Source organism: Lepidochelys olivacea (assembly GCF_965140295.1).
Source record: "Lepidochelys olivacea isolate rLepOli2 genome assembly, chromosome: 3".
NCBI lineage: Eukaryota > Metazoa > Chordata > Testudines > Cheloniidae > Lepidochelys > Lepidochelys olivacea.
In genome coordinates, this window is record NC_140413.1 from 130291318 (window position 1) to 130506277 (window position 214960).

The 214960-nt window shown below is 41.9% G+C and overlaps 2 protein-coding genes across 8 annotated transcripts; one reads left to right on the forward strand and one right to left on the reverse strand.

Moving 5' to 3' along the window:
- Window positions 1-2182: 2182 nt before the first annotated feature.
- Window positions 2183-11871, reverse strand: DLL1 (delta like canonical Notch ligand 1). Its single transcript, XM_084624634.1, has 11 exons — window positions 10953-11871; window positions 10297-10611; window positions 9382-9442; window positions 8724-8981; window positions 6134-6194; window positions 5510-5640; window positions 5201-5370; window positions 4873-5089; window positions 3277-4069; window positions 3040-3154; window positions 2183-2614 (listed from the first exon to the last, which is right to left on the reverse strand). The coding sequence occupies exons 1-11, from the start codon at window positions 11010-11012 to the stop codon at window positions 2609-2611; spliced, it is 2187 nt and encodes a 728-aa protein (XP_084480760.1). The 5' UTR covers window positions 11013-11871; the 3' UTR covers window positions 2183-2608.
- A 9195-nt stretch (window positions 11872-21066) lies between these two features.
- Window positions 21067-146715, forward strand: FAM120B (family with sequence similarity 120 member B). 7 transcript variants are annotated; one of them, XM_084622178.1, is made up of 11 exons: window positions 21067-21122; window positions 29378-30433; window positions 33383-33563; window positions 41945-42046; window positions 51073-51245; window positions 56550-56642; window positions 94357-94563; window positions 99288-99396; window positions 100768-100908; window positions 105858-105921; window positions 109977-112971. In XM_084622178.1, exons 2-11 carry the CDS (start codon window positions 29414-29416, stop codon window positions 109987-109989), a joined length of 2103 nt encoding a protein of 700 aa, XP_084478304.1. In that variant the 5' UTR covers window positions 21067-21122; window positions 29378-29413; the 3' UTR covers window positions 109990-112971. The 7 variants fall into 7 exon arrangements, with proteins under 7 accessions (XP_084478304.1, XP_084478305.1, XP_084478303.1 ...); XM_084622179.1 differs by lacking the exon at window positions 21067-21122 and adding an exon at window positions 21130-21463; XM_084622177.1 differs by lacking the exons at window positions 21067-21122; window positions 109977-112971 and adding an exon at window positions 145522-145556.
- The last annotated feature ends 68245 nt before the right edge of the window (window positions 146716-214960 follow it).

The window sequence follows — 214960 nt, forward strand, 5'->3', positions numbered from 1 at the left end:
TTGTAGTCCATAGGCGCCATGCAGATGGAGGCAGATCAGTCGATATGCTGATTAAGGAGGGTCTTGATTCTATGCCACATTAAAATCAATTTCTATCAATTTCAATGGGCATTGGATCAGGCCCTGAATTCCCAGCTGTTCTAGCTACATATCGTTCTTGAGCCTGTGCCTCTCACCTTGTAGGCAGAAGTGAGCCCTTTGAACCCCAAGTGGAGAGGAGGTTTCTCCCACTTTCTGGAAAAGGAGCTTTATGTTTTATCAATAGGGCACATAAAGATACATTAAAATAATTCTCATCAGCCTCCCTTTAAGGACGTATGGTTTATCACTCCACCAGCAATGATGGTAAGAAATGATGACACTTCTTTTTGTGAGCATTCATTAATTATTACTATTGGTATTAAGATAGCACCTAGAGGCCCCAACAGTTTGAGGCCCCTGCTCTCAGTGTGTTTGGTGCTATACAAACCCACAGTGAGAGAGACAATTCCCATCCTAAAGATCTTAGGGTGGGAAGGGAAACAGAGGCACAGAGAGGTGAAGTGACTGGCCCAAGGTCTTACAGAAGGACAGCTGTGACTAGAACCCAGGTTTTCTAATTGCCAGTTCAGCGTCTGAGCCATGAGACTACACTGCCTCGAGCCAGCCTGTCTCCATACATTCAGTCAGTGGTGAGTCAAATTAATAACAGATTAATTTTGTCATTAGTAGAGTTCCATGTATGTTATTGCTTATGTAGAAGCCATGTTCCTCACACTGACATTTGCAGACTGCTTTTCTGTTGTGATATATTACTCATCTCAGGAAAAACTCCAATGAAATGGATTATATGTGGGAATCAATCTACTTAAAGTTAAGTCAAAGTATTTCATTTAATGATAGGTTTGGAGAGGAGGCTTCATAATTTAGTGTTACAGATCACCACTTGCAATGATACTTTGACTATTTGTGTTCTGGACATGTTCTTATTTGCAGATAGGGCCTGATCCGATCCCATTGAAGTCAATGGGAGTATCTCCATTGTCTTCAGTGGACTTTGTATCAGGCCAGTAATGATCAGCCACATTCTGTTATAAAAGATCGGAATGGAAATGGTTTCTTAGATTTTTCAAAAGTACATTGCAGCTTGTAGGCATGCCAGTTAGTACAAACTATAACTCAGTTAAGATGCCTTGGCATTAAAGGCCAAATTCACCACTGGCACAATGTGGGTTTGATGCCACTGTGCTCAGATATCATAGTGATAGGTATAGTGCAAGTATTTTGAGACAATAATAGATTTGATAGGTAGACATACATTAAAGTCATTGGCGTAGCAATCACGTATGCCATCAATCGATTTAGTCTCATATGCCTAATAGAACTCCCTCTTCTTCTAAGATGGAAGTTTTGCTTTTATTCAGGTTTAATTTGGGAAGCTCACTTTTTATGGCTACACATGAAGGATTTGGCCACAGATGCCCATTCTGGCATGCCTGGTACACCCAAAATTCCCATTGACTCCAAGGAGATTTTTGGGGATGTAAGAAATGACAACCTGAGTCCTTAAAGGTTCCATGTATCAAACAGGAGGATGCTTGAATTGATCCTTCTAAGAGAATTACGCAGTATTTTTTTATATACACTACAAAATGACTGTACAGATATTACTCAGACTTTCCAGAGAAGTTCACTTTTGGGATAAGACAAGCATATGTTGTGTCAACCCCGAAGGTCAATCATTCAGAAAGTTAAGAGGGAATGAAAAATGTAAGGAGGGATTTACATCAGAGAAGTTCTTTTCCATCCTTTCTTGCAACTTTGAGCCCTATTCCTGCTCCCCCTAATTGCCTACTGAAGTATGTCAGATTTTTGATTGGCCATTGATGGCAAAATTGGATCATATTGTTTTGGAGAGTAAAGATATCTTTTTCATTATCATTAATAATATTTATTTTGGAAAAATATTTTAAAAATGAATTTCTTCATTAACAAAACAGTAAAAAAAAACTCAAATAACATTTGCACAATATTCCATAAATACATTTATATACAAAAAAATATAGTCACATAGACCCGAAGTGCCTTTGTACATATTTACCAAAAAAATTAAATTATAAAAAAATGAACGTCACAAAATACTCAAGCTTTACAATTATCATGAAAATATTTTTACAGATTCAAAAAAATAACACACTTTTTTTCACCTAGTAAAAACACATTTTAGTATCAAAAAAGACATGAAAGGCAGTGTTTGTGTCTCTAATTCAAGAAAAGACTGGCTCGTAAGAATCCAAAATATACACTTCACGCAGTGCATGCTTCTTATGTAGTAATTAAGTCCCTTCATTTAAATATATATAGAAAAGCAACTGACCATAGTGCAATGATAAAATTCATAAAGGCAGTGCAACAGTTATTCTTGAACACAGATCCTTGCCTCGTGTCCATCTTGGTTTTTTTGCAGTCACTTTGCTAACTTCAGTAGAGAACCAGCTCAGCCTGAATTTAGTTTCTCAGCAGCAGTCAGTGAAGGAATCTATCTCCCTTTCCTCTTTCAGCAGCATTCATTGGGGCATATCTCCTTTGAAATTGTTTTGAACAACAACTTTGTCATATCACTTCCGTTTTACACCTGTAGAGAGTTGAGAGAAGCCAAGAACAGACAGAAGCAGAATTTAGTAAAACATATAGAGGGTCTCAGTGATTAAGAGATGGACAGAGATCAAGGAGTCCATCGGTGTGCTAGGGCAGAAGAGACTCCACAAATAAGGAATAATGCATAAATTACAATGATACTACAGCTGTGTCCCAATCCTGCCAGCTCTCTGTGTGTGGAACTCCCATTGAAGCGAATCATTTGCAGGATTGGGCTTTATCTCAGAAAAAGCTATCAGTTTTACAACCTCCACATGAAAATAAACCTACAGGGCCAGATCTCACCGAGTGTACATTGGTATAGCTCCATGAAAGGCAGCGGTGCTGTGCTGATCTACACTAGCTCAAGATCTGGCTCAATTATTTTTATTTTCTTTTACAACCATTAGGCACTGTACTAACCTCAGTTGCTATAATGCATTCATCTTTCTCCTCTGATATGACATACACCGACTGGTACTTTGTGTCCTTTGAAGTGGAATACACTGATTCTGGTCGTTTTCTTTCAGAAGTATCACTATTGAAGATAAAACCAACAAAAACAAAAAACAAATCAGATAGCTGATACTAGTACCAACAAGGAAACATATACACCCTTTACAGTAAACTGTTCCCCCAGAGCTATTATCTGAACCGTACCTCTTTAGTGGTACTGCACTTTTCTCCTCTGCCTCTGAATTGTATGTTTCACACTTGGCTTCGCATTTGCTGTGTTCCTCTTTAACAGAGTCCTCATTCTTAAGTTCATGCACCAAATTGTAATCCACTGATGGGTATCTAACTTTGTAGCCATTTTTATCAGAGTTATCACTGTGAAAGTCTACTTTCTTATTTGTGTTTTTAATCTGAGTGGCACCAATGACACTTATTGAAATGTCCTTTTCGCGTTGGCAGTTGGCCAAGTTGTTCATGGTCTCTGTTTCACTCCTGCATGCATCAGGCTGATGGTGCCTCTTTTGCATTTTGAGTCTGACACAGACAACAATAGCAGCGCACCCCAGCAATAGCATCAGGACCAGAATAATCCCAGCACATACTGCAATCCAAGGAAACTGTGCATTCTGACCTTCGGTGTACTTCTCAGTGAAGTCAACAATTACAGGTCCCTGAGACTGTTCAGGGAGCAAAAACTGGCAGTTGAGTCCACCATATCCCCGAGCACACTCACACACATAACGGTTGTTTCTTTCATGGCAAGTAGCCCCATTGTGACAAGGGTTGTGTTCACATTTGCTGACTGGAGCACTACAGTTCTTTCCATTGTATCCTGGGGGGCAGGTGCAAGAAAAGTCATTAATTCCATCTTGGCAGGTTCCACCATTCAAACAAGGAAAGGAGGCACAGTCATCCACATTATCATCACAGTGTCTTCCAGTAAAACCAGCCTGGCATTGGCATATGTAGGAATTTCCAAGATCAACACACTGGGCTCCTGCAATATTAAATATGACAAATAATAGGTAAGTGTTTTTATAATATCAAGTAACAACTCTTCAGCTTCACAGTGTACTTAAAATGATGAAAATCAAGGCCAAGACTTTCAAAAACGGGATGCCTAGAGACAAATATGGAATTAGAATCCCATTTCTGAAAATCCTAGCTCACTCTTAAAGTTTTTATCTCTGTTACCAGTAGCAAAACTTTCATTAATTTTCTAAACCTTATTTACTTTTCACCACTTATTCTGTTTACTTTTTTGTGTTTTACTCAGCTTCATTGGTGAAACTAGACTGAATCAATTTCACACCTTGGTTTTTATGCATTGGCACAATGTTGTGGAGTTTGGATTGCAACCAGCGTGGAGGAATGTTTTTAAAAAACACTTTTTTTAAATGAAGACAGCTTTACTACTGCTAAATAATAAAAAATATTTAGCATTTTAATGGCATATTTCATCCATAGAGCTCAAAGCAATTTTACAAAGGCATTTTTAAAGGATTGCTATCCCCATTTTACAAATGTGGAACAAGGAGGCCAAATGCCAGACCCAAGGTCACATTGAAAGACAATACTATTGATATTGTGGAGCCATATCATGCCATCACCTTTGAAGCAGAACTCCTCAGTTTAGTCAATGGGGGAGTTCTAGATAAAAACTAATGACACAACTCGGCAGGGAGTTCTGATTAAAAATAATGGATTGACCTGGCCTATGCTTTGTAATTTTATTTTATACAAACCCTCAACTACATGACAGCATCCCTTCAAGAGACAAAGGTATATAGTTTGCCTTACCGTTAGCACAAGGACTGGAGCTGCAATAATCAATTTTCTTTTCACAGTTAAACCCAGAGTAACCCAATGGGCAACGACAGCTGTATCCACCATCAGGGTTGTCTGTGCATCGCCCTCCATTGAAGCATGGGCCATCAGCGCAAGTCATAGCACTCAGCTCACAGTTTTTACCATAGAAGCCAGGTGGACAGGTACAGGAATAGCTGTTTTCAAGATCCTGTCGAAAAGAAAAGATTTAGTCAACTTAAATTATTTAAAAATCAAAATAACTGTAAAACTGTCTTTAGTTGATCAGATTTTTAAAATGTCATTAACTCCTTTAACTTACGGTGCAGCTTCCACCATTCTTGCAGGGGTTGGCATCACATTCATTGATTTCAATCTCACAGTTGGAACCAGTGTACCCAGGACGGCAAGAACAAGTGTAGCTGCCCTGGCCAGTATTGGTGCAAGTGGCACCATTCTTGCAAGGCTTATGATGGGTACAGTAATTAAGATCTGAAAAAGATTTAAAAGGAGAGACAGATCCATAAAGATATGTGCTAGTTTCCAATTGTTGCATGGCTTGAATGGGGGGTACTCTAGAAAATGGTGTTATTTTCTAAAAGACAATCATAAGCAATGATAGACAACTTACCTTGGTTACAGAAAAGGCCACCCCAGCCTTCCTGACAGTTACATTGCCACGGTTGTTGACAGGTACCATGAAGGCAGCCTGGGTATCGGATGCACTCATCACAATAACGCCCTTGCCACCCAACCCTACATCTGAAAAACAAACAAAGGATTGTAAGATTTGTACTTCCAACAATTAGAAATCCTATCTCAAACTCTGCAAACACACTGAAGCAAAAACCAGGAATCAAGTTTCCTAAAAAGCCTTCCGTGATCCTTCATGTGGGAAAGTCACTGAGTCTAACTGAAGCATCAGCTTTCATCAGTCCCAGCTACCTCTTTCATTGCCTTAAACAGAGCTATTGTTCTAGGTACTTATTTTGTTTACTATCATAACAAATCGCTAACCTTCCATATACTACTGGAAACTCATTAAGTTAATATTAATGACACTGATGTTTGACTTCTAGATTAATACTTTTGATCTGGTATTATCTGGATTTCTCAGGTTACCATCTCCTATGAGGAAAAACACTTAAACTAACCCTCAAATGACAAATGTTTTATCTAAGTCTAGAGCATCAATTTGACATTTCGGACCAAAAAGAAAAAAGAAAAAAAATAGGAAAAACCTCTGAAAACTTACTTGCATTCTCCAGGTTTGTCACAAAACCCATGTTGTTCATCACATCCAGGCAAGCAAATTGCTGCAGACAAATAAAAGATATAGATACATAAGCTCCTGGGTCAAATACATCCCTTCTGAAAATACAGTTTTGAAGTGTCTTCTGGGTTGGGACAAACCCTCTTTCACTAGTTCAGTCAGTTAATAGCAGCTGAGTTAATCTCTGAAGGCTGGTGGAGTATTGATCTTGCTTAGTAACTGGGTATTTTACTTATCACTAGGGATGAGCATTCTTCTTAATACAGTTGCACACAGACAAAAGAGGACTCACAATTGCTCCCTTCCCTACAGCCCCTCACCCCCCTTTCCTTCCCAGTGAGGGTCAGAAGTCCTTTTTTCCAATTCTATGCACACAGCTCCACCTCTTAATATCCCCAGAAAGTGTGTGTGTAGATAAGAGTGGACAGCTGGTGTGCAGGGTGCCAGTGCAGGACAGCTGCTCTATTGTCTATTCTCTCCCAGCAGCTGCCCCACTGCAACAATACCCCCAACCCCTTGCAGCCAATTGGGGCTAAGACATGCTTCCCCAGCAGCCTATCCCTGCCCAGATCTAATCTATGGCACGCGCGTGATTTCTCTGCAAAAACTTTTTTTCTTATTCAAATAAATAAGTCTAAAGTTCTTCCTCCCCCTGCAAAAAAAGGGGGCGGGTGGGCACAAACATAGTAAAGAGGTAAGCGGGCCAGAAGGAGGGAGGGTGGGGAAAAAAGAGACTTCTGCTCATTATTTCGCCTGGTTATGGAACTCATTAAGCAGGCACTGCAAAGTTTTAATTCAACAAAGCTAGCTGGAGACAATGACATGCGAAAGAAAGAAAGAAAGAAAGAAAGAAAGAAAGAAAGAAAGAAAGAAAGAAAGAAAGAAAGAAAGAAAGAAAGAAAGAAAGAAAGAAAGTGCTGATAATCAGATTGTCTCACAACTGGAATGAAAGGAGATGAGAAAGGGTATAAGGGAAGCAATCTGGAGCCTGGAAACCTCGCTTGCTAACCAGAAAACATTCTTTTGCATAAGCACACACAGCCTACTGCCTAATAAACATATTATTTCATATATTTTAGCTGATTTTTCATAAGACTCGAAGTACACTGTACTGCAAGCACACACAATGATTCAGAAAAGAGGGGAAATATTCTGCTTGGTTACTGAAGAAGCAGCAATATACAAATATCAAAAGGTGCTGACATCCCTAAACAGTTCATCAAAGAAATGTTTCCTCTCCCTCCACCCCCTAACATGTCTGCAATAGAAACCTTTAATCCAGGGGCACTACAACCATTTAAAGCCTTCACAGGGGAAATTCAAGCCCCCAGTTTACTATGCAAACTTGTGTCACATAGGGCTGTAATCACCTTACTAGTCCCTAACAATAAGAATAAACTGGGGCTGTTTAATATCAGTCCGTTTGAATTCACAATTTAGCTCATTTGTTTTTACAAGGCAAACAGATAGGCTGCCTTGCACACTACAACATTCAAATTGTTTTCTTCCTGTTACTCATCTTGATTTGTGAGGTTTGGAGGGGGATATTCAGATGGTGAGTTATCTGCCAATATATTATTATAGACATACACACAAATTAGAATATTAGTATATACTAGAGTGTATAGTACAGTGAGGGGTGCACTAAATTAATCTTCAATTTATCTGATTTCTTTGACCACCTCAGCTGCAATCTGCTCCGTCTCTGCCAGGACTATGTCTAACATTCCAAACCTGCCAGCAGGGTCAAGCTCAGCCCTCATTTAAAGCTTTCATGTAATACAAAACAAAACCACAGCCTGCCTCCATAATGTTTCCTAGTTTCCCACTAATGTGTTTTTTTCTCCTCACAGATTACACTGATCTGGGGTACAGGGAGGGCAATGTTCAGACCTCAACCTGTGTCAGATTTAGGATCCAGTATCTCATGATCTTCCAGGATTAGAAATATGTTCTTTATATCACTAAAGAGTATCTTGGACTCCTCCTTTCCAATGGGTGACACCACTTGTTTCAAGCCCTGTTAGGTTACAAGATTGCAAGATGTCAAACCGTACAATCTTGATTTTATGATTGATGGATAAGCTATTCCAGCATTGTAGAAGTTCTATTAGTTATAATTCCTCTTTCTAAGGCCTGTACCTCTTGACTCATGGTGTGAAGATACCCTGACTTCCTGGTAGAAGGATACCATAAATAGCCCCCATATGTTTTCTTTTAAACTTCCTAAAACATTTCTAGAATAATTTTCTATATAATTTTTGGTGTAAACAAAATATGTGATGGTATAATATGGCATCAAGATGTCATTGGTGTAAGATTTCAGGTAACTCACTTATGGTTTTGGTACTTCTGAGTAATGAGGTCATCCCATGGTTCATGCCAATAAAACCTTTACACAGCAGCACCATACCATCGTATATTTCTTCTACGTTGGTTTTTATTCTCATCTGGGACCTGAATCAATGCACAGTGAAATCAATGGAATGTCTTCCATTGACTTCAGTGGCCATCATAATGCATGTGACTGTAGCCAGGAGAGATTCAATAGTCTTTCTTTGTGGACACTCACGTTCGGTGCAGTACTGGCCCTTCCAGCCTGGGTTGCAGACCTTCTCTCCACGCTCTCCGCAAGTGAAGTGGCCAAAGGCATCATCCCTGGGCCGGCAGAAGACAGAGCATCCCTCTCCATAGTAGTGTTCATCACACACAAAGCGGTAGGAGTACTTGAGGTCAGTGCGGCCACTGCTGTGCAGGTCCTGGGACCACTCCTCCCCCACTGTCAAATGCCTCTGTGTGGCCAGCCGACTGATAAGGCGCTCTGGGTTCTCTGAAAGGAGAAGGAAGGAAGAAATGCAATTAACTAACTGTGAGTCATGAGGGTGCAATGGGAATAAATCCAATAGATTACCTAGAGGAGTTCACAGGAGGGGAGAATTGTAAGTGCAGAAATGTTAGAGCCATGGGCTGACAGGGCTCTCTTTCTTATAACACTTATGAAGAACAGTAGAGTGAGAAAGGGCAGGGAGTGGCTACATTAACTGAGAAATTGTTTCAGAGTAGCAGCCGTGTTAGTCTGTATTCGCAAAAAGAAAGGGAGTACTTTTTAGTCTCTAAGGTGCCACAAGTACTCCTTTTCTTTTTATTAATTGAGAGAGTAAGGAAAGTAAGCCTGAGAAGTAGCAGGTTTGGATTTAATCCTGGGAAAGGATTTGCACCAGGGTATTTACCTGGGTTGAGGTCATCGGGAGAATCTGTATGAAGAGCTTCAATGATGAGAGAGAAAGTGCCCTGGAAAATTAAAATAAAAAAAATGCACACAAAATGAGAATGAAAATCTAAAGTCAGCAAAAAATGTGATCACAGGCAGCAAAGCAGCACCAGGAATATATGTGCCCAGTCAGTGCAACCCTCTAACCCCTCACTTCAGCCTGTTTTCACTTTTCTCAAGGGATTGGAAGAGTTTTTGAAGAGTTGTTTCCTGGCCTGTTTTTTCAGCCTGTTAGTACAGGATATGGTGTAAAAAAGGGGAGAGTCAGGGTAGGATGTGAGGGCAGTTGCCATTAATCTTCACACTTAATTTCCCCAGTTTCACACATTGGGAGGGTGGCTGGAAGGTCCTTTGGGAATTTCACGCAGGGCTGACGGTTTCTACAGCCCGCTCCGGGGCACAGAAGCGGGCAATCGGGCGGGGAGGGGAGGGGGGAGAATCAGGACTTCCCCCACACTGCGGGGACCATAGGTATGTTGGCAAGAGACGGGAGCGGGGGAACCGCACAAAATCAAACACACTCAACCGCTCCCACCGCCCTCCGTGCCTCTGCCCGGCTCACCGGATCCACAGCGAGACACGAGCCCGCTGCAGCACGAGCCTCCCTCCGACCCGCCGTCCAGAGGCAGGCAGTACCTGCTGCCCCCGCCCCAGCCCGCTGCCTGCGCTCCGGGCACCCCACCCCTGAGCCGCCCCCCCCCCCCCGCCCCCTGTGCTGCTGTGGCGCACCCAGGCCAGCCCGTCCTATGGCCACAGACCCTTCGCCGCGCCGCACCCCCCCCCCTCCCCCCAGCCACGCGCGCGCTCCCCCGCGCTCCCCGGGTCCCTGGCGCGTGGCGGGGCCGGCGCGGGAGCCGCCCGCGGTGGAACTTACTGGCCAGGTGAAGCCGAAGGGGAAGCGGATGGGGTTGCTGAAGGCGGGCTCGGCGCCGCCGGCGCTGTCGGGCACGCTGAAGGAGTTGGCTCCCAGCACCGGGGTGATGGCGCTGCCGTAGGTGCAGGGCGGCTCGGGGGACACGCTGGCCTGATAGTGCTTGAGGCACACGCGGAAGAAGGTCTTGCAGTCGCACGGCTGCAGCCCGGCGCCGGGGCCGCCGCTCCCCCCGCCGCAGCAGTTGCGGTTCCCCAGCAGCCCCTTCTTATTGACAAACTCCTGCAGCTTCAGCTCGAAGACCCCGGAGCACCGCACCTGCGGGGGACAAGGAGCCATTCAAAAGGCGCCCGCCAACCCGGGGGGGGGGGGGGCAAAGCGGGTGCAGCAGCTGCCCTGCTGGGCCAAGCCCGGAGACCCCACACGCTCCGGCTCAGCTCCCCTAGGAGCCACGCGCCCAGAGCCAGGGCCAGCTGCCCCCGGGGCTGGAGGACAAGCCTCCGCCAGAGAGGAGGCTCAACAGTTTGCCAGTCTTTGCAGCATCTCTCCCAGCGTTTCCCTTTGCAACAGACACCCCCCCCCCCCCCAGGTTAGCTTGGCAGTTGTTATTAGCAGTTGCACTGAACAGCGCCTGGAATACAGACCCCAGATCCACTTACCTGGCAATGGCAAAGCAGCACAGAGAGGATGGCAAGGGCCAGCATGGACTGACCTCCCATTTTGAAGAGTAGGGTTTCTTTTCTTCTTGCCACTTTTTTCCTTTCTTTCTTTCACAGGCAAAAAAAAAAGTGTCTCTCAAGAAGCCTGGGCAGGAGAAGCCTCTTCTAGTGGAGTTAGTGTTAAAGTTTACCTCTTTCAAGAGTCTCTCTCTCTCTCTTTTCTGGTGCTGCTTTTAGGGACGCCCTTCGGGGGACTGACAGCTCTTCTGGGTGGCAAAAAAGGGGACAGACTGTTTTTCAGACTGATATTCTAAACAACTTTTTTCTCCCTGTCTCTTCCAATCCACGATTTTTCTCCTTTCGCCTAAAGCTTCTTCCCCCAGCAGCCAAAACGGAAAAAAAAAAGCCACTTAATTCCCAACAGAGGCAGAGAAAAGGCTTCCCGTGGAAGATTAAAAATCAGCGATCTGGAAATCCCTGTAGACTAGGAGGAGGAAGCGATAATTCCCGTTACCTTCGAATGAGCAGAGCGAGAGAGGGGGTTTGTGTGTTATCTGCGTGTGTGGAGCTGGCCCTTCGCAGATCAGGGGCTGGGAAGTGTCAAACAGCAGCAGCAATTTGCAGATCACGTTGGACTCTTATCCCCTTCTCGCAAGATGCAAAGATCGGTCTCGTTATTTCTCGTGGTCTTTTTTTTTAAGGAATCCAAGCCAATAATAATAATAATAATAGTAATAAACAGATAATGTCTTAGTGGAAGCGAACTGAGCGCGCCCGTGTGTGCTCCTGGGTCTCTCCTTGCGCGTGTATGATCTTTGCTGTGCCTCTCTCCGATTGTAAAGCACTATGGATCTGCCTCTCATCAGGCGCCTGCCTCCCTTATATCCCGCCGGCCGCCTGCATGGCTAATGAGATGCAAATGAGCAGCCCCCCAATCTGGCTAGAGCTGTCACAAAGGAGCCACTTTTCCAAACCCTCCTCTCAATGGATCGCCAAATGGTCAGTGAGCTGTAAAATGTGCAATCCTCCTCCTCCTCCTCTACCCCTTTCCCCTCCTGCTCTCACCAAACGCGCTCATTTACATTCCTGCAAATTTGGTAACCGCAAGAATCCCCCTTCTGCTCTGGGGAGATGGTAACACCCTCTCGCAACATGCACGGAAAGAGAGAGAGCAACACACCCCAGCAAGAAAACGAGCTCCACGCACTGAGATCTATAATTACCTCTTGAAATGTGTAAAGCACCACTCTGCCCCCAAAAAGTAAGTTGTTGGTGATAATGTACATTTCCAGGGATATCCTTTTGCTTAAAGGGGGAAGAGGGGGCAGCTTGACACACACGAGAAATCTGATCCCTTTAAATTCACACCATCTTCCCCATGGATCATTTATTTTAAAAAAAAAAAAAAAAAAGCTCACGAATATATTTGTGGGACCAGAGAAGGGCTTTGGTGTTTTCCTTCCGGTTTCTTAAAACCAGGCTACATTCGGGGAATATGTTAAAGGTGCTAAAATAATCTTACCGGAGCAGGGGGAGAGAATCTGGCGTTTCAGAGTTGGCAAACTGCAAGGGGCAGGATGCTTACGGACTGATCATTATTCTGGATACACGACAGAGATTTCGTAGCGAAGAAAAACTGGAAGAGCCATGCGTTAAGTTTCAGGGGGTGGGGAGACATTTGGGCTTTTTAAAAAAATATGTATCTCCTCGCTGAGAACGGTTTGCGAACTGCTGAAGGAAGCAGTTAGCAAAGCCCATTTGAGTCCCATATCCTTATATTATTATGATCAGCCTCCTCATCAGCCTCTCTCCCTTTTTTCCCCCCTCCTTCAGCTTAGTAAAAAGTGAGTTTGGTGTGTGTCGTTCGCGTGGCTGTCATTAAGGCCGTTTGTTATTGTGTGAGGGCTGAATCAGTTGGCTCTTTGTGCTCTCAGCTGTATGGTAATGTAGACAGCACCTGCTCGCTGCACAATGCAAGGGAGAGAAAGAGCTCCCCTCGGCGCACGCTACTGCCTCTACAACAATGTCCGCACATTTTTAAAAAAGAAATCCCGTCCAGCACCGCCCCCCCATTCAAAAAAACAACAACTTTACACCAACAGCCAACTCCTTGTTTTTTTACACATCCATCGGACACTAGAACTTTTGTTTCGATTTTAAAAACACGGCCAGGAGTTTACTGGGAGTAGAAGGGCCTCTCACTGCGAAATTTCTTAATTATGGCTGAAAGTGGAAGATAAAAAGTTTGCAGGCGACTTTGGGATATAACTTGGAGATGGGTTTTCACTTTGTTTTGGGCCCTTTTCAAGCACCTAGATAGGCGCAGGCGGATTTATTAGGATGCAAGGTGTAACTGTCTGTGTAAATGTCATTTTAATTGTAACACGGCATTTCAGCGCAGATTAAGCTTGTGTGCAAAAGAGAGGATTTGGCTACAATAACCTCACTGTAGGTATGCCGTGCTAAAAGCCTTATTATGGCTACTTTATTGGGTTGAAACGTGCATTTGCATGGCAAAATGTGACTTCCATTGAAGCAGATGTCTTGATCACAAATTATCTTACAATGCACTGGAAAAAAATTCTCAAACACTTCTTAAAGCAAAATCACTGGTTAATACCAATTAAAAGAAAATCACTAATGAGTCCATTCAGCCTCGCACATCCTGGCTATGACACGACTGTAACTGTATCCTTCCCAGTGCAGCATAGCCTTTTTTCCTCTGCTGGCACCAAAACTTTCCAAGTATCTGTGTCATTTAAACAAGTATCAAAATATTCGCACCCTTTCACCTTTTAAAGCTCCTTTGTTTAAATATAACTTTGGTCAAACGTATCATTTTTACCCAAATATTCCTTTCCCCCCCCCTCCGGATTATAAAATCTTATGTCCACAGGAATGTTTGCTTTTAAACTACAGGTACTTCTGGGATAATCAGTTTTAAAGGTAGGGTCTCATCCTGCAGTCTCCCATTAACATCCGTGGAAATTTTGCCTGAGTAAAGACGGCCGGATCGGGCCCATTAAGCATGTTCATGCCTAAAGACTAAAAATCCACCTACACTTTCACCTCCTTTAAGTAAGGAACATGTGGCTATCTTAACAGAGGATATCGGAGAGCAGCGCTAGATTTAACTTGTAAATTACTCTTGCCACCTAGCGTCAACATATTTTTTAATGACTTGCCACTGCTTCTGAAACTTTACTGCAGCCTCTTTTCCCTCGGAAAGCAAATCTGGTTTATACAGGTTTTCTGGGCACGTGGGAGGGGAAAATATGTTTAAAGTTGGGGTCGTCTATAGACTGAGGTTAGAAGTGATATATCACCACAAATCTTTTAATCTGGGAGAGATAGAAAGTTCTTTCATTTGCATCGCTGTTTAAAAAACTGTAAATAAAAAGTTACACGCGCAAGGGCTTAAACCTACAAAAAAAAAAAACTTGCCCCAAATCTTTAACATCACCCTTCAGTATCAAGTATTTGTTAAATTGACGTGGCACAGATTTCTCGATTACTGCTGCAAAGCGTAACTGAAAGGCGTCGTAAAATCCATCAGAATCCTGACCAATGCACTTATTCTTTTCCAACTTAATTTATGCCACGCGATTCTGTGTTGGGGAAATCAAGCAGAAAGCTCCTTTTTTGCTTTTTTCCCCCCTCTCCCTCTCTCTTTCAGATGCTGGGCTAACGGGGAGACTGTTTAACTTAAGTGTTTCTATAGGAGGCTGTTGTAGTTTAACTCCTGCCCACCAGTAGCTGGGACGAACAAAGGAGGGACTCGAGGTCTAGCTATTCATCCTTTCTCTGCACTTTAATTTTCATTGATTTTAAAGACAAGGGGAGCCCTTAGGGATTCGAGCTGAAGGGGGATGACACGCCTTTAGACGCGATCAACCCCCTAGCCAGCCATCTGCTCCTAACCAAATGGCGTTTTTTCACTCCTAACTGCATGTCTCTATACTCCTCTCACACTTACATACCCGAACCAGAGCCCCCCAAATGCAGAGGCAGCTTACGTTGAAGTATGTTAAGCAGACTATCGGTGGCATGGCCACAGCAGCCAAAGTCCTGAGGTTGGAGGGAGGTAATAAATCCTCACCTTTCTCGTTAAGAAAATGCTGAAACCCGCTTTTAAATACTTTTTGATAACTCAGCAAATATACAGTACAAAGTCAGGCTCATTAAGGAGCGGAAGACAGCCCAGACACTGGCAATGGGGATGGAAGGAAAAATTTCCCTGAGAACAGGATTTTGGTAATTCAAGAGAATCACGTGTAGGCACCTTGCTTTTTCGAATGACTTGTTAGAAATCGAATTCAATAAGGGAGAGAACAGAATGCATTTACGCGGTCTAAACATGTAGGACTAAAAGGTTGAGCCTTATCGTTAAACAATTCTCTAGAGCGGAGATCTTGCACTGTCTCAGGCGGTCTGAATACTGTATATTTTAATTTATAGCATCCTGTAATGCCAGGCTCCCTCTTCCCTTGCAAGAATTACAGCCCAACCACAGAACAAAAAAGCTGAAAACTTCCAATCAGTCAAATCATCTTTTATTTATAACCACGCCAGATTATAGATATAGTCATTACATGATGTCTATTCATTAGGGTTAGTAACACGCATTAGTTTCTACAGGATACTGCTTATTCACCCTCTACTGGCTTGTATTTTTCTATAAATGTATAAAGCATAGCCATCTGGTGCATGTCGACAGATGCATGCATACGTGTATGTGTGTAGTTATGTGACGCTGATTGGGTATAATATTTTAATTGGGTATATATTATTTACCTAAGTGTGTGTCACTGATATCCGCTGCCATGCTAATACACAGAAATATTTAACATGCAAGTATATTTATAATGCATCTGAAGGTCTAGAATGGTTAGGTGCGGTGAAGCAGATGATCGTATTCATACTTTATGGCAACGGGGGTAAGGGTAAGTGAATGTGATTGGAAATAGTCCCACATAAACCACTGGCCTCAAAGTAGTTCGATGGTGCCTTTTCTGACACGGTAATCAGGACGTGATGAGTATTATATCTATCCTTCTGCTGTACACTTTTCTGATCTGGAAAACTTAAACTCAGCCGCCTCCTCACTAGGAAGTGGCAGACCAAGCGCTGGTGTGGGAAAAGATTGTTTTCCCCCTGAGTGTTACGCAATGTAAGCTTTTCCTGTAACCCAGTCCTGTATAAAAAATAGGGCTGGTGGTGAGAGGGGAGGCGAAGGAGGGAATGTATTACAATAAAGCAATTATGGGGGTAATATGATTGCTCTGTATTTTCTGATGGATATTCGCATGTTTTTATGTGTGAGGGGGATTAAGAAGTTTAGCATGAAGGTTTGTAGAAAGTTGCAAAGGCATGTGCTGATTAGAATAAGAAAGGGCAGTCGCGTGGCTCAGCTGGCACACAGAGAAGCCAGATGATAGATAAGCAGCTCGGTGGCTTCTCCCCCTCCTCCCCCATCCCCCTTTTTCAAATCGCAAATCATCTGCTCTAGCCCTACCCTAGCCCCTCATTTTCATAACAAAGGTTGTGTGTTTACCTGTGATCCTAGAACCGACGGGGCATTCCTTTGTCTCCAGATCAGATTACTGCAGCCAGCTGCTCTTCAGCCCTTTCCTGTGAAAATCTGAAAGTGGCCCCTACATATGTTTTACTGACTGAACATGGGGGAAAACCTTTTCCCTTTGCTCTGGCTGTTTGTTTGGTTGTTGGCTTGCGTCCGACTCTATTTTGGCTGTGGGAAACTGTGATGAGGAAAGTTGGTGACTATTCTTTGTGTGTGTGTGTGTGTGTGTGTGTGTGTGTGTGTGTGTGTGTGCGTGCTGTTGCTGTTATTTCAAAATGGCAAGGATTATTGGTTGAATATTCTTGCAAGGGTTGAGGTCAGTCGCGTGCCGATGTCTGCCACGGGAACATCTGCCCGTTCCTTAGGGCAAATTTAGCAAATGTGGTGTGCTCAGGATTACAGATACCTCCAGGCCATAGAAGGAACAAAACCAAACACACACAAAAAGGCACGACAATGGACTGGCCCATCTCCCCCACCAACAGATTGCCATCGATCCCCCAAAAAGAGAAGCCAGTGTGACCTGCTCCGACCATCTAACTCTCTCTCTCTCTCTCTCTCTCTCTCTCTCTCGTAGCTGCACATTCCATATCTTCTGAGGCTAAACTCCAGAATCTCATAATCGTTTTAGATCTCAGATTGCCTTTCTAAATTAAAAATAAAATGTAAAATGTACCCAAAGGCGTCTGTGTATATTATATATGCATCCCAATATAACTATATAAAGCACACATGCTCTTATAGAATACATCTCTTACATTTTCCTTTGTAAAAAAATAAAAGGAATACTTGTGGCACCTTAGAGACTAACCAATTTATTTGAGCATAAGCTTTCGTGAGCTACAGCTCACTTCATCGGATGCTTATGCTCAAATAAATTGGTTAGTCTCTATGGTGCCACAAGTCCTCCTTTTCTTTTTGTGAATACAGACTAACTCGGCTGCTATCTGAAACCTGTCATTTTCCTTTGTGTCCATGTATTTTATGCAATTTTAGTAAAAATTCTAGTTGTTAATGATAACTCAATACCAGATGAGAGAGAATTTTGCTGGGAAAGACAAATATGGACACAAATTCTTTCTGGCAATTCAATTATATTGTTGTTTTGGTTTGGTTTTGCTTAGCGCCTTTTCTTTTGATTTCTTTTTTAAACGACTAGGTCAATGGTTAGAAATTATGTAAAAGGATTCTACAAAAAAGTTTGATAACTTCAGTCATTATATGTGACCCATAATACTTATCAATAATGGCCCAAGTTTTACAGTCCTTACTCAGGAAATCATAGGGAGTTTTGACGAAGTAAAAGACTCTAAAGTTTGATCCATCGGATAGTTCTCCAATTCTTCTTTCGAGAGACTACAAGAAAGAGGAAAAGGTTAAAAGTTTCTCCTCACCCTCCCTACTTCTTTTTAATTGACTCTAAAAATCTCATCTATTTTACTCTCTAAGGCTTACTGTAAATAAAAAAACTTTATGAAAGTGGTTTCATCTTGGAAGAATTGCGGGTGGGCTCATTTTATCTGATTATAACATTGGTGGGCTGTATGCACCAAAATCTCCAGTTATAGATCAAGTAGCCTACAAGAAACGCTTGGTAATTACAAATGTCATGGTTTTAGCGCTATTTTTGGGTGGACTCAAACAATTAAAATAATTTAAATTATGTTTTCCCTTTCCGTTTTAGCTCCGCATTTGACTTCATGAGCACGATCATTACTTAACAAATTCTGATAGAAATAGCCTCTATACTCGGACAAATCTTGCTCTCCTTACTCATGCAACACTCCCATTCACTTGAAAGGGAGTTCTGCGTGAATAAAAAGAGCAAAGTTAGGATTCCTATCAATGACTTTTTTGCCATAGATCTCAGTGTGAAGTCATGGAATATGTTAAATCCTAGAGTGGTCATGATTATGGACCGGACACTGCATGCCCAGTGGCATCGACTTCAGTAGGTACATGAATGTGAATCTAGACATTCTAGTAAGATAAGACCATTCTCTTTTTCTATCACAGTGGCTGGATCCATGGAGGGAGAGTCAGGAAAACCTTCTGTTCCTGTTGTTTTTTTGTTTGTTTGTTTGTTTGTTTTTTGCTTGAGCAAAAAGTGCAAAATCCAGCCCATACTTACTTCAGTCTAATCTGTCTACTTGGCACATGAAGAAATCCAGAGATTGTGGCTACTTGTTAGTTTCAATATGTTCTAGAAAAAATATGAGTTATTCACTGGTTATGAATTTTCAGAGAGTGGATATAAATATTCCCATCACTGTAACCCAGATTTTAGTAACAATGTCATCTGTGTTCACTCGCTACTATAGGGAAAGTGACCTCTTCCATGTTCCAAGTTTAATTATTCTCTGGCATAAACCCCAACATTTTAAACTCCAAATAATAGCTTCATATATTATTTCTTTATTACTGTAATTATAGCATTTTATACTATACTATACTAAGCTTGAGAATAGTCTTTTCCTGTTATACGTATGGCCTAGTAAAACAACCAGTTTTACACTGCAGTTTCAAAACCTAGAAATTATAATGCTTTGGGGTTTGGGGCTGGTTTGTTTTCTTTGCACTTGGGCTTTCAAAACTTCCTCCAGTTTCCATGAGGTTATTTTTATTTTCTTTGTGGATCTCTATACGTATCTCATACACACACACACACACACACACACAAAGCAACTACTTTGCAGAAGGTGATTGTGAAAAGAGGATGGATTTGGACGGGGTGGATCGGAGCTTTTGGAAATGCTCTCCCCTTTTCTGTGAGCATCTGCCTGGAGAAGAACAGATGTGGGCACCTGCGGTGACATGCTGCATATGTTCCATCCTATTCACAGGCATTCAGACGTGGCCACAATGGTAAGCCTTTGTGTATGCAGAGTCACTAAATATATTAATCTGTACTCCCTCGAGCACTGCTCTGTTTAATTTTTCACTGGCAATAACATCTGATCTAATCCTGAAATCGGTTTCCCAAAGTCCCTTCTTCCCCCCTGAAAACATGTGAAGTTATTTAAGCTTCCACCTGTTGCCTATGGGATGGAGTAGGTTATGTGAGCATCTTGTGGTTGAGAGAGGAGAGCATTAGTGTTAGTATGCTGTTTGCACACACAAAGAGGGCCCTGGCATTTTTATAACAATGATATTATGTGTTGTGACTGCTAGGAGAATAACCTGATAGAAACATATGAAATATGGAATGTATATGTAAAATGTATGCAAGCACAAAACAATAACTATTAAATAAAACAACCAATACCCCACCATTTCTACTCAGTGTCTTTAAAAATGGCACATAAGGTTCCCATGTATTGCTTTGTTTATTAAACTCTAGTGGTTATTATAAACATCGGTCAATAGGCCACGCAGCCAATAGGTAACATAAATCTCAAATGTAAGACTTAGATTTTTTGAACAATTTTGTTGCATGACTCTTTTATCTTATCATCTCTTATTCTATTTTGATTTGTTTTCGACCACAATGAGTCCTTTAGTCCCATTGTAGCCAGCACAATACGCATGGATATCAGGCTGTGAATGAAGACAGAAGCAGTTTAAACAAACCAGGCTCTTTCTTTCCTCTCTGCCCATTGTAATATGAATGGGCCTTCTGCATTCTGCTGCTAGGAAACGCTTTTTTTAAAGCCCAAGTCCAATAAATGGACATAGAAAAAGAGACCCCAATAAAAAACCTAAAGTGTTAGTAAAGGGGGAAGACATGTTTAAGCAAGTCCTTTTCACTTCAGCAGATTCTGAAATCCTAAAATGTCCAAGAAAACAAATACATCTTTTATAACGTTACCCCTTCCCTCTGCACCACTCATGTGAGGGGTACAGCAAGCAAACAGGATCAGTAGTAAGAACTGTTTTGAAACACAGTGCTGCCTTTCAGAAGAAAGAGAGACGTGCACACTGGGGTTTTATAATTTGGGGATAACAGTAAGATATATTTGGGGGGGGTACAATTGGGGATAACAGTGGGACAACAGAAAAATAATTAAAGATATCTTTATGCTACGGTTACCGCGAGAAGGTAATGTACCGATCTGGGGTAATAGACATACTGTAGGCAGTGGGACGCAGTATATATATATAACTGGGGAGGACATAGTGAGATGTAACAGATTAGAGCTAAGAGGTATACTGTATCGGAGTACCATGTGTATACGAAATAACACAGACACTGCGATGTACCGTAAACACCCCAGGGCAGGTGCTCTGGCATGTCCGAACAGCACCAGGTGCAAATGATGCTATATATGCATAAATATTGGCGTCACATGGTAGCAATAGGTGGGATTTACACTGGGGGAGGAGGTGCCTTGCGCTTTACAAAGCGCGTCTGGCTGTTTCTCCGCATGCGTGTGGGAGCCCCCGGACTATCTGCGGCTCTGGGGAGGCGGGGGCCCGAGCACCTGGCTGGTGGGAGAGTCACGTGCCGCTCCGCGGCACTTTCCTCTGTCAATCAGCGGCGAGGTACGTGCAAGCGGCGCGGCGGAGGCAGTGCGCGTGCGCAGTCCCGCCTTCTGGGCGGAAGCGGAAGCTCGTGTGGTGCGCGGCGGGGGTCGCCGGTGTGTCGCTCGGTAGGGCCCTGGGCGCAGGTGTCCCTCCTCCTCCTCCCTCTCCCACCCCGTCCTAGCGGGCCTCTCCACAGCCGGCGGGGGGCGGGGGAGAGTCCGTCCTGCCGCTGTAGGGGGCAGGGACCCCATCCCCGGAGCGGGCAGGGAGCCGTACCGGCGGCGGCGGGGGGGAGTCTCCCACCGCCCCCGGGGCCAGCCAGGGCCAAGAACCCCACCACACACACACACACACACACACAGTCTCTCTTACGGCCCGTGCTGTCGCCGCGGAGAGGGCTGGCAGCGCTTCCACCCTGCCCCCGCCTGCCCCCGGGGACCAGCCCCAGGCACGGGCCTGGCGACAGGTGTGTTTAGATACAGTGATGCGGGTCCGTGTGTAGACGCTCTCATTTCAGGGGTTCATCGTGGTTTGGCTTTGGCTGGAACAAGACTGTCTACGTACAGGCTCGCACCGGCTCAGCTAGACTGGTGTAAAAAAACCATACTTTGAGTGAAACCAGTGCCAGTGTGAGCACTGCTGATACCACAGAGTTCAGGGAACAGCAAGAAACAGCTGGGGCCTGATTCTCTGTTTTGCTGCGTCTGACTAGTAATTAATTAAGTGCAAACTGAAGTAAGAATGGTTATGGTTTACACCTATTTTTTGCTAGTGTAAATGACCACACAATGCGCAGGACAGCGTAGACCGGCTGCCTATTCCCTCAGGCCTAATCTGCACTTAAAATGTAGATCAACATAAGTGTGTCACTCCGCGGCTGGTGGGGGAGTGAAAGATTCATGCTTCCAAGTGCTCTGGCTATTCCAACCTAACCCTGGTGTCTATGTGGTTAGGTTGATGGAAGACCACTCGGACCTGGGTTACCTACAGCAGTGGTTCTCAGCTTTTCCAGACTACTGCATCCCTTTCAGGAGTCTGATTTGTCTTACATACCGCAAGTTTCACTTCACTGAAAAACTTGGGCTTTGGCTTCGGCTTCAGCCCCATGCTGCAAGGCTCAGGCTTCAGCTCTCTGCCCTGGGCTCCAGTGAATCTAACACTGGCCCTGAGGACCCCATTAAAACAAACTTGCCCACAGTTTGAGAACTGCTGATACAGTATATAGAACAGTATAAACAAATCATTGTCTATATGACATTTTAGTGTGTACTGAAAAAAGAAAAGGAGTACTTGTGGCACCTTAGAGACTAACAAATGTGTTTGACCATAAGCTTTCATGAACTACAGTTTACTTCATCGGATGCACACAGTGGAAAATACAGTAGGGGGATTTTATATATACAGAGAACATGAAACAATGGGTGTTACCATAATCACTGTAAAGAGAGTGATCAGGTAAGGTGAGCTATTACCAGCAGGAGAGAAAAAAAACCTTTTGTGATTATCAAGGTGGACCATTTCCAGCAGTTGACAAGAAGGTGTGAGGAACAGTACGGGGGGGGGGGGAATAAACTTGGGGAAATATGTAATGACACATCCACTCCCAGTCTTTATTCAAGTCTAATTTAATGGTGTCCAGTTTGCAAATTAATTCCAATTCAGCAGTCTCTCGTTGGAGTCTGTTTATGAAGGGTTTTTTTGGTAATATTGCCACTTTTAGGTCTGTAATCGAGTGACAGATTGAAGTGTTCTGCGACTGGTTTTTGAATGTTATAATTCTTGACATCTGATTTGTGTCCATTTATTCTTTTACGTAGAGACTGTCCGGTTTGGCCAATGTATATGGCAGAGGGGCATTGCTGGCACATAATGGCATATATCACATTGGTAGATGTGCAGGTGAACAAGCCTCTGATAGTGTGGGTGATGTTATTAGGTCCTGTGATGGTGTCCCCTGAATAGATATGTGGACAGAGTTGGCAACGGGCTTTGTTGCAAGGATAGGTTTCTGGGTTAGTGTTTTTGTTGTGTGATGTGTGGTTGCTGGTGAGTATTTGCTTCAGGTTGGGGGGCTGTCTGTAAGCAAGAACTGGCCTGTCTCCCAAGATCTGTGAGAGTGATGGGTTGTCCTTCAGGATAGGTTGTAGATCCTTGATGATGCATTGGAGAGGTTTTAGTTGGGGGCTGAAGGTGGCGGCTAGTGGCGTTCTGTTATTTTCTTTGTTAAGCCTGTCCTGTAGTAGGTAACTTCTGGGTACGCTTCTGGCTCTGTCAGTCTGTTTCTTCATTTCAGCAGGTGGGTATTGTAGTTGTAAGAATGCTTGATAGAGATCTTGTAGGTGTTTGTCTCTGTCTGAGAAGTTGGAGCAAATGCGGTTGTATCGCAGAGCTTGGCTGTAGACAATGGATCGTGTGGTGTGGTCTGGACGAAAGCTGGAGGCATGTAGGTAGGTATAGCGATCAGTAGGTTTCCAGTATAGGGTGGTTTTTATGTGACCATCGCTTATTAGCACTGTTGTGTCCAGGAAGTGGATTTCTTGTGTGGACTGGTCCAGGCTGAGGTTGATGGTGAGATGGAAATTGTTGAAATCGTGGTGGAATTCCTCAAGGGCTTCTTTTCCATGGGTCCAGATGATGATGATGTCATCAATGTAGCGCAAGTAGAGTAGGGATATTAGGGGACGACAGCTGAGGAAGCGTTGTTCTAAGTCAGCCATAAAAATGTTAGCATACTGTGGGGCCATGCGGGTACCCATAGCAGTGCCGCTGATTTGAAGGTATACATTGTCCCCAAATGTGAAATAGTTATGGGTGAGGACAAAGTCCAGCCACCAGGTCTGCTGTGACATTATCGGGGATACTGTTTCTAATGGCTTGTAGTCCATCTTTGTCTGGAATGTGTAGAGGGCTTCTACAGCCATAGTTGCTAGGATGGTGTTTTCAGTAGGTCACTGATGGATTGTAGTTTCCTCAGGAAGTCAGTGGTGTCTCGAAGATAGCTGGGAGTGCTGGTAGCGTAAGGCCTGAGGAGGGAGTCTACATAGCCAGACAATCCTGCTGTCAAGGTGCCAATGCCTGAGATAATGGGGTGTCCAGGATTTCCAGGTTTATGGATCTTGGGTAGCAGATAGAATACCCCTGCTTGGCGTTCTAGGGGTGTCTCTGTGCGGATTTGCTCTTGTGCTTTTTCAGGGAGTTTCTTGAGCAGATAGTGTAGTTTCTTTTGGTAACCCTGAGTGGGATCAGAGGGTAATGGCTTGTAGAATGTGGTGTTGGAGAGCTGCCTAGCAGCCTCTTGTTCACATTCTGACCTATTCATGATGACGACAGCACCTCCTTTGTCAGCCTTTTTGATTATGATGTCAAAGTTGTTTCTGAGGCAGTGGATGGCACTGTGTTCTGCACGGCTGAGGTTATGGGGCAAGTGGTGTTGCTTTTCCACAATTTCAGCCCGTGCACATCGGCGGAAGCATTCTATGTAGAAGTCCAGTCTGTTGTTTCGACCTTCAGGAGGAGTCCACCCAGAATCCTTCTTTTTGGAGTATTGGTAGGAAGGTCTCTGTGCTGTTCAGAGGTGTGTTGGAAATATTCCTTGAGTCAGAGATGTCGAAAATATTATTCTAGGTCACCACAGAACTGTATCATGTTTGTGGGGGTGGAGGGACAGAAGGAGAGGCCCCGAGATACGACAGATTTTTCTGCTGGGTTTAGAGTATAGCTATAGCTGGATAGATTAACAATATTGCTGGGTGGGTTAAGGGAACCACTGTTGTGGCCCCTTGTGGCATGTAATAGTTTAGATAGTTTAGTGTCCTTTTTCTTTTGTAGAGAAGCAAAGTGTGTGTTGTAAATGGCTTGTGTAGTTTTTGTAAAGTCCAGCCATGAGGAAGTTTGTGTGGAAGGTTGGTTTTTTATGAGAGTATCCAGTTTTGAGAACTCATTCTTAATCTTTCCCTGTTTGCTGTATAGGATGTTGATCAGGTGGTTCCGCAGTTTCTTTGAGAGTATGTGGCACAATCTGTCAGCATAGTCTGTGTGGTATGTAGATTGTAATGGATTTTTTACCTTCAGTCCTTTTGGTATGATCTCCATCTGTTTGCATTTGGAAGGGAAGATGAGTTCGCTAGTGCTTTTTATGTAGCCTGTTGTAAAGAACGGCAAATATCTAGATGAGTTGATGTATCCCCTGGAAGACCTCTGCGAACTCTCAGGGGCACATATACCCCTGGTTCAGAACCACTGACCTACAGTGGTGGAAAAACCCATTCCATCACTGTAAGAAGAGTCTATGCTGTGAGACTATAAAGGCATAGCTGCCGTAGTGCCCATAGTGTAGACAACGCTTCATTCTGTGTATGGGGCTGGAAATACTTATTTTAAATATTTTTGCCATCTAGCGGCATAATGTCTAGTTGTTGAATGGCAGGCTTTTCTCAGCTACTGACAGACTGCACTTTAGCTATGAGTCTAATAAAATTTGCGTAATGATAGGTTTGCTGTTTGGTGCTGACATACATGTAGGTTATATCTGACTGATGATTTGCCACCATTCCAAAATAAGGGTGGGCCATGCACATCTGTATCTATATACAAAACATGAAGCAAAAAATAGTTCTGATTATATTGCTCCTTGGAGAATAGGAGAGCTTCCATGCAGGTGTACACACTTGATATTTTGGTATTCAGGACACCATGATAGACTGAACATTGTATTTTCTATAGCAGTTAACTTGTTAATTACCCGAGGAAATAATGTTAAAAATAAATGTTTAGATTTATTTTGTGTTCGATGTAAACAAATGATATTTGTGTATGTATTTTCTGTTGTTGAGGATGAAAAGGCTGTTAGAAATCTACCCAGAATTTTAGAACAAAGCATTTGTGGCCCCATTTTGCTACATTTATTCAGGTTAAGTAGTCTTGAAATCAATGGGTCTGCTTGTATAATAATCTGCTACTGAACCTGAATAACTGACAGATTCAGGATCCGTTTTCTTGTTTTTTAGGGGGACTAGTGGCTCACAAGATTGGCTATAGAATATAGAAACATTCATCTCTTAGTTGTAAGTTAGCCTACGTCATTAATGTTCAAAAATTATTTAAAAGTGAGGGCTATCTGAACCACATAAAGTAATTTAGTGGTCTCAACCCAGATCCCACAAGCCTCAGAAAAAAACATCATATTTAACACTTAAGTTTTTTGTCTACATTACAAAATGTTACATTTAAACATGATTGTAAATGATTGAGTTAGATTTTGACTATAATTTAGTGTTTAATGTAGCCCAGGAAAAAACAGGTTCAGTATCTTCTTATTTGACATGAAGCTGAGCATGATTTGTCCTGGTCTACACTGATGACTTAGTCATGGTCATTATCATATCTTATTTTATTGTTCACAGTTGTGTTTAAACATGATCAGATTTTGTTATGTGGACCATCGCTTCTCAACCAGGGGTCTGCGAGGCCCCATGACTGAAGCCCGGAGCTGTGGGGCTGAAGCCCGGAAACATGAGCCCTGGTGCTCCCGTGGGGCAGAAGCCTGGAGCCACGAGGCTGAAACCCAGAGTCCCAAGCCCCAGAATCCTCCCCCTCCCCCCAAAAGCCAGAAGCTCTGAGCCTCATTGCCCCCTGTGGGGCTGAAATCCAGAGCCACAAGCCCTGGTGTCCTACAGGTCAGAAGCCCTGAGCTCTGGTGAGAATCTCTGATGTAGACAACCCCAAATTGGTACCCTTGTCAGTCTCAGCAGGGAGTTTGAGGACTGAATGCACCTGGAGACTGAACTGCCTTACCTCTTAGAGGTTTCAGAGTAGCAGCCGTGTTAGTCTGTATTCGCAAAAAGAAAAGGAGTACTTGTGGCACCTTAGAGACTAACAAATTTATTAGAGGTGATCTGTCAGGTCATGGTTAAGGCCCATTGTAGAGGTGGGGCAATGCAGGAAGCTTGCACTGCTGCTGTTGCTCAGGCTGTATCTGTTCTGTGGTTTAAAAGAAGACTTAAACCTCCGGTACTGTCTGTTATCTTTCAACAGCACTAAAATTAATGCACAAAAATAGCATTGTGTTGATTACATCTGCTTTGAGTATGGTTAAATGATAGTGCTGAAAATACTGATGACAGCCAGCAGTCTGTCTACGCTAGGTTCCCAAGCATTGCTGTTATTAATGTTACTGAACTAGTACAGGCAATAGTGGGAAGTTTTGTGAAAATGTCCCTAGTATAGTTTGGCCTTAGTTATGTGAGAGAATGTTTCAGATATTGATATAGCCATGAAGGCTGGAGAGTATTTGCATCACCTTTAGATAGTGCTGCTTCTAAATTATTTAGTGCAGCTTCTTCCTTCAGCACCTGATTGGGGAGAGAGTGTCTCCTTTTACTGGATCTTCATAGCTAAAACTGTTGCTTGGACCCAGTGCATTTCTGCAGAAACCATGTGGGTTCCTTTCAAAAACCCTGTGGCAGACCTCACCACATCACTTGGTGTAACTGCAAACAGTACCTAGGTGGTAGAGGGGTTCTCTCAGTTCACAAGTCCAACTGTTGCTGGGTCTCCATAGAAATGTGATAACTTCCTTTTAAGGAACTCTTTATGGTGCATTTGTATACACCAGTCCTCAATCTAAAGAGATGTGTGACTCCTGTCGTGATCACAGGTGCAACGGAGTGAAAACCTCTGGTTTATGACACAAACAGCTGGAATTTGAGGGACACCCACATGGCCCTAGAAATAGTGCTTGGGAAAGCAACCCTGTACTGTATACACCTGTGTGGTAGTGACGGGGATAATATTTCTATTTTTACAAAAGGTAATATCCACAGTGTAGTTCTAGATTGCTTTAAACATTTCATCTCACTTCACACTGAAGAAGGTGTTTGAAAACTGCATGTGAAGGGTGTTACAACTCTGAGGAGGAAGAAAGGCTCATAGGCACCTTTCAGAGTTGTAAATTCATGATACTTTTCATATTCAATTCCTTTTTTTTAAACACTCCTGAGGTAGTTTGTAATTCAAAATGTGAGAAATGAGCAGTGTGAAAGACAGGAATACTTGTACTTGCTTAATTAAAACAGGCAGTGAATTTCCTCACTGTTTGTGTGAGAAAGGAGGGGACAATTTTGAATAAAGTCAAAGTAAAAAGAAAAACAAGCTTGTCTCGCTGCATAAAAAATTGTGTATTGCCACCAGCAGGTTTTGGTAGAAAATCCTTTGAAATAAAAAGCCTTTGTATTAGTAGAAAAAGACAGCTATCATTAAAGCTATGTAAATCATTTAATATGAGCAGGGATTTCTGTCAACAAAAATGGAGGTGGTTGAAGGTTTTAATTTTAACTCTTCTCCCGTACTTATTTTCACAATATATAACTTGGGTTCCTTTGCATGTTTTTAAACACAGAAAATGATGGGGGAATTCATATTTCTATTATCATTTGGCAGTTTTTTAATACAGAAAAATCTGATTTAATCCCTTCCTTGTATTAAGATTGTAGTCAGTATGTATCATTTTTTCTATTTAGATTAATTGATTCAAAACGAACACGCACTATAGTGACCACTTAAAAGTGTTAATCCTTTTAACAGTCAAGTTATCATAAACTTACTACATATAACTAGGGACATAATTATTTAAATGTGTTCTGAAATTTAGCTTTTGAGTCTTGAAAATACATGATAGTAAAATGCATAAGATTTTAAAATCAAAATACAATGGAAGCAACTAAAACAGCATGCAGAAATATGGGTCTCAGTCTTGCAGTTGGATTCATGAGGATGGACCATTGACTATACTGAAGCTTCAAGTAGGCATGGAGGATTGCCTGCGTGGATCCAATTGCAGGATCAAGGCTGTGGGCTGATTTTAATAGTTGTTGAGCCCCTGTTTCCACTGACTTCAGTTAGAGTTGTGAGTGCTGAGGGCCCCTGAAAGTTAAGCTGGTAGTCTCTATGTTGTAAACCCCCTTGGCACGGGAAAAGTTACACACTTTTTACTCTCAATATCTGTTTGAGTCCCTATAAACAAACACACTGAATTTTTAAAGTAGACTTTGTGTTTTTGTATTAAAAATAAATCCGTTTATTTGAGCTTTGTTCATCTTGATTTTTTAAAATGATACTTTTAGCATAGATTATAATGTTTTGTGCTGATATAGTGAGAACTAAAGATGGAAGGCAGAATGCATCACAAAGTTTTTATCCCGAGTTTAGAGATGGAAAAACAGGTTCAGAGAGCTAAGGCCTAAGATAACACAAGGAATCATGAGCAAAACTAGAAACAGAACCCCATTCGTTGAACTCCCAGTTCCCTTGTCTAACCATTGAACATTGCTTCTCTCTTAATATTGTGGTTTAGAACATTTTTGTTTTGTTTTTCCTTTTTCAGATTGCTCAGAGAATTCGGCTTAAAAAGAGATCAACTATGGGCATTAAAGGTTTGCAGTGGTTTGTGGCAAACACTTGCCCTGATGCATGTACAATGGTAAATCTGAAGGAAATGGCAGAAAAACATCACATCAATCATCCTGACTCCCCTCCTGTAATTGTGGTAGATGCCATGGGCTGTATTCGACACTGGTACACACCAGAATCCTGGGTCTGTGGTGGCCAGTGGCAAGAGTACCTTGCTAATTTGCAGGATTTTATTAAAGCTTTTATGGCAGCTGATATCAAGCTGGTGTTCTGCTTTGATGGTGTGGTAGAGCAGAAAAAGAGAGATGAATGGGTCAAACGAAGATTGAAGAACAACAAAGAAATAGCCAGAATCTTTCAGTTCCTCAAGTCCTATAGACAACAACCAGGGAGAGGGATGTTCTTTATTCCTTCAGGGTTGGCAACTTTTACACGCTTTGCCTTAAAGTCTCTTGGTCAAGAAACAATATGTTCATTGCAAGAGGCGGACTATGAGGTGGCCTCTTATGGGCTGCAAAATAATTGCATGGGAATTCTTGGACAAGATACCGACTACCTCATCTATAACACCTCTTCCTATTTTTCTATTGATAAGCTCTGCTTGGACAGGATGGTCACTGTTATGTACTCTAGAGAGAACCTCTGTCATGCACTGGGCCTCAACATAACAGACCTCCCTCTTTTTGCTTGCCTGCTTGGGAATGATATAGTTCCAGAAGACATTTTGGAGGGTTTCTGGCAGAAATGTGTAGCTTCATGTCCTCCAAAGAGCCAGAGCTATGACAAAAGGGCTAACACAATTCTAGCTGTAGCAAGCTACATATCAAGAGTTCCATGCTGTTATGGTAGCCTGAAAGACTTGGAAGAAATGCTACCTTTGGCATCTGACAAGAAATTGCTTTATAGGGGAGTGGAGTCCTATATCTTGCCTGGCCAACAGTCTCCATGGCTTCCTCCCGGTGTATCAAATTCTCAAATACACCTGGTCAAGCAAGAAACAGCCATATGTCCAGATCAGGAGATCTTTCAGGTATCTCATCTCTTAAAGCTTCGCCATCACCCTTTTGCTGTAAACGTTTACTGACACGTGATAATGAGTGCACTCATATATGTCTTTTTTTTCCGAGCAAAATATTATTTTCCTTACTGAATGTTAAGGCTGATCCTGAAATGGTTTGGAGTTTTACAGGCAATGGTACTTCAGGATCAAGCTAAGAATAGTCTTTTTCCTTGAATGAACCAAGTCTTTTTTTTTTTTGTAACCAGAAACACAGAGATTTGTTAATTCTCTAATATATTTTGTAAGACTTTTCATTTACATGACAATGTTAAATCTATGACAATGTATTAAGAGAGAACTTTGAGACTTCAAGAAAATGCCCCTTTAGAAATTGTGTGTAGGATCTAATTTAAGAGCCATATTTTGTTAGGTGCCCATAGGCTTTGAACATAGGATCTCTCTTTCTACCTTTCTTAGTTATCTTAAAAAAAGTCTCTCTGAGTATAATTTGAAAGTATATTTATATTTACATTATGATTTCCATCCCAAAAGATTCCAAACTTACAAACTGAAATAAAAACTACACAGTATTCACTTAGTCCACCTTTAAAATGCAGCCATCACTGAGTTAAAATATAGCAACTGTTTAAAGATACACATCCACATATAATTGATTGTAATGACTCCTGTTAGAGTGGTAAAGTCAAAATGAAGAAGAATACTGTTTCTGATTGAAAACGTGAAGGAAATTTAGGTAGGTAAAATTTAATTATCTAGGGCTATGTCTACACTGCAACCTATGTCGACAATACTTATGTCTCTCAGGTGGTGTGAATATTCCACCCCTCTGAGCGACATAAGTTACACCGATATAAAGCATTCATGTGCACAGTGCTGTTTTGGCAGGAGAAGCTCTCTTCCGCTTGCGGAGGTGATTTTTTTTTATGCCAGCAGGAGAGCTCTTTCCCATCAGCATAGAACGTCTTCACCAGATGCGCTGCAGCGGCGCAGCTGCATTGATACATCTGTGCCTCTGTAGTGCTGTACATATAGACATACCCTAAGTTGGAATATGGCCAGGACATCAGAGTTAACATTCCTTCTCTTATGGAACATACCGTGAATCATAGAAGTGTAGGGCTGGAAGGGACCTTGAGATGTCATCATGATCATTACCTCGGTTTGATCTTTAATGCGAAAGGATGTAGTTTCCTAAGATGATGAGGTAATGTGATAAAATCAGTTAATAAATGATAATGTCTGGAAGCTCAGCTTAAGATTGTGGCCCTGTTGTACTTGTTTCTTTATAAACCCTAAGTAAAGAAGTCCCTGCCCCAAAAAAACGTACCGTCTAATTTGTAGATAAATGGTTTGTTTTTCCATGCTTGAACATTGACAAAGCAAATACAACTGTTCACATTTTGGAATGAACAGAACTCTGCTATCTTAAATGCAAACAAGTCCACATAAACAAGTCCACTTCAATTCCAGCCTGGGTACATTGTCTCCCAATGCTGCTTGTCTTGAAAAGTTTGCACCTCTTGTGTCTGCCTATTTATATACAGTGGAAACATTTTTCAGGATGCAGTGTCAATTACACTTGTGTCCATGGTTAGTATGGAGCCCAGCTTGTGTTTTTACTTTTCAGTGTATTGTAAATCATGGATTTCTGGTACATTGTGGCAACCAAACTTGCAATTTCACAAAATTTGTGAACTCATGTCTATGCAAACTATATGCCTAAAATGAAATGAAGTATATTAATAGTGTAGCATATTTTGTATCCATTAGTGTGCCAATTTTGTAGCATCTAAAATGGGCTATTGGAATAAAATTTATTACTTCATTGAGGATATAAATTGGTAAAATAGCTGTAAACACCTCTTCTGGAGTAGCCATCAGCACTATGCTAATGAGTGCTGCAGCTAACTGCTAGAGCAATGAGTGCTATAAAAAACCTGATACAAGCCCTTCATTTATTGACTTAATATAGAGTTGATTTTGTAAACTGAAGCCCTGTTTACTTTATTTGGACAGTAAAGATTTTTATGTCCTTTTATGCTTAGCCAAAATTTTTCCTTCCCCATTGTTGTGCCGCGTGCTCTGCACTGATTGATTGCCAGGGTGTTCCCTTTAGATAGCTGCATTTCAGTGGTGGTATGTGGATCCTTTGGGATGAAAGATGCTATATAAATGTGAAATATTGCTACTGATATTGTGGCATCTATGGCCTTGTAATTTACATAGCTATTTTCTGAGTGTACAAATCAAGGAAAAACCTGAAACGGTTTTTGTAAAACAAGCTATGCTCGTCCCTTAGTCTAGCATCAGCAAAGCTTGCTTCCAAATGTGGGTCCCTGAGCTCCTAGGCTTTTAGAGATTGAAAGTGTTGCAGTGTTGCTTGGCCCCTTGTAGTATGTTGCTTTCCAGTGACAGTCTTTAGGCCTTGTCTTCTCTGCTAAAAAAGGTGAGGTCAGTACTGTACCCCTGCCTGGGGTTGACCTCACCCAGTTTACTGCACAGTAAAACTAAAGTGCTTTGTCTTCTCTGAGTTTTCACCTTGGGATAGCTCACACATTAGTTCCCCCAAATTAAAAAAATACACATTTTTAGCAGTGAAGACAAGGCCTTAGCTGACGAAAGAGTGGTACTGATTTTCTCTGATGGGAGTTACTGGTAGCAAAGACATTGGCACTAATTGCCATGGAGAGTGGGGGAATAATAGGAAGAGAATGACGGAATTTTTGTGGACTCGTCCTCTCCACAAAAAAATGACACACCAATGAGATTATATTATTTCCTTTTTCCTTAAAGCAAAATGTAGGATTCTGATATTTTGAAATATCAGTTGTTTCCTTCTTGGGCATCATTTTACCGAGATCAGAGGAAATATTTATTTCATAAATAAGTTAATTTTGCCATTTTTTGTTTTCTTAATTTTAAAGTAGAAAATAAATGACTTCTTCCCCATTTGAACAGCTAGCTAAAGAACAACACGTCAGAGCTGAAAATTATATGGTGTACAATGTCCTCAGTAAAGGAGAGGTTGAATGCAGCAATACATTGGAAGATGAACTTGATACAGAACTTCCTGGACAGGCACTTATCTACCGTCCTGTTCGACAACATATTTATTCTGTTCTGCTGGAGTCCGGAAAAGGTAAGGGTTATCCCTGCATTCATTGCACAGTGTCAGAGACAGGTAATTTTAGAGCATGCAGGTTGGACCACATACTTGAATTATTTAAGAGACATGGTGAGTGAGATAATATCTTTTATTGGACCAACTTCTGTTGGTGAGAGGGTCAAGCTTTTGAGCCACAGAGAGCTCTTCTTCAGGTCTGGGAAAGGTGCTTCCAGACTCACAGCAAAATGCAAGGCGGAACAGATTGTTTAGCATAAGTAGTTCGCACATATTGTAAGGGACTATTCAAAGTAGAGTGGCTTATTAACACCTCTGCAGTTATAGAACAAAAAGAGCGGGTTAGTGGGTTACAGATTGTTGTAATAAGTCATAAATTTAGTGTCGCTGTTCAGTCCATGATTTTTAGTGTCTAGCAGAGTTATGAATTTAAGCTCCCAGGCGTGTGTTTTGAAAATGTTGTGCAGATTTCCTTTGAGGATGAGGACTGATCGGTCAGAAACAGCGTGATTGCTTTGCAAGAAGTGTTCACCCACAGATGATAGGGTGTTTTTGTCTTTTATCATTTTCCTGTGTATGTTCATTTCAGAGCGTAATGACAGTTGTTATTGTTATTGTTATCTCTAGTGAAGTGTCCTTGTTTGGTGAAGGCAGTTTTGAGTATGCTAAGGTGTATATCCCGGACTTTCATCTTGGAGCATATTCTGTGGTGTGTGAGTGCCTGGATGTAGATAACAGATTTCTTGATGAGTTTGGGCAGATTACTGGACCTATGAAGGTAGGTGTGGTGATCCGTGGGTTTCTTTTATATGGTTTTATATAAGCTTATGCTCAAATAAATTGGTTAGTCTCTAAGGTGCCACAAGTACTCCTTTTCTTTTTATATGGTTGCCTCTAGGGTTCCATTGTTGAAGCTGATCGTGATGTCTAGGAAGTTGATGCTAGTGTGGGAATGTTCCAGAGAGAGTTTGATGGACAGGTGGTAGTTGTTGAAGTTGTGATGGAAATCTATGAGGAATTTAAAGCTGTCTGTCCAGAGAATGAAAATATCATCCATGTATCTCGGGTTTTGTGGTGCATTAGTCCAGCAGTTCTTCTTTAGGGTGACTCATGAAGAGGCTGGTATATTGGGCAGCCAATTGATTAATTAAATTAAATTAACAAGCAGCAGGTTTAAAGCAAAAAGAAGAAGTACTTCTTCACAGAATGTACAGTCAACCTGTGGAACTTGTTGCTGGGGATGTTGTGAAGGCCAAAACTATAATGGGTTTCAAAAAGAACAGGGGGACAGGTCCACCAATAACTATTAACCAAGATGAAGAGTGATGCAACCTCATTCTCAAGTGTCCCTAAGCTCAGATTGCCAGAAGCTGGGAGTGGGTGACAGAAGATCACTCGATGATTGCCTGTTCTGTTCATTCCTTCTGAAGTACCTGGCATTGGCCACTGTCGTAAGACAGGATACTGGGCTAGATGGACCACTGGTCTGACCTAGTATGGCCGTTCTTATATTCTTATGTTCTTATTAATACCTTTCCCAGACGTGAAGAAAAGCTCTGTGTGGTTTGAATGCTTCTCTCTCCCACCAACAGAAGTTGGTCCAATAAAAGATGTTACCTCACCCACTTTGTCTTTCTAATGTCCTGGGACCGACAATGCCTCAACTACACTTAATTATTTGAGGACATTTAAAATTATATTTTGGAAATCTAAATTCTTTAATTCTAAGTTTCAGTGGCTCACATCTGTATCACATTTAGGATAAATACTGTGGGCAATATACATGTAATTAGTGAGGAATCAATCAGAAATCATGAAAATTAGAATGTTGTAATGTTTCTACATACTGTTGAATTTTAGTACCTTTTACGTTTTTTAAGTTTAAAAAAATAACTGAATGTTTTTTCGTTTATTGTTAAAAGAATACATGTGAAAGTTATTAGTGATCAGAAGACGAAGCAAAACCATTTAAGTTTTGAATGTTCTGGTTAAGAAATATGGGAACGTTCTTTTGCTTCCACGACAGTCCTAGGTCTTAATACAAGGCTTCTTCAGAGGTTAAAGTAAATATCATTTACGTACTTTTAAAAAAATAGTTATAAAATTGAATAATTTTACTGTGATTTTTTGTTTGCAAATAAAAGGAAGGTTTAGGCAATTCTTGTTATTGAGCTAACTATAAATAAAAATAAATGGAAGCACTTTTGAGTATTGTATTTCTTTTATCCAGTTGTGAGTAAGAAAATATCATTTCTTTCCCCCCTGATTTGGACCCAATTCTGTAACTGGATTTGCTTATGTGGAATCCGGTTGAACTCAGTGAGACTCTGCATGAGTGCAAGAGTCTATTTGTACAGATCTGAGTGGAAAATTCATGATCTTAAGTCTTCTGTTTCATAACTGTTGTATTTTTATGTGTCTTTTGCCTCAAGCTTCCAAAGGTTTTTAGACAATGGATTGAAAATGAAAAACTGTTGTTGCACTTTTATTATGTTTTGTAATATGTTTTCTCGTCCTATTTACTTTGTATGGTTAGCCATGAAAGTTCGACATCAATTAAACAAATGTTTTTATTACAGACTGAGAAATCACGTAGTTGGGCACCTGACTTCCTTTGTCTACTAAAGATTGAAGTCTTACAGTAAAAGGAAAAAAAATAGGAAAAAGAGACTCAGAGTTTAAAAGGCATATGGAGAGAACAACATAGGTTTCAGCAAAAATAATGCGCAACAGCCATTTTTCAGCCCATCATTTCTCAGTTTTTGAGGACAACAGCCTGGTTGGCTTTTGTTTACTCCTCTGAGAAGCAGGACTTCAGTGATGTCTGCAGGATCACACACAACTAAGGTCTTGTCTACACTGGCACTTTACAGCGCTGCAACTTTCTCGTTCAGGGGTGTGAAAAAACATACCCCTGAGCGCTGCAAGTTTCAGCGCTGTAACGTGCCAGTCTTGGATCTCTTTCCACAAACCCCTGCCCCAGCCCTGCTTCTTCCCCGAGCACGCCACGTTCCCCCTCCTCCCCCCTCCCTCCCAGCCACCCGAAACAGCTGTTTTGCAGTGCAAGCACTGGGAGCTAGGGGGATAAAGTGGGCACGTGGCGCACTCAGGGGAGGAGGCAAGGCAGAGGTGAGTTGTGGGGGGAGCGGCGGGGAGCTGCCGGTGGGTGCAGAGCACCAACCAATTTTTCCCTGTCGGTGCTCCAGCCCTTGAGCACCCATGGAGTTGGCGCCTATGGTGAAACCTATGTTGCTCTGAGGGGTGTTTTTTCACACCTCTGAGGGACAAGTTTTGCTGACAAAAGTGGTAGTGTAAACAAGGCCTAAGTCAAGTCCTATTGAACCAAAATAAAAATTTTAAAGGGGTATGTCTTCTGAGGTTCTTAAGCATATGCCTACTACTAACTACTTTGGGCAAGTAATTCCATGTTTGTTTGTTAAAAGTTTTCTTGCATCTTCCGCTAATATATCTGGTTCTAGCTTTTGTTGTAGATGGGATACTAGACAAGATAGACCACTCGTCAAATTTGAGGCTAATCTACACTAGAAGCTCTACATTGGCACAGTTGCACTGTGCTGCTGCAGTGTGTCTGGTGAAGACTGTTTATGCTGATGAGAGAGTTTTCTCCTATCAGTGTAATAAATCCATCTCCCACTTACATACCACTGTCCACACCAGCGCTTCGGTCGCCGGTGTAACTTACGTTGCTCAGGGGCGTGGCTTATTCACACCACTGGTTGACATAAGTTTTACCAATATAAGTCATAACTGTGTACAAGCTGTTGGTGTGGCAATTCATAATTAAAATAAGAATATAAGCACGGCTATACTGGGTCAGACCAAAGGTATATCTAGCCCAATATCCTGTCTTTCAACAGTGACCGGTGCCCCAGGGGGAATGAACAGAACAGGTAATCATCAAGTGATCCATCCCCTGTTGCCCATTCCCAGCTTCTGGCAAACAGAGGCTAGGGACACCATCCCTGTCCATCCAGGCTAATAGCCATTGATGGACCTATCATCCATGAATTTATCTAGTTCTTTTTTGAACCTTGTTATAGACAATACTGCATTGTTTTTCCAGAAATTATTTTTAGAGCTTTAAGGAAGGATTGTTGGTGTTCATCACTTTCCAATTTCTCCCTCAAACAATGCCATCAGGTGGCCTGTTCTGTTCTGTAATCATGATTTTTCTTAAAACCTCTCAGTTTAAAAAGAGAATTGAGAAGGGAGCAAGTGAAATCATTTAGCTAGTGTTATATTGTTTTATTAAACATTGTACTTAATTTTTTTGAATCCTTAAAGTCCATCAGTTTGACGTTCCTGTCGTAGAAATTGGCCTCTTCTTTTTGCAGTCATCTGACATACCCTGGTTTCTTTTAGTTGCTTGAAGAAAAGGAGTATTTGTGCCACAAGTACTCCTTTTCTTTTTGTGGATACAGACTAACACAGCTGCTACTCTGAAACCTTTTAGTTGCTTGATATTTTTTTAAAAAACAGTTAGCTCAGAATAGATGAAAATGTCACACAAACTGCTGCCTCAGGGTCCGTCCCCCCCAGAAGCTCCTCAGGATTGAGAATTTAGGCTGTTTTTTTCAAAGGTGCCTAAGGGAATTGAGAATTCAGTAGGAGTTGGGGGCCTAGCTACCTTTAGATCCTTTAATCTCCACCTTAGTAAACCATGATGTTTTTCCCTCAGGCTCTGATCTTGCAAACACTTAAGCATGTGTGCACCTTTACTAATGTGGCTGCTCATGAGTAAAGTCAGTCACACAAGTCCTGACGTGTTTGCAAGATAGAGGCCATATTTTGAGACTCATTAAAAAGTACAGGCTTGATTGTGGTCTTGCCCATGACAGCAGGTACTGGCTAAATTTTTAAAATAAAGGTAGTTCATTTGGCTTCATTAGTTACTTAAATATAATTTAGCAGACATACTACCTATACAGCATTGAGCTTCTATCATCTTTCTTTTAATAATACTACTGGAAAAAGTATTTTAGATAGAGAAAAAGTTAATAGTGGATAATGCTTCTGTTAACCCCACCTCGATAACCCAAACAGATTATTTTTTGTAATAATTCTGAACAAAGCTGGCAGTTATGTTTTAGAATTCACTCATTACATGGAAACGTCTGCACCTGTATTGCTGTTGCTAATTTAAAAAGTATGTAATGTATCATAAATACTTGGCTGACTCCTAGAGATCATGGAATTACTCCCAGTTCTAAGATTAGCCTGCCAAACTGCTTTGACACTGCCAAAAGACATCCTGTGTGGAGGATTCTGTGCTCCTTGTCACCAGTGTGCACTCTGTAGAGCTGAAGTGTTCACAGATGTGGAGGAGTATATGTAACATAACATAATTTATAGAAGTCTAAAGTTATGCATGTTGCTGCACACAGGGGTCCTATCCAATTTGGAATTTTTGTTTATACTAATAGACAACAGTAATTCACAGATCGTTCACAAAAATGTTTATTTTTTTTTTAAAATAGCTGCCATTTTCCACTCCAGATGTGTCTGGATTTCAGTGGTGTTTTCTGTATACATAGTGCAGAAGCATTTTGAAAATGTAGTCTGGGATTATCAAAAGTTTCTAAGGGAGTTAGGAATTTAATGGGATCCCTCAGGATCAAAGGTGCAGCCATTTTAGATTATGGTATAAGATTTGGGGTGAATATGAGGTCACCCAATATTCACATTAAGTTTTTCCATGAAAATCTCTTTTTATTAATTCTTAACTTGGTGTATTTTGGAATCATACCCAAAAGAGAAGCACTAATGCACAATTTCAGTGGACATTTTACTTGATCAAAGAGAAATCAGCAGGGTGGTTTTTTCCTTCAAATGTCACTCAGGTGTTACATTTTGATCTTTGAATGGTAAAGAATTTAAAATATATTCCTTTGAATGGCTCACTTCCTGGCACCCTGGGAGCCATGCTACTTAAAAAGATTTGTCATCAATGTTTTGCCAGGATATGTAGTGGATGTGAACAAAGGTAATATGAATGTCTTGTTGGTAAGCAGAGGCTTTCAGTCTTGTGGCATTTAAGGAGTTTCAGTCTAATTAGTGCAGCAGGTTTTATTATGCCACCGGAGCAGTAGCCAGGATGAACCCTTATTTCCAGTACTGGGGAGAGACTGAATTCGGCGTTCACATCCCTGTCCTGTTCTTGTTGCATTTCTGTGTTGTCAGTTGTGCAGAATCGTGCTTTTAACAGTCATTGTTTGTTTAACTACCTCACTTGAATAATCGTGTATTTATATAATTGATGGATTATCATCACCAAGATATTTAATGTTTTGTAAATATATATAAACACATACACATGTATACATAAATATAATAATAATAAAGGTTTACTATGACTACTCTCTCCTTTTTGGTATGTTAATGCTTGAGCAGCGTAAGTACCAGAAACATGTTCAGTGTAAAAATGGTTTTTTACCCAAATTTAGAACCCAATGACAGTTTATAATCTTAATTATAACATTTTTATAACCCAGCATCTCATTTTTATTGAAGTATCCTGACTTGCTCATAAGTCTTTTTTTAAAGATAAATACAAATTGCAGAACTCTTTTCAAAAAGTGACACTAGAATTCTAAGTTAGACATTCCTGTTAATGAAAGATTATCAATCCAATAATTATCAATTATTATTCCAAAACAAGATGTTAGACTGTTCAGCAATTCAATTGCTATACAATCTCAGGGTATCTTTTTAATGTAGGATTTTTTTTATCCTCTAGCATCTGCTTGGAGATTGACAAATCTGTTTTCTTCATATTGCATATTGGAACACAGAAGTGAAAATTCAGGACATGCTCCACTGAGCTGTATGAGATGGTTGTGATGCAAGCAGATTCTGGACCGAAAGGGAGAGTACCATGTACAGGGGGAATAATACTAATTTTAGTATTTTTTCACAATGATGGGAGGTGATCCAGAAAAGTTTCTATAAATCAAATTACAACATGAAGATGATGTGTTGAATACGCCAGATAGAATTAGGATACTTTTCTAAATACTTAGTTATTGTATTGTTTTAAAAAAAAAGCTTCAAGTAGCTAGAACATAAAAATAGCAAATGTAACATTTAAATACTTTTAGGGAAAAAATGGTTATAACTATTTCCATATCAGAAAAAAAGGGCAAGCCGGTCAGGTAATAATAACTAATAAATCTAGTTAAATATGTAGGAATGTGTGCTGAGCAAAAGAGGTTTCTGCGACCTCCAACAACATCAGGAAAGCATGGACATGCCCAATACTACTAAGGTAAAAAATAAGGAAGAAAAAAAACTTTATTTTGGGGGGACCGGGAGACTTTTCAGACCTTCTTTATACAACATAATTTAAAAAGGACAAATGGCCATTCTTTCCCCCTCCCCCCGTCACAAATGGTTTGCCTTTAAACTGGGATTTGCAAAGGATCCTGAGAGAATTAGGCACCCAGCTCCCATTAGATTTCAATGGGAGCTGGGCATGAAAGTCAATGGGAAATGGGGGCCCTAATTCCCTTAGCCCATTTTTGAAAATCTCAGCCTAAATTGCTAGCTACCTCAATCATCACATCAAGCATTTTTCAAAAATATACTTTGGGATGAGATCCGCAGCCCCCCATGCTGGTCCCTTTATACCAGGTAAGAGGGCTGGAGTGGTGTAAAGGGGCCCTAAAAGACCCGGTTCTAGCCATAGGAGGATTCCACTGGTGCAGATAGCTGTATAGGCTGCCCTGTAATGACCCCTTGCAAGACCTGACACAGCATGTGTGCCACGGTCAGGTCTGGGAGCAGGCAGGGAACATTAGGGGCAGGGCTGGAGCATGCAGCACTGTGGAGAGTCTGGGCTGCGTTGTGGTCTTTCAGGCAGCCTTGGGAGGCTGACATAACATAAAAAGAAAAGGAGGACTTGTGGCACCTTAGAGACTAACAAATTTATTTGAGCATAAGCTTTCGTGAGCTACAGCTCACTTCATCGGATGCTTTTTGCAGATACAGAGTAACACGGCTGCTACTCTGAAACCTGACACAACATCGGTTCCAAAGACTTGCTAAGTTACACCGAAGGGCAGCCCAGGATGAGAAGGGCACAGAAAGCTAACTTAGCCCTTCCTCCTCATTGCCACATGCACAGCTCAAAATTTTGCCTTGAGTTTTCAGTTGCGATTCCAACACTGAACTCTTGTCATAATGTATAACTAAACCTGTAGCCATTTGTTCTGATCATTTGTGAAAAGATGCTCTAAACTGTTTCTTGTATTTTTAAAGGATCTGAGCAACCAGCTTGTAATCTAGTGCTTACTAATGCTTTGCAGTCCCCTCCCACCACTCTTCTTAACCCTTATGTAAACTTGTACTTCGTTTATTGATCAAATTGTCTGTTCCTTTAGACACCTGCAGAGCCTATCCTATAGTAAAGGAATGGTTTGTGTACTTTGGGAATCCAATGGAGCAACCAGACCTCGTACAACCTATGCAGCTTGACATCCCAGGTAGAATAAAATCTCATCTTTATATTTAATTCCCAACCGATTAATTATATTATTTGAATATTTGGTTACAAATCTGTTTAGAAAATCTTTCATCAGATATTTGGTGGTGCAGTCAAAGAGGACTATGAAAGACCACTTGTTAAAATGTTAGTGCTGTATCTCCATAGCTGCTTGGAATTGCACTGTGTGCTTAAAAGAAAAGGAGTACTTGTGGCACCTTAGAGACTAACCAATTTATTTGAGCATGAGCTTTCGTGAGCTACAGCTCACTTCATCGGATGCATACCGTGGAAACTGCAGCAGACTTTATGTATACACAGAGAATATGAAACAATACCTTTTTTTCATTTTTTTTCCATATTTTCATATTCATTATTGTTTCATATTCTCTGTGTATATATAAAGTCTGCTGCAGTTTCCACGGTATGCATCCGATGAAGTGAGCTGTAGCTCACGAAAGCTCATGCTCAAATAAATTGGTTAGTCTCTAAGGTGCCACATGTACTCCTTTTCTTTTTGCGAATACAGACTAACACGGCTGTTACTCTGAAAACTGTGTGTTTAACAGTTTTAAGCTCAGAATTTCATATTAATACTGTATTAAATTAAAATCTCACACCGTTTTTGAGAAATTGACATTTGAAGCAGATGTGAACAATTATTTAAAGAGTTTGAAAGGTATATTGCATTTGAGGACAAGGAAGTGAAAAGAGGCTGGTTTACCAAACCATACATAAATCCAAAAATTGTCCCATTTTTCAAAAAAATATAATTGGACTTCCTATGTGGTGCGTGTGAATTCTTTTCTACTATTTGTGGCCCATACACTGTCTGCTTTCGATGTTTGCACTACTTTGTTTCTTCTCTGTCTTTATTTTGCTTTAAGAAAAGGGAGACATTGCACCACCAGCATTTCAGCTATCTCATTGTGATTGTAATATTAAGAGGACCGTTTTACATTTATAACACATTTTTCACTACATGATTGGTCACACTGTATATGAATTGCCTGTCTACCACTGCAGTGCAGTCACCCCTGGGATTGAGTGTGACATCTTTTTAATGGCACACAGCTGCACTCTGATAGTTTAGGATAGGAAGTGAACAATACCATATCCAGTTGCACTCTCAAAGGGAATTCAGATTGGCCAAAAGCAGTTACCTAGCTGAAATTTATCCAAAATATTTTTAGTGTAACACCTTTACCCTTATCACAAGTGTGTCAGGAGCTCAATTTTATCTCTCACTCAAAATATGGCATCTCCATTAGCGCAGCACCCCCTAATAAAATACCAAACTTTGGTCCCAACCTCCAATCCTTTGGCACTGAGCTATGTACAAAGGGACCCCTGCAGAGCTCATTACATGGATGGGGCCTATGTTGTAACAATAAAGTTGTGACAAAAATGACCAGATACTAGTAAATTGGCCTTTTGGTCCAGTTTCCAACCTGGAATGAGCAGGTGGAATTCCCATTGACTTTAATGGGAGTTGTGTCTGCTTACCTCATGGATAATTTGGTCCTTAATTTTTAGTTCACATAGTGGAGGGAAAAAATGCACAGCCATCATGAGTTAAAGGGGGATTATGAGTCATTGACTAACCTGCCATTTTTTTCTACTTGTGTCATTATTTTAAAACACAGAATATTTATAATAGTTATCCTGCCTTGCCTCTTTCTGGAAGTAGCAAGTGCTCCCATGAACTGTTTGGCACCAAATACTGCTGTTACTTTTCTTACTGCATTTATGTAATTGGTTGTGTTTATTTTTTCTATTTTGGTTCTTTTTAAAATAAATAGGATATAGAAATGTGCCTCTGAGCTTACTTGACTATCACACAATCCAGTAAAGGAAATAACTGGTAAGACCTACCTTCTTCCTTGACCCCTCAAGTCTTTTAAGATGAAATAAGAAGATGCCCATTAAAGCTGGTGACCTTTCTACTTGTTCCAGCACCCCTAGTCCCAAATTCACATTTTCCCTACTGTCAGTGCACTCCAAAACATGCAGAATTTGAAAAGCATGTGCTACTTATATGCCCTTCTTCTTCACAGTATCTGGGCACCTCAAAATCATGAATGTATTTTATTCTTACAAAACACTAGTGAGGTAGCAACATATCCCAATTTACAGGTGGGTAACTGAGGCAAAGGATATTAAATGACTTGCCCAAGGTCATAAAGGAAGTTTGTAGTTAAGCTATGAACTGAACCCAGGTTTCCTGAGCCCAAATCCAGTATTCTGTCCCAGAGACTGTCCTTCCTTCTCTAGGAATCTAGTGATGTAATGATTGCACATTCAAATACAGATGTTAGGGGAATTCAGGAGACAGGCAGCTGGCTGGGGAATGAGATGGATCTGGAGATGCCTAGGATAATATGAAGCCATGGTATAAAAATCAGTTGGTCTGTCTTATACAGCTTTCACTTTATTTCATTTGAGTATGCATTTACCGAGCACCACACCTTCACGTATTGTTTTTTTTAAATTTTTTTTTTAAAGTTGGGGGAGGTAAAATCTTAGCCCCAAATCTGCCCTGAACACTCAGTCTGAGTACTATGGTTAAATCTTCCCTTCCAGGTGGTAGAGTCGGAGAAGGACTTACATAAAATGGCAGGTGCTCTGGCTACACCATTCATCTTCATGTTGAGAATAACCATGAAGAATTCAAGTCCAAAATACAGTTTTAAAAGTATGTGCAACCTAAAAGTGGAAGTTTATTCATCCCTAATAAGTACTAACTCAGTAATAAAAAGCTGATCTACTCACAGAGCAGACTATTACAGAAAGGGAGGATGACTTCTGGTGTTTATTTTTAGTGCTCTGTTTTCATTCCTTCAGAGAACAAATATTTTTCTGAATTTTTTGCTGTCCATATTTGTATGACTTAAATTCCCTCATGCAGCTTTTATTTTCCACTGCATGACTCTGATTTACCAAATAAGGATGTCAGCAGCACATCACAGTTTTCAAGTGGGAATCTTATTTGGAGATAAATTTAAAGATGTTGTTATAGGAAGTTAGAATTCAAATCTGTCAGTCAAAGTCAGACCAACAAAAAAGAGGAATCTTGATAGAAGGTATTATTTGAACCACAGGCATTTGTAATATGTGTGATGGGTTTTTGTTTTTTGTTTGTGTGGCTTTGGTTTTCTGCTGCAGATTCTGATAAAAATATGTGTCTTTTTGGAAAATTTTATATTATATAAACATTTCATCACTTTCTCTCAAAGAAGAGTACTAAGAGATTATGGATGAAATCATGGCCCTGTTGAAATCGGTGTGAGTTTTGCTATTGACTTCACTAGGTATAAGTTTTCACCTATATCTTTTCAGGTTTCTTAATTTGTTGAAGTGGTTAAAGAAAAAGCTAATATTTTGACATATGTTTTAAACTTTAATCTGGATCATTGCAGATATCAGAAATCTTCAAAAAAAAAAAAAAAAAACCCAAAAACAAAAAACAAAAAAAACACCCAGGAAAAAGACTACTAAAATATACTTGTTATAGGACATAAGACAGTAAGATTGTCTGAAAATCTTACAGCTGGTGGAAGATGCAATATTAGGTTATAAAATAACTGGTGTTAAGGCTTCAAGAACAATAATTTAAGATACAGTGTGTGTGCCTGTATACATACGTATCCTTATATGACCCAGCCCTCTGAAGGAGTCCCGTCTGAAATTTTGGAGTTTTCCCTTCCATTTGAATGACTAGGGTATGGATTTTCCCTTACTCTCCCGCACACATCTTAACAGACCAAAATTAAATTTAAACCCTTAGATGACTTTTGTTTTCTTTAATTTAATGGTTGAGCAAAGATGGCCATAAAAACGTAAAAGACCTATTAGGCTATCTTGTCCATCCCCCATGCTATTGATGGGGATATACTAGGGTGACCAGGTGTCCAGTTTTCGACCGGAACACCACTGACTGGGCCGTTGACTGTCCAGTTGGCGGTGCCTCGCAGTGGGGCTGGCAGCTCCCTGCTAGCCTCTGCGCCGTGCTGCTCCCAGGAAGCAGCCGGCATGTCCCCCTTCCGGCTCCTATACGTAGGGGCAGCCAGTGGGGCCCCACATGTTGCCCCTGGCCCAAATGCTGCTCCTACAGTTCCATTGGCTGGGAACTATGGCCAATAGAAGCTGGGGGGGGGAGGCGGTGCCTGTTGACGGAGCAGCACACAGAGCCTCCTGGTTGCGCCTCCACGTAGGAGCTGGATGGGGCACATGCCACTGCTTCCGGGAGCTGCTTGAGGTAAGCACCCCCTGGAGGCTGCATCCCTGACTCCCTCCCACACTGCAACCCTCTGCCCCAGCCCTGATCCCCATCCTGCCCTTGAACCCCTCGATCCCAGCCCGGAGCACCCCAAAGCCCTCATCCCTAGCGCCACCCCAGAGCCTGCATCCCCCAGCTGGAGCCCTCACTCCCCCCTGTGCCCCAACCCCCTGCCCCAGCCCTGATCCCCCTCCCGCCCTCCGAACCCCTCGGTCATAGCCTGGAGTCTGCATCCCCAGCCAGAGCCCTCACCCCACTCCTGCACCCCAGCCCCCTGAGCCAGCCTGGTGAAAAAGAGTGAGTAAGGGTGGGGAGAGTGAGTGACGGAGGGAGGGAGGATGGAGTGAGTGGGGGACAGGGCCTTGGAGGAGGGGCAGGGCAAGGGTTTTCGGTTTTGTGCAAGTAGAAAGTTGGCAACCCTAGGATACATAATTCTGTTTAAGGAAAATGCATGTAGATTTAATCAATATGTTCTGTCTTCGAGAAATAATCTAGCAAATAAAATGCTGATAAAATATTTCTAAAGGAGATTAGATTTGATAACAGAGACGTGAAGTGTATTAGGAATGTACCATTTAATGAGTTTGAAAACATTCTTATCTCCTGAAGATAGCCGATCCATTTGATGTATTCAGGGTCTGTATTTTACTACTGATTAAAGAGATACTTGGCAGCCTCAGCTGTCACAAACATATTCTGACACTGCTTTTCATTTTGTTGCCAAAAGTATCTCAGATACTGTTGATGAATTTAAATATCAGTCACTTCATATTGGAGGAGTCTGGATGTACTTTCATTGTTCCAATCATTGGTTACTACAGGCATATGTAATGGATATAGCTGGTTTCAGAAGAGGGTAATTGAAAGATTTATTTTTAAGAGTCAAATTTAACAAGTGTTCTGGCTTGCAGTAGTAAACCTTTGAAAGTGGCCAAGACTATTGACAGGTTAATGTTAAGCATTCCTGATAAGCAGTCTTCTAAAACCCTTCTTATAGTTGTTTTTTCATATACATGTAAAAGAGCTAAAATGTTTGTTTTATTATATTTTTATAATTTTATTTATTTCATTCTTTACTATAAAGCCACATCTCAGCTCTCATTATTTATTTCTTCAGGTTGGGAAGCTGTATTTTTTATTTTAAACTGTGCGGCTTGTATATTACACATGCAGTGCATGTACCATGTGGTGACCTGACTTAGGTTGGTGTAAATTTATACAGCAGCTTCATGTAAACCTAGAGTTTAATGACACTGAGGTGTTAATGCATTCCACCAGTATGTGTCTGAATGCATTACTTGCTTATTATAAATCAATTATTGAAGCTCAGCCAACCAAAATAAAGACTTACTATGCATGTGAGGTTTTCTTGTTTTTTATTCATACATGATCACATTTCAGTACAACATTTATTCTAGCACATGAATTAAAAGGAAAAATTAATTTGATCAATGATCTTTTCACAATATTGACTAAAAAGTATCTTTCTTGTTAGAAACGTATCAACTCATATCCCTGAGGTGACCAGGCCACTCATCTTGGTGATAGTCTCACTCTAGGAATGCACAAGGAGTATAAGCATGAGTACTCCTAAATTTAGCTCTTCACACAATTTTATTGCATAATAAAGGAAGACTGAAAATGACAAAAATCATGTAAAGTTATAGGGCATCTTTCTTTGATTTACATAAACTTGTAATTGTTAAATCTCGGATAGGACCGTTAATTTTCCCTTGAATAATCCTTCTAGTAGCAACTGCTCAAGCAGCAATTATGAATTTTTTCCCATTTTGTTTCTTAAATATTTTTTTTCAAAAGTGAATCAGCGGATTTGTCTACATGGCACTAAAGTCTGAATTACAGGAGTGTGAATTGTAGAGCTCTCTAGATGTTGAATTCTAACTGTCCAATCTGGATCCTGATGGCACAAACTGAAAGGTACCTAGTTCGTGTTGCTGTAGTCCCATTTCTAACATGTTGTGCTCTAAGTGCCCCAAGTAGATCCTGCTGGGACAGATTAAAAGGTACCTCGTGCACACTAATGTAGTCCTTTTTCAAATAGGACGACATCAGCGCAAACTAGATACCATTTAGTTCACACTAGCAGGGTCTACATGGGGCAGTTGGAGCATAATACGTTAGAGTGCACTATAGTTCACACTCTTGTCATTCAGACTGTGGTGCCGTGTAGATAAGCCCTAAATAAGAATATCCAGAAGTATTAGAAGAACAATGTATTTTTCTTTCATATCCAAGTAAACCCCTCTCTTTCCTCAGGAATGTATTATAGTTATTGTTAAATCTAGCAGAGAGACAGTGTAGTTTAGTGGTTAGAACAAAAAACTGAAAATCAGGACTTCGATGTACTAATCTTGGCTTTGCCATAAACTCTTGGTGAGACCTTGGGTAAGTCATTAAACTTTGCTGCATTTCAATTTACTTGTCTGTCAAATGAGGGTTATATAATAGCTAACTCCTAAGACCATTGTGAGTTTAATTACTTGTAAAATGCTTGGAGATCCTTGGATGGAAGTGTTGTTATTGGTTGGTAGGTTCAATTAGAAGATAGAATTATGTTTCCTTTACAAGTACAAATAATTTGTAATTCACAAGTCCATCTTCTTCCCACTGCACATGTGGATTTTAATTAACGGTGGAATCGGCAATCTTTTACAGGGGAGATCTATTGATTTTTCTGCTGAGATTTTTCAGCACACCTGCATGCTTGTACATTGTACTTGTTCAAGGAGTGTATTTTGGAGGAATCAATCCTTGGATCTTCATTTCTGTTTCATATAACATGATTTCCATTATCACTGCAGTTGTTAAGCAGTGTTGTTTTGAAGATAGTAAAATATTATCTACGTTCTTGAAATAAAATTCGCTTATAAAATCTTAGAAATTAGAGATGAAAGAGATTATTTTCTAACAACTGACTCTTGGAGTGTATCTGCCTATCCAGAGGGCAGCTGCATAACTATTTTATCTTTATTCCCCCCCCCCCCCCCCCAAGTTACTCTCTCTGGTTGCTCTTCTGAACTCTTTCCAGTTTGTTGACTTTTTTCTGATGCAGCGATTCCCATAATTGGATTCAATATTCTAGGTCTCATCAGTACTGTATAAAGTGACACTATCACTTCTGTTGTCTGTGGTGGTATTAGTCTGTATTTTTAGCAGAAATTATTCTTTTTGCTAATTAATGTCAAATGATTAATGTTTTCCTGAAGAGTATGCATATTTTTCCTGCAAAGTGATTTGAAGACTGAAAAATCACCATTTATTTGGTATGGTAAAAGCAAAGAACTTTGTCAGGGTTGCATGAACAGTTCTTGTTGCTATGATTGACATCTGTTGATGGGAACCATAGTCTTGCGAATATTAAAGTAAACATTCTGGAGGGTGAGGGAGGAAAATATTTAAGGATTTGCTTTTTAACTTCTCTCTCTCTAGGCACAGTACCATTTGGTTAATGGCTTTCTTTGCTAAATAAACATGTCAGCCATCTAGATCTCAGCACCTTGACACTTTAATCACTTGTTGTTGCCAAGTGGCTCTAATTGTAGAATGCAGCTGCTGCTCATCATAAAGGAAGATGTGTTACCAAATGTAGCTTTGTCCAGTCTTAAAACTAGCACCTCTCTGCTTATTCAACAACAAAAGCAACATTGCTTTACAGTAGGTGTGTATCTTTAATTGGGATTTTTCGGTGCAGCTGTCTAGATATCCACCTGGCATTTCACTCACAATATTTATGTTGACAGTGGATTAAATGTAATGTAAGTGGAGAGCTCCAAAGTTCCATTGAAAATAATAGGAGTTAGGAGCCTAACTACCTTTTGTGGATCTCCCTAGTTACCATACTGAAGAGTCCACTAAAAATGCCTAGATTGATATAACATGAAACATAGTTAGTCTCATAACGCGTGTGTGTTCATTAGTAGTGACATTATCATACTGTAGTCTAGGAGAATAAATAGGCCCTGGTGGGTTTGATTTAGCTCTGGACTATGCCACTGGACTTAATGTAGGGGGCTGACAGTAGTGGGATGCTCAAGAGGAGTTGCCATGACAGAAGTTACCTGCAACCACTACTCTGCCAGGGGAATACCAGTGTCATTCCTAAAAGTAGGTGCTGGCCCAGAGAGGGGCATGACCACAGTTCCCAAGGACGCACTGATTTACCACCTGGGGGATATGCTGATTCCTATCAAACCTCTGTTTCAGGTTAATACGGACCTCTCCTTGTACACTGGAGCTCTTGCGGGAAGGGCAGTAGTGAAGACAAAGCCTGCTGTCCCAAGGGATGAATCCCCTTTGTCTCAGAGTTACCTACACTAGCCCCGGTATAAAAGTGTAACTCTCTTCAATGAAACTTGTTTAGATTGCAGCCTTTTTGTTTGTTTTTTTCAAAACCAAACTTTGTTACAAATGTAAATTCAGTTAATTTTCACATTTTGTTCCTTGCAAACTTAAAGGGCAGAACAAGTGTTTCCTCTTAAAGTTTAATTCAGTGGTTCTCAGCCCATGGGCCACTTGCGGCACAGTCAGCACACAGCTGCGGCCCATGTGACATCTTCAGGCTCATATGGGTAGTATATATATTGTGTGGACGTGGTCCACATAGCACACAGAGAGCTGCATATGTGTCCCACAGTGGTAAATAGATTGAGAACCACTGGTTTAATTTAATAGGCAAAACTTGTCTTGTCTTCCTATTGCAAAGATAAAATAATGGATTTCTTTTGTAGGTGGAACACCTAGTTTGAGAACATTGTGGCTCACTAAAGGACCAGAGGTGCAAACACTACGGTATAGGACATTTCTGGCATGCTTTCACCTTCAGGACATGGTGGAGGAGTTCCAGTTACTGGACCCATCTGTTGCGGCTGTCTGCTGTCTGCTGATTTACCTTACTCTGCAGGTAAAGTGAATGGTTACTATGTAACCAGCTCTTGCAGCTCACACTTGTGTCAATGTATCTCTTCATCTTTAGCTCAAGCATAGTTGATTACATTAATAGTACTATATTACAGTATTTTTTATTACTCCAGTTAACTTGTGTCATCCTGTCTGAGAAAATACTGTGTTTCCTAAATTATACGTCTTAATTTTTGAATGCCTCTGGCAAAAGACCTTTGCGCATCTTAACAAAAAATAACTAACTAAAAATGTAATCTTAGGATTTTCCCCCTATACCTGGCTCATTTGTAAATTGTGGCTGTTCTTTTTGTGTTTCTTTCATGTCATGATTTTTGAAAAAAGGAAAAGAAAAAAACCCTCTCTGCTAACAGAGACTGTCTGTTCCTATGGCTACTCTAGGCCTTCTCATCAGCTCCCATGACTTCTTCACACCACCCCTTGTCAGCTCCCCCAGTTCAAAGCCACGATGAGTGGCCATAGCAATTCTCACATTCAAATACGAATTCTTATCTGACTGTAATAAGAAGTCATGTACGTATTTCTGCTGTTACTCTAAAATATTCGCTGCTTATGTACCTAAAACAATGAAAACCAAAAGAAATTTAGGACTGAATATGATATTAATTGTTTCCATTTCTAAGAGATTTTTAACACATTCTTCACAATTTTAGTCACCTTTTAAAAGAGTGAACTCACAAATATATCTTCTTTTATTAGTGCAACGAACAAATATTTCCTTCATCTAATTTGATTAGCTTTTTGTATTTCCTGTTTCTATGAACTCTTTTTTGATTAAAATATAATTTGTTTTCTCTGACTCTTGTTTTCTCAGTAGTGGGTTTTTATTTGTATGTGAAAATAGGATCTTCCTAATTTTCTCTTACTCTTCTTAGCCACATGAATTAACCCAAACTAAGATTTCTGTGCTTGGAAAGTACATGTGGGAATTGTACAACCCTGTACAGTAATCACTTTTTCCCTCCCTTTAAGTGGTTGCATTTACAGCACAGATTCTTAATGAGAAAGTACAAAGGCACATGCTTAAGTGCTTTGCTGAATTGTGGCTGACATGATTTTGACAGTGTTAACTATGTATCACTTTATCCTGGATACCCTTCATACATTGCATACTAATATCTGTAGGGTTTTTTGGGGGGTAGGACTGAGGGAAGGGATAGCAAAATAATCTCTGAAGAGACTTGGGCTCCCCTCCTGCTTGGTCAGGAAACACAATTTAAAAAAAAATCCTGTGTCACAATTTCGGTGTTAACTGCACCGTTGAGCCCACCCCACCTCTGGGTCTTCTTTGAGGGCAGCCTCTTTAGGTTTCCAGGTCCCAGCTGTTCACCTCTTTTGCGCAGAGACCTGTGTCTCCTTCCCTCCAGACTGAAGGTTTAGGCTTATAGTCCTTCTGCACTTCACTATGGTTTCCCCACCAGGTGTAACTGAGGCCTGGCACCTGTGGTTAACATCTCTCCAGGGGCTAGAACAGTATATACAGTTTATCAAAAAACCTTCAGAAAGCAAGCACATTTATTCTTAAAGTAAAAGTATTACAGAGAAAACACAAAAAAAAAGTTCCCATGCACATGCTAAAAGCTTATCAGAGGTCATCTGTCATTTATGGGGCCCTACTAGACCAAAGTCTAAGGGTTGGGGCCCTTGTATAGGAGGCCCTGTCCGTTTGCTGGATCAGAAAGAAGCCCTGAGTCAGTGTTAACCCAGCTTTTTATCCAAAAGTCTTTTCTTTGTCTGATGGTCTCTAGGCAGTTCAGTTTGAACCAGTATATGTGAACCTCCCCAGATGGTGGTATCTCTCTGGAGGTGTTATAACCTGAGTGATTTATCTTAATCACCTCCCAGTGTTTTTGGTTTCTGGAGAAGTTGTAACCTTCTCCGCATAGTTGCATACACATACAATCCCTAACTCATAGTGATACATAAACGTAAGAGGTTTCAGAGTAGCAGCCATGTTAGTTTGTATTCGCAAAAAGAAAAGGAGGACTTGTGGCACCTTAGAGACTAACCAATTTATTTGAGCATAAGCTTTCGTGAGCTACCGCTCACTTCATCGGATGCAGTGAGCTGTAGCTCACGGAAGCTTATGCTCAAATAAATTGGTTAGTCGCTAAGGTGCCACAAGTACTCCTTTTCTTTTTATAAACTTAATAGAATGTTGTGTGCCTCTGGGTTTGCAATATCTGTCACATCTCCCTTATAAGAGGTTTGTGTAACTGGGCTGCTTGACCAGCATCCTAGGGAAACACATGGACTTATTCCTTGGATGGCATTTCTGCCATTACCTTGCCTAATTTCATTTTTCAACTATTCATATAATAAACATTCTGCTGACAAGCCAGTATACATCATTCATAAATCTATGTAGTCATTTGACAACCATATCATATATTTTGTTTCTTTGGAACCTATGGGGCAGTTCTATAGATGGAACTCTCTCTCACACACCTGTTTACCTCTGTCACCCCAAAACCTGGTCCTCCCACTCCCACCTCCTGTCTGGTTTCTAGGGGGTAGCTCCCATAAAAGGGAGCTCTTCCCCCCCCTGCCCCCACCACCACTTCATTTATCACACAGACAAAAACACCATATCACTTTTGGGTGAACACGGTTCTCAGAACATTCACTCCAAATCTGACCTCTCAGTCCTCACCCTCAAAGAAAATTTGCACAACACCTTCAAAAGACAAGCCTGGGAACTGAAATTCGTAACTTCGCTAGACACTAAAAATCATGGACTCAATAAAGACACTGGATTTAAGACTCATTACAAAAATCTGTAATCCACTAACCCCTCCCCCCTTCGTCCGAGGACTGCAGAGGTGTTAACCGCCCATTTCACCTTGAATGGTTTATTGCAACATGTATTAACTCATTATGCTAAACAATCTGTTCCACCTTGTATTTAGCTGTGACACTAGTACCTTTCCCAAATCTGAAGAGCTCTGTGTAAACTCAAAAGTTTGTCTCTTTCACCAACAAAAGTTGGACCAATAAAATATATTACATGACCCACCTTGTCTCTCTGTCAATGGAACCAGTTTAGAAAGCAAAATGCAGCACTCCTCTGTGTGTGAGCATCAATTAAATGTCTCTGAATTAAGAATAAAATGTTAAAAGATAAAGATCCAAGTGATAAATCTACTCTTAAAAATCTGAATAGGACAAATGGGATGAAGTCATGAACGGTCTTTGGGGTAGGTGAAGCCAGACTTATCTTTTGAGGCTATTAAGAAATTATAAATGCTCTGATAATGGGTGTGTGATAAATGCTTGATCAAATCAGGAAGAAATGCTAAATAAAGTGTTTCTTAGAAATGAGTATTTTGACATTTTAATAAGCTCTTAAATTCTTTGGATGATTGTGTGTAGCACAATAAAAAATACAGACACCAAAAAGCAAAATATAGAGGTTTGCTGAGGAGGCTCCGTCTTTTAGAACAAAATTCTGGAAACATTAATAAATGTTCTGAGGTTAAAATCACTCTTTTTGTTGGCCACACATACTAGGGTTTTCAGGTTTAGTAATTTTCTCTTGCTGCCATTTACACAAAGGTATCACCTGCCTTGAAAATAAAAATAGGGGAGGGTGAATTTGAGGTTGGTAAGATTATTGTCAAATTTTAGCAGGCAATCAATAATTCATGCTTCGGTGGAGTTAATGAATGGCAGGAGTACTTTGCAATGTTACACTATTCTGATATCTATTACCCAATCCTGCTTTGTGCAAAGTTTAAAAGACCTTCCAAAGAAAGAGGGTTTTCAATGAGGGAAAGGGGGGTTGAGCAGAAGTCCCTAATGCAAAGTCTTCCAGTTTTATGATGGTGTCATTTTTATCTAGGGTGGGTGGATTAAATGTTTTTTTTATCATCTAAGAAGAGTAAATGAAGTTACAGTAGATGGCTTCTCTCTGTGTTTCTCCTCTTCCCTGGTTCTTTCCCATTGACCTACCTGCCTTTTTCCCCCTCCTCCACTTCACTCTGAAATTCAATAAAACAGTGTTAATTCCATAAACAAACTCTTTGTTTAAAATGGATTGTGGTTGGATAAGTGTAACATCCCCTCGCCCCCAAAGAAAACCCTTAAAAGCAAGGAAATGCCAAATTGTGGAACACCTCTTAACTGTACCTGAACCCCTACACAGCATGTTTGCATTGACAATGCAGATTCCATATATTCACAAAACACTTCCTTCTGTTTCCAGCTGATAAGGAAACACACTGTACACACTGCATGGATCTCCTTCAGAGTATAATTCAAAACCTTATTACAATCTCAGCAATATTAGCAAATATTCAGCATTGACATATATGCACAGGTTAAGTGTGCAGTCTTTTTGGGGGAGAAGTAGGAGATCATAACTTAGTTGGATCCATGCTGCAGAAAGAGCACAGAGGGTGTGGGGGAGCAGTTGCTGGTGCAAAACCATAGGTCTGCCACACAGATGTCCCTTTTTCTCTGTCAGATCCCAGAGACCCATGGATTTCAGGGAGTCAGACCGTCTGCTTCTTCCACAGGGGCAGACCCCATCTCTCGTTCCCTTACAGAAGCATCTGAAGAAAACAATTAGATGAAACTCAGAGTTTTCCTCTGTCGTTTGGGTTGTTCTTCATAAGAGGGTGATTTTCCCCAATTTTCTTCAAAAATTTAAATTCCTCCCACAAAAAAAGAGCCAACCCTGCCCCTCCCTCCCCACAAAAACAACAGCCAAGTATTAATGTAATCTGGAAATTTACTTTGAAGTAAGAAATTTTTGTTCTAAATTATCTTGTCATTTTTACTGACACACCCATTTTTTAATGATGTAGCTAATTTTTTATATCTTTCTACTGATGGTCAGTAGAGCATTTGTACTGGAGATAAATCATAATAGCCATCAACTATGGCTGCTTCAATTAGTCTTCATTTTGGGGCCATAGTTGTAGATTGATTTTTTTTACTGTAAAGATATTTTATACCTCTGAAGTAGCCTTCATATTGTGGTTACTGATAGATATCCTGTTGGTACTACTTATAAAGGTCCTAAAAGAGAAAGAAGAGGGAGAATGTGAAAGTTAGCTGTTGGGGAGAGTGGAGCTAATACAAAGCTACACAAATGGAGTTGTGAAATTAAGTACCATGTTCTTTTTCTTTATCCAGATTCTTTATCTAAGTTGTTGGAATGTCACTCCTTCACCACTGCCATACTCATTTTGTATGTATGTCTTCACACAGTGATAAAGACCAATTTGCAGAAAGGTTTTTCTTCCATAGCTCCTAGCTCAGATTTTTTTTATCTCGGTTTCAGGTGGACAGTCTCTCTCTGGAGGACTTGAATGCGTTTGTGGCTCACACTCTGTGCCTTCAGGGGAAGTCAGCTGCTCAGCTAGCAGGTTTGCAGGTAAAGACATGACTGATCTGCTAACATAAGGCTGATAACCAGGGTAAACAAAGTTTGGCTTTCTTTTTGAGCATTCTTCTCTTACAGTGTAAGAGCGTCAGTGTAACGGTTATGACAGGTTTCAGAGTAACAGCCGTGTTAGTCTGTATTCGCAAAAAGAAAAGGAGTACTTGTGGCTCCTTAGAGACTAACCAATTTATTTGCTCCTTAGAGACTAACCAATTTATTTGAGCATAAGCTTTCGTGAGCTACAGCTCACTTCATCGGATGCAACAAAGCTTATGCTCAAATAAATTGGTTAGTCTCTAAGGTGCCACAAGTACTCCTTTTCTTTTTAGTGTAACATTTACAGGCATTTCATTTTCTATAATTTGTCTGGTTCATTTGTGTTCATTAATGACATACAGTGTTAAACGTAAAAGGGGGCATTTTCTCGAGATTTGAAACCAGGACTGGGCATCTGAAGATCTAGATTTTGTTCCTGGCTCTGCCACTGATTTGCCATTTGATCTTAGGCACGTGACTTAACCTCTTTTAATTTACCCATCTTAGGCCTTGTCTGCACTACAGAGTTTTGTTGACAGAAGTTATTTCGACACTCAAAAAGCGCTGTAATAAAAATCGGTAATGCATGTTCACACTCACTCCCTCTGTCAGCAGAGCATGTCCACACTTGGGGCACTAACATCGACAGTGTGAGCAATGCACTGTGGGTACCTATCCCACAGTCCAGCTCAACACCTTCTGTCGCTAGGTGTTGTGAGAAGGTGGAGCAGATCGCGGTGCATCTTGGGACAGGGCTCAATGTCCCATGATGCATTCATAGAATCATAGAATATCAGGGTTGGAAAGGACCTCAGGAGGTCATCTAGTCCAACCCCCTGCTCCAAGCAGGACCAATCCCCAACTAAATCATCCCAGCCAGGGCTTTGACAAGCCTGACATTGAAAATATCTAAAGAAGGAGATTCCACCACCTCCCTAGGTAACGCATTCCAGTGTTTCACCACCCTCATAGTGAAAAAGTTTTTCCTAATATCCAACCTAAACCTCCCCCACTGCAACTTGAGACCATTACTCCTTGTTCTATCATCAGCTACCACTGAGAACAGTCTAGATCCATCGTCTTTGGAACCCCCTTTCAGGTAGTTGAAAGCAGCTATCAAATCCCCCCTCATTCTTCTCTTCTGCAGATTAAACAATCCCAGTTCCCTCAGCCTCTCCTCATAAGTCATGTGTTATCATTTTTGTAGCCCTCTGCTGGACTCTTTCCAATTTTTCCACATCCTTCTTGTAGTGTGAGGACCAAAACTGGACACAGTACTCAAGATGAGGCCTCACCAATGTCTAGTAGAGGGGAACGATCACGTCCCTCGATCTGCTGGCAATGCCCCTACATATACATCCCAAAATGCCATTGGCCTTCTTGGCAACAAGTGCACACTGTTGACTTATATCCCGCTTCTCATCCACTGTAACCCCTAGGTCCTTTTCCACAGAACTGCTGCCTAGCCATTCGGTCCCTAGTCTGTAGCGGTGCCTGGGATTCTTCCGTCCTAAGTGCAGGACACTGCACTTGTCCTTGTTGAACCTCATCAGATTTCTTTTGGCCCAATCCTCCAATTTGTCTAGGTCCCTCTGTATCTTATCCCTATCCTCCAGCATATCTACCTCTCCTCCCAGTTTAGTGTCATCTGCAAACTTGCTGAGAGTGCAATCCACACCATCCTCCAGATCATTTATGAAGATATTGAACAAAACCGGCCAGAGGACCGACCCTTGTGGCACTCCACTTGATACCGGCTGCCAACTAGACATGGAGCCATTGATCACTACCCGTTGAGCCCGACAATCTAGCCAACTTTCTATCCACCTTATAGTCCATTCATCCAGCCCATCCTTCTTTAACTTGCTGGCAAGAATACTGTGGGAGACCGTGTCAAAAGCTTTGTTAAAGTCAAGGAATAACACGTCCACTGCTTTCCCGTCATCCACAGAGACAGTTATCTCGTCATAGAAGGCAATTAGATTAGTCAGGCATGACTTGCCCTTGGTGAATCCATGCTGACTGTTCCTGATCACTTTCCTCTCCTCTAAGTGCTTCAGAATTGATTCCTTGAGGACCTGATACATGATTTTTCCAGGGACTGAGGTGAGGCTGACTGGCCTGTAGTTCCCAGGATCTTCCTTCTTCCCTTTTTTAAAGATGGGCACTACATTAGCCTTTTTCCAGTTATCTGGGACTTCCCCCGATCGCCATGAGTTTTCAAAGATAATGACCAATGGCTCTGCCAACCACATCCACCAACTCCTTTAGCACTCTCGGATGCAGCGCATCCGGCCTCATGGACTTGTGCTCGTCCAGCTTTTCTAAATAGTCCCGAACCACTTCTTTCTCCACAGAGGGCTGGTCACCTCCTCCCCATGATGTGCTGCCCAGTGCAGTAGTATGGGAGCTGACCTTGTTCGTAAAGACAGAGGCAAAAAAAGCATTGAGTACATTAGCTTTTTCCACATCCTCTGTCACTAGGTTGCCTCCCTCATTCAGTAAGGGGCCCACGCTTTCCTTGACTTTCTTCTTGTTGCTAACATACCTGAAGAAACCCTTCTTGTTACTCTTAACATCTCTTGCTAGGTGCAACTCCAGGTGTGATTTGGCTTTCTGTCTCAGCATTCCATGGGCTTCTGGCTTGCTGTCGTGGCATTTTTTGATGCCCCTTCTTTGCTGTGCGCACTGGCATTTTTATGAGAGGGGATGGATCCTGCTCTGCTATCCAGTGCTCTAACTGTCATGAAGACATCGCGGATGACAGTGCAGTTAATTGCGAAGTTCCTAACTGAAGAAGACTCCCAGTTGCTTGACATGCTGTGTGATATGGATAGGAGCAACTTTAAATTGCTTTTGGCATTCACAGAAGAGCTGCAGAGAGTGGACTGTCGCTTTTGGGCTTGGGAAACAGGCATTGAATTGTGGGATGGTATCGTCATGCAGGTTACAGGAATACATCAAAAGGAAGGGGTACTTCTCCATGGTGTTGCAGGTGTTTATATATCACCATAGATGTTTCACTGACATCAACGCGGGGTGGTCCAGGAAGGTGCATGATGCACGCATCTTCAGGAACACTCGGTTATATTGAAAGCTACAAGCAGGAACTTTCTTTCCAGACCAGAAGATTACAGTGGGGGATGTTGAAATGCACATAGTGATCCTGGGAGACCCAGCATACCCCTTATAGCCGTGGCTCATGAAACCTTACACGGGAAACCTGGACGGCAGATTAAAGGCACGCTGGTGATGCCTTTATGGCAGGTTAGACCTCAGTGAGGATAATATTCCCATGGTCATATGCACATGTTGTACATTGCGTAATCTTTGTGAAGCTAAGGGTGAAAGGTTTGCTCAGGGTGGAGTGTTGAGGCAGACCGCTTGTTTTCTGATTTTGAGCAGCCAGATTCCAGGGCTAATAGAGGGGCACCCAGATGAGGGTAATTCAAATCAGGAAGGCTTTGAGGCAACACTTTGAAAATGAGAACCAGTAATGTATATCACTGTGATTGGTCTTGCAATGTTACATTACATGTAGTTTTCCTAGGAAGCAATGGTGACATTTGGGGCCTTATATTCCAGTAAGCAAATTATTAAACTTCCTGTGTATGTACTGGTAATGCCTGCTATCTCAATTTGTAGGAAACAAATAAAGATGAGTTACTGTTCAAAAACTTCGCTTTTATTGCACAAGAAACCACACACACACACGCTTGCTGGGAAAGGAGGTACCAGGGAAGGGCAGACTTTCAGAGCTGTGTGTAGGTTCAGCTATCATTTTGAAAGTTGTCCGAGGGAGTGGAGTGAAGGGGAAACTGAGAAGTCCCGGAAAGCGGAAAGGAAGGTGTGGGTGGAGTTTGGTGGGGGGCATGGAAAAGAGTTCTGAATGTGCTGTAGGAGAGGGTGGGCACACATTTGCTCAGTCTGCAGCATTATTAAGGACTTTGGTATCTGCGTTTGCTCCTCCACGACTGTAATCATCCATTCAGTAGCATCCTTAACAAACTCCTGATTTTCTTTTCTGTCCTGCCTTTCGTCTTCCTTCCACTCCTTAAATTCCCTTTTCTCTGCATTGGAGAAATGCAGTACTTCCCGGAACATGTCGTCTTTGCTCCATCTTGGACGCTTTTTTATCTGGCGGAAACTCTTGGCTGGTGTGTGTGGGGTGTTCCTGAAGGCCACATCTGTCGAAGCAGAGGCATGATTATTAAATTCATGAACAGCATTGAAACATTTCAGTAAAATACACCTCTGGTAACACAACAATCACTTTCTCACTGACCCTTGGCAAGCACACATCTCTGCGAACACCCAAAGCACGGTCAGTGTTGGCTGGGAGGATGGGGGGGCGCTCTACATGATGGAAAAGAGCACTCTGCAAGGGTTGCGGTGCAGCCGACTAGGGAAAAAATTATAAAATTCTCCCACGCTTTTCGACAGGCAGGGGTCATTGTAGCAGATATCTCACTGCTGAGGGTAAGCAGGGAAGCGAGGGTACATCTACTACACACTTGTGGCTTCTTCTCTGGTCCCTGTGCTACTCACCTCTGTGCCGCTTTGGTACCTGCACAAGTGATTGCTGAATGGTGTGGGAAAGTTTTTCTTACAATGGGGGGAGGAACAAAACAGCTCTGCCAAGGAACCTTCGGCAGAGGATTGCAGAGTACCTCCAGGAAACGTTCCTAGAGATCTCTCTGGAAGATTCCTGTGAGATTTGGCGTGTTCTGCCATACTGATTAGCTACACAGGGAAATGTCCAGCATACAGAAACACAGACAGCCTTGTACATTTCTTACCCTGAACCCACCTCTGCACTACACAAACTGCAGCCACTTACCAGGCATCTCCTCTCCTGCTTCTTGCTCACCAGAGAGTAACTTCTGAGACTGGCTAGACACCTCTGGACTGGTGAACAGTTCCTGGCTGCCTGCCCCACCGGGTGACCCTGCTGGGAGCTCCACATCATTGTCCACCTCTTCTTCAGTGACTTCATCCTCTGGGTTAGGTCCTTTTTCTGCCATCCCCAGGCCTTCTGAAGTATCCACGGGGCTCTTGGTGGTGGAGGTGGGGTCACCACCGAGGATCGCATCCAGCTCCTTATAAAATTGGCAGGTCTTAGGTGCAGCACCAGAGCAACAGTTTGCCTCCCTCGCCTTGTGGTCCGCCTGCCTCAGCTCCTTTATCTTCTCTTTGCAGCGTGTTCCAATCACAGCCCTTTTCACACAAGCCTCAAGAAATCTGCCCGTAGGTATCAAAATTCCTATGGCTCAAGCACAGCTGGGACCGTACAGCCTCCTCTCCCCATATCCTGAGTAGCTCCAGCAGCTCCGCAGTCATCCAAGCTGGAGATCATTTGCTCTGATAGCCTGCCATGGTCACCTGGGAAGATGTGATGAGACCTCTCCACACCGAGCAAACAAGAAATGGAATTTCAAACATTCCCTGGGCTTCTAAGGGGGGAGGGGCGGATGGTTGTTTACCTGGCTGCAGGGCAGTGGAGTTCAAACTGCTGACCAGAGTGGTCATTATTGGCATGTGAGACACCTCCTGGAGGCCAATTAAAGCGATAAAATCAAGTATGGTGTCTACACTGGCACTTTGTCGACAAAAATTTTGCACAAAAAGACTTATGTCTCTCGTTGGGCTGATTTTATTTTGTCTCCAAAACAAATTTTTGCTGCCAAAAGTTGCATTGCAGTGTGTACGCTGTTTTGATGACAAAAAACTTTGTAGTGTAGACAAGGCCTAAAAGATAGTGCTAATACATATCTGTTTCACATGGATGTTGCAAGGGTACTGTAATTAAATAACAATGGCAAAATAGTTGGAGATAATTGGATGAAAGGTATTAGATAAGTGCCAAGTATCATCATAGCCAGTGCTGCAGTTAAGATTGAATTGTTTCCATAATAGTCCCACTTTTCCAGTTGCTCATAGCTTTCTCAAAAAAGTTCCTTTCAGGTTGAAATTTTCCATGCTGGGTCTAAGTATAAAGATGAATTTGGTTGACTAGTGCAGGAGGAGGGGTGAACATGTGCAGTCAGTTGCAGGATTGGGGGCCTTTGTATGGAATTTTGAAAAAAATCAGCTGAGTTTTTATGAGATACTCGAGATGAAAAATAAAATCACTCTTCCCATAAGTTCCTGTCAGAAATTGGTAAGTTCCCTTTCTATACTTTGAATTGGGGATGATAGTGTCTAGTCTATTTCAGATCATGTTAGACAGAAACTTGTTTAATTCCACATGCCATGTTCAAAAATTATTTTTTTAATGTGTAAAGGAAATGTTTGAATGCACATTCCTGTCTAACGAGAGAGTCTATTTTTCTGAGAACTCTTAACACATTTGAGAATACAAATTGTATGAAAGACACAGTACAAAATAATGCGTCGTTACACCATTTGTACTAAAGTGTTAGCCTACTTGTAAAGAATCACATGTTGTTTTACATTTTCCAGTGTTGTAAAGACCCTCTTTGGGGATCCAATACTGCAGTATCTAGGGACACAAGACAGTGTTTAAGGTGTTGTGGAATCCTTTAGACACAAGTTCTCTTTTTGTGATATGTGGTCTTTAATATAATCAGAAAGATCCACAAAAGTGGTTTACAGTACTTGTTTGACTTTATTATTTAAAATTTGGAAGAGAGAATGAAAGTATAAACTAAATAACATTGAAAATATGTCCTGTAATGATGGATTTTTTATGGAATCAGCCTGAGATGTAGAGTGTGTCTGTATGGAACAGTTAACCAATGTTAGATGAAGTACTGAGGTCAAATAGTCTATTATTAGCAGAGTAATAGCAGTTCCTATAGTTAAGATTTCCTAATATTTATAGAGGTGACTGTCAGGATCAGAGGCCTGTTATGCTAAGCACTACAAACATATGAAGTATGGATTATAGTCTAGAATTTTGTGTTGAAATATTGGTTTGATATCATGTGGTAGGATGATCAAATAGGAAAAACAGTCAGTCATATACAGTATATATTGCAAGGAACTGGGTGGGAAATATATGGATTTTCGGGTTCCTTTCTCAGCTGTGCCACGGATTACTTGTGCCATTTCTGTATTGTATCAACCATGGCTTGTCTTCACTTTCAAGGCCCTTCATAGCCTGTCCCCACTCTACCTATCATCTCTCATTTAGTAGTGAAAGGTTGAGACCTGCCTCCAGTTGATCAGTTGGCCTGTGATGTCAGCCTCTATCACCCTCTTGTTAAATTTTCAAACAAGCACCTTTGTGCTGTCTATAATGCTGTCCCTTACACTTGGGAGGGTACTCCCTGTAAACATCTGCAAAGCCATTTCATTGTTTTCCTTCAGATCCCTCCTTTAAACTCCTTTGCAGTGATGTCTACAAAAAATTTGACAGAAGTTAGACTGCTGGTTTGTTAAGACCACAGCTTATCTTGCTGACCAATATTATCTCATTGTTTCCTTGTACTAGTCTGCCTGTCTATCCCTCTTTGTTTCTCATACTGTACTTAAACTGTAAGTTTTTTGGTGCAGGGACCAACCTTTTGTTCTATGTTTGTACAGCACCTTGCACATGGTGGTGTCCTGGTTCACGACAGGGGCTTATAGACCCTATGGTAACAGAAATAATAAATAATTTTGTGCAAGTCATTTAATGGCTCTATGCCTCAGTTTCCCCATTTGCAAAATGATTGTCACAATATTTATTTAACTGAGAATTACCAAAAGAAACTACACCATCTGCTCAAGAAACTCCCTGAAAAAGCAAAGGAACAAATCTGCACAGACATACCCCTAGAACCGCAACCAGGGATATTCTGTCTGTTACCCAAGATCTATAAACCTGGAAATCCTGGGCGCCCCATCATCTCAGGCATTGGCACCTTGACAGCAGGATTGTCTGGCTATGTAGACTCTCTCCTCAGGCCCTACGCTACCAGCGCTCCTAGCTATCTTCGAGACACCACTGACTTCCTGAGGAAACTACAATCCATTGGTAATCTTCCAGAAAACACCACCCTGGCCAATATGGAAGTAGAAGCTCTCTACACCAACATTCCACACAAAGATGGACTACAAGCCATCAGGAACAGTATCCCCAATAATGTCATGGCAAACCTGGTGGCTGAACTTTGTGACTTTGTCCTTACCCACAACTATTTCACATTTGGGGACAACGTATACCTTCAAGTCAGCTGCACTGCTATGGGTACCCACATGGCCCCACAGTATGCCAACATTTTTATGGCTGACTTAGAACAACGCTTCCTCAGGTCTTGTCCCCTAACGCCCCTACTCGTGCTACATTGATGACATCTTCACCATCTGGACCCTTGTTGAATTCCACCATGATTTCAACAATTTCCATCCCACCATCAACCTCAGCCTGGTCCAGTCCACACAAGAGATCCACTTCCTGGACACTACAGTGCTAATAAGGGATGGTCACATAAACACCACCCTATACCGGAAACCTACTGACGGTTACAGTTACCTACATGCCTCCAGCTTTCATCCAAACCACACCACACGATCCATTGCCTACGGCCAAGCTCTAAGATACAATCACTTTTGCTCCAACCCCTCAGACAGAGACAAACACCTACAAGATCTCTATCAAGCATTCTTACAACTACAGTACCCACTGACTGAAGTGAAGAAACAGATTGACAGAGCCAGAAGAGTACACAGAAGTCACCTACTACAAGACAGGCCTGACAAAGAAAGTAACAGAACACCACTAGCTGTCACCTTCAGCCCCCAACTAAAACCTCTCCAGCGCATCATCAAGGATCTACAACCTATCCTGAAGGACGACCCATCACTCTCACAGATCTTGGGAGACAGGCCAGTCCTTGCTTACAGACAGCCCCCCAACCTGAAGCAAGTACTCACCAGCTACCACACACAATGCAACAAAAACGCTAACCCAGAAACCTATCCTTGCAACAAACCCCGTTGCCAACTGTGTCCACATATCTATTCATGGGACACCATCATAGGGCCTAATCACATCAGCCACCCTATCAGAGGCTCGTTCACCTGCACATCTACCAATGTGATATATGCCATCATGTGCCAGCAGTGCCCATCTACCATGTACATTGGCCAAACTGGACAGTTTCTACGTAAAAGAATAAATGGACACAAATCAGATGTCAAGTATTATAACATTCCAAAACCAGTTGGAGAACATTTCAACCTCCCTGGACACTCAATTACAGACCTAAAAGTCACACTTCTTCAACAAAAAAACTTCAAAAACAGTCTCCAACGAGAAACTGCAGAACTGAAATTAATTTGCAAACTGGACACCATTAAATTAGGCTTGAATAAAGATTGGGAGTGGATGTGTCATTACACAAACTAAAAACTATTTCCCCATGCTAATTTTTCCCTGCTGTTACTCATACCTTCTTGTCAGCTGTTTGAAATGGGCCATCCTGATTATCACTACAAACATTTTTTCCACTTGCTGATAATAGTTCACCTTAATTGATTAGTCTTGTTAGAGTTGGTATGGCAACACCCATTTTTTCATGTTCTCTCTCTCTCTCTCTATATATATATATATATATATCTATCTATATATATATATATATACTGTATTTTCCACTGCATGCATCTGATGAAGTGGGTTTTAGGCCACAAAAGCTTATGCCCAGATAAATTTGTTAGTCTCTAAGGTGCCACAAGTACTCCTTGTTCTTTTTGCTGATACAGACTAACATGGCTACCACTCTGAAACTGAGTTTTGGTGGCTCAAGTGAGCTGTTAAGAATCGAATCAATAACACTTATGAAACCTGTAACTTGGATTCACTGTGACATTCTTTATAAAAGCAAATATGTAACTTTTATTCTTTCTCATATTTTTGAATCAACATATAAAAACAATTTACCAGATGTTAACCTTTGATATATTGTAATAGAGGAACATGAACTATGCCTCTTTCATATGTGAGATACAAGGTGGGTGAGGTAATATCTTTTATAGGACTAGCTTCTGTTGGTGAAGGAGACATCCATTTGAGCTACACAGAGTTCTTCAGGTCTCTTTCATTTGTGATAATGTAAGAACTTTAAAGCTAATTATAATGCCACAAGTACTCCTTTTTTTTTTTTAAAGAATTTTAAAGGTACTTGATGTTGTAACATGCCCTGTGGCACAGTCAGAATATATGTGTCTGTTATTTTCTAATCACTCTGGAGTCTGGGTTTTATTTAGAGGTAAACAGGGTGTGTATTGGGTCTGCCTATTTATTTAACCTATTTAAGAGGTTTGGATACAGATAAAATGCAAGGGGAGGAGGCATGGGAGTGGGTGGAGCCTTATTCCAGATTCTGATAATCTATTCACACACCTGTGGAATGCTTTGTTACTTTGAACAGGCCAGGGCACACTTTTGAAAACGCCTTCTCTTGATAACAAAGTAAATGAGCCACTTGTGTGTAGTGTTCCTTGTGTCATTGCCCATTGATCACTGGTGTATTTGAATTGGAATTCCAAAAATGCTCAGTTTGCCCTGTATCCTGTCATTTCTTGTCTTGTCCTAACTGCTGAAATCCAAACTTTAAAAAAATTATTTCTGCTGAGTTCATCAAGGAATTGTTGTATTGTAGAGCAAACATTAAATCTGCATAACATAAGAGAGAAAGCATACATTGAGTTGAAAGCAATGTGGCTCCTAGCAAAAATAAAGCGTTTACTCCCATATAGAAATCCTGTTACATATAGTATAGTACTTAACATCTGGAATTTTGATGTGCTCTGAAGCCTAATATTATCTATCACAGTCATTCAATAAAAACATAAAGCAAATAGAGCATGAACATAAAGTGTTGAGTTTTCATGTTTATGAGGATGCTTAGGTGTACTTTTATGTACTTTTGTAAACTGCTGTCACATTACTTCCGTTTGAATTAGATGTTACTTTGTGTAAGCAGTTTAATCTTTTGGGACAAATACTGCTCTTGGATGTTGTACATGGCTCCCATTGTGGTCAGGACACAGGGAAGAATTTTGTCATTTTGCTATGGAACCACACAGTGCAGCAGCACCATTCTATCTTGATGTTTGGAGCCATGACTGAGAAAATCTTAATTCCTACAGAGACTGAACATGGGACGAGTTTATAAATGTATTGTCTTGTGCTCCTACAAGTGTACTTAAAAATATATACTTGATCAGTAGTAATAAGTCAGCACTATGTCCCAATTCTTTCTTTTCTTTCCCTTCCCTCATCTTAATAAGAGAATGGTCTGTGGTTACAAACATTGTTCCACTGTGAGAGGCACCCTCTGTTCAAAATAAGAGGGGTCTGGAATTTTCATCTGGAATTTGATTATGGAAGAGTTTTTTTCTCTTCCCTTGGGAACTGCAGAGCTGAACAGAATCCGGAAAACCCTGCCAACTCTGAGGCCTGGTCTACACTAGGAAATTATATCAACATCCCTCAGGGTGTGAAAAACCCACATCCCTGAGCAACTCAATTAAGCTGACCTAACTCCCAGTGTAAACAGAGCTAGGTCCACAGGACAGTTCTATTGACCTAGCTACTGCCTCTTGGGGAGGTGGATTATCTATTCCAATGGGAGAACCCCTCCCATCAGCATCGGTAGCGTCTTCACTGAAGCACTACAGCAGCACACCACTGCCACGTTTCACTGTAGACAGGCCCTGAGCATTGTGACATTGAAATTAAATTTTTCTCCTACATATGTGAGTCCTTAACCAACAGTCTTGCTGTTAGACAAATGGCTGAAGTCTTGAGCACTAATGATATACAGTCCTCCTTTATTAGCAGCTACCATATACAGATATGTTGCCTTGCATGTTTAAATCCTTGCCAGACTAACAGCCAATTAATAGTTCTCATGTATCATTTTAAAACAATGTCCTTTTGCCCTAATCTTGTGCTGGACTTGGACTTTTCTTAAATTGGAAGCTGCTGGAATGTTCCTCCATTTCTTCTAGCATCCTCAGGCTCTGCATATTCCTGCTTGTGGGATGCACCAGCCATTGCAGCTTCAATGATGTGACCATCTCAAAGCAGTGCCTGTTAGAGTACTTACTCATCCCTCCTACCTCTACCCTCCGTGTTCCTGAATGTTCTGAAGGTGAGGGTGTAAAAGGTGGAGCCACTGCTGTCTCAGTTCTTTGTTCTAACCATAGCAGCAGCTGGCCGTAAATCTCTCTCTCTCTCTCTCTGGTTCTTCCTTGATAATCCTGCCATCCTTTTTTCCTTTAATACCGTCCCCCCTCACAGACTGTAACTCTCTCCGTCAATCACAAACCTCTTACAGAAAAAACCCTCATTTTACGTATGATTGTGTCGCATTATACTGGATGAATGTGGTCTTGGTCTTTGTGTGTTTAGATGCCAGACCTGCTTAGCCTTGCTTCACTAAATCTTCTATTTAAAATACTCATGAAATAACATTCTTTTTCACTCAGGTGGACCACAGCTATAGCGTAATTGTTAAAAATGGTACTTCTGACATAAAGTCATAATCTATGGATTGACGTGTGAGAGAGGAAGTGTAGTCTTGTGCACTGTATTGGGACTCAGGTGATCTGGGTTCAGTTCCTGACTGTCCCAAATTTCCTGTGTGAACTTAGAAATGTCAGTTAATCTCCCTGTGCCTCAATTCTCTATCTGTAAAATGAGGCTACAAATACAAAGCTGGTGTGAAGATAAACTCATTAATTTTTGTGAATTGCTCAAATACTGTGGTGATGGAGGCCATGTTCGTACCTAGATAGATAGAATAATTTAGAATTAGTTTTGAAGTATTCATAATTGTCGGTAACATGAGCATTCTGGGAATTGTAGTTCAAGTGACTTTCATGTTAAAAGAAAAGGAGTACTTGTGGCACCTTAGAGACTAAGCAATTTATTTGAGCATAAGCTTTCGTGAGCTACAGCTCACTTCATCGGATGCATATGATGAAGTGAGCTGTAGCTCACGAAAGCTTATGCTCAAATAAATTGGCTAGTCTCTAAGGTGCCACAAGTACTCCTTTTCTTTTTGCGAATACAGACTAACACGGCTGTTACTCTGAAACCTTTCATGTTAAAGCACTTTACTTTGAGAGTAACTGCAATTGTTTTTCTAATATATTAATGTAATAGTTTCACTACATTTTAATGTAGCTCTTGCACTAATACGTTAATTTTAAATATTTTATAAATTAAAATCAGGTGGTGGCTTCAAAAGCAATGAATATACCACACTGTCTAAAATGGAAGTAATTTGAATTTAAGGTTTTGGTAACAAGATACACCATGGGAGCAGAGTTCAAGTGTTTTATCATAGTGACATAACTTCAGTGGAAAAGCAAAAGTTAAATATGGACTCTACAACACAACGAAGAGCCTTCTAAGAACTGAAGCCAAACTTAACTTCCTTCAGCTCATAGGAAATTTTATGAGAATGCTATAGAATCATTTAGTACAGCGTTTCTCAAACTGGGGTCCGTGGACCCCTGGGAGTCTGCGAGGGTACTCCTGGGGGTCTGCAGGCCCTGCTGATCAACTCCTCCCCTTCCCTCCCATTGCCTCCTGCAGGCTGGGGAACATTTTCCCCAGCCTGCAGGAGGCGCTGGAAGGGAGGGAGAGGAGTGGGGATGAGGCGTGCTCAGGGGAGGGGGTAGAATTGTGTCTGGGGCCACTGGCCCCAGTGATCAACTCCTTTCCCTCCCTCCCAGTGCCTCCTGCATGCCAGGGAGCAGCTGTAAAGTGGTGTGATGGAGGAGCTGGAGAAGGGATGGGGCATGCTCGGGGGAGGGGGCAGAAAGAGGAGGGGCAGGGATGGTGTGGGGGTGGAGCCTGCGCTGAGCATGGGAGGGGGGCTTGGGGATCCGGGAAAATTTTAAAATCAAAATGGGGGTCCTCGGGTTGCTGAAGTTTGAGAACCGCTGATTTAGGGTTTGTCTACACTGGCAGTTTAAAGCACTGCAACTTTCTCACTCAGGGGTGTGAAAAAACACCCCCCTGAGTGCAGCAAGTTTCAGCGCTATAACCCCGTGCCAATGTAAACAGTGCACCAGCGCTGGTAGCTGCGCCTCTCGTGGAGGTGGTTTATTTAGAGCGCTGGGAGAGCTCTCTCCCAGCGCTCTGCCGTGACTACACACGCCACGTTAAAGCACTGCCAGTGTAGACTAGTCCTAAGTATGTCAAAGCTTTATATCTGTGATGCCAGTATTTTAATATACATTTTTGTGACTAATCACATGTATTTAATTCATCAAAATCATTTACCTGGGGATTAGTTTATGAGCAACTTGTATCCTCTGTACAAAATCATTTGGCCCAATTCTGAAGGCTCAGAAGTGCAAGAGTCTCAGTCCATTATTTGTAGTAGAAGAAAACCCTTTGTTAAGCACTGGAGTAAGTAAGCAGGCTACATCTTTGATATGATAAATATATGTTCTCAACTCCCACCCTGAATTTGCTTATTATGCTAATAGGTCATCTATATTTAATTAGAGTAATAACGCTATAGATTTATGTAATGTATCTGTGGTTTGAATAAAATAAGTTAAATCCAGTCAAAATATAGTTTGTCTGAAGTTGAGAGAAACCAGGCTGTGGATACGGAACTAACACACACATTAAATTGTTACTTTCTTAGAACTAATGGAATGTTTATAAGTGCTCATTTGATTATTTTTCGTGATTGATGGCTTCAAAATACTGAAAAGTGTTCTTTATATGCAGGATTTTTTTATTCATTCTTTTTCCATAAGATTGTTCCAGCTTCCCCCTTTCCCCTTTTATGGTATATAAACATTATGTTTTGCGCAGGCCTCCCATGGAGCTGTACATAAGGTCAGAATTAAGATTTTGGACCCCAGGTTGCCTATTTCCATTCTTTCTATTTTAATCTGATGTGTGGTTTTGGCAAAGAGCCCAGAGAGCCAACATCACAAGTTTGCAGGCATTGCAGAGAAAGAGAGGCACCAGCAGTCATGTTTGCAGTGTCCTTTCTAACACTGTGCCATTCACAGTTGTTTTGCAGTAAGTGCAGCCATAATTTATCTTTCACACAATGTATGTAGAATACTGTCCAAACAATAGTGGCTGTAATAAGTTGTAAAAAGGGGCACCCTATAATACTGTCCCTTCAAGCTGAAAGGCAGTTCTTGTAAGATTTCTGTAAAGTACAGGAGTGGAAAGATTCACACTGGAGACAAAAAGCTTCTTAAAGTTGAGGTTAAAAATCAGTAGAGGAAATCTAGTACTATGTTCAAAGTAAATATGCTTGGGCTGACATTTGAGTCCTATGCAATGTGCAGAATGTGTTTTAAAGTGAACAGCATGCAAGCAAGTATGAATTAGATTTGACAGACGAATCTCAGCACTCTCTTGTGTTCTGCTTTTTTCTCACTTTTAGAGCAAGTTTGTTTTAGTACAATGTCTGATTTCTTGCAGAAATATACAACAATTGGGATGAATTTAAGTATTATAACAGGAGCAGATGGCATATGTAGAAATACACAGTACTTATAGTGGCACCATTTCCAACATTAATATTTTTCAGAGCTTTATAACTGTTGTAAAAAAAAAAATCCCATCAAATTATCTGCTTTGGGACAATATACCTTTTTTGACCAATGTTAAAATGCTCAGTTTGGCTATTTAGATGTACAAGCAAGTAAAACACTGAAATGTACTTGTTTGAATATACTTTTGTTTTGAGAGCTCTTGTTGAAAACAATTACATATTGACATGAAATAATTCAATTTGGTACAGTTATTTTAGAATATTATGCTAAAAAGTGTGAAAAAATAAATACAACAAATGGAATTATAAAAGCTGCTTTCAGCTCAGCTCCATAGGTAGTCAGATAAAAACTCTTTTTTAGTAAATAATTAATTGCTTTATCACCTCTTGGAAGAGAATATTTTCTTACATGATAAGAAAATGTAATCACAACAACAGTTGCAATTTATCTGGGTGTTCCCAGAATTCTGTGCCATACAGAGCCATGGATGTTGTTAAATGAATTTGTGTACTTGTGATAGGTTGGTAATACCATAACATCAACTTAAAACCACATTTTTTTTTCTGTGAATCTATTTCTAGGACATGCCTTGTTGATCCTACCAATATCCACATAAATCAAGTGATATGTAACAGCTTGTAGTGTGTGTGTTTGTAGATGAGAAAAGTGGCCTGAGTTAGGTGATTGGCTTCAAATATCAGGCAAGGCAAAATACTGTAGAGTACAGAATACTCTCCTTTTGAGCTCCACTACATTTTCCCCCCCTACATTCAACCAGAAAAGGAAGGAAAAAATAGCTAATTCTGAACATACCAGAACTTCAGAGTCCTTTGACCCGTTTGGCAAATCAAAACTTCATCTGTCAATTCTCTTAGACGTAATGTTTTTCTGACAGATTCCAAGCAGCCTCTGTGAACTAGCTACATTATTCAAAATAAAATTAATTGCGGTTCAAAAATTTACTCCCCACCCATGGAAAATAAACAAAGCTCTTTGTTGACTCTGCCTATGTGACTCTTCTTGTTACTAATAAAATTTTGCCTGAAGCCTGAACAAAATAAAAAAAATAAAATAAAATGCAAAGAAAAATGTAAGATTTCCTGGGTAAGCTTTTATTGCTCACTTAGGACCTGGTTCAGTAAAGCACTTAAGCATTGACTGCAATGGGATTTAAGCATATTCTTATGCTCCAGCTAGGTTTGGTTCTGCCAAAAGTCTTCTAAAACCTGTGAGCAAAACTGCAAATATGAGGGAGTAGGAAGGATTTAGTGGTCTTGTGATCCTTGCCCCTCAGTCTGTTCTCTCATCTGTGGTCTTTAGTCTTTCTCAATGCTTTGAACTAACTGGACCAAAAGTGGTGATAACACCCCATGGGGGTGAGATAGCTTCACACCACTCCATGTCCTCAGAAGCTTAGATGTCTCTACCTTTTCTTGAGATGGCCCAAAGTGAATTACAGTATCCCCCAAATTGTCCAAGTCCTAATGGATATAAAGTAAGAATAAAAAAGTGAGTCAAACCAACCTTAAATTATTTATGAAGAATAAATTATATCAACGCATTTAGTTCTGAGGGCATTTGGTCTTGCCAAAGTAGGTCTAAACCTTTGGAGTTACACTGCAGAAAACCAGAGAATTAAAAGGATTCTCTTTAGGTATCCTGATTAATAGCCTGGTAGATTTAATATATATAATGTCAGTTTCTGTCTCTCTGACAAGCTGTCTCTCAATTCAGCATGCCCACTTCCATGTGTCTCTTTTGTACTGCAGGACTGTTTATATTCTAGTCTGGGGACTTTTAAGTGGTCAGGTATGATGTCCCTATGTCATTATTAGCCATGGCATCCTGTGTTGTACTTACATAGATAAAATGATGTTTGCACAGGTGCCATAGCTTAGGAACTGAAATTACCTATTGTTTACTATATTTAACAACGAAAACCTTCTAGAACTGTAGCCATTTTTCTGATTTTATCTTTTGCCCCCTAGTATTTAAAAATCTCCTTTGATCCTGTTGCATAGACAATCACTTGCCTTCCCCAAACAGCACCTTCCCCAGCTGACAATGGCCCATTAACATGTAAATATTCTTTAGCCCAATCTGATACATCAATCTTTAAAGGTAGATTAGCATTCTCTCTCTCCACCTTGTTGCTTTCTGTCAGATGCCTCTGCATTTTCTGATTTAATTATTAGTGTAATCAGAGTATGTCATCTCCACACATTCTTATATAATTTATTTATAGATATAAAATATTGTAATTTCTTGATGGACAGTATTCATTCTGTTATAGGTCCAGATATCAGCACTGACATATTTATATTCCCGGGAAGCACGGGTACAAGTCTTAGCAGGGTGGACTCAGCCCTTCATCATTTTGAGGTAGATGCATTTAGTTCTGTGCAGTGTACTAGTGTGCAAATTTTTCGAGCAAGTCCTTAAAAGTGAGGATTTGGCTTCCCTTTGTGGACCTTAAATATATTTTTGTATTTTTCATAGGGGAATGAGTTTTCCCTGAAATCATGGGCCAAAATATTTTCTTCCTCTGCTATGGTATAGCTGCTTGTTTACTGGTTGTTCACCTGGCTAATAGCAGCAGCATTTCAGTTGTGAAGTATTTCCATTCTGTGAATAATTTGGTAAATGCTTTTTAGGATCTTTCAGGATAAAGGACATGGAAATGTTAGATAGGATAATTATTGCTACTTTCACGTGAATGCAAGCCATAATCTATAACAGTATGGAAGGTTTTATATATAGGAAAAGCCTTCCTGATTCCTGCTGGCAAAGCAGCAGAGAAAGGAGAATAAAACCCCTCCCAAAAGGTTGATTAACAGAAACTGACAACTATAGAAGTGACAAAGTGGGTGAGGTAATATTTTTTATTGGACCAGCTTCTGTTTGTGAGAGAGATTAGCTTTTGAGCTTACACAGAGCTGCTCTTGTCTTAGAAGAAGAGCTCTGTATCATCTTGAAAGCTTGTCTCTCTTAACAGCAAAAGTTGGTCCAATAAAAGATATTACTTCACCCACCTTGTGTCTCTCATATCCTGCACCAACATGGCTACAACGTCACCGAATACAACTGTAAAAGAATCAGGGGTAATTTTTAACATGCAAGGGAAATACTAATTTCTAGTGTGGACTGACATGATCCAGCCAGTTTTATGTTGATCATAGTCTACATTTGTTCATAATAAGAAAGAGTTCTCCTTTCTGTTGTTGTCTTGAAAGGTGATTGTTAAAGGAGAGGATAAATGTATGAAGGTTGGAGATAACGTGTTTGCCTGGCTGAGATGTGGCTGCACTCCATCACGTGTAAGAGCTGACCTGTGTCCTTAAGTGGCACGTGTTGCCCAGAGGGCGGGGCCTCTCAAGGAGAAGGGAACCTGTGTTAAGTAAGCAGTGGCATGCGCACCTGCCTGTCATCTGCTTTTCCTTGCACCCGTCAGCATGTCCATTGTTTTGCATGACCAGGAGTGCTAGTTTCACATCTGCCCAGGATTTCACTGCAAAAGCAGGTGGTTGTGTGAAGCTGAAGAGAGCTAAAAATGTTTTGCGTAATCATCCTAACAAGTCATTTGTAGGTGGATGGCAAAGATAAAATAAACCTTCAGGCATACGGTTGCAGTGCTTTGTAGGATGTGCTGGAATGTGTTTAATGGAATTGTTACCTTAAAGATGTCAAAAGACAGCCAGGATAACAATGAACATCTTTGCTCACCTTTTCTCTGTGAAATATGTTGCTAGTTGGGAGTATTGTTTACTAGGTAAGAGTACAGAACTGGGAGACAAAACTTTTATGTTCTGTTCCTGTTTTTGACTTGATTTGGGACTTTGGGGAAGTCATTTAACTTCTCTTTTCCTCTGTTTGCCCATTTGAAATGGTTAAAATATTTATTGGTATTATTTATTAATTAATAATAATGTGATCTTGGACTTGAAAGATGCCATTAAATGCGAAGTATTATTAATATTAAATTAATAAATTTTAAAGGGGTTTTCTTTACATTGCTATTTTCCCGCTCTTTATTTTCTGACTGTTTTGTTTGATATTTGCCTGTACTATGGCACTTTGGTTTTGCAAAAAGAGTAAAATGGTTCTTTTCATATACGAGTATGAAAACTGAAATTGTCTATCTATTTTACATACTTATATGCTCCCCCCCTTGCCATAGTATCTGAGTCCCTGACAATCTTTAATGTATTTATCCCCACACGACTTCTGGGAGATAGGGAAATAGTATTATGAGGCACAGAGAGAATAAGGGCATGGCTACACTGGAGACTTCAAAGCGCTGTCGCGGGAGTGCTCCTGTGGCAGAGCTTTGAAGTGCGAGCTCTCCCAGAGCTCGGAACCTGTTTACACAAGCGCTTTAAAGTGCTTTGATTGCTGCGCTCAGGGGGGTGATTTTTCACACCCCTGAGCCTGCAGGTTAGAGTGCGATAAAATGTAAGTGTAGACAAGCCCTAAGTTACTTGTCCAAGATCACACAGGAAATCTGTGTCAGAGAAGGGACTCAAAGCTTGGTCTCCCAAGTGTTAGGCTAGTGCTCTAACCACTGGGCCATCCTTCTTAGGGGTGTCATCTCTTCCAATGATCCATGGCCACATCTACATTACAGTTAACAGCTTAATTGAGCTTGACATTGGTTTTTTTTTATCAGACATCATTACAGTGAACACAATTCAGCACCTCCACATAATGATGCATTTTTAAGTTATAGCAAGGTCACCTAATGTGTGGATAGGCATTCTTTCTAGCATATGTTATAAATATATAACAGTTTCCCCAGGACACCTGTGTATAATCAGTCAAGCAATTCCTTAGGCTTGAATGTAGGTGAGACACCTAGATTTTAGGTGTACACCAACCCTAGGTCAACCTAGCTAAGTCACTCAGTTAAGCCAACCCTGTACCCCAGTATTGACACCGCTGCAGCGATGGAAGAATTCTTCCATCAACTTGGCTACCACCTCTTGCGTGGGTAGATTTACTATAGTGGTAGAAAAACCCCTTCTGTTGCTATAGCAAGTGTCTACACTACAGTGCTAGAGTGGTATAGCTGCAGCGCAACTGTAGTGCGTCTATAGTACTTGTAGTGTGGACATAGCCTTATTTCCTCAGCAAAGTTCCTAAGGAGCCAAACACTGGCTCAAAATTCCACCCATTGCTGTGTGGTTTTGCTTTGAAGAGCCATCCCAATCCATGTTAAGGTAAGTCTTTAAAATTGTGAATGAGGAAGAAGTCCAAGTTAACCTCTTTCCTATTTGCACTTGTATTTTCAGCTCATACTAATATACTGGTGACATTGCAGAACATTAAAAAAATGCCACATTTAAATCACAGCATTAATTTCCTTGCATTTTCTGTTTATGGTCACTCCTCTGAGAGCTGATGTAGTCTTCCTTACTCCAAACATCCTATGTGGAGTTTTTTTCTCCAGTTCCTTGCCCCAAAGAGGTGAGGGTTTGCCAATATGATTGTTTTAGATGTTTAATTGAAGTATATACATAAACACACACACACAGACCAATATTCATTCCTAAATTTGCTACTTTTCCATCAATATTGGGCTGTATAGCATATGTATCATACATTCAATATAATTCATTTTTGTAGAAGGCACACATGAATCATTTTACACTGAGAATAATCTAGAGAGTGAACTCTGTATTGAGTAAGGTACAGCAATTTATACATGCACAAAAGGACAATAAGTACAGAGACAGAGAAAAAGAAGAGACATTTTACAATGGCAGTATTATAAGTAAGCAATAGTTCATGCTACTTCCAGGAAGAAAAGAATGAATGGAAGCAGTAAATATTTGCTTCAAGATTTGCATAGAGAGAGTGATTCATGGGGTAGCAGAGAGTTCATTACAGAGCAACACAAGAGAGGCAACAACTTCTAGCTATAGGAAATATCTGAGGAGATGATGTTGTAGAGGAGAAAGTGGTATATGAGGTCAGCAATGTAGGTGGAAGCAAGACTGTGGAGAAATAATAAAAACTAAGATGCAGTTATGAATTGAATTCAGCAACAGGAATTCAGAGCAGAGAGGTGCTGTAGCTCCTTTGCCAAAAGGTAGGAGATTTTGCAAGTAGGTTTCCCTTTGGAGGAGAAATTGGTGATATGGAGTCAAGTGTTTTCTGTTGTAATTTGTTTATTTACAAAAAGTACACAAGTCTTGATTTCTTGAACAGAGGTAGCCAAAAGCTGTACACAGGCAACTTCCTTTTGCAGACACCAGTGCCCTGTCCCAAGGAGGAGTTGTCTTGGGCCTCTAGACTTTCCTGGAATCTGGGATCTCACAGCATGAACACAACTCATGGACATGTCTTCTGGGAAATCAACTAGCCCAAAGCTGCTAATTTTGGACAACAGAGCCTAGAAAGGTGAGCCTGGGTGTCAACGCTCCTTTTGTATAGCTGCTTTGCAATACAAACAAACTTCAGAAAAAGTTTGACATCCTAAGCAAGGGGTCTGTTACCTCATACAATCCCTTTCACAACTGGTTGGGTGCAAGGAGAGTTTCAGCTTGAGAGCTTATACATCAGCCATTTCATAACACACATGACATTAACACCAGTTGCCAAACAATATGGTTCAGTTTTCTGGAGCTGTAGATCTTTCTGGATGTCCAGTTAGTGTTTGATCCAGCTCCCTTTGAAGTCAAGGGGTGCTGCAGCCTTAGAAAGTAGATCTTTAAAAGCATAGAAAAGAGAATTGTAATCTGTTGAGACACTTAATCATAAGCATAAGTAGGCATGAGAGAAACTATAGCTTGCTAGGTTCCAGTCTTGATTACATATTATTACCTGATCTAAACTTGAAAGTTTTATCAGCAAATCCCAAACTCCCACAATTCCCTGAAAGCACTGATGGCATCCCACAATGCATGGCAGCAGCCCCACTATGCACTGCAAAAATTTCCCACAACTAGGTGCACCAGATAGTGGTCCTGGGGGACACTTGGGATGCATACCCACAGGGCCATGTTTTTTCCCAATACGATGATGTAAGGTCATACTGTACCATTAAAAACAGCCAAGTTTGAACATCCAAATAGCTATGCCAATAGAACTGCTGCTGGTAAAATATTCTAGTGTAGAGAAGGCCTATGATTGAGCAAGACAAAAACTGTTAAAATAAGGCATGAATAAGAATTTCAGAAGGGGAGGAAGGGTCAAGATACAATACTGGCACGTTCAGCCTCTAATTTTAGAGGTGATGAGATACAGTCTTGAATACAAGGGAGATGATGAAGAAAACAAAATTTTCAGTATAAAAGATGACTGCAGGGTCTCCAAGACCTTATGATGAAAGTTGTGGTTTGAATTAAGGAGTGTGATACCTGTGTTTGGAAGGTATAGCAAAGAAAATATTTTACTTTGAGAGAAGAATGTTAGTCTTTGAAGCATGTAGTAGGAAGTTATTGGAACTGAAAAAAGAGGAGATGATAGATGTTTTTATAGTAGGAAAAGGAGTGTAGTGTTTTATTTTTGTTTCTCCCGTGTTTTCATGGCTCAGAAAGGGACAAATGAATTTTTTTGCAGTTAAAACAAAACAGAACCAAACTTTGGGCTGAAACCAAGCATTGAAAAAGGAAAAAAAATCATAACATATAGAACATGGCGTGGGGATGGTTATAATGAAAGCCCCAGTAAAATACCAACTGTAATTTTTATTAGCAAGCAGGTGTAATAAAGTGAGTATAGTGGGTGAGAGTGTTCCATGACAAGCTGTCAGAAGGTACAGAAGAGTGCCCATTGAGAGAGTGAGTAAAACTAAATACAGAGTGAATCTGCTCTGTTTTATGGGTATAGCTGTGACAGTTAAAAAGATGGTTTGCCTATTTAAGTTATCTGTGAAAGTTTATGCAAATATTATATAGATGTGTTTTGAACTGTCACTAACCCAATACAAATTCTGGATCAGAGCTGAGCAAGATTTGATTCTACAATTGTAATAAAGTGGAAAAGGAAAAGAACCCGTACTTATATCTTTTCTGATATAAGCTCTGAAAGCAATGATATTTTCCATTTCATTACATAACTATATTATCACTTTGAGTTTCTAGAGTTGAACTGGGTACTAGCAAACATCTGCCTTTTTCAACTGCAGTAAATCCTATTTATAATAAGTACTTATGGTCTATCTGAGAGGGAGCTCTCTGAGGAAGATGCATTTTTGAGCATGAAATCAGAAACTACAAGCAAACTTTTTTTGAACTCTAGAAGTAATTTTAACTGGTTGTTTTTAATAAACAGTACCATATTTGTAGTGTGTTTCTTGCTTTGTTTTGATATTCATTTTTTATAGAACACCCAAAGGTAAAGCAATATTTGAAGCTTTGTTTAGGTTCACTTCTGTGTTTTTTTGGCTTAATGTAAATAGCAGTTTTACTCAACAGAAGTATCCGTTTATACCAACCTGCCAATAAAACCCAGTAAATAAACCTTCCTTAGCATATAAACACCAAACAGTTGGGCTGTTTACTGTTAAATATTTACTGGGAAGTATTAGGAACATTTAAGAACTGGTTTTTCTAGTTTTCTGTCCTACCAGATGCCTGCACAGGGACCTCCTTCTCTTTTCAGTCACATTGCCTTTGCACCCACCTTGTCTAAGCAGGAAGAGCTTAGCTTAATCTGACGCTGTAGTCCTTTATCAGAATACACCATAAGCGTGTTTTCAAAATACTGACTTTTTTCACTCAGACAAGCCAAGGAAGCAGATGAAATATAACTCTTTCAACAAGCTGTTGCATCAAGCTGATTGATGCCAACTAAAGTTACCACCTTGATTAAGCTGTCTGTACACTAAAATTTCCTGCCATTGCTATCCCTAGTTCAGTGCTCCCACTGGTATAGACTAGGCTCCAGGCAGCTATTGGTGTTTAAAGTGCCATGGGCTAGATCCTCAGCTGATGTAATTCCATTGAATTCAATGGAATGATGCCAGTTTACATCAGTTGAGGACTTGGCCTTGGGTCATCAGACTCTGCTCAGACTAGCTTTACATGTCATGGTATTTTAAGTTCCATACATAAGTTCTTTACATAATGACTTATGTTCGAGATGGGAAACGTAGGATATGTGGTAATCTTTCATAAGTGGCAAAATAGAATGAAAACTCTAGTACAGTGGTTTTCAGCCTTGTTTCATTTGTGGAACAATTTCATTTTTTAATTTCTAAAAAAAATTTGAATGGAAATTCAGACCCCTTTGGAAATCTTAGACATAGTCTGTGGATCCCCAGGGGTCCACAGACCACAAGTTGAAAATCAGTGCTCTAATAGTATACTGGTCCAGCTCAGATTAATCTAAAAGAACCAGTTTGTTTAGAAAAGCGATAGCTTCAGATTCTGATCACCATCATTTGGTTTGAGTTCCAGCAGTTTAAGTTACTTGGATCAGATTTCATTTGTTTTAATTACTTCTCTTGCATTGATTGAGTGAATCAGGAATTAGCAAGTATTAACCTGTCCTGGAATCTGTTTGAATGATGTCTTTTGTTGAATTTTGTTTTGTATATAGACAGAAGCATGCTGCTTTATGGGCAATGCTTTCATGTCCGTAAAAATGTGAATAAAAACTATAGACTATTCAGGTAATTTTGTAATCTCTTGTTTATTTAAGTGTATATTTAACTTTAAAAATTAAAGCCAAGAGGAAAAAAACACAAAATAAGGAAAAGATAAATGCACAAGATCAAATACTACACCTCTGCTTGTTGCAGTGTAGAAAATAAACCATAATTTATTTTTATACCACCATGATGGGTATAGTATAAACCTGAATAGAATAAAATGTTAAAACCCCATTAAAGTAGCCAATCAACATACACAATTGCATAATATTAATATGTATGCAATGAAGTTCTGTTAAACAGTTAATTAAGTCAGGTAAATGAATGTAAAATCATTAAATATTCCCATCATATCTTCTTGGTCTCAGCTAGGACTCTATCTAGCCTCCACTTGCGTGATCATACATGCAGCCACATTGTGCATGTTCAAACACTTGCCCTTGCACTATAAAAATGCTAAAATCTGCACACGCATGTGTTAGAATTTGCATCCACAGAACCCATTAAAATAAATGCTTTTTGTGAGTTCATATTCTGTCACTTGAATGCACACGTATAGTACAGTTTTTGAACTGCATGGGCAAGAATATGGTTGCGTATGTCCATGTAAGAAGAAGCTGAGAGCTGAAAATCTGGCCCTAAAAATCTTAAGACATGTTTGCATCCTCAAAATCTGAACAAGAAAATATTGACTACCATCTAAAAATTACTTTTAACTTGGCTGGATGAAAATATTGCTATGTCTGCACTAAATTTAATAAACTTAATTCTGTTTTGTTCCTTAATTGAGTTGATCTAGACATGTCAGTCACAGATGGATGAATTTCCCTACACATGTGACTATTTTTTCTGAGCTAGAACTTGAAAAGTAATGAGTTCCACATTGATCAACAGATTTCGGTCCCCTCCCCCAGACAATCTCGTTATCAGTAGTTACCTCTGTGACACTAGTACTTGGTTCAGGAATTCAATAGTCTGATACAGTTTGAATTGGAAGTATACATTCCGAATCAAAGACTCTCCCTTCCTCCCCAAACAGATTGGGCAAATCAGCCAAAAAATGTTTAGAATAACTTCAGAAAGATCTACAATCGATGGCTCTCCTCCCACAAACTGCTCAATGTGAGCGCCCCTGCTCCTAGGCAGATCCCAATTCTGAGGTCAGTGGCGCTCCAGATGGACACAGGTATCTGCCCACACCAACAATTTGCAGGATCAAGGCTTGTGTCTGTAGAGCAGAAAAAGATCTGAGATGGCGACAGAGATCAGATTTCTCAAGTTGACCAAATGAGTGTTCCATCTTACTGATTCTGGATACCATAATATTTTTGTATCTCTTTTTAAAATTAGATTATATATACAGCATGGCTCAGGAGTAGGCCTCCTAAGAGTAGTGTCAACAACCTCAATTACAGTGATTAAAAAAAGTGAGTGAACTCTAAGTTCACTTTTAAATCTTCAATTAATGTTGGTAAATTGGGAAAATAATCTTTTCCCCAAAATGTTAAGGGTTGGGAAGGTGCTGTTGGTAAGAGCAGTGACAAGAGTACGGCACACACAGGTGGAACAGTTCTCACACACTTCCCCTCTTCTTCCTACAAATGTTATCAGTTGGTGGTAGGCGCAGCAGCAGAATCCTAGTACTCTATCTCACATCATGCGTGGGAGTCCTGTGTTTATAAAAATAATAAAAAGGACAAATGCAATTTCCAATAAGAAGTAATCTGTAGGGTGTAATGCCCTCAAAGGCAAGCCTGTCTTTTCTTTTGGAATTTTCCGTTTATCCTCGTTGTGACATCTTTGCATTGCTGACACCAAGCAGCTGTGAGCTTTCCCGTGGGTTTGCCATGTGTGTTGACTCATTGCAGGCTCACTGTGCTTTCATTTTATTTGTTAGTTTCCAGACATGGGGGGGAAAAACCCTACTCTTGAGTGACTGCATTTCCTGCTTATTAAAATAAAGAACTCACTGTGCTAACTGTAGTCCTCATTCTTATCAATAGTGATTTCCATTTGTAATTTAAAAACAAAAAAAAGCCGCAAACAATTATTTTTAACATGCAAGAAAGGTACTGGATTGGCATCCCTTGAGAGTGAAGTCCTTTACCTTCAAAACAGGACCACCAGCATCAACAGCAGCATGAACTTCCTTTAACCTTTTCTTTCCAACAGTGTGTCTGAGCCATGGTGAGGACGGGTTCAGCTAAGTTACAAGGTAGTTCTGTCATTCATAGATTCCAAGGCCAGGAGGGGCCTTTGTGATAATCTAGTCTGACGTCTTGTGTAACATAAGCCATAGAATTTCCCCAAAATAATTTCTAGAGAAGATCTTTTAGAAAAACGTCCAATCTTGATTTTAAAATTGCTGGTGATGGAGAATCCACCAACACCCTTGGTAACTTGTTCCAATGACAGGTTTCAGAGTAGCAGCCGTGTTAGTCTGTATTCGCAAAAAGAAAAGGAGGACTTGTGGCACCTTAGAGACTAACCAATTTATTAGAGCATAAGCTTTCGTGAGCTAGAAAGCTTATGCTCTAATAAATTGGTTAGTCTCTAAGGTGCCACAAGTCCTCCTTTTCTTTTTGTTCCAATGATTAATTACTCTCTCTGTTAAAAATGTGTGCCTTATTTCCCATCTAAATTTGCCTAACTTCAGCTTCCAGACATTGGATGATGTTATAGCTAGACTGAAGAGCCCATTATTAAATATTGTTTCTCATGTAGGTACTTATAGACTGTAATCAAATCACCCCTTAACCATCCTCCTTTGCTAAGCTAAATAGATTGAGCTAATTAAGTCTATCACTCTAAGACATGTTTTCTAATCCTTTAATCATTCTCGTGGCGTTTTGCTGGACCCTTTCCAATTTATCAACATCCTTCTTGAATTTTGGACACCCAAACTGGATACAGTATCCAGCAGTGGTCGCACCAGTGCCAAATACAAAAATAACCTCTCTACTCCTACTTGAGATTCATCTGTTTGTGTATCCAAAGATTGCATTAATCCTTTTGGCCACAGCATCACACTGGGAGCTCATGTCCAGCTGATTATCCACCAGGACCCCCAAATCTTTTTCAGTCCCTACTTCCCAGGATAAAGTCCCCCATCGTGTGAGTATGGCCTACTTTCTTTGTTCCTACATACATACATTTACTTTTATCCATATTAAAACCCATATGATTTGCTTGAGTCCATCTTGTGAAGCAGTGCAGATTGCTTTGTATCAGTGATCTGTCCTCTTCACTGTTTACCACTCCTCCAATTTTGTGTCATCTGCAAACTTGATACTTGTGCAGTCCTTGGTGCCTCTCTGAGACTGTCAACACTGCTGTCAGTAATGATGATGGTTCTCCATTCCCAAACTGATGACACAATAAGTCTCTTTACTTGTTGTCCTCTACGTACAGTGACGTCCAAGATTTATACTATTGAGAAATAAATTTAAAACTGAAGGGTTTTTTCCTGACATAATCTGTGGGTCTGCTTTCTACCTTGACTGAGACCCAAAATCTTAGTTATTAGTTATTAATCTTTTAAATATTGAAAGCCAATCTGTAGTTTTATCAAATAGGTAATATTGCAGCACCATTAATTCAGGGATCTGAAAGCATTTTACAGACACTGATTCTCACAACATCCTTCTGAGAAGGATGCGTAGTAGTTGTATACATTTTGCAGATGGGTTAACTGAAGCACAGCATGACTTGCTATATGTCACAGTGGCAGAATTGGAAATAGAATTCAGAAGTCTGAATATCAAGAGCAGGGGGCTTAGGAGCCAACAAACAGCTGAAAACAGAGGAGTTTGGGTGGAGAGCTGTTGGAGGAGAAGGGAGCAAGCCCCTGTTCCTTAGGGACAGTAAACAGGAGCTGAGGATGGAAGGCTATGACAGCTACAGAGGCAGCAGTGATTGTGACCTGAGGAATGGAAGAGACAATGAAGATGACTGGATGCGGAAGCTGCAGGATGTACGTTATTCTGGAGAGATTGCCTGACAGGTACTTCATTTGTCTGAAGTGTCGCCTGATAGATCTGATGGAAGAGAAGATCCAAGATTTGGAGAGGCAGCTACAAATTACAGTTGAGTTATGAAGGGGATTTGAGTGGATGATAGCAGGGGAGGCGAAGGGAAACCTCAAGACTTGCAGAAACATGCCTTAAAGTAATCCAAGCTTCCTTCACAGTCATATCCTTGAGTTCTTCAGTTCAGTCCACTTCCCTAACTAATTCCCTTAATTTCTTAGTTTGACCTTTTGAAATTAAGGACTTTAGTTGTAGGCCTATTTTTGTTTATCCTTCCCTTAGTTTAAACCGAATTAACTCATGATCACTTGAGCCAAGGTTGTCCTCTACAACCAGATATTCTATGAGGTCCTTCTGCTTACAAATACTAAATCTAAAATGGCATCACCTCTTGCTGGTTTGGTGACTTTGGCAAAGAAATTTATGCGCTATCACATCCAGAAATATCTGAGCTCTACCCTTATTGTCTTCCAATCTGTATCTAGGAAATGAAAGTCCACCACAAATCACACAATTCCCAGTAGTATTTATTTCATTAAAATATTAAAAATAGGTCTCTAGCCATATGCAGAACAGACCATGGGGGTCTGCAGTAGACCCCAAACACTATCCCAGTGGAGCCTTTGTAACCTTTCTTCCCAGAAGTGATTTTGACTGAAATAGATTTCCTTGTATTCATTCCATCACTTCTAATTTGCAGTCAACCTTGTTATTAATATACAGTGCTACCCCGCTACCTTTACCTTTATTTCTGTCTTTCCTGAAAGCAAATACCATTCAATATCTGTATTTCAGTCATGACTACTGTTCCAACATGTTTCTGTTATCCCTGTAATATCTGGTTTCACTTCCTGCACCAGTAGTTTTAGTGCCTCCATTTTGTTCCCCGGGTACCTTTACACTGGTGTGCAAAGATCTTTGATTCTACTTGGCTTCACCCAGCTTCCTCGCCCAGTTAGGTACTGTCATTTTACTGCCACTGTCACATACCTGACTGTTAGTGTCATTAGTATTGGCACTACCTTTCCTCTCGATGTCCATTCTCCTATCCTCTGTTGTTACTTTCTCCATTGTTGTATCTTCTCTTACTTGATTTTCCTCCGACCTAATATTAGAATTACATGAGACTCTCCCCACCATCTACCCTGGATTCCTAGTTTAAAGTTCTTTCAATCAATTGTGCCATCCTCTATCTCAGAAATCTATTTCCCTGCCCTCTGAGGTGGAGTCCATCCCATGACAACAGTGCTTTGTCCGTGAATGCCTCCGAAAGCCCTACTTATAGCACCATAGCCTGACCCACCTGTTGATCACCATAATACTGTCTCACTTTCACTCTTCTCCTCTAGGGAGGTATAGAATCCCACTGAAGATCATCTGTGCTTACAATCTGTGCAGAAACAATCTGAAGCCTACATCCCAAGAAAGGGGGGGGAAATTGTAGGGAACTGCAGTCCAAACTGAATGAACAAGCATCTCAAACAGGTTATTAAGAGAAAGGAGAAAGCCTACAAGGAATGGAAGAAGGGATGGATCAGCAAGGAATGCTACCTCTTTGAGGTCAGAAGGTGTAGGGGGAAAAGTGAGAATTGCCAAAAGCCAAGCAGAATTGGATCTTCCAAAGGAAATTGAAACTAATGGTAAAAGGTTCTTTAGCCATATAAATAAAAATAAAACAAAGAAAGAAGAAGTGGGACCACTAAGTATTGAGGATGGATGGAGATTAAAGATAATCTAGATATGGCCCAACATGTAAATGAATGCTTTGCCTCAGTTGTTAAGAAGGGTAATGATGAGCCTGGGGTCATTGGTAGGGTAGCTAATGGGAAGAAGGATATGGAAGTAGAAGGTGGAAGCCAAAGTCAAACAGCTTAATGGGACCAAATCAACAAGCCTGGATAATCTCCATCTAAAAATCTTAAGAACTAGCACATGAAATTGCAAGCCCAATGGCAAGGATTTTTAATGAATCCATAAACTTGAGGGTTGTACCCTATGAACTGGAGTATTGCAAATATAGTACCTGTATTTAAGAATGGAGGGAAAAAAAGTGATCCAAGAAAGTACAGTTTGACCTACAGTTTGACTCCATTAATTTGACCTCTGCTGTATTCAAGGTCTTAGAACAAGTTTTGAAAGAGAAAGTAGTTGAGGATATAGAGGTAAACAATAATTAGAATAAAATACAACATGGTTTTACAAAAGGCAGATTTTTCCTCCTGATCTCTTCCTTTGAGACGATAACCGATTTTCTCGAAAAAGGAAATGCAGTCAATATAGTCGACCTGGATTTCAGTAAAGAATTTGATACAGTTCCACATGGAAAATTATTAGTTAAATTGGAGAAAGTGAGGATTAATAAATGAACTGAAAGGTGGGTAAGGAACTGGTTAATGGGGAAACTTCAATGGGTCATGCTGAAGGATGAACAGAAGAGAGATTATTAGTAGAATTCCTTAAGAATCAGTCTTGGGACCAGTCTTATTTAACGTTTTCATTAATGATCTTGGTACAAAAAGTGAGAGTGTGCTAATAAAATTTGTGGACGGCATAAAGTTGGGAGGTACTGCTACTATGGAGAAAGACTGGAATATTATACAAGACGATTTGTGCAACCTTAAAAATGAGTTACAGAAATGGGATGGAATTTAATAGTGCCAAGTGCAAGGTCATGCACTTAGGGACTAACAAGAAGAATTTTTGTTATAAACTGGGAACATATCAGTTGGAAGTGACAGAAGAGGAGAAAGACCTAAGTGTGTTGGTTGATCACAAGATGTCTGTGAACTGCAAATGTGATGTGGCCATGTAAAAGGCTAATGCAATCCTAGGATGCATCAGCTGAGGTATTTCCAGTAGAGAGATGGAAGTTTTACTACCATTTTACAAGGCACTGGTGAGATCTCATTTGGAATATTGAGTGCAGTTCCAGTCCCCCATTTTAAGAAAGATTAATTCAAACTGGAAGGGGAGAACGGCAACGAGGATGATCAGAACCTACAGTACGAGAGGAGACACAAGGAGCTTGACTTGTTTCACCTAACAAAATGAAGGATGAGGGGAGAGATGATTGCTTTCTTTTAGTACATCAGAGGGGGAAAACACCAGGGAGCGAGAGGAGTTATTTAAGTTAAGGACAGTGTAGGCACAAGAAGAAATGGATACAAATTGGTCATCAATAAGTTTAGACTTGAAATTAGATGACGGTTTCTAGCCATCAGAGGAGTGAAGTTCTGGAACAGCCTTCCAAGGGGAGCAGTGGGGGTGAAAAACCTAACTTATTTTAAGACTGACCTTGTTAAGTTTATGGAGGGGATGGTGTGATGAGATTGTCTTCTATGGCATATGGCCTATCAGTGACTTAGCAAATCTATCCAATGGCCAGAGATGGAACACTAACTGGGGAGGGCTCTGAGTTTCCCAGGTGTCTGGCTGGTGGGTCTTGCCCACATGCTCAGGATCTAACTGATTGCCATATTTGGGGTCAAGAAGGAATTTTCCCCAAATCAGATCAGCAGAGGTCCTAGGGGTTTTTTGCCTTCCTCTGCAGCATAAGGCATTGGTCACTTGCTGATTTGAACATGAATAAATGGTGGATTCTGTGTAATATAAAGTTTTAAAATCAAGATTTGAGGACTTCAGTAACTCAGCCAGAGGTTAGGGGGTCTATTACAGGAGTGGGTAGGTGAGGTTCTGTGGCCTGCAGTGTACAGGAGGTCAGACTAGATGATTGTGATGGTCCCTTCTGACCTTAAAATCTCTGAAAGAAAAGGAGTACTTGTGGCACCTTAGAGACTAACCAATTTATTAGAGCATAAGCTTTCGTGAGCTACAGCTCACTTCCTCAGATGCATATCATGGAAACTGCAGCAGGCTTTATATATACACAGAGAATATGAAACAATACCTACTCCCACCCCACTGTCCTGCTGGTAATAGCTTATCTAAAGTGATCATCAGGTGGGCCATTTCCAGCACAAATCCAGGTTTTCTCACCCTCCACCCCCCCACACAAATTCACTCTCCTGCTGGTGATAGCCCATCCAAAGTGACAACTCTTTACACAATGTGCATGACAATCAAGTTGGGCTATTTCCTGCACAAATCCAGTGCATTTGTGCAGGAAATAGCCCAGTGCATCTGGATTTGTGCAGGAAATAGCCCAACTTGATTGTCATGCACATTGTGTAAAGAGTTGTCACTTTGGATGGGCTATCACCAGCAGGAGAGTGAATTTGTGTGGAGGGTGAGAAAACCTGGATTTGTGCTGGAAATGGCCCACCTGATGATCACTTTAGATAAGCTATTACCAGCAGGACAGTGGGGTGGGAGTAGGTATTGTTTCATATTCTCTGTGTATATATAAAGCCTGCTGCAGTTTCCATGATATGCATCTGAGGAAGTGAGCTGTAGCTCACGAAAGCTTATGCTCTAATAAATTGGTTAGTCTCTAAGGTGCCACAAGTACTCCTTTTCTTTTTGCGAATACAGACTAACATGGCTGTTACTCTAAAATCTCTGAGTCTATCTATTCTAATCACTAGATTTAGATTGTAAGCGCTTTGGTGAAGGACAGTCTTTTAGTTATGCACAGTGGGATTCTGGTCCATGACTGAGATAATACAAATAACTCATAATAATTATTAATCATAATAATTAATGATTCACTGCTTCTGGTGCAATAAATACATTATAAACATTTGCTCAGTCTTCAGGTTAGTGAAGTTCTAATTTTATTCTCCTCTCCATGTCTGTAAAACGGACAAAATAGGAGAGTTGGATTAGGAAGGGAAAAGAGAGTTCTTTGAGAGCAATGGATGTGAATGAATCACACTAGAAAAACAGTAAGTATGCTGCAGGTACCCCATTTTAGTTCAGAAAATGAACTAAGAAAATCTCAGACGTAAAATCCTCATACAATAAAGATCACATTTACTTTAATATAGGATACTTTCTTATTACTAAGATTGTAAACTGCTGGTTTAGAGTGAGAATCATGGACAGGTATTAAAGGCAAGGGAAGGTTAAGCCTCCCCAAACAGTCTTGCATGGCCCTGCCCAGGCCCATGCATGCTTCCCGGCACTGTTCTATGCGGGGCTCTTCCCCCTGTGGCTGGGGCCCCAGGCTGGGGCTGGGGCTAATGGGGGCCAGCCTGCAGTTGTGGGAGGGCGAGCCTACACTGCCTGCCCACCCACTGCTCAGGGGAAAGGGCTTGTGCTGCCCGCCCGGCACACTTGGGGTGGAGCCTGCTCGATGCTCCAGGGCACACCACCCACTCACCCACATGGAGCTAGGGAAGGAGAGCCATGCCCAGCACTCTGGGGCTTCTGGGCTTTGGTGGGAGGGGCGGGGCCTCAGGCAGAAGGGGCAGGGCCAGGGGTGAGAACAATGGGCAAATTGTAGATCAGTTCTGCTTTTGGTATGGCGAAATTTGTGCACCAGTGATGGTGGGGACATGTCCCCAGTTCTTGATTACAAAAGTGTGGTTATACTCTGGAAAATGAACATACATACACACAGAATTGTGGGGTGAAGATTTTTATTCTAACAGTGAGTGCTAAAAACTCAGCCTGGGACCTCAAAGTCAGTCTGTGCTCTTTCTGACTTGTGCATCATCAACAGTCATAAAGAATCTCCAATTTAAGTTTATGCTCCAATCCTGCAAACATTTAAACATGTGCTTAACTTTTAGTCACATAGGTAGTTACATTGAACTCCCACATGCCTAAAAGATAACACATGCTTAAAACTTTGTGGGATCAAGACCTTAAATATGTATTCTGTCAATGAAACATGAGCCAAAATGGAATCCAGCTCTCACACTGTACTAATAATATTCCCTAGTAGCTGTTCTAGCTCTTCAGTGCTAATAGGAGTAAAAATCAATAACAGTATATTTTGATAAGTAAATTAAGCAGATATGAATCAGAATCCACACAGAAGCAGATCTGTTGAGTAAGATGACAGATTGTCCCTCACATATGACAGTGTTTACTATTATCATTTTGAGTTGAGCCAAGTTAAACCTGTCCTGCTTGGGTCTAAACAAGAAGTTTACTTCTTTGATCTGTTTAGTTTATTGAAGGCTATTTTCATGTGTTCTACAATTAAATTCCTGAACATTAGTACTGGGAAGTCCTCTAGGGAAGATGGCATTTCAGAATCTGTCTGAAATATACTGTCTTTTTTTTTTCCCCCTCATTAATCTAAAATTAATAGAACAACAGTGAAGGGCATGCGTCATTATAAATTTTGGTAATGCTATTGTAGTTGGTTGGAGTATAGTGTATTACAATGTTAGCCTTTGGGATTCTGCTAATTTGGTTCAATATTCCCATTCTGTTTATAACTCGGATGCTAGGAACTTGATTTATGCTCACACATCGCATACTGTAATACAAAATAATTGTATTTAAGGGGCTTAAAAGCTTGTTGAAGGATGGTAGAATTCTGAGAGGTTCCCCCAGCAGGAATTATGTTGACCCCAGAGGGAGTCCTGAAGATTCCCATCAATGTTTTTGCTCTGTTTGTAGTCCCTCTTACTAAATCTTATTTCATAATCACAAACCAAGCAGATTTCATTTTGAAGATGACAAGATGCATCTTATTAAGTACAATTACTGTATATATCATTCAAAAAAATTGCAAGGAGCTATACTCATTTCCTTGGCATGTCACTGAGACAACTTTAGTTCTAAATGATACAGGTTTGTTTGTATGTTTGTTTGTTTTTCTTCATCTTGAGTATGGTATTAGAATGGGGTAAACTTCTATTTCATCTAAATGAATTACACAACATCCTTCAGTTTAGTGAAGAATAATAATAGGGATTACTTAGAAATCCTTCGCCCTAGGGAGCTAGATACATTATGTTCCTTATACTTTACTGTGTGTTGATCCTTTGGATGAGACCTTAAAATCTGAGGCCTGGTTTGCCCCAAGTGACCGGTAAAGAGTCCATGCCTCTTTGGTTTTGCTATGCTGTCCCTTGGCAAAAATCGAATGTGGTTCAGTGTGCTGTATACTCAAAAAGAAAAGGAGTACTTGTGGCACCTTAGAGACTAACCAATTTATTTGAGCATGAGCTTTCGTGAGCTACAGCTCACTTCATCGGATGCATACCGTGGAAACTGCAGCAGACTTTATATACATACAGAGATCATAAAACAATACCTCCTCCCACCCCACTGTCCTGCTGGTAGCTGTAGCTCACGAAAGCTCATGCTCAAATAAATTGGTTAGTCTCTAAGGTGCCACAAGTCCTCCTTTTCTTTTTGCGAATACAGACTAACACGGCTGTTACTCTGAAACCTGTGCTGTATACTGTTTTCTTCACTCTGGAGGTGTTTTTCAGAGGTGTTGTATGTACATAGTTTCTGAATCTCTAGTCTTTGGGATCCTTCAAGCTGTAAGCTGCTGTTATTGTTAGTGATAATGACTGAGATTCTGTGTTGCACCTTAAGCAGAGATCTCGCAGCCGTGTGGAATAGAAGGTAGACAAAAGGGGCTTTAAGCCACCTTTCTGCCCTCCGTAATATGGGCTACTCTCAGAGCCAGTGCAGCCCCTGATTTAACTTATGCAGCCGGGGCAATTGCTTTAAGTTATGGCAACCTCCAGGGGCTGTTCTGTCAATGGTGGCATTGCCAAGAATGAAGCCCTCCTGCCCCTGGCAGACTCCTGTGCCAGGGCCTGTGGAGGTGGCATTACTCAGAAGGCAGCCTCCACCTGCCCATGCAATGCCTACGTCAGGGAAATTGTCCCCTTGCTGGCTCCAGAGCTTTTATGGCTTTTGTACTCTGGCACAGCAGCTGGTTAAATCCCTCACCACAACTTTATCCTGGCTGCAAGGTTTTAGGTTAATTTTGTATGTCTTAGATGATGTTGCTACCATTCCAGTATTTCTTCTGAATAAATCCACATTGAAGAGAAATTATTTGATCTTTTGACTGCTGGCAGAGGAAGTCTTACAGTGTTTAAAATATTTCTACAGTTTGAACACAATTAACCCTGTTCCTTCAAATCTTATAGCTTGTATGGTCTCCATCAAGTGTGGTAACATTTCTCATTTGACCCAATTATGAAAAATTTATGAATCAATTAATCATTTCAGTTAAAGTTTTAAATTACACTAAAAGAATCCCTGGGGGAACTGCTAGTATTTAAGGAGTATTGTAGAGATTATAATTAACTTTACTCATTTCTTTGGTCTTTCACTGAGCCAATTTTTAGTTTTAAGTGTATCAAGTTTTTAAACTTGAGTGTGGTATTGAACTCCTAATTTCTTGTAAACAAATCTCACAAATTCCTTTATTTCAGTGAATTAAAACCTCAATATACTAATAAACATGATGATGCTACAAAGCTCTTTAGCACCTGTGGGGGTAGAGGACCGCAATATCAGAGTTCCCCTGGCCTAGAGCCAGCATCAAGAGTCATTGTTATTGTTTGGTGCAGAAGTGGCCTCTGCCTGGTATAGTCTGTGTTATGGTGGAATCATCACTCAGAAGTTCATTTGGATCCTCTGTTGTCTGTGTTTTTAATTTCAACAGCTTGCCCAGGTTGATTCCAGAGCTGTACAGCTTGGTTCTCTCTTCATTCGTGGGCTTACAACTTTGATTATGGCCAATAGTTCCCTTGGCTTTCCAATGAATATGAATGATTTGATGCCCTGGAAGGTGTTTGATGGAAAACTTTTTCAAGAGAAATATCAGCAGTCACACACAGGCTGTTCTTTGGAGGAGCTTTTGGAGGGCAATGTGAGTATATACATCCCTTGCAAAAGTCATACATTCTTACCTGAAAAACTGTAACCATCAACTACAAACATTGTTTTATTTTAAAATAGAGGGTTTCACTGGTCTCATTTCATCCTTTTCCCTGCCCCTCCCTTCCCCAGCTGACCTTCCCTGCCTGTGGCCCCCCATACAAGTAAAATTAATGTTGAGGCTATTGGGGAGGTTACAGTTTTACTGTTATAGTTTTTTGCTGCTTCAAAAACAATAACAAATACAAAATTGGTCATCTGTTTAAAAAAAATGAGAATTACAAAATGTGTTGCCGTTTCTAATATTAAAGTGTTTCTGAGAACTTCTCCCATAAACATTTCAGAGGAATTCATAAAGGTTCCTTAAAGTAACATAGTGGATAAAATTTTGAAAACGCCTTTTGGCCAGATTTTTAAAGGTATTTAGGTGCCTAAAGATGCAGATAGGCATCTAGTAGGATTTCCAAAAGGCATCTAGGCACCCAACTTCCATTGAAATCCATGGGAGTTAGACACCAGGTGCTTTTGAAAATCCCAGTAGGTGCCTATCTGCATCTTTAGGCACATTGTAAATCTGACCCGAAGTAATTTAAGAGCCCAAATCACATTTTCAGAAGTGATTTGGGCACTTGGGAGGCTGTCTCAGTGAAAGTTAGTATAATTTAGGCTCCTAATTGCCTGTCACTTTTGAATGTGGGACTTACATTTCTAAATCACTTAGGAGCTTTTGAAAATATTACCCATCATCCACTTAAAAATCACACTTCTATTTGAAATGTTTTACCTGATGTTATTGCAAGTATCACGTAAGATCACAATAACTAAAAGATATTAGAGAAATTATTTTACTGCTTTTTCAGTTTGCTGACTTAGTACATTTGACAGGATTTTGTGTATAATTCATAGAATCATAAAATATCAGGGTTGGAAGGGACCTCAGGCGGTCATCTAGTCCAACCCCCTGCTCAAAAGCAGGACCAATCCCCAATTAAATCATCCCAGCCAGTGCTTTGTCAAGCCTGACCTTAAAAACTTCTAAGGAAGGAGATTCCACCACCTCCCTAGGCAACGCATTCCAGTGTTTCACCACCCTCCTAGTGAAAAAGTTTTTCCTAATATCCAACCTAAACCTCCCCCACTGCAACTTGAGACCATTACTCCTTGTTCTGTCCTCTTCTACCACTGAGAATAGTCTAGAACCATCCTCTCTGGAACTACCTCTCAGGTAGTTGAAAGCAGCTATCAAATCCCCCCTCATTCTTCTCTTCTGCAGATTAAACAATCCCAGTTCCCTCAGCCTCTCCTCATAAGTCATGTGTTCCAGACCCCTAATCATTTTTGTTGCCCTTCGCTGGACTCTTTCCAATTTATCCACATCCTTCTTGTAGTGTGGGGCCCAAAACTGGACACAGTACTCCAGATGAGACCTCACCAATGTCGAATAGAGGGGGACGATCACGTCCCTCGATCTGCTCGCTATGCCCCTATTTATACATCCCAAAATGCCATTGGCCTTCTTGGCAACAAGGGCACACTGCTGACTCATATCCAGCTTCTCGTCCACTGTCACCCCTAGGTCCTTTTCCGCAGAACTGCTGCCTAGCCATTAGGTCCCTAGTCTGTAGCTGTGCATTGGGTTCTTCCGTGCTAAGTGCAGGACCCTGCACTTATCTTTATTGAACCTCATCAGATTTCTTTCGGCCCAATTGGTTTCATTGTTTTTTAAAAATAAGTTAACTGACAGACTCAACGTAAATTATATGTTTTGTTCTATGTTTCTTTTGTTCAATTAGGCCCCAATCCTGGAATTTATTATGTGGGTGGACCCCCATGGGCATGATCCCATACAGGCGTAGGGATTTGCCCAAGCTGAGTCAGTTGCAGGTTGGGTCTACACAGCCTTATCCAAATCGGCCACTGAAGTCAATGAGAATTGTTCTTTTTATTTCAATGGGTTTTGGATTAGGCTGATAGTTTCGCCTGTTGTTTGCATGCACCTTTCCCACAGCAACAGGGGAGATTAAAAAAATACGTTTATATTTTCCTGTTTAATTTAAAACCACAAAAAATTGGCAAGAGGTCACAGACAGGTGGTGGATCTGAAACTACTTGTTAACTAATGTTTTTCTTTTGGGAAACTTAGTAGATTCCAAGTTGCTGATGACTCTTGCAAACAATATCTAGACTAGGATAAAGGGTTGGGGTTTTGTTTTGTGTTTTTAAAACATGTTAGGTAAACCCTAGTGTAGATAGGGCAAGTTGTATGTTAACAAGTGTTTAACTGAGTCAACCCGAGAAGGGAGTTCAAGGTTCACCTTGGCCAACTAACATATCTACAGTAGGGCTTTTTTTTTTTTTAAGCCACCCTTTATCATAGTCTAAACCTTCCCTAAGTGAACAGTTCTGTTGTAGAAAAATAGTCAGTCTAGACTCTTGAATATTTAGAGTAGTTTGAATATCTTTTTCTTTTTTTAGTTAGGGTTTTATGCTACATATATGGCAGAAAGAGCTCCCAGACTAATGAAATAGTTTTCCAACTTTTCAGTTTGAAAGGCAAGGATCTGTTTTCAGATGCATTCCCTAGAGATGCCAGTTTAGCTGCGGACATTGGCAATGCAACAAACTTATGTGATTGGTTGTTGCTGTTATTATAAAGTTAGCTTTATAGATACAATTGGTACTTATTTCCTGGCACAACTTGATGTAGTGCTGGGAGCCAAGATCTTTCAGTATTTATTTCTTAGCAGTCTTCCTATAAACATCGTAAATATGATCTACTGAGAGCTACCGTATTGTATTCAGAAAAGTTACTCTATGGATGATGATCTGCTATTGAAAAGTTGAAAAAATTGCTCTTTTCACTGTTGCTCTCTATCTCTACACTCTTAGGTATCACTTCTCTACTGGTGCTTTGGAGTGGGTCCATGTAACTTCAGTGAGTTAGGAGATGCAGTCTCAGAGTTGTTTTAATCATAAAGATATAATTAAGTACAAGAAACAGCTTTAAGTAAACTATAATAGAGGTACGTTATCTGGTCCAGTCATAGCACAGGTTAGCAACTTTCTGCACATTCAAAGGGCCAGTCCACACAGAGACGTGCACCAAAACAGAAAAAGGTAGGAATTAAAACCAGTTTAGTTATTTTAGTGCAATTTTGTGTAGACCAGCTGTAAAAGATATCAACAGCCACTATGGATAGCAATGGAAGGACAAGACTTGGGCTTCTGTTACAGATGAAAACAGTTATTGATTTTTTTTATAAATTAAACTTACGTTTGGCCTCTGTTTTCTTTAGCAGTAATCCAGTTAGTTTGTTTATCCACACAGAAACTGGATATAATAACTTCATAAAATAGAGAAGTGATGATATTATCATTTAATTGACTTTTTATTGTTTCTCTCACTAATAAAATATGTTCATGCTTTATTTTTAAATTAAAAATAAGTTAACTGACAGACTCAACGTAAATTATATGTTTTGTCCTCTTTTGTGTTGCTGCCTTTCAATCTGTCTTCTTCATAAGTACTTTCTGAGCGTCTTCTCCCAAGAATGCAAGGGGAGTATTCTAGTATTAATGGGATCTATCCACAGAAACTTGTCAGCATAGATAGAAAAATAAAGCTACAAATTGTGAACAAAACTGTATTGATAATCAGGTTTGCCAAATTAGAAACTTTGTTAGGAAAATTCACTGAAATTTTGAGTGAGTTGAACTCCACCAGGAGCTAGTTAAACCTCTCTAGTTAGTTAGTGGCTATCTTGTCAACCTTTCAACCTTATCAAGTAGCCATTTGGGTCTCCTCTTAGTTACTGACGGAATTGTTGTCCCAATGAAAATCAGTTCGGCTTTGTGAAAATCAGCAGACTAGCTTGTAGTCAGGCAGAGAATCCCCAGCCTTGAATACTCACCTAACCTCTACCAGCATTCCAAAAATAAAAAAAAAATGGATAAGTTATTGGGACCTGATCATGTCAAGGTAATTAGTGTCTGCAAATCCCATTTGAATCAGTGGAAGTTCAGGAAATGCAGCACCTTGCTGTATTGGGACCTTAGTTAAATTAGTTCTATTTGTCCTCTGGACAACTGGATTTTTCCATCAAAACAGGATTCCATAGGATCAAAACAAATCAAGTCTTTTGTCTTATATCCCTCCTTTCATCTTTAGTCTAGGTTATATTCTATCAATCAACAAATATCTAAAATATGGCTGAAGTTATTCTGCCAAGTGTTTCTTGGGGTATATGAAGTAAAATGTGCAGACTTGTTTCTCACTGATTCAGTTTCCATCACTGTAATACTGTAATAAACATAGGCATCTATGCATCAGTCCTTATCAAGTTGCCTTAGCCATCATTGCCTAAGGTAATGGTTAGGTAGGTCTAGTCAGGTCTGTTTGTAGCGGCAGGTCAGTGTAATAGAAAGCAAGGGGTGCAAAGCAATTTACAGAGATGAATGGAGCAAGAAAAGCAAACTTTATCAAGAAAGGAGGAGGAACAAATACCCCATCTCCTCCCCTCCTCTCCCCTCCCCCCCCGAATCCTCTTTCATTATGGAATATTTTTAGCTTTGGGTCTTGAGGAAGACAAACCAAAAGATACTATGAGGCAGGACTTGCCAAATTCTTTTGATTGCTATTTAGGTGTTATAGTGGTGCTACTCTTGAAAAGAGAAAAGAACGTACAACAGTCATTGATTGAAGCCCACTGTCTGCAGGGATCTTTGCACATGCAGTTCCAGAATCTGAAGTCATTCATTTGCGAGGCTTGCATGGTAAAGAAAAGAACAATTCAGAGCAGACGGCGAGGGAACAGATTTATCACAGGTTGGCATCATGTTAATTTTACAGTAAAGCCACTATATTGATGATATCTATTACCTTTCAACAATTCCCCCAGGGAATTTGTCAATTAAGTAAATCCTGGGAGAACTTGCTGACACTAACTGAAGGAAGAATTTGAGTCAAAGCTTCCTGATTTTAGAAAATTTCATGATTTCCCAAACGTAGGTGAAATAATATTTCCCTCCAGTTACGCAGCTAGTAAAATGTATGTATGCAATAAATACAATAATGATTACTGTCAGACTAATAACTCTTCTTGTACTTAGTGACTAAAGCTATTTTTGTTCCTTAGCAATTAGATGACTCAGGATTTCCCATTCTGCTTTCAGGAAGTGTTCTTCAGGGTTAACAACATTGAAGGGGTTTGAACACACATTTATATTTTTTCACAGCTCAGTCTGTGAATGCTGATGCTTCAAAATCCTTTGTAATTATTCTCAATTTAAAGCTTGAGTCAGCATGAGTTCTAATGACAATTGATGCATTTTAAAATACTGTTACTGCACAATTACTTAGCCTTTGTGCCTATTTGTTGATGAAATGCAGATAATAGAAATGGGCATGGTTCTCTTAATCTTATATGTTATCCAGACAGCAAGAGGAAAGATTTAATCAAGTCTCAGGCTTTTGATCATATTTATACACAAATGTAAGAAGAATCCTTTCTTTCCCTCCCCACTCTTTGTTTTGTGTTGTTTATATAAGTGGATGGAAGCTTCTTGATAACCTTGATAAGTGTATGGAGTCTTAAGATATATGTCATGTCCTCTGTATTGGGTGCTTTGGTTTTTTTATTGGTACATCTCTTTTTTCCATTGCCACATTGTTTGGCATTTGGGGGTACATGCTTTTTGAAGACCTGATACTAGATATACAAAAAAAATGCATGAAAATGGAGTAAGGTGTCCCTATAAGATCCTCTCATCAATGGCACATCAAACCACATTAGCATCTACCATGACTTGTGGATTCATGTTTAACTGTTTCCAGTATGATTTAAGGCTCCAATGTGGACAAAGATTTTTTTTTAAACATAGCTGTGTTAACCAAAACTGTACCATTGACTACCACCATAATAGAGTTTCAGCATGGTTTCTAAGCACTCTTATACGGCTTGTAACCATGATGAGTGTGGATAGAAACTGAGCTATAAGCACATGCACAGAACCGTAGTTAATTATGTTACCTGTGAGAGGGAGGGTGCTAATTAGTTTGGAGGAATCAAAGTCGCACATGAATACTGTGGCACTTGTCTTATAAAATGTTATTTCCAAAAAATGCAGAATATGATTTATCTTTTGTTCATAAAATTGTGTATATAATCAATATCAACTGATAAATATTGTTCCTTAGAAATGCAAGAAGGAGGAAGGGAACGTAGCTTCCAGCAAGCATACACAACTTCTTTTGTTCCACCATATCATAGTCAGAACAGGGGATTCCAGTGGAGAGGCTCTCAACCTTACTTTTATGGGTCTGAGGCACAACCTTCAGGTAAAAAATCAATATAAAAAAATAGATTTGACACTGCCAAAGGTATATGACTGTGTCTCTGCCTAAACGTACATCATGTATTTGTACATTATGGTTATGATCTTGCACCCATAGTCATAAATGGCAAAACTCCATTGCATCAGTGAGATTTGTGTATTAGTATTAGCTGAAGCTAAACCTGCAAGTTACATATAGAGTTCCATTATGACCCAGTGTTTTCACTCATTTGTAACTTTTGGAAAAATTCTTCGGTGGGTCTGAAAATTCTCATTTTGGTCTCAGTTGAATAGTTTTAGAAAGTTTTAGTAGTTTTCAATTACCACAGTAGCATAGAAATGTCTAGCTAATGCCTTTAGTTTCAGATCCTAACTCATACCACAATCGAGAAAAGCACTTGAGCACATGCTTAATGTTAAGATTTAAAGGCAAGCTGTGCTCTTTCTTGGTGAGAGTTGACCATAAATCACTCACCAGCAACACCTGTTGGTAGAACAGAAGAGACATTTAAAGGAAGCTAAGGTCAATGCCCCTGGTAGGAAACAGGTTGTGGTGACATTACAAGAAGGAGGGAAAATGTTGCCAGGGTCAGGAGGCATCTGTGTGGAGTTTAGAGGAACCAAGCATAGGAAGAAGGAGAATCATCCAAAACAGACTAAATATTTTCTTGGGGCTGCAGTACAGCAATGTAACCCTGAGTTTCTTCTACATTTTTAGTTTTGCTTTCTAAAGAAGTTTGGTGAAGTGATTTGGTTAAAAAAAAAAAAAACCTTTAAATATAGTTGGTCTCTTGTGGGCACAGGATAGACAATGTGATACCTATTATTAGACCCACAAGTAAAATTGTTTGGCATGGCCTGTGTGGATGAGGCCAAAACATACGACCTTGCTGAGTAACTTGATTATAAACAGAGTCAAAACTGACCCTCTGTCTTAATGATTCTGTTCTAGGAAGCATGTAATTCAGGGTCCAGCCACACAGAGATCTTATTGCAAAATGTATTCTTAATAACAGCACTGGGTCATGTAAAAACATGATGCAGTAGTGTTATTAAAACCCAGTTTGGCCTTTTCTATAGAGGTGAAACCAAACCATGTTCTAACACTCCCAGGAGACTGTAATAACATGATTTTCCAATGTGATCAAATTTCCTATGTATATATAAAATAGGTTTACTAGAGAAATGAGTGAGGGGTCCTATGGAAAAAATGGTTTGAGATCATGTAAATAAAGACTCAAAATGCATGTTCAAAGGTGGGGTGGTGGGAGCAGAATTAAGGTTGCATATTTCCTGACTTTCAAGTTTGCAACTTGATAAAGTTCTTTTAGAGTGTGTGTATGTGTGTGTGTCATGTCATAGTTTTTTTAAAAAACTGCAAACAACAAAAATTCCATCATGTGGCATCATATAGACACCCACATGGGTCATCAGCAGAGTTGGAACCTTTAGTTCCACCACTCACACCTCTGCCTCTTGAGCTAATGGCATATCTGATAGCAAGAGGAAGTTGTCATTCTCTGTGTGGAACAGCACTAGGGGGATGAGGTATACATTTTGCCAGTGGGTTTCACAGATGTTTGCTGACAGGGAAATGGTGAGACTCAAGAGTGTTGGGTGCCATTCCAGGCTCTGGAGAGAAGGGAGAGTGCTCCTGTTCCTTCTCCATCCAGGCTGCTTGTCCCATTCGCCTTACCTACCCAGTCCCAGTCTTCAGGTTCTTTTCCCTGTCTTTTTGCCTAGCCAGTTCTAGTCTTCCTCTTCAAGCTCTGTATCTGAGTCCATATCTCCCCCACACTTCCAGTCTTTTCACCTCCCATTACCATGGAGCCTGGGTTTGAACCCAGATCTCCCAAAGGCACAGGCTAGCACCCAAACCACAGTACCATCTTTCCTCTATATAATACCTAATGAATCCATTCAGGCTCTCTTCCTACACGTGTAGGGGTTTTCCCTGCAGTACATGTTCTGTTGTATTGTCCAGTCTAGTTTTAAATCCCATATTTGCAAATTTGTTTTGGCCATACAGTTATACAATATGTATAATTCAGGTGCATCTCACAGGATATGTCTACACAGCAATTAAGCATCCGCAGTTGGCCTGTGCCAGCTGACTCAGGATCACAGGACTTGGGCTTCAGAGATGTTTCATTGCTGTGTAGACTTCTGTGCCTGGGCTGGAGCCCAAGCTCTGGGACCGTCCGACCACAAAGGATCCTATAGCCTGGGCTCTAGTCAGAGCCCAAAGGTTACACAGCAATGAAACAGCCCCACAGCCTCAGTCCCACAAGCCCAAGTTGGCTGACATGGGCCAGCAGCCAGTGTCTAATTGCAGTGTAGACATACCCATAGAGTCCTGAACTGAAGGTAGCTTTCTAGCCTCCTCTTTAATTTAGAGATGTAGCTAATGGGGACTATGGGTCCCAGCAAGCAGTGTGCCAGCCTGATCTGAGGGCAATCACTCAGATTAAGACAGAATGTTGCACGATGGTAGTAATAGTCTCGGTGGGTCACACCTCCATACTAAAGTCAGCCACAGGTTTTTCACATATTTGGTGTGAGCTGCAGGCTCCCAAGGTGTACACAAAGCAGTACTTAGTTGAACAAATCTTGGGCACCCTAGATATGGTCTCCATCTACTCTCGGTTGGGAATTGTGCTACCTATATTGTTTTGTTGTTGTTGTTTACTGTTTAAAAAACACACCATTTAAAACTGAAGCTGTTGCTAAATTTGCTTTAAACATAGTTTGACCCCATTCAACTACGTTAGCATAAACCAGTTTAGGTAACAGAGTTGCTAGCTTTATGTAGACAGGGCCACATGGCATATTTCCAAACAAAACTTCATTAATTGTTAAGATTGCAAATGTGATTCAAAACAGGACACGCTGTACCTTTCCACACATCACTAAAAATAAACAAAACACTGAGAACTATAGAAATCACAAGCGAAGGATACATCAACAATTCTGTCACTAACCTCAGTACTCACACTAATAAACAGAAAAATTCTCATTGATCAGTATACAAACCACTTTCCAAACAACCTTAATTCTATCCCTGTGCAAAACACAATTAACAAAATCTAAATCAAACTTATCCGTCCATTACTCAACTCTTTTATAACAGCATATAAAATCTTCAATAGCTTCCTTTTATTCATATGAGGGTTATACACAGTCTGATCTTTTATGCAGTCACAACAGTTTTCTGTGTTGTTTGTGTCTGGCCCTGACTATACAATTTCATTATGTATCGTGACTCTTGCGCTGGTATTGGGAAGCTTGTCTAAAGAAACAGAAAAGGCCAGTGCCTGCCTCAGTGAGCCAAAGATGTGGGAAAGGGAATTGAGAGTAGAGCTGGGCAACATTTTTCGCCTCAATAGTTTATTCTCTGAAAAATGTAGTTTCAGGTCAACCAAAGGAATTCTTTGCAAATTTGTCTTAAGTTCATCAAATAGTTTTGACCTAACCAAAAACATCAAAACTTTTTGTTAATGTTGAAAAATTTTGCTGTGACTGTCAGATGTTTTGACAAAAGCAAGCCAAGGATCACAAAATGAGGAAGTGCCCACTTCCCTCATAAGCTTTAGCGCAGTGGTTATTAACCAGCACTCACCTGGGATGTGGGAGACCCAGGTACAGTTCCCCCCTCTGCCTGCTGTGGAGAAGGAATTTGAACTTGGGTCTTTCCCCATTGTAGGAGAATGTTGTAACCACTGAGCTATGGGATATTCTGGCATGGACCTTTCTCATTCTCTCCTCTTGAAGCTGTTCCACTTTTTATAAATAATTAAGTAGTCTTTGGAGCAGGGACTTGAACTTGGGTCTACCACATCCTAGGTGAATGACTGAATTGTTACTGTGAATCATAGAATTATAGAATATCAGGGTTGGAAGGGACCCCAGAAGGTCATCTAGTCCAACACCCTGCTCAAAGCAGGACCAATTCCCAGTTAAGTCATCCCAGCCAGGGCTTTGTCAAGCCTGACCTTAAAAACCTCTAAGGAAGGAGATTCTACCACCTCCCTAGGTAACGCATTCCAGTGTTTCACCACCCTCTTAGTGAACGACAGTGAATCATCATTGGGCCAGGGAAAAAGAGTGAGAATGAGTCTATAGCCTGGTAGTTAAGATACTCACCTGTGCAAACTCAACAAATCACATTCCAGAATATGCAACAGCTCTACTGCAGGGCCTTAGTTTATAGCATGATTTTGTAAAATGTTTTATGACATAGTTAGATCTTGTCAACACTAGCCAAGGCCACCACCATGGTAATGTCTTGCTCACAAGAATTATTTAAACATTGTTCTGGCTAACACAGGTTGAACTGTAGTGTTGACCAGATCTGATTATGCTTCATTATTGAAGTAAGGGCTGGTCTTCACATTGTTTTTATACTGTTTTGCCTATAGAAACCTATATAGTTAAAGCAGTACAATCCCCTACAGTGAATGCAGTTGTACTGATATAAGGGTGCTTCTTATGTCACTATTACTCACATTTAGGATAAAATTAAGATGTAGATTAAAGGAATACAAAAAACAGTGTAGATAAGTCCTAAGTATCACATTGTCCTTTCCCTAACTGGTACAACCTGGTCTGCGGACCATACTGTATGTCCATCAGTTGCAAGTAATCAGCTGTACTAGTATTAAAAGTGAAGATTTATGCAGATAGCTGGCGTAGTGTCTTTAAGAAGAGCAAGTCCACCATTAACTTTAGCCACCTAAATTTAAAAAATATTGGCCTTCGTTGAATACCAACTGAATTATTTTGAAATGGATGTAGAATAAGAAATAGTGAGGGGTTGTGGCAGTAACAAAGGGGGAAATGTTCTTTTTTCAAAATACACCTCAGTGGGTTGTTTCTTAAATACTATCATCAATAAGTTATTTTCCTGTTTGAATGTTAAGAGGAAAATATTTTATTTCCCCTTCCACACTCCAGGTAAAGGACATCGAGACCAGAGGAGACATCAAGGCCAGAGGAGAAGGTTCCAGCTTGCTCCCCGGTAAATAATAGAGCTACAAAGATTACAGAAGGTCTATAATGGGTTTGAATGAAAGGATAATATTCCTCCCACAGATAGCATCTTTACTTACAAAAGCCAGGATTCAAGGGGCAGGGGTGGCAGGTTTGTAGAAATTTTGGTGGTGCCCAGAACCCTCCCCCTCCCAAACTCTACCCCACAACTCCGCCCCCCACCTGCCTAAGACTCTGGGAGGGAGTTTGGGTGAGGGGAGGAGGTCTGGGGTGCAGGCCCTGGGCTGGGGCAGGGGATTGGGGTTGAGGAGGGGTGCAGGCTCGGGGAGGGAGTTTGGGTGCAGAAGGGGTGAGAGGTTGGGCTCTGGGAGGGAGTTTGGGGGTGTGAGGTGGTGTGTGGGAAGAGGGAGGGGGTCCAGGCTCTGGGAGGGAGTTTGGGGATGGGAGGGGGTGCAGGGTGAGGGCTGTGGAATGGAGGATGAGGGGTTTGGTGTGTGGGAGGGGGGATGCTGGGGGTGCAGGATCTGGGGTTGGGTGGGACTGGGGATGAGGAGTGTGGGGTGCAGGCAGGCTGCCCCGGGGCTGGGGCTAGAGAGGAGGACTCCCCCCAGCCCTCTCCCCGCTGGCAGCAGTGAGTTCTGGGGGAAGGGCCCCCTTCTCGCCCCGGCAGCACACTCACCCCCACCACTGTCACTCCATGTGCTCCTAGGGCCCCTCTCAGATCCAGGAAGCCCCCTCACCTGCCCTGTGGTGGGTGCCGGGAGGGGGGGGGGGCTCCATCAGATGCGTGCCTCCTCCCCTGCTGCTGCCCCTCACTGTAGCCTCACTGGGGGTGGGGGATGGGCTGCCCCTTGCCCAGCGTGGGGCAGGAGCGGTGACTGCGGGTGGGGGGGGCCCTGTGCTGGTGGAGGATCCTGCTGGAAAAGGGAAGGGTCTGAGGGGGAAGGGCAGGGTCAGGGCAGCCTGCCCTGGCAGTAATGGTTGGGGCACTAGGACCCTGCAGCGGCAGTTGATGCTGAAAGCCAGCAGAGCGGAGTCAGCATGGAGCTGCAGGGGAGAGGCAGGGTCCCTCTGCTCCAGCAGGCTGGGGAGGTGCATGGGGGCAGGAGGAACACTCAGTGGAGGTGTGGGGGGGCGGCAGGCAGGGCTGGGGGAGAGACTGGCCCCAAACATTGGTGGAGCTGGGCCCCCAGGCCCTGAATATTCCTGGAGCCTGGGCACCACAGGCCCATACAACTCGCCACTCTTGTCAAGGGGCTTTATTATTTCATGCAGCTTCCAATTATTTCATGCAGAGCTGTTGGTGCTCAGCCCATTATGTCCTTTCCACACTAAGATTGAGCTAACTTTATGTGGAGAATGGTTTCACTAACTGCTGTAAAACCAGTGTCGGGGGATCTGGTTACTGCTTGGCACTATCCAGTTATGGTTAAAAAAACACACATTCCCATTTATACAGGAAAGTCCAAATCAAGTTTTAACGGTGCTAGAGCACTCATATAATGTAACTAGAACTTCCCAATATTGTTTTACATTGCAGACGAGAACTTAGTATGCCCATTAAAAACAGTGTACAGTACATATGCTGTGTCAGTTCTTGAATTAGGAGGCTACTGTTGGTTATGCCATACTCTTCTTACTGTAGCCTGGTGAAAAAATTGGAAGATGACATCACTTTTTTTAAACTTCACTTACCAGTGAAACATTGGTACTTCCCTGCTGGAATGCAGTGCTGATTTATAAGTGCCAACAGCACTTCATTGCAGTTTAGGAGGGGAATAACTCTGCACATCGAGGCTATTTCTAAATCTTATCATGTCTCCCTCCTAAGTATTTCTGAGATCTAACTTATTAAAATATTCTCTAACGTGTTCTTTCCCTGTTCTGGCTTGTGTTCCTTCCCCATTGTTGTTGTTAATTGTGTTAGGCGTCCGGTCACAATTAACCTTTTTAGTAAACATTGAAGCAAAATAGGCTTTAAACACCTCAACCTCCTTGGATTTGTTAGCTCTCCTTCCACTAAATAATGCTCCTTCACTTTCCTTTATCTTTTTTTTGCTCCTTATGTACTTAAAGAACCTCTTCAGATTGCCTTTTATGTCCCTTGCCAGGTGCAACTCATTTTGTACCTTAGCCTTTCTGATTTTGTCCTTTTGTGTTCTTTTTTCCTCATCTTTAGCAATTTGTCCATGTCTTCAATTTTTATAGGATTCCTTTTTCATTTTCAGGTTATTAAAGAGCTACTGATAGAGCTATATTGGCCTCTTCTTCCCATCTTTCCTTTGCTTTGGGATAGTTTACTGTTGTGTCTTTACTAATGTCTCTTGAGAAGCTGCCTGAACTCCTTTTCCCCTTAGATTTTCTTCCCATAGGACGTTACCTACCAGTTCTCTGAATTTGTTAAAGACTGTTTTTTTGAAGTTCATTGTACTTATTCTACTGCTCTCACTCCTTCATTTCTTTAGAATAATAAAATCTGTAGTTTCATGATCACTTTCAGCCAAATGGCCTTCAATCATCAGATCCTCAACCAATTCCTCTGTTAGACAGAATCAAGTCTAAAATGGCTGCCCCCCAGTTACTTCCTCACTCTTCTAAAACATGACGTTGTCCCCAGCACATTCCAAAAATTTGTGTATTACTGTATGTTTTCCAACAGAACTCTGGTTAGTCAAAATTCTCCATTACTACAAGGTCTTGTGTTTTGGATATTTCTGTTACTTGTTCTAGAAATGCCTCGGCCACCTCCTGATTGGATGGTCTGCAGTAGACCCCCCTACCGTGACATTGCCCCAATTTTTTCCCCCTTTTATCTTGACCCAGAGACTTTCAACGGGTCTGTTTTAAAGCAAAAGAAATTATAATATCCAGCAAGTATGATAGCAATGAGAGCAACATTTTCCTACGGATGTTTGAAAAATCTTTGGGAAGTTATAGAACATCCTGAATCCTTTGTTGTTGTTTTTGTTTGCTGTTAATAATATTATTTATATTTTAAGTCCCATAGACTGTCACTAAAATCCAGGCAATAATTCCATAAAACTGATTACCTAACATGACTTTTACATTAGTCCTATAATGCTTGTTGGTACTGGAGAGACTTATGCTTCTCTTTTCCTTTCTCCAAATATACTAGTTTATTTAAAACAGTTTGAGGGAATCAAGGTAAATACTATTCAGCCATTAGATGCTTTTCTGATTACATGTGGCCTTGTCATCTTCTTTTATGAAAACCTCTCTATATAATGTCATCACTGAAGGATGAGTAAAAATATTAGAATCATTAGTCTGACTATGAGTTTATCATAGATTTCAGTAAAAACTGCCACAAGGAATCTTACATTCATCCACTCCAGTCTGTAAATACTGTAGATGGTATTTCAAGGAAACGGCCCAGCTGCGTGCTAAAGGCCACCCAGTCACCTATCCAGAGCTCTGCGCCTGGGCCCACTCTATGGAGGGGTCTCTGGGTGGGAGGTGTTGGGTATAAGGGTCTGGGGGGCAGCGGGGGGGGAGTTAGAGGGGAACGTGCTGTGGTTTTCAACCTGCGGCCCAGGTAACAGTTGAGAACCACTGCACTAGTGGGATTTTTAAATCCTATATGCTTCTTTAAGCACCTAAGTACCTTTGAAAATCTGGGTCCAAAACCCTTTATGCTACAGCTGTGCCACTGTAGTGCTTCACTGTAGACACTACCTATGCCAATGGGAGGGATTCTCCCATTGACAGAGAGGTGATAGGTAGGTCGGCGAAAGAAGTCTTCAGTCAACCTAGCCCTGGCTACACGTGGATTTAGGTTGGCTTAACAACGCAACTCAGTGGGGTGGATTTTTCATACCCATGACTGACTTAGTTAAACTACCTAATTTTCTTGTATAGACCAGGCCTTGAGCTCCTAAGCCTTTTTGAAAAATTTACCCTAAATACTCTTTGAAGTTTTAAACACACTTTTATTCATTTTGTATGGCCACAGGAGCCATTTGTCTGCTATATCTTTTCACAGGGATTTTTATTATTTGAAATTGTTTACATGTTGATACTTGAGTGTCTTGCTTAGCCCATCACAGGCTGTTTGTATTTTAGATGGCCCAGATGACTTTGTCCTTGACTGGAACTGAATGAAAAGTGATAAGAAGACAAGATATGTTTTTATAAAGTACTATACATTGAATATAATAAAAATCATTTCAGTATTTCTATTGTACCATCAAGAAAATGTCAAATTGAATACACATTTTAAAATTGGTAGTGGGAAGGATTTAGTTACAAACACATTACCCTGACTTCACTCGGTATTTCCAATCCAATTTCATTTTGTACCTCTGATACTTCTTTTTCATTGCTAATGTAATGTTTATAAGAGTATGTGTTTGTTCTGAGGCAAATTTTGAATTATTTACCACAGTGATGGGCACTTTACAAAAGCCTAAGGCAGACAGTTATGAAATCTAATAGTAAAGGAAATGTGTACAGAAACAGAGGACACTTTTATGTGGTGAAGGAGATAGAGGAAATCTAAAGTGGTAAAGACGTGAGTGAGCTTAAGAGTATGTCTACACTGCAATTAGACACCTGCAGCTGGCCTTTGCCAGCTGACTTGGGCATGGGCTAAGGGCTGTTTAACTGTGCTCTAGACATGTGGACTTCCACCTCACAGGCTCAATCCCAAGCCCGAACGTCCACACTGCTATTAAACAGCCCTTAGCCAAAGCCTTGTGAGCCCACATCACCTGGCACAGGCCAGCTGTGGGGTTTTAATTGCAGTGTAGACATACCCTAAGAAGTCATCCCAATCAAGTGCGGATAAACCTTTATGTCACATATACACACATTCTATGTAATGCCACATCTTTTACAGAAAAAGTATTTTAGAAGTATTTCAGATAGCTTTAAATACAAAAGCTGTGTTTTTTAAGTATCTATCTACCTGTAAAGTCAGGTGGCTTAGTTACATGAGACCATCTATGCAAGGCTCAAAGGAAGAAGAAAAGTATAGCTAAAACATTTTAGAAATCTTTAAAAATACCCTTAAGCTCACTTATGTTTTTTCTAGACGCAAAACTGCTCACAGCTTTAAAGTCTTATTCTTAGATCTTCCAGAGCAAAAGGAGAGCTGTGTTCCCTATTGGGAAACCTAGTATTTCCCTTTTCAGTAGTGTAATGGTCCCATTTCTAGCCCTTTGTAGTATTATACATCAAACCTTAAACCGGTCATTGGCTGAGAAGAAAATATTGCTCATCCTGGGCCTTGGGCCTCTGTAGTTTGGGGGGACATTCCAAATGGGGGTAAGGGGACAAAACAAATATTTCTCTCATAAATTCATTTTTTTTGTCAGCAATTTGAAGCACAACAGTTGAAATGTGTACCATGTGTGTAGAATGCTCAAAATGATACAGATTAGTGGACAGTGCACAGGTGTGGCAACCAATCATGTACCGTAAATTAATTTCTCACAGGCCTACAATTTGTCATACGGATTTCCCTATTACATGTAGGGTAGTGCGTATAGAATGTGTGGGCGTATATTGTAGATTAAATCTGTGTGTACAAATTTTTGGCATGAAGAAAATACATAAATTCTTCTTGTATCTCAAAGAATAGGTTTATTTCTAATGTTAAGGATTATTAACAAATGAATTCCATAGCCACTGTAGAAGCTTGATTTATCGTTATGGTACAATGATTACATATTAGTAGTTGCTAGTTTTTCATTAATTCTGGTACTAGTTAGCTCGGTTGCTCTCACGCCTTAGGTCTTGTGCAGATGTCCACTTTTGAGCCAACTATCCATCGAGTTTTTCCCATCTAATCTCTGAATTCTCTAAACATAAACATGCTGTCATTTGTACATAATGTGGTACTATGATTTTCTCATATGTATTTTTATTGTCTGAAATACAATACATGTACTGTGACATAAATACAAAGCTACAACGCAGCTAAATAAATAATTGACAGTAGCCCAGCATTTTTAATTCTATTAAAAAAAAATGGTGCTGATTTCACTTTGTTTAAATAGGACACTATTTTTGTCTGATTTGCTTTCTGAGGATGATACGAGTATGGGTGGGGTAGTCCTGCCATATTTTCCTACCAGCTATTCACTTTATGTGTAAATGTACTACCTGCTATTTATTCAAACTCTTTGGGAGAACGTAGAAATGTGGGCTTATTCAAAGACCACTAGTTTCAGAAACCTCATTATATGCAATGGTGCTTTAAAAAAATTCTAATTGTGCATCAGCATTTTGTAGATTGTCTTACATCAGGGTCTTCCGGGACTTCTCGTGGCCTCAATACATGAAGTGGTAGTAAACTAAAATTAAATATGAATTTAGTGGGAGCTTTTGCTGTGCTAGGATTGGGCACTTTTTAAGAATTGCCAATGAGATGTAAAGGCACTCTCTGTTGACATTTTTCATAGGTTCATAGATATTTAGGTCAGACATTTTTCTTCTTATGCTGGACCATAGCCAGAAGCTGCTAATTATCCAGACTTCTAAGCAAAAAATTATTTTCTCCTTAGAAATCATGGGTTTGGATCAGGAGTTCCATGCAGGTGCTGTGCTCCTGTCCAAAGAGTATTAGCTTGTGTTAGAGTGTTTTGTTTCTGTCCTCCTGGCCAAGGCTAGTCATAGCTATGTGAGGCCTATGGACAAGAAAAGGTAATCACACAAGGAAAAAATGGCCTTCCTGAAGATGCACATTTGACTGGGCCCCTCAGTGCCTGGAACACAGATTTTGTAACCTGACAGTGTTGCCCCACCTGGGATGCCTTGAGCCTTGGGAGGAAGAAGGAGCTGTACCACAGGTGAAAGACATAGAATCGAAGAAATATAGGACTGGAAGGGACCTCAGTAGGTCATCTAATCCAGTGCCCTGCCCTGACACAAGACTAAATATTGTCTAGACCATCCCTGACATAGCAGTTTTGAGCTGGAATTGAGGAGGCGTAATTCTGGAGGAGAAAAATATAAGGAAAAAAATTCTTATTCCACAAACTGTTAAATTGCTAATTACTTCAACAAGTCTAAAATATGCAGCTGTATTTTAAGAAATAAACAAATCATTCACTGATATTGTTTTCTTATATGTCTACTGTACTTTTAGTGGTAAATGGGAGAAGAATATACTACTGATCATCAGTGATTGAGTCAGCTTGTACCTGTGTAATCTTTAATAGAGAGGAGGTCTTGTCATTGATAATGACAGACAGACAAACTGTCATGAATTCATTGGCCATCGCTTACTTTACCTAGGTGATTTCTATTTTATTACATTACTTTGCACATGTATAGCACCGTCAAAGTAGGAATCTGAGTGTTATAAAACATTGAGTTAGCCCTCACCCCACCATTGTCCATTTTACAAATTGTGAAACTCCCACTCAGAGATATGAAGCACCTATGGTAACACTGGAAAAGAGCTAAGAATAGACCCAGATCTGATTCCCAGTCACACAATTCAGCACCAAGTTCATCTTAACTTGAGGTTGCTCAACTTATTAACATTACTGCTGTTAAGGAGGTAAATAACTAAATAGTTACCATAATTTACCTTCACTCAAAATACAAGCATTTTAAAAGCTTTTGTTTGTTGGTGGCCCATCATAAACTATTGGCATTTGAATACTCTTAAGCACCAGCAGATGGCACCCAGTTTATTTGTGTGTCAGGGGTTCTCAAACTTCATTGCACTGTGGCCCCCTTTTGACAACAAAAATTACTACACAACCCCAGGAGGTGGGGATCGAAGCCTGAGCCCCACTACCCTGGGCCTGGGGGCGCCTGAGCCCAGCTACCCTGGGCCCAGCGGGTGCCCAAGCCCCACTGCCCTGGGCAGGGGGGGGCAAAGCTGAAGCCCAAGGGCTTCAGCTCTAGGCAGGGGGCCTGTAACCTGAGCCCTGCCACCCAGGTCTGAAGCCCTTGGGCTCTGACCCCAGTCAGTGTGGCTTGGGCTTCGGCTTCAGCCCTGGTTGTGGGGCTTCGGTTTTGGCCCCAGGTGCCCGCAAGTCTAATGCCAGCCCTGGCAACATGTTATTGAGAAGGGTCCATTTTTAAAATTAATTTTTCATCTTGACTTCAAGCAGTTTAAGATTTTTTTCATCATAATGAAGATTCTGTGATCTGTAAGGCTTCCTACTCCTCTCTCTCACTCCTCTGTGTAGCAAATTGGATAGATTGGGCCTGATGCACCAAAGCTTTTCTCCAGTTTTATACCAGTTCAGTGGAGTTATACCAGCATAAAAATGGTCTAACCCAGTGGTGACTTGGGTCCATTAGGTATAAGGAGAGTAGGCATTTAGGACCCAATTCTGCAACTGATAGCATGTGTGTGGACTGCTGCACTAGTGCTATATCAATTGCACAGTAAGAGCCCTGGTTTTGCTGGGTAGGTTCGCCTTCTTTAAGGCAGTGTTGCCTAGTAGATAGGGCACTAGGCTGTGACTCAGGAGATTTGGGTTTAATTCCTGGCTCTGCCACTACTTTGCTGGATGACCTTAGGCAAGTCACTTTCCTCCTGGTGCCTGTTTCCCCATCTGTAAAATGGGGATAATGAATCTGTCCACCTTTGTAAAGCACTTTGAGATTGATGGATGAAAACACTATAGAAGAGCTAGATACTACTGTCATGCTGTCTCTGTATTTATTCATCAACAATTTCTGCTGCCTCTAAAACCATGGAAGGTTTTTTGTCACAGATGGCCACTCGTACCTCATCAGTTACTATCCACAGCAAGTGTTCTTGCACCTTCATATCAAGCAGTTTTTCATAGTTACCTTCAGCCCCACCCCTATTAGTCATTTACTCATAAAATTATACATCTTATGCACATATTCAACAAGAGTGATTTTGTCAAACTTTTTAAGATTTTTATACTTCAATCAATAGGACTTGGGTAATCTTAAACCTTTTCAGTACATTTCCTTTAACTATCTTGTACACCTTAGCATCACTCTCCACCATATCATTAAAAACTTGTCTTGCCTTCCCAGTTAATCTGGTCAGAAGGATTCACATCCACTTATCCTCTGGAATCTTGTAGCCCCCACATGGTCTCTCAAAGGTCTCTTACAATACAATCAGTCTCTTGATAAATGGGGCAAGCTTTCTCCCACTCCCTTGTGCTGGGTAGGGGTGGACTCACTGGTTGAGGCTGCTGCAGTATTTGAGCTGCAATGCGTGATTTCTCTCATCAGCCACTAGTTGTTCCATGCATCTTTGGTGCTATGGGCTTTCTCCTCCATGTCAGCCTTGGCTTTGACTGCTGCCATATGTTCCATGCATCATTGGTTGGCTCTCTCCTCAGCCTCAGTTCCCAGAACCACAGCTGCACCATCATTATTTCACGTTCACATTCTTTCTGGGCTTCCAGGTGTTCCAGTCTGGCCAGTTTCCTTGCAATGTCTGGGGCTGCAGGGCCTTTAGATGCTTGGTCAAAGCTTATGAGCAAAGCTCTCAGTTCCTGATCTGGGGTTTGCCTTTTAAAGGATAGTCCCCTGTGTGAGCACAAATGCTCCAGGTCTTTTGTATCAAGACCCTCATATGATTGTGATTCACTCATTGGGACTAACATTTAACCCTTAAAAACGTTCACTATCAAATCTCTACTTTAACAGCTCTGGGGTTATGCAGTATAAACCCAACTGACCGTGAGTCATGTGAATCCTGCCAAGGCTACACCAATTGTCTGGAATGGCTTTATGACAGTGAGTGCCTACCTCAGGGCAGACTATCAGAAACATGCCAGACACCCCAAACTGGTGGTATGTACTGTAATTAGATTTCACCAAGCCAATAACAATGTGAACTCCTGGATCACTATAACAGTCTTACCATGGAGTCACAGACAGTTCCCTTAGATTCTCCAGTCTATCTTGCTACCCAGGCAAGCTGTACTTAGTGACAAATGGTCCCTTACACCAAAAATCACAAAATATTCAGGTTGCTTCCAGTCCCAAGAGATCAGTTTACTTATCCCAGATCAATTGGTGCCATAGTTCTTAGCATCATAGAATATCAGGGTTGGAAGGGACCTCAGGAGGTCATCTAGTCCAACCCCCTGCTCAAAGAAGGACCAATCCCCAATTTTTGCCCCCGATCTTACACCAAAGACAACGCCTGTAGCCAGTCCTGGCTAAACATTCATATGCCCCTTCATGCTTCATCCGCCATTCCAGAGGACATGCTGATGACGCTCGTTTAAAAAATATGTTAATTACATTTGTGACTGAACTCCTTGGGGGAAAATTCTGTGTCTCCTACTCTGTGGTTTTACCCACATTCTGCCATGTATTTTGTGTTAGGACAGTCTCAGATGACGATCCAGCACATGTTGTTCAATTTAAGAACATTTTCACTGCAGATTTGACAAAATGCAAAGAAGGTACCAATATGAGATTTCTAAAGATTGCTACAGCACTTGATCCAAGGTTTAAGAATCTGAAGTGCCTTCCAAAATCTGAGAGGGACGAGGTTTGGAACATGCTGTCAGAAGTCTTAAAAGAGCAATACTCTGATGCAGAAACTACAGAACCTAAACCACCAAAAAAGAAAATCATCTGTTGGTGGCATCTGACCCAGATGTTGAAAATGAACGTGCGTCGGTCTGCACTACTTTGGATCGTTATCAAGCAGAACCTGTCATCAGCATGGATGCATGTCCTCTGGAATGGTGGTCGAAGCATGAAGTGACATACAAATGTTTAGCGTATCTGGCACGTAAATATCTTGCAACACCAGCTACAACAGTGCTGTGCGAACACCTGTTTTCACTTTCAAGTGACGTAAATAAGAAGAGGGCAGCATTATCTCCTGCAAATGTAAACAAACTTGGTTGTCTTAGTAATTGGCTGAACAAGAAGTAGGACTGAGTGGACTTGTAGGCTCTTTGAGTGCAGTTATATAAAAAAAATTAATAATTCTACAATTGTAATTTGCACTTTCATGATAAAGAGATTACACTACAGTACTTGTATGAGGTGAATTGAAAAATACTATTTCTTTTGTTTATCTTTTTACAGTCAAAATATTTGTAATAAAAATAATATAAAGTGAACACTGTACACTTTATATTCTGTGTTGTAACTGAAATCAATATATTTGAAAATGGAGAAAACATCCAAAAATATTTAAATAAATGGTATTCTATTATTGTTTAACAGTGCGATTAAAATGGCCATTAATTGTGATTAACTTGTGACTAATTGTAATTTTTTAAAATTGTTTGACAGTCCTAATTTCAAAAATTATGTTTAGAAAGATACAGTGCTGTTAGTTTATTGCTAATATTTCCCCAAGCCCTGAAAAAGGTCCATTGCATCTAAATCTCACTGCAATTGAACCTGTTAACTATGACTGTCTCTAAACTCTTGGATTTATTCAATTTTATATAAATAAGATTTCTTTGAATAAGACAAACTTTTCTCTTGCTCTCTAATATCACTCCCTGTGTTTGGAATGAGCTTCCCTGCCATTGGTGGAGCAGGTGTGCAATCTAAGAGACTGGTTGGACTCGCAGCTACAGATAGATCAGTTTTTTTTCCTCTCTGTATGGCCAGGAGATTGCATTTATCTCTTTCAGATATGGAGTGTGCAGCTGTCATCCACATCTTTGTCACCTCCAGATTAGGCTACTGAAGTGCACTCTATGTGGGGTTACACTTTAAATCTATCGAGAAACTGAAGGAACTGAAATGTTACAAGGTACATCTTTTGGAGATACCATTAAACTAGTGCTTTTGGTTCTGTACTGGCTGCCTATTAATTCTCAGGCCTGCTCTACACCTAAAACTTAGGTCAACCTAACTACGTCAAATTCACACTCACACCCCTCCGAGAGATGTGGTTAAACCGACCTAAGCTGGGGTGTAGGCACCACTAGGTCTATCAGAGAATTCTTCCGTCAACTTAGCTACAACCTCTTGAGGGGATGGATTAACTACAGCAATGGAAAACCCCTTTCCAGCACTGTAGCAAGCATCTACGCTACAGTACAGGGGTGCTGGAACAATTTATATAGTAGGGGTGTGCTGAAAGCCATTGAACCAAACAGTAAATCCTGTATATGATGGAAACCACTTCAAGCCAGGAGGTGCTGCTGCACCCCCAGTACCCCTAGTTCCACTCTCTGTGCTACAATAACGTGGTTGTAATGCTGTAGCTGTGATGCAGTAGCATAGACATACTTTCAGGATATGTCTACGCTATGGACTTTGCAGACACAAGTTACATGGGTATAAAACCTCCACAGTGAGTATGTCACGTGTGCGCGTGTATACTTTGTTCTTTGCTTTGGTGCTGTACCAGTAGTGCTTGTTTTGATGCACAGTGCAGTGCACCATGGATAAGTATCCCAGTGTGCAACTCATCACCATCCAGCATACTGCCTTTTTGGAAATTTTGGCAATGTGTGATGGGGCAGAAATGAGTTGTGCTGGGACTGTGAGGTCAAGTTACCATCATGCAACTTTCTCCACCCCATAATGCCATCCCTACCCCATAATTTTTGCACCTATTTTTAAAATCCCATGAACTCATGCAAGACATGTTGCTGTCTGCCATCTCTGACAAAAGCATGGAACCCACACAGCTATGCATTATTGTCATGAGCATTGCAAGCACAGGACACACAGTCCTCTAGTATGTGCAAAGCTGCAAGAAGAGCCGTGGGGAATATGACGATTTCCTGGAGGGAGATTGCTGTGGGACATAGGGAGAAACAATTCAAGTTGTTGGTGGTGTTTCCGGAGCAGCTGCAAATGGTAGAGCTCTGCTTCTGGGCCCAGGAAATGACCACTGAGTGGTGGGATCACACTGTAATGCAAGGTTGGGATGACGAGCAGTGTATGCAGAACTTTTGGATGCACAAGGCCATGTTCCTGGATCTGTGTACGTAGCTCTCCCTAGCCCTCCAGCACAGGGACAACAAAATGATTGCTGCATGATTGCATGACAGTGGAAAAGCAAGTGGCAATTATACTGTGGAAACTTGCAACACCAGATTGCTACTGGTTATTTTGGAGTTGAAAAATCCACTGTGGGAGTCATTATCATGCAAGTGTGCAGGGTCAGTAATCGTTTCCTGTTATGCAGGACTTGTGACTCTCAGCAATGTGCCAGACATAATGGATAGATTTGCAGCAATGGGGTTCCTAAGATATGGTGGAGCAATAGATAGCACGCATAGCTCTATTTTGGCACCAGACCACCTCGCCACAGAGTACGTCAACAGAAATAACCACTTTTCTATATTTGTGAAGCCTTGGTGACTCAGAGGGAATGCTGGCCAACATCAGTGTTGGCTGCTCAGGGAAAGTGCATGACGTGCATCTTTAAGAACACAGGACTGTTTAGAAAGCTGCAAGCAGGGACTTTCTTTCCCAGCCGGCAGATTACCACTGGCAATGTTGACATGCCAGTAGTGACCCTGGGGCACCCAGCCTACCCCTTGCTCCCTTGGCTCATGAAGCCGTACAACAACCAGCTCGACAGCACCAAGGAAAGATTCAACTACTGTCTGAGCAGGTGCAGAATGACAGTTGAATGTGCTTTTGATAGATTGAAGGGATGCTGCTGGCGTTGTTTACTCACAAGATTGGAGTTCTGAACAAAAGCTGCCCAGGCCCATATCTTGCTAGCCTGGGTACTGTAATGGTACCTGCTGAAGTTATTGCTGACTGGCATGGGAAATTGTCTTACCACAGAGGAAGAAATAAGGCTGTCATCCATAGAAACCTTTGGGAGAGGACTCCAGAGTACTTCCATGAAAGTTTCATCAAGATCTCTCAGAAGCATTCAAGGGACAGCCCTGTGTACATAAATATACTGCTCCATATGCCCGTCCGCCCCCCACCCTGCCCCCTCCAGCCTAACTCCACAGGGGAATGAAAAGCAGATAACACTACCTCTCTTTGTTGTACAGCTACCTCTTCTAGTACAAGTAAAGTAATGAAAACTGTCCTGCAGGCATCATCAGTACATCACTGTAATGGGAAATACAATAACACACTTACCAGAGGGACCTTCCCCTGCATCAGGCTCTCCCATGCTCGACAGCTGGGACTGACGGGACTGCACTGGAATCTCAAACAAGTCTGGGATCATGGCATAGCTGCAGTCCACAGTTGCATGTCCCCCATCCTCCTCCTTGCTGTTCACGGCAGGGGCCTGAGACTCTGACTCCTCAGAGGTATCGATGGTGGTCTGTGGGGTGGTGGGGCCTCTGCGAAGTATGGTATGCAGCTGTTTGTAACAGCGGCACGTCTGCAGCTTGGCGGTGGATCGACCGTTGGCCTCCCTGGCCTTCTTTGCTTTTATGCGGCACTGCTGCTGATCCCTGTCATACCCCTTCTCCTGCACACTCTGTGCAATCTGCTCACAGATACCCATGTTGCTGTGGCTGATCCATAGCTGCTCTTGCACTGCCTCTTCTCCCCACAGGCCCAGGAGATCCAATATGTCCTGTCCAGGCTGGAGAGCGTCTGGAACATGTAGCCACCATGGTGAGCTGGGTAGTTGTACACAACAGTGGAGAGCTGCTAGGTGTGCTCCCCAACATGGACAATCGGGAAAAAGCATTTCAAAAATTCACAGGAGGTTTTAAAGTTGGGGTTTGCTTCCTGTCTCCGTGACCCATGGGCAGTGGAATTCACAATTGTGACCAGAGCTGTCACTGTCGGGCATTGTGGGACAGCTGCTGTTAAGGTAGCCATAGGTAGGATCTTCTACATTTGCACCTCAGTGTTGACCTCAGTACATCAACCGTGGCTCAATGCTGCTCTGGGAAGCGGTGTTACTATGTCAGTGTAGTGGAGAGCTTACATCAAATTTAAGTGTAGATACATGCATAACTAGGTCAATGCAAGGCAGCTTACATCGACCTTAGTTGGTAGTGTTGACCAGAACCCAGGTAGAACATAAGGTGTTGGTTTTGACCTATATCCCTAAACAGCCTGGAACCTACTTAACTAGAAGACCACCTGTCTTCCTGGACCCTACTGCCACAATTATTATCAGTAGGGGGATGTGTGCTGGAGTCCCACTTGTATAAGAGAGGGTGGCCGCTACCAGGACATTCTCTGTGAGCTTTAGAGACTAAATTGGTTAGTCTCTAAGGTGCCACAAGTACTCCTTTTCTTTTTGCGAATACAGATTAGCACGGCTGCTACTCTGAAATCTGTGAGCTTTGTAACTCGCTCCCTGCTGGTGTGAAATAGTCCTGCCTTACTGACTTTCAGGGCATATTGCAAGGTCTGTTTGTTTTCCCTGGCTGTGTGGGATTATGAGGACTCTGGTGAGAGGCCATAAAGATCTTCAGTACGCGTTTTGCTCTATGTAAATAATTGAGCAAAGTGCTGTTATTGGAGTAGTTTGTTTTTATAACTGTATTTTTTAATTTTTTAATTATAACTGTATTTTATAACTATTTTTTAATTATTTTTTAATGAGTGAAGGAATACCCAGAGTAAAGGACAGGTGGTTTCTTTTTATGAAATGAGAGTATACATCAAAGTAAATGAATGAGCAATAAATATATCTTTGTCTAGTTTACACAGGTAAAACCAGATGCTTGCTCTGATCCTGCAGTGAGCTCCACATGAGTGCAGGGATCTGCCTGCACAGAACTCATTGCGAGAGTAGAGTCTGTGTTATAACATGGTTAGAGCACAACAGTGTTATGACTAGGTACTCTAACATGATTGCAGTTGTAGTGTGGAGAGGACCTCAACTGTAGTAATCTCAACTTCTGTTTTATGCTTTGTTTATATCAATATGCTACAAACATTGCAGGAAATGGGAAGATAGTGTGTTCCCCTGTACAGGATTGAGTATCTCTGATGGTAAAGCTAGAACCTAAACTGACTATTTAGGTTTGGTATTAGTCACGTTTCACTAGTCGGCAAGATGCGTTTTGTATAAACATCATCAATAAAATCTCATCTCCTCTTTTACTATTAGCATATAATACTTGTTTTGCAGTACCACCTGAAGGTGCCATCAGGGCTGGAGACTCATAGTGCTAGGCCTGTACACATATAGAAGGATATGGTCCCTGATCTGAAGAGCATACAGTTTAAAGAGAAAAGAGGAATTCAAAGGGGATGAGGGTAGGGATACATACAATTTTTATGTACATTTCCTCTTTTGTATTGTTATCAGTTATTTCCATCTGCCCATAATTAGCAATTACCCCATTAATTGGCTGATTTTGTATTAAAGCTATCAGTACTACATCCGATGAAGTGAGCTGTAGCTCACGAAAGCTTGTGCTCAAATAAATTGGTTAGTCTCTAAGGTGCCACAAGTACTCCTTTTCTTTTTGCGAATACAGACTAACACGGCTGTTACTCTGAAAACTGTTCACAAAGGAGCAGAGCAAATAAAATACCATTTTAAGGGAGTCTGATTCAGTATGTTAGTACTGAATAGGTGTGAATCATCACATAAAATACATTTGGTTTCATTTCCAGACCAGCCATTTGAACTTCAGTCAAAGTTGATATTTAAAATGTATGGATCTCCATTTCTCTCTGCTAGGTTACACAGGAAACACCCCTCTGGCTTGTGAAAAATGTAAAACACAAAAAGCAGCTTGGATACATGCCATTTGGCAATGCACAGTGATCAAACGCTTTTGGATGTCTAGAAGATTATGGAGGCAGCACCCAGCATCCAACTGCTGACTGACCTTTTGACTCTTTTACTAGGAGATCAAAACTGGAATGTAAAAGCAGCGTTACCCCCAGTTGTGACTTTAAAATATTATGTTATAGGTGGCTCAGCACTGCATAATATCTTAATGTTTTGGTAAAATCATCCCTAATTTTTAAAACTCTGCTATGAAATGTTGCTGCTCTTTATCCCCTTTTGAACACTGATGGTTGAACTCAAAGTAACCAGGGGGGAGTTAAGTTTATCAGATCTGAACTCCTTTTATTCAGGAGTCCCAGCTGGCTCTGTATTTACATTGAGGACATTTAATTTTCATTTGTGTTTAAGATGCAGCTCATCTAGTAGGATTTAAATGTAGACGATGATGTCTTTTGATATTCATCGTTGCCTTCTGGTTTAATTGCCCATTGATTCCTTTCTTTATCATCTGATCTACATTCCACTCTGGGTGGGGGGGAGGTGTTGTTTTTTGTAAAGTTTATTCACTGTTTGAGGTATGCCTATATTACAACTGTACCTACATTGTATATTTATACAGAAAAAACATCAGGTATAATTATACAGCTTGCTGAGCACAATAATAAGACTGACACAGTCTGACCATCTTGAGGAAATGTTAGCATGGCCTTCCCCTCTGAGAAAGCCTTTCCACCCTGACAGGTTTCAGAGTAACAGCCGTGTTAGTCTGTATTCGCAAAAAGAAAAGGAATACTTGTGGCACCTTAGAGACTAACCAATTTATTAGAGCATAAGCTTTCGTGAGCTACAGCTCACTTCCTGAGGAAGTCCTTAAGTCCTCAGGAAGTGAGCTGTAGCTCACGAAAGCTTATGCTCTAATAAATTGGTTAGTCTCTAAGGTGCCACAAGTACTCCTTTTCTTTTTTCCACCCTGAGTGACACTTGCAATTCAAACACTCCTTTTACTCCCTACCTGCCTCCCAAAAAATCTCCCCCAGCCTACGCAGAGTTTTCATCCCATAAAGCAATGCCAGAGACTCTGAAATCCACTAGGAACTTTGTTATTGTATTTATTTTATATGGAAGGCACTCAGATAGTATGGTGATGAGCAGCAGTATACAACTTTAAGACAGATTTAAAAATAATAAGCTTAGGCCAAGGTTTCCATATTTCAAAAATAATTCAGGAATCTTTCAAGATCTACTGACTATCAGAAGTTTTACAATATATTTGCTCCAATTATTCTTTCTGTGTTGACCCTTAGGTTTATTAAATATGATTTCACAAGTAAAACTAGAACATTAAATGATATTATGTGTTTAATTCCTTTGCTAAGTTTTGCTTGCTTTCCTAAAGTGGCTGCTTTAGTTTACACTTTTCACTGAAGTTACATTTTGATTATTTCTACAGATGGCCAAACAAACAAACAATTGGAGCATTTTTAGAACATGAGGGAAATAAAATCCTCCAAATTCACCAGGCTTAGCAAGGCTCAGACAGGCTTCTATTGCGTTCCATCATTGAGTGATGTATCAGTTTCTGGCTTTGGATATGGTGGTGTGAAACTACTGCTTCTGGTAAGTTTAAAAAAAAAATCAAAGAGAAAAAATATTAAGTACTTATAAGAGCCATCGTGAGTTTCATAAAACTGGCTAAGTGAGAACAGAAAAATATTCACCAATTTGTGGTCATGGATTTATAGATATGAATATTTTACTGCTTTCTGAATGTACCTCTCTCTCTCCCTGTCTGGTGATCATCTTCATCTCCATCTTCTCTGATATTTTATGGTCTCATCCAAAGCCCAAGGGAGTCTTTTTGTTGACTTCAGTGGCCTTTGGGAAAGGAAGAAAGGCAACTTGAGCTTCAGTAAATTTGTGCGGAATAGAAATCAGTTGGAAAAGCGTTTCAATTGTTATGCAAGAAAGGGAATGAGAGGACATAGGGCCATGGTCATATAGAAAATAGAAATCAGGAGCTCTATATTTTGCACGATGGTAGGGGAGTTATCTGCAAAACTCTAATGTTAACCACTTCCTTCATACTAGCAATGAGGAGCTAGAAAATGAACCCAGGCCTCCTGACTTCCAGTCAGTTCCCTACCTGCCAGACCACAGATGTCCTGACACAATGTATCTAGCACACTAGGCAGCAGAAAATGATTAATGGAAAATCTTTTGCTTGACCTCTGATGTTCACCTCCTCTGCTCCTTTACTTCCTGCACAGGCCAAACACCTATGACTTCCATATAGGGTTGCCAACAGTCCCTTACTACAAGGAACGTCCCTTATTTTTTCATCTCTGCACATAGGTGCTGGAACTAAGGGTGCTGCCACGCCCCCTGGCTTGAAGTGGTTTCCATCATATATAGGGTTTACAGTTGAGTTCAATGGCTCTCAGCACCCCCACTATAAAAATTCTTCCAGCACCCTCAGACCCCTATGACTCTGTACAACAAGATTGGGAGGAGTTGAGTGCTGCAAAAAGCTGCAATAAATATCCCTGGCAACTGTAGGTCGGTACTGTGTATTATTATTAATATTAATAATGATAATAATAATAATGGGAGGTGGGGTGGGATGGGAGTTCTAAGAAAAGAGTCCCTTCTATTTTAAATACAGTTTTGGCAACCCTAGGAGTTTCTCTTTCTAAAGACTTGAGAGATTCCTATATTTCTACACTTGTTTTCTGAAATGTATGTTGCTTCATTCCTACATTCAGCATAAATATCTTTCAAGTGACACCAGGCCAAGTTTTTTAAATTGAGTTGTGATTTTGGGTACCTAAACTGAGATGCCTTAAAAGGGGGTCGTAGTTCTTAAAAATTGCTGAGCATCTGCCCCCTGAAAATCAGGCACCTTTAAAGCATTTCAAGTTGGGCACCCCAAAATTGAGCAACCCAAAATTACTAGTGCCTTTTGAAAACCTCAGCCCCAGTTTTCAGGGAGGTGCTGAAGCAGTGCACCTTAGAAAGCAGGCTTTAAAAATCAGCACATACAGTAACATAATCAGCTGTGATTAGAAATCTTAACAATGACCTGTTAATTTCTGACTGCTTAAAAGCAGGCCTGGGGAAGTGCTCTGCTTAGAAATTCTGAAATCCCTTTTGCAGCCCTGGAAAGTGCAGCTGGCCCTTGGGCTTTATTTTGAAAAGCAAAGGATCATTCCCATTTTGCAGTAACACTGCCATTTACTGGGCCCTACCAGTAGCAATTTGCAACAATGGTGGGAGGGGCTACCATTTGACCTAGAATGCAATTTTCAACTAATTAATAAAGTGACCATTAGTGCCTGAGGGGATAATAACAGGAATAAGAACAAATTACTGTGGGGTGCGAAGGAGACACAGGCATTGTATTGCAAATTTCTTATGCCACTATTCTTTTTTTCACTGATACTTTTAAAGTACCCCTACTCAACACTTGCTTCTTCTAGGATCCTTGCAAGCCACATAAGAATTAGCCCTTCAAAGATCAATCAGGATCTGATTGTTGTTAACAAAGTGCCACCTGGAGAGAAATGTTACAATATACCTTCATTACAAAGCATTCAATCTCTCTCATGCTCACAAGCCCTGCCTACACTAGAGGGGAAAAAAGCAGTTGTCAGCACTGGGCCAGGCACCTGCAATTGCTTATAAAACTCTCCATCTCCATGCACAAATGTGCTCCTAATAATTTCAGGGGACAACAAATGAAAAACAGGGACGGGAGTGAGGGTCACAGGTATAAAGTCAAGGGATTCAGAGCGGGACACTGAGCAGAGAATCCTGGACAGTGCCCACTGTCCTCGAAAGTGTACAGGGAATGCATCCGATGAAGTGAGCTGTAGCTCACGAAAGCTTATGCTCAAATAAATTGGTTAGTCTCTAAGGTGCCACTAGTACTCCTTTTCTTTCAGAGAAGCAGTGGACATGGCCCAGAGGAACTCTGCCCGGAGATGTAACCTGAGGGAGGATCAGAAATAGGCCCTGCAGTTGCAGAGCACTCCCCCTACCCCCATCCAGCTTCCTCCTCTTGATACGGTGGAAGGCTACCTTGTGCTCCTAATGTTGCATGTGCATCCCTAGTTCCATTATGATTGTGCTGTGTCCAAGCACATCTTGACAGTGCCCCCACTCACAGGAGTTTGATTAATACCATTACAGCTGTAATAGTGATAGGGGTTGCAGGCAAGGCAGCTGCACCAATGCAGTGAGCTCTCCCAGCTTGGTCCTGTCGTGCTTCAGGAACTGCTCTGAACAAGGATCCCACTCTGTTTTCTACCCTCTGCCCTTAGAAGCCCATGGGGCAAATGCTCAGGAAGTCCCTGAATTGTCTTTACTAATTATGGCTGTATCTGTGCTGGGATTTTATCCCATGGTGTAGCTGCACTGGTGTAAATTGTTCTGCCTGATGTAAATCATGTCTACGCAAGGTCTATACATCAGTTCAGCTGCACTGGCTACAATCCTTCTACAAACAAGGCTTGTGTTTCCTGGTCACCGACATCAATTTCCATGAGATCGTTGAGATAACCCTCCAAACGTGAATGAAGCACTATTTGCCAGCATACAGAGTCAGTCGGCAGGGTCATCATTGTCAGCATTGCCATTGCCAGCTGCATCATTGGCAAAGTAATAGCAGAGGGCATGCTGCTAATGCTAGCTTACCTAGTAGTGGCAGCAGCTGAGATATACTGGACCCCGAAAGTTTCTGTTTGCTAATATGTTCCCTTCTGCACTCACTCTACAAGCAAGCAGAACACTGGAACAACACATTGAACTGATGTTCATCGCTATTGGTGTATAGACACAGCCTCTGGGGCAGATGAGGGAGGTGTTTCCTGCTCAATTATTTCCAGAGTCTCAGTGAGGACAGACACCCCTTTAATATATACTGAACTTTGCCCATTCCCTTCACTGATTCTGTGAGGCCAGGGATTCAGTCAGATATTTGGTTTCATTAGTAGATCTGGGAGTGCTTTACAAAGGAATTCAGTATCATTATCCCCATTTTACAGATGGGGAAACTGAGGGACAGTGGTGACGTGACCTGCCCAACGCCATGTAAAATGGTGGCAATTCCTGGGGGATTCTAGGATATTCACAGCCATCTCACAGAACACTCTTCTAATCCCGCAATACTGTGCAAAATTTCCTATAAGCCCCACACTGAATAGATGTGCTGAGAAATGTAGAATCGGTGCCTCAATCACATGTCCCACAACATGCTAGCACAGCAGTGGCTGGTGGGAGTGCACAAATATTGGTCAGATTTGCAGAAGTGGAAAAGGTGGTGTGCCAGCTCTACCGGCTCCCTTCAAGCTCTGCTAATATGAATAGTTCATATATATATGTAAGGTGGGCCCAAGCAAATGTGTTGTGAGAACTATAACTTTGTATTTCCTGACATTTTTGTGTGTCAGCCATAACATATCATGAAGTAGCTTATTGCATTTTGGAGGGATAAATCTTAGTTTCTCAGAGTTGGAACCATAGGAAAGAGTCCCCTCCTCCCCCTGACCTGGTAGCTCAAGATACCCCCACAGTGAGCAGACGTGGACCTAAGATACAAAACACAGTTCAGGATCACTGCAGCCAATGGGAGCTGCAGGGGCGGTGCCTGCAGGCAGGGGCAGTACGTGGAGCCCCTCCCCCACCCAGGGGCCGCAGGGATGTGCTGGCTGCTTCTGGGAGTGGCATGGGGCCAGGGCAGGCAGGGAGCCTGTCTTAGCCCTGCTGCGCCGCTGCCCGAGGTAAATGCTGCCTTGCCAGAGCCCGCACCCCTTACCCCCTCCTTTGCCCCAACCCCCTGCCCCAGCCTGAGCCCCGTCCCACACCCAATCTCCCTCCCAGAGCCCGCAACCCCTCCTGCATCCCAACCCCCTACCCCAGTCCTGAGTCCCCTCCTGCACCCAATCTCCCTCCCAGAGCCTGCACCCCTCACCCGCTCCCGCACCCCAATGCCTTGCCCCAGCCCTGAGCCAACTCCCAGAGCCCACACCCCCCTCCAACACCCCAACCCTCTGTCCCAGCCCTGAGCCCCCTCTAGCATCCAAACTCCCTCCCAGAGTTTGCACCCCACACCCCCTCCTGCACCCCAACTCCCTGCCCCAGGCTGAGCCTGGAGCCTCCTCCCATACTCCAAACACCTCAGCCCAGAGCCTGCACCCCAACCCCCTGCCCCAGCCCGGTGAAAGTGAGTGTGGGTGGGGGGATGGAATGAGTGGGGCAGGGCCTCGGAAAAAGGGAAGAACAGAGGTGGGGTAAGGGTGTTTGGGTTTGTGTGATTAGACAGTTGACAACCCTAGCCATACACCACCTACCTCCCTCCCCCAGCACCAGCTGCAGTCCTGGGCCATGCTCCACTGCCACTCCAGCGGTGCCCCCAGGCTGCCCCTTGCCTCAGAGCACTCACGGTGCCCTCAGAGCTCCCCCTCCAGAGCACCCATAGCACCCCCGGAGCCCACCCTGCATAGCACCCAAGATTCAATCAGGGGTATATAGTACAAGTCATGGACAGGTCACAGCTGTGAATTTTTGTTTACTGCCCGTGACCTGTCCATGACTTTTACTAAAAATACCCATGACTAAATCTTAGCCTTACCCATCAGTTCCTTCTACACCAGTGGTTTTCAACCTTTTTTCATTTGTGGACCTCTAAAAAATTTCAAATGGAAGTGCAGGCCCCTTTGGAAATCTCAGACATAGTCTGCGGACCCCCAGAGATCTGTGGACCACACTGCGCTAGACCACAAAAGCAATATGTGTGTGGCTGAACATGAAGCTGTGGAGTGTGAGGAAGGCTGCTGTTTAAAAGATAAATGTTTATTGGAACCTTCCAACTCCCCTGTGGTTTAAACAAAGCTTGGAAAATGGTCATGAAAATGTATCAGCCTGGACACAAATCTCCTTGCCTGTTCTTTACTATGGCCTGGTCTACACTACGAGTTTATGTGGGATTTAGCAGCGTTAAATCCGAATTAACCCTGCACCCATCCACACCACAAAACCATTTTTTCTACATAAAGGGCTCTTAAAACCGATATCTGTACTCCTCCCCAACGAGGGGCTTAGTGCTGAAATCGACATCACCATTTCGAATTAGGATTAGTGTGGACGCAATTTGAAAGTATTGGCCTCCGGGAGCTATCCCACAGTGCACCATTGTGACCTCTGGACAGCACTCTGAATTCGGATGCACTGGCCCGGTGTACAGGAAAAGCCCTGGGAACTTTTGAATCTCATTTCCTGTTTGGCCAGGCAAGCTCATCAGCACAGGTCACCATGAAGTCCCAGAATCGAAAAAGAGCTCCAGCATGGACTGAACGGGAGGTACTGGATCTGATCGCTGTATGGGGAGAGGAATCAGTGCTATCAGAACTACGTTCCAAAAGACAAAATACCAAAACATTTCAAAAAATCTCAGAGGCCATGAGGGACAGAGGCTACATCAGGGACACAACACAGTGCCGCGTGAAACTTAAGGAGCTCAGATGAGCGTACCAGAAAACCAAAGAATCAAACAGATGCTCTGGGACAGAGCCCCAGATATGCCGCTTCTACGCTGAGCTGCATGCAATTCTAGGGGGGGCCGCCACCACTACCCCACCTCTGTCTGTGGACTCCGACGATGGGGTACTCTCTGCCATGCCTGAGGATTTTGCGGATGGGGAAGATGAGGAGGAGGAGGACGAGCTTGGGGAGTGCACACAATACACCGTTCTCCCTGACAGCCAGGATCTTTTTATCACCCTGATTGAAATACCCTCCCAACCCAACGAAGCCGGAGAAGGGCCCTCTGGTGAGTGTACCTTTTTAATATAATACATGTTATAAAAGCAAGCATTTTTAATGATTAAGTAGCCCTGAGGACTTGGGATGCATTTGTGGCCTGTACAGCTACTGGAAATGTCTGTTAACGTGTCTCGGGATGGAGCGGAAATCCTCCAGGGACATCTCCATGAAGCTCTCCTGGAGGTACTCTAAAAGCCTTTGCAGAAGTTTTCTGGGGCGAGCAGCCTTATTCCGTCCTTCATAGTAGGACACTTTACCACGCCATGCTAGTAGCAAGTTATCTGGTATCATTGTATGACAAAGCCTGGCATCGTATGGTCCCAGTGTTTGCTGGCATTCAAGCAACATCCATTCTTTATCTCTCTGTGTTAGCCTCAGGAGAGTGATATCGTTCATGGTATCATGGTTGAAATAGGGGAATTTAATTACGGGGACATTCAGAGGTGGCCGTTCCTACTGGGCTGTTTGCCTGTGGCTGAAAAGAAATCCTCCCCGCCGTTAGCCACGCGGGGAGTGGGGGGAGCATTGGCGCTGAGCTGTTCACATCTGGCTAGCAGGGATCTTCCCTGATACCACTCAGGCGGTGGGGGGAGGGGAAAATCGATCATCCCAGAGAATTGGGTGGTGGGAGGGGGTTAGTTTGGTTTCTGCTGCTGCATGTTAACAGGAAAACTGCAGCAGTAAATGGCCAACTCAACGGGCTTTGCTTGGTATGGGAAAGGTTATGAAGATTGCAGAAGCCGAAAGACTATGGCTTAGCATGGCCGCCTGCAAGCCGAATTCTATTGCCCGGCCCTGCGTTTGTGATTTCTAACACCAAAGCTGCAGGCACTCACTATAAGATGTAAAATGCGACCTTGTACCGAAATCACATGTGCTATGTAATGTGAATAGTGTTGTTCACCGTGAAAGAGTATAGCCATTACTCTGTAAAATGTATCTTTTAAAATACTTCACTCCCTTTTTTTCTTCCAGCAGCTGCAAATGTTTCAAGCCTCCCTCCTCCATCCCGTAGGCTATCTCAGATAAGGTGGCGAAAAAAACACATACGCAATGACATGTTCTCTGAGCTCATGCTGTCGTCCAGCACTGACAGAGCTGTGTGGAGGGACACAATAGCAGAGTACAGGACAGTAGCCGAGGTGGTGGCAGGAAGAGCAGAGGAGGCATGAGGCAATGCTGGGGCTACTGCGGGATCAAACGGACGTGCTCCGGCGTCTGGTGGAGATTCCTGAATGGTAGCAGGATCACAGACTGCAGCTGCAGCCCCTGCTTAACTGCCCTCCATCCTCCCCAAGTTCCATAGCCTCCTCACCCAGACGCCCAAGAACGCGGGGTGGGAGGCTCCGGGCACCCAACCACTCCACCCCAGTGGACAGCCCCAGCAACAGAAGGCTGGCATTCAACAAGTTTTAAAGTCACCTTTTCCTTCCCTCCTACCCACTTCCCACACCCCACCCAGGCTACCTTGTGAGTTATCTCCCTATTTTTATAATCAATTAATAAAGAATACATGTTTTTTAAACAATAGTGACTTTATTTCCTTTGCAAGCAAGCTGTGATCAAAGGGGGGAGGGCCGGTGGCTTACAGGGCATTTAGAGGCAACCAAGGGGGTGGGTTTTGATCAAGGAGAAACAAAGAGAAGTGTCACACAGTACCCTGGCCAGTCATGAAACTGGTTTTCAAAGCTTCTCTGATACGCAGTGCTTCCTGCTGTGCTCTTCTAACTGCCTTGTTGTCTGGCTGCACGTAACCAGAGGCCAGGCGATTTGCATCAACCTCCCAACCCACCATAAACGTCTTCCCCTTACTCTCATAGAGATTGTGAAGCACGCAGCAAGGAGCAATAACAATGGGAATATTGGTTTCGCTGAGGTCTGAGCGAGTCTGTATACTGCGCCAGCGACCCTTTAAACATCCAAATGCACACTCTACCACCATTCTGCATTTGCTCAGCCTATAGTTGAGCTCCTTACTACTGTCCAGGTGCCTGTGTACGGCTTCATGAGCCAGGGCATTAAGGGGTAGGCTGGGTCCCCAAGGATAACTATAGGCATTTCAACAACCCTAACAGTTATTTTCTGGTCTGGGAAGTAAATCGCTTCCTGCAGCCGTTTAAACAGACCAGAGTTCCTGAAGACGTGAGCGTCATGAACCTTTCCCAGCCATCCCATATTAATGTTGGTGAAACGTCCCTTGTGATCCACCAGTGCTTGCAGCACCATTGAAAAGTACCCCTTGTGGTTTATGTACTGGCTGCCCTGGTGGTCCGGTCCCAAGATAGGGATATGCGTTCCGTCTATTGCCCCACCACAGTTAGGGAGTCCCATTGCAGCAAAGCCATCCACTATGACCTGCACGTTTCCCAGAGTCATTACCTTTGATAGCAGCAGCTCAATGATTGCGTTGGCTACTTGCATCACAGCAACCCCCACAGTAGATTTGCCCACTCCAATTTGATTACTGACTGACCAGTAGCTGTCTGGCGTTGCAAGCTTCCTCAGGGCTATTGCCACTCACTTGTGAACTGTGAGGGCTGCTCTCATCTTGCTATTCTTGCGCTTCAGGGCAGGGGAAAGCAAGTCACAAAGTTCCATGAAAGTGCCCTTACGCATGCAAAAGTTTTGCAGCCACTGGGAATCATCCCAGACCTGCAACACTATGCGGTCACACCAGTCTGTGCTTGTTTCCCGAGCCCAGAATCGGCGTTCCACAGCATGAGCCTCCCTCATTAACACCATGATCTCCAAATTGCGGGGGAACGCGGTTTTAGAGAAAAGTGTGTTTTTGTCCTCATCACCGCACTGTCGTCGCCTCCTCGCCTGGTTTTTCAGGTGCTGGTTCTGCCTATACTGCGCAATAATGCGCGAGGTATTTACAATGGTCATAACTGCTGCGGTGAGCTGAATGGGCTCCATGCTTGCTGTGCTATGGCGTCTGCTCCTGCTCAGGCAATCCAGGGAAAAGGGCGAGAAACGATTGTTTGACGCTGCTCTGACAGAGGTTGGGGCGACCGACAACATGGCTTACAGGTGACTTACAGGGAATTAAAATCAGCAAAGGGGGTGGCTTTGCGAGAAACAGAATGGCCCCCTCAAGGATAGAACTCAAAACTGGGTTTAGCAGGCCTTGATTTCACAGAGGGAGGGAGGAGAAAATGAATACAAAACAAATCTGGTCTATTTCTTGTTTTGATCCACTTCATCTATCTTTATACATCTTGCTGGCAGCAGACTGTCCAGTACGACTGCTAGCCATCATCATCTCCTGGGTGCTCGGCAGAAGACGATGCAGTATGACTGCTGGCCATCATCTTCTCCTTGCCGGTAGGACTGAATCACCATGAGACAAAACTTAAAAGGGAAATGACCTGGCTGAGTCACACACATGTTTGCCCAGGTACCCCTGACCTCATCGAGGTCGGTTAAAAGAGCACCCTGGACTACGTCGACGATGGCTACCAGTCATACTGCACTGTCTGCTGCCAAAAGGCAATAAGCTGCTGCTGCGTAGCAATGCAGTAGCGCATCTGCCAGCATCCAGGAGATATATGGTGATAGTGAGCTGAGCGGGCTCCATGCTTGCCGTGGTATGGCGTCTGCACGGGTAACCCAGGAAAAAAGGCACGAAACAATTGTCTGCCATTGCTTTCACGGAGGGAGGGAGGGAAGGGAGGCCTGATGATATGTACCCAGAATCACCCATGACAATGTTTTAGCCCCATCAGGCATTGGGATTTCTAACCAGAATAGCTACCCACAGTGCAACGCTCTGGAAGTCGATGGTTGCCTCGGTACTGTGGACACACTCCGCTGACTACATGCACTTAGAGCATTTTTGTGGGGACACACACAATCGACTGTACAAAAACGCTTTCTACAAAACCGACTTCTATAAATTCAACCTAATTTCGTAGTATAGACAAGGCCTATGAATGATGATGATAAAATTACCATTTTGCAAAGCTGCTTTATACCATTTATCCCAAATCCATGTGTACCTAGGGAAAGAAGATTAATTTTTGTTAATGGGGTGACTTGTGCTAAGAGCCGGAGGGATGACTGTAAAAAACAAAAACAAACCAAACAGCGGTGACTAATATGAGAAGAGGGTCAGGGAAATCATTTTGGCTTTTGGCAAAGATGCATGTGCTTGTTTTCTGCTTTCACAGTGAGGAACTGGAAGTCAGGTTTGTGGGGTAGGGACGGGATAGAAGGAGGAAGATTGCTTGGATAGGTCATAGCACATGGCTGATCTGGGGAGGGAATCGGGGGAGAAAGAAGGGAAGAAAGAGAAGAAAGAATCATTTATTCCGCTCCCTAGGAAATGAAGGAAATATTGAAATTAGGCCAGTTAAAGTAATTAGTACTGCACATAATACTGTTAAGTATGGATATGATAATCTGATGGAAAACTATGCACCAGCTTCAAGATACTTACTGTAGATTCCATTGAAGAAGTCCATCTCTGTTCAGATTTAAGGCTCACTGCTTGTCCCACTGGCTAGCTTGTCTCCTATGAAAATAAGTATTTGGTACACAAATTGTGCAAATATGCACACAAAAGATGTTTTTCAGATACAGCGTACATTATACAAAACCAATAGGCTAGACCAGTTCTCTTGGGTGCTAAAGAGTCTGCCTAGTAGACATCGCTATGAAATGTGTTTGACTGAAAGATGCTACTGCATATAGACAGCAGCTGTTTTATAAGCAAATTCACTTTGTTGTTATAGTAATCCAGCCCTTCAATTTTTAATTTCAAATCATTATTGCTGAGCTTGAAATGCCTGAAAACAAAAGGGACGAGATCCTCAGCTGGTGTCTACCAACACAGCTACTTTGATGGCAATGGAGCAACACTGATTTACATCAGGTGATAATTTGACCCACAGGGTTTAATGTGATGCAGCTTTAAGCATATACCAATCAGCATAATCGGTGTATAATCGGTGCAGCTACAATGCATGTTCTGTACCGAAAGCGTATTTCCACAGAGGGTTTGCTCGTAACTGTTCATTGATTGTTACATGGACATTGGTGGAAAGGAGAAAGATGTCTCTAATGACTGGAGGAAAGGCTTGAATTCTAAAGCCCCAAAGATTAACACTGAAGGAGGCAGTTCCTGACATGTGTCCCCATGTTCACTTTATGTTTCTGGGTAAAATTCAAGGTATTGGTTTTAACCGCAAGGGTGTGTCTACATTGCAGCTGGGAGCGGGCCTCCCAGCCTGGGTAGATAGACACATGCTAGCTTTCCTCAAGCTAGGATGCTAAAAATAGTGTGGATAGTGTGGCTCTGGCTACCCACCTGAGCTCAGGCTCAGGGGGTTGCATGGGCCTGAGAATCTGAGCTGCCGCCCAAGCCACAGTGTCCACACTGCTATTTTTAGCACGCTAGCTGCAGCAGAATTACTGCAAGTCTGTCTCCATCCTTGGGCTAGAAGGCTCACTCCCAGCTGCAGTGTAGACATCCCCTTCAAGTCCTAAATGGTTCAGGCCATAGTTCCCTATTCCGTAAATGTTTGAAGAGGAGAATGCAATGTTAAAAAATTGTCAGGAAGCCCAGAGCATGGACTGGGCACTTTTTAAGTGATTGACATCAATTTATAAGTCAAAATAAATCATAAATAATTCAGTCACGCGCAAGCAGTCCTCCATTGCTGTGTCCCCAGAAGTCTTTCCTCTCATTCTAATGCTTGCATGTGTGGTCTAGCAGTTAGAACAATGGCGTGGGAGTCCTGGGATTCAGGCTGTGCCACTGATTTGAAGTTAACCTCAGACAAGTCCCGGAGGGAAAAGTTTTCAAACGTGAATGCCTAAAGTTGGGCACTTAAGGCCCCAAAATTATAAAATGTCCACAAATTTGGGTTGGCCCAGTGATTAGGTGCTCAACTTGAGACACTTAGGGTATGTCTACACTATGAAATTAGGTCGATTTTATAGAAGTCAATTTTTAGAAATAGATTTTTTACAGTTCGATTGTATATGTCCCCACTAAGTCCCCCACAAGAAGAAAGCCAAGGAAAGTGTGGGCCCCTTACTGAATGAGGGAGGCAACCTAGTGACAGAGGATGTGGAAAAAGCTAATGTACTCAATGCTTTTTTTGCCTCTGTTTTCACTAACAAGGTCAGCTCCCAGACTGCTGCGCTGGGCATCACAAAATGGGGAAGAGATGGCCAGCCCTCGGTGGAGATAGAGGTGGTTAGGGACTATTTAGAAAAGCTGGACGTGCACAAGTCCATGGGGCCGGACAAGTTGCATCCAAGAGTGCTGAAGGAATTGGCGGCTGTGATTGCAGAGCCATTGGCCATTATCTTTGAAAACTCGTGGCGAACCGGGGAAGTCCCGGATGACTGGAAAAAGGCTAATGTAGTGCCAATCTTTAAAAAAGGGAAGAAGGAGGATCCTGGGAACTACAGGCCAGTCAGCCTCACCTCAGTCCCTGGAAAAATCATGGAGCAGGTCCTCAAAGAATCAATCCTGATGCACTTGCATGAGAGGAAAGTGATCAGGAACAGCTAGCATGGATTCACCAAGGGAAGGTCATGCCTGACTAATCTAATCGCCTTCTATGATGAGATTACTGGTTCTGTGGATGAAGGGAAAGCAGTGGATGTATTGTTTCTTGACTTTAGCAAAGCTTTTGACACGGTCTCCCACAGTATTCTTGTCAGCAAGTTAAGGAAGTATGGGCTGGATGAATGCACTATAAGGTGGGTAGAAAGCTGGCTAGATTGTCGGGCTCAACGGGTAGTGATCAATGGCTCCATGTCTAGTTGGCAGCCGGTATCAAGTGGAGTGCCCCAAGGGTCGTTCCTGGGGCTGGTTTTGTTCAATATCTTCGTAAATGATCTGGAGGATGGTGTGGATTGCACTCTCAGCAAATTTGCGGATGATACTAAACTGGGAGGAGTGGTAGATACGCTGGAGGGGAGGGATAGGATACAGAGGGACCTAGACAAATTGGAGGATTGGGCCAAAAGAAATCTGATGAGGTTCAATAAGGATAAGTGCAGGGTCCTGCACTTAGGACGGAAGAATCCAATGCACCGCTACAGGCTAGGGACGGAATGGCTAGGCAGCAGTTCTGCGGAAAAGGACCTAGGGTTGACAGTGGACGAGAAGCTGGATATGAGTCAGCAGTGTGCCCTTGTTGCCAAGAAGGCCAATGGCATTTTGGGATGTATAAGTAGGGGCATAGCGAGCAGATCGAGGGACGTGATCGTCCCCCTCTATTCAACATTGGTGAGGCCTCATCTGGAGTACTGTGTCCAGTTTTGGGCCCCACACTACAAGAAGGATGTGGATAAATTGGAGAGAGTCCAGCGAAGGGCAACAAAAATGATTAGGGGTCTAGAACACATGACTTATGAGGAGAGGCTAAGGGAGCTGGGATTGTTTAGCCTGCAGAAGAGAAGAATGAGGGGGGATTTGATAGCTGCTTTCAACTACCTGAAAGGGGGTTCCAAAGAGGATGGCTCTAGACTGTTCTCAATGGTAGCAGATGACAGAACGAGGAGTAATGTCTCAAGTTGCAGTGGGGGAGGTTTAGATTGGATATTAGGAAAAACTTTTTCACTAAGAGGGTGGTGAAACACTGGAATGCGTTACCTAGGGAGGTGGTAGAATCTCCTTCCTTAGAGGTTTTTAAGGTCAGGCTTGACAAAGCCCTGGCTGGGATGATTTAACTGGGAATTGGTCCTGCTTCGAGCAGGGGGTTGGACTAGATGACCTTCTGGGGTCCCTTCCCACCCTGATATTCTATGATTCTATGATTCTAAGTGTATTAAGTTGGCAGAGTGTGTCCTCAATATCATGGCTAGCATCGACTTATGGAGTGGTGCACTGTGGGTAGCTATCCCACAGTTCCCACAGTCTCTGCTGCCCATTGGAATTCTGGGTTAAGCTCCCAATGCCTGATGGGGCAAAAACATTGTCGAGGGTGGTTTTGGGTACATGTCGTCAGTCGCCCCTCCCTCCGTGAAAGGAACGGGAGACAATTGTTTTGTGCCTTTTTTCCTGGGTTACTTGTGCAGACGCCATATCACGGCAAGCATGGAGCCTGCTCAGCTCACTGCTGCTGTTATGAGCATCGTAAACACCTCACACATTATCCTGTAGTATGTGCAGAACTGGGCTAAGAGACGCCAGCACGAGGACGATTGTGATGAGGACATAGACACAGATGTTCCTGAAAGCATGGGCTGTGGCAATTGGGACATTATGGCAGCAGTGGGGCTGGTTCATACAGTGGAACGCCGATTCTGGGCCTGGCAAACAAGCACAGACTGGTGGGACCGCATAGTGTTGCAGGTATGGGATGATTCACAGTGGCTGTGAAACTTTCGTATGCATAAGGCCACTTTCCTTGAACTTTGTGAGTTGCTTTCCGCTGCCCTGAAGCGCAGGAATACCAAGATGAGAGCTGCCCTGACAGTTGAGAAGCGAGTGGCGATAGATCTGTGGAAGCTTGCAACACCTGACTGCTACCGGTCAGTCAGGAATCAATTTGGAGTGGGCAAGTGTACTGTGGGGTCTGCTCTGATCCAAGTAGCCAATGCAATCACTGACGTTCTGCTATCAAGGGTAGTGACTCTGGGAAATGTGCAGGTCATACTGAATGGCTTTGCTGCAATGGTGTTCCCTAACTGTGGTGGGGCAATAGATGGAACACATATCCCTATCTTGGCACCGGACAACCTTACCAACCAGTACATAAACCACAAGGGGTACTTCTCAATGGTGCTGCAAGTACTGGTGGATCACAAGGGATGTTTCACCAACATCAACGTGGGATGGCTGGGAAAGGTGCATGACGCTCGCGTATTTAGGAACTCCGGGCTGTTTGAGCAGTTGCAAGAAGGGACTTACTTCCCAGACCAGAAAATTACCGTTGGGGATGTTGAAATGCCAATAGTTATCCTTGGGGATCCAGCCTATCCTTTGCTCCCATGGCTCATGAAGCCGTACACAGGCACCCTGGACAGTAGTAAGGAGTAGTTCAACTATAGGCTGAGCAAGTGCAGAATGGTGGTAGAATGTGCCTTTGGACATTTAAAAGCTCGCTGGCGCTGTTTGCTGACTAGGTTACACCTCAGTGCAACCAACATTCCCATTGTTATTGCTGCTTGCTGTGTGCTCCATAATATCTGTGAGAGTAAGGGGGAGACGTTTATGGTGGGGTGGGAGGTTGAGGCAAATCGCCTGGTGGCCGATTTTGAGCAGCCAGACACCAGGGCGATTAGAAGAGCACAGCTAGGCACGCCGCGCATCAGAGAGGCTTTGAAAACCAGTTTCATGATTGGTCAGGCTATGGTGTGACAGCTGGGTGTGTTGCTCCTTGCTGCAAACCTGCCCCCTTTGTTGATTTTAATTCCCTGTAAGCCAACCACCCTCCCCACTTCGATCACAGCTGGCAAAGGAAATAAAGTAACTATTGTTTTGAAACCATGCATTCTTTCTTTATTAATTAAAAAAAAAGTGAGATAACTGACAAGGTAGACTGGGTAGGGTGGGGTGCTGGAGGAGGAAAGGACAAGGCCACATTGCTTACTGTAGCCACACTACAAATCAAAACTGAATGACAGCCTTCTGTTGCTTGGGCCATCCTCTGGAGTGGAGCGGCTGGGTGCCCGGAGCCTTGCCCCCCTCCCCAATTGCTTTCTTGGGCATCTGGGTGAGGAGAATATGGAACTTGGGGAGGAGGGCAGGCGGTTATACAATGGATGCAGCGGGGATCTATGCTCTTGTTGGCTTTCCTGCAGCTCCCACAGACGCTTCATGTCCGTTTGCTCCCCCATTAGTCTCTGCATCGCCTCCTGCCTCTGCTCTTCGCACTCACTTAATGCTTTTCTGGCCTCTGCCACTGAATGCCTCCATGCATTAAGCTGTGCTCTATCAGTGCGGGAGGACTGCATGAGCTCAGAAAACGTTATTGCGAGTGCGTTTTTTTCACCTTCTAATCTGCGATAACCTCAGGGACGGAGATGATAGGGAGAGCATAGAAACATTTGCACCTGGGGGGAGATAAAAAGGGAGAGTAAAATTTAAGATGATACATTTCTGAGAACAAAAGGGAGACTCTCTCACAATGAATCAAGCAATTCACAGCAGACAGCACATGTGCTTTAGGTACAAGGTCGCATTTTGCCTTTTGTATTGAGTGCCTACCAGTATGGTGACACATCACATACGGCTGGGCAACAGAATTTGGTTTCCAGGCAGCCATGGTAAGCCTTTTGGTACATGGGGTTGGCTTCTTCCGCCTTCATAACATGTGGGAATGGTTTCAAACTGCAGCACCATCCTTTCCCATAGCGAGCAATGCAGCTTGGGTTTCACATTTAAAAGGAGGGGCTGTGGTTTTTGGGTGGATGTGCAGCACACACTTCCCCCCACCCCACTGCATGGCTATTCTCCGGGATGATCCCTTTTAGCCAAGCGCAAACAACCCAGCATGAACGGGGTCCTTTTACTGTTCCCTTACAAAAATTCCCCTATTTCAACGAGGTGACCATGAATGACATCACTCTCCTGAGGCTAACACAAGATAAAGACCAAATGTTGCTTGAATGTGACCAAAACCCAGGACCATTCACTGCCATGCTTTGTGCTGCAATGATTCCAGACTGCTTGCTACTGAACTGGCTTGGTAAAGTGTCCTACCATGGAGGACAAAATAAGGCAGCCCTCCCCAGAAACCTTCTGCAAAGGCTTTCAGACTACCTCCAGGAGAGCTTCATGGAGACGTCCCTGGAGGATTCCCGCTCCATCCCCAGACACGTTAACAGACGTTTCCAGTAGCTGTATTGGCCACAAATGCATCCCAATTCTTCAGGGCAAATCAAACATTAAACACTATTGCTTTTAAACCCTGTACTGTAGTTACACATGTGTACTCACCAGAGCTGCCTTCTCCGGCTTCAGGGTCAGGGATCCCGCCTTCGGAGGGTATTGGCTCCAAGGTGATGAAAAGGTCCTGGCTGCCAGGGAGAACGGATCCACCACTTGCCTGCTGCGCATTCTCCTGCTCGTCCTCCTCCTCTTCCTCATCCACAAAATCCTCCTCCCTGTTGCATGAGACTCCCCCCTTGCAGGTGTCGATGGACACTGGTGGTGTAGTGGTAGGGTCCCCCGCTAGAATGCCATGCAGCTGATCATAGAAGCGGCATGTATGGGGCTCTGACCCGGAGCAACCGTTTGCCTCCTTCGTCTTTTGGTAGGCTTGCCTAAGCTCCTTGACTTTCATGTGGCACTGCTGTGTGTCCCTGGTGTAGCCTCTCTCCACCTTGCCCTGTGCGATTTTGGCATATATATTAGCATTTCTTCTTTTTGATTGGAGTTCAGCCTGCACAGATTCTTCTCCCCATACAGCAATCAGATCCAGTGTCTCCCTTTCGGTCCATGCTGGAGCTTGTTTGCGATTCTGGGGGGACTGCATGGTCACCTGTTCTGCTGAGCTCGCCATGCTGACCAAACAGGAAATGAAATTCAAAAGTTCCCGGGGCTTTTCCTGTGCACCTGGCTAGTGCATCGGAGTTCAAAGTGCTGTCGAGAGCTGTCACATTGGAGCACTCTGGGATAGCTCCTGGAGGCCAATACCGTCAAATTGCATCTGCACTACCCCAAATTCTACCCAGCAAGGTCAATTTTAGTGCTACTCCCCTCGCCAGGGAGGAGTACAGAAGTCGATTTTAAGAGCCCTTTAGGTCGACGGAATGGGGTTGGTTGTGTAGATGCATTCATTTTAAAATTGACCTAACCCAGCTAAATTTGACCTAACCCCATAGTGTAGACCAGGGCTAAGGGTCTCATTTTCAGTGAGCACTAATAACTCCACTTGGAGTCCAGGGGGACTGCAGGAACTCAGCACTTCTAAAAACAAGGCCCCCTGGGTATAGGGCTGGATTTCCAATTCGGCACAGTAGGCACGTGCCTGGGGGTGCTGGTGTTCTAGGGGTGCCTAAAAGTGGGTTAAAAGTTAAAAAGTTAATACCTACAGCTCCCCTGTGGGTGACCGGGCTCCTGTTGCAGGTTGGTGGCCGGCCAGCTTGTGGGGCTAAAGCAGGGTGAGCGTCCAAGTCAGCCTGCTTGGGGGTGCTGTGGGCTGTGGCTGGGCAGGACGGCTGCTGAAGGTGCTGGGAGCGTCCCAGCCCCTTCCCAATCTCGGTCGCCCTGCTGCCTCTGTCTCTTGCTAGAGAGGGAGAAGAAGGGGCATGGCCAGCACCCCATTCACTTGCCCAGGCAGAGCTGGAGCACAGCTGCTGCATGGGCTTCAGGAGGGACAGAAGACACCCGGGGACAGCTCTTTGTGGGGAAAGGTACAGTCCCCCCCGTATGCCTCTCCTGGGTCTGGTGGGCTGTGCCCTGGCTCAGGCTGGGAGCACCATGCGTGGCAGAGGGTCTTGTGCCTTCCAGAGGAAGCTGTGTTTATATTTATTTTTGTTTCATTTTTTATGGAAAACATGAAAGTCAGCGGCAGGTAGGCAGGGCGCTGAAGATGCTGTGCTTAGAGGCGCATAAAGTGTAAATCTGGCCCTGCCTGGGTGGTGGTCCTGTGCGTAGGGGCACTGGACTAGAAGTCAGGAAACCTGAGTTTTATTCGCAGCTCTGCCAGTGACCTGCTGTGTGACCTTGGGGAAGTCACCTCATTTCCTTGGGCTTCAGCTTCCTCTTACACCCTTTGCCATTCTTGTCTATTTATACTGTAAGCTCTTGGGGCAGGGACTGTCTCTCACTAGGTGTTTGTACAGTGCCTGGCACAATAGGCTCCTGCTCTCAGTTTGGGCATCTAGTTGTTACTGTAATATACAAAATAACAATAGCAGTCTAAAACTGAGATTAAAATATTGAGACAACAAAATTAGAGGCCACTTTTGAAAATGTGAGCCTTAGACTCCCTGAGCTGCTCTCTCCTCATCTGTAAAATGGGATTCAGCAATGTCTACCTCCGAGAGGTGTTGTGAGAATTAATTAATGTTGAAAAAGAGGCTTGAGGAGCCTCAGATGAAAAGTGCTGTAGAAATGCTAAGTATTTTGATTTACTCCCGTAAAGCTTCAAAGGAGCTGCCACAGGACTTGGTATTGGGGTTTCTGGGGCTGTCTTGGCATCTGAGGGGGACAGTTACCAGTGCCTGAGCAAATATACTTCAGCAAAAGACCTGCAACTGGGAACAGGCTGGTGGGACACGACATCCCTAAAACAGCTTGGCAGCCCACTTGGGGTTTGCAATCCACAGGTGAAGAATGGCTGCACTGAAGGGTCTATTCTCCTACTGACACAAGAGATGGATGTACAGACAAATCCTATTAGCATTAAAGGGAGGCGCCTGTGAAAATCTCCCACACATCAGTGGAAGAAGGGCTCCCTAAAGCTATTATGACATATCAGAAGACTTCTGTTCATGATCAGTTTATGTATTTATTATTTGTACACATTTTAGCCATCTGTATACAAAACTCTCCTCTTCATGAGGCACAATCTAGTCACCACCTTGCCATCTGTCATGCAAAGGTGTTTGGGAGCTAAGGATGAAGGCAGAAGGGGGCATCCTCACACAACCTGCCAGCTGACCCAGGCATAAGTACATAAATATAAAATGGGATCCCTGCTTATAACTTATTTACTTACTGATTCTTGAGTACTTTAGTCCCACTAGAAGCCCAGCTTTGCCTGAGCTCTCACCAGCAGGGATATGTGCATGATTTTCTTCTGTGACAATAGGCTTTTTGTCTTTTGTAGCAATCTTTAAACTGTATTTGTGTGGTGAGTAAAGTTATATCCTTCTCACAATGTGTTTGTGGGGTTTTGTCTAATCCTGTGGGGGTTTTGGTTGCACTTGGGGTTTTTGGGGTTTTTTTTTTAAAGCTGAAATAATCAGTAGAACTGGAGATCTAGACACCTAGAAGGTGGCAATCCCTGTTAATTAGTGTTCTTGGGAAAACCTGCCTGTGATGAAAATAAAGCCCCTGTCGTTAAAACCCACTGCATTTTCCTTTTGTGCCACTGAATGTTGTTAACAATGTTGCACTCTGGTTAAGTAAAAACCTAAAACTGCAGTGAAGTGTTAGTAATCGGTTCTTGAGCAGATTCCCTAATGCTATTCACTTTTCCCTGCTAATCTTCCTGTGTGAGCTATAACAATGCAGCACCAAATGAGAAGGAAATGTCAGGTTATGTTTCAGGGCCAGCCTCCTGCCCACCCTCCATCTGTGCTGATGTCAGTGCTTATTGGAACATATGCTGCCTGTTGCTCACTAGCCATCTGTTAGCTGAGCTGATGAAGTGTTCCTGTTACTGTGGCAACGGAAACCTTGATTGCCAGTGGCACCACAAACGTTTTCTGCTCAAATTTCACTTTTATCTGTGCTCTGGAATGGCAGCCCAGGGGTGGTGTGGGTTAGGCTGCCAGAGCCTTTCTTTGAGCTTTCAGGTCAAAGTGGTTATGGTGAGAATTCACGTTACAAATCTTAGGCCAAATGTAAAAGACTGTAGCCTTGTTAATGGGCGCGTGATAGCCATGTTAAACTGTCCAAATTAAAAGGCTGGCTTCTACGATCTAAGGATGGGCACTCTTAGTCATAGGCAAGAGTTCAGATTATCAACGGTGGCAGTGGGGTTGTAGTGCCAGAAAACTAGAGGGACATTTTTGAAGTTGGGGCAGGGCTTAGAAGAGGGCAGCCTTCCCTGTAGAAGAGATTAATTTTTTCTGTAGTCACTATATCTTGGGGAAGGAAGATCTGGTCAATCGCAAACATTTCAGGGACAGTTACATTATTTATTTCACTTAATTATTCTCTACCTTTTTATATTCACTTGTGGAATGATGGCGATTTCAAGCAATAGTAACGATAATAGTGTATCTCTTATGCAGAACTTTCTCTCTTTAAAACTCTCAACAAACATTAATCAGCCAACTTCCCCGTCAGGTTGGCAGGTGTTATTCACATTTTACAGGCTGAGAAACTGAGGCAGTTACATCTGCCCACGACTGCAGAGAGAGTCGGTGTCAGAGCTTGGATTAGAACCCAAAAGTTCCTTGCTTCCCACCTGCAAAGACCTGTGCTGAAATCACAAGACCACATCTCCCCCTCCTCACCTGGAGAGCCCCCTCTGACACCAACAGGAGTTGCACACTCTGAATGATGTTGATTAGACTATGTCCTGTAGTTACTTTATTATTATTATTTATTGTGTGTTTGTATCACCGTAGTGCCTAGGAGCGTCAGTCATGGACCTGGAATCCATTGTGCTGGGAGCTGCACAAACACAGAACAAAAAGACAGTCCATGTGAGAAGAGAGAGATGTGTCCGATTAATGAGGCTAAGCTGTTAATGTGTGGTGGCTGTTGTGCTCAATACATGGATAACTGAGTGAACTTTAAGGGCCTGTGATATACATGTGGTCACACTAGATGCTCTAATGGTCCCTTCTGGCCTTATGCTCCATGAATCTCTGAGGTATCCAGGGCCTTCTGTAAGAAGCAGATACTCAAAGTTCACCCTCTGTGTTGGTGTTCCTCGGGGCCTTCAGTCCCTTCCCTTTCCACCCTTCCTCTTTTGCCCATGGCTGACTTAATTTGCTCTCGTACCACCTTTATACTGATGCATCTCAATGTCTCTCTCCACCCCTGGCCTCTCCCCCTATGTCCAGACTTGCATCTCTTCCTGTTTTTCCATTATCTCCTCCTGGATGTCCCCTTGCTTTTTCAATCTACAGATTGCTACAGGTGAACTTCTGTCCTTCCTATTTCCTCCACGACAGCTGACAGCTCCGCTATCCTCCCGGTCAGCCGTACTCAAAACCTTGGGCTTAACTCTCATTGAGCACCTTTTCTTCTCTCCACACTTCCAGGTTCCCACCAAATCTTGTCACTTCTCCCTGTAACACATTTCTAAACTTCAACTCTTCCATTTATTTCTGCCACTAAAACCCTGGTTCAAGCTATAGTTCTCTCTCTCTCTCAGACCATGATTTCAGCCTTCACCATCTTCTTCACCACCAGCTCTGTAGGCACAAAAGATAGAAAGTCAAATTCAGCCCCAGCAAACAAATACAATCGAGTTATGCCTGCAATACTGAGGCCGAATTTGGTGCGTATTTCCTAACTGCGCTACTTGAAGATTGTGCTCATAAACTTGCTTTGTTTCACTACACACTTTACTTTCAGCCTGGGTTCATACAGGATTTTGCAGACTTGGGCCAGTTTATGGTTTCAAGTCACAATTGTGCAAAACTCAACATTTTGCTTTGAGAGTTAGGGTTCAATTGGATCAAAAATATGAAGTAAAAACTTAGTGTGAGAATCAACTTGTACCCAAACCAAAGGGAAGATTTGCAGGACAAAATTGAAAACACAGAGTTTTGCACACAGGACTCCATGCCTTGCATGAGACCTAAATTAAACACTTGTACTGACCTCTTCATTTGGTTGAAATGTTAAATTATCCAAAGTCATTGAAAGAAAACACAGAATGGAATTAACGAATGGCATTTGAACTAAAGGAATTGTTGATTAGAAGTTTTGGTGAGACTACAAAGCTTTCTTAACATTAGATGAAGCCTCTATATGTGGATTATCAGAAACTTGTTTTGATTGGACATTTCTGGGAGCATCTGGCAGTTTATGCAGGGTGGCATCAAAGCTTTGTGCAGCATTATCCTCCCTGCATTGATCAGCATCATTAAAATGGTTGTCACCACCACCATATGCTGGTGTTGCTCTCTAGCCATGTCCTCTGGGCATGGTGGCCCTCTGAAGAACTGTAGGTTAAGCTGCACAGATTTTCTCAGAACATACTCATACAAACGTGATGTGGGAGGTGTGGAAACAGACTTAGCTGATGGTTGTATAAAGCTGCTGGGTGGACATAAATCAATGATGTTCATTGTTAACTGGATCAGATGAGAGTGTCACAACCTGGTTACAAAAATACACTTGTACTTGTGGGGCCAGATCCGTAGCTTTGTAAGTCAGCATTGCTGTATTAGCTCCATTGGGGAAGCACTGTTTTACATGAGCTAAGAATCTGGCCTCTAGTGAAGGTGGGGCCTTCGAGGCTGGGTTAGTTGGAGCTATATTTAAATGTAGTTTTAAAACAATTCCTGAACTGGTATAGTTGGAGTCTTTAAAAAATACACAACCCACAAGAAGCATAAGAGCAAATAAGCAATATTTATAAAGTATGGCTATTGTGTATGCTTTTGTGGAATAATCCTGGCCTCCCTGCAGTCCATGGGAATTTACCACGAACTTCAATGAAACCAGGGTTTGCCCCATACTGCCTATATATTGGAGCTTCCCCCAACACACAAATTAATTAGAAGGTACTTTGGGTAGGTGTGCAGGAGGCATAAAAGAACCCAGCTCTCTTTTACAATTCTTCAGTCCCCAGTTTTCCAGCTGTCACGATGTAATACGGTCTCCCCTCACGTAATTCCCTCCTATGTGCCAATAGAAGTCCCTTAAAAAAAAAAGAGGAGCAACAAGCAAGTAATCCTGTCATATGATCTGCGCCAGTAGTTTGGGGCCTGCTTCTTTTTCAGGGGCTGTGAGCATGCTTTGAGGTGCACAATAGAGATGCCTTCTCCATTGACTATAGAGCTCATTGAGCTAGACTCAGCAACAGCCCCAGGAACCGCAGCAGCAGTAGCAGCAGCACAGTAACGGGCCCAACTGTTAACTGATTTAACACTCTGCCAGCTGCAGTCCCTGAGTTCAGCGAGAAGCAGCGGGCCTGTGTCTCTTTTGAATATTACCTTTCAGCCAATTAGACATATGTCACTTCCACAAAATGTTTCACATTCGCTCCCATCGGGGAGAGGGTTCTCGTGGAGGGCTCAGAGGGGTTTATGTTACCTGCCTTGCTCCCTGATAAGAGTAAAGTTTAGTTTTGGTGGAGTCAGTAGCATTATTATGTGTTCACATAAAAGATGTTGATGAATCTGCTTGGAGAAAATACAGAGCACCTTCCAGGCTCCAGAGGGCTTTCGATCAGCATAACAAAGGGTGCAGTTTGGCATTTGCTGTTTGGGACGGTTTTGCTTTTGTTTAGTTTTTTAACTAAAGATGGGACAGAAACACAAGCACCCATCAAAACAGTGCTCCCTCTCCTCTCCTGAACTTTGGGCAGGTTTAGATTCAGATCTGAATTGGCTTGAGCTGGAATCCCACATTTCAACACCCCCAAACTATGGGAGAGTTTGGACTTGGATCCAAATCCCGATCTGAGACCAAATTCTCAGCTGGTGTAAATCAGCATCACTTCATTGACTTCAGTAGAGCAATGCTGACTTACACCATCAGAGGATGTAGTCCCAGATCTGGATTTCGATACGAGTCCAAACACTGAATTTGCCCTCACAGTTTAAAAACTTGGGCCCATCATTAGGTTTTATAAGGAAGTGAAAAGCAGAATCTTTATAAAAGGAACAAGAGCCCAGATAAACCCTTTGGAAGGTTTAGTTCATCTGGTGGATCAGCAGCAGCCTGATATAAACTGACTGAGGCTCATCAGGTCTGAAGTATCACTCAGTTGGTCCAGAGCCAATTTTTAGAGGCAGTACTAGAGCTGATCTAAAACTGGAATTTCCATTCTGCAGGAAATTCCATAAATTTCAGTTGGAACAAAAAAAAAAAAGACATTTTGAAATTTCCTGCAGAATAGAAATTCTCAAAAACTTTCATTCTGAGCTATCAAATCATTTAATTGTGATAATGTCAACATGTTTCATTTAAAGTCAATTAATTTTGTTTCAATTATATGTAATATAAAAGTTGAATTTAAATTACTCAAAATGATAATGTTGAAACAAAACATTTTACCTTATCAGAATGAAACAAGAAAGATAAAATAAAACTTATTCCCATCAAAAATGTTGTCGGAATCGACATGATCCTGTGAAACGTTTAGATTTCAATCAAACTGTATTTTTGAGTGGAAAACTTTCAACCAGCTCTAGGCAGGCTATGGAGTGATAATATTTAAGCTGAAATGAAGAAATGTTTGGATGATCTCAGAGTCAGTCAGGAGACCTTGCCTGAGACTACGAAGCTGCCTTTAGTAATGAGACGGAACATCAGCAAAAGATGGGGCACTCAGGCAGTCCCTGCACAGTACAAATGAGTGCTGTTGTCCAGTCAGAGGGGAACGTATTCTGCATCCCTTCTTTAGCAAAAAGAAAAGGAGTACTTGTGGCACCTTAGAGACCAACCAATTTATTTGAGCATAAGCTTTCGTGAGCTACAGCTCACTTCATCAGATGCTCACGAAAGCTCATGCTCAAATAAATTGGTTAGTCTCTAAGGCGCCACAAGTACTCCTTTTGTTTTTGCGAATACTGACTAACATGGCTGTTACTCTGAAACCTTTTTTAGCAAGTACCCAAACAGTAATGGGAGAGGAAAGGCAGGTATTCCTCATGCTACCCCAGCCTCCTGTTAGCCAAGAGAAAGCTAAAAGAACACGGGTCAGGTGAACAAGGTCACCTGAAGAAGAGCTCTGTGTAAGCTTGAAAGCTTGTCTCTTTCACAAATAGAAATTGGTTCAATAAAAGATATTACCTCCCCATCTTGTCTCTCTAAGGATCAGGTGAGTAATTTGAGATGGAGGGCAGAAATAAACAGCTCAGTAGGACACAGAGAAGGACTCCTCTATAGACAAGTAAAATTCAAAAAACAATTTGTGTAACCTGACCCATATAAATCATTGATTTACCAATAAGTACATGAGCACCTTGCTTCCTTCAGGCCCAAATGGACATTTCATTTGGCACAAAAGAGATTCTGTTGGCTGCAAATGAAGAAGGAAAATGATCATTCTCTCAGGAACGGAGCTGGCTGGAAGATGACATTTCATTTCACAGCAACTTTCAAGCTTTCAAAATTTGTTTTCATTCCTTGGAACAAAACCACAATCATTCAAATGTTTTCAGTAAATGGAATTGTGTCAAAGCATCTATTTTCATATTAAAAAATTGAGATTTTTTTATTCGTAACCCACACCCTCACTAATCAGAACTGAGCAGAGAGCCCTGAACCAAAAAGAACCTTCACAATGAAGATTTTGTCAAAATCAGTATGTCTCAGTGAAACATTTCAGCTTTGACAAAATGGCATATTTAAGTGAAATTTCATTTCCGCTCCAGTCAGCAGTGTTTGTCTGTGTGTTAAATGAAATAGACCTACTATTCAGAAATTAATCATCCTTGTAGAACATTACTACCATGACCCATGCATCTGAGTGATCACTTGCATTTAGACAGTGGGAGGGAAGGGCTGTGAATATGTTTTAGTAGTGGAAATAGACCACTTCACTAGCTTTTCACAGCTCTACCCAACAACCAGTAAAACAGGCAGATCAGCTGCTGATAAAATATTCAGAGAATTTATTCTCTGCTTTGGATTTTCTAAAATGCTCCATCATGACCAGGGTAGGGAATCTGAGAATCAACTGCTCAAGAGAATTTGTCCAAGATTTTTAAAAATGGGTGCCAAAAGTAAGGGTCTTAAGTCCAAGTACTAAGTATTCAGGAACTCTCATTGACTTTAGGGTGAGAACTTTGTCTTCAATGCTTTTGAAAATCTGGCTACTGATTTATATTCCTAAATATTAATTTAGTAACCTAATTTTTAGATACCCATTTTTTAACATCTTGGCCTTTGTGAATATAGTGAGATGCAAAGTTCTGTACTAATCCCTACCATCTGCAAGGAAACCCAGCTGAAAGATTCAGCAGACCACGATCAGCTATGTTATGAACACTGACTGAGGAACAAAAGTCAAATTGAAGAAGCTATTTAAACCACGTAGTGCATGCTTACAACTGCACCAATCAGGAAACCAATAGTCTCCAGTTTTCCTGCTGCATAGGCCATCTTCAAATTCACGCACAGATAACCTTTTTTTCACTTTGTACAGAACAACCAGGGTAATTAGTCCAGCTGACTACACAGACCAATGGAAAGAAGAGCTAAAAGAACCTATGAAATTGCTGTGGAAAATTGCTAGGTGTAAGTAAATACTTGAAGTAATTTCCTAACTCTTAGTGGTTGCGTTGCAACTGATAATTTAGCTGGAATACCAACCCAAAGGGACAAAGCTTAAGCACAGGGACAAGGACAAAAAAGTACTAGGACCATGGAATCCAGTATAGAGATCAGATGAAGGCCCCTGTACCTGGATATAGACACAGCCTTTAGGAGATTGTCCTATAAATCAATTACAGTTGCCATCAGAGAGCAGAACTGCCTAGCACACAGGTTAATAACAGTTCCAATGCCCAGGAGATGAACTACAAATACCACCCCCGTCTGGATCCAGCAATCGCAGTGAGTGAAATGAGCAAGGGATGTATTCACCTGTGGCTATGTAGATTATCAGTCATGATGCTCCCAAACGGGAACAGCAGCTATAGGACATCTACCACCAGTGACTTGCACCTCCACATATGAGATTTTGTCTACCAATGGAGAATACAAACAGCACTGAAAACAAGTTGCCTTGAGTATTTAAAAATAAGTGGATAAAGTGCCTGAGATATTTAACTTTGAAAAGAGGCTATGGCAACAGTAAAGAGTAACTAAGGCAAAGATAAAAACCCCAGGTCAGTATAGTTGCTCAGCCAAACTGTCTCTCCTAGTCCTGTGTTTAATGTATTTATTATTAATTATTTTTATTTATTTATTTATCTGTTTGTTTGTATTGTAGTAGCATCTAGAGGCCCCAGGCTGGGATCAGGGTCCCATTGTGCTAGATGTTGTTCACACACATTTTGTTGCCCTTCAATTTAAGGAACACTGGAAATTCCACTTTGCACTTAGGTTGTCAACCATTCAAGATATTCACATTTGCTGTCCCATACTCTGGCTTCTGGGACTTTCTGGCTTTGTCAATGATGTGCTGTTAATACCTTATGAAAGGTCTCAACCTGTGAGAATCTCCTTGTTCTAGAGGTGCATGTGCTTGCAGGTGGGGAGAGGGGAGAAGTAGTGATTGTTTTCCCATTGGAACACAAGAACATAAGAATGGCCATACTAGGTCAGACCAAAGGTCCATCTAACCTAATCTTCTGACAGGGGCCAATGTCAGGTGCCCCAAAGGGAATGAACAGAACAAGTAATCATCAAGTGATCCATTCCCTGTCACTCATTCCCAGTTTTTGGTTATGCCTTCTCATAACCACAATCAAGGGGAGGAGGTGACAAACCTATATGAAGCCCCTTGCTGGAAATGTGTACACTTTGGTCCTGAAAAATATACTGATATATTGGTAGTGCAGCACTGTGGCCAGTTTATGTAATCTGAAAAAGGGGGTTGGAATGAAGACCCTGGAGGGAGGGATTGACAAGACATATTATATCCCTGGGAATTTTTTGAAAATATCTGGCATTCAGTGCAATCTTGCCCATTTGATAGGCAAAACAGGGTTCTTCTTGTAACTCATCTGATGCTCAGATGATTTCATATTATTTGGGAGGCTGGCTGAACATCATCAGAACTAGATGATCCCAACTTTCCCTTGAGCTGGGGGGCAGATTTTTTTTTATTAACTGTTTACTTAGGAAGCTTTAACAAGTTTACAAATCCTTGCCCTGTAAATATCAGAAACAAAACAATCATTACAACAGTTACCTTTTGTTTAAAGAGATATTATACAGGATTATAGTTATTAGATCTTTCTATTTCACAGGCCATTACCATATTATAGAATAAGCATCATTACAACACCTATGTCATTTCTAGTGATTTTATTAAATTCAGGGAAATCTCGATATCCACATTTAACAGACCAGGCATGTCTTTCAAATGTTATTATTTTAAAAAAATGGACAGGTGTGCTGAGTTTGTGGTGGGTGAATGTACTTTGAGTATTGAATAAAAGGTAACCAAATATCTGTCTATCCGTCCTCTGTCTATTTTGCTGGGTAAGTAATTGGTGTGTCAATTTTTCCATAACCACAACATCCCATATTTTTCTGAACCATTCCTCTATGGTTGGGCTGTTTTCCTTTTTCTAAAGAGTGGCTACCAATAGCCAAGCAGCTACTAGCAGATGAAAGATTGATTCTTCATCTCCTTTTGTGTGACCATTTCCACTAGGAAACAGTGGGAGGATTACCAAAGGATGATTTGGTAATAAATATCCAACCATTTGTGATATTTGGTTACGGACCGCATTCCAATACCCTCTAACATCCACCAGATGTGCATAAAATCTCCTCTTTCACCACAATTTCACCAACATTTACTGGGGGGCAGAATTTTAACAAGGGACTCCTGGGAGCCCCTTGCATCAAACCAGTGCATGTTCTGTACCTGAAATGAGCCTCCTCACTCATCTATGCACATAGACTCAGGAATAGGGTGACCAGATGTCCCGATTTTATAGAGACAGTCCCGATATTCAGGGTTTTTTCTCATATAGGCGCCTATTACCTCCCACCCCCATCCCGATTTTTCACATTTGCTATCTGGTTACCCTACTTAGTAAGCAGAGGCGGTCTAGACTTTTGATTCCCATAACTTGTTTCTCGCCTGATAACTGTGTATGTGTTTCAGCTTAGGAATGGTTATTATTGATCCGCAGTGTCCCTCTCTGACTAATTCTTCAGGAAAGCAAAGATCCTGACCATTTGATATTATTAAAGGCTGCATGGCACTTTTCACAACTGTCAAGGTGTTAGCTCTGGTGTCATAGTCAAATTTCAACTTCAGGGCATTAGAATTTACTCCCCTATATTCCCACAGCAGTTTAAATCCCTCCTTCACTTCCTGTTCTAACCTGTTGAGTAATATTGCTATTGAATTGCTACCCTGTGTCATTCTGGACAGAGATGGCCACATCTCAATGGTGAGTGTAGCATATACAGATTGACTGTCAGTTTATGGGCCAAATCCTGCAGTGGGTATGCAGGCCATAACTCCCCTTGAGTTCAATGGGAGTTTTGCCTAAGAAGACTTGAGTAAGAACTGCAGAATTTGGCCCGAGGGCCTCGATCCTGGAACTGGATCCATGCAGTGGATGCTTGTGCTGGTACAGAACTTTATTGACTTTAGTTAGCCTCCATGTGGATGAAAGTGTCTGTCTGTGTAGAGCCATATCCAGAATTGGGGTTTGAGTTTGTAAGTCTTTCTTGGTAAAAGGGGCTATATAGTGGACCCTTTTAAAGGATTCCATTTATTATCATCATCCTGTTCTGTCTGCAAAAATGACTATGTGTGTCACTACTGGATACAACTTTAATAGGCTAGTAACAACACCAGTGATTATTAATGACCAATAAATCAATTTTTATAATTCTTTCTTTTGTTTTGAGAGATGTCAGTAAAAGTCCCAAAAGACACTGGAGACAGAGAAACTTCTGAGGATTCCTAGGCATCAAGCCCATAAGATTTTAATATGCTGAAGAAGAATCTTACACACTTGGGAATTTGTCTCTTATGAAGCTACCTTGTAAATGTCATTGCAAATGGAACAAGAGTTCAAAAAAGCCAACCGGTCAGCACTGTCTGTCTGTGTCTAGTTTTTTGGTTAATAACATACTCTAGATGCAGATTTATTATTTACCTAGTGAAAGGCTCATATAATAAGAATGCAGAAAACATACACAAGAGAGCTATTTGAAACGCACAGAGGTCACGTGGCAGAGTTTAGTATCATAATAGTCTTACTTCTTCCTACCATACATCTCAAATTATCTTGGGGAACATCAAAAATATCTGCCTAAATGAGGGTTGGGTAATTAAAGAAGTTACTAAGTAAAGTTGTTATTATGAGTCATGACAGAGGACACAACTGAGATTTAGGTAAGAAAAAGTTTCCAGTGAAAAGTGATGGTCTGAATGAAAATTTAAATAATTTGATTGGGAAATTTCTTTTTGTTCTTAAAAATCACTGTCATATATTAACCATACGAGAAAGGGAAAGCAATCCAAACTGGTGTTTTTACTAACACATTTTATTAGTTTGGTTAGCAACTTTTTGAAAAGTGTATTTTTACAATTGTATTACCATTTTGCCATAAGATGTTACATCATGTAGGATATTTATTAAGCTTAATAAGTGTCGTATATGATGTAACATCTTATGGCACAATACAGCTGACATGATTTATGGACACTATCATACAAAAGGTGATAGAGACTGTGGATATATGTAAATGAATTTGGGGATAATAAGGTCCCTGCATGAAAGAGCTGGGGATCTCAGGGCATGTCTACACTTACCTCCAGAGCGATCAATCCAGTGGGGGTCGATTTATCGCGTCTAGTGAAGACGCGATAAATCGACCGCCGAGCGCTCTGCTGTCAACTCCGGTACTCACTGGAGCTAGAAGCGTAGACAGAGTCAATAGGGGAGTGTCAGCAGTCGACCTACCACAGCGTAGACACGGCGGTAAGTAGCTCTAAGTACGTTGACTTCAGCTATGCTATTTTCGTAGCTGAAGTTGCGTAACTTAGACATACTAAGCTCTCCCCCCGCCCCCCTCCAGTGTAGACCAGGCCTAAAAAGATGAGCAACAAACAGAGTGTGTGAGAGAGAAGGCACCTATCTCTGAGAAAGGGGCAGGGCATAGCATATACCCCTTGCCTTGGCATGTTTCATTAGCTAACTTAGGCCAAGTCTACACTACCAGTTACTTCAGTATAACTTACGTCACTCAGGACTGTGAATAAGCCACCCCCTGAGTGATGTAAGTTACACTGACTTAAGCACCAGTGTGGATAGCACTATGTCTCGCGGAGGTGGATTTATTATGCCAATGGGGGCACTCTAGTGGCACAGCTACATCAGTGTAGCTGTGCCGATGTAGCACTTCTAATGTAGACTAGCCCCTAGGCAGGAAGCCACTTAGCATGCTGGCTTTTGTGAATCCCATTGTGAGATACCTATCTCTCTCCATTCATTGTGTAGAGAGCCTAAATTCCTAACCCAGACTTTGTGAATTCCAATGATTCTTTAGGCACCTAAAAGTTGAGCGTGGTGAGAATCAGTGTTGACACAGTTAAGTTTCTTTGTGAATCTATCCTTTGGTCTTTTTCAGTATATCAGCCCACTCCCAAGTCCCAAAATCAAATGGAGCCTGAAACCCCCAAATGCACTGAAAACATCTCACAATGCCAACACAAAGAAGCAAGCAGTCCAGCACTGCCTTTCCGTGAAAAACCAATCAAATAAAACAGAGCTGTTACTGACTCCCTTCTTCTCTAATCTTTTAGCAGTGTGAGATCCGATGAAGTGAGTTGTAGCTCACGAAAGCTTATGCTCAGATAAATTGGTTAGTCTCTAAGGTGCCACAAGTACTCCTTTTCTTTTTCCTTGGGGCAGTAGCTCAGATTGCAATGAGCCAATCATTTAATTACAGCCCCAGACTCTGGAGAACGTGGACTCAACTATCACAGGGCTGCTTTTCAAGAAGGCATCTGTGCTTAGCATATGGCAACTATTTATTATAGCTGTTGCACTGCGAAACAACAATTCCCATGATAATTATTTCTCGTATAGCAAGATGCTTCAATCTCTGTTTCCCACAACATTCTGCTTGTCTGGTATTTCTGTGCCAATGTCACCACAGTCCTAGCAGACAGTTGTCTACATTTTGTCATTACCGAGGGTAAACAGACATGACTTGTGTCGGGGGAGGGGAGCTGCTAATTTAGCCTGTCTTTAATACTGAACCGTGAAAGGAGTATTGAATAATTTGTGGGCAATATTTACAACTCTCCCTCCCCCTGCAATCCTTTTCTTCAAACACACATTGTTTCAGAGCATTAATGCCTATTATTTGCCAAAATGTGTTACAGACCATCCTCTGTTTTGCTGGAGAGAACCTTTCATTCTTGTTATTTTAGCAATTAATTTTGCATTGATTTTTCCAAAAGGAAGAATCTGTGTATTTATTTACAGAATGATACTGACCTCCTTTGGAAAGTGCTTTGAGACCTATGGTTGAAAAGCACTATATAAGAGCTAGGTATTATCTATATCTATAGATTTCCCCCACCCCACCCCACCCCGCATATATATTGATATAGATAGCAATCAAGGATTCTAGCAATAGTTTTGTATCGTAAAATGAAGCCTTAAAATACCCATATGTAGTTTCACACAGATTGAGAAATGTAAGGGCTGCCAGACCTTTGATAAAGAAAACCTGAATAGTAAGAATATTACTAAAGACAAAACAAATGAAGAACCAAATAAGAAAAAATCAACCCACTCCCAATGCAGCTTCCCATTCTACTGCAGGAAAGCCTGTAAAACGAAAGTAGCTCTGGCAGGACATCCACTTTACCCTGTTTTATTTGAGTGATGCTCAGTTGCTTGGTTTCAAATTTTAGAGAATATTTTGGACCTATTTTCTTTACCATAATTGTGTTTACAACCATGAAAAGGCTAGATTCTCAGCTGATGTAAATCAGTGTAGCTCCATTGACTTCAGTGGAAAAACTTTGGTTTACACCAGCAGGGGATGAGGCTCACAATGTCAAATGGTGTATTTTCCCAAGCCATTCCCATGAGAGCCTGTGTACTCTTCTTTCTGGCCACCTTTAATATAATACGTGGAGGCAGGTGACATCTGAAAGTGAAAAAGAAAACCATCCCATAAAGAGTGATGCTTAGAGCAGGATGTAAAAATTACACTCTTTGATTCAAGGAGTCAAAGCTTCTCCTGAAAAGCCATAGGAATTAAAAATTAATACGATTTAATCTAAATGCAGCAACCAAAGCTGAAATAGGGAAGGTGTTAACCTTTTACCATGGTCAGTATCGTCACTGAGGCTGTGCTACTAAAAATGTACTTAGGCAAAAGCAAGAATTTCTCTTACTGAGCCCCTCTTGCAGCTCACTCTGTATGCACTAAGTGGGTTTTAACTTTCCAAGGCAGAGGGGAAAATCTACTACTCTTTGAAAAAATTGATTCATTTTGAAATATAGGGCCAGATCCTCAACTGGTGTAAATTGGGAGAGCTCCCAGTGCTGATTTATACCAGTTGAGGATCTGACTCTTATGGGCTTTTGTTTAGCACATTTGTTTGTACATCTATAAACACACAGAGCACCATAGTAAATGTAAGCTAGACTGATCTTCGCTTTCTAGCTAATATTGTGCTAATTTAATACTGTATATGGGCCAAATTCAGCCCTGGAGCAAGCAGGCACAACTCCCATTGACTTCATGAAAGCAACACCTCCTTTACTCCATGGCTGAATTTGGTCCCATATTTGCACTTAAAAGTTGAGTTTCATAATATTGCTTTTATATTTGGCTTTATGCAAACAGTTTCCAGTTGAATCAGTAGTAAAACTGCTCCTTAAGGCAGATGAATATGTAATTAGTAGAAATAATGGAGCAGTAGTCAGTCAGCTGCAAAGCTGATGTTTCATCTAAATGTGTGTGAGGCACTTTATTTAGCTGGCATTTTGCTAAAGTCTATTAAATTAAATTATGAGAAGTGTTTTGAGGCTTTCACACAGAATGCAAAGCTTTTTATTCCTTATTTACATATGAGAATGTATATGCATGAAAGATTTTCAACCCATGAATTAACTCCAGAGGAAAACAAACCACCAGATAGACACAAAACCTGGGTTTGTGTTTGTGTTTATGTTTTTTGAAAGCAAAGAAACAAAATTTTCTGATTAATTTATTCAAAGAACTTAATTGATGTATCACAACACAGTGGTATAATTTACATGGCATTAGATGATGGAAGTGCTGAGTTTTTCACACTGACAGGCAGCCAGCTGAGAGAGCGTCAAACAAGTCAACCCTGCTGGTCATTTTTGTGAAGTAGAAACGTGCTGTTATTTAAATCTCACCCCATACTGTTATTTTTAATAGTATAAGTAAACATGAAGCAGTGTTTGAATAGAATATAATGTTTCATTATGTATTATATCTTGATCTAGAGAGAGATAAATATCTCCAAATCCTGTCAGCAATCACAAAACGCCCATTGGCTTTTGCAAAACAACTGCTCGATGGGGCAAATTGTTACTAATCAGAAACTGGTTTTGTTTTTAAATGCATTTCACTTCTGGGGGGCAAGTGTGGAAAGAAGCACTTGATCCCAAGATCAAAAATCCTAACTGAATAAGTAGTGCCTGGTGCTCTATGTATGAACAGTGTCACTAGTGGACATTCTATGTGGATGTTTTCAGCCTGAGCCCAGTTGGCCAGCAAGGTTTTTGAACAGGACAGTGTGATTTATAAGTTCTTAGGGCTGTGTGTTACGTTGTCCATTCACAACAAGCAAAACAAGCACATTCAACCTGGATATGTGACTTTTACTTTAGATTAAGGAAAACAACAAAACCAAAAATGAATGAATGTAAAATCTCCATGAAAGAGAAAGCAGAATGTGCCTTTCACCCTGGAAGAGCCTCCATCCTGAGTCCTCTCACAGCCCTGCCCTCTACCAGATAGGTACAAAGACTTCTTATGTACCTAGAAAGCAAGAGTCACACTGCTGATTCTGGAGGTTATAATATTGGTTCTCCAAGCAAAACCAACAGAGGCAAGCTGAAGGATTTTAAAAGTGTCGGCTGGAATTTCCCCTAGCAATACTATGTAAGTACAGTGAAACCCATTTATAATTAACTCAGGTATAGTGGAACTCCATTTATCAGTGATTCTCAAACTGTTGTACTGGTGACTCCTTTCACATAGCAAGCCTCCGAGTGCGATCCCCCCCCCCATACATTAAAACCACTTTTTTATATATTGAACACCATTATAAATGCTGGAGGCAAAGCGGGTTTGGGGTGGAGGCTTGACAGCTCGTGACCACCCATGTAGTAACCTCACAACCCCCTGAGGGGTCCCAACCCCCAGTCTGAGATCCCCGATTTCACTGCATTTCAATGTGCAAATTGTAATTCCAGTTATAGTGAAACTCTGCTTCACCCCTCACTTTCCCCAACCACCCACAAAGCTAGTCTTACAAAGATTGAACAGGGCATGGGAGAACTACCTCCGAGTGGATTCTTCCCCCAATTCAAACCCATAGGAGAGCTCATGCTTACAGGACTAGCTTCACCTCAGTCCCCTTTCTGGCCTCTCTGAGTGCATTCATCTGATATTAGGCCTCAAGCCTTTGCAAGGCAGAATTCTGTAGTTCTCCCACTCCTAGGCTGAGCTCTGGGCTACAGCACCCTGTATATCAACTGTGCTTATCCAAGAGGTCAAAATGGGTTCAACCTCTGTGGTCCTTTCCTTCAGCAGTCTGTGACCAGGGATCAGACAGCCTTCTTAAACCAAAGTATTGGTTATTTTGCAGTAGGAACAAAGCTTTGATAGAAAAAGGGATTTTAAAACAACAGTCTACATACATGTCTATATTACCTAAAGGCATTTTACCCTGACGATAATCTGTCTACTTCAGCCCAGCCAGTGGATGCCTGCCTTTTAGTCTGATTCCCCCGAACAACTCCCATCTCTCTTGACAGAAAGTCCGTTTGATCTTCTGTTTCCCAGGCCTTTTCCTTTCCTGGCATTTTCTCTTAACAACCCTCAAGTGGTTGCCAAGAAGTGTCTTATTTTGAGTCATTCTTTTTCCTTCCTGCTTGCTTTTCCATACAGCCCCCAATTAAACTAAGTCAGCATATTCATATAGTAAACATCCCTGTAACCAGGTGAACATACAGTATTCATGAATTATTATAGAGCATATCCAGTCGCATCACAAGCTCCATAAATCCTCCACAGCAGCTGTTAGAGCACTCAGCTGGAATCGGGACCATAATCTCTGCATACTTCCTATGCAAAGGTTTGTAGGTACGTGATCCTTCAAGCTGTAGATACAGTGGCCACATACCCTTAACCCTACCATCTCTGGGGCATTGACACAGAGCAATGTTCTGACCCACAAAGGAGTTGTGAAGTCACACCTTCCCTCCAACAGCAGATCCACCAGGTTCCACAGCCTGGAAACCTATACTGATGGGTAAATTTTACCTACTGTGAAGTTGCTCTTTGAGGGAAAAAAACTCCATCATGTATAAGAGTATTCCTTTGCTTGTTAGCATAAAAACACAACTGTTAGCGATGGAAAAGGTGTTAGATTATATGGTCTCTCTCCCTACAAATATAAAGTACCTTATCATAGACTCTTATAAAGATTCATTCTTCTTTCTTCAACAAATCTTCTTTGTTCTTAAAAGAACAAGACTTACAGATAGATAGTGGGAATTCCCTTAGCCAAGTTTTGTATTTTTAGTTCATTTTAGAAAACCACAGACTCTGAAATGGACACGGGGTTATGTGAATGTTCTTTTTAAGTATTTATTTTTTAACAAGAAGTAATCAAATAAAGCATTGTCTGGCTAGCAGACTTTTTACTTTATGTCCAGCATTCCTGGAACTTGGTTGGATTTTGATGAAGAACCTTATTTCGTGTGCTCCATTAGACGCAACTACTTAATACAAAATGGCAAAGTAAAGTCTGGTTTTGTGCTGGAGAATTGAATTGGGCTCCATTTGATTCTTGGTTGGCATCAATTCCTTTGCAGTGTTGCCAAAGATGCTCGTGAAATCTGGTTATGTCTGGTATATGTGAGGCAAGCAGATTTTCATTTTTACAATTATATATTAAAAATTTAGTTGATTGGGTAGTAGACCATTTAGTGCACTGCCCTCATGTTAGCATTTCCCAGTCCCACCTGGGTAATGATCTGATTTTGACCTTTTTCCAATGTTGACTTCTTTTTTAGGATGATGATGATTATTTCAAGCTAAAATGAAACAGATGCCTCTCACTAAATGTCTGAGAATCCTCTATCCTATTGTAAATGATCATAAACATGGCTAAACATGCTGCTGTAACAGAGAAAACAGATGCAGTGATAATTATCCCAGTGCCTTGCATATCAAACACTAACCAGTGGTGCTGAAAAAAAGGGGATGAAATGCAGACTAAGTAGGATTGGCTGTACCAGTTCAGACCACTGGATAATGGAGTCTGATGTTATCCCTTCAGCCATGGCCCATGCTTTGTGCTTCAGAGGAAGTAAAGAAGCCTTCTTAAGAGTGTTGCAAGTAGGATGCATTCCTGAGGCCCAGTTATCCCATCAGTTTTACACATGTGACTCTTGCTGACTGTAGTGAAACTTGAATGCAAGTAACTAATGGGATAAGCTGTGCCCTGAATGGTTTTTTTAATCAGCTACCTGAGTTACTTGGACAATTATGCTCCCATTGAAATCAATAGCAAAACAACTACTGACCTCTGATTCTGTAGTCCAGTTTGGATTCTCAGCACATTCATTAGGTCCCCTGTTTCTCAGGAGTTTGTGCAGAATTGTGACCATTATAATTGGCTCCACTCTGTTACTATCATGGAACATAAGCTACTCCCCATGCACGCACAAGCCCAGTAGCTGATGTTCCAAGACCCTCATGAGCTGTATCAGGTAGGGTAGAGTGACTGGTATGCGCAAGATCTTAGACCAGAGTCGGGGATGAATCCTTTGGCCAAAATCACTCAGCTGTTGCTGACTGCTCCTGTTTTTCCCTTGTGTAACCCTGCAGATGATTCAATTTCAAAAATGCAATTTGGCCAGATAATAAACCCTTAATATGGTCTAATCTCTTCTGCTCTTTTACTTTAATTCATTTAAAAAGGGTCGAGATGCTGAAGTTAAAATCATCTACTGGGCATACACAGAATGTTATCCAGCAAACTTTTTTGGAGGGAAGAGAGGGTGCACCTGAGCCCTGAGAGATTGGTTATTGCCCCCAATAACTTTCCACCTTTGGAATGCCCTCTCTTGTGCCAGCCATTCCTCTCGCTGAGGAAGGCTGTAAGCTGTACCCACTGCATCACACAAACACTACTCCTGACTTGGCCAGAGGGTTTCCTTATGGAGTTGTGGTAAATGCTTTGCTGATGGGCTAGGCAGCCTGCTGTAAAATCAAGGCAGTGGATATTCACATGCAGGAATAAAAAAAGCAGACACATGTTCGTTTTGAAAATTAAAAGGTAGGTATAACATTCCACATATACCCACATATTTCCCCTTCCCCTGGCCTCCCCACAACAGCCCTAGGCACATTTATGCTACTTAGAGTTTTATAGTATAGTTTTGTGCAGAGACGACAACCCTACCCACCAATATTGGGGGAGGGGGCAGAGTGAGGGCAGCGGCTTCAGCAGATGTTTCAGAACATGCTCAGTACAAGCCAAGTGCATTCTCTCCCTCCTCCCAGCATCGTCTCTGGTTTTGTGGTTAAGGCACTGAATTGGCGTTCAGAAAATCTGGGCTCAACTCCCAGTTCTGCTACAAGCTTCCTGTGTGACCTTGGGCAAGTCACGTATGCCCTCATCCTCAAAGTTATTTAGGTGCCTACCTCCAATTGAAATCAGTGTGCCTCCATCCCCCCATCTGTAAAACAGAGATCCTAAGCCTTCCTTCTCCCACCTTTGTCTGTCTTGTCTACTTAGACTGTAACCTGTATGAGGATGGGACTGTCTGTCTTTCTGTGTGTTTGTACAGCACCTGGCACAATGGGGCTCTGATCTCAGTGATGGCCTCTCAGCGCTACCGTAATACAAATAGTAGAAGTAATAGGGTAACTTATAGAGCTGCAGTTCTACGAGCAAAATTTTAGTCACTCATCAGCCTGTTTGTCTCCTTTGTCTTCCCAAAATGCTGAGCATTTATACTGCAATACGTAGGCAGTTAATTAAAATCAGGTTTCCTTACTACAGAAGACAACTTGCCTCTTATACAAATTGATTCTTCATGAAATGTTTTCTCTTCAGTTGGATCAGAAACATACACATGAGGTGCACTCAGGGATTTGAGGTGCTAAAGTGTAAGCATCTTAGAGGAGATGGTCAGACAAAATTGGTTCACTAAACCATGATAACAATACATGGCTTATCATCATTATAAACTCTGGAAGATAGCAATAACTAGTGTTTGACTAAAACCTAAGTACAGGAGTAACTGGGTGAAATTCTCTGACCTGTGATATAAAGGAGGTCAGATTAGATGATCTAATGGTCTCTTCTGGCCTTATGAGTCTTTGAATCTAATGCTGCTCTTATTATATTCAGCTGTTGTCTGCTTAGGACTACTAGGCTGTGGAACAGTCTTCCAAGGGCAGAGGTGAAGTCCTGTCTTTTGCATCATTTTAAAATTAGACTGGACAAAACATTTGGAAATATTCTCCAGGCAACAATTTACCCTGACAGGGAGATTAATCCAACAGGTCTTTTATCTCTCTAATTTCTGTTAGCTGTATGATGCCATTCGGGGGAGGGGGGAAGGATCCTGCCAAGAAGCATATTAAGATGCACTAGCAGAAATAACTGCACAGCAGGCCATATGAAAAGCAATGCCATGTCCACAAGAGGGCATGATGAAAAGAACAAGATGGCAGAACCCCAAATCTGCACAGATCCTGTCAGAACAGATACCTAGAGGTGTATAAGGTGCTGTGACTTTTGTGCCTACCACAGGAGAAGGGAACCAGTTCTGAACATGGTGTAACCCATGATGAGCCCTACGCAGCCAGACCAGATCTAGATAGTCCATATGTAGTCCCAAAGTGCATTGGTGGACCAATGATGTGCACTGCACAGTGAGATATCAATTTATTGCTCCTCAGGGCGATCATATTTTCCTTCTCTTTTCTGGAGGTATGTGGTTTAACTGGAAGCACTCTTGACTCCTCCCACGTTTGAAAACCATGCCTCCTGATGAGGAACAAAATAGTCTCCCTGATGATCACCATAAGAATAAGATGATCACCATCCGATGAAGTGAGCTGTAGCTCACGAAAGCTCATGCTCAAATAAATTGGTTAGTCTCTAAGGTGCCACAAGTACTCCTTTTCTTTTTGCGAATACAGACTAACACGGCTGTTACTCTGAAACCCACCATAAAAAATGTTGCCCCCAGAAAATTCAAAAAATAGAAACCATGTGTGATAGGGTGTATAAACCCCACACTGGCAGTGACAGGGTTAAGGAGAGTCAGAGAGCCCAATTAGCTCAATCTGTGGTACCTGGAGGGGAGACAGGTAATTATGAATTAGACCCAGCTGGGGAGAACTAGGCTTGGTGGTTTCTATAAAAGAAGGACTGCCAGGCCAGCAGGGAAGGACTGAGAGTGGAGTTCTGTAGTAGGAATCTTAGACCCTAGGAATAGCCTTGTAGAGAGAGATTAGCAGCTGTGAAGAGACCCTTCTAGCCTAGGGGTTCCTAAACTTGGTTTGCGGCTTGTTCAGGGTAAGCCCCTGGCGGGCTGTGAGATGCTTTGTTTACCTAAGCATCCACAGGTACAGCCGCTCGCAGCTCCTAGTGGCCATGGTTTGCCATTCCCAGCCAATGGGAGCTGTGCTCAGGTTGCGTAGCTCTGTAGAGAAGTGGTGAGGCTTTAAGTGTCCTGGTAGGAGGTCTGAGTCATGAGGAGTAACAGGCCACTGAGTGTCTGCTGACAGAGACAGAAAGGCTATTATGCTACACACAGCCATGAGGGGGCACATCAGCCAGTGACTGAACCTTCTAGAAGACCCTGGTGTTTATGGCATGTGCCACATACATCCATGTCCATTATAGTGCTAAACTTCTCTTGCCATAGACACTAGAGATGAGGGGAAATTTGTTTGGCTGTCTAGCAAATCTCACAGCCAATAAAGGAATGTTCTTTACAATTTATTGCAATGAACCTGCTGGCTTTTTGCTAGGTGCTCTGTTAATACCAAGTACAACATTGAGCCCTGAGAGGGCTCCATAATCCCTCCAGCACAGGAAAGGAGAGCACTGCTTGAGGTTAGAGGGTCCTTGCTCAAGAGGGGAGGGAGTCCTAGGTTGGAGGTAGCAGTCTGGGAGCTAGTTGTAGGACAAGAAGTAATGGGCTTAAGCGGTAGCAAGGGCAGTTTAGGTTGGAGATTAGGAAAAACTTCCTGTCAGTACTGGAATAAATTGCCTAGGACGGTTATGGAATCTTCATCACTGGGGATTTTTAAGAGCAGGTTGGACAAACCCTGTCAGGGATGGTCTAGATAATACTTAGCCCTGCCAGGAGTGCAGGGGACTGTACTAGATGACCTCTTGAGGTCCCCTCCAGTCCTATGATTCTATGGAGAAGTAGGTGGCTGGGCAGCTGGGTGTACCCCAGCACTTTGGGAGCTGAGCTGGGAAGCAGCTTGTTGTTGGCACGGGCACTTGGGTGTACCCCAGCACTCCCAGCAACTCCCGGCTGGGGTTTGGTTAAAATATTTTGCTGTGCTTTGCCCAGTTGTGAATAGGCTAGATTGCCTTCTAAATGACATAAGAAATTACCCTTACCAGTTGTGAGCCAAGCAGTGTGATGATAATGTTGTTAAAACAGTAGTTCTCAAACTTTTGTACTGGTGACCTCTTTCACACTGCAAGCTTCTGAGTGTAACCCCCCTTATGAATTAAAAACACTTTTTTTATATTTAGCACTATTATAAATGCTGGAGGCAAAGTGGGGTTTGGGGTGGAGGCTGACAGCTTGTGACACGCCCCCATGTAATAACCTCACAATCCCCTGAGGGGTCCCAACCCCCAGTTTGAGAACCCCTGTGTTAAAATGTAATATTTTTTTCATCATGGGGTGAGGGGGGGACTGGACCACTTTGAAACATAGTAATGAGAGAGAAAAGAAAAGGAGGACTTGTGGCACCTTAGAGACTAACCAATTTATTAGTTAGTTAATTAGTTAATTTATAAATTGGTTAGTCTCTAAGGTGCCACAAGTCCTCCTTTTCTTTTTGCGAATACAGACTAACACGGCTGTTACTCTGAAACCAGTAATGAGAGAGAGAGAGAGAGAGAGAGAGCACTTCACATTAAGAGTCACCTGTTCATATCCAGCCCTGGAGAGCTATTACAATCATTTGTGTGTGGTTCATTCTCCACCCCCCAGTAGTTTATGTGAAAGGGATTAGTTAGTTTTCCCATTGGACAGAGGTCCATATCCCCAAACCCACCACCACAACTGAAATTAATCAGCAGTCTCTATAGCTGCCTCAGCATAGAAGCCAATGACTGAATGAACTGCAGAAACCATTTCTCTCATGCCGCTCTGGCAGATGCCTGGAAAGCTTATATAGCCCAACACTGTGGTGTTGTCTTTGTTTTCCCCTTGGTGTAACAGCCATGGAGGCTATTGCAGCCTTGAAGGGGCAACCAGTCATAGCTGCAGAGTGGCCTTGGGTGGACCTCGACCCTGGCACAACTAACACAGACCACCAGGGGACAGGGTATGAGCCTAAGAAACTTCTCTGCATTCTTCTACACGGCAGTAACAGCAGCAGGGTTGGTTCAGCAGTAATTGCCTTCCTAGTCTTTTATTATCATTTGACACTAATTAATACACCATGTGCTCTTTTAAGAGCACAAGATAAGCACATGCAGCTTTCACTAGCCAGATGGTAACTTATATTACTTAGGCCACATTTACAGATCTCATGTTAAACATTTTTCTCTCTTGCACAGCTCTGTGGTGAAGCATCCTGACAAGGCATTATACTCTCTGCTATTAAAAACAAACAAACAAAAATCCTGCTTGAATGTAATAAATTTCTCAAGAGCCACCATTTGTGTGAAATTCTCCTGTCCTTACTCAGGCTAAACTTCCACTGACCTCAACAGGAGTCTGACCTGAGTAAGGACAGAGAAAAGCCTGCAGGATTAGACTCATTGTGAGCAGCTAATTCTCTCCATCATAAAAGAGTTTTGTTTTTCTAGGACTCAGCTGCATCTTGTTCTTAGTCAGGAGAGGAATGCAGGTTGTAAACTTTTTTTACATGTCCTCCTTTCACACTTCTAGGAGTGAAAATAATATGGTGGCCAGCTAAGCCAGTCTCTGAATAAACACTTATGCTGCTGACTCTCATTATTGCAAAGGTGTTAGGATAACATTCTCATGCTGATGACTCTCTGTCCTTCAGCATCTCAGTGCTGGAGGTTCACTTCCGGGCCTTTGAAATGTTCATGCTCTCACCTAGTCTCATACACATGGAAATCAAATCACTGAAGGTGGAAAGGGAAAGACAGTGAATCAGTGTGAGAAAATAGATAGGGCAGAAGAGGGAATCACACTTTTAAATAAATGATGAGTTGATTGTGTAGTTCTATGCTGCCAAACAATAAAAGTTTAGGGGGTGTGGTGTCTGGATAGGTCAGGGGATGGGGTTTGGGTCTGATCCTGCTTCCAAAGAAATCCATGGGACCCTTTAACTCCATGGAAGCAGGTTCTTGCCACATAGGGTATATCTTTGTGGCAAGTCCAGTATTCCACAGATATGAGCCTCCCAGCCTGGGTTAATGGGGTTCGCAGTAGTGCTCCAAAAATAGCTATGTAGATGACAGATTGGATCCAGAGTTTTGATTTGACCTGAGATAGGATCAGCTGCAAAGCTCAGGTCCAGATCTAGATTTGAACTTCCCCAGAGTTCAGGAGGGGACATTTGGATCTGGGACTTTATTTCAGGCCCATCTCTAACATAATGCAATAAAATCTGTATTATCAGTCATTCATGGGACCAATATAAAACATATGTCTAAGAGGTGGATTTTAACCAAAGTTGTGCTGGAAACCTTAGGATAACATTAATGTGATCTCTCAAAATGGTGAGAAGTCTGTTGGAGATGGTTTTTAGTGTAGGTGTCTCTGTAGATATTAGAAAGAAACAGAAGAACAAGCCCTGCAGTTCTGCACAGACCACCTGCTCTTTGAAACCAGTGCGCTATTTGGAATTCTCCCTTCACCAGTCAACTTGCACCCTATGTTCCAAGACATGCACATGGACTCAAGCAAAGTGTTTTATTACTGTTTACTCGTTATATTAGAGTGGCACCCATAGGTCCCAATCGGGGCCCCCTTATACTAGAAATTATACAAACACACAGTGTTTAATTTGTGTCAGTGCTTGCCAGAGCTGAGCCCCCTGGCACCTCTAGGCTTGCTGAATCAGTTATGAAAATAAAAATATTGTGTGATCCCTGCCACCTCTTTCAATCCAAATTAAGCACTGCAAACCCATAGTAAGACACTTCCCACTTACCAGAGCAGTGAAAATGGAGTAGGGATGGTCATTTTAGGTCTCCTAATGTACTCATTCCAAGGGGGGTCAGATCTACACTGAGGGTTGGGATGTTTTTAGTATTTTTAGAGCTGTCTAGCATCAGAAAGACTGAACACAAACAAAAGGAAACAAGGCCCCGAAAACACTTCCTCATTAGGCTGGTGGTGGTGATGGCATGTTCACTGCAGTGCATGGTGAGAACTGTTGAATGTTGGCACATAAATGCCATTGTAGGGATCATCTGTGCCTTCCAGTGGTTCTGAAGTTTGATAGGTTGTCTGAATAGAACAGTCTGGCAGGTAACTCTCGCCATGTATGCAGAAGAGGATAGCAGACAAATAGGAAGGCAGGCAAATGGAGGGAGTGGATTCAAGAGGAAAAGAGACTGAGGAGGACTTAGGATCAAGATAAGAGGGTTTCGACATTCTTAATGTCTTCTGGTTCCAGACAACATCTTGTTGGCTTCATCTGAATCAGGGCTAGAAAGTAGTTCCTTGACATAGCTAATAAATGGCCATGCAGGCAAGATTAAACCCTGTTATAGCATAGTTGAGCCAGTCCTGTGATTAGCATGATGCTTATGCAAGACTGATTTTGTAATGTAGAAAAGAGGATTATTTTCACGGCTGAGCATTGTGGTAGAGGTCTGTATCCGGTGCTTAAACCCTGCTGTTTTTACAGTGTAGGTGGGGACCTTAGATGGAATTTACTATGCTCCACTAGGATTCATAAGTGCTCAGATGTGTTACTGTCTGGCATTTATAGCAGATGAGAAAGAACCGGGAATCCTGGATTCTATCCCCAATTTTGCAATGGACTCATTGGGATTGTCACTGGAACAAGCTGTTCTTCCTATCCCCCATCTGTAGAATAGGGATGATAATGCCCACCTACTACACAAAGGGTTTATGAGAACTAATGTTGTTAAATTGCTTAGATGGTGAATCAGACAATTATCAGCATGTGGATACCGAGGCAATAAGCACCTGAGATATCTCTGCACTAAACAGAGAGAAAAGATGGACTTGTTAAGACATTATTGGACTGGCACTATGTAGACTTGGGTTCTGTTCTTGGCTCTGTCACACATTTCATGTGTGACTTGGGGCAAGTTACTTTTTCTGTACCTTTGTCCATCTGTAAAATAGAGATAATAGTTCCCTGCCTCATGGAGGTGTTGTGCAGGTAAATTCACTCAAGGTGCTCTAGTGATGGGGGTAATATAAGTACTCAGAACTAGATGAAAGGTGATATATATGTTTAGGTTTTTAATAGGTAAAAAGCTGGTCCTGTGGAAGAACTCTCTGTGCACATCATATTTTGTAAAGCACACAGATTCCACCACAAAGAAAGCTGCATGAGAGCTGAGATAGATGATAGTAAAATGGCCCTGAAACACTGAATACTGCAGTGCTATAGAATAGTGAAGTGTGAAGCAGAGTAAATTTAAAGGAAGCAGAACTATGTTGGCATCATAAGGGCAGCCCAGCTGCAGCCCCATCAATATGTAATGAGGCTAACATAGGTTAATCATGTCTTGTTTAAGTGAAATTAGAGGCTGGGAAGGAGGGTGTTGGTGCATTATAACTTTATCACACATTTCTAAAGAGGCCTGAAAGAAGCTGACTCCCTGCTGTGGGGTTCTTCTCATATCGGTGTGAATAAGCATCACTCTATCACCTGCAAAGCCTTTAAGTGAGAGACTGACACTTTACTATTCACAGCCTGCCTTTGAAAACCCAAAGGGAAGGAAAAGAAGGCTGAAAACCATGCAAGTCAAAAGGGTGCTGTTTCCATTGTTCTGTTTTCTTGACTCATCATGGGTTGCTCTCGGAGACACATCTGAGAAATTTTCAATGATGCACAAATTCCCAGATCATATGTTTCAGATCTTGTTAATCAATAAAATACACCATGAAATCTCATTTGATTTAATCCCTCTGACACATCTTTGGTGAAACAGATGAAAAACATGATTTTTTTAAAAAACACAATTAAAAAAAAAAGCAAGCTGATGACAATTAGATTCTTCTTCTACACGGGAGGAAATCTTTTCTGTATGTGGATTCTTAGGGCCTATCTACACTAGAAAATGAAACCATGTTTTAACAGTGTCTGGGGAACAAGCAGGTAATGTGGTCCCTTTTGCAGGGTAGACAGGCCTTAAACTATTAGTTGCAGTGTTTGCTTGAAATGAATGTGCCACTCAGACATTATCTGTACATGAGACAGGCCCTGGTTCCACAATGAGTGGCTAGCAACAGTACAATCAACTGCTGCAAAGTGCAGCTTTCTTTCTCTGTGCATAGGGTTTGCACTAGTGCAACTATACTGGTTGCTGGCCACTGATTGCTAAATCCCAACCACAGCCAGGGCTTCAGGTAACTGTAGGTAGGTCTGCACTGCATAGTAAACCTGGGTCCAGGTTTCCTGTGCTTGCAAACCTGTTCTTTCCAAGCTTACCTTTTAGGTGACTACTTCTACCAATCAGTGCATTGCCAAAGGCTGACTTAGTTTAAATATAGCCATTAGGTTAAGGGCTGGGGAAAGCTGACAGGTATAGAAGACCAAACAGTTCAAACAGACGCATCCCTTAATGGAGAATTTATTAAAGGGGATACTCTATATCCTAGTAAAGAGGGGAGGATAGACGTTGATAAAGTATAGGTGGGAGCTGAAGAGAAACAGCCAAACAAAAGAATCCCATTCAATTACATCACATGAAGGCAGACAATTAAATATTGACAAATTTCATAAATGTTTGTAGATAAATGCAAGAAGTCTAAATACTAAGATGGGTAAACTTGTATGCCTGATATTAAACAGGCATCAGAGAAACAGGGTGGAATGAGCCTTCTGCCTCTTGTGGAGGTAGAGTTATTATGTCACTGTAGTAGTGTGCTTACAGCAGTGGGAAGCTGCCTTATGTCGACCTCTCTGTGTAGTGTAGACCAGCCCTCAGCCTCCTCTGTCCTACGTAATTAAACAATGTATTGAGCTAGAGAAAGCACGACTTACTGCACACTTCAGAGTTGGCAATCCTTGTTAAATCCCATCTCCTCACAGGCACAATGGGACTTAAACCAGGGGCTCCCACATCCTAGGTGAGCACCCTCACCACTGGGCTAAGTCTGAAGGTTATGAGGCATGTGATCCCTCTCTTCCCTTCCTCCTCCCACCATTTTGTGTGGAGCTAGGCAGGTGGCTAATTCATTCTCTCAAGAAATGACTAGGGGGCTTAAGGTGCCTGATTCTGGGAGAGGGGCTTTTAGCTATGGATTGCTAGCAGAGATAGGTATCTCCCTGCAGCCTGGACTTGGGTCAAATTCTGTGAGAGGGGTAGACTCTCCGTTTGTGTCAGCATCTCCCACTGGCTAGTTTAGGCAGCTTCCTACCTAATGGGTTGGCTTTTGTGGATTGCATTCTAAGGTGCCTTTCTCTCCCCATTCGTTGTGTAGGAGCCTTGGCGCCTAACTCAGGTTTGCTGGATCCCAGTGACTATCTAGGTGCCAAGTCCCTCTGTAGATCTGGACCTCTGTGGACGGTTTTAGTAGTTCCTCATGTGTTATTCCTGGTTTAGATAAGCTTATTTGTTCGGTATCTGAGCTTAAAAAGGAACCTGAATAAGGATACATGAATACATAATGTTCTATGTACCCACTACAGCCATTCTTCTTCACTAAGACTAAGCAACTCTGAAAAAACTGTTTACATACTTGATGCATTATTAGGAAAAATATACTGTAGTGTCACTGACAAAACAAACAAAATGCTCTTGCTTTCATTCCTTTTAACCCACCCAATCAGGGAAGTCATTTCTGTACTCAAGTAAAATGGTGTTGCTGTCTGCTGTAACCCAAGCTGAATAGCTCAGCAGCTGATCTGCATTTTAAAACTAATTAGTAAAATTAATTCCCATTTTCTTTAATGGAAATTCTCGATTTCTTTCCCTCTCCTTTTGTCATTTATTTCTCATGCCTTCCTCCTCCTCTGCTAACTGTGGGAAAAATCTTCCCTTTATCAGGGTATGCCATGCATTGTAAAAGTAATTCAATTTTATACCATAGCAATGACATGATCAAGGGAACTCTTAGAAGGCTTTGTGGCCAAGAGCATTTAATAAGTATGTGAAAAGCTTCCAAAGAACCTCCACGAAAGATAGATTATGACAATAGGACAGATAGTTTGATAGTGGCAAATTGAGTCATGGTAGTGACTCAAGCCAAGTTAGACAGAGAAAGAGCAACACTTTGCTATTCTCCCTGCAGGGCTGGCTCTGTGGGCCTGCTCACACCAAGAATTGTTGAATGAAGCGTTGGAAAAATGTAATGATCCGTATGTCATGGAAGGCCTGATTCTTGTCCGATTTAAAATCAATGGGAGCAGGAACAGGCCCTGTGAGACTAAAGAATGTGTAATAAAAAGGACAAATGTGGTTAGATTTGGATTTGGTAGCTTCAAAATATAAGGCTGATCCATTAATCACTAAGCAACAATGTTGTAGTTAACATCTGGGCAAACGTACAGGTGTTGAATTAGCTACAGGTAATCTTGCATTTTGTTCCCTGTATGTAATGGCAACCTTTTGAAAATTTACAATGTAAGAAATATCGGATTGCAGATGTGTAACTGAGAGTAGGAATATTCTGGCCCCACTGAAGTCAATAGCAAAACTTCCACTGACTACAGTGGGGCTAGAATTTCTCCTATATGTGCAAAAAGTCATGCACACTGCACGTAATTTATTGCAGTGTGTGCATGTGATTGAGTGTGTGTAAAAACACTAACCCATCTCTAACATGCGAACAAGTTTAAAAGGAGAGTTTAACTTTTATTTTTTTTTAAAGTAACATCTATTCAAACAGCTATGTTAGAAAAATGTCTCTTAAACAGCCACATGAAACAAGGTACAATTAGGGCTCGGTTTGTGGGGGGGAGACTGTGCAGCGTTTTATAACTTGGCTCTTTTTCACATATGAAGTATTTTGGACCTGAATCTCTGCAATCGAGCAAAATCTACAGGAAGAGAAAATTAACACAGTGGCATATTGGCTGTTTTCTGCTTTATTTGCTCACAGCTTGAGTCTATTACCTAATAGAGATACTAGAAAATAGCCCATCTGTCCATGGTGGATAAATGTGCAAGGATTACTATACGGGGCTGGCTGGATGAAGGGTTGCCTTTAAAGGACACCTCCTCTTTTTTCTCCCTTGTATGTTTTCTCAACAGTATGTATAACTTGATACTAAAAGGCTAATTTGCCTAAGAAAACCAAATGTGACTTCTATACTTAACTGATTATAGACAACCTGTGGGGACTGCATGCAGTCTGCATGGATTACTGAGTATGGCAACTAAAGCCAGAGTGAGCCCAGATGCATCATTGGCTCAGAGGCAGAGCAGTAGCTCAGCAAACAGCTGATTAGCTCTCAGCCTACTTGCCCTCCTGGCTAGGTTTCAGTACTGGGGTGGGAATAAGGATAAAGGTCAAAAATAACCAGCATGGTTTTTGTTTGAACTTCACTGTGGGACAAAGCCCCGCCAAAGCACTGAAAATATCAGACCTATTTCATAACATTATGAGCATCTGGAAACAGGGTTACAATGGGGGAAAATATGTTCTGCACAACTGAAGAGGAGGTAACATTTGCTGGGCCCATTACTGCTAAAGCCCTACTTGAATCAAGGGACGATTGTCAAATAATTGCAGCTGAGTTGCAGACAAGACATGGAAAATTGCGGAAAAGTCATAATGGCTTTTATTAATTGCTGTAATTTGGAAAACCAGCCATGCATGGGGCTGCTGGCGGGGCTGACTATTAAAATGTAACATACACCTGAATTCAGCATCAAAATTGTGGTAGAAACCTAATGTTGTGGGATCCACAATATAGTGAATTAAGTAGGGCCTTAATTATTGCCAATCCCAACTCTTCAGAAACAAGCAGTCTGGCCCAAAAACATGAGTGGCTTAAAAATCAGGAAGTTGGGGGCATGGGGTTTTTTGGGGGTGAAGGGGGTTAATAATATATGTTGTCTCTTGATCTTGCCTCTGGGTTTTTGAGACTTTAAGCTTCTAATTTTGAAGCCAAGCTTTTCTGCACAGCTATAAGGGCTAAAAACTTTTTTTTAATGAAAAAGCTCTAGGAGCTGAAGCTTTAACTCCCCTGCCTCAAAAAATATCACAAGACTGGTGAGAGTTGGTAACACTGCCAGAGCCAAAGACCTCAGTCTAATAAAGTTGTCCCAAAAGGTTGAGAACAACTGGTTTAGAGGAAAGATGCTCTTATCCATCCACATGTGTTGCCATTTTTGCTAATGATCAAACTTCAATCAGTTTTGCACAGGACGGGTGGGTGCGTATGAGTTTGAAGAAAACAATGTAACAATAAGGCTTGCACGGATTCTGTTAAATTTTCTATATGCTTAACCTAGGTTGTTAGCTCCATGAGGCAGGGACTGTGGACAAGATATTTCAAATGTGACTAGTTATGTGGGGTGCTTCAATTTTTGGTTAGACATCTTGACACCTTAAAGAAGCCTGACTTTCAGAAAGTGCGGATCACTTGCCCTATGGTCCCTTTAAGATATCACAAGTTGGGCACCCAAAAATGAAGGCATCCAAAATCACAGGCCAAGACTTTCAAAATATATTAGCCTGTGTCTACACTAACACTCTTGTCGGTCAGGGGTGTGAAAAAACACACCCTGACTGACATAAGTTTCACCGACAAAAGCGCCGATGTGGACAGTGCTATGTTGGCGGGAGATGCTCTCCTGCTGACATAGCTACAGCTGCTCGTTGATGGTGGTTTAATTATGCCAATGGGAGAGCTCTCTCCCATCTGCAGAGCGCAGCTACATGGGAGACCTTACAGCAGTGCAGCTGTACCTCGAGGTCTGTAGTGTAGACATTGCCTTAGTCTGTTTATTGCATGTCTGTATAGTGGTTCTGCTGTGCCAAGCCTGATCCTTGATTCATTCTCCTACATGCTAATGCAAATATAATAATAATGTGATTTTTTTTATTGCACAAAATTTATGTGCCTTTTTATCAGCCTCTATAACAACTGCCTCTGTGCCTTCTTCCATGTGACCCCTTATGCATGGTTCATCCTCCCTGAATTGATCTCCAAGCTCACTATCCTCTCCACTTTTAAGTCCCTCTTGAAAACCCACTCCTGCCATATTATCTATAATGAGTCTTGGTGATTTGTATAGAAAAGCCTTTACTGATCTTTGTCTGTCAGTCCTTAGACTGGAGTCCTTGGGGTAGGGATCATCCTTCATGTATGTCTGGAAAGTGCCTAAAACACATGGTGGGAGCTACCATACACAAATAATAATCTAAGCCACATGCAAAGTATCCAGAGACTGAAGTCATACAAATGGCTGTAATAAATAAGCAAACAGTGCCACCTCTCTATCTGTAGAGAGCCATGACTTATATCTTGTGCAGTGTATGTATTTACACACACACATTAATTCCATCAGCTCGTTAACAATTTTAACAATGCTCTTTGTTTGATAAACACTTCTTCTACTACTACGTCTCCAATAAGCTGGAGGCCATCAACACTTTGCTGATGATGAACTGGGAACTTTTATCTTCTTCCATCCTCACCTTTGAAATGACCCATGAAACAGGCCTTGAAGATCAAAGGACTCTCCTGTACTCCCCACCCCTCTGACTCAGATATTGAAGGTATTTAGCACCCATGTGGGAATATGGATACTGGTATTCAGAGGACAGAACAAGGTGGGGGGGAGAGGGTAGCCAAGGAGATGAATTACCTGGGGAGGGAGTTGTCCTAAACTTTCCAATTGGGGTCTCAGTAACTGTCACAGCAAGGTGAGAAGTCAAAAGAGAAACTACTTCCTCTGTAGCAAATAAAGCAGTGGTTCTCAACCAGGGGTCTGTGGCCCCTTTGGGGCGGCGGGGCAAGGCGAGTTGAGTTGAGTTGGTTTCAGGGGTCGAGAATGGCTGACGTTAGACTTGTTAGGGCCCAGGGCAGAAAGCTGAAGCCCCACCATGAAGGACTGGAGGCTGGGGCCCTGAGCTCCAGCACCTGGGGCTGAAGCTGAATCTTGAGCAACTTAGTTTCGCGGTGCTCCTTGTGGCATGGGGCCCCAGGCAATTACCCTGCTTCCTATCCCTTAATGCCAGCTGTAGCTTTTATATGGAGAAAAATAGTTGCGGCACAGGTGGGCCGTGGAGTTTTTATAGCATGGTGGGGGGGCCTCAGAAAGAAAAAGGTTGTGAACCCCTGAAATAAAGTGTTTGTTGCATTTGCATTCAAGTGCGTTAGTTTTTCACATATTTCCTCATTCATTTTTTACTTGCAATATTAGCTAATTAATTGCTCTGTGAATTCTTGTCTTGCAGAGAGTATATCTAGAGGGCTTTTTCAATAGTTAAGTATAGACACATGTCCAGATGCTCTGTGTTTCACTGTCCAAACAAAGTGAAAAGAAAAAAGTGATTAAACAGCATATATTGAAGGGGAGGATGGAGTATGAGGATTTTAATAATTCCTGTCTTTTTAATCATCTAGGATGTAACAGATTTGTCATTATTTCTATGCTAAGAGGGGCACAGGTAAGAACAAGGGGTTAGGAGTACTGCCTCTTGTGTGTTCTACTCCCATTCTGCCACTGATTTGATGAGTACGTTGGGCAAGTCACGTTGTTCGCCATACCTGTGTCTACCCTACATTTATTCTCCTAAAATGTCCTCCTGTTGCCACTGCTCACTGGTGATGTCAGCCAGAGCACTGGTGTAGACATTTTATCCTAACTCTGTCCAGGATAGACAACACAGTGGCTAAAATGCAGACAACAGCTGGCACCCTGTCCATGCTAACACTCCCTCCATTCCTACCAGTGGTAGGAACAGCAGGAAATTTTAGGGGTGGGGGAGTGTAGGCCAAAAACAGGAGAATTATGTTTGCAACCATGTTTAAGCTTGTCTGTAAGCCTTGCTGAAAGGCTTGTGTAGATAGGGTCTTAGATTGTCTTCACTTCAAAAATAGGTATATGTTTACATAGTGATAGCTCTCTCAATGTAAAATTCTAGTGGAGACAAAGCATTGTAATTTTTACCTCAAGGTAGGTAGTGGAGATAAACCCCAACTTGTGGATCGGATAGAGTTGACCTTGACTAAGGTTACCATATTTCTGGGTTTTCCAGACGTTGCCTCTTTTTTGATCCTCTGTCTGGACGGATTTTTCAAATCACGGGCAATGTCTGGGTTTTTTGTAGAGCAGATGTTGCAACTCAGAAAGATTCCTGATTGGTCCCTTCCCTGCATGTGATTGGTCCCTCGCAGCTGCCAGATCCCACCCACCCAGGCCCCAGCCCTGGGGGTGGGGAGAGTCCAGCAGCGAGGCACTGACTGACGGCTTTTGCTGCGTCCCAGGTCTGTATCTGCCACCATGACAGGGAGCGACACTGCCCCCCTCCCCACCTCAACAATGATGCCCCACGTATGCCCTCCAGCACCCCTCAAATACCCCCCAGTACACACACGCCAGCATCGCCCAACTATACCTCCTGCCTCCCCTCCCAGCAGTATCCTCTTCGTGAGAACCTGAAAAGTGGACCCTAACCGTGACTAGCCTTGTATCCACTAGAATTTTACAGTTATGACCTCAGTGTAGCTAGTCCCGGTCAACTCTATCCCACCCACATGCTGTGGGTTTTCTCCACTACCTATCTGGAGATACACATTACAGTACTCTGTAGGATTTTGCATTGAGAGTTTAGGTATCTCAGTGTAAAAAGACACTTAGCCATAGGCTACCAATAAATATTGTTAACATACTTCTCTAACCCTGCCCACACAGGTCAGGGAAAACATTCTAGGATCCTGTTGGCAAACTATTGTGTAACAGTGTTTAAACAAGGTTGAAGCTAGGACATGTCCCTACTTCCTTTGAGATGCTTGGATAAAAGGTGATAGAGAAATGCCAATATTATTATCTTGACTATTCATTTAATAAATAGAATGCGTCTTCTAGAAACTGCTCCTGTAAGTAAACTCATAACATCAACAGATTTTTTTTAAAAAGAGTAAACAGGGAAAAGAAACCTCATTGTTATGAACAAGGAGAAATACACGGCAAGTTCTGCCTGGTCATTGCGATGTACTACTAGAGCTAAACAACTGGAATGGTAAATAAGTGTTAGTCATTATTTGTCTGTCTCAGTAACCTCAAGCTCTATCTTGCGACACAGGCAAGCTAAGCAACCCGAGTGCCCCCTTCACAGCACCCTAAAAAAGATAGATTAGAACTAAGAATAATCCATGATGAAGCAGCTGTTATCATGAGATAACAAGGACTTCAGACTGCCACTGTGCACAAAATGGGGGGTGGGGAGGGGCAGTTGTGCCTAGAATGCACCATCAGTGGGTTTTGGTTTTTTATTAGGTTTGCAGAAAGAAGGAGAGAGAACCTCTTGGCCAGGTCTCACTGTCACCAATAGCAAAGTAGTGTAATTTTTTAATAAAACACCTTTGTGATTAACAAATAGGCCACTGTCCATCTCATAGGCATCTTCTGCAAATGATAAATCATCCATAACCAGAGTTATTTTGGGTGGGGTTAATGTTTTAAATGTGATTACTACCCAAATGATCTACATGTTGTCAGAGCAGAGTGGTGCTTTCTTGTCTCTCTATTTTAATGTTACTTTTTAAAGGGTGGATTAATTAGCTAAGGTATTTATCCCATTCTGTACCACTTATCAATAATTCAATCCTCCAAAAGAATAATGCAGTATGAAATTTATACATAATAGTGGTATCCTCTAGTTCAACCACAAGTTACTGGACATGGTGCAGGAATCACCGGGTGAATTTATTGGCTTGTGCTATGCAAGAGGTCAGACTAGATGATCATAATGGTCCCTTCTGGCCTTACTGTATATCAGAAGAACAAGAACATTTCTTAAAAATAAGAACATTTTATGGATTAAAAACTGCTTAACTGATTCAAAAGTAATAATAAATGGGGAAACATTCACCAATGGGGGTATTGCTGGTGGGATCCTGAAGGGATCTCTTCTTGGCCTAATGCTATTCGATATCTTTATCAATGATCTGGAAGAGGAGGAGGAGAGGAAGGTGATCAGTAATAGTCAACATGGATTCACCAAGGGGATTGCCTTCTATGATGAGATAACTGGCTCTGCGGATATGGGGAAAGTGGTGTAAGTGATAATCTTGACTTTAGCAAAGCTTTTGATACGGGCTCCCACAGTATTCTTGCCAGCAAGTTAAAGAAGTATGGATTGAATGAATGGACTATATGGTGGATAGAAAGCTGACTAGATTGTTGGGCTCAATGGGTAGTGATCAAGGGCTTGATGTCTAGTTGGCAGCCGGTATCAAGCAGAGTACCCCAGAGGTCGGTCCTGGGGCCGGTTTTGTTCAACATCTTTACTAATGATTTGGATAATGGGATGGATTGCACCCTCAGCAAGTTCGCAGGTGACACTAAGCTGGGGGGAGAGGTAGATACGCTGGAGGGTAGGGATAGGGTCCAGAGTGACCTAGAATTGCAGGATTGGGCCAAAAGAAATCTGATGAGGTTCAGCAAGGACAAGTGCAGTGTCCTGCACTTAGGATGGAAGAATCCCATGCAACGCTACAGGCTGGGGACCGACTGGCTAAGCAGCAGTTCTGCAGAAAAGGACGTAGGGGTTACAGTGGACGAGAAGCTGGATATGAGTCAGCAGTGTGCCCTTGTTACCAAGAAGGCTAACGGCATATTGGGCTGCATTTAGGGTGACCAGACAGCAAGTGTGAAAAATCGGGACTGCGGGTGGGGGGTAATAGGAGCCTATATAAGAAAAAGACCCAAAAATCGGGACTGTCCCTATAAAATTGGGACATCTGGTCACTATAGCTGCATTAGTGAGAGCATTGCCAGCAGATCGAGGGAAGTGATCATTCCCCTCCATTTGGCACTGGTGAGGCCACATCTGGAGCATTGCATCCAGTTTTGGGCCCCCCACTACAGAAAGGATGAGGACAAATTGGAGAGAGTCCAATAGAGGGCAGTGAAAATGATCAGGGGGCTGGGGCACATGACTTATGAGGAGAGGCTGAGGGAATTGGGTTTGTTTAGTCTGCAGAAGAGAAGAGTGAGGTGGGATTTGATAGCAGCCTTCAACTACTGAAGGGGAATTCCAAAGAGGATGGAGCTCAGCTGTTCTCAGTGGTGGCAGATGACAGAACAAGGAGCAATGGTCTCAAGTTGCAGTGGAGGAGGTCTAGGTTGTATATTAGGAAACACTATTTTACTAAGAGGGTGGTGAAGCACTGGAATGGGTTACCTAGGCAGGTGGTGAAATCTCCATCCTTAGAGGTTTTTAAGGCCCAGCTTGACAAAGCCCCGGCTGGGATGATTTAGTTGGTGTTGGTCCTGCCTTGAGCAGGGGTTTGGACTAGATGACCTCCTGAGGTCTCTTCCAACCCTAATCTTCTATGATTCTATTATTCTAAGAAAATATAAAATAATTACTGGTGAAATTTGCCCATTACACACACATTTGGGGGAGTGATTAAATAATGGAGTGGTAAATAATGATGGACAGGTCAGTTATACAGGCCAACCTGGCTCACACAGGCTTTTTAATACAGCCAAAGGCAAGATTATAGTCTAGTGTAGTGAGGTGGCTGCCCCACTCCCCAGAACAGGGGTTAAAAGCAGCCCTGGAGAGGGCTGCAGCTGGGAGAAAGAGTGAGAGCAGCTGAGTGAGTAGCTGACCACAAGTGTGGCCAGCTCAAGCAGGGCCCAGCTGGCCCTTATAAGAGAGCTGCAGGGCCAGGATGGAGGAGTCTCACTCTAGCCCTGGAGTGGGAAGGGCTAGCTGCCTGAGAGCAAGGTACCTGAAGCGAAGCAGGGGAATAGGGCTGGGGAGCTCTAGCCTGGTAAAACCCCAGGCTGAAGGCCTATGAAAGGGTACCGGGGCTGCAGAGGGGCAGCCTGGGGATAGGTAAAGGCAGCAGGTCCTAACCCCTTGCCAATGATAAGTGGCCTTTACAGACTGCAGTCTGCCCCAGTGAGTGGGGGCTAGCTGATGACTGGCACAGTAGCCACTGAGGCAAGGTGGGTTTACAGGGTTGGGGTTTCCCCTGGGAGGGGAGACCCAGCGTAAGGGGATACTGCTGGGGTAGAACCCTGAGGTAAAGGGCACTGGGGTCTGGAAGGGACACAGGGCCTGAGGCAGGCGAGACACCTGCTGGCAGAGGGCGCTCCGAAGGCTGGAAAGAGCTAATTCCCATGATGACCAGCAGGAGGTGCCATCCCAGTGAGTCTCCACTTTGCTACATCTAGGAACAAGAAGTAGGTCATACTTCCAAGCTTCGGGGACTATATCAGAGAATGCAGTGATGCTGAAAAGGACAGTAGTGTTATTGTAGAAAACCAATTGAACATAAGCTCCCAATGCGATACTGTAGCTAAGAAGGCACAAATAATCATCTGATGTATTATCAGGGGAATATCAAGAAGAAACGGGCAGGTGGTATTGCCTCTATATACGGCATTAGGGAGACCATTTCTTCTGTACTATGTCCAGTTCTAGTGTCAACACTTCAAAAAGGATGTTGAATATTTAGAAAGAGTTCAGAAAAGAGCTACAAGAATAGGTTTTTTTTATGCCAGAAGAGATCATTAGTCTAACCAACTGTATAAATCAAGCCATAGAATTTAATCCAGTTACCTGCATATTGAGCGCAATAACTTGTGTATGATTAACCAGTGGAACAAACTGCCAAAGGAAGTAGTGGAGTCTCCATCTCTTGACCACTTCAAGACTAGATGGTTTTTCTAAAAGATATGCTGTAACTCAGAGAGAAATTATGGGACCGATGCACAGAGCCCTGCGTGGATACAACATTTGTATCTGCATCTGATCCGCGAAAATGGTCTGCAGATTTGCAGGATGCTATTGATACAGTCATCACTGGTGAGGTGTTTTTTGGCCTGTTGTGCAACAGGTATTACCAGATGATCAGAATGGTCCCTTTTGGCCTTAAAATCTATTAATCGCAGGCTTAACTTCACATACTGTAAGTACAGTCCCATTTCTCTACAGAACTACTCATGCTTAAAGTTAAGCATGTGCGGAGATGCTTTGCTGGATTGGGGCATATGCTCCCTCTGCCTTCTCTCCAGTAGGTTTTTCTGGCTAAATGTTTCCCATTTCTGCTACCAGAGGTTCTGCTTCACTAGTGCTATAAGCAGTGAGAGCACTAGTGGAGACACAATGCAAGCAGTCACCGGAGGCGAGTTAAAGGATGATTCGGACACTAGCTGCCAGTTGGACTCCTGTCTACACTAGTAACTAGTGCTCCACCATTGCTGTCTCCCATGAAGCTGAACTGGCAGCAGCAACGGTAGGAAGTCTGGGGGGGTTGGGGAGTAGCCTTAGATACTGCCTAATTTCCAATCCATGACTTTTTCTCCACTGTACTGGTTAAAAACTGCCACACTTCTTCCTTTTGTCTTTGTTGCAAGCCTTGATAATCAAAACATTAGCAAGCATCAGGCAAAAGTTCATTACATGTAACCAAAGCTTCACCAGCTGGTTCCTTGCCACTGAGAAATAATGGACTTGATGTTTTTCTTCACACTGAAAGTCATTTAAATTAAAACTCCTTTGTCGCTCAGGTTTAGGAAATTATTTACATTTTTTCACAAACACCAATTGTAAGTAAATAATCCATGAGTCAAAATTAAAAAATTCTTTTGACAAATTAAGTGACTTCCTTCGACAACTTTCTTTTTTGGTGAAGACATCAAGTACCTTTCCAGCAGTGCCACACAACAAAGTAAGTCCCAATCCTGCAACTGGCTCCATGTTGGATGTACCTTTGAGCTCATCGAGCGCCAGATGCAGGAGCCACACCTAACTGTGTAGACAGTAATGGTGGTCGTCATTGTTCTTTGTCCTTTTTTAAAAATTAGTTGAAAGGAAAAATGTCTCCATCCTCACCACCAGAAAGTTTCATGTGGCAATTCTGTCTTAAGGCAAAGTCAAAAGGCAATCAGCCTGATGAACACCAGCTTAACTGTTTCATTAGTGCTCCTGTTATCATAGGTTTTCATGAAAGAAAATTCAGAACAGAGGACCTGTTTGTTTGGGTTTTTTTTTTTGTTTTTTTTTTAGGGATACATACAACCATGAAAGCCTTTCCATCACGTACTATATCTCTTTCCTCCACTCTACCTAACCTAATATCAATTTTTATTAGGGATATCAAACCATTAAAAAATTAATCACAATTAATTGTGAGATAAAAATAATTGCAGTTTTAATCGCACTGTTAAAAATAATAGAATACCAATTTAAATTTATTATAAATATTTTTGGATGTTTTTCTACATTTTCAAATATATTGATTTCAGTTACAATGGCAAATACAGAGTGTAGAGTGCAGACTTTATATTTTGATTACAAATATTTGCACTGCAAAAAAAATCTGTCAAAGCATGAAGGGGCATAGAAATGGTTAGCATATCTGGCACGTAAATACCTTGCAACACCAGGTATGACAGTGCCATGTGAATGCTTGTTCTCACTTTCAGGTGACACTGTAAATAAGTAGCGGGCAGCATTATCTCCCATAAATGTAAACAAACTTGTTTGTCTTTGTGATTGGCTGAACAAGAAGTAGGACTGAATAGACTTGTAGACTCTAAAGTTGTATATGGTTTTGTTTTAGAGTGCAGTTACATTAAAAAAAATTAATGATAGAGATTGGACTATAGTATTTGTATTAGGTGAATTGAAAAATGTGATTTCTTTTTTACAGTGTGAATATTTGTAATAAAAACAATATAGTGAGCACGCCGCACTTTGATTTCCGTTCCAACACAGAATACAGTATATTTGAAAATTTAGAAAAACATTCAAAAATATTTATAATTTCAAATTGGTATTCTATTATTAGTACAATTAAAACTGCGATTAATCACGATTAATTTTTTAATCTAGTTAAATTGTTTTGAGTTAATCGTTTCAGTTAACTGCAATTGACAGCCCTAATTTTTGCTTTTGGTCTCCTGCCTTTCCACCCATGCAATATAAAAATTCTCCCATTTCAGAAGTTTTCAGTTACATACTCCTGCCTTAAAAAAAAATAAAAAAATTGGCCAGATCCTCGGCTGATGTAAATAGGCACAGTTATTTAGGTCAAAGGAACTATACCAGTTTATGTCAACTGAGGATCTGATCCCACAACATGTGGGGTTAGACAACTGCAGGACCAAACTTGCCTTTGTAACTTATAGACTTTTCTCTGGACTTTATCACACACAAATATCAATGGATTTTATCCTTCATACAAAATGAGGGGATCTGAATTAGCTGTTGCCACTCAAGACAGAGATCTTGGAGTCATTGTGGATAGGTCTCTGAAAACATCCACTCAATGTGCAGCGGCAGTCAAAAAAGCTCACAGTGTTAGGAACCATTAGGAAAGGGCTAGATGATAAAACAGACAATTTCATAATCCCATTTTATAAATCCACGCTACATGCGCACCTTGAGTACTGCATGCAGTTCTGGTCACCCCATCTCCAAAAAGATGTTAGAATTGGAAAAGGTACGCAGAAGGGCAACAAGAACAATTTGGGGGTATGGAACAGCTCCCATAGGAGGGGAGATTAAAAAGACTGGGACTGTTCAGCTTGGAAAAGAGATGACTGGGGAGGGGGATGTAGGTCTATAAAATCATGAATAATGTGGAGAAAGTGACCAAGGCAGTGTTATTTACTCCTTCACATAACACAAGAACCAGGGGTCACCCAATGAACTTAATAGGCAGCAGGCTTAAAACAAACAAAAGGAAGTACTTTTCCAGGCGATGTCGTGCAGGCCAAAACTATAATGGGGTTCAAAAAAGAACTAGATAAATTCATGGAGGATAGCTCCATCAATGGCTATTAGCCAAGACAATCAGGAATGCAACCCCATGCTCTGGATGTCCCTAGCTTCTGACTGCCAGATGCCAAGAGTGGACACCAGGGGATGGATCACTTGATTGCCTGTTCTGTTCACTCCTTCTGAAGCACCTGGCGTTGGCCACTGTCAGAACCCAGGATGAACCACTGGTCTGACTCAGTGTGGTCATTCTTATGCGGAACCTATAGTTCTCTCCACTCCACACTTCTGCACTAAAGATGGCTGCAGCTCATAGGTGGCACTACAGATTTGTCTGCAGGGTTTTGGCCCACACTTCCCTCAACTTGATGTATCTATTAATCTTTTTTATTCATTATGCTGTAGCTTTAATGAACTGAAATATAGTAACCAATTTTTTAGAAGATACATCTGCATAGGTGGTCGTTTCATCAGAATACCAGACTTGACAGACTGCTGACAGGATATTCATTCTCCGTGAACTGTCTCAACTCAATTTATAGTGTTCTATTGGTTTTTAATAGAGAAATGCAAGTGAGAGAGCACAGCAGTTATGTTCCTAACCCAGCTTGTCACTTTTGTGCATTTCCCCATCCCCAGCAGAGTACAATAGTTTCTCTAGCTGTGAAAATCCATGGGAAGCTGGTGGCTGACAATACTGTCCCAAAGTTGCTTTTTTTTTAAACTGATTAAGTTAGGAGTCACCCTTTTTTAAAAAAAAAAAAAAAATCCCCTCTACTTTTTTACCACTTTCCTCCTTCCCTTCTCCATACTTATGTATGTATTTTACTTGTTAGCACAGCATTGCCACCTACCAGCTGTTGACAATTCCTTCACCCCTTCCACTTTTCAGCACCACACCACCATGAAACACACTTAAGGGAAATTGCTTCCACTCCAGCAGGCCCCTGCCCATTAAGCTGATTTAATAAAAACGCTTTTCTCTGTCTTGCTCTCTCTCAAGCTGCCTTCTTGAAAAGCTCTTTCCTACTTCTGGAGGGAAAGTTATTATATTTGCCATCCCAGGGCAATTCAGATTTGCCAGTCTGTCATCCTTTAATTGATTTAGATTGATCTGGTGACTGTTTCTCACAGTCTGGGACTATTTGTCCTCCTCTCCTTCTCTCTCTAGTGAGCTGACCTCACTCACAAAGTGAACATTTGATTTTTTTTTTTTTAAAAAAAAGGTTTCTCCCATCAATTCATAAATTCAGTCATCATTTTTCCATGATGAAATTCTACCAATTACATGCATTCCCACATCTCCAGTTAATTGTACGCAGATGAAGGCAAATCAGATTTAAAAGAAAAGAGCTAATCAACCAATTGCACTTTCCCATAGACACAATAATATTGTCTACTGAAGACAGCTAGACATCTGTGAAGAGCTAATGGCCTGATGCAGAGCAACCCTATCTCCCACTGAAGCTGATGGTAGTGGAGGTTGCTCGGTTCCTCCAAAGAACGTGCCCTTTGTTTTTTATCTGGGTTGTTTATTCACTTTTTAAAGAAATTACCCCATGGTTTAATCCCTTCTCTTTCATTCTACTTCTTTAAACTGCCTCAAGCTAGTGAGATTACTTGTTTTATCTCCTTTGAGTACCAGAGACTTTTGCCAGGCCCAACCCACACCTCACCAGATAACATACTTAGTCTGCATCCTTTACCCTGGATCTGTCTCTTCCTTGCCCTTCCTTTATGTCTGAAGCAACCTCATATATACCCAGAGAAATGAGTTATCTCAGCAACCATCATAGATTCCCTTCCTCATTTATCATGTCAAGTTTCATGTCAATCTTTAGAGAACCTAAGGCTTTTAATCCAGAACCTTTTAAGAACACCAAATTCACTTAAAAACCATTAGATTTGGGGGCTTATACTCACCCTCCCCTCTGGTCTACCTACCAATGATACCACTTTTTTCTTTTCCTATAGCTAAGGACCAAAACTAAGCATTGAAGGTTTGGTAGGCCTAAAGGTGAATGGAAAGATCATTCAGAAGATATCTATGGTCAGGATAGAGCCAGTACTTTTACTGTCTTCCTTTGAAGTTATGGTCAATATCCATCATCTGGAGATGGTCCTAGAATAGTAAACTGTACAACTGAGACATCTCTGTCAATTACTACTATAGCGTACCCTTTCCATAGGCTCTTAGATAAAAAGATACTACTCGTGTCAAGTAGTTTAATCTCCCAGTTCCTCTATAAATTAACACCTTTAAATCATTCCTCTTGCTAAAACAGTTTTGGGGTTTTTTTGCTTTCTTTGTTTTAAAATAAAACAACACCTTGGCTCCAAAGAGCAGCTTTGTAGAATTGCATTATTATTAGAAAGGGAGCTGGAAATGCTACCAGCATTCCCCAAACCATACATGACCTATAAAAGGAATATTATAATAACTATAAGATATAGAAGTTAGAGATGGAAAAGACTTATTGACACAGCTATACCAAGGAGAATTTGAGATCACATGAAACTCAGAAATTTTGCCCAAATTTTGTGCAACAAAGTAAAACTGAGAAGGAAGGGGAACCCAGACAAGCTAAAAATAAAGGTGTGGTTTTTGGGGGTTTTTTGTGTTTTTTTTTTTCTCGAAATCCCTGGCAAATAAAAACTCATGAGTTTCATACAGCTCAACCGATCAGGTCATTTAGTTCAGTGGCTCTCAACCTTTCGAGACTACTGTACTCCTTTCAGGAGCCTGATTTGTCTTACATACCCCCAAGTTTCACCTCACTTAAAATCTATTTGCTTACAAAATCAGAAACAAAAATACACAATTACTGAAAAATTGCTTCTTTTCTCATTTTTACCATATAATAAAATAAATCAATTAGAATATAAATATTGTCCTTACATTTCAGTGTATGGTATATAGAACAATAGAAACCAGTCATTGTATGAAACTTTAGTTTGTATTGTCTTCGCTCATGCTTTTATGTAGCCTGTTGTAAAACTAGGCAAATATCTACATGAGTGAATGTACCCCCCTTGAAGACCTCTGCATGTCCCCAAAGGATACCCCTGGTTGAGGACCACTGGCTTATGCAGGATTGTTCTCTACAAAATATGTGAGTGCTTTGTCTCTGAGGATGTGTGTTTTTGTTTCTTTAAAAATGCAGAAGGAGGTAGGCCAGGAAGATGCTGGTGAAAGTTCTAACCAGAATTTTCTCTGGTGAAGCACAGAGAGAGTTGCAGGGTTAATATGGTTTTCTTTAGTCTATTAATGTTTCTTGTTCAGTGTTAGTTGGAAGTGACTCTTTCTGAGTTTCTTTACCCAGTATTACCAACCAAGAGCACTTTACAAAAAAAAAAAAAATCATGCATCAAGCCCCCAAAATCAGGACATTGGCTTAAAAATCATGAGATTTTAAAAACAGAATATGTTTTGGGTTCTTTTATTTCCATTCTGATTTTTGAGCCTTTAGGGCATTATACTTTCATACTTTTCTCCACAACCATGAGGGCTAGACACTTAAACTTCTTTTAATAGAAGTTTAGATTCTCAAGTAATATGTGCTCTTTGGAGCTGGGGCTTGAACAAAAATAGTGAGTATCACAAGGGTTGGCAACACTACAACTGGGATATAAAAGGGTGATGGCATGTCTGTCTGAGAGGCAATGGAAACTGGCATTTGGCTGGAGAGGATCGGCAAGGCAGTGGAAAAAACTTAGAAACAAGAAAATTTAGGCTGAGATTTTTATTTTTTCCACAGTTACTAATAAAGCTACTACTGGGGTAAGCTGGGACTCTCTCCAGAGTGCATGTATATCTGTTTGTTTGGAACAGAGTGGAAAGGTTTCCTTGCTTTCAAGCATTTGTAGTCAAAGTGACACTGCAACTAGACCACTCAAGTTTATTGTATTGTGCCCTGCATTAGGATGGAGTCTTCTTCCCTGTCTTGCTGCACTGCTTTTCTGGGACAGGTGCAGCATAGCTTCCTGGAGCAAGCTCTGTCCTTACATTTTCCCATAAGGAGGAGAGAGTTAAACAAGCCTTAAGCTGTTGGATTTTTTCCTAGCCTGGGAGGCTTCGCTTCCTCCTCCCATCCTATGAAAAGTATAACCCGCCAGCCTGCTCCCACCCACAACCCTCCTAGTAAACAGCATGTCCCCTGGGTGTAGGGGATCCTCAGAGGCCTCTCCTGCAGTCCTGCTCCTTGAGGGAGAGGAGAGCAGGGGCCCAGAGCCACAGGAGTTAGCAGCAACAGCAAGGAACTGCTTGGGGACAAGAACAATGGGGCCCAGCAGACAGATATGACTGGGCCTAAAATAAGTATTTTAGGGAAGGACAACGTCCTAAAAGTAAGCCCTGAGAAAAGCATTTCCTCTTCTTATAGGGGTAAGAGGGAAGGGAAACTGAGGCTTCCAGGAGGGAGCCGCATGCCTCATAGGCAGAAGGATAACATCAAAAATTTGGAAGCCAAATAGGATTTGCCCCACAGACTCTACTGGCAGTTTGTGTTTTTGCTGGAGATAGTTCAAAAATTGGCGTTGTGTGACAGGGATCTGATAAAATGTGCAGATGCTGGATGCTATTTAATCCAAAGAGCATGAGTTTTTCGTATTTCTATTAAAATGTAGCTTGTTGTCAGTTATATTGCAATCTCTTGGAATGTTCTCAGAATATTTGGTGGTGGTTTTCTTAAAGTCCCAGTTCTGGGAGCCATATGATGGTGAGAATCTCAACTTGGATTTAAAAAACAAAAGTTTTACTCCCATGGTTGTGGTGAAAAGCTTGAAAACATGAACCCTAAAGGCTCAAACCAGTAGGGAAATAAAAAGGAACCCCAAATGTATTTATTTTAAAATCTCACAATCTGGGACGCCTGACTCATAATTCTGAACACTTGGGGTTGGCAAAAGTGTATCAGACCGAGAGAAGACTATTTTAATCAAACTCATAATTCTTCTGTAGGGCCATTTCTATGAGGACTTCATGTGCTTTACAAACATTAATCAATTTATCCTTACAGCATCCCAAAAATAAGCTTTGATTTTCGTTGGAGCTATCCCACATCCTATAAAATGGGGCCACAATTCAGGAAAGCACTAAGTACATGCTTAACTTTAAGCATGTGCTTATGTCTCCATTGACTTCAACAGAATTTACACATGTGCTTAAGTGTATCCCTGAACTGAGGGCTGGGTTCGGAAAACAAGTATCTTCAGGAATTGGTGTAACATCATATTATGAACTGTGTTTGCACTAAAGCTGGAGTACTGCCCCCCCCCAATCTGTTTTCTTGCATTTAAAAATGAATTTGCTTCATCTGGGCTTCTGCCCCCTTTGTGTTAACTTCCTCCAAACATTTGAATGATTGAGCTAAGGCTGTGTCTTCACTGCCAAAAAAGTGTGTGTTTACTGCAAGATAGCTAACTTGAGCTAATCCTAGAAAAGACACAGCTCAGGTAGTTTTTACCTCAGTGTAGCTAGTCAAGATCAACTCTAGATGGCAGATTAGGAGCTCACTTACTCAAATAATCACACCGGAAATGGTATAGTTTAGCTCTTTGGGGCAGGGTCCATCTTTTTGTTCTGTTTGCACAATGCCTAGCACAGTGAGGTCCTGGTCTCTAACTGTTGGTTTTTTGGTAGCTACTACCACAAATACAAAGTATTAATAATATATGTTCTCTGAGATTGGACACTGCTTGAGAAAGCAGAAGACTTCCAAAGCTGCTCCCCAGGGCCCTGGCACAGAGGCATTTTAAAATAATGTTATATTGCCAGTTCCAAGAGCTCAAAAATCATGAGTTGAGAACACTGTAATGCAGACTAGGACCTAAGTGCACTCTTCAGAGCTAGGATCACACACAAACGCATAGTATTGTTTGTGAACATGAGGTGAGGCAATTATGTTCAAGTTCTACTTCCAGAGAATAATAAATCTTACAGTAGCTTGATTCTACTAGGAACAATGCTACAGTAAAGACCTTGGACAAACAGCGCTAAGCACAAAGTATGAGGGATTTTTTTTTTTTCAGTAAGTGTTCAAGGAAATTAACGAATGCATCCCAATCTCAAAATACTTCTATTTCCACTAGTGAATGCAACTAGTGTGATGCCAAAACTCTATCCTATTAAAATGAATTGCAATAGTTTTATTAAGACCAAGTTTAAAAAAATCACTAGCAAACAGCAACACTTTTGCATTGAAACTGCAGAGTTTTGGCCCTTGAATGAGCTTAAAGGGATTTTTTTTTTATGGTAGAATATGATTTGAAGTAAGGAGCAAGAAAAAGAAAATGCTCCCTTTCAAAAGAGGGGAACATTTTGAAGTTGAAATCATGTTTGATTTTACTCTGCAGGTTTGACTGTGAGGCCACTGATGGGTCTCTTGGTTTTTGTTCTTTGCACCTGGTTCTAGAAAGGAAATCAAATGCTGTTTAGATGGGACAGCTGTTTCTGAGCAAGAGGGCTGAAAAATAGCCTGCCCATTTGCTAAGGTAAAAATGGGGTATCGAGGAGAGACGTAGAAGATTATTTTGGAGCTGATCCCGAATTCTTCACACAGCCACAACTCTCATTGGCATGTAGAGCAATTTTGAGTCCTTCCGAGTAAAAAGTGTCTCATAGGGTGCAGTATCTACTTCACAGAGGTCTTGGGACCAGATTGTGTCCCTTTTGCTCATGTAGGTGAGCAGCTAGTCATAACTCAAGTGAGTAATTAATCCACAGTGTGAGTAAGGAGTTTACAATCTGGCCCTGAATGTTTGTGCATTGCTTTGAACACTAGCATTTATTACATGTGTGATATAAAAGTAAGATGATTTCTAAAATATTTTGATATGCTAGAGTGAAGATTTGTCATAGACTTCTTTAGTACACTCCAGTTTCTCCTCTCCCTCTATCCCCCACTATCTGACTGTAGAATGTTCTGAATTTTCCATATCTACTTTTTTCTTTTTGCCCCTTTTGTCTTTCGGTAACAGCGTTTGGCATTTCCCAGACAGTCCATACTCCATAAGGCCTCAGTGTTTGAATGCTAGGACGGCTTGAACATTGCCTGCTGAGACTGAAGAAGAACTTGAGTGAAAATAATCCTCTCCTTTGTTCCGCTTGGTTTGCTTTTTGTTTGCCTGACAGATGTTCAGCCCCTGTGCGTGTGCACGGAACGGCTCCTCCGAAGAGTCGCCAGGCTCTGTGATCAGTCAGCTTATTGATTTCTGCATATCCGTGTTGCTTCTCGTCACTTACACATGCAAGGGCTCCGAGGCTGAAACCTTTCTCCCTTGCACACAAATGGGGAGAGCTCCTATTGTGAAGATACTGAGGAAAGCAGATCTCTCTCCCCCTCTTGTACTATTATGCCAAATCTAAACAAGCTTAGAAAAAAAGGGAAACAGGATAGGAGGACGTTCTGTCAAACAAGCAGATGTGATGCAGCATTTTGATGTGCCATGACATGTAATGTCACACAGGTGAATGAGTATAAGGGAAGGCAATGTCCTGGAGTCCAAAAGGCCTGTGTGCCTTTCGACTCTTACATTTTATTTCAAGTTTAGATTTATTTCACTTGATTGATGGGTGTATGGGTCAAAGACATAGCTCGGGATAACCTCATAACCCATGGTGCTGGTATCCTTGTATGTTTTCCATTGTTGCTTCCCATTTTTATGATTGGCCATTGCTTCTGGTTTGTAATGACATGAATGCTACTGATTTACTGCACTGCTAACTTGCTCTTTGAAGTTAACCAACACTTACCTACCTGTATCCTTTCCTTTCCGTTGTGTTCATGAATGGCTTGCTTAACTGTGCCACCATTGCTGGCTCTGGATTGAGACTTTTCTCTTGTCGCTGATGGCACACTGAATCCAGAGTTAAACAGTGAACAGAGTGCATCTGATCGCCTTGCGTAGATACACACTGCAGGCAGTTCTAGTTGGGACCCCCTTGCAAAGTTTCCTCTAGGGAATATCCTGTTTCTGTGTGTGTGTGTATGGGGGGGCTGGGGAGGTTTTTTTGATTGGTTGGTTTTGTTTTTTTCCTTGTCTCTATAGAAGCTCAAATGCATTCAGACTTTTGTATAATCCATGTAGGAATAAAATCTAACACCTTTGCTTCGGCACTCTGACCTTCTCACATGGGATAGACAAATGCTGTCTGGCCTGTAAGTAGCAATCACTTACCCTGCTCTTTAGGCACTTAAAACAATCACAACTATTCATCAGTGCCCAAGACTGTCTGTCTCCATTCTGGGTGGACTGTCACTGGACAAAGTATGTCTAATCCCAAGGGAGTGGGACTGGGGACTACTCTGTACTGTGCATAGGGCTAGAAATACGGCTCACTGCACCTTTTACCTTGCATTTTTCCTGTAGTAGAGGTTAGGTGCAAGTTGCTGCGTAGAGTTGGGGTATGTTTGCCACTTCACTGCCAACCCCTTAAAACTTTTTGCCATCGACAATGAGCATTTGCTCCATAGACCAGCTTCTCCTTGAAGGAATATCACATTCCATTTACCTTTTTCCCTACAGCATATCATTTATCATAAAGCTTTTAGGAGCCCCAGGATTATGATTATTTTGAAGTGGAGGAGGAGGGTTTCCTTTGAATTTCATTAATGTGATTAGCATTTTATGGTCATTTAATACTGTAGTAGCTCACCATTAGTTATGAAAACTGAGTAAGGTTTGTATTATTGACCTGTTGCTTTACAAGATCTCGTATGCCATAGAAGTAAATGCAAACATGTCTGGTGCTTTGAAGTTCATCCATTTTCTGACTGAAATGTTGTTGTTATGCCAAAGCCTGAGTTCCATACTCAACTTTCACTCAGTCCTTTTTCAGGCAAACCTGCCACTGGCCTCAGCAGGAGTTTGCCTGACTTCGCTGAGAGCTGGCCTGAGTATGCTGCCTGGTGGATTAGGGATTACATCTAAAGTGATGTGTATGTGTACATTGGTGTGGCATTGGCCTGGTTTGTGGTGCTGCCTGGTGGCAACTGGGTCTGATGTAAACCATTAGTGGTGCCAAACTCTAGCTTTTGGTAGGTGTTATTCTGCCTCCAAGAACAAATACCAAAGTGCAATATATCTTACCTTGTAGCAGTGGTCTTGTCAGCACTTAGAGCGGCCAACAGGACAGCCACGTGTCCTTCAAGATTCTGGAGCTGCTTCTTGAGTAGTCACTGGATCCTTGAGTTCTGGCACAGACATAGCCCCAGATAGTAGGCACATGGCAGATATTCCCAAGGCCTCATGGGTTTTCCTCTTCCTGGATTTCTGCCAGAAACGAAGATGATGTCAGGCGTTTCCCTTCACTCTTGTAAGCAAAACTGGGCCAGCAGAAGTGCTCCTCTCAAAGCCTGGTCTGGTTTTGAGATTTTCCTCACCATTACTGTAAGTGCCGATGGGACTTGAGCAGGTCAGGGGATGTTAAAGAAAACAGCTGATGGTGCCACTCGGTTTTGGAGGTGACACCAACTTTCATTTACCTATAGGTTATCAGGTTTTGGTCCTCACTGAGCCATGTTGAAAACAAGCAAGGGAGGCGCACTTTAAAAGAATAATAGAGGCCTAAAAGGTTCTCTACAAGAACTGAATGGTGCTTCACTGAACATGTAGGACCAGGTGACAAATCTTTTTAGAACCTGGATCTCCAAGAAATGGACATAGTCATTGCTATAGAGTGCTGTAATGAGAGTTACATAAATTGCTGTCATGCAGTTTATACATTGAGGCCATTCCAACATTAAAGCCACTGGTTGTGCAGAATGAGACAACCTGCTTATTAAGTGGAATCTTACTCTGGGAGCATGTTACACTAGTGCTTTGTGAACTGCCCTGGCTGCCAGTACATTTCTGTGTGGAGTTCAAAGTGTTGATTTCAACCTATAAAGTCTTGAATGGTTTGGGACCGTGAGCTGAAATCTCTTGGTTCCCCAGAGGCCAGATTTGTTAATCTGCCGGAGGCTGTGAAATGCCCACCTCTTTTTCTTAGCCTTTTAGGCAGAAGATGGGTTAAGAATTTGTAGGAGTCATTCTTTTATGGGTTTATTTTAGTATGTAGCTGCTGGTGGATAGATGCTTTAAGATAGGATGCGCACCCTTAAAATTCTTCATTGCATGACTGAACCATATAAGTGGGATTTTCAAAAGGCTGTGAGCCCAGATTTTTTTTAAAGATACGTAGGTGTTGCTGCACTCAGCATTGCCCTGCATGAGTCTCCTTTTCAAAATGCATTTCGGCACTTTGGAAGCTAAATCTCTTTTTAAAAGGTTTCACTCCTCGTTCAGTTAGGTGTTACAATGCTGAGTGTAGCAGTGCTTAAATACCTTTAAAAATCTGGGCCACGGTCTAACGCTGCTCCAACTGAAATCAGTGGGAATTTTACCACTGACTTCAATGGGAGCAGAGTTAGGCCAGCACTTAGTGCTTTTTGACAATCCCACCACATATATGTGCCTGGGGGGTAAGCTGACACACACCGAGTGTTATGAGCTGAAATAAAACACATAAATCAGACACTGAATTAAACTCCCTTTTTGTGTTTACATAGTTCAAGGAGGAAGGAAGGCTAGTAAAGGAAAGAAAATATCCTCTACAAATCTAGAGGATATGTTTTGGTGGTTTTTAACTTTACATAAATCTGCAATATGGTTTAGTGACTGATAGAATTCTATGACTTTCAGTGGTTCTTTGAAAAACTGTACGAGAAACAGAAGAATGTGGACTCTTTTGTGTAGCTGTTGTGGTGTTTCACCAAGTAATTTGATAGGGTTATTTCAGTAAATGGGTGAACTAATAGAGGTGCGTCATCCTGTGGCCCACTCCTGCAATTAGATCTTTGTGGGCAAACCTCTGTGCTGGTCAGGAGCAACAGAAACGCCCTAAATGTGGGGGGGAGGATACTGGTGCCGGAACAGTGGCCCCACCCCCTTGCACCACCTCTTTCCCCCCAAGACCCATCCCCCCCACTCGCTCTTCTCTGCGCTTAGCCCCCCCCATTGCTTGCCCTTATGGCGAGTAAAAGTGATGGGGCCATGGCCCCATTGGCCCTCCATTCCAGCACCCCTGGTGCTGGTCCAGAGCCGCACTGGCTTCTCTGGGGCTCAGTGTAGGTGCCATGGATCTGCTGGAAGGCACTAGTTGATTATACTTGTAAATTCATTCCATCTTGCTGACGTCTGTGACTCCAGGCGTAAATGGACCAATCCTTGCCTCTCACCAGCTTTCAATTGGGAGGTGACATCCAGCCTGTGAGACCGCAGAGCAGTGGAAAGCACAAAAGTAAACAGACAGGTCAGTTCTGGTGTCATGCAAAGCAGTGCGGGACAGCAGTTGGCGGATTGCTAGTGCAAATGAGTGGTGTGTGCAGACAAACTTTAGTCTGCACTAACTCAATATGCAATAAGAAAAGCAGGACTTGTGGCACCTTAGAGACTAACCAAATTATTTGAGCATGAGCTTTCGTGAGCTACAGCTCAATTAATTGGACGCATTCGATGAAGTGAGCTGTAGAGGAATGCATCCGATGAAGTGAGCTGTAGCTCACGAAAGCTTATGCTCAAATAAATTGGTTAGTCTCTAAGGTGCCACAAGTACTCCTTTTCTTTTTGCTAATACAGACTAACACGGCTGCTACTCTGAAACCTGTCAATATGCAATGAAGTTAATTCACTTTCAAAGTAGAATATAGAACATTAACTGGCCAGTTGGTCCACTTTAAGCTTTTGGGACATGTAGATGCAGGTTATTGGAGTGCAGACTAACTAAAGCTAGCCCAGACTCTGCCCCCTATGTAGACAAGCCCTAACACTATTAAGTAGACAAGATATTTTGACTTTATTTTAAATTGCCTGGATGTTGCCAGTAATGAGAACTACTAGCATACTGATACAATACAATTTAAAAAGGGTGGGGGGGATTCAATTTGAAATAAAGGCTAAAGGCCAAGATTTTCAACAGATGCCTTTCTGAAAATCAGGCCTCTTTAAGTGCTGAGCACAGCACTCTGAGAATAAGGCACCTGTGGATGTCCAACCTGACAGGCCTTAAAGAATGAGGTGCCCTTTAATCACTGCTGAAAATCTTGGCCTAAGTTTTAAAACTTTAAGGAAAAGAGGCCACAAGAAATGGGCTAGTTTGGGCATTTACTAATCCAATTCAAATTAATGAGGTAACTCCAAACTGAAAGCCATCTATTAAAAAGGCCAATACATGGCATAGATCAAAATGTTAGGACTTTTCTGTAGGTAACATTACAACAGTTTAAGTTCAGGTATGATTTTTTTTTTTTAAACAAACGTAGTTAAACTGGTGCAAAAGGTCGCATGGACACTTCTATTTCAGTTTAAACCAGGCTTATTTCAGTTTGGTGTAAGTTAGTTATGAACAGGTTACAATAAGTAAGCCAGTCTTATTTTGATATGTGTCCACCTGGAAGTTTGCACTGGTTTAGTTAAAGCAGTGGAAGTTTGCCTTAGTCACTGACGGCTCAGAAAGAGTGCCATGGCTTCCAAGGTCTGGTCTACGTTACAGACCTATCTAGGTATAATTACGTCGCTCGGGGGCATGAAAAATCCATACCCCAAAATGACATTGCTATACCAACCTAACCCCCGTGTAGATGGTGCTATGCTGACAGCAGAGCTTCTCCTGTCAACATAGCTACCACCTCTGAGGGAGATGGATTAAGTATGCCAATGGGAGCATCTTCATTTAAGCACTACAGTGGCGCAGCTGCATCGGTGCAGCTGCGATGATGCAGCGTTTTAAGTGTAGACCTGCTGTGAGTGACCAAACAACTTTGGAATAGGTTATTTCCTTGTTGGGAGAGAAATGTGTTAACACAGCCAGAGAGCACCATGTCCTAATCTAATTTATTTACACCAAGGGAGAAGTCTCTCTGCCTTTGTGAAGCAACACAAAAAAGCCAGAAGTTTTTGTGGCTTGCTTGAACTTAGTGAATATACACATTCTGCAGAAACTCCCTTTTAAAAAAAAAAAAAAAGTCCCTCTAATTCTGACAGGTTTCAGAGTCGCAGCCATGTTAGTCTGTATTCACAAAAAGAAAAGGAGGACTTGGTGGCACCTTAGACTAACCAATTTATTTGAGCATAAGCTTTCGTGAGCTACAGCTCACTTCATCAGATGCATTCAGTCTAATTCTGGTTAGTCAAGCAGCTCCTAAGTACACAAGAGGCGAGAGAAATGGAACATTTTGCCTTGAACAGCTGTTAAACCTGTCAATCAGTTTCAAAATACTTGGCAAAAGTTGTAAATATAGCACAACTAGGAACTATACATAGTTGTAACTACAGCACGATGACCTTCAATACCAAAAGGTTTGTTGCCGTGCGTCCTGATGGAGACTGTATTAACTCTTCGGCTCTTAATCTTCTATTCCATTATAACAGGTTTCAGAGTAACAGCCGTGTTAGTCTGTATTCGCAAAAAGAAAAGGAGTACTTGTGGCACCTTAAAGACTAACCAATTATGCTCAAATAAATTGGTTAGTCTCTAAGGTGCCACAAGTACTCCTTTTCTTTATTCCATTATACTATATTTTAAAGGACATGTTAACATGAACAAATCAAGTGTAAGGGCTGCTAACCAATGCGATCCAAAATGCAGCTTCACTTACAATACTGCTTGTCTAAAACCTCATAAGAATAAAAATCTTGTAATGTTTTTTTGTAACTTAATGAAAGCTTCTTTTTTATTTAAAAAGTGTTATTAACCCAAATGGAAGAGTGGTGTGCATGGCAAAAAGAGGGAGATAAAGATCAACAGAGTGACATGCACCAGTTTAGTTTCACTAATCTAGCTGGCTGAAGTGTAAAAAAACAAAGAACAAATCCAATTAAACTATAAGGCCTTCGGGCCAGTGGATTGCATTACACCACCTAGCCCAATGGGGCCAAAATTGTGGTTTAACTTTTGGGGACTAAGACAATACCAAGGGGAAAAAAGGGTGAAAACAGAGTCAGATTGTGTCCAACAGATCCAGGTGTGTATCTCCCAGGTTTTGGATGGAATAGATGGAGCATAGCTATTCCTGCAACACCCCCCGCAAGTCTACCCTTCTCCCCTAACCCTTACACCAGATCCTTGTGGAAGGATCTCTGTGGGATGGGAGGATCAATCTTGCAGGGATTCCACCAAAAAGTTTGGGCAGCTTGAATCTGCATGCATTTTCCAGCGGAGCACACGCTGTACTGTGGAACCTCTCCTACCTTAGGGCAGATTCTAGGAGCAGTAGTAGACCACAATGCTGCTAGCGAACAGGTGCAGAGGAGCAAAGGGTTACAAAATAGAAAAAGCTACTCCAGTGATCTTGCAGAATCCCCAGACCTCAAGGATCCATGGGCTTGGTTAAGCCAAATCCCTTTATTTTCAAGAAGGCAAATTCTCCCCTCCCGCTGCTGGAACAATATATGGGAAATTGTTTTCCACCTCCTGCCCCTTTCCCACATCTTCCTCACCATAGGGGGCATTCAAATCAGACATTTTATATGTACAGTTCTGTTATCTTTAATAAATGTGAATAACAAAAACTAACATAGATTTATTTTTGTGCTATAATTCTTTGCAGATGATGCACAAATTGGGGGAGTGGTAAATAATGAAGAGGACATGTCACTGTTGCAGAGCAATCTGGATCAGTAGGTAAACTGGGCTCAAGCAAACAATGTGTTTTAATATGGCTAAATGTAAATGAATACATCTAGGAACAAAGAACATGGGGCATACTTACAGGATGGGGGATTCTATCCTGGGAAGCAGTGACTCTGAAAAAAGATTTGGGGGTTGTGGTGGATAATCAGCTGAACATGAGCTCCCAGTGTGATGGTGTGGCAAAAAATGGCTGATGTGATCCTTGGATGCATAAATGGGAATTTTGAATAGAAGTAGAGAGGCTAACCTCTGTATTTGGCACTGGTACAACTTCTGCTGGAATACTGTGTCCAGTTCTGGTGTCCACAATTCAAGGATGTTGGTAAATTAGAGAGGGTTCAAAGAAGAGCCACAAGAATGATTAAAAGGTTAGAAAGTATGCCTTACAGTGATAGACTCACGGAGCTCAATCTATTTAGTGTAATGAAGAGGGCAATGGCTGACTTGATTACACTCTAGAAGTACCTACATGGGCAACAAATATTTAATAAGGAGCTCTTCAACCTAGCAGAGAAAGGTATAGCATGACCCAGTGACTGGAAGTTGAAGCAAATTTAGACTGGAAATAAGGTGTAATTTTAATGGTGAGAGTAATTAACCATTGGAACAACTTACTGAGCATTGTGGTGGATTCTGTGTCTCTGACAAGTTGTAAATCCCAACTGGATGTTTTTCTCACGGAAAAACTCTAGGAATTATTTTGGAGAAGTTCTGTGGCCTATTATATGACACGGTCAGAATAGATGATCACAGTGATGGTTCCTTCTAGTCTTAGAATCTCTGAATCTTGGCCCTGTTCCTTTAACCTTTCTCTTTTGGCTGAAGAGTTAATTATCATAAGTTACAGTGATGGGCTCCTTTTAGGAGTCCCTCTCTCTCCCCTGTTCCTACTCCTCTGAAATGATCAGCATTGGATCTGAGACTTGCCAGCAAAGGGCCAGGAGCAGCCTAACAAGAAAGACACTACGTTATTTACCAAAAAACCCAACTTTTTTAAACCCCATGAATGTTTTATTGCAGTGTCACACAACAGTGCCTACAATAAAATGACAACTTCGCATTGCAGTAGGAGAATGCAAAGCGTTGCCCAATCCTGCCGCCCTTACTCAATTAAAACTGCCTAGCCCACGTCCATGGGAGTTGGGCCTGAAAAAGGAGTTCAGGACACAAGGCTCTGTTAATATCAGGCCCATACATGCCATCTTGTCTGGTTTATGACTGCCCCAAATAGCCTGAAAGCAAAGGACTCTTGCACTATACAAAGCAACCGATGAAGGAAGGAAAGAAGCGGGGTGGGGGAGAGGAAAGGGATTTTTTTTTTTCCATCTCCAAGTCCCAACAGTTCATGGTCACTCACACTTACAAGGCCTGGTCCTGAGCAGTGCTCAGCATCTCACAGGAGCAGGCCAAGAATAAGAAAGACTCAGTTTGTTTCTTAAATTGACTTTTGTTTAGATCTGGGGGAAATGTGACTTTCATTTTGCAGGGGTTTGTTCTGCATTGGTTCTTGCCCCCTCAGTTTTAGTGTAAACAAACTCCAAATCTCAAAGGTCAAACTGAGTTGCCCCCACTGAATTTCCCTGGCTTGGTGACGGTTGAGCTTCTGAAACCTTTTGATAAATTTGGGGATTTCAAGTTTGTAACTCACTTGGTAGCAGGTTGTTTCATCCAGTTTCAGTGGGAATGTTTCAAACAGCTTTACTTTTAATAACATTTGACAATTTCTGAGCATCTAATTAATCCCAGGAAATCATAAGAGAATGGAAGTAGTCCACTCATATGTCCCTGTCCCACAGCAGCTACAGCATGGGCACAGGCACTGATTCCGGTAACTGTAGAAGAAAAGGAAAAACAAATATGGGGACTGCTTAGTATTGTTCTCACCTTAAAAAATAAACACCTCAAAATTCATCCCAGGAAAATCTTGGTCTTTGTTAAAATAATTAGATCGGCTGCATGGTGTTGTCTTTTCAAAGGACAAGGCAGAGAAAGATCTGTTGCGGGGGGTGGGGGGAAATAGGACATACATATAGAGATCTCAATCCTGCAAGGTGCTGTGTACTTTCACCTCTCACAATTTCAACCCCACAGTATGCAAAGTATACAGTGTTTCCCAAATGCCTGTTCAAATCAGTCAAGTCTGTTTGTAATGAAAATTTTATAGTAAACAAACATAGTCTTTGGGCCTTGAGGCTGATCTCAGGCAGATATTTATCAGTTGCTGCTGTACAAGCTATGCAGCAATATGCACCCATATGTCTGAGATCAAAATAAGGCCTTCAAAATTAGTAAGGCAAAGCCTATCACAGTAGGGAAGCCAGTAAAATACTCAATGGCTATTTTTACAGACACAACATAATTGTTTTGAAGCCTGTGATGGCAGCTAAATATTGCCATCTGATGGTTCCTCTTAGCACTGCCCCAGATACAACCAGTTCAACTCCATCTCCGAGAGCAGCTTCCCAAAACACATCTCTGCAATTTGCAGGCTCTGAGCAATGTGGCTAGAACCTGGGGGGCTGCTGGAAGTATTTGGACCCAGCAGAGTGATCAGCTCAAAGAGCACTCACTATCCAAAAAGTTAAAGCACATACCTTAAAAATAAATAAAAGTTGTTCCAGTCTTTCTGTAGGAAGGGAGGCCTAGGTAAAACAGGAATTCTGCAAGATAGGGAGGAAACAAATTTCCCCCTCTATTCATTTTGGTAGACAAATCTAATCCCCCAGCTCAAGTAGATAAATCTAACCCAGTCCTCTGCTACCAGCAAGAACTAGCCATATTCTGGTGCTTGATATGTCTTATCTTATTGTTACTCCTTTGAGTACTTGTATTACAATAGCGCCCCTCAGCCTCCATTGCCTCCGTAATTCAAGGTGCTAGTCAAAGCACTTTATAAACATTAAATGCTTAACCAGCACCACCATTATGTAGCTGACAAGTATCAGCCCTTCTCTTGTAGACGGAGGGAGGCCACAGAGGGGCCATGTCAGGGCCAGAGTTGCTACTAGAACTCAGGAGGTACCTACCTTCTAGCCCCGTGCTCAGACCATGGTTTTGTGTTTTGTTTCTTGGAGTGCGACTGTCATATAAAGGCCCCAGGGAGGATCGGAGAGCCAGTGTGTTGGGATGGTACATAAACAAAAGCCTGTCCTGGGAGATGTAAAATCTAAAGATAACTGTGTAACCTTATGAACAAATTTGTTTTATTCAGCAATAAAAAGTGTGGGGGGTGGCTGGGGGGGGGGTGTGTTGGAAAACGTACTTCCTAACTGTGAGGAAATCGCTCCAGCGTTTATCTATCCTAGGATGAGTGTTTAAATACAAGCAATTCAGACAATATAGCTGTTTATCAACCAGCTTTGTTTAAAAAGCAAAGTAAGCTGGTGCAGTAGCTAGCCCCTTTAAGGGATTTATGATGAGGGGATTATATATTGTAAATTCTTCTCTTGCTTTAATGTGTGCTTACTTGTACAGTACACATGCAATCTAAAAACACCATAAAAATAACTGTAATCCAACAAGGTAACCAGCTCACTTTTCTGGCTGAAGAGTAACCTATGGAGTCTTTTCATTTACTTTTTCCTGGCAAACCTGTAAAGGCTTGAGCATGAGTGGTGATGTCATCAGGGCAGGGCTTGAACAGGGAAGCCTGACTTGATAATGTGATAAGGCCTTTCTAGGTACTGTATCAAATACTTCCTGTAGTGGGAACAAATGCAGTGTTAAGGTTTCCTGGCTGCTCAGTAAGCGGCATATGTGAAATGAGTTTGGTCGTCTCAGTCCAGTTACCAGTGGATAAGCACCCACCATAACTGGTATCAATTGGTCCTTGGATTGGGCATTCTCAGGAGACTGGCTAAGGATTGAATGTGCCTAGTTATTTCTAGAGAGGAAGGAAATTAGATGTTCCCTGCTGGTGGCAGGGGAATACAGTGAAGCTTCTACTACCACTATCTCTTATTGTATCTGTTCTGACTCTAAGCAGAACTTTAGGCCTTCTTTAGATCGGCTGTTCTCAACCATGGGTCCGAACCCCACTGGTGGGCTGCAAGCAGGTTTCAGCTGGTCTGCCAAGCAGGGCTGGTATTAGCTCCCTGGGGCCCAGGGCAGAAAGCTAAAGCCCCACCTCCCTGAGCCCTGCCACCCAGGCCTGTAGCCAAAGCCTGAGTAGCTTAGCTACATGGGGCCCCCTGTGGCGTGGGGCCCTGGGCAATTGCCCTGCTTGCTACCCCCTAATGCCGGCCCTGGTTTTTATATGCAGAAAAACCGTTGTGGCACAGGTGGGCCATGGCGTTTTTATGGCATGTTGCCTGGGGGGAGGGCTCAGAAAGAAAAAGGTTGAGAACCCCATGTCTAGATGACAAAGTTGCACTGATATAATTTACGGTGCAAACTTAAATGTTTGTGCCAGTTTCCCTATATCAGTTTATTTTAGTGTGAGTGCCTTATTGCAGTTCTGCTTAAGTCTATTGCATACAAGTTTTAAATTAATCCAGAATAAAAGTGTAAACAGAGTGGTTGCACAGTTTTTAATATATTAATTTACAAACCCATTTCAGTTAAACCAGTGCAACTTTCCCAGGTAGACAAGGTCTTAGTCCCCAAGACTGACAATCGGACATCTTTAATGTTCACTAAGTTCATTAATATATCATTTAAACAAAGGGAAACATTCCTTTCCTTCTGTCCTCACCTGCTTTTATTAAATTATTTCAATATCTTAACCAAGGAAACAGACTTCTAGGTTACTAGTCATAGCAGTGTGTGACCCTTTCAACATGAAACCCAGGTGCATATGAAACTCACCTGGTTTTGTTACAAACCGAGGATCCATCCAGCCCAAAATCATCAGTGTTCACTAAACTTTAAGTGAATCTTTTGTGATTTATGGTTTCATGTGAAAATTACTCAACTCACGGTTGCAAATGGATTAATATGAAACCTCATAATGCTCAGCTGCTTCAATTGAATTGCACGTGGGTATTGTAGTTTGAACTTGAAACTCGGAAGGGTCAAAAAAACCACACTAATGATTGGTGCAAAACCCTGCAAACAAATTGTTACAGCTCTCTCCTACCCAGCTGCACACATCAAAAATTATTGCAGTAACTTTAAATATGTATCAAATCCTTTCAGATGACTTTATCAGAATTAACTTTAAGAACCCTATTAACTTGCTTTATCAAAAGCTAAACACCTATGTTCCAATGAATAAATACTTGAAAGAATGTTTCTAATTCTGTGTCCGTCAGTCCCCCCACCCCCCCACCCCAAAAAAAACCAACACATATTTGGCTGTGGTAACATCAAGTGACCTCTAATCTCTAGTGTATTAGTCAGGTTGGTTCTCCTCCAGCCATAATATCCATGGATGTGAAATCTCTGCTGCTTACAAGGAACAAGAGTGGCACCCAGTGGTCAAGTGTTTTAATGAACTCCTTGAAAGATCACCCTATTAGTCAGACTTTGTCATTCACCAGACCAGGGGTCGGCAACCTTTCAGAAGTGGTGTGCCAAGTCTTCATTTATTCACTGGTTTCAGAGTAACAGCCATGTTAGTCTGTATTCGCAAAAAGAAAAGGAGTACTTGTGGCACCTTAGAGACTAACCAATTTATCTGAGCATGAGCTTTCGTGAGCTACAGCTCACTTCATCGGATGCATACAGAGATCACCCCAACTCAACAAGGTCTCTGGTAGAAGTCAGTCCTTCAAACCCCATGCAAGGGTTTTTTCTACAGTTACAAATTCATAACGTCCTTTGGCTCTTGTACTGAGCTGTAGCTCACGAAAGCTCATGCTCAAATAAATTGGTTAGTCTCTAAGGTGCCAGAAGTCCTCCTTTTCTTTTTGCATTTATTCACTGTAATTTAAGGTTTCGCGTGCCAGTAATACATTTTAATGTTTTTAGAAGGCCTTTCTCTAAGTCTATATTATATAACTAAACTATGGTATGTAAAGTAAAGGTTTTTAAAATGTTTAAGAAGCTTCATTTAAAATTAAATTAAAATGCAGATCTTATCAGTTTAGTGTGATCCTTGCCCTTGCTTTTCCTTGCTGAGTTTTCCAATGTCTGGCATGTATTTGGATACTTTAAGCTGTACACAGGCTTCTGAGTGATCAGTTAACTGGTTCCAAGAGGGACAGAGGACAGATTTCATGTGTGAAAATACCTGTTCACGCAGGTATGTGGAACCAAATGCTGAAAGCATTGCAAACGCAATTTTCTTCAAACAGTTAAATTTCACTGGCAGGGATGTCCAGCAGGTCAGAATAGAGGCTCCATGATCTCTTGGTAGCTTCAAGTGCACTCCGCAGATCTCCAAACGTTGATGCCCACAATTCTGAGCTTTTTAACTGAATGAGCTTCATTCTGAAATCTTCAACACCCATCAACTGAAATACAGACAAATCCAAGTCACTTACGTTGAACTTTTCAGGTTTAATTAGAAAAGAGATCATTGGGCCAAATCGCTGGAAATCTTGAAATCTGTCAGAAAATTCTGATTCCAGTTCTTGCATGTACATTCCAGTCTCATCGACCCTGACAGTGCAACATGTTGATAGCTTTTTTTTTTGTGTGTGTTGGAAGTAACGGAAAGTCGAAGTTTGAATATCCCAAGGGAAAAACTGCTAGTTTTACAACAAATGCCTTCCAGGCTTCATAAAGATCCAGAACCATTTGTCCTGCACCCTGGAGACAGAGGTTGAGTTTGTTTAGGTGAGCGGTGATGTCAGTTAGAAACATGAGCTTGAACAGCCATTTGTCATCATCCAGTTCGGGGTAGTTGTATTGGTTTTCATAACCATTTGTCCCCATAACGAGTGGCACTGGTGGTGGGAAACTAGGGTGTCTAAGGGAATTGCTTGTGTGACTTGTGGTTAGCCAGTGGGGTAAAACCAAAGTCTTCTCTATTCGGCTGGTTTGGTTTGCCTTAGTGTGCACAGAAACACCAGCCTTGGGCTGTAACTGCCCTGCTTTAAGCAATTTGTCCTGAATTGGCACTCAGTTGGATCCTGCCAGAACTAGCATCGTCACAGTGGCGTAGTCGAGCAGGATCTGTGCACAGCTGATTGCTTTGAGATACTGGTAGTGATTTTAAGCGGGTCTTAAGTGTGGTGGCTGGAGAACAGACAAAGTGGTCACTGGTTTGTTATTTTCTGTTTGCTTATTTCGGGTAAGGGAAGTAGGGACAGAAAAGGAAGCAAAATAAGTAAGAGGGAAGATCAGAAGCTAAAACCGCACAGGTTGCAAATTGCCCAGAAAGGCTGAACGCTGGGCACTGGGAAAGTCTCTGTTAACTAAGGTTTCAGAGTAGCAGCCGTGTTAGTCTGTATTCGCAGAAGAAAAGGAGTACTTGTGGCACCTCAGAGACTAACCAATTTATTTGAGCATAAGCTTTCGTGAGCTCACTTCATCGAATGCATTCATGAAACAATGGGTGTTACCATACACACTGTAACGAGAGTGATTAGGTAAGGTGAGCTATTACCAGCAGGAGAGGAAAAAAAACTTTTTGTAGTGATAATCAAGGTGGGCCATTCCCAGCAGTTGACAAGAATGTGTGAGGAACAGTAGGGGGGAAAAATAAACATGGGGAAATAGTTTTACTTTGTGTCATGACACATCCACTCCCAGTCTTTATTCAATCTCTCTGGTCACTCGATTACAGACCCAAAAGTGGCAATATTACAACAAAAAAACTTCAAAAACAGACTCCAACAAGAGACTGCTGAATTGGAATTAATTTGCAAACTGGACACCATTAACTTAGGCTTGAATAAAGACTGGGAGTGGATGTGTCATTACACAAAGTAAAACTATTTCCCCATGTTTATTCCCCCCCACCCACCCACACACTCTGTTCCTCACACGTTCTTGTCAACTTCTGGCAATGGCCCACCTTGATTATCACTACAAAAAGTTTTTTTTCCTCTCCTGCTGGTAATAGCTCATCTTACCTAATCACTCTCGTTACAGTGTGTATGGTAACACCCATTGTCTCATGTTTTCTGTGTATATAAAATCTCCCCACTGTATTTTCCACTGCAGGCATCTGATGAAGTGAGCTGTAGCTCACGAAAGCTAATGCTCAAATAAATGTGTTAGTCTCTAAGGTGCCACAAGTACTCTATATATAGAGTGTGAATATAATGTAACTGGAACATGCTTCATGCAAAGGTCTCTTCTAAGGTATAATTACAAAGTTTATAATCTACTGAGTGTGGTCATCCTATTTGTATAAATGTATCACTCTTGTATCTGAAACTAGAAATATGAAATAACCCTGAGAGCCTATTGTAGTTATGCAAAGTGTGGGCCATTAATGGTGGTTTGGAATCTTGATGGCTCCCATCAACCAGGACAATTGACTGTGGACGGCTCTGTTTGCAGGCAGGCCTTCCTGTGAGTCAGTGTGGGAGGAATGAAGGCTTGGAGTCTCACAGGACATGTGATCATGTCACCTGAACTGGAAGCCATCTTTAACCTGGTGTTTTTCCACTGAGAAGGAGGGGTAGGAACCCAGAGGGACAAAGGATTCCCACCTTATGCAAAAGATATATAAGTGGGTGGAACAGAACAAGGAGGGAGCCATCATGAGAAATCCCCTAGCTACCACCTGAGCTGGAACAAGAGCTGTACCAGGGGAAAGGATTGTGTCCAGACTAGGAAGGCATCCACTCTGTGAAAGAAACTTATTGAAACATCTCTAAGGGTGAGATTTTAACTGTATTCAGCTTCTTACTGTATTAGCATAGATTTGTGGGTTTTATTTTGTTTTGATTGGTAATTCACTTTGTTCTGTCTGTACTTGGAACCACTTAAATCCTACTTTCTGTATTTAATAAAATCACTTTTTACTTATTAATTAACCCAGAGTATGTGTTAATACTTGGGGGTGCAAAAAGCTGTGCATATCTCTCTATCAGTGTTTATAGAGGGCAAACAATTTATGAGTTTACCTTGTATAAGCTTTATACAGGGTAAAACAGATTTATTTAGGGTTTGGACCCCATTTGGAGTTGGGCATCGGAGTGTTAAAGACAGGCACACTTCTGTAAGCTGCTTTCAGTTAAGCCTACAGCTTTTAGGGGACGTGGTTCAGCCCTGGGTCTGGGTTTGCAGCAGGCTAGCGGGTCTGGCTCCAACCAGGCAGGGCACTGAAGTCCTAAGCTGTCTAGGCAGGAAAGCAGGGGCAGAAGTAGTTTTGGCACATCAGGTGGCAGCTCCCAGGCAGGTTCTGTAATCCAACGCGTCACAGTAGTTTTGTGCTTTTTCCAACAAAAGCCTTAATTGCATCAAAATACAATTTACAAAACACACCAAAACCTTGCCATGACATAGCCACTGAATGTTGCTGTGAAGTGGAATATCATTATAAGCACTGTCCATCTTTTCTAGCAGTGCTTGAAACTTGCTGTGAGTAAAAGCAGATCGAGCAACAAGGAAATTCACAATTTGCACCACTGTATTCATCACATTATTAAGCTCTGAATTAGAAATTTTAGCACACAGGTTTTCTTGATGGATGAAAGTGAAATTTGACTATCGGGCGGCCAATTTGATCTTCAAGTAACTTTACAAATCCTTTCTGTTTTCCGACCATGGCAGAAGCACCATTTGTTGTCTCTCAAAATATTTTTCTGATGTCAACTCCTCGTTCTTCAAAATGGTTTACAAAACTTTCCACTATATCTTCCCTCTTTGTTGTACCATGCAGAGGTTTTTTGGTAACAAAGTTCCTCTTGGATTTCATTGGAAGCACAATATCTTGCAGCAACTGCCAAATGTGGAACATTGTTTATATCCACGCTCTCATCAACTGCAACGCTAAACACTGCTGTGTCTTTTAATGCAGTCGTCTGCTTTTCGTTAATGTTTTCTACCATTTCACTCACTCTCAACTGTTCTGGCAGAGACAGGCAGTTCTTTAATTCTGGATACGATCGTATCTTTATTTGGCAAATCATTGAACAAAATCTCCGAACTGCTGAGAAACTTCTTTTAAATTCCCCATCTGTAGACAGCTTTCCATTTTTTGCAGTGCACTGTGCAGTCTTGTAACTTCCTCTGTAGCTTGATTTTTACTTACACTTAAGCATTTAAAAACGCTGCTTTGCTTCTCATATCCTGCTACTGTGTTTTTGATCGATTCAGTCTTGTCTGCTCATCAAAGGTTTTCTCGTGCTTCGTTTCAAAATGTTGTTGAACACTTGATGTGCGACAAACAACACTCTCACAACAGAAAGCACAAAGAGCACGGTTCTTCTTTTGAATAAATCCAAATGCCTGTCCAAAAAGGCTGAAATGAATGGACATCTAACTTTGCTTTCTTAGGAGCTGACATTTTGTCAAATGTACCCCTCAACTCAGTGGGGGAAAAAAATCGCTACAGACAGCATGCATGTCAAACGCTGTGCGCTGTTCCATGGGGCGTGGTATAAGCAGCAAATCAGGACTTAAAAACATCCCAGTGGCGCTGGAACAATTTTTAAGGTGGGGGTGCTGAGTTGCACCCCTATCTGAACCCCTCACTGCCTCAGGCTGGGGCCAGTGGGCCAAAGCTAGGGGCAGCTGCAGAGCACCAGGCCAAGGCCAGGAGCAGAGCCCTGGGCCAGTGGCCAGTACCCCAGGCCAGCAGCGGGCTGAGCAGGGCCAACGGCCAGGACTCCGGCTGGCAAGGGGCTGGCAGATGGAACCCCAGACCGGCAGCAGCGTGCCACTGAAAATTGGCTCACGCGCTACCTTTGGTACCCGTGCCATAGGTAGCTGACCCCTGCACTAGACTTAACTATATAGCATGGCCGTGTAACAATTGTGGCTGTGGGACAAGTCTAACATTCAGACTGTGACTTGAGGAGGCTGATAATGGAAATGGGTAAAATGAGTTTCAACGAACAGGAGTGAGTCAACATCCAGAGCGGTAGACTGGGAGAACCAAGGTGTTTTTCTCTGTAAGGGCAGAGATGTGCTGGCACTGTGTATATTGGACAGAGCACAGCAGTGGGAGGAAATGAGAAGGGCTAGAGAGGGCAGGAAGCAGAGAAGTGTCATTGCTTTAGTGTTATTACTTTGGGTGGGTGTCTACCGTTCATGGAACAGTCACAGCAGTGATATGAAGGCTGAGAAGAAACAAACTAATTAAAACTTAAATACTCAAGGCACTCACTTGAAAATCATTAATTTTGTATAAAAATGGCCATGTCAGAGAAAGGAAAGTCAGGCTCTAGCTTATGGGATGTAGCTTTCTGTAGGAATGTGATATAGTACTCATGCGTTCTTTTTTTGCAGTCATTCACCTGTATTTGTCTGTCTAGTACTTCACAAAAAAGCCAAAAGAATTGTGGAACTGCTCCCTGCTGGGGTGATGTGACAATCTGATCCTAGTAGTGCTAGTCTCACTTCATGGGGGGGAAGAGTACAGCTAATAGTCAGTCCTGCTACATTTGGCAAGAAACCTCCATTTTTAATTTAGAGGCAAGACATATGCAAAAAAGTGAGACTGGTCTCCGCATATCTCCATAAAAGCACAGTCCATGGCCTGGAAAAGCTGGAAGAGGTGTTTGCAAAGGCACAAGTTTTCATATTAAGCTAGTCTGAAATTACTGCTTTGCTGACTCATATAATTCACATCTGCTATTGTTTACCTAAGACCTAGCAGCAGGTAAATGAAGAAACACATTTCTGCCTGAAATGAAATGCTTCAGGCCAAACTACTGCACTGAATGTGTTGATGTAAAGCATGTATGGATTGTGAAAGCATCTAAGAACATGCATAGTACACCAGGCTATATTTTGCCACTAAATATGCAACCTTCCACTGGAGGACAGAAGATTGAACTGCTCAGCCTTCAAACCAAATCATACAATTCCAGCAAAGGTTTTTGTCCCAGTAGTCCTTCCTAGGGGCTTTCACTTGCTTGAAAGTATTAGTGAGACCACATCTGTGTCTTGAACTGCTGATTCATGGAGTCAGGAATGCAACAATCCTTCCTGAACCTACATCTACACTTGGAGCTAGGGGTATGATTCCCAGCTCATTAAGAAACACGCTAGCACAGTGAACTAAAATTGGTAGTGTATCCACAGTAGCATGGACAGCAGCAAGAGGCAGCACGGGCTAACCACCCTGAGCATGTGCCCACAGGATCCAAGCAGGTCTGTACTTGGTGCAGCTAGCCTGGGCCACCATTGCCTGCGCTTATTGAGCTAGCGTATGTCTCTGCAAGGTGCAAATCACACCCCTAGCTCCAAATGCAGATGCAGTCTTCGTTTCAATCTCTATACTGGATTGACCACGGAAGAGAGGTTATAATATGAGACTCTCTGCTGTAAAAATTATTGCAATTTTAAATACTTTTCTGAAAAGACTGAAACTGGAGCATGAGCTCCCAAGTAGGTAAATGTTTACAACAAATTTTTTTTACATTGCACTAGCTTTCACAATACTACTCAAACACTCTCTATTTACTAAATGTTTGTAGTTAGTCCGAGGAACCAAGCATGGCACCTCCACTCATTTAACCCAGTAAGGTTTCATGAGGTGGAACACAATTTATATATTCAAACTTATTGAAAACAAGAACACTGACTCCTGCATACTGGAATATTGATGAGTTTGTCTAGTGCAGTGGTTCTAAACCTTTCCAGACTACTGTACCCGTTTTCAGGAGTCTGATTGTGAGGTGAAACTTGTGGGGATGCAAGACCAAACTACTTGCTTACAAAATCGGACATAAAAATACAAAGGTGGCACAGCACACTATTACTGAAAAACTGCTTCCGTTCTCATTTTGTCTGTATGAAATTTTAGTTTGTACTGACTTGGCTAGTGGTTTTTATGTGGCCTGTTGTAAAATGAGGCAAATATCTAGATGAGTTGATATACCCCCCCTTGGAAAACCTCTGCATACCCCTTGTTGAGAATTGCTCGTCTAGTGAAGCCACTTGACTGGAAAGACTAATGCTGATCAAACCTATATCTCACTTGTGTATTCTTTGAAAATACATTTGGAAACCAAAGTTGCAGCTAAAATGTTTTTTTAATTATAGCATGCAATAATAAATATTTATTATGGACCCCAGACCAACATCCATAGAACTCAACTGACAAATTCCTATTAACTAAAATTAGCATTGGGTTGGGTTACCATAGGTGAGTTTGGAAATGAATAATCATTTTAAACATATATGGATGCTGATCTAGCTATAAAATGTTCTTAACCCTAACAAGGAGAACACTTCAATCTCTTTGGTCACTCGATTCACAGACCTAAAAGAAGCAATTCAACAAAAAAACTTCAAAAACAGACTCCAAGGAGAGACTGCTGAATTGGAATTAATTTGCAAACTGGATACAATTAACTTAGGCTTGAATAAAGACTGGGAGTGGATGTGTCATTACACAAAGTAAAACTATTTCTCCATGTTTATCTCCCCCCTCTTCCCCCCCACCCCGACGTTGTCAGATGCTGGAAATGGCCCACCTAGATTATCACTACAAAAGGTCGTCCCCCCTGTCCCCCTCCCGGCTGGTAATAGCTCACCTTACCTGATCACTCTGGTTACAGTGTGTATGGTAACACCCATTGTTTCATGTTCTCTGTGTATATAAATCTCCCCACTGTATTTTCCACTGTATGCATCCGATGACGTGAGCTGTAGCTCACGAAAGCTTATGTTCAAATAAATTTGTTAGTCTCTAAGGTGCCACAAGTACTCCTTTTCTTTTTTTTAAGTGAGAAGATGGTAATTCTTTATTTATGCTTTCTAGTTTATATAGAAATATTCTAAATTATACCAATCACGTAGTAAATTAACAATTTACTTTAAAGCACTACTAAAATATCTGATTTTGTGACTAGAGACACAAACCTTGAAAAATCCACTCACTCCTGAAAAGTAGGATTCTTTCCCAGGCTAGTGCCATCAACATCTTTAGAATCTAGTTTTTGTTTCCATTTCCAGGCCCTAGCAGCTGTGAAGAGAACCTTCCAAACATGGACTTAT

What these genes read in the sequence shown, in the direction of transcription:
- DLL1 (XM_084624634.1), bottom strand. Translation starts at nt 11,012, where the DNA reads ATGGGAGGTCAGTCCATGCTGGCCCTTGCCATCCTCTCTGTGCTGCTT. An exon ending in GGGCCAGTACTGCACCGAAC is followed by an intron (nt 6,195 to 8,723) that starts GTGAGTGTCCAC and finishes ATTTGTCTGCAG; the next exon opens with CAATTTGCTTGCCTGGATGT. An exon ending in GACAAACCTGGAGAATGCAA is followed by an intron (nt 5,641 to 6,133) that starts GTAAGTTTTCAG and finishes TTTGTTTTTCAG; the next exon opens with ATGTAGGGTTGGGTGGCAAG.
- FAM120B (XM_084622178.1), top strand. Translation starts at nt 29,414, where the DNA reads ATGGGCATTAAAGGTTTGCAGTGGTTTGTGGCAAACACTTGCCCTGAT. An exon ending in CAGATCAGGAGATCTTTCAG is followed by an intron (nt 30,434 to 33,382) that starts GTATCTCATCTC and finishes CCATTTGAACAG; the next exon opens with CTAGCTAAAGAACAACACGT. An exon ending in TCTGCTGGAGTCCGGAAAAG is followed by an intron (nt 33,564 to 41,944) that starts GTAAGGGTTATC and finishes CTGTTCCTTTAG; the next exon opens with ACACCTGCAGAGCCTATCCT.